The following is a 288,358-nucleotide window of genomic DNA, read 5'->3' as shown; positions in this document are numbered from 1 at the left end:
TCGCTGCCTTTCCTAGAGCCCAAAACTGGCAAACTATTTACTTAGGATTACATGGGAGTACACAGGATATACGGCACAGAAACAGGCCAGTCCACCCAACCAGTCCATGCCGGCGTTTATGCTCCACTCGAGCCTCCTCCGGTCTTTCCTCATCTAAATCTATCAGCATAACCCTCTATTCCCTTCTCCCTCATATGCTTGTCTAGCCTCCCCTTAAATACATGGATACTATTCACTTCAACCACTCCCTGTGGTAGTGAGTTCCACATTCTCACCACTCTGGGTGAAGAAGTTTCTTCTGAATTCCCTATTGGATTTCTTGGTGACTATCTTATATTGATGGCCTCTAGTTATGCTCTTCCCCACAAGTGGAAACATTCTCTCTCTATCCATTCTATCAAAACCTTTCACAATTTTAAAGACCTCTATTAGATCACCCCTCAGCCTTTTTTCAAGAGAAAGGAGACCCAGCCTGTTTATCCTTTCCTGATATGTATACCCTGGCATTTTTGGTATCATCCTTGTAAATCTTCTCTGCACCCTCTCTGGTGCCTCTATATCCTTTTTATAATATGGCGACCAGAACTGAGAATCCCTGGCCCAAAGACCGCCCCAAGTGGAGGTGGAGTATCCGGGAGTGCGCTGAGCACCTCGAGTCTCGTTGCTGAGAGCATGCAGAAAACAAGCGCAGGCAGCGGAAGGAGCGTGCGGCAAAGCAGACTCCCCACCCACCCACCCTTTCCTTCAACCACTGTCTGCCCCACCTGCGACAGAGACTGTAATTTCCGAATTGGATCGTACAGACGCCCAAGAACTCACTGTTAGAGTGGAAGCAAGTCTTCCTCGATGTTGAGGGACTGCCTATGATGATGATGATGATAATATGGCGACCAGAACTGTACGCACTATTTACCTGCTTCAGCCTTTCCTTCCTCCTTTAAACTTTTCTAACAGCTTGGTGTCGTCTCCTCACCACTTCCCAATGTACATAGTCCTTTTTCTCTTTTCAACCTCGGTGGCATGCTGACCTTTACCCTTTAACTTTGTTTCTCAGTCAATAAAATACTGATTCTATTTTTATTTCAGATTTTTAGCATTCACAGTCTCTCTTTATTCCTTCCAGATTCCTTAAATTGTTGACAGGGCAGCTGAACAGCTGACTCCATTATGTTGATCCCAGGATGTTGCAAGAAATATCTCCCCCTCTCTATCCCTCATCGCAATGGTTATGGAGCGTTGCCTCCACTCTCCATGCACCACATGTTATACAGATGAACCTACGGATGGCTAGCTATCTTTCTTCCCTTTACCATGTATTGGGAGTGATTGTCAGCCAAAGCCGAGTAATTAGGGAACTGTGAATGCTGGAAACCTGCTTTACAAACAGAAATTCTCAAATAAACATTCCTTGACCTCTCCGTCCTTGCAAACTACCGCCCCATCTCCAACCTCCCTTTGCTTAGTGTCAGCCGTGGCTCAGTGGGCAGCACACGCGCCTGTGAGTCTGAAGGTTGTGGGTTCAAGTCCCATTGCTGTTTATGGGAGCTTGCTGTGCACAAATCGATTGCTGCGTTTCCCACATTACAACAGTGACTACGCTCCAAAAGTACTTCATCGGCTGTAAAGCGCTTTGAGACATCCAGTGGTCGTGAAAGGCGCTATATAAATGCCCAACAACGTACCCTCTAAGCCGCGCGGCCACGTAGCAATGGGAAAGTTCCCGTGCAGGCCGCTCACCGGCTTCTCCATTGTGCATACCACGCAGGCGCAGAAATTTAAAGGGACCACGCACCAAAAGAAACAGGCCGCGCAGAACAAGGCGCACCTTAGAGGGAGCATTGCTTCCCAACCCTCCCGCAATGACCGGGAGCTCCATGATGTCACCAGCTGCTGCTGTTCAAATCTCAGGCTCGGAAACATCACCCGACCACTGCCACAGGGAGTCGAGAACGCATGGAGCGCAGTCGGCAGGGGCTGGGGAGGTCGGAATCGGGAGGTCGGGAATCGCGGGTGTCGGCATTCGGGGAGTCTCTGAAATTGCGGGGCTTGAAATCGGGGGAGCTTGAGATTGGGGGCGCGGTGGAAGAGGAGACTGGGGAATGGGGGAGAGATGGGGAATGGGGAATGGGGAATGGGGACTCAGGAGGGAGTTGGATAATGGGGAGTGATGGGGAATGGGAGCTCGGGGGGAGAGATGGGGAATGGGAGCTCGGGGGGAAGTTGGGTAATGGGGAGTGACAGGGAATGGGAGCTCGGGGTGAGAGATGGGGAATGGGGAATGGGGGCTCGGGAGGAAGTTTGGTAACGGGGAATGATGGGTAATGGGAGCTCGGGGGGAGAGTTGGGGCTTGAGGGGAGAGATAGGGAATGGGGGCTCGAGGGAAGAGATGGGTAATGGGAGCTCAGGGGGAGAGTTGGGGAATGGGGGCTCGGGGGGAAGTTGGGTGATGGGGAATGGGAGCTCGGGGGGAGTTGGGTGATGGGGGCTCGGGGGGAGAGATGGGGAATGGGAGCTCGGGGGGAGTTGGGGAATGGGGAGTGATGGGGAATGGGAGCTCGGGGGGAGAGATGGGAAATGGGAGCTCGGGGGGAGAGATGGGAAATGGGAGCTCGGGGGGAGAGATGGGGAATGGAAGCTCGGGGGGAGAGATGGGGAATGGGGACTCGGGGGAAGTTGGGGAATGGGGAATGGGGACTCGGGGGGGAGTTGGGGAATGGGGACTCGGGGGGAGTTGGGAAATGGGGACTCGGAGGGGAGTTGGGAAATGGGGACTCGGGGGGGAGTTGGGGAATGGGGGCTCGGGGGAGAGATAGGGAATTAGGGGATGGGAGGGAAGAGGACTGGTGTTCGGAGGATTGGGGCTCAAGCAAAGCGGGGGGAAATGGGTTGGGGGTGGGCATGGGGACCGGCATTTTCCAACACAGCCAGAAACAGCAGCAAGGTGGTGAGTGGGAGTGATACTGAGGGAGGGGCAGTCAGTAAAGGGGTGAGTGGGAGCAGCACTGAGGGAGGGGCAGTCAGTAAAGAGGTGAGTGGCACCCGGAGACTTTACTGTAGGTAAGCAGTGAGAGATTATTTCCACTGGTGGGCGAATGGGGAACAAGGGGACAGAGACCAAGGATTCTCAATAGAAGAATAAAGGAAGGTGGGGGAAAGTTTTTGAGCTGAGGGCTATTAGATTGTGGGATACTTAACCACATGTGGCTATTGAGATAGAGACTAAAACTTCAGTTTAAAGAGAATGGGATATATATTTGAAAAGGAGGAATATACAATGATCTCGAGAGGTGTGCGTGGGAGTTGGGGTTACAGGAGAGCGTGCAGCACCGGGTGCTGAATGGCCTCCTCTTGTGCTGGAAGTTCTAACATTATATGAAAACTCTCCTTAACTGAGCAGAGCTGAGGGAGTGATTTAGGAATGTTGTTGCTGAGAGTATTGTATTACTCTTGGTTATGAGGGGAATCTGAGTTTTACCACTATTACTGATAGCTATCAGCGCAATTTCAGGAAAGCGCCTTTAGTTACTGGTGCAATCAAAGTTCCTCCCACCTCTGGTTTCTCCTCTGCGAGTTGTTCCCCCAGTTTTGGTTCCCCCTCTTTGCCACGGTTCAAGAAGGCAGCTCACCACTCGAGGGCAATTAGGGACGGGCAATAAATGCTGGCCTTGCCAGCGACGCCCACATCCCATGAATGAATTTTATAAAAGCTGCTGCCAGGAAACCAGGGCAAGGATACTCAACCACAGAGGACCGACTCTTCGTAAGGTAAGTGCAATACGTTTGTACAGGTCACGTGATTTGCCGCCATGCGATCGGGCATCACGTGGCCAGATGTCATGTGGACAGAAGTACTCAAACCTCCAGGAATGCCTCCAATCAGAGTTGGAAACTCTAGCTGCCTATCTCCTGTTGCACACCAAGTCCTGCTCACCCGCCTCCTCTGTCCTGGTGCCCAGCATTGGCGCCTCGTCCCCCCACCTCTCCAGTTTAAATATCCTCATCCTCCTGTTTGAATCCCTCCCTGGCCTCACCTCTCCTGAACTCTGTGACACCTTCCAGTGCTCCAACCCTCAGCCCATAGGGGTGAGCTCTTCCTCCTCCTTCCAGATATAGAAAGTCTGCCCCAGTTCTGACCTATTGATCGAGGGAAGGTCATTGATGAAGCAGCTGAAGATGGTTGGGCCTAGGACACTGCCCTGAGGAACTCCTGCAGCGATGTCCTGGGACTGAGATGATTGATAGGGGTAATATATTAGCATGGATAGAGGATTGGCTAACTAACAGAAAACAGAGAGTCGGGATAAATGGGTCATTTTACGGTTGGCAAACAGTAACTAATGGGATGCCGCAGGGATCAGTGCTGGGGCCCCAACTATTTACAATCTATATTAATAACTTGGATGAAGGGACCGAGTGTAATGTAGCCAAGTTTGCTGATGATACAAAGATGGATGGGAAAGTAAATTGCGAGGGGGACACAACAAACCTGCAAAGGGATATAGACAGGCTAAGTGAGTGGGCAAACATTTGGCAGATGGAGTAAAATATTCACTTTGGCAGAAATAATAGAAAAGCAAATTATAATTTAAATGGAGAAAAATTGCAAAGTGCTGCAGTACAGAGGGTCCTTGTGCATGAAACACAAAAAGATAGTATGCAGGTACAGCAAGTAATCAGGAAGGCAAATGGAATGCTGGCCTTTATTGCAAGGGGGATAGAGTATAAAAGCAGAGAAGTCCTGCTACAACTGTACAGGGTATTGGTGAGGCCACATCTGGAGTACTGCGTACAGTTTTGGTCTCCGTATTTAAGGAAGGATATACTTGCATTGAAGGCTGTTCAGAGAAGGTTCACTCGATTGATTCCAGAGATGAGGGGCTTGACTTATGAGGATAGGTTGAGCAGGTTGGGCCTATACACATTGGAGTTCAGAAGAATGAGAGGTGATCTTATTGAATCTTATAAGATAATGAGGAGGCTCGACAAGGTGGATGCAGAGAGGATATTTCCACTCATAGGGGAAACTAAAACTAGGGGACATAGTCTCAGAATAAGGGGCCGCCCATTTAAAACTGAGATGAGGAGAAATTTCTTCTCTCAGAGAGTTGTAATCTGTGGAATTCTCTGCCCTGGAGAGCTATGCAGGCTGGGTCATTGAATATATTTAAGGCGAAGGTAGACAGATTTTTGAGCATTAAGGGAGTGAAGGGTTATGGGGAGCGGGCGGGGAAGTGGAGCTGAGCCCAGGATCAGATCAGCCATGATCTTATTGAATGGCAGAGCAGGCTCGAGGAGCCAAATGGCCGACTCCTGCTCCTATTTCTTACGTTCTTATGACCTCCAGCCACCACAACCATCTTCCTTTGTGCTAGGTATAACTCCGGCCAATGGAGAGCTTTCTCCCCTGATCCCCATTGACTTCAGTTTTACTAGGGCTCCTTGATGCCACAGTTGGTCAAACGTTGCCTTGATGTCAAAGGATCCCGCGCCAGCCCGCGGAACCTTCTTCGGATCCCACGCGAGTCCGCAGCAGGCTGAGCGGCTCCCGGCCTGTGAGCAGCATCGGAGCAGGCCGGGGAGCAGAAGGAGCAGAGTGGCAGCGTACCACTCCAGGGAGCAGCACGTGTCGGAGCAGGAGGGCAACGGCAGTGAAGAGTGATGTCATCAAGGCCCGGATCGGTGATTGGAGCGTGGGCAGGTACAGCAGGAGCGGCACGGTCGGGGCGAAGGAGCGGCGAGAGACCGTGGAGGGATGTGATCGGGGCCCACGGGAGGCGTGAATTTGGGCCCAGGGGCCCAGGGGCAGCACGGGCCCAGCCCGCACTGCGAGATGTGCGCGCACTGGGTCCGTGCAGCAGAGCTGGTCTCCAGTCATCTTGGGTAATCCTTACCACTGGACCAAGACCGAGCTCTGTCAAGCCCCGTGTGGTGGCTGGTGTACAACGGCCACCCCACGTTAAAAAAATCCACGCACCAGGCATCTTCCACCCTTCGGGATTTAGTTTGGGATCTGGAATATTAGGTCCTCCATGGAAACATCTGTGAACTTTTTGGCGTGGAAGCAAGTCATCCTCAATTGGAGGGACTGCCTATGATGATGATGATGTCAAAGGCAGTCACACTCACCTCACCTCTGGAATTCAGCTGTTTCCCCCCCCCCCCCCCCCCTATATTCTGACCAAGGCTGTAATGAGGTGTGGAGCCGACCGGTCCTGGCTGAACTCAAACTGAGCATCCCATCGTTTATTTTTTTCCCCCCCTTCCTCTTTCGGGGAAGGCGGCGTCCCTTTGAAAAGGCACGTAAACAGGAATCGGCGTTGGCATTCAGTGAGGCTGAGCGAGTCGCAGCCCCCATCCGACATTCGTGGGATTAGACGGTGAGGCGAGGAATTCGCTGATGCGCCAGTGGCTGGGAGGCGAGGGCTGGTCACTCTATTTATAGCCAAATGGTCAAATGCCGGCAGCAGAACACACAGCAGCTGCTGCAATGTCACCCAGCCCAGCCTCCAAAATAGCCTGAGTCTTGTCTCCGATCCACATCTTGGTCCAGGCGAGGAGGACGGAGCGGCGGGGCGGGCGATGGAGACGGGAGGTCCCTTCCTCAACATCTCGGCGCTGCTCTCGCCCCTGGGGCTGGTCCGCTCGCTGCAGATCGTCTTCGGCTGCATCACCCTGAGCCTGGTGGCCCACGACGGGGGCTTCGGCGCCGCCTACGGCCACTTCTGCATGTTCGTCTGGTGCTTCTGCCTGGCGCTGAGCGCCCTGGTGCTGTCCTTCGAGTTCACCCGGCTGCACGGCTGCCTGCGCATCTCCTGGGACAACTTCACCATCTCCTTCGCCATGCTGGCCACCCTGATGTACGTGACGGCCACGGTGGTCTACCCGGTCTACTTCGTGGAGCTGGGCTGCCAGGACTGCCAGTCGCGCAACTTCCGCATCTCGGCCAGCGCCTCGTCGGCCGCCGCTTGCATCGCCTACGCGGCGGAGGTGCACCTGACCCGGGCCAAGCCCGGCCACCTGGGTGGCTACATGGCCACCGCGTCCGGGCTGCTCAAGGTGGTCCAGGCGTACGTGGCGTGCATCATCTTCGGGGCGCTGCTGAGCGACAGCCAGTACACTCGCTACACGGCCACCCAATGGTGCGTGGGGGTCTACTCTCTGTGTTTCATCCTCACCGCCCTGGTCATCGCCCTCAACGTCTCCGGCAGGACCAGCGCCCTGAGGTGCCCCTTCGACCGGGTGGTGGTCCTCTACACGTTCTTCGCCACCTTGCTCTACCTGAGCGCCGCCGTGGTCTGGCCCATCTTCTGCTTCGACAGCAAGTACGGCTCCATGGAGCGACCCAGCAGTTGCTCCCGGGGCGACTGCCCCTGGGACAGCCAGCTCGTCATCGCCATCTTCACCCACGTCAACTTCATTCTCTACATTGTCGACCTGATCTACTCGCAGAGGATCCGCTACATCGCACAGCCTTGAGCAGCCCCTTTGTCATTAGGTTTGGCTCGGTCTGTTTGTTGGCCAGGGGTCTCCATGGCAAAAGGAAGGGGACCCATCACCCATCTGTGAAGGAAAAGACTGCACATCATCTCGTTTTGGAGAGTGTGGGCCCCTGGTTAAAGTTCAAGTGCAATCGGTCCCTTTTTAAGGCTACCTTGGCATAAGTATTCTTCAACTGCGGTATCAGGGATATTCAGTTAATGTGTGTGAGAACAGTGAGATGGGCAACATGTTATTATATAAGGTAACAACATCGTAACAGCACACAGAATACTTTTGAGGACCTGTGAACTTAAATTTATTTTAATGTTGTTATTACTTTATTTTACTGTGATTTTTAATTGCGGGAAAGTGAAGTTGAGGTCGAAGATCAGCCATAGTCCCATTGAATGGCGGAGCAGGCTCGAGGGGCCGAATGGCCTACACACGCTCCTACATCTTGTTCTTGTGTATTAATTTTGGTTTGTGTGGGCGGGGACAGGAATTAAGTGGAAGAATCTAATCTAAAGTTTTCAACTGGACCCAAATGTAACATTGTGTTGTAATGAATGATAAATGTCACGGAGGTAACGGTAATGAGGAGAGCGTACGAGAGTCTATCCGCAGTATGAGAGTCTCGGATAAATTCACATTCAAAGACTGCAATATGTTTGTCCATCGTGCAAAAATGGCCTGCAAATATTAGCACAGAAATGTAAACTCTGGCGTTCGGTTTGCACAACCATTACTGCTGCGCCATTTTGGGGGGGTTACATACTTGCCACAAAGTGTTTTAAGTTATTGTGGTCTTTGGGTCCTACAAATCCCTTGGAAGGACAGGCTCAGCAACATCAGTGTCCTCGACCAGGCTAACATCCCCAGCATTGAAGCACTGACCAAACTCAATCAGCTCCGCTGGACGGGCCACATAGTCCGCATGCCAGACACAAGACTCCCAAAGCAAGTGCTCTACTCGGAACTCCTTCACGGCAAACGAGCCAAAGGTGGGCAGCGGAAACGCTACAAGGACACCCTCAAAGCCTCCCTGATAAAGTGCAACATCCCCACTGACACCTGGGAGTCCCTGGCCCAAGACCGCCTTGTGGAGGAAGTGCACCTGGGAGGGCGCTGAGCACCTCGAGTCTCAACACCGAGAGCATGCAGAAATCAAGCGCAGGCAGCGGAAAGAGCGTGCGGCAAACCTGTCCCACCCACCCCTTCCCTCAATGACTATCTGTCCCACCTGTAACAGAGTCTGTGACTCTCGTATTGGACTGTACAGCCACCAAAGAACTCACTTCAGGAGTGGAAGCAAGTCTTCCTCGATTCCAAGGGACTGCCTATGATGATCACCAAGTATTACATGGTATTCGCAGCACAGAAACAGGCTCAACAGGCCCATACTGGTCTTTATGCCCCACATGACCTCCCTCCCACCCTTCTTCATCCAATCCCAACAGCATAACCTCCTGTCCCTTTCTCATGTGTTTATCTCGCTTCCCCTTAAATGCATCAATGCTATTCACCTCAACCACGCCCTGTGGTCACGAGTTCCACTCTCTGGGTAAAGGACTGTCTCCTGAAGTCCCTAATGGATTTATTTAGTGACTGTCCGATATTTAATTGAAAGTGGAAACATCTTCTCTACGTCATTCCTATCGAACCCTTTCATAATCTTGAAGTCCTCTATCGGGTCTTCCCTTTTCTGGAGAAATTGTCCCAATCTGTTTAATCTTTCCTGATAGGCCTAACCCCTCAGTTTGGGTATCATCCTAGTAGATTCTTTTTTTTGCACCTTCGCAAGTGCTTCCTGGGTCCTTTTTTATAATATGGGAGACCAGAAGTGTTCACAGTACTCCAAGTGTGGTCTAACCAAGGTTCTATACAAGTTTAACATAACTTCTCTGCTTTTCAATTCTGTCGCTCTAGAAATGAACCCCTGTGCTTTGTTTGCCTTTTTTATGGCCTTACTAACCTGCGGCACTACTTTCAGCTATGCTAACACGTTAACAGTTGAATCTGTTATAACAGTGTTATTACTAAGTAGTGTCGTAGCATTTTGTAGCACAGAAGGAGGCCGCTTAGGCCACCGCATCTATGCTGCCCCTGTGAAATGCAGTCCTCTTAATCCTATTCCCATACCTTCCCTGCATGTATGTGCAGTGCTCCTTTAAGGTGAGGCAGCAAAGTGTTCTAAATTATGAAATGTGATTGGTTTATATTGCTATCTTCCTTGGGACTTGCTTTTTATATATGGAATGTTGCAAAGTACTTAATCGGACTAACTGTGATATCACAGGCCTGCTCCTGTACACTTTAAACCAGGTAAGATGTAGGATTCCTGCAAGCGGGAGTTTATTTAGTCACATAACAGAAGTTTGCACTTTAAGCAACGAGCCAATTAGCAGCAACTAATTGTCTATCAAAGTAGCTTGCCTTTCCAGAATGCAATTACCTCGGGCTGGCCTGCTTTACAGGGCTGTTTTGAATGTATATATCTCAGGATTTAAGTCCAGTGTTTAAATGATGCCGGTTTTCTGTGGGAAAGGTGGAGTATGTGGTGCAGTTGGCTGCTGTTTTCAATAGATTTGAATTTCAGCCAGGGTAAGTGATAAAAGGCTGTTCTTTGTTTTATTACAGCTGAATCAGCGAAATTGACCCGTGCATTTGTGAGACTGACGCAGAAATGCATGTCTAACTCAGCCTGTTAACAGTGTCTGCTGAATGTATTCTGTATTGTGTGATAGGAAACCAAAATAATTTCAAATGCTTGAAATCTTTTGTGACTCTCTCATTTTCTGGGCAAGATAAGCTTCTGCATATAGATGCATCGATACATTTTAAGTATAAAGCTGCTCAGATTTGGTGCCTTGAAATCTGAACTAGGGTCATAGTATCTATATTGAACAGTATGTTTTTAAAAAATTCCTTCCGGAGATGGGGGCATTGCTGGCAAGGCCAGCATTTATTGCCCATCGCTAATTGCTCTCGAGACGGTATTGGTGAGCCACCTTCTTGAACCGCTGCAGTCCGTGTGGTGAAGGTGCTCCCACGGTGCTGTTGGGGAGGGAGTTCCAGGATTTTGACCCAGCGACGATGAAGGAACGGCCGATATATTTCCAAGTCAGGATGGTGTGTAACTTGGAGGGGAACTTGCAGGTAGTGATGTTCCCATGCGCCTGCTGCCCTTGTCCTTCTAGGTGGTAGAGGTCGCGGGTTTGGGAGGTGCTGCCGAAGAAGCCTTGGCGAGTTGCTGCAGTGCAGCTTATAGATGGTACACACTGCAGCCACGGTGCGCCGGTGGTGGAGGGAGTGAATGTTTAAGGTGGTGGATGGGGTGCCAATCAAGCAGGCTGCTTTGTCCTGGATGGTGTCCAGCTTGTTGAGTGCTGTAGCATAGCATATAGCATAATAACACTGCAATGAACTCTCATTTAAGATCAATAAAAAGTACATGTTATTTGAAAAAAATACAGTAAACATTATAATTAAAATTAACTTCAATTCATCCTGGAATAACAGCACATTTGTAGACACTCTGTGCACCATGTACAAAAATAAAAGCTACTTATTTCCTCGTGTTTGTATCTTCTGCCTTACGATACATGAAATTGTTATCAGATGCAGGGAAAGCTGATTTTCCTATTGCAGTGAAACAAAAAGAGAAAGTGCTGGATACACCCAGCGGGTCAGGCAGCATCTGTGGAGAGAACACAAAAGCTGACATTTCAGGTGTGGAACTTCCGTCAAAACTGGGTAGAATAGAAAGTCATTCGAATCAAAAACACCAAATACTCGAGGCACTGAAACAAAATCAGAAAATGTTTCCATTTCAAGCCTCTGCAGTTGTTTTTGTTGTTGTTGCTTTTTCTTATTATTACTGTCAAACTCTGCTTGTTGTGTGAAAATGCCAGTTGCCCCCCCCACCCCCCCAAAAAGAATGCATTTGCATTCGATGTTCCCTGCGAGCTGCACTTTGTTCTGCGTGGACTATTTCTTTTAATGCACAGTTCCTTTAAATTTCTGCGCATGCACGGTATGTACAAGGTAAAAGCTGGTGAGTGGGACCTTGCAGATTACCATGTAGCTGGGCGTCTGCACAGCTTAGTGAGAACATTGCTTGCATTTATATAGCACCTTATCGCATCCTCAGGATGTCCCAAAAGCGTTTCACAACCAACGAATGACTTGTACCGTGTAGTCCCTGTTGTTATCCATGCAAACACGGCAGCCAATTTGAGCACAGCGAGTTCCCACCAACAGCAACGAGGTGAATGGTGTCAACCACAGGACGAATATTGGCCAGGTCACTGGGCCTCCTCCTGCTGCTTCTTTAGATCTTTTTTTACATCCACCTGAACAGTGAGATGGAGCCTTGCTTTACTGTGTTATCTAACGGACTCCACCGCCTCTGACAATACAGCACTCTGTCAGTACTGCACTGAAGTGTCAGTCTAGATTCATGGGCTCAAGTCTTGGGTGTGGTTTAAATCCACATCATCATCATAGGCAGTCCCTCGAAATCGAGGAAGACCTGCTTCCACTCTAAAAGTGAGCTCTTAGGTGATTGAACAGTCCAATACAGGAATTACAGTCTCTGACACAGGTGGGACAGACAGTGGTTGAAAGAAAGGGTGGGTGGGGAGTCTGGTTTGCCGCATGCTCCTTCCGCTGCCTACGCTTGGTTTCTGCATGCTCTCAGCGACGAGACTCGAGGTGCTCAGCGCCCTCCTGGATGCTCTTCCTCCACTTAGGGCAGTCTTTGGCTCGGGATTCCCAGGTGTTGGTGGTGATGTTGCATTTTATCAAGGAGGTTTTGAGGGTGTCCTTGAAATGTTTCCTCTGCCCACCTGGAGCTTGTCTGCCTTGTAGGAGTTCCGAGTAGAGCGCTTTGGGTGTCCTGTGTCAGGCATGCGGACAGTGTGGCTCACCCAACGTAGCTGGTCGAGTGTGGTTAGTGCTTCGATGCTGGGGATGTTGGCCTGATCGAGAACGCTGACGTTGGTACATCAGTGTTAAATCCACAACTTTATGACTGAAAGCTGAAATAACTACCACTGCACCAAGCTGACACTGGAATGCTACTCTTGTTATAGTGAATTCCTTACTCCTTGCAGTAACTAGTGGAGTGTTTCTCTTTCATTAACTCTACAAGCCCAGATTTTGAGCATGTCGGCAAAACTATCAGTGTTCACCGTCATTACCCTGTGAAACTGACAGCAACTTCTGATGTCTGCACACGCGCAGTTAAATGTGGAAATCCAGAGGTTGCTGTCAGTGATTATCTGCTCCTCCACAGGGCACACTGGCAAAGACCCCATAGACGGCAATCTTTTTGAAATCACTGAACTGATGAGAACTTCAGTTTTTACGCTGTAATATTGCTGTTAAAAACCCCTGAAAAAGTTAAGCCTTGTCCAATGAGGTGAAACTTGGTTTTTAACAGCATACTAAGTCATAATTACTGCTGAATGACCTCTCTAGCCCTGAAAAACGAATTTTATATTTGGAATGTCAAACTTTTTGATTATGATAAAAATTACATTTTCTAATATTATTAAAAATTATTGTTCAAAAAAAGTTTGTTTATGATACTTCACCTTATACCTTAATCTCAATCTTCATTTCGCTCTCTGTAAAATGTATTAACAGAAGGATAATCAGTGCATTTTACTTCCTGGTTTGCTGTCTGTGAGAATTCTTCAATGTGATTGGCTGCTTAGCCTGCTTGATGACACCACTGCTGTTGGATGTTGGCGATCCCCTAGATGTGGTGCCCGAATCAAATTAACATCGAGAAAGCTGACATCAACGCCACAGAGATCACTAGATCTTTGTGGGCAGCTTTCTTCAAGGTCAGCCGTGAGTGCCCTCGCTTCACTGCTGACCGCAAATTCCAGGCCGTCTAAACAGCATTGTGATTCTGACCAGTGGAAGCCAATACTTGCAGTGATGAAGGATGTCATTTATGCTTCAATACTAATAGATCTCCTTGATTACATTTTTTTAAGTATTCATTCAATTTCAACCACAGGCTACAGTCAATTTCAGGAGGGCATGTTTTTTTTGTGAATGTATTTTAGTGCTAGAGAATGGAGCCTGCACATGGAAGGACCAATTTTACATAGAAGCTCACTGGATATTGGAGATTTCTTGAATAATGCTGGAAATACTCAGCAGGTCATGCAGCACCTGTGGAGAGAGAGAGAAACAGAGCTAAAGTTTCAGGTTGATGACCTTTCATCAGAACTGGAAAAAGTTAGAGATATAACAGGTTTTAAGCAAGGTCAGAGGCAGGGAAAGGGGGAGGGGAGAGAAGAACAAACGGTGATAGGGTGGAATGCAGGAGTGAGTGAATGACAAAAGGACTGATGGTGCAAGGCAAAAGAAGATGGCAATGGGACAAGTAAAGAAATAAAAAACAAAATAAAGTTCTAGATTTCTTGTTTATCTAGCAAACTGGGCTGTGTTTATTTGCACCACAAGTGGATTGGACCAGATTTCGGATTGGTCAATTTGGACGACAAGACGTAACCAATAGTTTCTCTGGAATGTGTAATTTGATCCTGCCTGCTGGAGAGTAATTCAAGGTCACAGCAATGTGCAATTTGATCCAGTCATTGGCACAGGTGGGCTCCAGAGATCACAGTGCTCACACTACTGCTGTTAGAGAATAGACAGGGCTCACACTCCTGGGTTAGAAGCACTCACGGTGCTAACACTACTGCTGTTAGAGAACAGACAATGCTCACACTCCTAGGTTAGAAGCACTCACGGTGCTAACACTACTGCTGTTAGAGAACAGACAATGCTCACACTCCTAGGTTAGGAGCATTCACAGTGCTAACACTACCGAGCTCAGATAGGAAGGGTGAGGCCATGGAGGGATTTCAACACGAGGATGAGAATTTTAATTTAAATGGGACTTGCTGTGAGTTAGGATACATGCAGCAGAGTTTTGGATGAGCTCAAGTTCATTGAGGGATCTGGGGGTTCTTGTGCATGAAACGCAAAAAGTTAGCATGCAGGTACAGCAAGTAATCAAGAAGGCAAATGGAATGCTGGCCTTTATTGCAAAGGGGATGGAGTATAAAAGTAGGGAAGTCCTGCTCCAATTGTACAGGGCATTGGTAAGACCACACCTGGAGTACTACATACAGTTTTGGTCTCCTTATTTAAGGAGGGATATACTTGCATTGGAGGTAGTACAGAGAAGGTTCACCAGGTTGATTCCTGAGATGAAGTGGTTGTCATATGAAGAAAGGTTGAGCAGGTTGGGCCTATACTCATTGGCGTTTAGAAGAATGAGAAGTGATCTTATTGAAACATATAAGATTCTGAGGGGGCTTGACAGGGTAGATGCAGAGAGGCTGTTTCCCCTCATGAGGGCATCTAGAACTAGGGGGCATAGTTTCAGTATAAGGGGTCGCCCATTTAAAACAGACGAGGAGAAATTTCTTCTCAGGGTAGTGAATCTTTGGAATTCTCTACCCCAGAGAGCTGTGGAGGCTGGGTCTTTGCATATATTTAAGGTGGAGATAGACAGATTTTTGAACGATAAGGAAGTCAAGGGTTATTGGGAGAGGGCAGGGAATTGGAGTTGAGGCCAGGGTCAGATCAGCCATGATCTTATAGAATGGTGGAACAGGCTCGAGGGGCCAAATGGCCGACTCCTGATCCTATTTCTTATGTTCTTATATTCTTATGTTCTGAGGGTAGAAAGTGGGAGGCTGGCCAGGAGAACATTGGAATAGTCGAGTCTGGCAAATAACATGAATGTAATGTCATGCATGTTGGTAGGACCATTTATTAAAAAAATTTATTCGTTTTCGGGATGCAGGCAAGGACAACATTTATTGCTTATCCCTAATTGCCCTTGGAGTGCGGTAGTGAGCTGCCTTCTTGAACCGCTGCAGTCCCTGAGGTGAAGGTACTCCCACAGCACTGCTAGGTAGGGAGTTCCAGGATTTTGACCCAGCGACAATGAAGGAATGGCAGATATATGTCCAAATCAGGATGGTGTATGTCTTGGAGGTGAGTGTGGAGGTGGTGGTGTCCTTATGTTTGTCCTGGATGGTGCCAAGCTTCTTGAGTGTTGTTGGAGCTGCGCTCATCCAGGCAAATGGAGAGTATTCCATCACACTCCTGACTTGTGCCTTGTAGATGGTGGAAAGGTTTTGGGGAGTCAGGAGGTGAGACACTCGCCGCAGAATACCCAGCCTCTGACCTGCTCTTGTATGCACAATATTCATGTTTCTGGTCAACGGTAATCCCTAGATGTTGATGGTGGGGGATTCGGTGATGGTAATGCCGTTGAATGCCATGGAGCAGTGGTTAGACTCTCACTTGTTGGAGATAGTCATTGCCTGGCACTTGTGTCGCACTGCCATTTATCAGCCCAAGCCTGAATGTCATCCAGGTCTTGCTGCATGCAATCATGGACTGCTTCATTATCTGAGGAGTTGCAAATGGAACTGAACACTGTGCCATCATCAGCAGACATCCCCATTTCCCACCTTCTCAAGGGCAATTAGGGATGGGCAATAAAAGCTGGCTATGATAGCGCTGCCCAGATCCCAGAAACAAATAAAAAGTGTCGTCATTGTTGATATTCAGGTAAACACGACAGCCAATTTGTGCACCGCAAGCAAGGTCCCACGAACAGCAATGAGATAAATTACTAGGCAATCTGTTTTTGGTGGTGTTGGACATGGAGAAAATGGCATCCAGGACACCAGGGGAACATCCAGCTATTCTTCGAATTGAGCAATGAGATCCTTTATGTGCACCTGAGAGGGCAAGTGAGGCTTCGATTGAGATATTAAGCTGAAGCTCCATCATGAAGTTAAATATGTTCAAATGAAAAGATAAATAAAGAGATTTGCATTTATGTAGCGCCTTTCATGACTACTTGACGTCCCAAAGCGTTTCACAGCCAATGAAGTATTTTTGAATTGTAGTCACTGTTGTAATGTAGGAAATGCAGTACCTACTTTGCGCACACAAGCACCCACAAACAGAAATGTGACAATGACTAGATAATCTGTTTGAGTGATGGTGATTGAGGCATAAATATTGGCAGAACACCTGGGATAACGCCCCTGCTCTTCTGTGAAATAGTGCCGTGGTGGGGGGAGTGAATATTTAAGGTGGTGGAGGATGGGGTGTCAATCAAGCGGGCTGCTTTGTCCTGGATGATGTCGAGCTTCTTGAACGTTGTTGGAGCTGCACTCATCCAGGCAAGTGGAAAGGATTCCATCACACTCCTGACTTGTGATTGGGGCCCAGGAGAGGCATGAATTCGGGCCCAGGGGCAGCACGGGCCAGCCCACACTGCGATACGTGTGCGCACTAGGTCCGTGCAGCAGAGCAGGTCTCCAGTCGTCTTGGATAACCCTTGCCACTGGACTAAGACCTAGCTCTGTCAAGCCCGTGTGGTGGCTGGTGTGCAACGGCCACCACACGTTAAAAGAATCCACGCACAGGCATCTTCCACCCTTCAGGAAGTAGTCCAGGACCTGGAATATTAGGTCCTTCATTGAAACACCTGTGAACTCATCCTTTTTGGCGTGGAAGCAAGTCATCCTCGCTTTGAGGGACTGCCTATGCTGATGATGATGATGAGATGGTGGAAAAGCTTTGGGGAGTAAGTAGGTGAGACACTCGCTGCAGAATACCCAGCCTCTGACCTGCTCTTTTAGCCACAGTGTTTGTGTGGCTGTGCGAGTTAAGTATCTGGTCAATGGTGATCCCCACCAGGATGTTAATGGTGGGGGATTTGGTGATGGTAATGCCATTGAATATCAAGGGAAGGTGTTAGACTCTCTTGTTGGAGATGGTCATTGCCTGGCACTTGTGTGACGTGAATATTACTTGCCACTTATCAGCCCAAGCCTGGATGGTATTCAGGTCTTGCTGCATGCCGGCATGGACTGGTTCATTATCTGAGGAGTTGCGAATGGAGCTGAACACTGTGCAATCATAAAATGGTTACAGCACAGAAGGAGGCCATTTGGCCCTTCGAGCCCGTGCTGGCTCTCTGCCAGAGCACTTAAGCTAGTCCCATTCCCCCGCCCTTTCCCCACCCTCTGCAAATTTTTTCCTTCGGCTATTTATCCAATCATCAGTAAACATTCCCACTTCTGACCATATGATGGAGGAAATGTCATTGGTAAAGCAGATGTAGATGGTTGGGCCTCGGACACCGCCCTGAGGAACTCCTGCCGTGATGTCCTGGGGCTGAGATGATTGGCCTCCAACAACCTCACCCATCTTCCTTTGTGCTAGGTATGACTCCAGCCAGTGGAGAGTTTTCCCCCTGATTCCCATTGACTTCAGTTTTATCGGGCTCCTTGAGGCCACACTCGGTCAATTGCTGCCTCGATGTCAAGGGCAGTCACTCTCACCTCAGCTCTGGAATTCAGCTCTTTTGTCTATGTTTCTACCAAGGCTGTAATGAGGTCTGGAGCCGAGTGGTCCTGGCACAACCCAAACTGAGCATCGGTGAGCCGGTTATTGGTGAGTAAGTGCCGCTTGATAACACTGTCGACGACCCCTTCCATTACTATACTGATTATTGAGAGTAGACTGCTGGGGCGGTAATTGGCTGGATGGGATCTGTCCTGCTTTTTGTGGACAAGGCATAACTGGGAAATTTTCCACTTTGTCGGATAGATGCCAATATTGTGGCTGTACTGGAACAGCTTGGCTAGAGGCGCAGCACTTCTGGAGCACAAGCTGGGACGTTGTCGGGGCCCATAGCCTTTGCTGTATCCAGTGCGATCAGCCGTTTCTTAATATCACGTGGAGTGAATCGAATTGGCTGAAGGCTGGCATCTGTGATGGTGGGGACCTCAGGAGGAGGAGGTCGAGATGGATCATCCACTCGGCACTTCTAGCCGAAGGTGACTGGGAACGCTTCAGCCTTGTCTTTTGCACTCGTGTGTTGGACACCACCATCATTGAGGATGTGGATGTTCACGGAGTCTCCTCCTCCCATTAGTTATTTAATTTTCTGCCACCATTCACAGCTGGATGTAGCAGGACTGCAGATCTTTGATCTGATCTGTTGGTTGTGGTGTTGCTTAGCTCTGTCTATAGCATGCTGCGTCCTCGCTCCAGTCACAAGTTTGGTTTGGATGGGATGGAGCATAGAGAGAAGCTAGGATGGAGATAGCTTAAGCTCTGACCATAATCTTTAATCCTCCTTGATTATTGCAGTGGTGCCGGAGGACGGGAGGATTGCTGCGAATGGTAACATTGTGGTTATGTCACTGGACCAGTAATCCAGAGGCATGGACAATGATCCAGAGACGAGTTCAAATCCCATCAGGGCAGCTGTGGAATTTAAATTCAGTTAATTAAATAAATCTGGACTAAAAAGCTAGTGTCTGTAATAGTGACCATGAAACTACCGTATTGCCATAAAAACCCATCTGGTTCACTGATGCCCTTTAGGGAAGGAAATCTGCCATTCTTACCCGGTCTGGCCTATATGTGACTCCAGACCCACAACAATGGCCCAGCAAGTCACTCAGTTGTGTCAAAACGCTAGGAAAAACAGTACGAATAAAACCGGACAGACCACCCAGCAGCGACCTATGACCCTGCAAAGTCCTCCTCATTAACATCTGGGGACTGGTGCCAAAATTGGCAACAGCCTGATGTAGTCACACTCACAGACTCATACCTTTCAGCCAACATCCCAGACTCCTCCATCACCATCCCTGGGTATGTCCTGTCCCACCGGCACAGTGGTATACAGTCAGGAAGGAGTGGCCCTGGGAGTCCTCAACATTGACTCTGGGCCCCATGAAGTCTCATGGCTTCAGGTCAAACATGGGCAAGGAATACTCCTGCTGATTACCACCCACCTCCCTCCATCAGCTGATGAATCAGTACTCCTCCATGTTGAACACCACTTGGAAGAAGGCAATCCCTCGAAACGAGGATGACTTGCTTCCATGCCAATAAAGGATAAGTTCACAGGTGTTCCAATAAAGGATCTAAAAATCCAGATCCTGAACTACATCCTAAAGGGTGGAAGATGCCTGAGCATGGATTTCTTTTAATGTGTGGTGGCTGTTGCACACCAGCCACCACACGGGCTTGAGAGAGCTAGGCCTAGGTCCAGTGGCAAGGAAGAACTTGATCCAGTGGAAGAAGCACTGAGGGTAGCAAGGGCACAGAATGCACCCTGGGTGGGGGATGTCCATCATCAAGAGTGGCTCAGTAATACCACTACTGACCGAGCTGGCCGAGTCCTGAAGGACATAGCTGCCAGACTGGGCCTGCAGCAGGTGGTGAGAGAACCAACACGAGGGAAAAAAGCTACTTGACCTCGTCCTCACTAATCTACCTATCGCAGGTGCAGCTGTCGATGACAGTATTGGTAGCAGTGACCACTGCACAGTCCTTGTGGAGACAAAGTCCTGTCTTCACACCGAGGATACCCTCCATCGAGTTGTGTGACATTACCACCGTGCTAAAGGGGATAGATTGAGAACAGACTCAATCTGGAAGCTGGGCATCCATGAGGAGCTGTGGGCCATCAGCAGCAGCAGAATTGTATTCCACCACAATCTGTAACCTCATGGCCCAGCATATCCCTCACTCTACCATTACCATCAAGCCAGGGGACCAACTCTGGTTCAATGAGGAGTACAGAAGAGAATGCCAGGAGCAGCACCAGGCGTACCTAAAAAATGAGGTGCCAACCTAGAGAAGCTTCAACATAGGACTACATGCATGCTAAGCAACAGAAATAGCATGCTATAGACGGAGCTAATCAATGCCACAACCAATGGATCAGATCAAAGCTCTGCACTTCCGCCACATCCAGTTGTGAATGGTGATGAAAAATTAACAGGAGGAGGAGGCTCCCTGAACTTCTCCATCTTCAACAATAGTGGAGCCCAGCACGTGAGTTCAAAAGACAAGGCTGAAGCGATTGCAACCATCTTCAGCCAGAAGCGCCGAGTGGATGATCCATCTCAGCCTCTACCTGAGGTCCCCATCATCACAGAAGCATCGATTCACTCCACACGATATCAAGAAATGGCTGAGTGCACTGGATACAGCAACGGCTACGGGCCCCGACAACAACCCGGCTGTAGAGCTGAAGATATGTGCTCCGGAGCGAGCCGCACCTCTAGCCAAGCGGTTCCTGTACAGCTACAACACTGGCATCTACCCGACAATGTGGAAAATTGCCCAGATAAGTCCTGACGATAAAAAGAAGGACAAGTCCCATCATGTCAATTACTGCCACATCAGTCTACTCTCAATCATCAGCAAAGTGATGGTCGATGCAGCCGACAGTGCTTTCAAGCAGCACTTACTCACCAATAACCTGCTCACCCATGGTCAGTTTGGCTTCTGCCAGGAACATTCGGCTCAAGACCTCACTACAGCCTTGATTCAAACATGGACACAAGTGTTGAATTCTATAGGTGAGTGAGAGTGACCGCCCTTGACATCAAGGAAGCATTTGACCGAGTGCGGCATCTCGGAGCCCTAGTAAAATTGAAGTCAATGGGAATCGGGGGAAAACTCTCCACTGGCTGGAGTCATGGTTGTTGGAGGCCATTCGATTTAGCCCAGGACATTGCTGCAGGAGTTCCTCAGGACAGTGTCCTCGGTACAACCATCTTCAGCTGCTTCATCAGTGACCTTTCAAAAGAGAGAGAGGTCATAAGGTCAGAAATTGGGATGTTTGCTGATGACTGCACAGTGTTCAGCTCCATTCACAACTCCTCAGATAATGGAGCAGTCCATGCCCGCATACAGCAAGACCTGGACAACATTCAGGCTTGGGCTGATAAGTGGCAAGTAACATTCGCACTACACATGTGCCAGCATTGAGCATCTCCAACAAGACAGAGTCTAACCATCGCCCCCTTGACATTCAATGGGATTACCATCGCCAAATCCCACATCATGAACATCCTGGGGGTCACCATTGACCAGAAACTTAACTGGACCAGCCACATAAATACTGTGGCTACAACAGCAGGTCAGAGGCTGGGTATTCTGCGGCGAGTGTCTCACCTCCTGACTCCCCAAAGCCTTTCCACCATCTACAAGGCACAAGCCAGGAGTGTGGATAACCAGCCGCGGATAACCAAGGAAATAAAGGAGAGTATCAAATTAAAAACCAATGCGTATAAGGTGGCCAAGGTTAGTGGGAAACTAGAAGATTGGGAAAATTTTAAACGACAGCAAAGAATGACTAAGAAAGCAATAAAGAAAGGAAAGATAGATTACGAAAGTAAACTTGCGGACAACATAAAAACAGATAGTAAAAGCTTTTACCGATATATAAAACGGAAGAGAGTGACTAAAGTAAATGTTGGTCCCTTAGAAGATGAGAAGGGAGATTTAATAATGGGAAATGTGGAAATGGCTGAGACCTTAAACAATTATTTTGCTTTCGTCTTCACAGTGGAAGACACAAAAGCAATGCCAAAATTTGCAGGCCACAGGAATGTGGGAAGGGAGGACCTTGAGACAATCACTATCACTAGGGGAGTAGTGCTGGACAGGCTAATGGGACTGAAGGTAGACAAGTCCCCTGGTCCTGATGAAATATATCCCAGGGTATTAAAAGAGATGGCTGAAGTTATAGCAGATGCATTCGTTATAATCTACCAAAATTCTCTGGACTCTGGGGAGGTACCAGCGGATTGGAGAGCAGCTAATGTAATGCCTCTGTTTAAAAAAGGGGGCAGGCAAAAGGCAGGTAACTATAGGCCGGTTAGTTTAACATCTGTAGTGGGGAAAATGCTTGAAACTATCATTAAGGAAGAAATAGCAGGACATCTGGATAGGAATAGTGCAATCAAGCAGACGCAGCATGGATTCATGAAAGGGAAATCATGTTTAATTAACTTACTGGAATTCTTTGAGGCTATAACGAGCATGGTGGATAGAGGTGTACCGATGGATGTGGGTGTATTTAGATTTCCAAAAGGCATTCGATAAGGTGCCACACAAAAGGTTACTACAGAAGATAAAGGTACGCGGAGTCAGAGGAAATGTATTAGCATGGATAGAGAATTGGCTGGCTAACAGAAAGCAGAGAGTCGGGATAAATGGGTCCTTTTCCGGTTGGAAATCAGTGGTTAATGGTGTGCCACAGGGATCAGTGCTGGGACCACAACTGTTTACAATATACATAGATGACCTAGAAGAGGGGACAGAGTGTAGTGCAACAAAATTTGCAGATGACACAAAGATTAGTGGGAAAGCGGGTTGTGTAGAGGACTCAGAGAGACTGCAAGGAGATTTGGATAGGTTAAGCGAATGGGCTAAGGTTTGGCAGATGGAATACAATGTCGGAAAGTGTGAGGTCATCCACCTTAGGGAAAAAAAACAGTAAAAGGGAATATTATTTGAATGGGAAGAAATTACAACATGCTGTGGTGCAAAGGGACCTGGGGGTCCTTGTGCATGAATCCCAAAAGGTTAGTTTGCAGGTGCAGCAGGTAATCAGGAAGGCAAATGGAATATTGGCCTTCATTGCGAAAGGGATGGAGTACAAAAGCAGGGAGGTCTTGCTGCAACTGTACAGGGTATTGGTAAGGCCGCACCTGGAGTACTGCGTGCAGTTTTGGTCACCTTACTTAAGAAAGGATATACTAGCTTTGGAAGGGGTACAGAGACGATTCACTAGGCTGATTCCAGAAATGAGGGGGTTACCTTATGATGATAGATTGAGTAGACTGGGTCTTTACTCCTTGGAGTTCAGAAGGATGAGGGGTGATCTTATAGAAACATTTAAAATCATGAAAGGGATAGACAAGATAGAGGCAGAGAGGTTGTTTCCATTGGTGGGAGAGACTAGAACTTGGGGGCACAGCCTCAAAATACGGAGGAGCCAATTTAAAACCGAGTTGAGAAAAAATTTCTTCTCCCAGAGGGTTGTGAATCTGTGGAATTCTCTGCCCAAGGAAGCAGTTGAGGCTAGCTCATTGAATGTTTTCAAGTCAAAGATAGATAGATTTTTAACCAATAAGGGAATTAAGGGTTACGGGGAGAGGGCGGGTAAGTGGAGCTGAGTCCACGACCAGATCAGCCATGATCTTATTGAATGGCGGGGCAGGCTCGAGGGGCTAGATGGCCAACTCCTGTTCCTAATTCTTATGTTCTTATGTTCTTATGTGTGATGGAATACTCTCCACTTGCCTGGATGAGTGCAGCTCCAACAACACGTAGGAAGCTCGACACCACCCAGGACAAAGTAGCCCGCTTGATTGACATCCCATCCACCACTTTAAACAATGACTCCCTCCATTACCGATGTATCGTGGCTGCAGTGTGGACCATCTATAAGATGCACTGCAGCAACTCGCCAAGGCTTCTTTGGCAGCACCTCCCAAACCTGCGACCTCTACCACCCAGGACAAGGGTAGCAGATGCCTGGGAGCACCACCACCTGCAAGTTCCCCTCCAAGTTGCACACCATCCTGACTTGGAAATATATCACTGTTCCTTCATCGTCGTTGGGTCAAAATCCTGGAACTGCCTCCTAACAGCACTGTGGGAGCAACTTCACCACAAGGACTGCAGCAGTTGAAGGGCAATTAAGGAAGGGCAATAAATGCTGGCCTTGCCAGTGATACCCACATCCCATTAATGAATAACGAAAAATGTTTCTTTTCAAAAGAAGAGAGAAGGATAAACCTCGTAACAACAATCTAACATCAGCGGTGGGAAAGCTGTAGAGACCACTGTCAAGGACAAAATTAATTCTCACTTGGAGAAGCATGGGTTAATAAGGGACAGCCAGCATGGGTTTGTTAAAGGTAAAATGTGTCTGATGAACCTGATTGAGTTATTTGATAAAGTAATAGAGAGTGTTGGTAAAGATCGTGCAGTAGATGGACTTTGAAAAGGCATGATAAAAGTCCATAATAACAGCTTTCTTCGGAAAATAGAAGCACTTGACATTAAAGGGATGGCAGTACGTTGGGTACGAAATTGGCTGAGGGACAGGAGGCAGAGAGTAGTGGTGAACAGATGTTTTCCTGACTGGAGAGAAGCTTGCAGTGGTTGGTATTGGGACCATTGCTTTTTAACAATATGTATCAATGACATGGACTTGGGCATAGGGAGTATAATTTCAAAGTTTGCAGAAGATACATAACTTGGCCACATAGTAAATAGTGAGCAGGATAGTAGCAGTCTTCAGGAGGACATAGACAGACTGGTGAAATGGGCAGACACAGGAATGTTGCAATTTAATGTGGATAAGTGTGGTGATGCACTTTGGGAGAAACAACATGGGGTGGCAGTATAATCTAAATGGTTCTACTTTGAGCAGGGGCGGGGGTGGGGGGGGGGGGTGGGTAAGATCAAAGAGACCTGGGGCGCATATTCACCAACCTTTGAAGGAGGCAGGGCAAGTTGACATGGAAGGTTAGAAGGCATACGGGATAATTAGCTCCTCCCACCCTACTTCATCTAGCCCTACCAGCTTCTCCTTCTATCTCTTTCTCCCTCGTGTACTTATCGAGCTTCCCCTTAAATGCATCTACGCTATTTGCCTCAACACTCCTTGTGAAAGTATGTTGAAAGGGATGTTGTTCTGTAAAGGATTGCACCCTCTCAGTTAGTGCACAATGTTATATTAGCATATTTATTTTTGAAATTCAACATTGCGTTTTTTTCCCACACAGTGAACTTTTGTTGAAATTTTCAACCGAAGTGTATGCCTGATCTAAGGATCTTATCTGAACATAAAATTCAAATTTGTGCAACCACTTCCCATTCACCCGTGTTGCAAGAAGTCTCTGAGCCGGGCATAAAGTCCTCCTAATGATCTGGTTTTTGGGTGCTCAGTTGACTGAGCACAGTCAGTCCACTGCCAAATTGCAGCCAGCAACGTGCCTCAGAATCCCATGTAATTTATGTGCGTTTTCGGTTCAGTGTTTTCTTTAATCCAGTCACTGATTGAATGATTGCACGAGGGCTGAAAGAAAGCATTTGGCTTTTTAATGCAATTCGAGTCCGCTGAAATTCTGATTCGAACCTAATCATCATTGGCAAGCACTGATACGCATTTTTCACAACTGTACAACCTTCTGGAACTTGCATTAAAATATTACATGATTTTTATCATTACCTTTCACTGCCATTTTAAATCGAAGGAACTCAAATTGCGTTGAGCTCGCTGGTTGGCCCAGTCGTCCTCATTTATTTGCAATGAGGCAGAAGATGCCAAAGGTTTTAGGCTGTACACTTGTAGCCCTTTAACCCCCCCTGTGTTGTCTCATCATCATCATCTAACTTATTAGTCAGGAAATTGTGTTAGGGAAATTGATGGGATTGAAGGCCGATAAATCCCCAGATCCTGATAGTCTGCATCCCAGAGTATTTAAGGAAGTGGCCCTAGAAATAATGGATGCATTGGTGGTCATTTTCAAACATTCTATAGACTCTGGATCAGTTCCTATGGATTGGAGGGTAGCTAATGTAACACCACTTTTTAAAAAAGGAGGGGGAGAGAAAACAGGGAATTATAGACTGGTTAGCCTGACATCGGTAGTAGGGAAAATGTTGGAATCAATTATTAAAGATGTAATAGCAGCGCATTTGGAAATCAGTGACAGGATCAGTTCAAATCAGTATGGATTTATGAAAGGGAAATCATGCTTGACAAATCTTCTAGAATTTTTTGAGGATGTTACTAGTAGAGTGGACAAGGGAGAACCAGTGGATGTGGTGTATTTGGACTTACAAAAGGCCTTTGACTAGGTCCCACACAAGAGATTGGTGTGCAAAATTAAAGCACATGGTATTGGGGGTAATGTATTGACATGGATAGAGAACTGGTTGGCAGACAGGAAGCAAAGAGTAGGAATAAGTGGGCCCTTTTCAGAATGGCAGGCAGTGAATAGTGAGGTACCGCAAGGTTCAGTGCTGGGACCCCAGCTATTTACAATATACATTAATGATTTGGATGAAGGAATTGAATGTAATTATCTCCAAGTTTGCAGATGACACTAAGCTGGGTGGCGGTGTGAGCTGTGAGGAGAATGTAAGAGGCTATAGGGTGACTTGGACAGGTTAGGTCAGCGGGCAAATGCATGGCAGATGCAGTATACTGTGGATAAATGTGAGGTTATCCACTTTGGTGGCAAAAACAAGAAGACAGAATATTATCTGAATGGTGACAGATTAGAAAAGGGAGGTGCAATGAGACCTGGGTGTCATTGTACATCAGTCATTGAAAGTTGGCATGCAGGTACAGCAGACGGTGAAGGCGGCAAATGGCATGTTGGCCTTCATAGCGAGAGGATTTGAGTATAGGAGCAGGGAGGCCTTACTGCAGTTGTACAGTTGTATAGGCTTTGGTGAGACCACACCTTGAATGTTGTGTACAGTTTTTGTCTCCTAATCTGAGGAAGGCCATTCTTGCTATTGAGGGAGTGCAGCGAAAGTCCACCAGACTGATTCCCGGGAAGGCAGGACTGACATATGAAGAAAGACTGGATCGACTAGGCTTATATTCACTAGAATTTAGAAGAATGAGAGGGGACCTCATAGAAACATATAAAATTCTGACGGGATTGGACAGGTTAGATGCAGGAAGAATGTCTAAGGATAAGGTGTAAGCCATTTAGGACCGAGATGAGAAGAAACATCTTCACTCAGAGAATTGTGAACCTGTGGAATTCTCTAACACAAAGTTGTTGAGGCCAGTTTGTTGGATATATTCAAAAGGGAGTTAGATGTGGCCCTTACGGCTAAAGGGATCAAGGGGTATGTAGAGAAAGCAGGAATGGGGTACTGAAGTTGCATGATCAGCCATGATCATATTGAATGGTGGTGCAGACTCGAAGGGCCGAATGGCCTACTCCTGCACCTATTTTCCATGTTTCAATGTATCATAGGCAATCCCTCGGAATCGAGGAAGACTTGCTTCCACTCTTAAAATGAGTCCTTAGGTGGCTGAACAGTCCAATAAGAGAACCACAGTCTCTGTCACAGGTGGGACAGATAGTCGTTGAGGGAAGGGGTGGGTGGGACAGGGTTGCCGCATGCTCTTTCCGCTGCCTGCGCTTGATCTCTGCACGCTCTCGGCAATGAGACTCGAGATGCTCGGTGCTCTCCTGGATGCACTTCCTCCAATTAAGGCGGTCTTTGGCCAGGGACTTCCAGGTGTCAGTGGGGATGTTGCACTTTTTTTAGGGAGGCTTTGAGGGTGTCCCTGTAACGTTTCCTCTGCCCACCTTTCGCTCATTTGCCGGAGTTCCGAGTAGAGCGTTTGCTTTGGGAGTCTCATGTCTGGCATGCGAACGATGTGGCCTGCCCAGCGGAGCTGATCAAGTGTGGTCAGTGCTTCAATGCTGGGGATGTTGGCTGGCCAAGGACGCTAATGTTGGTGCGTCTGTCCTCCCAGGGGATTTGTAGGATCTTGCGGAGGTATTTCTCCAGCGTCTTGAGGTGTCTACTGTACATGGTCCATGTCTCTGAGCCAGACAGGAGGGCAGGTATTACTACAGCCCTGTAGACCATGAGCTTGGTGGCAGTTTTGAGGTCCTTGTCTTCAAACATTCTTTTCCTCAGAGGGCCGAAGGCTGCACTGGAGGCGGTGTTGAATCTTGTCGTCAATGTCTGCTGTTGTTAATAAGAGGCTCCCGAGGTTTGGGAAATGGTCCACGTTGTCGAGGGCCACGCCGTGGATCTTGATGACTGGGGGGCAGTGCTGTGCGGCGAGGTCAGGCTGGTGGAGGACCTTTGTCTTATGGATGTTTCGCGTAAGGCCTATGCTTTCTTGCACCTCAGTAAATACGCCGGCTATGTCCCGGAGTACAGCCCCTGTATGTGCGCAGACACAGGCGTCGTCCGCTTCCTGTAGCTCGACAACAGAGGTTGGGGTGGTCTTGGACCTGGCCTGGAGACGGCGAAGTTTGAACAGGTTCCCACTGGTTCTGTAGTTTAGTTCCACTCCAGCGGGGAGTTTATTGACTGTGAGGTGGAGCATGGCAGCGAGGAAGATTGAGAAGAGGGTTGGGGCGATTAATCAACCCTGTTTGACCCCGGTCTGAACGTGGATTGGGTCTGTAATGGATCCGTTGGTAAGGATCACGGCCTGCATGTCGTCATGGAGCAGGCGGAGAATGGTGACGAACTTTTGGGGGCACAGACCCTCACGGTTAACATATGTGTTGTCTATCGTGCTTTTTACTGAATTGTTGCCTCTCCTTTCTGCTTTAGCCAGACAAATCAGAGAGGATGGATTGTTCCAATTTCAACAAACATGTAAAGCAGGTTGCTCATGCTATGGGCAGCTCTCTGACAGACCACGATATTTCCCTCATGCCCAGCGAACTAAGGTAAAACCTTCCATCATACTCGGCCTCGCAATAGATGTTAGTTGTTGACCATTGTCCAGACACGCTGTGTCTTATCACGGGGAATGGGAAGCTGAAGGTGAAGGTGTTCAGGGGAATGAAAATCCAAATTTAAATCTGGAACTTTGGGAACAGATTCCTTCCCCAGCTTCCAAATGTTTGATCCGAAATAAACTGTGTATAAAACGCTGGAACTGCACTTACCTGAACCAGCCAGTGAGTGTCAGCCCAGGCTTGAGCTGAAATGAACTGGAACAACTTAGACCAACTCAATAGAAAGAAAGAATATAGAACTTATATTTCTATAGTGCTTGCCACGATCTCATGATGTCCCAAAGCATTTTATAGCCAATGAAGTACATTTTGGAGTGTAGTCACTGTTGTAATGTGGGAAACGCGGCAGCCAATTTGCACACAGCAAGCTCCCACAAACAGCAATGCGATAATGTCCAGGTAATCTGTTTTTAGTGATGCTGGTTGAGGGATAAAATATTGGCCAGGACAACTCCTCTTCGAAATAGTGCCATGGGATCTTCAAATCTACCTGAGGCACCAAATGGGGCCTCGGTTTAACATCTCATTGGAACAACGGCACCTCTGGCAGTGCAGCACTCCCTCAGTACTGCACTGGAGTGTCAGCCTTGATTATGTGCTCTAATCCCTGGAGTGGGACTTGAACCCACGAACTTCTGACTCTCAGGCAAGGGTGCTACCCACTGAGCCACGGCTGACACCTTAATAGATTCAAGATGGCCCGTATAATAAGTTAATCTGGTTTCAAAAATGACTTTCAAAATCATCCCTATGTTGAAAGCATACAAGAGCTCATGTCTAATATATCTGCTGCAGCACAAGCTATTGAAACATGGTTTTCAACAAAAAAATTAGTTTAAAAAAAATAAACTATTGAACGATACATCATTTAGAACAGACATGATTCATGATGTACCCATCAGATAGAAAGAAAAACTTGGAGTTATATAAAGCACCTTCACATTCTCAGGATGTCTTTGAGTGCTTCACAGCCAATGAATCATTGTGAAATGTAATTGCTGTTGTTTTATGAGCAAACAGCAATTTGTGCACGAGCGCTCACAGACAGCAATGGGATGAATGAGAGTTCATCTGTTTTAGTGATGTTAGTTGAGGGTGAGTGTTGGCCAGGACACCGGGGAGAACTCCCCTACTCTTCTCGTGCCACGGAGTGTTTTACATCCGCCTGAACAGGCAGATACTGCACGTTTAAAATAGACGCCTGTGGGTCCTTCAGTAAAAATGTCAGTAAATCTTGGAACATCTCTGGGATCTTTGGAATTGTCTACCCCAGAGGGATGCTCAGTCATTGAGTATACTCAAGGCTGAGATAGATAGATCTTTGGACCCTAAGGGAGTCAAGGAATATGGGGATCGGGGGCAGCGGGGGGATGTGTGGGTAAGGAATAGTAGTTGAGGTCAAAGATCAACCGTAATCTTATTGAATGGCGGAGCGGCTCAAAGGGCTGTGTGGCCTATTCCTGCTCCTATTTCTTATGTATGTTGTGACATGCTGTTATGCAAATCACAAACAATGTGGTTCATCATCATAGGCAGTCCCTCGAAATCGAGGAAGACTTGCTTCCACTCTAAAAGTGAGTTATTAGGTGACTGAACAGTCCAATACAGGAATTACAGTCTCTGTCACAGGTGGGACAGACAGTGGTTGAAGGAAAGGGTGGGTGGGGAGTCTGGTTTGCCGCACGCTCCTTCCGCTGTCTGCGCTTGGTTTCTGTTGTGTATCTGTAAAGCATGCACTCCCATGTTCTGCCACCAGGGAGCTCATCCCCTGAGGTCCCAAGGGATCCCAGCATCCCTTAGGAGCGCTGTATATAAGTCGGCCCCTAAGGCCTGTTCCTCACTCTGGAGTGTCTTCATAAAGACTGAGGTCACTGTTACTTTAACCTCCCTGTGTGCAGCCTCATCTGTGTTAGGAACACAATAGTTTCTGCATGCTCTCGGCGATGAGACTCGAGGTGCTTAGTGCCCTCCCCGGATGCTCTTCCTCCATTTAGTCTTTGGCCAGGGACTCCCAGGTGTTGATGGGGGTGTTGCATTTTATCAAGGAGACTTTGAGGGTGTCCTTGAAACGTTTTCTCTGCCCACCTGGGACTCGCTTGCCGTGTAGGAGTTCCGAGTAGAGCGCTTGCTTTGGGAGTCTTGTGTCATGCATATGAACAATGTGGCCCGCCCAATGGAACTGGCCGAGTGTCGATTTGCAGGATCTTGCGGAGACATCGTTGATGGTATTTCTGCAGCGATTTGAGGTGTCTGCAGTATATGGTCCACGTCTCTGAGCCATACAGGAGGGCAGGTATCTCAATAACCCTGTAGATCATAAGCTTGCTGCCAGATATGAGGGCCTGATCTTCGAACACTCTCTTCCTCAGGCGGCCAATGTGGTTAATACAGTGCTTACCAGCAGTTTTGCATGCCGCTGACATTTTGAGTGACATGTTGTTGTACTTGGCCCCTCCTGAGCATATTTAACAGCTGTACCCGCCCACCAAGTCACTCATTACAAGCGTAGGGTAACCTACACACGCAGGGGCTAATCAGTAAATCAAGCTTTTATCCATTATCAATTGAGCTATTATCTGCACAAATTGTGCACTCTGCAGCTAGATTAACAAACGTTTTGATGTTGTAGCTTGTTAGTTGTTGCGAAGTATTAAAGATTGTTAGGGCAGATGCTCTTGTCCAGTTGCACATTTTACATTCCTACAAAATCAGTTGGACTCTCAGAAAGCTTTGCATTTTAAACCCATGTGTTCCAATGATTTTGCTAGGGTTTTGTTCATTACCATGACAACTATAATTCTTCCTGTCTTTTGGTGGGGTTGGGGGTGGGAATAGGGAACTCTTTGGGCAGAAGTTCTCTTGCGAATTTGTGTATTTAAATAGGGTTGGGCCTTTGTAGGGCGTTTGCTAAAACTGCTGATATCTGCTATTATCAGGCTATGAACACATTCCAAGCTCATACTCACTGTCGCTATTTGTTAGATACCTTGATAAGCATCAATCTATCACAAGAGTTATTGTTACGAATTATGACAGGTACAGTAAGGCATTCATATATCATGAGACTCCCAAATTTCTTGTGCGGGAATCTGGAACTAGACGGCATACTTTCACAATAAGGGATAACCCATGTAGAACTGATATGTTGAGAAATTTATTCTCTCAGAGGGTTGTAAATCTGTGGAATTCTCTACCCCAGAAAGCTGTGCAGGCTGAGTCATTGAATATATTTAAGGCGGAGATAGACAGAGTTTTGAGCGATGGGAATAAAGGGTTATGGGGAGCGGGCAGGGAAGTGGAACTGATCTTATTAAATGGCGGAGCAGGCTCGAGGGGCCAAATGACCGACTCCTGCTCCTATTTCTGATGCTCTTATCTTCTTATGTTCAAATATTAATGAATGCCCTTACCACATTGTCTCCATGACTACCTTCTATTTATATCAATATTAGGTGTCAGCCATGACTCAGTGGGTAGCACTCCTTCGCCTTCCGAGTCAGTAGGTTGTGGGTTCAAGTCCCATTCCAAAGAGTTGAGCATAAAAATCCAGGCTGACACTCCAGTGTAGTGCTGAGGGAGTGCTGCACTGTCAGAGGTGCCGTCTTTTGGCTGAGATGTTAAACCGAGGCCCCGTCTGCCCTCTCAGGTGGATGTAAAAGATCCCACGGCACTATGTCGAAGAAGAACGGGAGAGTTCTTCTGCCCAATATTTTATCCCTCAACCAACAACACTGAAAGGGTGTAATTGGTCATTTATTTCATCGCTGTATATGGTATCTTGCTGTGTGCAAATTGGCTGTTGTGGTTCCCTTCATTACCGCAACTTCTTTGGCTCCAAAGCACTTTGTATGAACAGCGCTACATAAATCCCAATTACTTCCTTCTTTACCGCATTCAGACCGTCATGTGCATCTGACTCATTGCAACATGAATCACATTGATGCCCACCGCTGGAAACAGGGCGCTGGAAAATACCCCATTTCTGGTATTTTCACCGCCGTGGTGGATACGGTGGCCTCTTGAGCGAAATTCCGCTCTTTGGGTTTTTTTTCCCGGCGGACCGGAAGACAGTCATAATGGGGATGGTGGTGCAGCAGTGAGCACACTAGGGGGGGGGGGGCCGTGGAGTGTCTGCCACTGTCAGTCATCAGAATAGCGCCGATGACGTCATCATGGCTCTTCACTTAAAGGGGAGAGCCTGCGCAATTCTTTATGTTCGCTCCACCAGGGAGGGTTTTAGCCGGGCCAGCAGCCTGCCACCCAAGAGGGGGTGCCAGGTTCCATGTTGGCGGCCCGGCCGAACCCGGGGCATGATCGTCTGCCCGACCGGACAGTGGCCCGACAAAAGAAAACATGGCGGCAGCAGCAGCATGCCATCTCCTTTAATGGGAGCCGCACCGCCATTTTACAAGAAGTACAGGCTCACTGCACCTGCAGAAAAAGCAGCTTTTAGCGCCGCGCGGTGCAAGCAAGATTTTTTCGGCGGAATTTCATCATCGGGGGGTAGGGGGGGGGGTGGTATCGGTGGTGCGCGTTCTGATCACGCACTTAGGACGGATCGGCAGCAGCGGAGCGGTAGCGGGGGGAGGAGTGGGTCACCACCGGCATACCGCAGGAGTGGAAGTTTGAAAATGGCGGCCATTGCACGAGAATTGGCGGCCGTTCCTCTCCGCAGCGCGGCTGCCGATTTATGGTGGTAACAGCCCTTAAGGGAAGGGGCAATTTCAGCCCCGTTGTCTTCACACGGACTCTTGCCTGAAGAAGTTTAGAATCAACAAAATTAAACTCTTAAATGAAGAAAGTTGCTTTGGAAAGACTTCATGCTTTTAACTGTCTCCCACTTTGCACCTTAAGGACGAGAACCTGACGCCTTTGCTTCCCGCACGGTGTGTTGCAGATACATCCTGTCGACGATCCCCACCACTGTGCCACTTGCCCCTCTGTCAGATGAAGAAGCTGATGCTGTGCTCCAAGCAGCGGACGTCGATGGAGATGGAAGGATTGACTTTAAAGGTAGGATTTACAGCTTGCCAGCATTGCTGTTGTTGCAAACATTACAAAACAAAAGGAGCCTCAGAGGAAAACCAACAGGACGGCTCAATTTAGAATCCAAAGTCTACGTAGCATGGTGAGTAAATCCGCTGAAAATCAGTGTGGATTAGGAGAGTGGTGTCAGGTAGGGGTTGTCAACCCTCCACAATTATCCTGGAGTCTCCAGGAATTGAAGATAAATCTCCTGGACGCTGCTGTGGGCAATCAGGGTGAAAAATTACACAGGCAGAAAAAAAACAGTGTGTGTTTTTCTTTTCGTTTTCTTTGAACAAATTTGTTTATTGATTATAAAAATATTTGTGCTGTTTGACTGGGCAGGGCGTTTGGAGGCAAGATTACAGGTGATGAAATCACCAGAGATATGCCAAACAAGAAATGTCAACTTGCTCAGAACACCAGATGTTAGTAAACTGGATGTGACAATGGCCCTACCCAAAATGTCAACGCCTCTGCTCTCCGGCTCAGTGAAGATTTTGGCTGGGTGAAAGACCAACGTGGCCAGGACTTGCGAAGTTCCCAAGCACGATTTCCAAACCGCAACTTGTTATGCAAAGCTGCAGCAATGAGTCGTCGTTCGAGACCATCACACGCAAGCACTTCTGGCTGTGCAGGATCACTTCTCCACATCGCGGCTGCTTTTTCTCTTGAGGAGGACGGGAGAGGGGTGAGGTTAAGTATCGGTACTGGAAGGAGCAGTCTGGTTCAATGCCGATCACCAGCAGCATTGCACATCAAAGCGCTTTAAAAAAGAATTCCAGTTCAGCAGCCCGTTCGTAAGTCACAGACCCGGAAAGGGTCTGTGGCCGAAAGCTTTTGTTACGTATCGAGTCCCGTGACCTCTTCAGCTCAATCTGTGGATATATTGCTGAGTGAGTTACGGTAACCCCTGCATGGAAACGTTAGGCCAGAGTTCAAATCCTATCACAGCAACTGGGGAATTTAAATTAAGTTAATTAAATAAATATGGAATTGAAAAAACTAGTAGCAGTAATGGTGATGTAATGTATTTGTTTTATGGGTGCTTTGCTTAAGAATTCATAGCAACACATTGCTATTGAGAACTAGTTGGTTTATGAACAAAGGTTTAACAATCACACTGCGCATTACCAGTTCATCCACCAGGCTCACAACTGCATACCTCATCGTGGATCCCCTAAGCCAAACTGGCTGGGGTTTTATTGAGTCTTGTGAACATCACGTGACTGGCTAAGCCACTCACAACGCAACAGCTCTACAACTATTTTTAGTTGTAATACTTTAATCAAGTGCCCCCTGATTAAAGGCGGGGTGGGCCCACTCCAAAAATTTTTCAGGTGCCCCCCCCCCTTGTTTTTTTGTTTTTTTGTTTTTTTTTGAGGGCACCAAAATACAAATTATACAAGTGCCCCCTGGCTAAAAGTGTGTGTGTGTGTGGGGGGGGGGGGGCACTAAAACCGGCACAATAAACAAATTAAACTTTAGACATTTAAAATCAAATTAAAATTTGGTTGCCGGGGGTGATGATGCACTCCAGTCTCTCCGGCGCCCATCTCTCGCGGAAGGCCGCGAGCGTACCGGTGGACACCGCGTGCTCCATCTCCAGGGACACCCTGGCTCGGATGTAACCGCGGAAGAGAGGCAGCAACAGCTCTACAACTCTTTTAGAGGAGACAAAATAAAACATTTAAATCAAGTGCCCCCCAATCTGGGGGCCCACTCCAAACATTTTCCAAGGCCCTTTTTTTTTGTTGTTTTTTTTTTGTATTTTTGTAGTTTTTTTTGTCGTTTCTTTTGGGCACTAAAACCATAATTTACAAGTGCCCCCTATAAAAGGGGAGGTGGACCGTCAATTAAAACAAATTAAACTTTAAAACATATAAACTCAAATTAAAATTTGGTTGCCGGAGGTAACGATGCACTCCAGTCCCTCTGGTGCCCACCTCTCGCAGAAGGCCACGAGCGTACCGGTGGACACCGCGTGCTCCATCTCTAAGGACACCCTGGCTCGGATGTAACCACGGAAGAGAGGCAGCAACAGCTCTACAAACCTGTGAGCATCCTCACAGGTGCATACGTTACAGATGACCATGAACCTATCTGATTGTTGTAATGTCTTTTACCCGGTCTGGCCTATGTGAGCATCTGGGACCTGTGTGAACAGGGAAAGCAACTGTGCATCTACTTACCCAATTAGATTGAAGAATTGTTTATGAGGCACCTCCTGACACCCAAAAGCTTTCCCACCATCTACAAGGCACAAGTCAGGAGTGTGATGGAATACTCTCCACTTGCCTGGATGAATGCAGCTTCAACAACACTCAAGAAGCTCGACACCATCCTAAACAAAATTGAAAGTATTCTATCACAAAGGACGCTGCAAGACCCAGAGCTGCCAATGATCGGCATTGCAGTAAGCATAGAATTACATAGAATGTACAGCACAGAAACAGGTCATTTATCCCGACTGGTCCGTGCAGGTGTTTATGCTCTACACAAGCCCCCTCCCACTCCTCTTCATCTCACCATCAGCATAACCTGCTCGTTTTTATCTAGCTTCGCCTTAAATGCGTTTAAATTGTGCACTGGAATTTATGTCGGATTGGTCCACATCACCAGTTGCTTTACTCATGGAATCATATAGCACAGGAGGCCATTCAGCCCATAATGCCTGTGCCAGCTCTGACAGAGGCACACAATTAGTCCTGCTCCCCTGCCCTTGCCCCGTCGCCCGGTAATATTTTCCCCTTTAACTATATATCCAATTCCCCTTTGAAAGTTACTATCGAATCTGCTTCCAAAAACCTGTGGGCCGTGAAGCCCAGATCATAACAACTCGCAATGTAAAAAATCTCTCCCCCTCTGGTTCTTTTGCCAATTATATTAAATCTGTGACCTCTGGTTTCCGACTCTCCTGTTAGTGGAACAGTTTTTCCCCGATTTACTCCGTGAAAACCATTCATCATTTTGAACACCTATTAAACATCCCCATAAGCACCTCTGCTCCAAGGAGAACAATCCCAGCTTCTCTCATTTCTCCAGTAAGATAGAACAATGGAGCAGAACCAGGAAATGGTGCAAAAAAGTGAGGTACAGGGACCAGCGATTTTTACAGACAAGATCTGAATTTCTGTGCAAGAAGGTTTTACATTTTTTGGTATATGGACGATTCCATTTGTGGAGTTGTATGCAACCCACTCCCTGATTGCAAGGTCTTCTTCAGTCTTTGCTCCAATGGAGTGACACCCCTACAATATCTCAGTGTACACCCTCTATAGGGAACTCTCTGCAATGTCTTATTTTGAGGCAGAAGACATTAAGCCGTTGCTTAGACTTTGCGCCTGTAATACTGGGGCACCAGCTTCATTGCAAAGCTCTGTGCCACCTGTAGGGTCTGAGTGCCCTCTTTTGATGTATTTTATTTGATTGGCCTCGAGCATCCCCGATTTCCGTCGCCCCACCATCCACAACTCCACAAATGGAATCGTGCATATACCAAATAATGTGCCTTCAGCTGTCTGGGCCCCAAGCTCTGGAATTCTCTCCCTAAACCTCTCAGCCTCTCTCTCCTCCTTTAAGCCACTCCTTAAAAGCTACCTCTTTGACCAAGCATTCGGCCACCTGTCCTAATATCACTTTATGTGGGTTGGTGTCAAATATTCAGTTCAGAGAAGCTTACAGCACAGAAAGAGGCCATTCGGCCCATTGTGCCAGTGCTGGTTCTTTGTGTCATGTATTCAACTGTCATTGTAATCCATGTATAAACTGACCTAAGTTGTACACCGTGAGAACACTGACCACTAGGTGGTGAACTGGTGGGAGACACTACTAACCTGGACTTTCAGGTATAAAAGGGAAAGCTCCACCCATCTTCTCCACTTCAGTGCTGGCTAATAAAGGTTACTGGTCACAGAGTGACCTTCTCTCTAGTATGGGCTTTGTGTGCATTTGTACTGTATAGTAAAGACATATTATTGGCGACGAGAAACTAGGATTTAAACCACGTGAGCATGGCCACTAGCAGCACAGACGAGAGGTACTGTGTTGGTGATAATTTGGACGATTTTATTGAGAGACTACAGTAAAGTTTTGTCACTAGGGAATGGCTGGGACAGGATTCGGCCGACAAACGCAGGGCTCATCTCCTGATGGTTTGTGGATCCAGGACGTACTCCCTGATGAAGGACCTTCTAGTGCCAGAGAAGGCAGCGGACAAGACTTTTGAAGAGCTCAGTAAGTTGATCGGGGAACATCTTAAACTGGCGATCAGCATGCACATGGCGAGACACCGGTTTTACACGCACCGGCGGCGAGAAGGGCAAAGCGTTCCAGACTTCATGGCAGACCTCCGGCGACTGGTGAGACTATATAAGTTCCCAGATGCATGCAGAGCGGAGATGCTGCGAGACTTTTTTTATTGAGGGCATCGGGCACGCTGGAGTTTTCAGGAAACTGATTGAGACTGAAGACTTGACCCTGGAAACGGCGGCTTTGATGGCCCAGGCATTTATTTCAGGGGAGGAAGAGACCAGAATGATGTTTGAAAAAAATCTTGGTTTAAATGCAGCAAATGGACAGGGAGTCAACATTGTTAATGCGGCACACAGTTCTCCAGGCAGACAGGGGCAATCGGACATGCCCCAGCATGTAGTCGAACCCAAAAGGGGAATTCAACAGAGACAATGGCTAGCTGAATGGCGATTCATGCCATCGCAAGGGACAATACGGCCATTAATGGGGCCACTAACACCTGTCAATGGTGCGTTTAAGGACAGTTACAGAGACAGTCAGCTACGATTGACTGGTAATGGACCTTTTGTTTCCAACAATGGCTCATGATGGAGGTGTGGGGGCAAACACCCAGCCAGAGCTTGCAGGTATCAGCAATATACCTGCAGAAATTGCAACGTCAGTGGTCACTTGGCGCGTATGTGCAGGAAGCCTGCAGCCAGGTTGATGTACGAGGAGGACGGGCCCGATGTAAGCCCTACGAGGCCAAATGGACACGGGGGGAAATCGCTGGAAGCTGAAGTTCAACGAGTTCATGTGGAGCACATATACAGTTCATACACCAGGACGCCACTGCTAATGATGAAAGTGCTCCTCAATGGCATCCCAGTATCAATGGAGCTAGACACGGGCGCCAGCCAGTCCCTGATGAGTATCAAACAGTTCGACAAGTTGTGGGCGTCCAAGGCCAGGAGGCCAAAATTATTGCCGATTGACGCACAGCTACGGACATATACAAAGGAGATCATTCCGGTGCGAGGCAGCGCCACGGTAGTCATGACCCACAAAGATTCGGAGAACAGGTTGCCACTCTGGATTGTCCCAGGGGATGGTCCTGCACTGCTGGGGAGGAGTTGGCTTGCTGTCATGAACTGGAAATGGGGCGATGTCAATGCAATTTCTTCTGTGGAGCGAATATCATGCTCACAGGTCCTGGACAAATTTGACTCACTATTTCAACCCGGCATTGGCACTTTCATGGGGACCAAGGTAGTGATTCACATAAACCCGGACGCCAGGCCAGTACACCACAAGGCCAGAGCGGTGACGTACATGATGCGGGAAAAGATAGAATGCGAATTGGACCGCCTGCTGAGGGAAGGCATCATCTCACCAGTCGAATTCAGTGACTGGGTGAGCCTGATCGTGCCGGTGCTCAAGGCGGATGGGTCGGTCAGGATATGTGGTGATTACAAGGCCACCATCAATCGGGTGTCACTCCAAGACCAGTACCCGCTACCGAGAGTGGAGGACCTCTTTGCGACGCTATCCAGTGGCAAACTGTTTTCAAAATTGGACCTGACCTCAGCTTACATGACCCAGGAGCTGGCGAGTGAGTCGAAGAAGCTGACCATCATCACGACACACAAGGGGTTGTTTGAGTACAACAGATGTCCGTTCGGGATTCGCTCGGCCGCCGCGATCTTTCAACGAAATATGGAAAGCCTCAAGTCGATTCCAAGGACGGTGGTTTTTCAAGACAACATCCTCATCATGGGTTGCGATACTGAAGAACACCTCCACAACCTGGAGGAGGTGCTACGCCTTCTGGACCGGGTAGGTCTGCGACTGAAAAAGGCGAAATGCGTCTTCCTAGCTCCAGAGATAGAATTCCTGGGGATGAGGGTAGCAGCAGATGGATCAGACCCACTGCGTCCAAGATGGAAGCGATCCAGAGAGCACCCAGACCTTGTAACACGATGGAGCTGCGTTCGTTCCTGGGGCTCCTGAACTATTTTGGTAACTTCCTTCCCAAATTGAGCACGCTGCTAGAGCCACTACACATGCTCCTATGCAAAAGTCGCGAATGGGTCTGGGGGGGACATCCAGGAAAGGGCTTTTGTGAGAGCACGCAATTTGTTATGCTCCAACAATCTGTTAACGCTATATGACCGATGTAAGAAACTTGTTTTAATGTGCGATGCATCGTCCTATGGGGTCGGGTGTGTGTTGCAGCATGTTAATGCCAATGGCCAGTTACAGCCAATAGCTTATGCCTCCAGATGTCTGTCCCAGGCAGAAAGGGGCTACGGGATGGTAGAAAAGGAAGCGCTTGCATGTGTCTCTTTTGGCCGACAACAAGGCCATAAATGCAAATGCATCGGCCTGCATACAGAGGTGGGCACTCACGTTAGCCGCCTATGACTATACAATTCGACACAGACCGGGCACTAAAAACTGCGCCGATGCACTCAGCAGGCTCCCATGAGCCACCACCGAGGGGGCAACCGAGCATGCTGCTGAGATGGTCATGGCTGTTGAAGCTTTCGAAAGCGAAGGCTCACCCGTGACAGCCTGTCAGATCAAAGTCTGGACAAATAGAGACCCGCTACTGTCTTTAGTTAAGAAATGTGTCCTGAATGGGGACTGGGCAGCCACGTATGGGGCATTACCTGAGGAATTTAAACCATTTCACAGGCGCAAGGATGAACTCTCGATTCAGGCCGATTGCCTACTATGGGGAAACTGAGTAGTCATGCCCCAGATGGGCAGAGAGGCGTTCATCCCAGAACTCCACAATGAGCACCCGGGCATTATCATGATGAAGGCAATTGCCCGGTCACACGTTGGCTGGCCAGGGATAGATGCAGACCTGGAACTTTGTGTTCGCAGGTGCAACACGTGTGCCCAGCTGGGCAATGCACCCAGGGAAGCCCCCCTTAGCTCCTGGTCCTGGCCCACCAAGCCATGGTCACGCATCCATGTGGACTACACATGTCCTTTCATGGGAAAAATGCTTTTGGTTGTAGTAGACGCCTACTCCAAATGGATCGAGTGTGACATTTTCAATTTAAGCACATCCTCTGCCACGGTAGAAACTCTATGGGCAATGTTCGCCGCCCATGGTCTACCGGATGTCTTGGTCAGTGACAATGGCCCGTGCTTCACAAGCATTGAATTCCAGAACCTCATGGCAGGAAATGGTATCAACCATGTCAGAACGGCACCGTTCAAGCCGGCCTCAAACGGCCAGGTGGAACGAGCAGTGCAGATAATCAAACAGGGGATGCTCAGAATCCAAGGGGGTTCCCTTCAAAGCCGCTTATCATGCCTCCTGTTGGCCAATAGATCCAGACTCGCTCAAGGGATTCCACCCGCAGAGCTGCTAATGAAAAGGACGCTCAAAACCAGGTTATCCCTTATACACCCCACCATGAAATAAATTGTTGAGAACAGGCGTCAGTCACAATGTGACTACCATGACGGGAATGCGAGGGCGCGATGTATTGATGTCAATGACCCTGTCTTTGTCCTCAACTACGCTGCAGGGCCCAAATGGCTCGCGGGCATGGTGATTGCCAAAGAGGGGAATAGGATTCTGGTAATTAAACTTCCCAATGGACAAATCTGCCGCAAGCACGTGGATCAAACAAAAAGGAGGTTCAGCAACCCCATAGAAGAAGCAGAGGAAGAACACGATGTAGAGTTCACTCCACCACAGGTGACCGAACACCGGAACCAAGTGGAGGAGAGCCCAGTCACTGTGGGCAGTCCGGACAGGCCTGAGGCACCGCAAACAGCAGACATTCAGGCCAGCGCCCAACAACCAGAGCCCCAACTCAGGCGCTCTACAAGGGAGCATAAACCAACAGAGAGACTTAACCTGTGATCCCAATAAGACTTTGCGGGGGGAGGTGATGTCATGTATTTAACTATCATTGTAACCCATGTATAACCTGACCTAAGTTGTACAACGTGAGAACACTGACCACTAGCTGGTGAACTTGTGGGAGACACTAATAACCTGGACTTTCAGGTATAAAAGGGGAACCTCCACCTATCTTCTCCACTTCAGTGCTGGAATAAAGGTTACTGGTCACAGAGTGATCTTCTCTCTAGTATGGGCCTCGTGTGCATTTGCACTGTATAGTAAGGACATACTACGTTGAACGAGTAGTGGTGCTCAGTCCCACACCCCGCTTTGTGTCTGTAACCCTGTCAGTTCCTCATCCTCAGGCACCTGTCCAACTCCCTTTTAAAACTATTCATAGAATCAGCTTCCACCGCCATTTGAGGAAGAGCATTCCAGATCCCGAAAACACGCGGAGAAAATAATTCTCATCTTCCCCCTAGATCTTGTGCCTATGATTTTGACTCTGTGACCTCTGGTTATTGACCCACTCGCTCGAGGGTGTAATTTTTCCCGATTTACCATATCACATTCTCTCAGCTTGAAAACCTCTATTTGGTCACCTCTTGACCTGCTCTGCTCCAAGGAGAACCGTCCTAACTTTTCCAACCTCTCCTCATAACTGAGATCCTTCATCCCTGGCAGCCCTCCCCTGCACCCTTTCTAAGGCCTTTACACCTTTCCTGGTGTGGTGCCCAGAATTGTCCACAATACTCCAGCGGAGGCCTAACCAGTGATTTATAAAGTTCCAGCATGATCGCTTTGCTTTTATATTCTAAACCCAAGTAACCCATATGCTTTTTAGCCACATCATCAACTTGCCCGGCCACCTTTAAGGATGTGTGTACATAGACACCAAGGTCTCTCTGCTCATCTACACTTTCAAAATCGTGCCATTTATGTCTTTCCATATTAGTCCTCCCAAAGTGCATCACTTCACACTTCTTCCCATTGAACTGCAGCTGCCGAGCTTCTGCCCATTTCACCGTCCTGTCTGCGTCATCCTGAAGTCTATAACTAGCCTCATCACCATCTGCTGCTCTGCCAAGTTTTGTATCATCTGCAAACTTTATCATGCTGCTCCCGACACCCGAGTCTAGGTCGTTTATAAAAGCTGAAGAGTAACGGACCAAAAACAGACCCTTGGGGAACACCAATTACAAGCCACCTTCCGGTCTAAAATACATTCATTTCCCCAGCACCCTTTGCTTCCCGTCACTGAACCAATGTTTATCCATACCTCCACTTTCCCCTTAATTCCACTGCCTTCCGTCTTCTGAATCAGCCTCCTGTGTGGCACGTTGTCAAACGCCTTCCGAAGTTCCATATATACAACATCTACTACACTACCTTGATCAACCGTCTCGGTCACCTCAAAGAATTTAATCAAGTTAGTCTGTCACAATTTGCCTTTAACAAATCTATGCTGGCTCTCCTTGATTAACCCATGGCATTCCAAATGAAAGTGTATTTTGTCCCTGGTAATGGTTTTCGATAAGTCCTCCACCACCAGTGTTAGGCTGAGGGGGCCTGCAGTTTCCGGGTTTATCTCTCTCCCCTTTCTTGAATAGTGGTATAACATTAGCACCCCTCCAGTTCCCTGCCACTACTCCTGTAACCAATGAGGATTGAAAGATTGTGACCAATGCCTCGGCTATTTCTACTGTTGCTTCTTGCAGCAACCTAGGATGCATTCCATCCGGACCAGGCGATTTACCAACTTCCAGTAATGCTAATCTTTTTAATACATCTTCACAATCTATTACTATCCTGTCCATAACTTCCCTCTCCTCTTTAGTGCAACCTTCACATCATTACTTCCTTTGTGAAGATAGATGCAAAGTACTCATTTAATAGTTTAACCATGTCACCTGCCGTTACATGAAGATTTCCTTAATAGGCCCAACTTTTTCCCCAGCTAACCGTTTACAATTTATAAAATATTTTCAGGTTCAATTTAATGTTGCCTGCTAATCTTTCCTCATAAGGCTCCCGTATTAACTTTTTCAATTCCCTCTTACAGTTTCCATAATCATCCTGATTATTAACTGAATCTTGCTCTGGATATTTGTCATAAGCCTCCATTTTAGGATTTAAAAAAACAACTTTTATTTCCTTTGTCATCCAGAACACACCTTTTCACTCCAAAAGGAACATGCCGAGTTTGTAGCTGAACTACCTCTTCCCTGAATGCCCTCCGTTGGGCTTTCAGGGAAGAGAATTATGGATAGATTCTAGGTATACTTTTAGTGCACATTTTTGTCTGTTATGGTTCTCCATTCTTATCCATTACGCTTCAAAAAAGTCTTTGAGAAACCAAAGACAAAATGTCTCCAACTGGTGTGTGATCTTTCCAAACATACTTTTGTTTAAACAAGAACAGAAAAAAACCAGGGTGGCAACCTGGTGTCTGAAAAGCAATTGAACTGAAGAGCAATAAAAGTGTTGCTCCAGAGACTTGGGGAGTCCAGGTCACCATGTGAACGAGGCCTCGAGCGCAACTGCTGTGTGTAGACCAGCAGCGAAGATCCAGCAAGGAATCAACACCCCTTGAAGGGGGTGAAGGCAGGAGAAAAGTCGCCAGAAAAACAAAACGACAGAAGTAAACCATATAGAATGTTTTCGCTTTATATCTGGAACTATGCCATCATTGATTCGACTCATTAAGTTCGACGTCAGCACTTTCATCTCAAAGAGCGATCTGTTAACTCAGCTGCATGAATTGGCTTGACTGATGTACACTTTTCAGAAGGAAGTGTGATCAAATTACAGGCAGCTATAATTACAGGCAGATGTATTTCATAAGACGAGCTAAAACGAGCTAAAGACTGATTCCCGGACATATGAAGACATATGGATCGACTAGGCTTATATTCACTGGAATTTAGAAGAATGAGAGGGGATCTCATAGAAACATATAAAATTCTAATGGGATTGGACAGATTAGATGCAGGAAGAATATCCCCAATGTTGGGGAATTCCAGAACCAGGGGTCACAGTTTAAGGATAAGGAGTAAGCCATTTAGGACCATGGTGAGGAGAAACTTCTTCACTCAGACAGTTGTTAACCTGTGGAATTTTCTACCACAGAAAGTTGTTGAGGCCAGTTCGTTAGATATATTCAAAAGGGAGTTAGATGTGGCCCTTATGGGTAAAGGAATCAAGGGGTATGGAGAGAAAGCAGGAATGGGGTACTGAAGTTGCATGATCAGCCATGATCATACTGAATGGTGGTGCAGGCTCGAAGGGCCGAATGGCCTACTCCTGCACCTAGTTTCTATGTTTCCATGTTTCAAGCAATTAATATAAAACACAACGTCAAAAATGCAAATCTAGCTGTACTTTTACATTTCAGAAAGTCCAGTTCATAAATCTCAATTAAAAGATGTTAAAAATTAATTGTGCTTTAAAAGGGAGAGAGAGACATTGTCCCTGCAGGTTCAGTAACTTTAAAAGCAATTCACTGCTTGAAGGGTTTTGAATATTTTGATGTGATTACACAATACATAATTACAATACAACACTTAAATGCAAGTATGATAATCTGGCCTAAGGCAACATGACTTTCAGGAACTTCAAGATGTTTTTACAATACAGCGTTGTGTCCCGACAGGTGACTCTTTGTTAACATCCTCGATACCCAACCCAGACGCCATTTTTCATTCACAAAACTAACTTAAATGAACAGATTATTTAATTTTTCACCTTCTGTCCGGAGAGCAAGGAGTTTTTGCTGAGGTACAGTTCCATGTGTGCCCGGCAGTACTTCCTCTAAAATGACCATTCTTCAAACTCGTCAGCTGCCACCAGGCTATCTGACCATGGGGTCCATCACAATTGTGTCCGGACCGGTCCGGTGATCACGTGAACTTCGTCGCCTGTATGCATGCATTTCAAAGGCAGTGCTGTACATTTTTCCCTGAACTGCCAACAAATCAAAAGGGAACCAATTGGATTGGTTAAATATTGCCCGATAGTACTCCTGTGAAGCGCCTTGGGACGTTTTACTACATTATAGGTGCTATATAAATGCAAGTTGTTGTTGTATGTTGCTCACAACTAGAATTCTATGAAGTATTCTGGATTTGGCCTCAACAGAAAATGGTAAAACCTCAGCCTAACCTTGAGAGTTGAATTCAACGAATTTGGCAATAACGTCAGTCGTCTGTTTGCTTTGGTTATCACTGCCTCATGGTGAACACTGAGTTAACCAACAGTCTAAAAGGTCTTAATTTCCTCACACTTTTGATTATACTGCATCAGTATCTCAAAGCAAGTTACTAAACAAATGCAAAAAGGAAATATTTTTGGGTGGGGTGCCTTCAGCAAATCTACTAAAAGTTAACAGTTGTGCAACTTTTCTTTTGATGGTGAACGGGGAAGTAGAGAACAGAAGACAATACTGGACACAATCCCGCGTGTAACCAAAAGGTCGTTTCGCAAGAAGCACATTCTAGGACATCTACAGATTGGCAAGATGTCATAAAAACGTTTAGTAACTTTTCCACCATATGTTCCCCTTTAGAGTGTCCGCCCGTGTTAAAGACAAGGATCCACTGCATTCAATATCTCCCAACTGAATTGGGAACCATCCATAATTTGCTGCCTCAACCCTCCATCATAGACTGCTAGGTTCTCTCCCAATATTCCCCCAATGCTTACCTGCCAATCATCACTGGGCTTGGCTTGTTTTAGGAGATAGCAAACAACAGTGAGGCCCTTCCCAAAAGGGCATGGGCAACTCAATCTTAGTTACCATCAATAGCCACCTAACGTACAACTCCGGTGCATTGAAAGAGGCAGAGCAAGAGATTGCTTACTAACAGACTATTATCTGAATGGTGACAGATTAGGAAAAGGGGAGGTGCAACGAGACCTGGGTGTCATGGTACATCAGTCATTGAAGGTTGGCATGCAGGTACAGCAGGCGGTTAAGAAAGCAAATGGTATGTTGGCCTTCATAGCGAGGGGATTTGAGTACAGGGGCAGGGAGGTGTTACTACAGTTGTACTGGGCCTTGGTGAGGCCACACCTGGAGTATTGTGTACAGTTTTGGTCTCCTAACTTGAGGAAGGACATTCTTGCTATTGAGGGAGTGCAGCGAAGGTTCACCAGACTGATTCCTGGGATGGTGGGACTGACCTATCAAGTAAGACTGGATCAACTGGGCTTGTATTCACTGGAGTTCAGAAGAATGAGAGGGGACCTCATAGAAACATTTAAAATTCTGACGGGTTTAGACAGGTTAGATGCAGGAAGAATGTTCCCAATGTTGGGGAAGTCCAGAACCAGGGGTCACAGTCTAAGGATAAGGGGTAAGCCATTTAGGACCGAGACGAGGAGAAACTTCTTCAGCCAGAGAGTGGTGAACCTGTGGAATTCTCTACCACAGAAAGTAGTTGAGGCCAATTCACTAAATATATTCAAAAGGGAATTAGATGAAGTCCTTGCTACTAGGGGGATCAAGGGGTATGGCGAGAAAGCAGGAATGGGGTACTGAAGTTGCATGTTCAGCCATGAACTCATTGAATGGCGGTGCAGGCTCGAAGGGCCGAATGGCCTACTCCTGCACCTATTTTCTATGTTTCTATGTTTCTAACTCAGCCTGGACAGTCAGTGCATGCTGGAGGAGAAAGCTTTGGAAAATTCTGTTGTTGAAATAAAAATGACAAAGACAAACATAATGGCCCTAAAATTGCGGTGTCTTCGACAGTGTACTCTCAGAGTACGCCATTGTATTCCCTTTGATAGGCCCCGGAAGTTCTGGATTTCAGCTTGCCTATGCGCGAAATCCGGAACTTGTGATGTTTCAAGGTACGCCATGGCAGATCATCCAAACCGCCTGTAAAATGAGTATTGCTGGCGCAGAGTGGGGCTCTTTGCCCAACAACTGCCCAGCAATTGCACACGCAACTCTTACAGCTGGGAAAAGCAGCCATAGGGCCTGCTTGCATCAGTGTAAGGGTATATACAAGTAGACATATACAGTAGACAACTCAAAGCGCTGGAGAAATACCACCAACGCTGCCTCCGCAAGATCCTGCAAATCCACTGGGAGGACAGACGCACCAACGTCAGTGTTCTCGATCAGGCCAACATCCCCAGCATCGAAGCACTGACCACACTCGATCAGCTCCGTTGGGCAGGCCACATCATCTGTATTGTGTTCCGAACACAGATGAGACTGCACACAGGGAGGTTAAAGTAACAGTGACCTCAGTCTTTATTAAGACACTCCAGAGTGAGGAACAGGCCTAAGGGGCCGGCTTATACACAGTGCTCCCAAGGGATGCTGGGATCACTTGGGACTTCAGGGGATGCACTCCCTGGTGGCGGAACATGGGAGTGCATGCTTTACAGATACACAACATCACTCCCCCACAAAGTCAAAGTGAAAACTATTTACAAGGTGAGGCGGTCGGGAGCCTTTCTTTCCCTGGTGGACTGCCTCGGTACAAATGTCTGTTCTGGTGTGTTGGCTGTGCCTTCGCTGGGCTGGTGTGTTGTTGGCCCTGCAGGGCTGCTGGGTGAGCCTGGCCTTGCTGGGCTGTTGGGCATGATGGGTTCGACTTTCTGGTCCAGGGTGGTGTCGTTGATCCTTTGGGTGTTTGTTGTGGGCTCTCAAAAGGTGGTGTCTGCTGTGGGTTGTTCAGGGCAGTCTGTGAACCGCAGCCTTGTTTGGTCCAGGTGCTTTCTGCAAATTTGTCCATTGTCTAGTTTGACTACAAACACCCTACTCCCTTCTTTAGCTATCACCATGCCCGCGATCCACTTGGGACCATGTCCATAGTTTAGCACTGACACAGGTCATTCATATCAATTTCCCGTGACACAGTGGCGCGACCATCGTTTACATTTTGTTGCTGCCGCCTGCTCTCTACCTGATCATGCAGGTTGGGGTGAACCAGCGAGAGTCTGGTTTTAAGTGTCCTTTTCATGAGTAGCTCAGCCGGGGGCACCCCTGTGAGCGAGTGGGGTCTCACGCAGTAGCTGAGCAGTACTCGGGACAAGCGGGTTTGGAGTGAGCCTTCTGTGACTCGTTTAAGGCTCTGTTTGATTGTTTGTACTGCCTGCTCTGCCTGCCCATTGGAGGCTGGTTTAAATGGGGCCGAGGTGACATGTTTGGTCCCATTGCGGGTCATGAATTCTTTAAATTCGGCAGTGGTGAAACATGGCCCGTTGTCACTGACCAGTATGTCAGGCAGGCCGTGGGTGGCAAACATGGCCCTCAGGCTTTCAGTGGTGGCGGTGGCGGTGCTTCCCGACATTATTTCACATTCAATCCATTTTGAAAAAGCATCCACCATCACCAGGAACATTTTACCGAGAAACGGGCCCACATAGTCGACATGGATCCTTGACCATGGTCTGGAGGGCCAGGACTACAAAGTTAGTGGTGCTTCTCTGGGCGCGTTTCTCAACTGAGCACATACACTGCATTGCCGTACACAGGACTCTAAGTCAGAGTCGATACCGGGCCACCACACGTGGGATCTGGCTATCGCTTTCATCATTACTATACCCGGGTGTGTGCTGTGGAGATCCGAGATAAACGTCTCCCTGCCCTTTTTGGGTAGCACTACGCAGTTACCCCACAACAGGCAGTCTGCCTGAATGGACAGCTCGTCCTTTCGCCGCTGGAATGGCTTGATTGGCTCTTGCATTTCAACGGGAATGCTGGCCCAGCTCCCATGCAGTACACAGTTTTTTACTAGGGACAGCAGAGGATCTTGGCTGGTCCAAGTCCTAATCTGGCGGGCCGTGACAGGTGATTTATCATTTTCAAACGCTTCCATGACCATCAACAAGTCTGCGGGCTGCGCCACCATCAACAAGTTTGCAGGCTGTGCCATTTCCACCCCCGTGGTGGGCAATAGTAGCCGACTGAGAGCATCCGCACAGTTCTCGGTGCCTGGCCTGTGGCACATGGTATAGTTATACGCTGATAGCATGAGTGCCCACCTTTGTATGCGGGCTGAGGCATTAGTATTTATCCCCTTGTTTTCAGCGAACAGGGATATGAGGGGCTTGTGATCAGTTTCCAGCTCAAATTTGAGGCCAAACAGGTATTGATGCATTTTCTTTACCCCGAACACACATGCTAATGCCTCTTTCTCAATCATCCTGTCGGCCCTCTTGGCCTTAGACAAGCTTTTGGAGGCATAGCCGACAGGTTGCAACTTCCCTGCAATGTTAGTTTGTTGTAATACACACCCGACTCTGTACGACGACGCATCACATGCTAGCACAAGTCTTTCACACGGGTTATACAATACAAGCAGCTTGTTGGAGCATAAAATGTTTCTGGCTTTCTCAAAAGCAATTACTTGTTTTTTTCCCATACCCAGTTCTCACCTTTGCGCAATAACACATGTAGGGGCTCCAAGAGGGTGCTTAACCCTGGTAGGAAGTTACCAAAATAGTTGAGGAGTCCCAGGAATGACCGCAGCTCCGTGATGTTCTGTGGCCTGGGCGCGTTCCTGATAGCCTCTGTCTTGGCGTCTGTGGGCCGAATGCCATCCGCCGCGATCTTTCTCCCCAAAAACTCGACTTCTGTTGCCATGAAGATGCATTTAGACCTCTTCAGCCGCAGCCCTACGCGATACAGTCGCTGGAGGACTTCCTCCAGGTTTTGTAGGTGCTCGATGGAGTCCCGACCTGTGACCAATATGTCGTCCTGAAAAACCACCATGCGTGGTACCGACTTGAATAGGCTCTCCATGTTTCTCTGGAAGATCGCTGCAGCCGACCGAATTCCAAACAGGCATCTGTTGTAGATGAACAGTCCCTTGTACGTGTTGATGCAGATGCGGCCCTTCGAAGACTCCTCCAGCTCCTGTGTCATGTAGGCCGAAGTCAGGTCAAGCTTGGTGAACGTCTTGCCTCCTGCCAGCGTCGCAAATAGGTCGTCTGCCTTAGGTAACGGGTAGTGGTCCCGTAGTGAGAAACGATTAATAGTTATTTTATCATCTCCGGAATCAGCCTAGTGAATCATCTCTGTACCCCCTCCAAAGCTAGTATATCCTTCCTTAAGTAAGGTGACCAAAACTGCACGCAGTATTCCAGGTGCGGCCTCACCAATACCCTGTACAGTTGCAGAAGGACCTCCCTGCTTTTGTACTCCATCCCTCTCGCAATGAAGGCCAACATTCCATTCGCCTTCCTGATTACCTGCTGCACCTGCAAACTAACTTTTTGGGATTCATGCACAAGGACCCCCAGGTCCCTCTGCACCGCAGCATGTTGTAATTTCTCCCCATTCAAATAATATTCCCTTTTACTGTTTTTTTTCCCAAGGTGGATGACCTCACACTTTCCGACATTGTATTCCATCTGCTAAGCCTTAGCCCATTCGCTTAACCTATCTAAATCTCTTTGCAGCCTCTCTGTGTCCTCTACACAACCTGCTTTCCCACTAATCTTTGTGTCATCTGCAAATTTTGTTGCACTACACTATGTCCCCTCTTCCAGGTCATCTATGTATATTGTAAACAGTTGTGGTCCCAGCACTGATCCCTGTGGCACACCACTAACCACCGATTTCCAACCCGAAAAGGACCCATTTATCCCGACTATCTGCTTTTTGTTAGCCAGCCAATTCTCGATCTATGCTAATACATTTCCTCTGACTCCGCATACCTTTATCTTCTGCAGTAACCTTTTGTGTGGCACCTTATTGAATGCCTTTTGGAAATCTAAATACACCACATCCATTGGTACACCTCTATCCATCATGCTTGTTATATCCTCAAAGAATTCCAGTAAATTAGTTAAACATGATTTCCCCTTCATGAATCCATGGTGTGTCTGCTTGATTGCACTATTCCTATCTAGATGTCCCGCTATTTCTTCCTTAATGATAGCTTCAAGCATTTTCCCCACTACAGATGTTAAACTAACCGGCCTATAGTTACCTGCCTTTTGTCTGCCCCCTTTTTTAAACAGAGGCGTTACATTAGCTGCTTTCCAATCCGCTGGTACCTCCCCAGAGTCCAGAGAATTTTGGTAGATTATAACGAATGCATCTGCTATAACTTCCGCCATCTCTTTTAATACCCTGGGATGCATTTCATCCGGACCAGGGGACTTGTCTACCTTGAGTCCCATTAGCCTGTCCAGCACTACCCCCCAAGTGATAGTGACTATCTCAAGGTCCTCCCTTCCCACATTCCTTTGACCAGCAATTTTTGGCATGGTTTTTGTGTCTTCCACTGTGAAGACCGAAGCAAAATAATTGTTTAAGGTCTCAGCCATTTCCATATTTCCCATTATTAAAACCCCTTCTCATCTTCTAAGGGACCAACATTTACTTTAGTCACTCTTTTCCGTTTTATATATTGGTAAAAGCATTTACTATCTGTTTTTATGTTTTGCGCAAGTTTACTTTCGTAATCTATCTTTCCTTTCTTTATTGCTTTCTTAGTCATTCTTTGCTGTCGTTTAAAATTTTCCCAATCTCATCCTTTGTTGGGGACTCTGAGTCATCTGGGTCACCTGAGACTTGCTGGCAGTTGCAGACTCGTGGTTTCTGTCCTGTACATTTCTGCTCGCAAACACAGTTCCAGTTAACTTATGAACATTGCTAGCACTTGTGTGCTGAGAGATTTGTTTGGTGTTATCATTGGTGGACATAAACGCCTGTGCTAATTCAATGGCCTTGCTGAGGGTCGGTGTCTCTACAGTCATAAGTTTTCGTAGGATGGTCTCGTGGCCAATTCACATTGTCCTGCAAGTCGCCTTAGCTCGGCGACGTAGCTCACCACTTCCTGATCCTCAGATCGCTGGCACATGTAGAACCAATACCTCGCCATCAGCACGCTCTCCCTCGGGTTAAGATGCTCCCGAACCAGTGTACACAGCTCCTCATATGACTTATCTGTGGGTTTCTCTGGAGCCAGAAGATTCTTCATGAGGCTGTAGGTCGGTGCCCCGCAGACTGTGAGGAGGACCGCTCTCCTTTTTGCAGCGCTTCCTTCTCCGTCCAGCTCGTTGGCTACAAAGTACTGGTCTAGCCGTTCGACATAGGCTTCCCAGTCCTCACCCTCCGAGAACTTCTCCAGGATGCCCACAGTTTGCTGAATCTTTGCGTTGGGTTCGTATACTCGTCGCCAGTTATTGTGTTCCTAAAACAGATGAGACTGCACACAGGGAGGTTAAAGTAACAGTGACCTCAGTCTTTATTAAGACACTTCAGAGTGAGGAACAGGCCTTAGGGGCCGGCTTATATACAGTGCTCCCAAGGGATGCTGGGATTTCTTGGGACTACAGGCGATGCGCTCCCTGGTGGCGGAACATGGAAGTGCATGCTTTACAGATACACAACAGTCTGCATGCCTGACACGAGACTCCCAAAGCAAGCGCTATATTTGGAACTCCTACACGGCAGGCGAGCACAGGTGGACAGAGGAAACATTTCAAGGACACCCTCAAAGCCTCCTTGATGAAGTGCAACATCACCACCGGCACTTGGGAATCCCTGGCCCAAGACCACCCTAAATGGAGGAAGAGCATCCGGGAGGGCGCTGCGCACCTCGAGTCTCGTCGGCGACAGCGTGCAGGAAACAAGCGCAGACAGCGGACAGAGCGTGCGGCAAACCAGGCTCCCCACCCACGCCTTCCTTCAACCACTGTCTGTCCCACCTGGGACAGAGACTGTAATTCCCGTATTGGACTGTGCAGTCATAGAAACATAGAAAATAGGTGCAGGAGTAGGCCATTCGACCCTTCGAGCCTGCACCGCCATTCAATGAGTACATGGCTGAACATGCAACTTCAGTACCCCATTCTTGCTTTCTCACCATACCCCTTGATCCCCCAAGTAGTAAGGACTACATCTAACTCCTTTTTGAATAGATTTAGTGAATTGGCCTCAACAACTTTCTGTGGTAGAGAATTCCACAGGTTCACCACTCTCTGGGTGAAGAAGTTTCTCCTCATCTCGGTCCTAAATGGCTTACCCCTTATCCTTAGACTGTGACCCCTGGTTCTAGACTTCCCCAACATTGGGAACATTCTTCCTGCATCTAACCTGTCTAAACCCGTCAGAATTCTAAACGTTTCTATGAGATCCCCTCTCATTCTTCTGAACTCCAGTGAATACAAGCCCAGTTGATCCAGTCTTTCTTGATATGTCAGTTCCGCCATCCCGGGAATCAGTCTGGTGAATCTTCGCTGCACTCCCTCAATAGCAAGAATGTCCTTCCTCAAGTTAGGAGACCAAAACTGTACATAATACTCCAGGTGTGGCCTCACCAAGGCCCTGTACAACTGTAGCAACACCTCCCTGCCCCTGTACTCAAATCCCCTCACTATGAAGGCCAACATGCCATTTGCTTTCTTAACCGCCTGCTGTACCTGCATGCCAACCTTCAATGACTGATGTACCATGACACCCAGGTCTCGTTGCATCTCCCCTTTTTCTAATCTATCACCATTCAGATAATAGCCTGTCTCTCTGTTTTTACCACCAAAGTGGATAACCTCACATTTATCCACATTATACTTCATCTGCCATGCATTTGCCCATTCACCTAACCTATCCAAGTCACTCTGCAGCCTCATAGCATCCCCCTTGCAGCTCACACTGCCACCCAACTTAGTGTCATCCGCAAATTTGGAGATACTACATTTAATCCCCTTGTCCAAATCATTAATGTACAATGTAAACAGCTGGGGCCCCAGCACAGAACCTTGCGGTACCCCACTAGTCACTGCCTGCCATTCTGAAAAGTATCCATTTACTCCTACTCTTTGCTTCCTGTCTGCCAACCAGTTCTCAATCCACGTCAGCACACTTACGCCAATCCCACGTGCTTTAACTTTGCACATTAATCTCTTGTGTGGGACCTTGTCGAAAGCCTTCTGAAAGTCCAAATATACCACATCAACTGGTTCTCCCGTATCCACTCTACTGGAAACATCCTCAAAAAATTCCAGAAGATTTGTCAAGCATGATTTCCCTTTCACAAATCCATGCTGACTTGGACCTATCATGTCACCTCTTTCCAAATGCGCTGCTATGACATCCTTAATAATTGATTCCATCATTTTACCCACTACTGATGGCAGGCTGACCGATCTATAATTCCGTGTTTTCTCTCTCCCTCCTTTTTTAAAAAGTGGGGTTATATTGGCTACCCTCCACTCCATAGGAACTGTTCCAGAGTCGATGGAATGTTGGAAAATAACTGTCAATGCATCCGCTATTTCCAAGGCCACCTCCTTAAGTACTCTGGGATGCAGTCCATCAGGCCCTGGGGATTTATTGGCCTTCAATCCCATCAATTTCCCCAACACAATTTCCCGACTAATAAGGATCTCCCTCAGTTCCTCCTTCTTACTAGACCCTCTGACCCGTTTTCTATCCGGAAGGTTGTTTGTGTCCTCCTTAGTGAATACCGAACCAAAGTACTTGTTCAATTGGTCTGCCATTTCTTTGTTCCCCATTATGACTTCCCCTGATTCTGACTGCAGGGGACCTACGTTTGTCTTTACTAACCTTTTTCTCTTTACATATCTATAGAAACTTTTGCAGTCCGTCATAATGTTCCCTGCAAGCTTCCTCTCGTACTCCATTTTCCCTGCCCTAATCAAACCTTTTGTCCTCTCTGCTGAGTTCTAAATTTCTCCCAGTCTCCGGGTTCGCTGCTATTTCTGGCCAATTTGTATGCCACTTCCTTGGCTTTAATACTATCCCTGATTTCCCTTTATAGCCACAGTTGAACCACCTTCCCTTTTTTATTTTTATGCCAGACAGGGATGTACAATTGTTGTGGTTCATCCATGCGGTCTCTAAATGTCTGCCATTGCCCATCCACAGTCAACCCCTTAAGTATCATTCGCCAATCTATCCTAGCCAATTCACGCCTCATACCTTCAAAGTTAGCCTTCTTTAAGTTCTCGACCATGGTCTCTGAGTCGCCTGAGAACTCATTCTTGGAGTGGAAGCAAGTCTTCCTCGATTTCGAGGGACTGCCTATGATGATGATGGTAAGTACAAGGCTTAAATAAAACATTCCAAAATGATGCACACACACTTTAAATGAGTTGATGCAAATATTGACGCTGACAAAGATGTTTAAAATTATTTATCAAAAAACTACATTTTTATTGAGGTTGGTGCCTGAGGAATAACATTTTAATTCAGTACATTTCTAATGATTAGAATTCAGTACATTGTATGGTTACAGGGGGATTCTGCTGCATATCAGTCGTCGATTCCCTTCGTAAATGATTGCAATGGAATCCTTCTTTGCCATTGGATGACCTGGACCACGTGATCCCAGGGACGCTTCAGAACCGCCTCGGTCCCTGGGATCTGTGGGACTTTACACTGCTGTCCGTGTGGAGGCCTGAGACCCCCAACTGGGTGGCAGGAGGTACTTTTGGAATTGTTTCGCAGGTTGGAGGCTTGATCCGACTGCAATTTCTCGGCCAATAAAACAGAAAACATCAGATTGGTAAATATGCAAAATGGTGGAACTGTGAAGAAGTAAATCTAATTGTCAGTTCTTCATTTGCAAATTGGAGACATGTTTCACAGAAGTGGTTTAATTCCCTGGAATTTGGGAGGGCTTGTCCCCTATCGCTCTCCACTCTCCCTCCCTCCATCACTCCACCCTCTCCCTCTATCACCCTCCATCTTCTCCCTCCCCCTCACCCTCCACCCTCTCTCCCTCCATCACCCTCTCTCCATCACTCTCTCTCCCTCCGTCACTCTGCACTCTCTCCCCCTCCATCACCCTCTCTCCCTCTCCACTCTCTCCCTCTCCATCACTTTCCACTCTCTCCCTCTCCATCACTCTCCACTCTCTCCCTCTCCATCACTCTGCACTCTCTCCCGCTCCATCACCCTCTCTCCCCCTCCATCACCCTCTCTCCTTCCATCACTCTGCACTCTCTCCCCCTCCATCACCCTCTCTCCCCCTCCATCACCCTCTCTCCTTCCATCACTCTGCACTCTCTCCCCCTCCATCACCCTCTCTCCCTCTCCATCACTCTCCACTCTCTCCCTCTCCATCACTCTCCACCTCTCCATCACTCTCCCCCTCCATCACCCTCTCTCCCCCTCCATCACCCTCTCTCCCCCTCCATCACCCTCTCTCCCCCTCCATCACCCTCTCTCCCCCTCCATCACCCTCTCTCCCCCTCCATCACCCTCTCTCCCCCTCCATCACCCTCTCTCCCCCTCCATCACCCTCTCTCCCCCTCCATCACTCTGCACTCTCTCCCCCTCCATCACCCTCTCTCCCCCTCCATCACCCTCTTTCCCCCTCCATCACCCTCTCTCCCCCTCCATCACCCTCTCTCCCCCTCCATCACCCTCTCTCCCCCTCCATCAGTCTGCACTCTCTCCCCCTCCATCACCCTCTCTCCCTCCATCGCTCTCCAGCTTCTCTCCCCGTGTCCCAGTAGCAAAGAAGAACCTTTGCACAAAACAAGAGACTTCAAATTCACTTCATAAATAACCTGGATGATAATTTCACCCCCATCCATTTCAGATCAGATTCAAATCCCTGGAGAAAGTTCAGAGAATCACCCACCACAGTCCCCAGTCCCCAAGAGGTATCAAGGTTATTATTCTTCAGAATCGGATATCAGTTAGAATCAATCTCATCTCCGTGTCTTGTCCCCACTCTCTTTGGTGTAGAGTTTAATTATCCCATAATCGTGCAGCTTCTTCCATAGTCTCATTTCCATTCTCATGTCATGATTCGCATAAAAGACCAGTTTATGGAAAAAACGGTCATAATAATGATCAGAATATCTGGCGTAGTCTTCGGTCATAAATCCGTAAGCACTAACCTGGAAGTGAATAGAACAGGGAACATTTTAACACAAGGAATTGCGACACATCTCTAGCCTAACACTTCAAGAAGCTCCGTGCAGGAGGATGAAAATATAAGCAAAACATAGGCCCCAAGTAACGTTCTGTGTCTTGGGACACGTCTCAATAACCATTACCACCCGTTGACTATTGCCCAGCGCTCCTGTGAGTGTCCTCTACACCTCTTCAGGCAGGGCAGGGACCCTGGTGTTGTGCTTCGAACTGTCCCCGGCCGCTCTCTCATTGACTTGTTCTGCGCTGCGGCTCTGGATGCTATCGGTCGATTATAGGATTAGTTCATCCATCCGGCCTTTGCATGGCATGTCCTCCATCAAGGGATCCCACTGCCCTGCCTCCAGTCATTCATCCGCCCAAAGCCGTTAACATTTTCCGGAGGCGAGCAGGTTACTTAACCACCGCCCGGCACTTTGGCCAGTCACTGGTAGCACCGTCTACGGTCATTCCAGTCGCAGCTTTTAACCCTGACCTGATTCGGTTTGACGATGATTGTGCTACGTAAGTGCGAGTTGCCGTTATTGCCGACAGCTTGATCGAAATGTCTGCTGCTTTTTTCTGCTCGTGGCGAGGGAAGAATAAAAAGAAAGAACCTGCATTTATATAGCACCTTTCATAGTACCTCAGGACGTCCCAAAGTGCTCTACAGCCAATGAATACTTTTGAAACGCAGTCGCTGTTGTAGGTTCACTCGGTTGATTCCAGAGATGAGGGGGTTGACTTATGAGGAAAGGTCGAGTAGGTTGGGCCTATACACATAGGAGTTCAGGAGAATGAGAGGTGATCTTATTGAAACTTATAAGATAATGAGGGGACTCGACTAGCTGAATGCAGAGAAGATATTTCCACTCATAGGGGAAACTAAAACTAGGGGACATAGTCTTAGAATAAGGGGCCGCCCATTTAAAACTGAGATGAGGAGGAATTTCTTCTTTGAGGGTTGTAAATCTGTGGAATTCTCTGCCCCAGAGAGCTGTGGAGGCTGGGCCATTAAATATATTTAAGGCGGAGATAGACAGATCTTTGAGGGATAAGGGAGTAAAGAGTTATGGGGAGTGGGAAGGGAAGTGGAGCTGAGTCCATGATCAGATCAGCCATGATCTTACTGAATGGAGGAGCAGTCTCGAGGGGCCTTATGTTCTTGCGTAATGTAGGAAACACGGCAGCCGAATTGCGCATAGCAAGCTCCCACACACAGCAATGTGGTGATGACCAGATAATCTGTTTTAGTGATGTTGGTTGAAGGATGCCAGTTGGCTCCTGGGCTGGAAGATCCCTCGGGAGCTCCTCACTGTGTACCTCTATCTTTGGCTAGCCACTGCCACCCTTTCTCTCCCAATCTCCTCTCTTCCATCTGCCTCTCTGTAATGTCCTCCCGCCGCATAAACCCCGCCGTCCCCCCCCCCCCCCACCCTGCCGCTCCGCCCATGAGGGAGTGCTGCATTGTCGGAGGTGCCGTCTTTCAAATGAGTCGTTAAAAGCCTGTCTGCTCTCTCAGGTGAACATAAAAGATCCCACGGCACCATTTCGAAGAAGAGCAGGGGAGTTCTCCCCGGTGTCCTGGCCAATATTTATTCCCCAACCAACAACACTAAAACAGATTGTCTGGTCATTGTTGTAATATAGAAAACGCGGCAGCCAGTGACTACACTTCAAAAGCACTTCATTGGCTGTAAAGTGCTTTGGGACGTCCTGAGGTCGTGAAAGTCGCTATATAAATGCAAGTCTTTCTTTCTATGCTCCAAGAATAAAAGGGGTGCCTTCAGTTGATTGAGGCGTTGAGCTCAAAGCTTCAGACAAGAAGGAACAAGGATTGACTTGAAGACTCGGCAGCAGGCCCATGTTACAGGAGGATGTAATCACCTTCAGCCCCACAACTCCCTGAGATGTCTGCGCTCCTTTAATTCTGCCCTCCTGAGCATCCCTGATTATAATCGCTCAACCATTGGTTGCCTTGCCTTCTGTTGCCTGGGCCCCAAGCTCTGGAACTCCCTGCCTAAACCTCTCCTTCCTCCTTCAAGATGCTCCTTAAAACCTACCTCTTTGACCAAGCTTTTGGTCACCTGCCCTAATCTCTTCTTATGCGGCTATGTGTCAAACTTCTATCGCATAACACTTCTGTGTAGCACCATGGCACATTTCACTACGTTAAAGGTGCTATATAAATACAAGTTGTTGTTGCCTCTAATAATGGGTGCGATTTAGCCCTAACTACAAGTTAACATGCTAGTTTAAACCCCCACTGCCAATCCCCCGACCTTGCCTGCTCTCTGCTTTTCTCACTGAGCTCCCGAATCTCTTCTCAAATTTGCCTCCAAATTCCTGGACATCAAGATATGCTGGTGTCCTGGGCTGCATTGCAAGCCTCGGCTGCCGTGTCGCTCATCTACTGCTCATACCTGGAAGTAACTTTGATCAGCGTTCAGCTCTTCCCCCACCGCCGCTGCTCCCTGCTGAGCTGGTGACTGGTCCGACTGGTTTTTCCCCTTCTGCTGCAATTAGGGATGGCCAATAAATGCCGGCCTTGCCAGCGATGCCCATATCCTGCGAATGAATTTTTAAAAAGTACATTTCTCTGCCACTTCTAGATCTTATGGTGACCTCCAAGTTTGCCGTCATCTTCCTGCCCCACAGCTGATTCTGCATATCTCCTGGATCTTCATTCCCACAGAAATACCTCAATCAATCAGTGCCTTGTCCGATGTGCTACCCTTCCAATATCTTCTTGCCTTCACTCGCCCGTCTCTGAACCTGGACAACAGTTCGTCGATGCTCCATGCCGACTCTACCTGACCTACGTCAACTTTATCCTATCGCCGGACCTCAGACTTTAACTCTGGACTTCCTACTATTGTTCCTCTATCCCAGTTTACTACCAGTATATATGTATCTTAATAATTTGCTACGTAACCAGGCCTATGTAACCTGAGTTTTCAGTGTACATTCGCAGCGCATTTTGGCTTCTGCTCCGGACCCGAGCCCTTCACCTCTATTTCCACTTTTTTCTCCCCCTTTGTTACTACTTTTCTCTTCACCTTCCTAGACTCCTCTCTCCTGACATCATGCCTCCTTTCATCTCCCCTCTCTCTGATATTCTGCCATCCCGAATCCCTGCCCCAACCTTCAGTGCTCTTCGACCTTCCGACTATCCTGCCGCCGTCCCTCTTAGATAAGCCGACAGCTTCCCTTCTCTGCCTCTCTGGGCATCCTCCAGAGGGCCCATCGAGGCACGCGTCACTACCTCCTTACGAGCAGCAACCCCAACTGTCCCATCCTACTCTCTCTCGCCGACCTTCCTGCCCAGCTCGCCCGCTGAAAGCTAATCTTCCCAATCTCCTCCCCATCCAACTCACCCCTCCCAGTGCTGACCCTATGGATCTTGCCAGCAGATGAGCTATCACTGCCCCTCTCCATATCTCCCTCCAGAATGTCCGTTCACTGGCGAACAAGGCCCTTGCCATTAATGAGCTTATTGTAGATGATTGCATCGAGGTCATGGCCCTGACAGAAACCTGGCTGAGAGGCGATGACACCTTCCCCCTAAATGAAGCCTCCACACCTGGCTATACCTTCCACCACCAACCAGACCATCATGGTGGCGGTGTGGCTCCCATCACCAAATCACACCTTGGTCTGTTCCCCTACTCCTCCAGCACTTTCCCCTTCTTTTGAGCATCTCACCTTATTCCACCCCTCTCGCCTCTCATTTAAAATTCTCGTTCTCCACCATCCACCTAAGTACCATAAATATTTTCTCACCGAAATATCTTCACCGCTCTTCTCACTCAGCTTCTGTAGCGAATGACTTCTCATCCTCGGTGATTTCAACCTCCCTCTCAATTCATCATGCCCTCTCTCCTCGGAGTTCACTGCTCCCTTATCCATTGGGTCGTGCTCTCATTTGCCAAAACTGCTCACTATTCCAGGATCATCCTGGAATGCAAAGATAACTCCCAGCTTCTATTCTCTATTGCAAACTGTCTTCTTAAACCCCTCTCCCCTGTCTCCTCCACACTCACCTCCAACAACAAGAGCGAGGAGCTCCTGGACTTCTTTGTCTCTAAGGTTGAGACCATCCGATCAGCTGCCTCTTCCACTTCCTTTCCTTCCCCTCGCCCACCGGGCCAAACTTCCTCTGAGGTCCCCCTGCCCGAGCCTTGAACTCACATCTTTCTCCAGTTTCTCTCCGATCTCGCCTCATGCCCTTTCTGAGCTCATCTTGTCCGTGAGACCCACTTCCTGCTCCCTCGACCCTATTTCCACCAAACTGGTGACCACCCAACTTTATTTTCTGGCTCCCGTATTAGCCGACATTGTTAACGGTTCTCTCTCCAGGGGCACTGTCCCCTTCTCCTTCAAATCTGCTGTCACCATCCCTCTATTCAAAAAAAACAAGCCTTGGTCCCTCCATCCTTGCAAACCACCGCCCCATCTCCAACCTCCCTTTCCTCTCCAAAGGTTTCCGCCCCTGTCACAGTATCAAAACGACACTTATCAAAGTCACAAATGACATCCTTTGTGGCTGTTACAAAAGTAAACTATCCCTCCTCATCCTGCTCGACCAGTCTGCAGCCTTTGACATGTTTGACTACTCCATCCTTCTCCAACGCCTCTCCACCGCCGTCCAGCTGGGTGGGACTGCACTCGCCTGGTTCCATTCCTATCTGAGCTAATTGTAGCCAGAGAATCATCTACAATAGCTTCTCTTCCTGCTCCTGCACAGTTACCTCTGGTGTCCCCCAAGGATCTATCCTTGGGCCCCTCCTATTTTTCATCTACATGTTTCCCCTTGGTGACATCATCTGAAACACAGCGTCAGTTTCCACATGTACGCTGATGACACCCAGCTCTACTCCACCACCACTTCTCTTGACCCCGCCACAGGTCTCTAAATTGTCAGACTGCTTGACTGACATCCAGTACTGGATGAGCAGAAATTTCCCCCAAATAATATTGGGAAGATTGAAACTATTGTCTTCGGTCCCTGCCACAAACTCTGTTCCCTAGCCACTGACTCCATCCCTCATCCCTCACCCAAGGCTAAACCAGACTGCTCGCAACCTCGGCGTCATGTTTGAACCCGAGATGAGCTTTCGACCACATATCCATCACTAAGACCGCCTATTTCTAACTTCATAATATCGTTCGACTCCATCCCTGCCTCAACTCATTCGCTGCTGAAACCCTCTCGGCTTGACTATTCCAACACACTCCTGCCGGCCTCCCACGTTCCACCCTCCGTAAACTTGAGGTCATCCAAAATTGTGCTGCCCGTATCCTAACTCACACTCCAAGTCCCGTTCACCCATCACCCCTGTACTCGCTGACCAACAGAGGCTCTGATTTAAGCAGCGCCTGGATTTTAAAATTCTCATCCTTGTTTTCAAATCCCTCCATGGCCTCGCCCCTCCCTATCTCTGTAATCTCCTCCAGCCCCACAACCACCCCCCCCACCCCGCCCCTCCGAGGTATATGCGCTCCTTTAATTTTGGCTTTTTGAGCATGCCCGATTTTAATCACTCCATCATTGGTGGCTGTGCCTTCAGCTGCCTGGGCCCCAAACACTGGAACTCCCTCCCTAAAACCTCTCCGCCTCTCTTTCCTCCTTTAAGACGCTCCTTAAAACCGACCTCTTTGACCAAGCTTTTGGTCACCTGCCCCAATATCTCCATATATGGCTCGGTGTCAAATTTTGTTTGTTAACGCTCCTGTGAAGCGCCTCGGGACGTTTTACTACGTTAAAGGCGCTATATAAATACAAGTTATTGCTGATAAATATAGGCCAGGACACAAGGGAGAACTCGCCCTGTTGTTCTTCGAAATAGTGCCATGGAATCTTTTACATCCACCTGCAACACCTCGGTTTAACATCTCATCCGAGAGACAGCACCTCTGACAGTGCAGCACTCCCTTAGCACTGCACTGGAGTGCCAGCCGAGATTTTTGCCCTTAAATCTCATTAGACTTGAACCCATGACCTTCTGACTCAGAGGCGAGAATGCTACCCACTGAGCCATAGCTGACACAGTAATAATTTTCCAAAAGCAGTGTGTATTTGGGGGAGGGGGGGGGGGGCAAGGACAGAGGTGTTGGGGGTCTCCAGTAGATCAACCACTTCGGGGAAAATTGTTGCAAAATGCTTACATGCAGCACGGAGCAGGAACTCGCTCATGGGACGGATAAAGGTGGATTTTGCGTTTAGAAGACTTTATTTCGCACCGAGGACCCAGATGATTGCAGTGAAGTTGGAGTGATGGCGCAGTTAGCTTTTAGTAACGCAAAGAGCGCGAAGGGGTCAAGCGCAGGCAGCGGAAGGAGCGCGCGGCAAACCAGCCCCACCCACCCCTTCCCTCGACGAATATCTGTCCCACCTGTGACGGGGTCTGTGGCTCTCGTATTGGACTGTTCAGCCATCAAAGGACTCACTTTGGGAGTGGAAGCAAGTCTTCCTCGATTCCGAGGGACTGCCTATGATGATGATTATTGGAAAACGTTTCGGGATCAAAGCTTCCTACAAGCCACATACATGGAGGATCTTAATTTTAAATGGTTAATAATAGACGTGACATTAAATTATTGCTGAAACTTGGTTGTGAGTCTACATAAAAAAACACTCCCTGTTGTGGCTTCAGCTAACTTTAGTCTCTGTGTAGTCTGGTCTTGTGGAAGCGATGGAGAGTTATTTAATTAAATGTCAGCACTGCCTGGGTACATGGAGCAGAAAATTCACGCCTGGCTGAAATCGATGGTTGTTGAATCTCACAGATACACACTCAGCAGGCACCTAGAAAGTAATTTAACACATCCTGGAGGATGAACAAACTTGAGCAATCCTCATTATAAAGCTCCCAGGAAATCTCATTCAGTGCACACGGGTCACGGTGACCTTCACAGCTACTGGCAATGCGATCCTTGCCCTGCTCCGAGGCTGTAGTCGGGGCTGTGGCAGGGGGCAGATTTCGGTGAGGACGTCTCGCACATTGTTCCTCACCGGGGATCACGTGGGAGAATTGTTCCCCCGAACACTCTGGGTGGATACAGCCTCCTGCTGAGAGACCTTCTCCCCGCTCCTCCTCCCTCTTCCAGCAACGTGTCCTGCTCTGCGTGTCCTCTGTTCATTCTCCAAGTCGTGCTGTATTCCGAGGGGGAATGCCGACTTGTGCACCCATGTCTGGCCGCAAGCGGTTTGTGCAGAAGCCTTGGAAGTCACCAAAATGTCCTCCCACACCTGCCACAAACCACTCTCTGCAAACTTTTGCAAGTTTAAACTATAGGAAGCACCAAACACTGGTGGAATCATACCGACAGCCAGAAGGAATCTACCATCAGCTGACCGATGAGTAGATGATGATCCCTTTAAATAGCGCTGGTGGTGGGGGGGTTGGGGAAGTGGGGGGGGGGGGGGTGCTTCTTGCTGCTGAACGTGTGTTCAGCTGTGTGAGCTTGGGAGAAGGCGTTAGCTGGAGCGTTGAGCTCCAAAATGGCACCGCTGGCTGATTGACATCATGACTCTGCATGCTTCCTACGGACGTTGGCTGTGCGCACATTAATGCCCTCACCAATATGGTGACAGCCATGAATTGCCCTGCAGGTGTGCGTCAGACACCATTTTGGAACCCACAACGGCACCTGTAGCGCCCAAACAACGGGTCCGACCGATCCCATTTTGGGGGCCCAGTGAATGTAAATCAGAGAAAGGATGGAGGAAGCTGGCTGAGTGACAAATACAAATCGGGCCATCGGGTTTCTGACCAAATGGGAGCAGGCGAAATTGAGCTGAAAAAGTGCAAGCTATCGAGCTAAGTCGGTAATAGAACCATCATGAAATACTAGAGCAAGAATGCCGAATTTATCAATGACGATTGATTGGAATGATTGGGCAAAATACTCAGCTACAGTTTCAAATGAAGAAAGAAAGATCTGTTTTTAAGGTGTTGATTGAGGGATAAATATTGACCAGGACACCTGAGATAACGCCCCTGCTCTTCTTCGAACTAGTGCCATGGGATCTTTTGCATCCATCTGAGAGAGCAGACGGGGCCTCGTTTTAACGTCTTATCCAAAAGACAGCACCTCTGACAGTGCAGCACTCGCTCAGCACTGCATTGGAGTGTCAGCCTAGATGTTGTACTCCAGTCCCTGGAGTGGGACTTGAACCCACAACCTTCTGACTCAGAGTTAATTTCAATTGCCCTGCATCGTTCTTTGAGGAAGCTATTTGTATTTTAAAAGGAATGTAAGCAGTCCCTTAATGAATAAAGCTAGTCCAACTGTGGCTAACAAGAGAAGTTAAAGAGAGTATTAGATTAAAATTGGTTTATAATTTTGCCAAAAAGAGCAGTAAGCCTGAGGATTGGGAGGAGTTTAGAATTCAGCAAAGGATGACCAAGAAATTGTTTGAGAGAGAGAAAATAGAATACAAGAGTAAACGAGCGAGAGACACGGGGGCCAAAATTGAGCCCCACCCCAAATGGGGCGCACCTCCCATTTTTTAAAGTGGTTCTCCGTCCCAACCCATGGGGTGGAGAATCCGGAGAAATTCAGGACTTGGAATGTCTTTCCCGGTCGGAGCGGAGTTGGGAAGCTGAAGTGCGGGCAGGTCGGAATGGCCGCCGTTCCAAGTCATCAGCTGACACGTTAAAGCGTCCCTCCCCTTCAGTTAAACAAACTCTGCAGCCACTTCAGCGGCAAACACTGGGCCACCAGGGAGTGTTTTGGCTGGGCCAGCGGCCTGTCACCCAAGAGGGGGTGCCAGGTTGCCCGTTGGCAGCCCGGCCGAACCCGTGGGCATAATTGTCCGCCCGACCTGGCAGTTGGCCGACAGTAATAAATAAAATGGAGTCGCCGGCAGCGTGACCTCCCCTTTAAGGGTGGACGTGCCGCCCAGCCACAGACAGCTCCCCGCCGTGGAAAGCTGTCGGGAGCGCTGCTCCCGTGAGGCAATTCCGTACGGGGCAATTTCCTGCCGGGGCTGGAAAGCGGGTCTCCGCCAGTCGGTAAGGGTTCAGAACATGCCCGGGTGGTGTGGTAACCCAGGGGCAATTTCGGATGGGTCGGGTTAGGGTTAGGGTTAGGGTTAGGGTTAGGGTTAGGGTTAGGGTTAGGGTTAGGGTTAGGGCCATTCCTGCTTCTTAGAGGCGGTAATGGAGCTCATGGAGGGGGCCAATTTCAGCCCCATAGAAACAGATTGCAAAAACCTTTCTAGGTATGTAAAAGAACAGCGAAAGTAAACATGGGTCCCTTACAGGCAGAGACAGGAGAAATTATAATGGCAAATAAGGAAATGACAGAGACATTAAACAAATACTTTGTGTATGTCTTCAGCGAAGAAGACACAAAAAGCATTCCGGAAATAGTGGGGAACCAAGGTTCTAATGAGAATGAGGAGCTTAAAGAAATTAGTATTAGTAAAGAAATAGTATTGGAGAAATTAATGGGACTAAAAGCTAACAAATCCCCTGTGCCCAGTGGCTTACATCTTAGGGTTTTAAAAAAGGTGGCTACAGAGATAGTGCAAGCATTGGTTCTGATCTTCCAGATTTCTCTAGATTCTAAAACGATTCTGCAGATTGGAAGGTAACAAATGTAACCCTGCTATTCAAGAAAGGAGAGAGAGAGAAAACAGTAAACGATAGACCAGATAACCTGACATCAGCAATAGGGAAATTGTTAGAATCTATTCTTAGGGAACTGGTAACAGGTCATTTAGACAATCATAATATGATTGGGCAGAGTCAACATCTATTTATGAACGGGAAATAGTGTTTGACAAATCTATCAGAGATTTTTGAGGTTGTAACTAGCAGGGTAGATAAGGGGGAACCATGGATGTAGTATATTTGGATTTTCAAAAAGCATTCAATTAGGTGCCACACAAGAGGTTATTACACAAAATTAGGGCTTGGGGGATTGGGGGTAATATATCAGAATGGATTAGGGATTGATTAACAGACAGAAAACAGAGTAGAAATAAACGGGTCATTTTTAGGTGAGCAGACTGTAACTAGTGGGGTATCGTATGGATCGGTGCTTGGGTCTCAGCTATTCACAATCTATATCAATGATTTGGATGAGGGGACCGAGTGTTATGTATCCAAGTTTGCTGATGATATAAAGCTAGGTGGGAAAGTAAGCTATGAGGAGGATGCAAAGAGACATCAAGGGGATATATAGACAGGCTAAGTGAGTGGGCAAGAACGTGGCAAATGGAATATAATGTGGAGAAGTGTGAAGTTATCCACTTTGGTAGGAGAAAGAGAAAAGCAGAATAATTTTTAAATGAAAAGAGATTGGGAAGTGTTGGTGTTCCGAGAGACCTGGGTGTTCTTGTACATGAATCACAAAGTTAACATACAGATACAGCAAGCAATTAGGAAAGCAAATGGTATGTTGACCTTTGTTACAAAAGGATATGAATACAAAAGTAAAGACGTCTTATTGCAATTATATAGGGCCCTGGTGAGACCACACCTGGAGTACTGTGTACAGTTTTGGTCTCCTTAGCCAAGGAAGGATATACTTGCCATAAGAGTGCAACGAAGGTTCACCAGACTGATTCCTGGAATGGGGGGATTGTCCTATGAGGAGAGATTGAGTATAAAGGGGCTATATTTTCCTCGAGTTTAGAAGAATGAGATGTGACCTCATTGAAACATATAAACTTCTTAAGGGGCTTAATAGGGTAGATGCAGGGAGGATGTTTACCCTGGCTGGGGAGTCTAGAACCAGGGGTCACAGTCTCAGAATAAGGGGTCGGCCATTTAGGACTGAGATGAGGAGAAACTCTGTCACTCAGAGGGTGGTGAATCTTTGGAATTCTCTACCCCAAAGGACTGTGGATGCTCAGTCGTTGAGTATATTCAAGACAGAGATCAATAGATTTTTGGACATTAAGGGAATCAGGCGATATGGAGATAGTGCAGGAAAGTGGAGTTGAGGTAGAAGATCAGCCATGATCTTATTGGATGGTGGAGAGGCTCGAAGGGCTGAATGGCCTACTCCTGCTCGTATTTGTTATATTCTTACATTCCCGTTGTCTGAAACGGGAAAATGGAAGCTTTACAAACATATTCCACATCGCAATGCTTGTGCTCACGAGGAAGTACTGCTGGGAGTTGGCGCAACACAGCAAAAGGGATAGTGGTGCAAGGGTGGGCATCAATTGTAAATAATATCAATTCCGCTTACCTCGTCACAGGAATGGATAGCAGCAAGAAGCATTATTGCACCAGTGGTTGGCCGGTAAATGTTACGATGCTTAGTCTTCAAAATGCTTCCCCGCAGAAACCTGTAGAGATGGTATTACATTAACAAAATGGCCCCACACGTCAGCAGAGTATTTGCAAACTAATGGGAATGGTAGCATAGCGCTTATGCTACAAGACCAGTTATCCAGAGGCCTGAACTAATGGCCCAGGGACAGGAGTCCAAATCCCACCACGACAACTGGGGAATTTGAATTCAGTTAACTAAATAAATCCAGAATAAAAAGCTAGTACCAGTAAAGGTGGCCAAGTAACGAAAGGTTGAACCTCCCTTATCCAGAACTCTCTTATCCAGAAACACCCCTTGCCCAGAACCATTCCCAGCCACCAGATGGCGCATGCGCAGAACTCCGACATGAACTAATTGAAGTCCTTCCTCACTGCCAACTCCCACAATCGTTGGCCTGACCCCCGCGATCCACCCCCCCCGACTCCCCATGATCTCTCTGCCGCACCACCAGCCCCCAACCATCTTCTTGCTCAGTACCTGCACCATCCAATTTACCGTGACCACCCCTCGTCCGGAAAAATCCCTTATCCAGAACAGGCCAGGTCCCAAGGGTTCCGGATAAGGGAGGTTCAAACTGTACCGGATTGGTAGAAAAACCCATGTCTGAAAGGGAATGAAATCTGCCGTCCTTACCCGGGCTGGCTCTGTGACTCCAAACCCACGGCAATATTGTTGACTCCTAACTGCCCTCTGAAATGGTCTAGCAAGCCACTCAGTTGTATAGGGATGGGCAATAAATGCTGGGCTTGCCAGCAACGCCCAAATCCCATGAATGAATAAAAACAAAAATTGAAGCAATTTATATCAGAACGTGATAAGGTTTGAAATGCTGCACAGGAAAAACACTAATATTAATACATTGAAGTTTATTTCAGTTATAATTCAAATGCAGAATATCAAGGTTACACAGGGATTAAGCATCACATACCATTACTAGTTTACATAAGAACATAAGAAATAGGAGGAGTAGGCCATTTGGCCCCTCGAGCCTGCTCCGCCATTCAATAAGATTATGGCTGATCTGATCTTGGCCTCAACTCCACTTCTCTGCCCGTTCCCCATAACACTTCATTCCCTTATCATTCAAAAATCTGTCTATCTTCACCTTAAATACATTCAATGACCCAGCCTCCACAGCTCTCTGTGGCAGAGAATTCCAAAGATTCACGACCTTCTGAGAGAAGAAATTCCTCCTCATTTCCATTTTAAATGGACAACCCCTTATTCTGAAACTATGCCCCCAGTTTTAGATTCCCCCATTATGGGGAAGCATCCTCTCTGCATCTACTCTCTCAAGCCCCCCTCAGAATCTTATCCGTTTCAATAAGATCACCTCTCAGTCTTCTAAACTCCAATGAGTATAGGCCCAACCTGATCAACCTTTCTTCATATGACAACCCCTTCATCTCAGGAATCAATCTTGTGAACCTTCTCTGAACTGCCTCCAAAGCAATATATCCTTCCTTAAATAAAGGTCATTCCTTTTGATCCAGCAGTCCCTGTTAAGTATAGGCCCAGTGTGGAGGTTGGCAGTCCAACAGTGATTGTAGTTCCACCAATCAGATTAAAGGAGTTTACTGTGAACAGTTCTGGTCTCCATATTACACAAAGGATACAGGAGGCACCGGAGATGGTGCAAAAAAGATTCACAAGGCTGATACCAGAACTGAGAGGTTATACCTATTAGAAAAGACTGAACAGGCTGGGGCTTTTTTCTCTAGAAAAGAGAAGGCTGAGGGGCAACAAAAGAACTTAATAGGAGCAGGAGTAGGCCATACGGCCCCTCGAGCCTGCTCCGCCATTCAATAAGATCATGGCTGATTTTCTACCTCAACTCCACTTTCCTGCCCAATCCCCATATCTCTTGAATCCCTTAGTGCCCACAATCTATCGATCTCTGTCTTGAACATACTCAGCTTCCACAGCCCTTTGAGGTAGAGAATTCCAAAGATTCACCACCCTCTGAGTGAAGAAATTTCTCCTCATCTCAGCCTTATTCTGAGTGTATGATCCCTCGTTCTGGACTCTCCAGCCAGATGAAACAACCTCTCTTAGTATCTACCCTGTCAAGCCCAAGGATTTTATATGTTTCAGTGAGACCATCTCTCATTCTTCTAAACTCCAGAGAATATAAGCCCATTCTACTCATTAGAAGTCTTTAAAATTATGGATGGGGTTGAATAGGATAGACATAGGGAAAATGTTTCCACTTGTGGGGGAATCCAAAACTAGGTCATAAATAGAAGACAGTCACGAATAAATCCAATAATGAATTCAGGAGAAATGTCTTTACCCAGCGAGTGCTTCGAATGTGGAACTCGCTGCCACAGGGAATAGCTGATGCATGTACGGGGAAGCTAGATTAGTACAAGAGGGAGAAAGGAATAGAAGGTTATATTGATAGGGTTACATGAAGTAGGATGGGAGGAGGCTCGAGTGGAGATAAACATCGGCATGCACCAGTTGGGCAGGATGGGCGGTTTGCGAGGTATAAATCCTGTGTAATTCTATGCAACTCCTCAATGTTTTGCCTGCAGATTTGACTTCAATTGGGGCTGGACTTTTGGGTCTTCTTCGCTCCGTTTTATGCCCCGGAGCGGCGGCAATGGCGGCGGCGAGGTGTTCTGGCCGGATGGTCATCCTCCAGCGCCCCGCGGCGATCCTAGGGTCCGGTTTAGCGGCGTGGAGCAGCACCGCCTGGAAGAGCTGCGCCCGGCGTACACCAGCGCGACAGCAGCGCGAGTTTTGACTCCCGCCAGACCTATACGCCCCGAAGCGCGCCCCGCAGTGACCGACTGGGAAATCGGGGCAGTCCAACCATCCCGACGGTGGAAAAGTGAGTAATGGACTCCTAAGGTAAGTGTGGTTGTTTTTTCTTTTCATTTTTTTTGTTGCCATTTGTGTTGTGGTGGCACGGGCAATGTTTTGGGAATGTTTTTGTGTGTTTTTTTAGGTTTCTCCCCCCCCCCCCCCACCCCCACCCCTGGTGTCCCTCGGAGCGCTCCCGGCCTGGCTCTTTAGCTCGGGAGTTTCCCATGCTAGCGCCCAAGAGAGGTGTACAACGCTTCCCTTAGCGCTGCGCCCCCTGACTCACGGCCCAGCTGCCCAAAATTACTTACTGAGGCGCAAACTATTCCCGGGCACTAACTTTCCTGCCCCGCCGCCATTATTGCCCCAAAAGCATCAAAGCCAAAAATCCAGCCCCAAGAATCAGACTCTGAAAACCTGACCTAATTCAAAGTGTTCAGCCTCCATTAGAACGGCACTTCCCAATTAAACTCTTAATGGGTGCCTTCTGGAACCTTATACATTCCAATCCATTTGCTGGGGCAGTGATGTGATACATATGTAACTGCTAGTTTATCATGACCGACTTACTTTAAAAGGTCATACTTGAATATTGATCTCATTATATTCTACCAATTATGAAGTCTCCATCATGTCAAAATATCTTCAGATATGGTGTGATGTATGCACCGGTGAGTATGCTCACAGGTTTGTGAATCTGTTGCATTATGAGTGGCTTAGTCAGTCACGTGATGTTCACAAGACTCAATAAAACCCCAGCCAGTTGGGTCCACGATGAGGTATGCAGTTGTGAGCCTAGTGGATGAACAGGTAATGTGTAGTGTGCTTGTTAAACCTTTGTTAACAAACCAACTAGTTCTTAATAGCGACGTGTTGCAATGAATTCTTAAGCAAAGAACCCATGAAGCAAGTACATTACATATGGCATGAAGATTAGGTTGGGAAGACGGCCCCCCGGAGTAGACAAAGGAGGGGAAAATTCGTTGTCCCCGGAAAGCCGCCGGTGTCCTCACCAACTGCCGTTAACGGCCGCCCGCAATGGCCACCGGGCGAAGCAAGGTAAGTCGGTATTGAGGGCATGGTGGTAAGTGGCACAGCGCTAACCTTGGGCGCAACGCTGTCCTGCTGGTGTTGCACAAGGGATCCGGGGACCAATTTGTTGTGCTAGCGCGGCGTTGCTGCTTCCCCGGGCGTCTGTGCGTGAGGCCGTGAAGCTCGCAATGCATTGTGGGCCGTGAGGAGCTCTGACATTTAAAGGGGCCATGCATATTGATAACAAGGGATCATAAAATGCACTGATTCAATACATTTTTCATCCCTTTCTGTCTTATAAGAAATAATCAACATTTAAAAGAAGTTCCAAATGCCAATATTCAGCACTTAAAGCTGAATGGCCTTCCTAAACTCAACAAATGGTAAAACTGCTTCAGCACTACCACAAATGGCTCACAGGGTCTCGCCTGCAGCACTCCAGCTTCGTGCAGGGGTCATCACTGCAAGACAGGCTCTCTACCAATAGGGGCCAGGAGGCCGTCCAGAAAGAACAATGTGGGAGTACATTACCAAGGCCGTCACTGCCAGCAGTGCCTCCCCCACCACCTGGCTCCAGTGCCCAAAGAAGCTTCATGACCTCAGACCACTGGTTAAGATCAGCGAATGCATCTTCAAAAGACGTCACCTACCAACTGCACCACTAGGCTCACACATTTCTCAATGCAGGACCCCCAGTCACTCACCTACCAACAATCTGCACCAATGATGAAGCACATCTCCCATTCCTAGCCTCACTTCACCCCTTGGGGGAGACGGTGCAGGCCATTCTTGGCAGGGGCATGGCTGAGCCCTTGACCAGATGCGGGTATCCTTGTATATTATCCTCCTTTGGCTTCCCGCCCTCTCGTCAGTACAACTCCATCCTTATGCTTTCCTCATTTCACACACCCAAGAAATACAACCTGCCCAGCCAGTCAGACTGCAGGGGGATGATTCCATCCTGGATATGCAGTGTCTGGGATGCATCCTTCTGTCTGATTGCTCCTCTTCCACTTCCTCCCCTTCTGCATCTTCCACTTCCCTCTGCAAGCAGATGCTGTAAATGTGAAACGACAGCACAAAATGCTGCAAATACTCATTTGGTCAGGCAGCATGTCGACCTGAGACGTGAACTCCGCGGCTGTTGCGTGATCTGCTGCGTATTCGCAGCATGTTCTGTCTTCTCAAAGACCTTCACTTACCATCCAAGTCCTTGCAAGCATCCTGCAGCACTCCTAAACCACTTAAAAAAAAAAAACTTTTCACACCTGCGGCCGCAAGCCATCACTCCAGTAAGATTTTAAGAAACAGCCCAAACCCTTCCATTCAAACTTACCTGATGGATGTGTGTATCCCTTCAACAGCTGCATGATAGCACCCCTGACAGCCTGCTTGCACGGCAGGTTAGGACCCAGCGTTGACTTGAGCACGAGGGTTGAAGTTCACGTAGGTGACGTTAAGTCGGCGTGACGTCACCATGCTGCCATTTCTTTTCAGTGATCGGCCGTGCAAAGGAGACAACCAATATGCCGCCGTCTGCCGGGTTCTTCTCCAGCTGACACAAGAGTGGCGGCCGCCATTTCTGCACGCATTGCTGGCGCTACCAAGTGGTGGCAAGGACAGCAACGTCTCGCCCGTAGTATTTTAATGGTGTTTTAGCATACTGGTGTTACAACATATTGAACCGGGGAGTTGCATCCATGATTTTGAGTAGTCATTTGCAGAATCATGAACTCCCCAGTTCAATGTCAGCCAAACCATTAAGGATGCCAGCGTATAAGATCACGGCAACTCGCACGTAAAATTCCGCTGTCCTTTAGCTCTGGCTCGGCCGGCACAACTGACGGAAATTCTAGGCCATTATGCTGAGGCGAGACATTTCTCCAGTGCAAGCAAAGGAAAACTGGTGAGTGAGTGATTGAACTGCCTCACTGTCCCTGTGCCCCTCCAGGAGGCAGCACATGAACGACACAGGCAGAGATATAGATACACACATCATGCCCAACCCTCACAGTGCCAATATTCAAAAAGCCTTTTTACCTATTTCGAAGGTATCGGACAAAGTCTGGGTGATACATCTTGTATTTTTCAGCTCCACCCTGTCCTCCGAAATAAGTCGGTGGGCTAAAACACAGGAAACAGGAAAACCCAACATATTAGTCATTACCTTTGGACCTCAATCCGCGACTACGAATAAATTCAGTTTCGATCCCCCCTCCACCCCCAATACACATACTTCCCCACTTCTGAAAGAAAGACTTGGATTTATATAGCGCCTTTCACGACCACCGGACGTCTCAAAACGCTTTACAGCCAATGAAGTACTTTTGGAGTGCAGTCACTGTTGTAATGTGGAAAACGCGGCAGCCAACTTGAGCACAGCAAGCTCCCACAAACAGCAATGTGACAATGACCAGATAATCTGTTGATTGAGGGATAAATATTGACCCAGGACACTGGGGATAACTCACTCCCCTGCTCTTCTTCGAAGTAGGATCTTTTACGTCCACTGCTCCACAGGAACTGACATACTGCCAGCATCTTAACAAGTGCCCATTGTTCACGTGTGATCAGAGACAGCGAACGCAACAGGTCACTCAACTGGGGACGGGAGGGAAACACTACACTCACTCACGCACGCACCATGTGTTAAATCAGGAGCAAGGTCCCAGGCTGACCTCTTCAACCTCTGCCTTCCAAGCACAGCCAATAGGACTTCTCTTATTAGGATCTCAATCTTGGTGCCATCCTATGAAGATATGCCACGCGCTTACGCAGTTACCACAGTGCCACTCAATTACCGTTCAATAGCGTTCCTGCAATTAATGTGCTCGCGACAGATTTATATATTCACTTGTTGCACAATGGAATCCAAGATCCAGCTCAAGTCTCAGGTGAAGGAGGGTTTGTGGGCGGGAGGATATTGCACCAGGGAATGCAGATGTCAATTCAGTCAACATTTAAAGGTCACACCTGTTCACATATTTGTCGGCTTAGGTGTGGTTTAATTGAGCTTTGTAAAATAATAAAGGGAGTAGATTATGGGGTCGGTTTGAGAGGTTTAGATTGTGTTTAAATAGGCACAGCGGGATAGATTGGAGAGGGTCTGGGGTATTGTTTACGCATCATCCTGGCAACCAAATTTTAATTTGATTCATTTAATGTCCAAAGTTTAATTGTTAATTTGTCGATTATATTGCCCCTTTTGAGGGGGCACTTAAAATGGTTGGGGTATTGCTTACAAGTTATGTTCGGGCAGAACAAGGATGGATGTTAGGCCGTGCTTCCTGCCCCAGAGGGCAGTGAACATGTGGGACAAATAGCCGGGCTGGTGCGGTGAATGCCAGATCACTGCATGTCCGCAATCCAGAGCTGGAACTCTTACTCTGAATTACATTACCAAGACCGATGCCCCATTACGAGGTTTATTGGTGTGTGTGTGTGTGTGTGTGTGAGAGAGTGTGTGCGACAGTGTTTGAGAGTCTGTGTGTGTGTGTGTGTGTACGTTGGTGCGTGTCTGTCTGTGTGTGTGTGAGTGTGAGCGTGTGAGAGAGTGTGTGTGAGTATGTGTGTGAGAGTGTGTGTGAGTGTGTGTGTGAGAGTGTGTGTGAGAGAGTCTGTGTGTGTGCGCGTGTGCGTGTTGGTGTGTGTGTGTGTGTGTGTGTGTGTGTGTGTGTGTGCGTGTGTGTGTGTGTCTGTGTGTGTGTGTGTGTGTGAGTGCATGTGAGAGTGTGTGTGAGAGAGTCTGTGTGTGTGTGTGTGTGCGTGTTGGTGTGTGTGTGTCTGTGTCTGGTATTGTATTGAGGTGTCGGTGATCGGGAACAGGAACCCAGGCTGGGCGGAGGGTGGGGGCACTCCCATGGAGCTCGTCCCCCCAGACACCTTAGAAGGTTTTCCAGGTTAGACCATTTACGCAAGTCTCACAACAGTATAAGAACATAAGAAATAGGAGCAGGAGTCGGCCATTTGGCCCCTCGAGCCTGCTCCGTCATTCCATAAGATCATGGCTGATCTGATCAAGGACTCAGCTCCGCTTCCCTGCCCGTTCCCCATAACTTTTTATTCCCTTATTGCTCAAAAATCTGTCTATCTCCGCCTTAAATATATTCAATGACCCAGCCTCCACAGCTCTCTGAGGCAGCAAATTCCACAGATTTACAATCCTCTGAGAGAAGAAATTTCTCCTCATCTCAGTTTTAAATGGGCGGCCCCTTAATCTGAGACTATGTCCCCTAGTTTTAGTTTCCCCAATGAGTGGAAACATCCTCTCTGCATCCACCTTGTCGAGCCCCCTCATTATCTTATATGTTTTGATAAGATCACCACACATTCTTCTGAACTCCAATGTGTATATTAAGTAGGCCCAACCTACCTTCATAAGTCAACCCCCTCATCTCCGGAATCAACCAAGTGAACCTTCTCTGAACTGCCTCCAAAGCAAGTATATCCTTCCTTAAATACAGAGACCAAAACTGTACGCAGTACTCCAGATGTGGCCTCACCAATACCCTGTACAGTTGTAGCAGGACTTCTCTGCTTTTATACTCTATCCCCCTTGCAATAAAGGCCAACATTCCATTTGCCTTCCTGATTACTTGCTGTACCTGCATACTAACTTTTTGTGTTTCATGTACAAAGACCCCCAGGTCCCTCTGTACTGCAGCACTTTGCAATTTTTCTGCATTTAAATTATAATTTGCTTTTCTATTTTTTCTGCCGAAGTGGATAACCTCACATTTTCCCACATTATACTCCATCTGCCAAATTTTTGCTCACTCACTTAGCCTGTCTGTATCCCTTCGCAGATTTTTTGTGTCCCCCTCACAATTTGCTTTCCCATCTTTGTGCACACTCAGCTAGGACGTTCCTTCCTCGAATCGGACCATGACGAACTGTCTGAGCCACGTGCTGCTCAGACACCATGTCTCTGAGGGGGTGATGTGTGAGCATGCAAGAGAAAAACTGAAGGCACACAATAAGCAAACTTACTTTTTGGATTTGTCATGCCCCTTTTGTACGGGTGTATTTGTTATTGCAGCTATTACCATATAGTAATCTCGGTAATTCTCTGGGAGAAAGACATACCTCGTCTCCTACAAAAGAGAAGAGAGAGTTACGTGGAGAATGAACCCGAGGTAGTCGAGTTACAATGGATATTAAACCATAGTGACTAACCGCTAATGCAGAATACACGTCAGGCACTGCCGGTTTATAGGGAATAAGCATTGCTGCGTAGCTCCGTCATGGTAAACGAGCCAAAGATGGGCAGCGGAAGTGTTACAAGGACACCCTCAAAGCCTCCCTGGTAAAGTGGGACATCACCACTGACACCTGGGAGACCTTGGCCGAAGACCGCCCGAGGTGGAGAAAGTGCATCCGGGAGTTCTTCGAGTCTCAAGGCAAAGAGCATGAAGAGGTGAAGCGCAGACAGAGGAAGGAGCGCGCGGCAAATCAGCCCCACCCACCCCTTCCCTCTACGAATGTCTGTCCCACCTGTAACAGGGTCTGCGGCTCTCAGCCACCTGAGAACTCACTTTGGGAGTGGAAGCAAGTCTTCCTCGATTCCGAGGGACTGCCTATGATGATGATGACAGCGTACACATCACAACCCAGTCCTCATGGTTGTGACAGGAATGGTTTATATTCAGTAAAATATTGGTTCCCTGGCCTGTATTATATTTATACAACAGAACAATGTCGTTATTTAATACTTATTTATCCCGTATTCATCATCATAGGCAGTCCCTTGGAATCGAGGAAGACTTGCTTCCACTCTAAAAATGAGTCCTCAGGTGGCTGAACAGTCCAATACGAGAACCACAGTCCCCGTCACAGGTGGGACAGATAGTCGTTGAGGGAAGGGGTGGGTGGGACTGGTTTGCCGCACCCTCTTTCCGCTGCCTGCGCTTGTTTTCTGAATGCTCTCGGCATTGAGACTTGAGGTGCACTTCCTCCACGTAGGGCACACATTATTGACCGAGAGGATGAATCCCGTATTAGGGCACACATATATATTAAATGTTCTCGGCACAGTTGATTATATTTCAAATTAGTATGAAGAACCAATGATTTTGCCAACTCCAGCTGATTCTCATTTGCCCCAATATTGCCATTGCAGCATATTATGGAAATGATTTATCTTTTATAATGTCTCCCTTCTGAGCATGATGGTAATATTGGGGTCATCCATTCGAACTGTAATGATTGTGTTTGCTCTCAGAGATCGTGGTCCGATTGGGTTTCCCAACTTTCTTAGCGTTTATCTTTGCATTTCTTCCTCAATTCCGGTCACTACTGGCAGATCGCCCCCAGAATCTAGATCACCGGGTGTTTACTGACATCTCCACCGCTCCATGGTTCTCATCTGGTTTGCTTTACCCACCAGCGCTGTCAGAGTTATTAATAGTCCACACGACAGGGAGGATGAACGATTCCTGCTCGGCACCAGTGTTATTTCAACCCAATCCGTAGCTCAGTCCTCAACTTCAGCGCAGCATTCCGTTCCACACTCTGTGTTCCGTGGTGTCCGCCGTGGCTCCCGCCATGGCTCGGTGGGTAGCACACCCGCCTCAGAGTCCGATGGTTGTAGGTTCAAGACCCACTCCAGGGACTTGAGCGCAACAATCTAGGCTGACCCTCCAGTGCAATGCTGAGGGAGTGCTGCACTGTCGGAGGTGCCGTCTTTCGGATGAGACGTTAAACTGAGGCCCCGTCTGGCCTCTCAGGTGGACACAAAATATGCAACTGGATACAAAATATGCTGCGGCACTATTGGAAGAGCAGGGACATTCTCCACAATGTCTTGTCCAATATTTCTCCGCCAACCAACGTCACTAAAAGAAAATTATTGGGTCATTATCTCATTGATGTTTGCGGGACATTGTTGAGCTGCAAGCTGGTTCCCCACTGTGACTACACTTTGTGAATTGGCTGTAAAGTGCTTTGGGACATCCTGTGGTTGTGGAAGGTGCTTTATAAATGCAAGTTCTTTTTTTACCACCACTGATCGCTCGATTCTGCTGTTATTCTGTCAGCTCCCAGGGCCCATCCAGTCTCCAGCATTGAGGTTGCTTTCCTGATTTCAAGTTCAAATGTCTTCATTGTTAACCAAATGTTGTCATTATTCTTTCTGCAATCTTCATCTTTTCTTGCAATTCTGACCTCAGAATCTCTTGAAAGAATCGGACATCAGAAGAAAGCAGATCAAATGGTCCAAAGTCAATCACGAAGGGTCATCAACCCGAAACGTTAACTCGGTTTCTCACTCCTCAGATGCTGCCTGACCAACTGAGTATTTGCAGCATTATTCCAGGTGTGGCCTCACCAATACCGTGTATAGCTGTAGCAAGACTTCCCTGCTTTTATACTCCATCCCCTTTACAATAAAGGCCAAGATTCCATTGGCCTTCCTGATCACTTGCTGTACCTGCATACTAACCTTTTGTGTTTCATGCACCAGGACCCCCAGGTCCCGCTGTACTGCGGCACTTTGCAATCTTTCTCCATTTAAATAATAACTTGCTCTTTGATTTTTTTCTGCCAAAGTGCATGACCTCACACTTTCCAACATTATACTCCTTCTGCCAAATTTTTGCCCACTCACTTAGCCTGCCTATGTCCTTTTGCAGGTTTTTTGTGTCCTCCTCACAATTTGCTTTTCCTCCCATCCAGAGAACACCAATTTTATTCCAACCAAATATTGATCCAGCTCTAGTGTGAAGGGATTCATTTGACAGTACAAACCGGACGGTCTGCACCTGGGCAGGACTGGAACCAATGTCCTAGGGGGAGTGTTTGCTAATGCTGTTGGAGAGGGGTTAAACTAATATGGCAGGGGGATGGGAACCTAAGCAGGGAGACAGAGGAAAATAAAATGGGGGCAGAAGCAAAAGATAGAAAGGAGAATAGTAAAAGTGGAGGGCAGAGAAACCCAAGGCAAAAATCAAAAAGGGCCATATTACAGCAAAATTCTAAAGGGACAAAGTGTGTTAAAAAGACAAGCCTGAAGGCTCTGTGCCTCAATGCGAGGAGTATTCATAATAAGGCGGATGAATTAACTGGGCAGGCAGCTATTAACGATTATGATATAATTGGGATTACAGAGACATGGCTCCAGGGTGACCAAGGCTGGGAACTCAACATCCATGGGTATTCAACATTCAGGAAGGATAGAGAGAAAGGAAAAGGAGGAGGGGTAGCGTTGCTGGTTAAAGAGGAAATTAACGCAATAGTAAGAAAGGACATTAGCTTGGATGATGTGGAATCTGTATGGGTAGAGCTGCGGAATACCAAAGGGCAAAAAACGCTAGTGGGAGTTGTGTACAGACCACCAAACAGTAGTAGTGAGGTTGGGGATGGAATCAAACAAGAAATTAGGGGTGCGTGCAATAAAGGTACAGCAGTTATCATGATTGACTTTAATCTACATATTGATTGGGTTAACCAAGTTGGTAGCAATGCAGTGAAGGAGGATTTCCTGGAGTGTATTAGGGATGGCTTTCTAAACCAATATGTCGAGGAACCAACTAGAGAGTTGGCCATCCTAGACTGGGTGTTGTGTAATGAGAGAGGACTAATGAGCAATCTTGTTGTGCGAGGCCCCCTGGGGAAGAGTGACCATAATATGGTAGAATTCTTTATTAAGATGGAGAGTGACACAGTTAATTCAGAGACGAGGGTCCTGAACTTAAGTAACGGTAACTTCGATGGTATGAGATGTGAATTGGCTAGGATAGACTGGAGAATGATACTTAAAGGATTGACAGTGGATAGGCAATGGCAGACATTTATAAATTACATGGATGAACTTCAACAATTGTACATCCCTGTCTGGAGTAAAAATAAAACGGGGAAGGTGGCTCAACCGTGGCTAACAAGGGAAATTAGGGATAGTGTTAAATCCAAGGAAGAGGCATATAAATTGGCCAGAAAAAGCAGCAAACCTGAAAACTGGTAGAAATTTAGAATTCAGCAGAGGAGGACAAAGGGTCTAATTAGGAGGGGTAAAATAAAGTATGAGAGGAAGCTTGCTGGGAACATAAAAACTGAATGCAAAAGCTTCTATAGATATGTGAAGAGAAAAAGATTAGTGAAGACCAAATTAGGTCCTTTGCAGACAGAATCAGGTGAATTTAGAATGGGGAACAAAGAAATGGCAGACCAATTGAACAAATACTTCGGATCTGTCTTCACTAAGGAAGACAAAAATAACCTTTCAGAAATACTAGGGGTTCGAGGGTCTAGCGAAAAGAAGGAACTGAAGGAAATCCTTATTAGTCAGCAAATTGTGTTCGGGAAATTGATGGGATTGAAGGCTGATAAATCCCCATGCCTGATAGGCTGCATCCCAAAGTACTTAAGGAAGTGGCTCTAGAAATAGTGGATGCATTGGTGATCATTTTCCAACATTCTATTGACTCTGGATCAGTTCCAATGGACTGGAGGACAGCTAATGTTACACCACTTTTTAAAAAAGGAGGGAGAGAGAAAACAGGGAATTATAGACCGGTTATCCTGACATCAGTGGTGGGGAAAATGTTGGAATCAATTATTAAAGATGAAATAGCAGTGCATTTGGAAAGCGGTGACAGGATTGATCCAAGTCAACATGGATTTATGAAAGAGAAATCATGCTTGACAATTCTTCTAGAATTTTTTGAGGATGTAACTAGTAGAGTGGACAAGGGAGAACCAGTGGATGTGGTGTATTTAGGCTTTCAAAAGGCTTTTGACAAGGTCCCACACAAGAGATTAATGTGCAAAATTAACGCATATGGTATTGGGGATAATGTATTGACATGGATAGAGAACTGGTTGGCAGACAGGAAGCAGAGAGTCGGAATAAATGGCTCCTTTTCAGAATGGCAGGCAGTGACCAGTGGGGTGCCGCAGGGTTTAGTGCTGGAACCCCAGCTATTTACAATATATATCAATGATTTAGATGAAGGAATTGAATGTAATATCTCCAAGTTTGCAGATAACACTAAGCTGGGTGGCGATGTGAGCTGTGAGGAGGATGCTAAGAGACTGCAGGGTGACTTGGACAGGTTAGGTGAGAGGGCAAATGCATGGCAGATGCAGTATAATGTGGATAAATGTGAGGTTATCTACTTTGGTGGCAAAAACAAGAAGACAGAATATTATCTGAATGGTGACGGATTAGGAAAAGGGGAGGTTCAATGAGACCATGGTGTGAAGAAGGCAAATGGCATGTTGGCCTTCATAGCTAGAGGATTTGAGTATAGGAGCAAGGAGGTTTTACTGCAGTTGTACAGAGCCTTGGTGAGGCCACACCTGGAATATTGTGTTCAGTTTTGGTCCCCTAATCTGAGGAAGGACGTTCTTGCTATTGAGGGAGTGCAGCGAAGGTTCACCAGATTGATTTTTGGGCTGGCAGGACTGACATATGAGGAGAGACTGGATCAACTGGGCTTGTATCCATTGGAGTTTAGAAGAATGAGAGGGGATCTCATAGAAACATATAAAATTTTGACGGGATTGGACAGGGAAGAGGCAGCAAGAATGTTCCCGATGCTGGGGAGTTCCAGAACCAGGGGTCACAGTCTAAGGATAAGGGGTAAGCCATTTCGGACCGAGATGAGGAGAAACTCCTTCACTCAGAGAGTGGTTAACCTGTGGAATTCTCTACCGCAGAATGTTGTTGAGGCCAGTTCATTAGATATGTTCAAAAGGGAGTTAGATATGAAACCTTACGGTTAAAAGGATCAAGGGGTATGGAGAGAAAGCAGGAAAGGGGTACTTTCCTGCTATGATCTTATTAAATGGTGGTGCAGGCTCGAAGGGCCGAATGGCCTACTCCTGCACCTAATTTCTATGTTTCTATGACACAGAATTAACTGCTTTGACTAGCAATCCGTTCCACTACTTTCTGGAAGGGAAATAATTGCTGCTTTTAATCTCTAATCTCATTTGAGACTGCTTGATTTAAAACCCGTGTCCCCCTTCAATACTGTGCTCATTGTGAAAATCAAATAATAATAATTACTTTTATTTATATAGCGCCTTTATTACAGTAAAATGTCCCAAGGTGCTTCACAGCAGTGTTAACAAGACAAAACAGATAAATTTGACACCGAGCCACAGAAGAAGAAATGAAGGCAGATGACGAAAAGCTTGTTCAAAGAGGTAGGTTTTAAGGAGTGCCTTAAGGGAGGAAAGTGAGGTAGAGAGACGGAGAGGTTTAGGGAAGGAGTTCCAGAGCTTAGGACCCAAACAGCTGAAGGCACGGCTACAGATGGTTGAGCAGTTATAATGAGGGATGTTCAAGAGGACAGAAATCTTGTGGGGTTGTGAGGCTGAAAAAGATTACAGAGATAGGGAGGGGCGAGGCCATTACTATATGGTGATTTGTAAACAAGAATGAGAATTTTGAAATCGAGGCGTTGTTTAACCGGTTTCAACGTAGATCAGTGAGCACAGGGGTGATGAGACATCGTGAATTGGTGCGAGTTAGTACACGGGTTGCTGAGTTTTGGATGACCTCAAGTTTATCCAGTGTGGAATGTGGGAGGCCGGCCAGGAGTGAGTTGAAGTAGTTAAGTAAATAGCACATTTATATCCACATCTCTCAGTACGTTAAAGACCAGTTGCTCATTTTGCAGACTATCAAAAGTGTAAATTTGATCTGGGGGAATACCTTAGATTGTGGTATAATCGTAAATCCCGCTTTGTGATATGCAGCTAGAGAATTCCTCATTGTATTTGTGGAAAATGTATAAAATGATGTCCTGTTTCCTATGTCTTTCTCAAATCCTTTAATAATGGCTCCATTCACTCTATATAAAAAAACAGCAGAAATAAACAATTAGACAACAACTTGTATTTATATAGCACCTTTAATATGGTAGAACGACCGAAGGCGCTTCACAGGAGTATTATAAGACAAAAATGAGAAATTAGGGCAGATGACCAAAAGCCAAGTTTTGGATGACCTCAAGTTTACGTAGGGTAGAATGTGGGAAGCTAGCCAGGAGTGCGTTGGAATAGTCAAGTCTAGAGGAACAAAGGCCTGGATGAGGGCTTCAGCAGTAGCTGAGCTGAGGCAAGGGCGGAGACAGGTAATGTTACCGAAGTGGAAATAGGCGTTCTTAGTTATCCTGCGTATACGTGGTCGAAAGCTCATTTAAGGGTCAAATATGACACCAAGGTTGCGAACAGCCTGGTTCGGCCTCAGACAGAAGTTGGGGAGACAAACAGAAAACACACCATTTTAACTCCCTGGATTTTCTCCTGGCCTCCCAAATCATTTCCTTTCTTTTAGAATCTACAGGCTTTAAAAAGTTTGCTATCATTTAATCTCTACATCGACACTTATCTGACCTTCCATTTCACCCTTCAAACTTGGTCGCGCCCCATCTCATAGGTCATGGTCCTTCATAAAATGAGTACATAAATACACACACTTCATACATATTGACTTGGAGTGTCATTTATTTTCTTTCCCGTAGGGTTGGGATAGTGCTGTAAGCTCTGTGTTGGCAGCAATGGTTTTGTGCAAAATAGTCGCCCCCATTTGCAGAGCCGCACATTTGGATGAATCACTGTAGTCAGACAAGATTGTAAACGGTGTTGCCCAAGTAGAAATTGCACAATGTCCACCAGAAGTATTCATTTCAAAAACATTCCAAACTAGATTGGTTGGCAGAGTACAAGTGATCACAACTAAATCTGAAGATTGAAAAATATTCATATTTTAACTGCACCATAATAACAAATTCATTCTCCACACCAACCGGCCTTGGAGACTGACCATTCAGTCGGCATCTGGTCAAATTTTGGACAGTTTTGCCAAGTAGGAACTGGACTCCCCATGTCCAGATTCAAAACCCTTAAATTCAGCAAAGAGGAGACGACTTTCATTCTGTTGGCCTGGGTTGGACTTGCAACCTGGAGCCAAGAGATAAATGGACAGTGTTTGGACCTATTTCACTAACCGGTTCCTTTCATCTTGGCACGCAGGCACTCAATCCTCATTTGACCAAGTGAGATGCAAATAGAAGCATACCTGAATACATAGTCATGTTTATCGATTTCCTCTCCCTTCCGAGAACCATTCAGTATTCCACCATTTCCAACCACTGCACAGCGGATGCAGACAGAAGTCTTATTTGGTCTTTTCTCCCAGTCATCAAACATGAAAGTGTTTGCAGAGGTGTTAAGATAGTTCAGGGCATCCTTCAGGTCTGCAACATATGATTGAGGTTAACCTACGATTGTATAATATAGCAAAAAAACTACAATTTTGTCTTATAAACACAGTATCTTTGGTTTACAAAGATTGGATTCAAATACTAAACTAAAATGTAAGGAGGGGACTTCCTTGCTCCAATTCTTTTGTTACTTCAATGAAAACTTTAAAGGTGTGGTGACAATATAAATATATACTGGCTGAATTGCCTATGGCCTACTCCTGCTCCTAATTCTTAACTTTTTATGACACTTTCAGACTATTACCTCTACCATTTGCCCTGGAGTGACTAAGTATCACAGTGCCCAATCCAAAATCTGGTAATTAAATAATTGCCATAAAATAATCCAACCCTGACTGTGATAGTTTCTTACTGCATCACACACACATACACAACACAGACACAAACACACACACACACACAACACAGACACAAATACACAAACACACACAGACACAAACACACACACAGACTCACATACACACAAGATAGCTCCTTAACAGAAACGATCCTCATGTGACTTTGCAACATGCCCATTTTATTATTTACATCAGTAGTTGCATTACCACAGCAGTCCACTATGTGGAGCTCTATTACCCTGACAACATAACTTTAGGATTTAACTGCACATTTAACCGCAGATTATAACTACACCTTGCACCCTCTAGTCCTGTCACTCTGTGTCTGCCTGTTTAAATCCATGAGCAATATTGGTCAACCTTTATACACAGATCTACTATCAGGTTCTTTGAAAGCAAATAACGAGTCATTTTACTGTGAGCATTGTTGAGAATAGAAAATAGCTTACACCACAAGTGTTCATCATATCGGAGGTTGTGGTAAATCAATGAATGCTAGTGAAAGAATACTGCCTGTATTGTTTTATAAAGAATGTCTTCTCAGCATTGAGAGAAAACGGGAGATCTGCAAAATGCAGGTCACATCACAGGTTATATACATCAAGCTGTGTGTTCGTGAGAGGTTGATTTATTTGCAACATAGGAACAGGAGGAGGCTACTCGGCCCTTCGAGCCTGGGCCGCCATTCAATGAGATCGTGGCTGATCTGCGATCTAACTCCATATACCCGCCTTTGGCCCATATCCCTTAATACCTTTGGTTAACAGAAATCTATCAATCTCAGACTTAAAATTAATGATTGACCCAGCATCAAATGTTGTTTGCGGAAGAGAGTTACAAACGTCTACCACCCTGTATGTGTAGAAGTGTTTCCTACTTTCACTCCTGAAAGGTCTGGCTCCAATATTTAGACTATGCCCAGAGTCTTAGACTCCTCAACCAGCAGGAATAGTTTCTCTCTATCTACCCTATCTGTTCCTCTTAATATCCTGAAAACATCAATCAAATCATTCCTTACCCTTCTAAATTCTAGGGAACACAACCCTAATACTGCTGACATTTGTAATTTTACTATTTGATATTATATAATTACTCAATACAAAAAGATAACAATTACCTTCGTAACTGATATCCCATCCATGAGGTGTATGATGTCTTTTCAGTCTTTTATACTCCTGTTCTGTAGCATGTTTATTCCATTGCAGAATGGGTATTGTTTCCAAGAAGATATCATCATACTCAGATATATTTGCTATTCGCTTTCTTATGTTATCGGGACATTTCTAACAAGGAAAAGATAATTTGGTATTAAGGTCAAGCAGGCAATTCATGCTTCAATACAAAACCTCGTGTCAATTCAAAGGCCTAGGGGTTGATGGGACAAGGAGGGTGGCTTGCCAGCAATATCCTTTGCAAAGCAAGACACTGGTCAGAGATGGTGGTGGGGGCACGAGATGGTGGTCGGAGGGGGCAGAGAGATGGTGGTCGGGGGGGGCAGAGAGATGGTGGTCAGGGGGGGGCAGAGAGATGGTGGTCGGGGGGGGCAGAGAGATGGTGGTCGGTGGGGGCAGAGAGATGGTGGTCGGGGGGTGGGGCCGAGAGGTGGTGGTCGGGGGGGCAGAGAGATGGTGGTCGGGGGGGGGCAGAGAGATGGTGGTCGGGGGGGGCAGAGAGATGTTGGTCGGGAGGGGGGCAGAGTGATGGTGGTCGGGGGGGGCAGAGAGATGGTGGTCTCGGGGGGGGGCAGAGAGATGGTGGTCTGGGGGGGCAGAGAGATGGTGGTCGGGAGGGGGGGGGTAGAGAGATGGTGGTCGGGGGGGGGCAGAGAGATGTTGGTCGGGAGGGGGGCAGAGTGATGGTGGTCGGTGGGGGCAGAGAGATGGTGGTCGGGGGGGGCAGAGAGATGGTGGTCTCGGGGGGGGGCAGAGAGATGGTGGTCTGGGGGGGGCAGAGAGATGGTGGTCGGGAGGGGGGGGGCAGAGTGATGGTGGTCTGGGGGGGGCAGAGAGATGGTGGTCGGGGGGGGCAGAGAGATGGTGGTCTCGGGGGGGGGCAGAGAGATGGTGGTCTCGGGGGGGGGGCAGAGAGATGGTGGTCTGGGGGGGGCAGAGAGATGGTGGTCGGGAGGGGGGGGGCAGAGTGATGGTGGTCTGGGGGGGGCAGAGAGATGGTGGTCGGGGGGGTGGGGTGAGATGGTGGTCGGAAGGGGGTGGAACTGATCGCGGGGGGGAGGGCAGGGATGTGGAGATCGTGGTCAGGGGAGGGAGCGGGGTGGGGGGGGGTTAGAGATGGTACGGTGGTGTCTGATCACGGTAGGGGGTGGGGATGGGCGAGGAGCAGACAGATCATGGGGGTGGGATTTACTGGGTAACTTGTAGGGCCGGGAGAAAGCACTCCTGCTCCTCCCCCTGGCCCACAGGCAATGCTGTAAAGACACCTCCCTTATGGATCCAGCCCTTCTCGCCACCTTTTACATGCTGGCATGGGTTAAAAAAAATGTTAACTGTTAAAATGAAGGCACTCAGCCTTAAAATGTTCCATCAATCGACCCACCTCCTGAGGGCGTATAAGTCACCCGCCCCTCATCCTGCCCCTGTTATAACAGGAAGTGGGCGGATTCGAGGCAGGTTGGGTTGCTGTTTCAGATTTTTAACATTTTAATCTCCCACCCGACCCAAACCCACACGTTTTGGGGTTGGGGTTGGGGGGGGGGTGGTGGTGTTAGAATTACTTCAATTATGTTACCGTTCTTAAAGAAAGTCTTCCATTTATATAGCACCTTTGACGTCCACCAGATATCTCAAAGCACTTTACAGCCATTGGAGTACTTTTGGAGTGTAGTCACTGTTGCAATGTAGGGAAACGCGGCAGCCAATTTGCGCACAGCAAGCTCCCACAAACAGCAATGTGATCATGACCAGATAATCTGTTTTTGTGATGTTGATTGAGGGATAAAAAATACCCCAGGACACCGGGGATAACTCCCCTGCTCTTCTTCGAAATAGCGCCATGGGATCTTTTACATCCACCTGAGAGAGCAGACGGGGCCTCGGTTTAACGTCTCATCCGAAGGATGTCACCTCCCTCAGCACTGCACTGGGAGTGCCCGCCTAGATTTATGTGCTCAGGTTCCTGGAGAGGAAATTGAACCCACAACCTTGTGACGAGTGTGTTACCCACTGAGCCACCAGCTGACACTTACCTTCGCCTTACTTTATATTACCTAAAATGGTCTGCTAGCGTGTAGACTTTTCTTAGCAGCCTAATGTATTTGCAGCAATTGAAAGGGGGATATGCTTCTTCACAAGCAAATACATACTTTAAAAAAAAAAAAATTTACTTTTCAAAAAAATGTCCAAATGGTGACAACGATGTTAAAGCAAGCCTTCTGGGAAAAGTTATTTAACTTGACCGGGTGTGGTTAGAGTAACATTAGTTGTTGATGTCATTCGTCCAAGGGTCAGTAAGAATAGTTTCTTAGAAAATTAATGATTAGAATGTGATGGATCTTGCTACCACATGGAGTAGTTGAGGCGAATGGCAGAGATGCATTTCAGGGGCAGCTCGGTAAGCACATGAGGGAGAAAGGAAGAGAAGGATCTGCTGCTGGGTGAGATGAAGTCAGGTGGGGGGGGGAGGCTGGTGTAGAACATAAACATCGGGTGCACTCTGCCACATCATGGGGTCAACTACCTGGCAGAAGTTATTGAAGATAGGCAAGACCCTTGACCATAAGCAACACCAACATGCATTTATATAACATGTTTAACATAGTAAACATCCCAACGAACTTCACCGAAAGGGCAAGATTAGTGGATTTCAGGGGACAATATCAGAGAGTGGGAGGAAGATACCTGAAGGTGTTGCCACTGATTTGAAGAGAGAGAGGGAGGAGCAAAACACGCAGACACAATAGACGTGAGTTGAAAAGGGAACGATTATGAGGGGATCTCATTGAAACGTATAAAATTCTGACTGGGTTGGATAGATTGGATGCGGGGAGGATGTTTCCCCTGACTGGGAAGTCGAGAACAAGGGGTCACAGTCTCAGGATACGGGGTAGGAAATTTAGGACCGAGATGAGGAGAAATGTTTTCACTCAGAGGGTGGTGAACCTGTGGAATTCTCTACCACAGAAGGCTGTGGAGGCCAAGTCACTGAATATATTTAAGAGGGAAATAGATAGATTTCTAGAAACAAAAGACATCAAGGGGTATGGGGAAAAAGCGGGAATATGGTGTTGAGATAGAGGATCAGCCATGATCATATTGAATGGCGGTGCAGTCTTGAAAGGCCGAATGGCCTACCACTGCTCCTATTTTCTATATTTCTATGAATAAGGAAGGAAAGGAATGACAAAGCAGCCCGCTTGGTTATTGGATGGTGCACTGCAGCAACTCGCCAAGGCTTCTTCGGCAGCACCTCCCAAACCTGCGATCACTACCACCTCGAAGGACAAGGGCAGCAGGCGCATGGGAACACCACCACCTGCAAGTTCCCCTCCAAGTCACACATCACCCTGACTTGGAAATATATCGCCGTTCCTTCATCGTCACTGGGTCAAAATCCTGTTTATGTAGTCTTTATGGTTGAAGATAGAAACTTAAAGTTTTATAGGGCATGTCCATGAGTGAATAATAATAAATACAGAACTGGTTGGGTTTCTACAACAATCCATTTTACAACGTCCCATGAACAAATTTTTAAAAAGCTGCATTTCGATTCCTTCAGAGAACAGGATGTGTGTACATTTCTTAATGAAACTATAGAATCACATCTTTTATCAAACATTTTCCCACTTAGCAACAGTCCTAGCAGTGGTTGCAAAACTACAACTATCTACAAAGCATTCAATAAAGGAAGAAAAACATTTCAAGTAACCAACCAGAAGCAGTGTATGAAAGGTAGATCGCACCCAAATTTATCGAGGACATAGCAGATAGAGGATGACAATAAGCTGGATATTAAGTTAATTTCATCGTCAGCTGTGGCTCAGTGGGTAGCACTCTCGCCTCTGAATCAGACAGTTGTGGGTTCAAGTCCCACTCCAGAGACCTGAGTATAAAAATGTAGGCTGACACTCCAGTGCAGTACTAAGCATGTGCTGCTCTGTCAGAGTTTCCGCCTTTCGGATGAGACCCTTAACCAAGGACCTGTCTGCTCTCTCATGAGGACATAAAAGATCCCATGGCACTATTTTGAAGAGCCGGGGAGATATCCCCAGTGCCCTGGCCAATATTTATCACTCAATCAACAGCATTACCAATCAGATTATCTGGTCATTATCATGTTGCTGTTTGTGGGAGTATGCTTGTGAAAATTGGCTGCCGTATTTCCCACATTACAACAGTGACTACGCTCTAAAAGTACTTCATTGGCTGTATGGGTAAATACAGAAACAGTCTTATTCTAATGTCAGGAAGCATTCTTCACACAAAGGATAGTGGAAATCTGGAACTCACTTCCCCAAAAAGCTGTTGAGGTTGGTGGGGGCGGGAATTGAAAATTTCAAATTGAGATCGACAGATTTTTGTTAGGCAAGGGTCTAGTTGAGCTACAGGAAAAATGCAGGTAACAGCTCCAGCCCTTATATATGGCCTTCTTCGTCCTTACAAAGGCCTTTGACACTGTCAACCGCGAGGGTCTGTGGACCATCCTCCTCCATTTCGGATGCCCCCAAACGTTCTTCACCATCCTCCGCCTGCTCCACGATGACATGCAGGCCGTGATCCTTACCAATGGATCCATCACCGACCCAATCCACATCCGGACCGGGGTCAAACAGGGCTGAGTCATCGCCCCAACCCTCTTCTCAATCTTTCTCACCGCCATGCTCCACCTCACAGTCAACAAGCTCCCCGCTGGAGTGGAACTAAACTACAGAACCAGTGGGAACCTGTTCAACCTGCGTCATCTCCAGGCCAGGTCCAAGACCACCCCAACCTCTGTCGTTGAGCTACAGTCCGCGGACGACGCCTGTATCGGCACACATACAGAGGCTTAACTCCAGGACATAGTCAACGTTTTTACTGAGGTGTACAAAAGTATGGGCCTTACGTTAAACATCCGTAAGACAAAGGTCCTCCACCAGCCTTTCCTCGCCGCACAGCACTGTCCCCCAGTCATCAAGATCCACGGTGCGGCCCTGGACACCGTGGACAACTTCCCATATCTCGGGAGGCTCCTATCAACAAGAGCAGGCATCGACGACGAGAACCAACACCGCCTCCAGTGCGCCAGTGCAGCCTTCGGCCGTCTGAGGAAAAGAGTGTTTGAAGACCAGGCACTCCAAACTGCCAGCAAGCTCATGGTCTACAGGGCTGTAGTAATACCCGCCCTCCTGTATGGCTCAGAGACATGGACCATTTACAGTAGACACCTCAAGTCGCTGGAAAAATATCACCAACGATGTCTCCGCAAGATCCTTCAAATCTCCTGGGAGGACAGATGCACCAACATCAGCGTCCTCGTCCAGGCTAACACCCCCAGCATTGAAGCACTGACCGCACTCGATCAGCTCCGCTGGGCAGGCCAGATAGTTCGCATGCCAGACACGAGACTCCCAAAGTAAGCGCTCTACTCGGAGCTCCTTCACGGCAAACGAGCCAAAGGTGGGCAGCGGAAACGTTACAAGCACACCCTCAAAGCCTCCCTGATAAAGTGCGACATCCCCACCGACACCTGGGAGTCCCTGGCCCAAGACTGCCCTAAGTGGAGGAAGTGCATCTGGGAGGGCGGAGCACCTCGAGTCTCAATGCCAAGAGCATGCAGAAATCAAACACAGGCAGCGGAAGGAGCGTGCGGCAAACCAGACTCCCCACCCACCCCTTCCCTCAACCACTGTCTGTCCCACCTGTGACAGAGTCTGTGGCTCTCGTATTGGACTGTTCAGCCACCAAAGAACGCACTTCAGGAGTAGAAGCGAGTCTTCCTCGATTTCGAGGGACTGCCTATGATGATGAGTGCTGGAACAGACTCGAGAGACTGAATATCCTGGTATTATCTTCTGAGAATCATGGGAGTCAGGAGACATGGCGTGCGCGAGAGAAGAGCGCAAGAAAGAGGGAGGGAAGGAGGGAAGGAAGGAAGGAAGGAAAGAAAGACTTGCATTTATATAGCACCTTTCACAACCACCGAAGGGTTACATGTAGATTCTATGCCACAACACCGACCATTTCTGCATTTGATACAACACATGATTAACAAGATTTGCAGCGATATTTCATTTCTTCAGTGCCTTTAATAATTTGCAGTTTGGAGATTTAAACTATGTTTAGCATTTTAATAATTAGCATTTTTTTTTAAATCTCAATTTCTTTTTATTATTCCCAAATCCAGCTCAAGATAAATTATCGCACTTTGCTGTTCTCCATTACAATTAGACTCCAAGGATCCTATAAATGATAGTGTTTGCACCAATAAAGTCCCGTTGCAAGTCCCCTGTGCCAGTGTTAACACCAATAGCGACTGTTTCCAAGTAGCAGTAAACCAATGCTGTGCAGAGTAACTGGAACAAATTGCAGCTTTCAGTTCAATTCTGTTCAAATTTTCCAATCACAAAGTACTAGTAATAAAACTTGGAAAGCTATAGAATGAGTCACCACAGTTATATTACACACCCTGACCTCAAGGCAGCCCCCAAAAGCTACTGAAAGTATCGTGGGGCTTCATAGAAACATAGAAACATAGAAATTAGGTGCAGGAGTAGGCCATTCGGCCCTTCGAGCCTGCACCACCATTCAATATGATCATGGCTGATCATGCACTTCAGTACCCCATTCCTGCTTTCTCTCCATACCCCCTGATCCCTTTAACCGTAAGGGCCACATCTAACTCCCTTTTGAATATATTTAATGAATTGGCCTCAACAACTTTCTGTGGTAGAGAATTCCACATGCTCACAACTCTCTGAGTGAAGAAGTTTCTCCTCATCTCGGTCCTAAATGGCTTACCCCTTATCCTTAGACTGTGACCCCTGGTTCTGGACTTCCCCAACATCGGGAACATTCTTCCTGCATCTAACCTGTCCAATCCCGTCAGAATTTTAAACGTTTCTATGAGATCCCCTCTCCTTCTTCTAAATTCCAGTGACTATAAGCCTAGTCGATCCAGTCTTTCTTCATATGTCCTGCCATCCCGGGCATCAGTCTGGTGAACCTTTGCTACACTCCCTCAATAGCAAGAATGTCCTTCCTCAGATTAGGAGACCAAAACTGTACACAATATTCAACGTGTGGTCTCACCAAGGCTCTGTACAACTGTAGTAAGACCTCCCTGCTCCTATACTCAAATCCTCTTGCTATGAAGGCCAACATGCCATTTGCCTTCTTCACCGCCTGCTGTACCTGTATGCCAACTTTCAATGACTGATGTACCATGACACCCAGGTCTTGTTGCAGCTCCCCTTTTACCAATCTGTCACCATTCATATAATAATCTGCCTTCCTGTTTTTACCACCAAAGTGGATAACCTCACATTTATCTACATTATACTTCATCTGCCATGTATTTGCCCACTCACCTAACCTGTCCAACTCACCCTGCTACCTCTTAGCATCTTCCTCACAGCTCGCACTGCCACCCAGCTTAGTGTCATCTGCAAACTTGGAAATATTACATTCAATTCCTTCATCTAAATCATTAATGTATATTGTAAATAGCCAGAGTCCCAGCACTGAACCTAGCGGTACCCACTAGTCACTGCCTGCCATTCTGAAAAGGACCCGTTTATTCCTACTCTTTGCTTCCTGTCTGCCAACCAGTTCTCTATCCACGTCAATACATTACCCCCAATACCTGTGCCTTAATTTTGCACACTAATCTCTTGTGTGGGACCTTGTCAAAAGCCTTTTGAAAGTCTAAATACACCACATCCACTGGCTCCCCCTTGTCCACTCTTCTAGTTACATCCTCAAAAAATTCTAGAAGATTTGTCAAGCATGATTTCCCTTTCATAAATCCATGCTGACTTGGACCGATCCTGTCACTGCTTTCCAAATGCGTTGCTATTACATCTTTAATAATTGATTCCAACATTTTCCCCACCACCGATGTCAGGCTGACCGGTCTATAATTCCCCGTTTTCTCTCTCCCTCCTTTTTTAAAAAGTGGGGTTACTTTAGCTACCCTCCAGTCCATCGGAATTGATCCAGATCTATAGAATGTTGCAAAGTGATCACCAATGCATCCACTATTTCTAGGGCCACTTCCTTAAGTACTCTGGGATGCAGACTATCAGGCCCTGGGGATTTATCAGCCTTCAATCCCATCAATTTTCCTAACACAATTTCCTGACTAATAAGGATTTCCTTCAGTTCCTCCTTCTCGCTAGACCCTCAGTCCCCTAGTATTTCCAGAAGATTATTTGTGTCTTCCTTCGTGAAGACAGAACCAAAGTATTTGTTCAATTGGTCTGCCATTTCTTTGTTCCCAATTATAAATTCACCTGATTCTGACTGTAAGAGACCTACATTTGTATTCACTAATCTTTTTCTCTTCACATATCTGTAAAAGCTTTTGCAGTCAGTTTTTATGTTCCCTGCAAGCTTCCTCTCATATTCTATTTCCCCCTCCTAATTAAACTCTTTGTCCTCCTCTGCTGAATTCTAAATTTCTCCGTCCTCAGGTTTGCTGCTTTTTCTGGCCAATTTATATGCCTCTTCCTTGGATTTAACACTATCCTTAATTTCCCTTGTTAGCCACGGTTGAGCCACCTTCCCCGTTTTATTTTTACGCCAGACAGGGATGTACAATTATTGCAGTTCATCCATGTGATCTTTAAATGTCTGCCATTACCTATCCACTGTCAATCCTTTAAATATCATTCGCCAGTCCATCCGAGCCAAATCACGTCTCATACCGTCGAAGTTACCTTTCTTTAAGTTCAGAACTCTAGTCTCTGAATGAACTGCGTCACTCCCCATCTTAATAAAGAATTCTATCATATTATTGTCACTCTTCCCCAAGGGGCCTCGCACAACAAGATTGCTAATTAATCCTCTCTCATTACACAACACCCAGTCTAGGATGGCCAGCTCTCTAGTTAGTTCCTCGACATATTGGTGTAGAAAACCATCCCTTATACACTCCAGGAAATCCTCCTCCACCGCATTGCTACCAGTTTGTTTAGCCCAATCTATATGTAGATTAAAGTCACCCATGATGACTGCTGTACCTTTATTGCACGCATCCCTAATTTCTTGTTTGATGTCGTCCCCAACCTCACTACTACTGTTTGGTGGTCTGTACACAACTCCCACTAGCGTTTACTGCCCTTTGGTGTTTCGCAGCTCTACCCATACAGATTCCACATCATCCAAGCTAATGTCCTTCCTTACTATTGCGTTAACCTCCTCTTTAACCAGCAACGCTCCCCCACTTTCTTTTCTTTCAGTTTATCTTTCCTGAATATTGAATACCCCTGGATGTTGAGTTCCCAGCCTTGGTCACCCTGGAGCCATGTCTCCATAATCCCAATTACATCATATCCGTTAACAGCTATCTGTGCAGTTAATTTATCCACCTTATTACGAATGCTCCTCGCATTGAGACACAGAGCCTTCAGGCTTGTTTTTTTGTCCTTTTAGAATTAGGCTATATAGTTGAAAATAGAAACTTAAAATTTTATATGGCCTGTTCAAAAGACGTTGCATAAATTACAGTTAAACAAAACTTACCATAGAGACAAGTCTGGTCATAGTTCAACCAGAAACTTTCAAACAATCTTTTCTGTGACATTTGTAGGCAAAGTTTACAAATACAAAATTGCTTTACATAACATAAGAACAAAACATAAGAACATAAGAATTAGGCGCAGGAGTAGGCCATTCGGCCCCTCGAGCCTGCTCCGCCATTCAATAAGATGATGACTGATCTTCTACCTCAACTCCACTTTCCTGCACTGTCCCCATATCCCATGATTCCCTTAATATCTAAAAATCTATCGATCTCTGTCTTGAATATACTCAAAGACTGAGCCTTCACAGCCCTCTGGGGTAGAGAATTCCAAAGATTCACCGCCCTCTGAATGAAGAAGTTTCTCCTCATCTCAGTCCTAAATGGCCGACCCCTTATTCTGAGACTGTGACCCCTGGTTCCTGACTCCCCAGCCAGAGGAAACATCCTCCCTGCATCTACCCTGTCAAGCCCTGTAAGAATTTTGTATGTTTCAATGAGATCACCTCTCATACTTCTAAAATATAGAGAATATAGGCCTAGTCTACTCAATCTCTCCTCATAGGACAATCCCCCCATCCCAGGAATCAGTCTGGTGAACCTTTGTTGTACTGCCTCTATGGCAAGTATATCCTTCCTTAAGTAAGGAGACCAAAACTGTACACAATACTCCAGGTGCAGTCTCACCAGGGTCCTATATAATTGCAATAGGACATTTTTACTCTTATACTCAAATCCTCTTGTAATAAAGGCTAACATATCATTTGCTTTCTTCATTGCTTGCTGTACCTGCAAGTTAACTTTCAGAGATTCGTGTACAAGGACACCCAGGTCCTGTAGGCATCGGCTCCGCAAGGATTGTTGGACATTGCATTTTAATATTTCTCACTGCAGAAAAGCTGGAAGCCTGTTGTGGGAGGGGCCCAGGTACTTCTCCATGTTGTACTCAAAATCCACACCCGATGGGCGGGGGTGGTCTGGGAAGGTGCAATGGCCAGGATAAGGCAACTCATAACAGGAAATGGGGGTGGAGGGTCCATTGTTCAGCAGTGTGAACTCATCAGAGATAGATCAGATATGAACTTGTCAGTGATCAAGCCATTACCTGGATGAGATAACCCCGAGAGATGGGAAGCCAGAACAAAAGAAAGCCATTAAGCCCCGGACCGGTTGGAAGTGAAACCCCATCAACCAGCCATCAATGGAAGATACAGAAGCCACACAAACAGGAAGCCTCGAAACAAGGACACATTTTATTCGGCCTGAAAGGGCAAACAGTTTTGGGATATAAAAGGTGGCCGTGTAACCACATATCTCTTTCTTGCTCTCGCTTGCTTCACCTCTACAAGAACCGAGCACTCCATCTGGGATGGAGAAAAGAAACCAGTACGGAACCAGAAGGGGCACATTTTCACCAGGAGAAGCAGCGAATAAGCCAACAAATCGGTGAATATCATCCCCGCGCATCTTTAAGATCACAGCCACTGTGTGAAGAGGTGTTGTGTGTTCTCCCAACCAAGCCTTAGAGAGGTTTTAGTGGGGAGGTTTTGCTGCAAGGACCATAGGGGTACGCCCAGCCGGTTGGTACAGATTTGGGGGTACACTGTGGATCCGAGCAGCGGGTTTAGACGTTGGGTATTTTGCGATAGGGGCGGTTTAGACACGGCAGGGGATGGGATTGTACTACATCGTCACTGTATTTACTTGTAGTTTTGCTGTGTTGAGGTAGCTTTAATAATGCATTGCCGGTTGAGACCGAGGTATTTGTCTGTGACACATTGATCTGTTCAGTACAGTAATCACTCCCAGGTCTAGAATTATTGTAACGTGGGGATGCGTCGAAAACACCTAAGGGAATCCATTTACAGTCCATCTGAACACAAACATTTCCCAAACCATTTAAAAATTACTGTTTTTCTATTTTTCCTACCAAAGTGGATAACTTCACATTTCTCCACATTATATTCCACTTGCCATGTTCTTGCCCATTCACTTAGCTTGTCTCTCTCCCCTTGAAGCCTCTTTGATTCTCTTCACAACTTACATTCCCACCTAGCTTTGTATCATCAGCAAACTTGTACATATTACATTTGGTCTCCTCATCCAAATCATTGATATAGATTGTGAATAGCTGGGGCCCAAGCACCTATCCTTGTGGCACCCCACTAGTTACAGCCTGCCAACCCGAAAATGACCTGTTTATTCCTATTCTCTGTTTTCTGTCCGTTAACCAATCCTCAATCCATGCTAATATATTACCCCCAATCCCAGGAGCCCTAATTGTTTAATAACCTCTTGTGTGGCACCTTATCAAATGCCTTCTGAAAATCCAAATACACCACATCCACTGGTTCCCCCTTATCTATTCTGCTAGTTACTACCTCAAAAAACTCTAACAGATTTGTCAAACATGATTTCCCTTTCATAAATCAATGTTGACTCTGCCCAATCCTATTATTATTTTGTAACTGGCCTGTTACTATGTCTTTAATAATAGATTCTAGCATTTTCCCTACGACTGATGTTAGGCTAACCGATCTGTAGTTCCCGTTTTCTCTTTCTCTCCTTTTTTAAATAGTGGGGTTACATTAGCTACCTTCCAATCTGCAGGAAACGTTCTAAAATCTATGGCATTTTGGGAGATGACAACCAATGCATCCACTATCTCTATAGCCACCTCTTTCAAAACCCTAGGATGTAGGCCATCAGGTCCAGGGAATTTATTGACTTTCAGTTCCATTACTTTCTTCAGTGCTTTTTTTTCTAATATGAATTTCTTTCAATTCCTTATTCTCACTAGACCCTTGGTTCCCCACTATTTCCAGAAGGTTTTTTTTGTGTCTTCTTCTGTGAAGACAGACACAAAGTATTTGTTTAATTTCACTGTCATTTTCTTATTTCCCATTATAATTTCTCCTGTCCCAGCCTGTAAGGGACCCACATTTACTTTCGCTAATTTTTTCCTTTTTACATAACGATAGAAGCTATTGTTGTGTGTTTGTGTCTCTCGCTAGTTTACTCTCCTCTTCTATATTCCCTTTTTTTTATTAGTTTCTCGGTACTCCTTTGCTGAATTCCAAAATCCTCCCAACCCTCAGGCTTACTGTTCTTTTTGACAACATTACAAGCCTCTTCCTTTGATCAAATACTATCTTTAACTTCTCGTGTTAGCCACGGTTGGATCACTTTTCCTGTGGGGTTTTTGTGCCTTAAAGGAATGTAAGTTTGTTGCAAATTATGTATTCATTCTTTAAATGCTAGCCATTGCTTGTCTACCGTCATACCTTTTAATGTAGCTTCCCAATCTACCTTTGCCAACTCACCCCTCCCTACCTATGTAGTTTGCTTTGTTTAGATTTAAGACTCTTGTTTCGGATTTAACTAAATCACTTTCAAACTCAATATAACATTCTATCATATTATGGTCACTCTTCCCTAAAGACCCCTTTAATAAAAGGTTATTAATTAACCCTTTCTCATTGCACAATATTAGATCTAAAATAGCCTGTTCCCTAGTTTGTTCCTCAATATACTGATCTAGAAAACTATCTTGTATACATTCCATGAATTCATTCTCCACACTATTACAACATATTTGGTTTGCCCAGTCTATATGTAGATTAAAGTCCCCCATGATTATTGTATTACCCTTGTTACATGCACCTCGAATTTCCTGATTTATACTATGCCCGATATTACAACTACTGTTTGGGGACCTATAAACAACTCCCACCAATGTTTTCTATCCCTTGCTGTTTTTTAGCTACACCCAAACAGGTTCTACTGCGTGATTTTCGGAGCCAAGATCCTTTCTCTCCACTGTCTTTATCCTGTTGTAGGCATTAGGCACCTGCTGAATATATCAAAACACTAGGCATTCGGCACCTGCTGAATATATCTAAACTCATATAGGTTTAAAGTGGCCACATATAAAATGGCTGCCCAAGCATGATGGGAGCTCAGTTAGTCAAGTAATGAACTACTGACTGAGGCTGACCAAGCAATGACCTAGTGAGGCCCACTACCAGGAATGCCTTGGATACAAGATAATTATAGCGAACCATTATAATACACTGGTATAATCAGTGACTTCACACAGCCGAGCCCTGAGGAACTGAGATAAGGGGAGAACCTGCCTCACATAACGAGGTCATTAATCAGCCCGAGCTGACAAAAACCGAACATACAGCCCCTGAGGTATCAGAGGAATTCTATTAGGTTAAAGAAACCTATATGTAATCTATAATCGTTATGATTGGATTGTGTCCAGCCGAAGTGGGCTGAGTAACTGTAAAGAACTATTGTAAAACATATAAATATCGATGAGTTTCTTTGTTCGGCGGAGAGAAGTGCCTGGATCCTGGCTTCCTCCCCGCTAGTGAAAATAAAGGCCGCATTGGCGTTGGAACTGACTCTGAGTGTTGAGTGATTCTTCAGAGAAAACATTCACGCTAACAGTGGCGTCATGAACAGGATTTCGGGGTCGCTGATGCTCTTGGAGAAACCGGGTGAGTATACCTTAAACAAAATTTTATAATGGGTGTGGAAGGTGGATGCTGGTTGATCGACACGAGGAGATGGTCCAATATCTCAAACACCAAGCCTGAACCTGAATTAAGAGGACTTTAGTCTCACGTGATGGCCAGGAACTAAGTAGGTGCCGGGAACACACTTGGACCGTGGGATCGTGATACCGAAAGACATCTTCCGGACCCAGTAGTGTGATTTGAAATATACCCCAGGGTAGAACCAAGTGGTGTACAGCGGCTAACGGAATCTAAACCTGTGAACAGGGTCGGACCAACGGGCAGAGCGGTGGTAAGGATATGTAGAGCACTGCGGGAATTGCTTAAACGCGTTTTAAGAATTGTATAAGTTTGTGTAACAGCAGAACTTGTGACCTGACAGTAGCCAGGAGACGGTCTACTACAAGTTACGCTAGGTAGAAAGCGGACCTCTGAGAGTAGATTCCTAACGGTTCTAGTCCTACCCAGGAATGGCCACGAAAGCAAGTAACCTCGAGTGGGGACCAGAAGGGTCCCTTACCCGCCACCTGGCGGAAAAACAAAAGAAACCAATCGAGAAAATGATTAGAGCAGGGTGGGATCCTCAAGACCTGCCAGCGAATCAAAGGGAATGGTGGGAGAAGGAAAAGAAAGTCAAAGAGGAAAAGGCAGTAGTTTTGATACTGCGAGCCCACGTAAAACTAACAGAGGAAGTAAATCAATATGTAAGAAATAAAAAAACCTGATAGTGATTATCTTAAGTGAAGTATGGATCCAAGAATAGAGCCGGCCAAAAAAAAAAAATTAATAAGCTTTGTTGAATGAAGAGAGACTTTTGTGAATGTCTGTCGTTGAGAGTCCTTGTGTGATTTTTTGACTGCGAAATGGATTTTTTTATGTTTTCATGTTTCCGAAAGCCTGGTTGGAAGAGGAATGCAACTGTCTGTTTAGTTTAGCTCCACCCACTTTTCTAAACAGAGTGAAAGTTTTTTTTAACCCTTTGTAGTGTTGTCCTGTATGTGGGAAGTTTTGAGACATTTTAAGTTAGAAACGCAGGTGTGGATTTATTCGGATGATAAGTTACGGAGCTAGGAAATGTACAAAGGATAGGTTTGTTGAGCAAAAGATAAAAATACATGGTCCCGGTGGTAAAAAAAAGAATTTATTTGACACGCTCACTTACTTGTCGAAAGAAAACATGCAATGATTGATTACATTGGGTTGAAAGACATAAATTTAGTCTTGGAATGAGATAAAGAATGCCTTTTAAAAAAAGCTTCTAGCTCAAAAAAAAAGTTTTAAATAAAGATTGAAATTACAAAGTTTGAATTGGGATTTTGAGATATTCAGAGAAGGCACAGCAAAATACTGAGGTGGATTCAAAAAAAAATTATTAAATTAAATCTGATCTCTTAAAGAAAAAAAGGAGATATAAAACTAAAAGGTTTGGAAACAATCTAGAAATACCTTCAGGGATCAGGTCAAACTCCTGGGCGAGTGGCGAGCTATCTGCGAAGTGTAAAAGGGACTTTTTAAAAATGTTAAAAACAGCAAGCTTTAGCAGTTTAGAAGAGACATTTTAACGACTTTGAAACTGGAGCATTTTGAGATAACGAAAAGCAGCCCTCAAAGCCTAATTGCTGGACTCCATTCTAGTTATGGAGAAAAGAAAAAGATAAAGACACCACTTTGAAAGTAAACAAATGATTTTAAATTAACAAATTTATGGAGTCACGAGCCCTCCGTGTAAAATACAAAACCTAGTTTGAAGAAAGGAGATCTGAAAATAAAAGATGTAACGTACTAAATAGGTGCTGACAAAAAAAAAATGTGTTTGTGATGGAAAAAGACATAACTTACTAAATACTAGTTGATGTTTGCTGTGAAAAAGATATTGGTTTAATTAGAAAAAGAAAAAAAAATTGGAAGAGGTAAAAGACACTCTACATTGATAATGATTTTAAATTATGAGAAAGTTTCAATGCAGTTTGAAAAGATTTCCAAAATGGACAGTGTTTATCAAGAAAAGTCCCGAACAGTCTAAACAAGCAGGAGAGTTTTGAAAATAACGAGGAGAAAAGATCTAAGCTATGCGAACTCAGCACAGAAAGAAAAAACTGGGAATTAGAGAATCTTACTGAATTTTTAAATTCTTATAGAAAATGGAACTGGCACAGATGTTTAGATTTTGTGCTGAGAGAGAAATAAAACCCAAGATTTGCCCAGTGAACGGGACCGTAAAAAAAAAAACGAAATGTTGGAATGTATGAAAATAACGAGAAGAAAAGATCTAAGCTATGCTAACTCAGCACAGAAAGAAAACATGGAACTGGCACAGAAGTTTAGATTTTGTGCTGAGAGAGAAATTAAAAAAAAAAAAAAATTGAATTTCAGTAAACAAAATAGCTATTAAAAATGTGTGGTCTCGTTTTAAATCAATTAAAAAAAAACATTCTTTGGCAAGTACTTGAATTAGAAGTTAAGAAAAAATTGGAGTTTAATCTAAAATGCTGTCTTTCCCGATGAGAAGATTTTTATTATGACCACTTTACGAATGATTTGTGCTGTTTAACGGATTCCTAATTTCTAAGCAAGTTTTGAAGGCACAAAGACTTGAAGAAAAAAAAGAATTTTTCGGATGATTACGTGAAGTCACGTAATGACATCAGGCTTTCTTATAAACCTGTAAAGGAGTTAACCCTTTCCATTGACAGCTGTTTTATACTGGACATTATTAATTTGGATTTCTTAATAAAATAAAGAAGACTAACCTGACAGACAGAGGAAATGGTGGGATATTCAGAATAAAAATAAAACGGAACTAGCTGGTCAAGAGTTAAAAACTAAGATAAGCAGGCTGGAAGAGATGTTTTAAAAAACGGGACTAGACGGATAGTGCAGTGCGCAGCCATAGCACCATCACCTATGGCAATAGAGCCAATGTACCCCACGGTGGGTAGTTGTAGTCCACAAACCCAACCTAACGGTAAAGCAGACAGCGATGTTTGGAGGAATAATGGTGGCATTGGTGTTGATTGGAGTTTGGATAATATTTAGATGGGTCATCGTGCAGGCTCGAGCACAGCAGGCTCAAATGCAAAACCGACGGCAGCCCAGACAGGGACATGAAGTGATAGAGATGGTACGACTATAAAGAATATGGTTAACCTAATCCTTACCTTCGATTCCACAGAGTGACAGCGACACAAGTAGACCAGAACCTAACACCTGGTGACGACCAGGCTATCTGTTTAAAATTTTCAGGTAAAACACTCACCAAGATGGGACTGCAGTGGTGACTTCGACTCTGGGGACTCATGATACTGGGAACCTCAAGACCCACGCAAACACTGGATGATACCAACGGATTGCAGCGCACTCAGGAAATAAACAACTACATGAACTATGGAGTCTTGTTTAATTTAACGGATGGAATGTGCATCCCAGCAGCCAAGGACTGGAGCAAGGACAGGACTTATTTTAATGCATGGTTACAAGTGAATCCTAATAAGAACCGGGTATGTGTACAGTGCTCCGCGGGTATAAGGAGCAGCTGCATTAAACGGAGGGATGTCAAAGGGCCCGATGAATGTACTTTCGGCATAATTTGCGCGCCTCCGGGACAGTCCCAGCAATCAGTCATCCGCAAAAAGGGAGTGGGGCTGTGTGGGTACTACGAGGAGGTGGGGCCGGCTGCAATATCATTGTATGTATGCTTCTCACCCCCTCCGACACCGCGCCCCATAAGAACCACTACATTGCCCGAGGAACTGCCTTGTCCCATAATTACTAAGGGACCAGAAAATGGGATTGTAATGTACAACGAAGGGGAATTATTGTATGATAATGTTAAACATGAAATTGTGCCTGTCCTGATCAATATTTCAGGCATCCAGATGCCGGAATACTGCACAGAACAGTCAAGGAAAATGTACAATGTATTAAGTAAAGTTGTAATGCAGCAGGCTGCCGATGCAATGGGTGTCAGTAGATTCCGAGGACAGGGGTCAGCCCCCAGGATAAAGAGGGGAATAGTTAATGATGTTGCTACCGGTTTCAATACAGGGACCTCCGTAGTAAACTCGATAGATATACAAGGGTTAAATGAGAGGGGTGATGAAGGGGTTATTAGAGAGGGTGGAGCAAAACCAGGAAGACCAAGCCAACCTAGGAAAGGAGGGTGCCGAAATCCAGTTGGATGGCATCTCAGTCCTGGAAGCTCACGCCAAAACCATCAATCACCTCATTGATAGAGAAAAAGAAGATACAGGAAAGCAAAGACAGGGGCAACTCTGTCACGCTTATGGTCTGTGGATGGTGGGACAGATCCGCCACAACCTCGACCAGATCCAACGCGGGGAAGTACCCGATTGGATAGACAGTTCACATTTGGCTCAGTTGGCTAACCAGAGGGGGACACTGGATAATTGTACTCTGAAGGGACTGACCCGAGTATACCCAGCAATTCCAGATTGCCAGATGGGTAGGACTACCGGGATAGGGATAGTCCTGACGATCCCTATAGCCACGCCGGACTCAGGGCCGTTCCCCCTGTACCAACTCGAGAATATCGGAGTAATACGGGAAAATGTCTCCATACGTTACTATCTGACCACCACCTCCGCCGTTCGTCGAAACAACATACTTATCGGAATTTCCCTAACAGAATGCAAGCAAAGGGGGGAGATCACAGTATGCTCTCACCCGGTAGGCCGAGGTGAGCTAGACGAGTGCGGGTTTAACCGAACCGACGGGTGTGTACTAGAAATAGTGCCCGCACACAGGCACTTCGCGAGGGCAGGCTACGGAGGGAAGGGAAGATACTGCGTCTCTACCACAGAGCGTTCATACCAGTATAATGACCTGCAGTGCCCTATACCACAGCCGAACTTTTGCTTTACACCACTACGACCTGTCACGATTGGGCAAGCGCATATCACCCAGGTTAGGCACCGGAAGCCCGAAGTTATTGATGTAACCGATCAGTTCCACGATCATTTGCAGGATTATGACGAGCCAGAACAGGTCCCTATCCCACATCTAACCGAAGTATTACGAGAATTGAGGCTCAGGGTGGGTCAATCCGTAAAGCTCTACCACCAACTGCAAATTAAAATCAAAGTACTGGAAGAAGATATCGATGTAGACTTACAAAGTCAGAGTTGGTGGAGAAGGGTCTGGGACTGGGGAATAAATGTAAACATCCATCCTTGGATTCGAATAATTTCACACATACTGGTCGGGATACAATTGATCTTAGCAGTAACATGGGGCGTAATGGCCTGCCAGGCATGCAGACACCAAGCACGATGAAGAGGGACCCATGACCGGTCCCCAAATACTAAACAAGCCTGTCTAATAAAGGGGCAGGAGGATTTGGCCTTTGTAAATTTGATTTAAGCAACCGGGACTCCTGAAACCGCGTGACTGGCCAGCACGTTGAGGCAGGGAGTACCGGGCCGTGCACAAAGTCTAACATAAGTAGGGCGGTCGGTTAAAGGGGGACTAGGACTAGTCCCCTTACCGAAAGGGGGGAATTGTAGTAGGCATTAGGCACCTGCTGAATATAACAAAACACTAGGCATTAGGCACCTGCTGAATATATCTAAACTCATAGAAGTTTAAAGTGGCCACATATAAAATGGCTGCCCAAGCATGATGGGAGCTCAGTTAGTCAAGTAATGAACTACTGACTGAGGCTGACCGAGCAATGGCCTAGTGAGGCCCACTACCAGGAATGCCTTGGATACAAGATAATTATAACGAACCATTATAGTACACTGGTATAATCAGTGACTTCACACAGCCGAGCCCCGAGGAACAGAGATAAGGGGAGAACCTGCCTCACATAATGAGGTCATTAATCAGCCCGAGCTGACAAAAAACGAACATACAGCCCCTGAGGTATCAGGGGAATTCTATTGGGTTAAAGAAACCTATATGTAATCTATAATCGTTATGATTGGATTGTGTCCAGCCGAAGTGGGCTGAATAACTGAAGAACTATTGTAAAACATATAAATATCGATGAGTTTCTTTGTTCGTCGGAGAGAAGTGCCTGGATCCAGTCCTGAGGCTTCCTCCCCGCTAGCGAAAATAAAGGCCGCATTGGCGTTGGAACCGACTCTGAGTGTTGAGTGATTCTTCCGAGAAAACATTCATGCTAACAATCCCATCCTTTATTATCAGGGCTACCCCTCCTCCTTTTTCCATTTTGCCCATCTCTTCTAAAAGTTAAGTATCCTGGAATATTTAATTCACAACCTTGGTCACTTTGCAACCACGTCTCCGTAATGGTTATTAGATCAACCCTATTGATTTCTATCTCCGCTATTAATTCATCTATTTTGTTGCAAATGCTTCGCGCATTCGGATATAGAGCCTTCAGCTTTGACTTGTTTCTATTTTTCCCTGATGGCACCTTAGTCAGCAATGCCCTATTACCTTTGTTACTCTCTCTGTCCCTTCCTGACCCATGCTGCTTATTTTCACCCCAAACTCTGCTCTGTTCTAGAGCCTTGACATTTGTCTTGCTGCTTTTAAATTTCCTGAATCCTACCATCACTCCCCTTCATCAGTTTAAAGCCTTGTCTACTGCCCTAGTTACTCGATTCGCCAGAATACTGGTTCCAGTCCGGTTCAAGTGGAGCCCGTCCCAATGCAACAGCTCCCTCTTTCCCCAGTACTGGTGCCAGTGCCCCATAAGGCAAAATCCCTGCCTCCCACACCACTCTTTGAGCCACGTATTTAACTTTCTAATCGTCTTATGCCTATACTAATTGGCGCGTGGCTCAGGTAACAATCCAGAGATTTTTACCTTTGAGGTTCTGCTTTTTAAATTGGACCCCAACTCCTCAAACTCTTTCAGCAGAACCTCATTCATAGTTGTACCTATTTCGTTGGTTCCTACGTGGACCATGACAACTGGATCCTTCCCACTCCAGGTTCTTCTCCAGCCACGAGGAGATGTCTTTAACCCTGGTATCAGGCAGCCAACACAACCTTCAGAATTCCCAGTCACGGCTACAGAGAACAGTATCTATCCCTCTGACTACACTGTCCCCTACCACAATTACATTCCCTTCCACTCCCCGTGCCTTGAATGACCTCCTGCACCGTGGTGTCATGGTCAGCCAGCTCATCCATCTTGCAGGCTTTTCCCTCATCCACACAGGCAGCAAAAACCTCAGACCTGTTGGATAAGGGCAGAGGTTGAGGCTGCTCCAGCACTGCACCAGCCTGAGTTGCAGTTTATGTATTCTTAATGGTTTAAGGTAGAAACTTAAAGTTTTATATGGCATTTTCTAAAGGCATTGCGTAAATTACAGTTAAAGAAAACTTACCCCAGAGACAAGTCTAATCCAGTTCAACCAGAAACTTTCAAGTAATCTTCTGAGTGACATTTGTAGGCAAGGTTCCCAAATTTCTGAATCGCTTTGTTCGCAATATGAGAGTTTTCTTTTATTTGTTCTCAGAATATGCCAAAGCTGATAATGCCACATTTATTGTTAATCCCCAATTGCCTCACGGTCAGGTGAGCCTGCTCCTTGAGCAACTGTTGTCCTTATTTTTTTTAAATCTTATAATAATCATGTGAAGAGCCTTGGAATATTTCACTCGATGCCCTCCACACCCGCTTGATCGGCCCCCCATCCACCACCTTTAACATTCACTCCCTGCATCACCGGCGCACCGTGGCTGCAGTGTGTACCATCTACAAGATGCACTGCAGCAAATGGCCAAGTCTTCCTCAACAGCACCTCCCAAACCCGTGACCTCTACCACCCAGAAGGACAAGGGCAGTAGGCGCATGGGAACACTATCTCCTCCAAGTTCCCGTTACAAGCCACATGTCATCCTGACTTGGAAATATATCGCTGTTCCTTCATCGTCGCTGGGTCAAAATCCTGGAACTCTCTCCCTAGCAGCACTGTGGGAGCACCTTCATCACACAGACTGCAGCGGTTCAAGAAGGTGGCTACTCAAAGGCAATTAGGGATGGGCAATAAATGCTGGCCCTGCCAGTGATGCCCACATCCCATGAATGAATAATAATAAATAACGATCCATTTTTTCTGGTAATCGCTCACAAATTACCCGATTTATTGAATTCAAATTTCACAACATGCCCTGGTGCGATTTACACATTCAACCTCTGAGTTGCTAGTTTATTTGGGTGATTAGAAATACTGTTCATCAGTGTGCATCTGCATGGAAAGAGCCACCAGCTTGTGAAATCAGCAAAGACAATTCCGCACTAACATGGGGGAAGCTGTGGAGGCTGGGTCATTGAATATATTCAATGTTGTTGAACTATAAGGGAGTCAAGGGTTATGGGGAGCAGGCAGGGAAATGGAGTTGAGTCAAGATCAGATCAGCCATGATCTCATTGAATGGCGGAGCATGCTCGAGGGGCCAAATGGCTTACTCCTGCTCCTACTTCTTATGTTCTTATGACAGGAGGTGGCAATGATGCCCGAGTCAATGTGTATATGCAGAGCCTCGGGTAAGAGTTTTTTTGCAGCTTGCTGATCTCACGTTATGCAGATAGACTAGATATTCAGCGGTTGGACTTCTGAACTTTGACCCGGAAGTGACTGATGTCAGTACCCTCGAATGGTCATCTCTGGATCGATTAAACCAGTTTAAAAATAATTTGGGTCTGCACTTCACGAAGGTTCCCCCAAAAGGTTAGAAATTACTGCTGGTCTGGAGAAAGATTATGGGCTGGATATTCTGGTCTTCTGCGCTCCGAGTTTCGCGCTGGAGCGGCGGCAATGACGGCGGTGAGGTCTCCAGCGTCTCGTGGCGATCCTCGGGTCGGGTTTAGCGGCGGCGCGGAGCAGCACCGCCCGGAAGAGCTGCGCTCAGTGTGCAACGCCCCTGTTTGCGACACCGCCGGGAGTTTGAGCTCCTGCCCGACCCGTCCACTCGGAAGTGCACCCGCAATGACCTCCTGGGAAACCAAGGCGGTCCAGCGTAGCCGGCAGCGCAGAGGAAGGTAACATGCTGTAAAAGTTAATGCCAGTGTTTTATTGTTTTACATTTTTGTGCGATTTGTGTTGCGGTGGTGTGGGCAATGTTTTAGGAATGTTTTTGTGGTGTTTTTTTTGTTTTTTTTCCCCACTCGCTTAATCGATCAATATCCCTTTGCAACTTTCTGCTCCCATCTACTCTGCTTACTGGGCCATCCAACTTAGTGTCTCAATAGTCCAGGTGATTCAGAATATTGGAAGCTTTGTCGGCCTTGGCTCCGTAAGTAGCATTCTCGCCTCAGAGTCAGAACGTTGTGGGCTAAAGCCCCACTCCATTAACTTGATCACATAATCTCGGCTGATATTTCCATGCAGTACTGAGGGAGCGCTGTACTGTCAGAGGTGCTGTCCTTCAGACGAGACATTAAACTGAGGCCCATTGACACTATTTGAAGAGGAGCAAGGGAGTTCTCTCAATCTCCTGGTTAACATTTATTCAGCCATGGACTTCCTGTCAATACTGTAATTACGCCTCGGGACCAGAGCTGTGCTGCCAAAAAATTCTTTGATTAATGACTGCTGCACCTTTTGTCATTCCTCCTACTCTCACTGTCCCTGATATTACGGTGTCCCTCAGATCTCCAGGCATGCACTCCTCCTCCCAGATGAGAGCGATGAGGTCATGCATGAGTGCAGCGAAGGTTCACCAGACTGATTCCCGGGATGGCGGGACTGACCTATCAAGAAAGACTGGATCAACTGGGCTTGTATTCACTGGAGTTCAGAAGAATGAGAGGGGACCTCATAGAAACGTTTAAAATTCTGAAGGGGTTAGACAGGTTAGATGCAGGAAGAATGTTCCCAATGTTGGGGAAGTCCAGAACCAGGGGACACAAGGATAAGGGGGAAGCCATTTAGGACCGAGATGAGGAGGAATTTCTTCACCCAGAGAGTGGTGAACCTGTGGAATTCTCTACCACAGAAAGTTGTTGAGGCCAATTCACTAAATATATTCAAAAAGGAGTTAGATGAAGTCCTTACTACTAGGGGAATCAAGGGGTATGGTGAGAAAGCAGGAATGGGGTACTGAAGTTGCATGTTCAGCCATGAACTCATTGAATGGCGGTGCAGGCTAGAAGGGCCGAATGGCCTACTCCTGCACCTATTTTCTATGTTTCTATGTTTCTATGTGCCAATAGTGCCTCGCCGCCATATTTTGGCGCCTCGGTGGGGATTCCAGCTGCTCCTGATGCCTTGTTGTTCTTGAACTGACGGACGGCCTTTTCTACTTCGTGCAGGGCTGGGGTTTTGCTGAGGTGGTGGCGGGCAGCATGCTGCGGGATGGAGTCGAGGACACTCGTGTCAAAGGCAGAGTCTCGATTAAGGGAATCTTCGAAGCGGGCCCCGATTGCCTCGGTGTCCTTGATGAGTGTCTCCCCGTTCTTGGCCAGCAGTGGGGTGGGGGCCTTGGGTGCTTGGGCTGTAGGTGGACTTGACTGCGGTGAAGAATCCTCGCACGTCATGGCTGTCGGCTAACTGTTGGATCTCCTGTGCTTTCTCCATCCACCACCTGTTCTTTAGGCCGCGGGTTTTTTTGTTGGACCTTGGCCTTCAGCCGTCTGTAGAGCTGCTTTGCTGCTCCAGAGTTGGGTTGTTGCTTTAGGTTCAGAAATACCCTGCACTTGCGGTTTAGTAGATCCTGGATCTCCTGGTCATTCACGTCAAACCAGTCCTGGTGTTTCTTGGTTGAGTGATCGAGCGTCTCTTCGCAGACACTGGTTATGGTGGCCTGGAGGGCAGGCCAAGCGCGGTGGGTACTCTGCGTCTCGGGGCCATCGAGGGTTGCCAGGTTAGCAGTGAGGCGCTGGCTATATAGAGCTCTCTTCACTGGGTCTTTGAGTGTCCCGGCGTTGATTTTTTTTTACAGCATTGCTTCTGTTGCCGTCGTCGCTTTGGGGTTATATTAATGTTGATGACGGAACTGATTAAGCGGATTAAGCCTTGCACCATCAATCCAAACTTCCCTCACCTCACCAATCACTTAAAATCTGTCACATCTCTAACATTTTGCCAGTTCTGATGAAATCGACCCGAAATGTTAATGACGTCTCTCCACAGACACAGCCCAACCTGCTGAGTATTTCCAGCATTTTCTGTTTTTATTATGTACGCAGCATTGAAGTACGGATATCTTTGTTAAAGGATAATACATATTCTAGCATGTCCCAGAATGGACACTGAAGGTGGATAAACAAAACTGAACTGGGCTTATGTGTCGTGTCTCTGAGCACCATCGGAGCAGGCCGGGGAGTGGAAGGAGCGGCGTTGAGGCATACCACTCCAGGGAGCAGCGCGTGCTGGAGCAGGAGAGCGACGGCAGTGAAAAGGGACATCACCAAGGTCCAGGTCGCTGATTGCAGCGTGGGCAGATACAGCAGGAGCGGCGAGAGACTGTAGAGGGAAGTGATCGGGGCTCAGAAGAGGCGAGGGCCCAGGGGCAGCACGGGCCCAGCCCACACTGCGATATGTGTGCTCACTAGGTCCGTGCAGCAGAGCTGGTCTCCAGTCATCTTGGGTAATCCTCGCCACTGGACCAAGACCTGTCAAGCCCGTGTGGCGGCTGGTGTGCAACGGCCACCACACGTTAAAAAAATCCACGCACACGCATCTTCCACCCTTCAACATGTAGTTCAGGACCTGGAATTTTAGGTCCTTCATTGAAACACCTGTGAACTTCTTGACGTGGAAGCAAGTCATCCTCGATTCGAGGGACTGCCTGTGATGATGATGAGTGTCTCTTATTGTTGGTATTTGGGGACAGAGATCCCGCCAGTTTGCACTCGTTTTATCGGCGCAGGCCGGGTGAAAACGGATGAACCAGCGCAAAAGATGGCGGAAACCCAAGTGTAAGTTACGCCCAGCGTAAGCCGAGTTTCCGCCGTCTTTAACGCTGGTTTAAAGGTCACTTTGCCAGAAGCCAGCCCCGCCCCCAGATGGGAATAATGAGGGTGGAGAGTTTGGGCTGATTACAGCCGTTTGAGGAGGCTCTTTAAATTGAGCTTGTTTTCTTCGTTGCGCGGGCACCAGTCGGCCTGTTGTTAAAGTTTTTACACATTAAATATTGAATTTGCTGAGAAACCAACTCGTGTGCTCCCATGAAACTGATAACTGGCCCAGTGTCATTTTTCGAGGCCATTTTCAATGATTTGAAAATCAGGCTACTCACAGGCGAGACACGCTTATTAAAAATGCTTGTGTTTCATGATGAACCTATTTTCAGTTGTATTATTATTTTAAAACTGCCCCCAGGTTACGGTTCCTAAATACATTAAGGAATATTCTTAACGCAAAGAAAAAAAAGAAACAATTTATGTTCTAGTACGCTGCCCGATTGTGCTGGTTCATGGAAGATTTTACGTTGGTGATTACGCAAATACATTTTAGCGGCAAACCTGTACTGTAACCGAACCAGTGCAACGTGCGGCCAATTTCCTGACTGCACCCAAAGCGTGACTCTGCCCCTTGGTTCCTTCTCCTCCCACAGGGTTATTCTGGTCAGCTCACGGCCAGTTATCATCATAGGCAGTCCCTCGGAATCAAGGAAGAATTGCTTCCACTCTTAACGCGAGTTCTCAGATGACTGTACAGTTCAATACGGGAATTACAGTCTCTGTCACAGGTGGGACAGACAGTCATTGAAGGAAAGGGTGGGTGGGGAGTCTGGTTTGCCGCACGCTCCTTCCGCTGCCTGCACTTGTTTTCTGCATGCTCTCGGCGTCGAGACTCGAGGTGCTCAGCGCCCTCCCGGATGCTCTTCCTCTACTTAGGGCGGTCTTTGGCCAGGGAATCCCAGGTGTCGGTGGCGATGTTGCACTTTATCAAGGAGGCTTTGAGGGTGTCCTGGGGCTCGCTTGCCTTGTAGGAGTTCCGTAGAGCGCTTGCTTTGGGAGTCTTGTGTCTGGCATGTGGACAATGTGGCCCGCCCAACGGAGTTGGTCGAGTGTGGTCAGTGCTTCGATGCTGGGTCGAGAACACTGACATTGGTGAGTCTATCCTCCCAGTGGATTTGCAGGATCTTGCGGAGACATCGTTGGTGGTATTTCTCCAGTGATTTGAGGTGTCTACTGTATATGGTTCACGTCTCTGAGCCATACAGGAGGGCGGGTATCACTACAACCCTGTAGACCATAAGCTTGGTGCCAGATTTGAGGGCCAGATCTTTGAACACTCTCTTTCTCAGGCGACCGAAGGCTGCGCTGGCACACTGGAGGCGGTGTTGGACCTCATCGTTGATATCTGTCCTTGCTGATAGTAGGCTCCAGAGGTATGGAAAGTGGTCCACGTTGTCCAAGACCACGTCATAGATTTTGATGACTGGGGGGCAGTGCTGTGTGGTGGGGTCAGGTTGGTGGAGGACCTTTGTCTTACGGATTTTTAGTGTAAGGCCCATGCTTTCGTACGCCTTGGTGAAGGTGTTGACATAGAAACATAGAAACATAGAAAATAGGTGCAGGAGTAAGCCATTCGGCCCTTCTAGCCTGCACCGCCATTCAATGAGTTCATGGCTGAACATGCAACTTCAGTACCCCATTCCTGCTTTCCTACCATACCCCTTGATCCCCCGAGTAGTAAGGACTACATCTAACTCCTTTTTGAATATATTTAGTGAATTGGCCTCAACAACTTTCTGTGGTAGAGAATTCCACAGGTTCACCACTCTCTGGGTGAAGAAATTCCTCCTCATCTCAGTCCTAAATGGCTTACACCTTATCCTTAGACTGTGTCCCCTGGTTCTGGACTTCCCCAACATTGGGAACATTCTTCCTGCATCTAACCTGTCTAACCCCGTCAGAATTTTAAACGTTTCTATGAGATCCCCTCTCATTCTTCTGAACTCCAGTGAATACAAGCCCAGTTGATCCAGTCTTTCTCGATAGGTCAGTCCCGCCATCCCGGGAATCAGTGTGTGATTCGAGGAGGCGGGAGCTCGGAGCAGCGCGAGTCCGGGGTCGGCGAGAGGCCTATAAAGGCCAGCGGGAGCTCGGAGCAGTCAGTCGAGGAGGCGGGAGCTCGGAGCAGCGCGAGTCCGGGGTCGGCGAGAGGCCTATAAAGGCCAGCGGGAGCTCGGAGCAGTCAGTCGAGGAGGCGGGAGCTCGGAGCAGCGCGAGTCCGGGGTCGGCGAGAGGCCTATAAAGGCCAGCGGGAGCTCGGAGCAGTCAGTCGAGGAGGCGGGAGCTCGGAGCAGCGCGAGTCCAGGGTCGGCGAGAGGCCTATAAAGGCCAGCGGGAGCTCGGAGCAGCGCGAGTCCGGGGTCGGCGAGAGGCGTACCGGTGCAGCTACAGGGAGAAGGCAAAAAAACAAAGGTGACGTCACAGCCTAGGGGGTAAGTGATTGGCTGGTGATTGGTGAGTAGTTTTTCTTTTTCTTCTTATATTGGTCAGTAACTTTTAACATTGTTATTACCAGTTTAAGTGTATCTAAGGGTTAAGTCATGGCAGGAGAGCTCGGTCGGGTGTTATGCTCCTCCTGTACCATGTGGGAACTCAGGGACGCTTCCGGTGTCCCTGACGACTACGTGTGCGGGAAGTGTATCCGCCTCCAGCTCCTGACGGTCCGCGTTACGGAATTGGAGCTGAGGGTGGATTCACTCTGGAGCATCCACGATGCTGAGAATGACGTGAGTATCACGTGTAGTGAGTTGGTCTTACCGCAGGGAAAGGGTCCACAGCCAGATAGGGAATGGAAGACCAGCAGGAAGAGTAGAGCAAGGAAGGTAGTGCAGGGGTCCCCTGCGGTCATCCCCCTGCAAAACAGATACACCGCTTTGGGTACTGTTGAGGGGAATGACTCATCAGGGGAGGGCAGCAGCAGCCAAGTTCATGGCACCGTGGCTGGCTCTGCTGCACAGGAGGGCAAGAAAAAGAGTGGGAGAGCGATAGTGATAGGGGATTCAATTGTGAGGGGAATAGATAGGCGTTTCTGCGGCCGCAACCGAGACTCCAGGATGGTATGTTGCCTCCCTGGTGCAAGGGTCAAGGATGTCTCGGAGCGGGTGCAGGACATTCTGAAATGGGAGGGAGAACAGCCAGTTGTCGTGGTGCACATTGGTACCAATGACATAGGCAAAAAAAGGGATGAGGTCCTACGAAACGAATTTAAGGAGCTAGGAGCTAAATTAAAAAGTAGGACCTCAAAAGTAGTAATCTCGGGATTGCTACCAGTGCCACGTGATAGTCAGAGTAGGAATCGCAGGATAGCGCAGATGAATACGTGGCTTGAGCAGTGGTGCAGCAGGGAGGGATTCAAATTCCTGGGGCATTGGGACCGGTTCTGGGGGAGGTGGGACCAGTACAAACCGGACGGTCTGCACCTGGGCAGGACTGGAACCAATGTCCTCGGGGGAGTGTTTGCTAGTGCTGTTGGGGAGGATTTAAACTAATATGGCAGGGGGATGGGAACCAATGCAGGGAGACAGAGGGAAACAAAAAGGAGCCAAAAGCAAAAGACAGAAAGGAGATGAGGAAAAGTGTAGGGCAGAGAAACCCAAGGCAAAGAACAAAAAGGGCCACTGTACAGCAAAATTCTAAAAGGACAAAGGGTGTTAATAAAACAAGCCTGAAGGCTTTGTGTCTTAATGCAAGGAGTATCCGCAATAAGGTGGATGAATTAATTGTGCAAATAGATGTTAACAAATATGATGTGATTGGGATTACGGAGACGTGGCTCCAGGATGATCAGGGCTGGGAACTCAACATTCAGGGGTATTCAACATTCAGGAAGGATAGAATAAAAGGAAAAGGAGGTGGGGTAGCATTGCTGGTTAAAGAGGAGATTAATGCAATAGTTAGGAAAGACATTAGCTTGGATGATGTGGAATCTATATGGGTAGAGCTGCAGAACACCAAAGGGCAAAAAACGTTAGTAGGAGTTGTGTACAGACCTCCAAACAGTAATAGGGATGTTGGGGAGGGCATCAAACAGGAAATTAGGGGTGCATGCAATAAAGGTGTAGCAGTTATAATGGGTGACTTTAATATGCACATAGATTGGGCTAGCCAAACTGGAAGCAATACGGTGGAGGAGGATTTCCTGGAGTGCATAAGGGATGGTTTTCTAGACCAATATGTTGAGGAACCAACTAGGGGGGAGGCCATCTTAGACTGGGTGTTGTGTAATGAGAGAGGATTAATTAGCAATCTCATTGTGCGAGGCCCCTTGGGGAAGAGTGACCATAATATGGTGGAATTCTGCATTAGGATGGAGAATGAAACAGTAATTTCAGAGACCATGGTCCAGAACTTAAAGAAGGGTAACTTTGAAGGTATGAGGCGAGAATTGGCTAGGATAGATTGGCGAATGATACTTAGGGGGTTGACTGTGGATGGGCAATGGCAGACATTTAGAGACCGCATGGATGAAGTACAACAATTGTACATTCCTGTCTGGCGTAAAAATAAAAAGGGGAAGGTGGCTCAACCGTGGCTATCTAGGGAAATCAGGGATAGTATTAAAGCCAAGGAAGTGGCATACAAATTGGCCAGAAATAGCAGCGAACCTGGGGACTGGGAGAAATTTAGAACTCAGCAGAGGAGGACAAAGGGTTTGATTAGGACAGGGAAAATGGAGTACGAGAAGAAGCTTGCAGGGAACATTAAGGCGGATTGCAAAAGTTTCTATAGGTATGTAAAGAGAAAAAGGTTGGTGAAGACAAACGTAGGTCCCCTGCAGTCAGAATCAGGGGAAGTCATAACGGGGAACAAAGAAATGGCGGATCAATTGAACAAGTACTTTGGTTCGGTATTCACTAAGGAGGATACAAACAACCTTCCGGATATAAAAGGGGTCAGAGGGTCTAGTAAGGAAGAGGAACTGAGGGAAATCTTTATTAGTCGGGAAATTGTGTTGGGGAAATTGATGGGATTGAAGGCAGATAAATCCCCAGGGCCTGATGGCCTGCATCCTAGAGTACTTAAGGAGGTGGCCTTGGAAATAGCGGATGCATTGACAGTCATTTTCCAACATTCCATTGACTCTGGATCAGTTCCTATGGAGTGGAGGGTAGCCAATGTAACCCCACTTTTTAAAAAAGGAGGGAGAGAGAAAACAGGGAATTATAGACCGGTCAGCCTGACCTCAGTAGTGGGTAAAATGATGGAATCAATTATTAAGGATGTCATAGCAGTGCATCTGGAAAATGGTGACATGATAGGTCCAAGTCAGCATGGATTTGTGAAAGGGAAATCATGCTTGACAAATCTTCTGGAATTTTTTGAGGATGTTTCCAGTAAAGTGGACAAAGGAGAACCAGTTGATGTGGTATATTTGGACTTTCAGAAGGCTTTCGACAAGGTCCCACACAAGAGATTAATGTGCAAAGTTAAAGCACATGGGATTGGGGGTAGTGTGCTGACGTGGATTGAGAACTGGTTGTCAGACAGGAAGCAAAGAGTAGGAGTAAACGGGTACTTTTCAGAATGGCAGGCAGTGACTAGTGGAGTGCCGCAAGGTTCTGTGCTGGGGCCCCAGCTGTTTACATTGTACATTAATGATTTAGACGAGGGGATTAAATGCAGTATCTCCAAATTTGCGGATGATACTAAGTTGGGTGGCAGTGTGAGCTGCGAGGAGGATGCTATTAGGCTGCAGAGTGACTTGGATAGGTTAGGTGAGTGGGCAAATGCATGGCAGATGAAGTATAATGTGGATAAATGTGAGGTTATCCACTTTGGTGGTAAAAACAGAGAGACAGACTATTATCTGAATGGTGACAGATTAGGAAAAGGGAAGGTGCAACGAGACCTGGGTGTCATGGTACATCAGTCATTGAAGGTTGGCATGCAGGTACAGCAGGCGGTTAAGAAAGCAAATGGCATGTTGGCCTTCATAGCGAGGGGATTTGAATACAGGGGCAGGGAGGTGTTGCTACAGTTGTACAGGGCCTTGGTGAGGCCACACCTGGAGTATTGTGTACAGTTTTGGTCTCCTAACTTGAGGAAGGACATTCTTGCTATTGAGGGAGTGCAGCGAAGGTTCACCAGACTGATTCCCGGGATGGCGGGACTGACCTATCAAGAAAGATTGGATCAATTGGGCTTGTATTCACTGGAGTTCAGAAGAATGAGAGGGGACCTCATAGAAACGTTTAAAATTCTGACGGGTTTAGACAGGTTAGATGCAGAAAGAATGTTCCCAATGTTGGGGAAGTCCAGAACCAGGGGTCACAGTCTGAGGATAAGGGGTAAGCCATTTAGGACCGAGATGAGGAGAAACTTCTTCACCCAGAGAGTGGTGAACCTGTGGAATTCTCTACCACAGAAAGTAGTTGAGGCCAATTCACTAAATATATTCAAAAGGGAGTTAGATGAAGTCCTTACTACTCGGGGGATCAAGGGTTATGGCGAGAAAGCAGGAAGGGGGTACTGAAGTTTCATGTTCAGCCATGAACTCATTGAATGGCGGTGCAGGCTAGAAGGGCTGAATGGCCTGCTCCTGCACCTATTTTCTATGTTTCTATGTTTCTATGTACCGAGTGTGTGTACCGAGTGTGTGTACCGAGTGTGTGTACCGAGTGTGTATGGAGTGTGTGTACCGAGTGTGTGTACGGAGTGTGTGTACGGAGTGTGTGTACGGAGTGTGTGTACATAGAAACATAGAAAATAGGTGCTGGAGTAGGCCATTCAGCCCTTCAAGCCTGCACCACCATTCAATAAGATCATGGCTGATCATTCACCTCAGTACCCCTTTCCTGCTTTCTCTTCATACCCCTTGATCCCTTTAGCCGTAAGGGCCATATCTAACTCCCTTTTGAATATATCCAATGCACTGGCATCTACAGCTCTCTGCGGGAGGGAATTCCACAGGTTAACAACTCTGAGTGAAGAAGTTTCTCCTCATCTCAGTCCTAAATGGCTTACCCCTTATCGTTAGACTATGTACCCAGGTTCTGGACTTCCCCAACATCTGGAACATTCTGCCTGCATCTAACCTGTCCAGTCCCTTCAGAATTTTACACGTTTCTATGAGATCCCCTCTCATCCTTCTAATCTCCAGTGAATACAGGCCCAGTCGATTCAGTCTCTCCTCATATGTCAGTCCTGCCATCCTGGAAATCAGTCTGGTGAACCTTTGCTGCACTCCCTCAATAGCAAGAACGTCCTTCTTCAGATTAGGAGACCAAAACTGAACACAATATTCCAGGTGAGGCCTCACTAAGGCCCTGTACAACTGCAGTAAGACTTCCCTGCTCCTATACTCAAATCCCCTAGCTATGAAGGCCAACATACCATTTGCCTTCATCACCACCTGCTGAACCTGCATGCCAACTTTCAATGACTTATGTACCATGACACCCAGGTCTCGTTGCACCTCCCCTTTTCCTAATCTGCTGCCATTCAGATAATATTCTGCCTTCATGTTTTTGCCACCAAAGTGGATAACCTCACATTTATCCACATTATACTGCATCTGCCATGCGTATGCCCACTCACCTAACCTGTCCAAGTCACCCTGCAGCCTTTTAGCATCCTCCTCACAGCTCACACCGCCACCCAGCTAAGTGTCATCTACAAACTTGGAGATATTACACTCAATTCCCTCATCCAAATCATTAATGTATATTGTAAATAGCTGGGGTCCCAGCACTGAGCCCTGCGGTACCCCGCTAGTCACTGCCTGCCATTCTGAAAAGGACCTATTTCTCCCGACTCTCTGCTTCCTGTCTGCCAACCAGTTCTGTTTCCACGTCAGTACATTACCCCCAATACCATGTGCTTTAATTTTGCACACCAATCTCTTGTGTGGGACCTTGTCAAAAGCCTTTTGAAAGTCCAAATACACCACATCCACTGGTTCTCCCTTGCCCCCTCTACCAGTTACATCCTCAAAACATTCTAGAAGATTTGTCAAGCAGGATTTCCCTTTCATAAATCCATGCTGACTTGGACCGATCCCATCACTGCTTTCCAAATGTGCTGCTATTTCATCTTTAATAACTGATTCCAACATTTTCCCACTACTGATGTCAGGTTACCTGTTTTCGCTCTCCCTCCTTTCTTAAAAAGTGGTGTTACATTAGCTACCCTCCAGTCTATAGGAACCGATCCAGAGTCAATAGACTGTTGGAAAATGATCACCAATGCATCCACTATTTCTAGGGCTACCTCCTTAAGTACTCTGGGATGCAGACTATCAGGCCCTGGGGATTTATCGGCCTTCAATCCCATCAATTTCACCTACACAATTTCCTGCCGAATAAGGATTTCCTTCAGTTCCTCCTTCTCACTAGACCCTCGGTTCCCTAGTATTTCCGGAAGTGCATACGGAGTGTGTGTACGGAGTGTGTACGGAGTGTGTACGGAGTGTGTATACCGAGTGTGTGTACCGAGTGTGTGTACCGAGTGTGTGTGCACCGAGTGTGTACAGAGTGTGTATGGAGTGTGTGTACGGAGTGTGTGTACGGAATGTGTACGGAGTGTGTGTACCGAGTATGTGTACGGAGTGTGTGTACCGAGTATGTGTACCGAGTGTGTACGGAGTGTGTGTACCGAGTATGTGTACGGAGTGTGTACGGAGTGTGTACGGAGTGTGTATGGAGTGTGTATGCCGAGTGTGTACCCCGAGTGTGTGTACCGAGTGTGTGTACCGAGTGTGTGTACCGAGTGTGTACAGAGTGTGTATGGAGTGTGTGTACGGAGTGTGTGTACGGAATGTGTACGGAGTGTGTGTACCGAGTGCGTGTACCGAGTGTGTGTACCGAGTGTGTGTACCGAGTGTGTACGGAGTGTGTACGGAGTATGTGTACGGAGTATGTGTACGGAGTATGTGTGGAGTGTGTGTACCGAGTGTGTGTACGGAGTATGTATGGAGTGTGTACCGAGTGTGTACCGAGTGTGTGTACCGAGTGTGTACGGACTCGGGAAGGCAAAGCAAAAACCAGTATTTAGCACACAATGCGCAAGTGCTGAAAACCGGCTTTTCTGATCTATTAAACTCTGGCTTGACAGATCCCCCGTATCTCCACAGCCAGGACATATGCATGGGCAAGATTGCAGTACTTACCCATCTCTTGCCCAGCGGATGTCCTGAAAAAACACATTTTATAAACACGTTAAAAACCCTGCCCACTAAGGTAAGTTCATTTTAAACCATAATTAAAAAAAAAACTTTAAAAAACTTGGAAAAATATATATTTTTTATAAGACATAAATAACTTTAATTTAAATTAATGTTAAATATGTGCTGTATTTTTTTCTATATTTGATTAATGTGTGTGTTTGGGGGCTGTTTCTCATTCATAATAATGCAAATTCCTACTTACGGAGTTCTCATTATTAAGAATGAGAAAATACTGTAGCTTGATTGGCTGCCCAGAGCCATGTGACTGCAGCTCCAGCCCTGCGCATGTCCTGATGTGCAAGTGCTGCGACACAAAGTCAGTGGAGGCCTCAGGACTGGGATCTCGCGTGGGCCTAAGTGCGCTTCTTTTTTTTTAACTTTTTCAGTTGCTCGCCCGCGGGAAGCAGCTGACCAGGATTTCTGGGCCATCGTGGATACTCCCTGCCACCTTGTTGATCGCGCAGTGCAGTGAGATGGGAAGAGGAGGAAAAAATATAGACGGCATACCCAGGAAATGACAGCATTAGAAGCTAAGAAATAGGAGCAGGAGTCGACCATTCGGCCCCTCGAGCCTGCTCCGCCATTCAATAAGATCATGGCTGATCATCGACCTCAACTCCACTTTCCCGCCCGATCCCCATACCCCTTGATAGCACAAGAGGAAATGCTGTAAGAGTTCATACCTCGCTTTTCATTGCCTCCTGTATTGAACCCTTTGAAAAGCATTTTGCAGCACGACACTGTTGTCTAAAAGTATTATTCGAACTTAAAATTGCATGAGGCCCACAATGGGCTCTGCATTCAATGACATTTCAGCAGTGAATACGAGAGCACGAGACAATCTTTTGCTCCAATACATAATGCATCTTCTTCTTTACACCATCTTCCTGAGCTGGGAGCTTTCTCAATCTCCCTCACTGAGCCCACCATCCAAACAGACCGACGTTACTAACTCGAAGCAGTAAATCAAAATGACAACTTACCGAATGAAGGTAGGTACCATCTGTGGCATACCAGTCACCGAGGTACGGTGGTTCGGTTGTGGTCAGCTTTCGGGTCGGTGCACTTGTCCCATCTCCGGCACCAGTAGCATTTTTGAGTATTGTTTGAGTGGACACTTCAAAAATATCATTACTCATCACGTTGTTATCTTTGTAAAACATCTCCGTCAATTTACTACAAAAAGAACATTTGATAAACAGGTTGAGAACACAAGAGTATTCCCACCCATATTATTTCATCTCTTAAAAATAAGAGGTGTGTAATATAGGCAAAACTTCCAAGCGTAAAAGGCTTTGGAAAATTCTCGCCCCTCTAAAAGGTACTCTTATAAAAATTCAGAACTCAATCCAATGATATATTTATACTATATAGTTACCATTCATCATTCATAGGCAGTCCCTCGGAATCGAGGAAGACTTACTTCCACTCTAAAAATGAGTTCTTCAGTGACGGAGCAGTCCAATACGAGAAACATAGGTTCTCGTCACAGGTGGGACACACAGTCGTTGAAGGAAAAGGTGGGTGGGACTGGTTTGCCGCAAGCTATTTCCGCTGCCCCTCGCTTGATGTCTGCATGTTCTCGGTGATGAGACTCGAGGGGCTCAGCGTCCTCCCGGACGCACTTCCCCCACTTAGGGCGGTCTTTGGCCAGGGACTCCCAGGTGTTGGTGGGGATGCCGCACTTTATCAGGGAGGCTTTGAGGGTGTCCTTGAAACGTTTCCTCTGCCCACCTTTGGCTCGCTTGCCGTGTAGGAGTTCCGAGTAGAGCACTTGCTTTGGGAGTCTTGTGTCGGGCATGCAAACAATGTGGACCGCCCAACGGAGCTGGTCGAGTATGGTCAGTGCTTCAATGCTGGGGATGGCTGGCCTGGTTGAGGATGCTAACGTTGGTGTATCTGTCCTCCCAGGAGATTTGCAGGATCTTGCGGAGACTTCATTGGTGGTCTTTCTCCAGCGACTTGAGTTGTCGACTCTACTTGGTCCATGTCTCTGAGCCATTTAGGAGAGCGGGTATTACTACAGCCCTGTAGACCATGAGCTTATTTATGACCATGACCATGAGAATATTTATACTACACGGTTAGCACAAAGTGGTACTTTCCACCAACACTAACGTTGTGTGGTGCAAATCTGGACTTAAGGTCACATATGACGTTGGAGCAAAGCGGAGTGAGACCACTGCATGTCCTCCTTAGAGTAGACAAAGTTAAGTGGAGATTTAATAGAGGTGTTCGAAATCATGAAGGGTTTCGATAGAGTAAATAAGGAGAAACGGTTTTCAGTGGCAGAAGAGTCAGTAACCCGAGGACACAGATTTAAGGTCATTGGCAAAAGAACCAGAGGTGATACGAGGAGAGTTTTTTCAGCCGTGACTCAGTGGGCAGCACACTGGCCTCTGCATCAGAAGGTTGTGGGTTCAAGTCCCCTCCAGGAACTTGAGCACAGAAATCTAGGCTGACACTCCAGTGCAGGGCCGAGGGAGCACCGCACTGTCGGAAATGCCGTCTTTCGGACGAGATGTTAAACCGAGGCCCTGTCTGGCCTCTCAGGTGGATGTAAAATATCCCATGGCACTATTTTGGAAGAAGAGTAGGGGAGTTATCCCCTAGATACCAAACATGGCCAATATTTATCCCTCAATCATCATCACTAAAACAGGTTAAAGCCACTGCTCCCTGCTCATTATCTGGTCATTATCACATTGCTGTTTCTGGGAGCTTGCTGTCGCGTTTCCCACATTACAACAGTGACTACACTTCAAAAGTACTTCATTGGCTGTAAAGTGCTTTGAGATGTCTGGTGGTCATGAAAGGCGCTATATAAATGCAAGTCTGTGATGATCTGGAACGCTCTGACTGAAAGGGCGATGGAAATAAATTCAATAACTTTCAAAAGGGAATTGGATAACTACTTGAAGGAAAAGATATGCAAGGCGATGGAGAAAGGGACTAACTGGATCGCTCTTTCAAAGAGCCGGCACATGCATGATGGGCCGAATGGCTGTAAGATTCTATGATTCCATGATTCTAAACCCCAACCCCGGTTCTACGTTGGGGGTCAAATTAAAAATCTGCCCCATATTACTGGAGCAGAGAGCAGTGGCTTTAACCTGCTGTGAACCTTGCCATACCTGACCCGGCAATGTTTGATCATGACCCTCGATACCAAACATGGAACGGCTTCCATTTCACAGTGGTCACAGGTTCTTGACCATTTTTCCATGGAAAGAATCAGAAGCTCTGTTGGTGACTACACCTATTTACCCCATCTTTCTCTTCCAGATAATGATTGACCTCCTGTGCATTTCCATCATTTTCCCTTCTTTTCATTTCTCTTCAGTGTTCCCTCCTACTCCTGGAGGTGGAAGAGAGGACATCCAGATTCTCTGATGCCACATTGCAGGCACTGGTCCAGCTGGGTGGGGGGCGGGGTGGGGGGAGATCCTGATCCTCCGCCCAAGGAACAGACAGCTCACCCGGCAACACCTCCACCACCAGTAGGAAGAGAAGGCAAAGAAGGTCATTCACAGAAGCCGAGCTCCCAGGACATGGCTGCAATGCCGAGAGAGGTTCAATTACCTCACCAGAGATGTGAAGATAAAAATACTGCTCTCTTGTTCTGCTGACACCTCCAGCCTCAGTACCCCCAGTATTTCCCTGCACTCTCCTATAATCACAGCACCACAAGTTACACACAAAACACTCTCTCCCACCCTGATCATTCCCCTTAGGAAGTTGAAAGTTAATGCAGGTACAGCAAGTCATTAAGAGAGCAAATGGTATTTTGTGTGTGTTTTGAATGGGAGCCCAACAAATCTAACTGAAAACAATTCTACCATCTAAAAGCCATTTGAGGAGATGCAGACACCAAGTATATCTCACCGAACATCAGCCTTCCTATCAACTTGGAAAACTGCGTTGCGGGTAGCAGGGGTGGTTTTATGAGCTGAATCACAGGAGTGAGTGACTTTTGCCTCCACCCAAGTTGCTCTGGCTGTCCCACAACAGTGCACAGATACTAACCACGTGAAGGCCTTAGAGCGGGTACACAAAAGATTTACAAAATGATTCCAGGGATGAGGGACTTCAGTTACATGGATAGACTGGAGAAGCTGGGGTTGCTCTCCTTGGAGCAGAGAAGGTTGAGAGGAGATTTGGTCGAGGTGTTCAAAATCATGAGGGGTCTGGACAGAGTAGAGAGAGAGAAAAAGTTCCCATTGGCGGAAGGGTGGAGAACCAGAGGACACAGATTTAAGGCGATTGGCAGAAGAACCAAAGGCGACATGAGGAAAAACTTTTTTATGCAGCGAGTGGTTAGGATCAGGAATGCACGGCCTGAGAGGGTGGTGGAGGCAGATTCAATTGTAGCTTTCAAAAAAGAATTGGATAAGTACCTGAAAGGAAAAAAATTTGCAGAGCTACAGGGAAAGGGCGGGGGAGTGGGATTAGCTGAAGTGCTCTTGCAGAGAGCCAGCACGGGCTCGACGGGTCCAATGTCCTTTTACCAGGAAAACTTACGTAAGCAACATTTGCAGGTTTTGGGCCACGGCCAATTCCCTGGGGCAGTTCTTTGTGAGAACATTCAAGTGGAAACAAACAAGAGAAGTTGGGCAATGTCAGCAGGAGAATGTAGACACCCAACTTTTGCAAATCCGACACGGCAAGGTGGGCAGAGGAAATGCTTCAAGGAAACCCTCAAAGCCTCTTTGAAATAGTGCAAGACCGCTCAAAGTGGAGGAGAAGCATCCAGGAAGACGCCGAACACCTCGAGTCTCTTCGCCGGGAGCACACGGAAGCCAAGCGTAAACAGCGGAAGAAGTGCACGGCAACCCAAGCCCCCCACCTGCCCGTCCCTTCAACCACCGTCTGCCCCCCCACCTGCGACAAAGACTCTAGGTCCCGCATTGGTCTCATCAGTCACCTGAGAACTCATATCAGTGTGGAAACAAGTCATCCTTGGCAAATATTTGGCAGATGCAGTATAATGTTGGAAAGTGTGAGGTCATGCACTTTGAGCAAGTTATTATTTAAATGGAGAAAGATTGCAAAGTGCCGCAGTACAGCGGGACCTGGGGGTACTTGTGCATGAAACACGAAATGTTAGTATGCAGGTACAGCAAGTGATCAGGGAAGCCAATGGTATCTTGGCCTTTATTGCAAAGGGGATGGAGTATAAAACCAGGGAAGTCTTGCTACAGCTATACAAGGTATTGGTGAGGCCACACCTGGAATACTGCGTGCAGTTTTGGTTTCCATATTTACGAAAGGTACACTTGCTTTGGAGGCAGTTCAGAGAAGGTTCACTAGGTTGATTCCGGGGATGAGGGAGTTGACTTATGAGAAAAGGTTGAGTAGGATGGGCCTCTATTCATTGGAGTTCAGAAGAATGAGAGGTGATCTTAGCGAAACATATAAGATTATGAGGGGGCTTGACAAGGTAGATGCAGAGAGGATGTTTCCACTGATGGGGGAGACTAGAACTAGAGGGCATGATCTTAGAATAAGTGGCCGCCCATTTAAAACAGAGATGAGGAGGAATTTCTTCTCTCATAGGGTTGTGAATCTGTGGAATTTGCTGCCTTGGAGAGCTGTGGAAGCTGGGACATTGAATTCCTTTAAGACAGAATTAGATAGTTTCTTGGGCGATAAGGGGCTAAGGGGTTATGGGGAGCGGGCAGGGAAGTGGAGCTGAGTCCATGATCAGATCAGACATGATCTTATTGAATGGTGGAGCAGGCTCGAGGGGCCATATGGTCTACTCCTGCTTCTATTTCTTATATTTTTATTGACTCCGAGGGACTGCCTAAGAAGAAGTAGACACCCAAACGCTGCACTTGTGAAAGGTTTAGATTGATTTTGTTTGTGATTAGAGCTCAGGTAGAGTTGGAGTTAGACAGATTCAGCAGCATTAGCAAGTAACCACACAGCCTATTTCCCTCACTAACTCATGGCCAGGAAGCAGATTTATTATTATGTACACTTCAAAGTTAACTTGTTGCCAGTTTGTCAAGGTCTCCGGAGAGTAAAATAGGAATTTGCTGCAAAAATACATTTTTTCATTGGAATAAGACACATGGCATAAAAACCTAGTGTCAGTAATGGTGACCATGAAACTATCGGATTGTCGTAAAAACTCATCTGGTTCACTAAAGCCCTTTCGGGAAGGAAATCTGCCTTCCTTACCTGGTCTGGCCTATATGTGACTCCAGACCCACAGCAACGTGGTTGACTCTTAACTGCCCTCTGAAATGGCCCAGCGAGCCACTCAGTTGTAACAAAGCGCTACAGAAAACAATAATCAGAATAAAACTGGACAGACTACCCGGCCTCGATCTTGGCACTGGCTTTGGACATGACAATGGCACACCCAGCCTAGTCAACCCTGCAAAATCCTTCTTGCTAACATCTGGGGACTTGACAAAATTGGGAGAGCTGTCCCACAGACTAGTTAAGCAACAGCCAGACTCTCAGACTCATACCTTTCAGCCAATGTCTCAGATTCCTCCTTCACCATCCCTGGGTATGTCCTGTCCCACCAGCAGGACAGACCCACCCGAGGTGGCCGCACAGTGGCATATAGTCTGGATAGAGTGGCCCTGGGAGTCCTCAACATTGACTCTGGACCCCATGAAGTCTCATGGCTTCAGGTCAAGCATGGGCAAGGAAACCTCCTGCTGATTACCACCCACCGCCCTCCCTCAGCTGATGAATCAGTACTCCTCCATGTTGAACACCACTTGGAAGAAGCACTGAGGGTAACAAGGGCACAGAATGCACTCTGGGTGGGGGACTTCAATGTCCATCACCAAGAGTGACTCAGTAGCACCACTACTGACAGAGCTGGCCGAGTCCTGAAGGACATATATGCCAGACTGGGTCTGCACAGGCGGTGAGAGAAGCAACACGAGGAGAAAAACTTACTTGACCTCGTCCTCACCAAACTACCTGTGCAGATGCATCTATCCATGACAGTATTGGTAACAGTGACCATCGCAAGCCATTGTGGAGATGAAGTCCCATCTTCACACGGAGGACACATTCCATCGTGTTGTGTGGCACGACCACCGTGCTAAATGGGATAGATTCAGAACAATTCTAACAGCTCAAAACTGGGCATCCATGAGGCGTGTGAGCCATCAGCAGCAACAGAATTATATTCCACCACAATCTGTAACCTCATGGCCCGGCATGTCCCTCACTCTACCATTACCATCAAGAGAGGTGACCAACCCTGGTTCAATGGGGAGTGCAGAAGAGCATACCAGGAGCAGCACCAGGCGTACCTGAAAATGAGGTACCAACCTAGAGAAGCTTCAGCACACGAACAGTGGAAGCAGCATGCTATAAACAGAGCTATGCGATCCCACAATTTACTGATCAGATCAAAGCTCGGCAGTCCTGCCACATCCAGTCGTGAATGGTGGTGGGCAATTAAACAACTAACGGGAGGAGGAGGCTCTATAAATATCCTCATCCTCAGTGATGGCGGACCCCAGCAAAAGACAAGGCTGAAGCATATGCAACCATCTTCAGCCAGAAGTGCCGAGTGGATGATCCATATCGGCCCATTCCGGAGGTCGCCACCATCACAGAAGCCAGTCTTCAGCCAATTCGATTCACCCCTCGTCATATCAAGAAACATCTGAGCGCACTGGATACAGCAAAGGCTATGGGCCCCGACAATATCCTTGCTATTGTGCTGAAGACTTGTGCTCCAGAACTAGCCGTGCCTCTAGTCAAGCTGTTCCAGTACAGCTACAACACTGGCATCTACCCGACAATGTGGAAAACTGCCCAGATATGTCCAATCCGGCCAATTACCGGCCCATCAGTCTACTCTCAATCATCAGCAAAGTGATGGAAGGTGTTGTCGACAGTGCTATCAAGAGGCACTTACTCACCAATGCTCAGTTTGGGTTCCGCCAGAACCACTCAGCCCCAGACCTCATTACAGCCTTGGTCCAAACATGGACAAAAAAGCTGAATTCCAATGGTGAAGCGAGAGTGAGTGCCCTTGACACCAAGGCAGCATTTGACTGAGTGTGGCATCATGCAGCTCTGGTAAAATTGAAGTCAATGGGAATCAGGGGAAAACCCTCCACTGGCTGGAGTCATACCTAGTACAAAGTTGTGGTGGTTGGAGGTCACTCATCTCAGCCCCAGGATATCGCTGCACAAGTTCCTCAGGGCAGTGTCCTAAGCCCAACTATCTTCAGCTGCTTCATCAATGAACTTCTTTCCATCATAAGGTCAGAAGTGGCGTTCGCTGATGATGGCACAGTGTTCAGTTCCATTCGCAACTTCTCAGATAATGGAGCAGTCCGTGCCCACATGCAGCAAGACCTGGACGACATTCAGGTTTGGGCTGATAAGTGGCAAGTAACATTCGCGCCACATAAGTGCCAGGCAATGACCATCTCCAACAAGCGAGAGTCTAACCATCTCCCCCTGATATTCAACAGCATTACCATCATCAAATCTTCCACCATCAACATCCTGGGGGGGGGGGTCACCATTGACCAGAAGCTTAACTGGACCAGCCACATAAATACTGTGGCAAGAAGGGCAGGTCAGAGGCTGGGTATTCTGCGGCCAGTGTCTCATCTCCTGACTCCCCAAAACCTTTCCATCATCTAAAAGGCACAAGTCAGGAGTGTGATGGAATACTCTCCACTTGCCTGGATGAGTGCAGCTCCAACAACACTCAATCAGCTCGACACCATCCAGGACAAAGCAGCCCGCTTAATTGGCACTCCATCCACCACCTTCAACACTCACTCCCTCCACCACCGGCGCACCGTGGCTGCAGTGTGTACCATCTACAAGATGCACTGCAGCATCTCACCAAGGCTTCTTCAACAGCACCTCCCAAACCCGCGACCTCTACCACCTAGAAGGACAAGGACAGCAGGCGCATGGGAACACCATCACCTCCACGTCCCCCTCCAAGTCACACACCATCCTGACTTGGAAATATATCGGCCGTTCCTTCATCGTTACTGGGTCAAAATCCTGGAACTCCCTCCCTAACAACACTATGGGAGTACCTTCACCACACGGACTGCAGCGGTTCAAGAAGGTGGCTCACCACATCTTCTCAAGGGCAATTAGGGATGGGCAATAAATGCTGGCCTTGCCAGCAACGCCCACATCCCAGGACGAATAAAAAAAATGGGAGGCAGCAGAAAATTGTTTGCTTTTAAAAATAAAATCATAAGTTTTACATCAGTAAGGAAGTATTATATGTAACAGATCAAACCTAACTGGGGGGAGGGGGGCGAAATACACCCCTTTCTGGGTGGTGATCGTGAGGGAGATAAGAACTCCTGTTTTTATGTACACGTTATGCTCATTCTGTGGACAGTTTTTAATAAAGTACAGCACAGAATTTTCACTAGCTGGCCCCTGCATTTCCAATGGTTAATTCACCGACTGAAGAGAGAGAGAAAATACATTCAGAGAGGCAACTGACTGATGGTGCCAGCAGTGGCTCAGTGGTACCACCCTTTCCTCTGAGGCAGAAGGTTGTGGGTTCACAGTCCCACTCCAGAGACTTGAGCACAAAAATCCAGGCTGACACTCCCAGTTCAGTGCTGAGGGAGTGCTGCACTGTCGGAGGTGCCGTCTTTCGGATGAGACGTTAAACCGAGGCCACGTCTGCTCTCTCAGGAGGACGTAAAAGATCCCATGGCACTATTTCGAAGAGCAGGGGATTTATCCTGGGTGTCCTGGCCAATGTTTATCCCTCAATCAATGTCACTAAAACAGATTATCTGGTCATTATCACATTGCTGTTTGTGGGAGCTTGCTCTGCACAAAATGGTTGCCACATTTCCTACATTACAGCAGTAACTACACTTTAAACAGTACTTCATTGGCTGCAAAGCGGTTTGGGACGTCCCTAAGGTCGGGAAAGGTGCTTTATAAATCTACAGGGCTGTAGTAATACCCACCCTCCCATATGGCTCAGAGACATGGACCATGGACAGTAGACACCTCAAGTCGCTGGAGAAATACCACCAACGATGTCTCCGCAAGATCCTACAAATCCCCTGGGAGGACAGATGCACCAAAGTTAGCGTCCTCGACCAGGCCAACATCCCCAGCATTGAAGCACTGACCACACTCGATCAGTTCCATTGGGCAGGCCACATCATTCACATGCCAGACATGAGACTCCCAAAGCAAGCGCTCTACTCAGAACTCATTCATGGCAAACGAGCCAAAGGCGGGCAGAGGAAACATTTCAAGGATATCCTCAAAGCCTCCCTGATAAAGTGCAACATCCCCACCGACACTTGGGAGTCCCTGGCCAAAGACCGCCCTAAGTGGAGGAAGTGCATCCGGGAGGGCACTGAGCACCTCGAGTCTCATTGCCGAGAGCATGCAGAAACTAAGCGCAGACAGCGGAAGGAGCGTGCGGCAAACCAGTCCCACCCAACCACTGTCTGTCCCACCTGTGACAGAGACTGTAATTCCCGACTTGGACTGTTCAGCCACCTGAGAACTCACTTTTAGAGTGGAAGCAAGTCTTCCTCGATTCCGAGGGACTGCCTATGATGATGATATAAATGCAAGTCTCTTAACTTTTTTTAGGAGAAGGTTAGAGTTAATTTCAAGTTAGCAACAACAATATAAACGTGCAGGAACGCGGTAATAGAAAGTAGCTTATCTTCCGAGTACATCAAGCAGAGAGGCAAAAGTTGCACAGAAAGACAAAATCCCGTACCTGTTCGTAAATCTGTAGATGGAGTTCAAATCCAATCCACTGAGAAGGATATGGTAGATAAAAATGACCGCCAGAGAACCGACACTTAGAACAAAAAACTTCTTGATGTGCTTAACCCTCATCATTTCAATCTCATTGATTAGCTGGCAACTTTCAGAAATAAATTATCCACAATTGTGGCCGTTCAGTTGGAAAAACAAAAACAAAAAAACTACCCTTAGCTCGTTGTTAAATATCTAGCTCAGCCCTCCCCCCGTGCACACACCATTCATCGAACACCTTCGATTAACAATGAGTAAAGTTGACAAAACGCTTTACACAACGCCTTGAAACACACCCACATTGCACAAACTCACAGCCGGGTTGCAGTCACTGAACTGGTTCAGGAACGATGCTCGGTGCCGGCTGTGATGTAACTTTGAACAGTTTTCTTATACAGACCTGGTGAGATGTGAGCGTAAATAATGGCAGTGCCACATGCATTGAGTCGCTGCAGTGTGGCTGAACATAACAAATAGAAACAGAAAATACTGGAAATACTCAGCGGGTCAGGCAGCATCTGTGGAGAGAGAAACAGAGTTAACGTTTCAGGTCAGTGACCCTTCATCAGAACTGGAAATAGTTCGAAATGTAACAGATTCTTTGGGACCTTGAGAGGGAGACGGGAGGAAAGAACAAAAGGGAAGGTCTATGATGTATGGGTTGAGCATTGGCTGAGTATATAGGTTGGCAAGTGTTTCAACATGTGAATAAACCAAAAAGTCGTCATCATAGACAGTCCCTCCAAATCGAGGAAGACTTGCTTCCACTCTAAAACTGAGTTCTCCGGTGGCTGAACTGTCCAATGCTGGAATTGGGACAGACAGTGATTGAAGGAAAGGGTGGGTGGGGAGTCTGGTTTGCCGCACGCTCCTTCCGCTGTCTGCTCTTGGTTTCTGCATGCTCTCGGCGACGAGACTCGAGGTGCTCAGCGCCCTCCCGGATGCTCTTCCTCCACATAGGGCGGTCTTTGGCCAGGGACTCCCAGGTGTCGGTGGGGATGTTGCACTTTATCAGGGAGGCTTTAAGGGTGTCCTTGTAACGTTTCCTCTGCCCACCTTGGGCTCACTTGCCGTGTAAGAGTTCCGAGTAGAGCGCTTGCTTTGGGAATCTTGTGTCAGGCATGCGGACAATGTGGCCCGCCCAACAGAGCTGGTCGTGTGTGGTCAGTGCTTCGATGCTGGGGATGTTGGCCTGGTTGAGAACACTGGCGTTGGTGCGTCTATCCTCCCAGGGGATTTGCAGGGTCTTGCTGAGACATCGTTGGTGGTATTTCTCCAACGACTTGAGGTGTCTGCTGTATATGGCTCATGTTTCTGAGCCATACAGGGGGGAGAGTATTACTACAGCCCTGTAGACTGTAAGCTTGGTGTCAGATTTGAGGGTCTGATCCTGGAACACTCTCTTCCTCAGGCGACCAATGGCTGCGCTGGCGCACTGGAGGCGGTGTTGGACCTCGTCGTCAATGTCTGCCCTTGCTGTCAAAAAACAAAAAAGTACAACGATTTCGAAGGATGGATCTGCGCTCGGTTAGCTGATTTTAGCCAGGCAATAGCATTAATATCCCCAAGAGTAGGATGGGCAGATGGGGCTTCCAAATCCTCATCACAATGCAGCCAGTCCTATTGCTGGTGGATGCATCGACAAGGCCAGATTCAGTTGTGCTGTACCCACCCCCCTCCTCCCCCACCCCCCCAGCCTGCTGACACTTGGGGCCATGTTACTAAACTTGAGTTCATGAATCAGCGGGTTGTGGGTTGCCAGGATTTCGAAGTTGACCTCATCCAAAACTCTGCTGCCCACATTCTACTTTGCACCAAGTCGTGTTCACCCATCACCCCTGTGCTTGCTGACTGGCATTGGCTCCCACACCTGCAGTTCCTAAAGAAAAACACATTTTATGGACTGCCCATTATTTTTTTTTGTTCTCATCGAGCTGCAGAAGGCACAAGAAAAGGAATGTGGGTTTTTACAGTGGCTTTTCGCTGCCTTTCAGCTGCCTTTCAAAGTCCTTCAGAGACATGTTATTGCAGGCAACTCTCGATTATCTGCACACGGATGCCACAGGAAACAGTTGTAATGGCATTTAAAATTCTGTGGGTGCGTGACGTCACTTTGAAACTCTGATGTTCCTTTCGAATGTTGCCTGTTGAGCCTTGCTTTTAAGCGCTCTGCCTTGCCTCAGCTCCCGCTGCTGCTCGCACACAGGTCCACTGCCTCTCAAAATTAACTAAAATGCCATGAACAGTTACAGGAAGTAATCAACAAGCCTAATGGTCTTCAGATCTAGAGGACTAGAATTCAAGGATTAGAAGATACGCTACAGCTATTGGTTAGAGCACACCTGCACTACTGTAAGCATGAACTGTAATGTCAACTCGCTCTAACGGAGAAATCATTTACTCGGCATAGCCCAATCCCCGAGGGAGCCGGATAATCGAGAGTTGCCTGTACCTTGAAGTGCAGTGCAGTTATATAGGAAAAAACAGCAGCCAGTTCGCATATAGTAAGCTCCCGCAAGTGGGATTGAGATGTTTGACCATTTAATCCTATTTCCTAGCAGGCATTGATTGAAACAGAACACTTTGACAGCACCTCCTAGACCCAGGACCTCCACCACCTAGAAGGACAAGGGCAGCAGGTGCTTGGGAACACCACCACCTGCAAGTTCCCTCCATAATCACACACCATCCCGACTTGGACATATAACGGCCATTCCTGCATCGTCACTGGGTCAGAATCCTGGAACTCCCTCCCGAACACCACTGTGGGAGTACCTTCGCCACACGGACTGCAGCGGTTCAAGAAGGCAGCTCACCAGCAATGTTCCCTGTGAGCTGCGCTTCGTTGCACTGTTTCTTTCAATGTGCAGTGCCTTTAAATCTCTGCACGTGCAGTATTTCCAGTGTAAAAGCCTGTGAGCGGCCTTGCAGGTTACTGCGCACCCGTGCACATGCGCGGTTTAGAGGGAAGCATTGTTCACCATCACCTTCTCAAGGGCAACTAGGGACGCCCACATCCCGAGAATGAATAAGTATAAAACTCGATCTCTCTGCTCTGTTTTGAATAACTCAAGAAGGTGGTGAGCGTCCCTCGGAACATACAGACTGGGCTTCAGCTGAATGTCTCACCAGAAAGGAGACGTTCCGGCAGAGCATGGCAGCACACCACACGACCGCGCTGGAGCACCAAACCTGAGTTACGTGCTCAGGTCCTGGGGTGTGGATATAACACACAACCTTCAGACTCAGAGACAGGAGTGCTACTAACTGAGCCAAAATGGATAAAATCACATTGAATATACCCAAAGACTGAGCCTGCACAGTCCTCTGGGGTAGAGAGTTCCAAAGATTCACCACCCTCTGAGTGAAGAAGTTTCTCATCTCAGTCCTAAATGGCTGACCCCTTATTCTGAGACTGTGATCCCTGGTTCTAGACTCCCCAGCCCAGGGGAAACATCCTCCCTGCATTTACCCTGTCAAGCCTTGCAAGAATTTTGTATGTTTCAATGAGATCACCTCTCATTCTTCTAAACTCCAGAGAATATAGGCCTAGTCTACTCAATCTCTCCTCATAGGATAATTCCTCCATCCCAGGAATCAGTCTGGTCAACCTTCGTTGCACTCCCTCTAAGGCAAGTATATCTTTCCTTAGGTAAGGCCACCAAAACTGTACACAATACTCCAGGTGTGGTCTCATCAGGGCCCTATATAATTGCAGTACGATGTTTTTACTCTTGTACTCAATTTTCAGTAATAAAGGCCAACATACTATGTTAACTTTCCATGATTCATGTGCAAGGGCACTGTAATCATTTTAAAGGTTCAAGACACCAATAGGAAGCAGCCAGTATGTTTGAGTAATAGATCAAGATTTATTAAGCTTACGGCGTAATATACGTAACAAGCGATAGCTCAACAGGTGGTTCGCAGCCCTTGGTCTCTGGAACTTCTCGGACACAGGTGGTGTCGTCTTCAGTCTGTTCTTCGCCCTTGCAGCAATCTTTGTGTGAAACTATTTTTTGAGTATCGATGTTTTAACCCATTTCTCATCAAAAGTTTGTTTGGCCTGTGTCCACATATGGCCTTTAACAAAATCACCTTTTAAAAAATTAGTTCTAGTGGTCAAAACACCATTGTCACTCAGACCAAAGGTGGAATCTTGGCTACGCCCGCTTCCAGTAATTTTCCAACAACCCTACTATTTCCATGTTATCTCATCGACACATTCCTTCACCTCAATGGAAAATGCCTTATCTCTCTTGTTCCTAGCTTCAAGCAGAACACGTCTGTCTCCCTAGTCTTGATGATATCCGGACTATCTCACTTTAATCTATTCAAATTACCTTCAGGATACCTTAGCTCCCATGATCTGCCTTATTTTATGTTTCTTGTGAAGCTGTGATCATTTATTTTTATTTAAGTGGTGTGAAATTTTATTTTTTAGGTGATTTGTATTGTGCTTATGGGGGATTCCGTACATAAATGGAATCCCCATGAGCGTAATAGGAATCCCTCTTTGCCATTGGTTGGTCTGGTCCACGTGATCCCAGGGACACTTAAAGGGAAGGGCCATTGCTGCAGGCTTTGCAATATAAAAGGCAGCTACCTGGGCTACCAAGGTAATGGTGATCCCATGCGGCCAGCCCAGCACTCAAGCAGAGTGCTAGGCTGAATGATCGCGGGCAGGAATCCGCAAAAAAAAACCAGCAACAGGGCAAGTTACTTTTTTTTAAAACATACCTCGGCCAGCTCGCCTTTAATCATTGGCCGCCTGCCTACCTGATGCATGCTACCTGCAGCTGTCGCTACTTCTGCAGGGGGCGGAAACCAATTTTGGGTCGGGGGCGCTACCGGGGCGATGTGCACGGTGATTAAATCATGATCTGCGGGCGCAGGAAATCGGGGTGCAACGCCGACCCAAAACTCCATCCGAATATGGCGAGAGTCGATGTCAATGCCACGCCCGTTCGCAAAGCCATTTGCGCCCCCGGGCGATAGTGAATTTCTCCCCCCCCCACAATTCAAAATTTAAATGCCAGACATAGTTTCTTCCTGGAACCATTAACCCCAAGTGCAACAAATTAGTCAAGTCTTCATCATTAAAATCAATTTGCAAATGTTTGACATTTGCTACTTTCCACTTGGTGTTGGATCACCGTATCTTCATCTGCCGCTCCTTTCACAAAGTATGCACCTGGAACTTGAGCGACCTCTTCCCACAATCGAGTCTCTCATTTGTTTCGGTTGTCTCCTCTGGCACAAAGTATCTTCTTTCCAAATGTCAGTCTCAGAAATCTACAACTTCACTTCGCCCCTCCCTGTCTCTCTAATCTCTTTCCGCCTCACAACCCCACGAGATGACTGCACTCCTCAGATTCTGCCCCCTTGGGCATCCCTGATTATAACTGCTCAACCATCAGTGACCGCGCCTTTAGCTGCCTGGGTCCTAAGCTCCGGAAATCCCTGCCTAAACCTCTCCACCTCTCTTTTCTTCTTTAAGACGCTCCTTAAAACCTACCTCTTAGATCAAGCTTTCATTCAATTGCTGTAATTTCTTCTTATGTGGCTCGGGTGTCAAATTTATCTGTTTTGTCTTATAACACTGCTGTGAAGCGGCTTGGGACATTTTACTACGTCAAAGGCGCTACATAAATAAAAGTTGTTGTTGTTGTTATCATTACAATGTCTCTAAATACTTCATGCGGTTCTGATGAAAAGGCATCCTCTCTGTTGATGCAGCCTGACCTGCTGAATGTTTCCAGCACTTGGTTGTTGTTATATTACACAGCATTTCGTGATTTTCTGCTGCTTTGCTATCTTTTAATTGTGTGTTGCTTTATGCACATCATCATAGGGAGTCCCTCAGGATCGAGGAAGGCTTGCCTCCACTCTTAGCATGAGTTCTTAGGTGGCTGTACAGTCCAATACGAGAACCACAGTCTCTGTCACAGGTGGGACAGACAGTGGTTGAGGGGAAGGGTGGGCAGGGAGCCTGGTTTGCCGCACGCTCCTTCCGCTGCCTGCGCTTGATTTCTGCATGCTCTCGGCGACGATACTCGAGGAGCTCAGCGCCCTCCCGGATGCACTTCCTCCACTTAGGGCGGTCTTTGGCCAGGGACTCCCAGGTGTCAGTGGGGATGTCGCACTTTATCAGGGAGGCTTCGAGGGTGTCCTTGTAACGTTTCCTCTGTCCGCCTTTGGTTTGTTTGCCGTGGACGAGTTCCGAGTAGAGCGCTTGCTTTGGGAGTCTCGTGTCTGGCATGCGAACTATGTGGTCTGCCCAGCGGAGCTGATCAAGTGTGGTCAGTGCTTCAATGCTGGCCTAGCCGATGACGCTAATGTTTGTGCGCCTGTCCTTTCAGGAGCTTTGTAGGATCTTGCGGAGACATCGTTGGTGATATATTGGTAACATGTATGCCTACTGCGAGAAAACATACACAGGAAACTCTCGTTTATCCGGATACAAATGTAACGGAAAACCCGCCATAACGGAATTTAAAATAACTGTCACACACGTGAATATCTCGCTCACTTCAACTATCGCAAACGTGAACAGGTTGCTCAATTACCCATATATTGACGCAGGCGTGGACTTCTTTCTCACTTGTCACACGCATTGAAAGCAGTTCAAGCAGTCGGGTGCACAATTTAAAATGTCTTGTGACAGCACTAAAAGGAAACGAAAAGTATTGAACATTCAGCAGAAATGTAAAATTATAAAGAAGTCTGAAGCTGGCAGAAGTGTGCGCACTTTGATGGGCGAATATGAAGTTGGATCATCAACAATTTATGATATCAAGAAGCAAAAGATTTAGAAAGTTTCACCGATGCTTCTGAATCTTCCGTCAAGGCATGAGTCAAAATTAGTGTCTAGTTGTGGTATCTTCGCATGCTATCTGCCCCCCAATGTGACCTCACTCATTCAACCTATGGATCAAGGCATCATACAAAACTTCAAGTGCCATTATAGGAATAACTTCATGCGCAAATTGATTAATAGCGATCAATCAATCTCTGATTTCCAGAGAGCATACAATATTAAAGATGCCATCTATGCACGCTCGCTGGCATGGAGAGAAGTAAAAAATGCTACATTGAAGAGGTGTTGGCGCAAGTTGTGGCCCAATGTCATATTGGAAGACAGTGCTTCTGATGATGAAGAATTCAAAGGTTTTTATGTACGGCCTAACAAAAAAAACAGGCTGTAAAAGAAATCGTGGAGATTGTCAGCAGTGCACATGAAACAAATGCACTTAAATCCCTAGCAGAAGATGACATTGCTAAGTGGATAGATGTTGACATCGAAACGGATGTAACACAAACTTACACTGATGAGGAACTTATCGGCATAGTCATCAATAAAGACAAATCTGACGAAGAGATGAGCGATTCAGACAATGAAAGTGAATAAAAACAAAATAATGACTTGGGCACGTGCTCAAGCAATGAAATATGTTGTTGGTTTTTTGAGGAGAATTCTCATTTTACTTCTTATGAGGTTCTGTAAACCCATATCATCCACAACATTTTAATTAAGAAAATGAATTCATTTAAACAAGCAGATATAAGATCGCTATTTTAAAAATCAATCTCAGTTTTAACAGAATAAAATAATTATAAATTTCGAAACGTGATGAATCAATTTTCATTTATTTTATTACGTTCACGTTCAAATAACATGAACTAAATCTTTGTGGGTGGTTCTATCACCTTCAATTATTAGCTTTAAAATGTAAATTCGCCCTATCGGAGAATTCGTTTACCCGGAATTGCCAAATCCCTGAGCGATCTGGATAAACGAGTTTCCTGTAGTAAAAATTATACCATCATTTGCATCTAGATTCTGAATTGTGTGAGGATTAAACCGTGCAAACAATTTGTACACACACACATAAGTAAGAAAAAAGCAACTTTTAAAATGCGGGCAACTTTACTCATGAGTACAACTATACACATTGAGAAAGTCTTTTGGGGGGGTAATTAGTGCATAAATTGACGATTTATGATACTCCACTATTTGCTATTTTAGCAAAGATCGGCACCTGAACAGGCTGCGGTCCCACTGTACTAGAGGACTGAGATCAGTAGCTGTACAGTGCGGGTTATAGATGTGGCTCTGCCGGCCAGAAACCTGCAAAGCTACGCTCCCCAAGCAGTTTTTCTTGTTCGGAGAGCACAGCAGTGGCATCAGCTTTCGCATAAAGATTCATCATCATAGGCAGTTCCTCGAAATCGTGCTTCCACTCTAAAAGTGAGTTCGCAGGTGACTGAACAGACCAATACTGGAATTACAGTCTCTGTCGCAGGTGGGACAAACAGGAAAGGGTGGGTGGGGAGTCTGGTTTGCCGCACGCTCCTTCCGCTGCCTGCGCTTGTTTTCTGCATGCTCTCGGCAACGAGACTCGAGGTGTTCAGCGCCCTCTCGGATGCACTTCCTCCACTTAGGACGATCTTTAGCCAGGGATTCCCAGGTGTCAGTGGGGATGCTGCACTTTATCAAGGAGGCTTTAAAGGTGTCCTTGAAACGTTTCCTCTGCCCACCTGGGGCTCGCTTGCCGTGTAGGAGTTCTAAGTGGAGCGCTTGCTTTGGGAGTCTTGTGTCAGGCACGTGAACTTGGCCCGCCCAACGGAGCTGGTCGAGCGTGGTCAGTGCTTCGATGCTAGGGATGGGCCTTACATTAAACATCCGTAAGAAAGATTCAACACTGATGCCCAAGAGACCCAACTGAATACAGGCAACGCTCGATTATCCGTTACATGGATCCAACGGAAAACCGTTGTAACGGGAATTTAAAATTCTGTTGCTAACAAGTGAAAAGACAGCCCCAAATAATTTGGAAAAATCACCCTCCAAACACTGTGCTCATTCTCTCTCTCACAATCTCTCTCTCACTCTCACACCATAAAAATCACCCTCCTCTGCCCGCGCTTTGCTGATGTGTGTGTGGTCGCGCTGCTGCAGCCGCTGTCTCTCGCGGCCTCCGCTGATGTTGGGAACGGGGGAAAGGCCGGCACCGGGTTCCAGGCACAGAACCCGTACATGCATGCTGGTAATGTCCATCTTTTGTTAATGTTTGTATTGATTCATTAAAGTTTTAACTTTAAAATGTAGACTCACCCGAACGGAAAAATCGTTTACCCGGACTAGCCCAATCCCCGAGGGACCCGGATAATCGAGAGTTGCCTGTACTTGAGCATATTTTTGAAGCCAGTTTCAGAGGGGACAGGTGCTAAACTGCACTCTGTTCGAAATCCAAATGGTGCAAGGTGGCCTCGCATTGCTTGACCTTAAATGCGATTGCGGGCTAGCGCATGAACTGACTTCAAGGTTAGACCCTGATTTTTGTGTCAATGCACACAAGGAACTGATTCACAGAATGAAGAAACTTGCAGATTGAATTTGTACTGACCATGCAGGATTAACTAAACTAGAACACTGGCACAATTGCGTCATTTAGTTAGAATGGATTACAATGTTACTGTACTTGGAATGGAACAGTGCAACAGACCAGCTGTGTGTCTACTCACCATGACCATTAACCATCATGTATAAACTTACATTTTTTTAAAAATCGATCCAGTATTATATCACACCAAATTCTTTTCCTTCATTTGCAGCCATCTATATTTTTTAATTCGTTCATGGGATGTGGGCGTCGCTGGTAAGGCCAGCATTTATTGCACATCCCTAATTGCCCTTGATAAGGTGCTGGTGAGCCGCTTTGAACCGCTGCAGTCCGTGTGGTGAAGGTGCTCCCACTGTGCTGTTCGGGAGTTCCAGGATTGTGACCCAGCGACAATGAAGGAACAGCAATATACTTCCAAGTCAGGATGGTGTGGGTCTTGGGGGGGGGGGGGGGGAACGTGGAGGTGGTGGTGTTCCCATGCACCTGCTGCCCTTGCCCGTCTAGGTGGGAGAGGTCGCGGGTTTGGGAGTTGCTGCAGTGCATCTTGTAGATGGTACACACTGCAACCACGGTATTGGAAACGGTAAAGTCAGAAAATGACCACATTAAACTGAGAGATTAGGACAAGTGGACGCAGGTTCAAACAAGTAAAAGACAAATTTAAGCGCGATATCAAGAACGTTTTCTTCACACAGTAATCAATGCACGGAATGGTCATGGAGGGAAAACCCCTGGACTCATTCAACAACTGGGTGCTAGCAAAGGGGAAACCGAAAAGTCTTTCTGGATGGATAAACTAAGATGGGGGAGAATGGTCCTTCTCACCCATAACTATCTCATGCTCCTTCAGTATATAACAATGTCCTGGCTGTTGTTTTGAGGCTAGAATAGAGCGCTAAAAACATGACCAAAGCTTTTTGATAAATGTAACCATTGCCCCTCGCCCCAAACCCTGCAGATTTCCCAGCACAGTTACATGTTGGCAATGAACCCATGTTCAATGTCCACTCATTTTCTTTGTTGGGAATGAATCAGCCTTTCTAGTGAACGGATTTTCATTTTAATATTGCAACTTAATCTTCAAGATTTCAGCTCCTTGTTCTCTGACAAATATATTAGTTTAACTCCTGTTGAATATTTCTATCATTTAATACCGTCCCCTGGTCTTTCATTTCTTAAAACTTGTTAAAATTCCAGCTCGATGGTGAAAATCCCTACCTTTCCCGATTTCCTATTATTTTTCTGGCAAGTCTCATCAGCACATACCTCTTCGAAGTGAAGAGGTATAAACATTTCAGCAGGTTTAAAAAAAAAAGGTTCTTTACAGATGGCCCTCAAGCTCTCGTCCTCTGCAAATACATCTTATGAGTCTTCACAGATTGTATTTTTGTGTAAATAGATCTGATGTATGTAGCAGTAGAGACAAGCTTAAACTAAGCAGTGTCTCAGTTTTAGAACTCAAGACTATTACAAGAGCCCGAAGCAAGTGCATCCTGTTTAATGACTTAATTGTTATTCCCTGATGCCTTGGGGTTTGCAGATGATTGCAGGAAGTATTTGTCACAACTCTTTCAGACATATAAATACTGTTCATGTACAGTACAATGTTAACAAAGGTCTATCATTCCTTTCACTTGTTTAAAAACCCTTCATAATGCATTGGTGCAAACATCCAACATACATGATACTCAACTGAAGGTAAAAGGGTCAAATGGGACCCAGTGGATCATTTGATCTAACCCATTATTCTGAAGTTGCCAACACAAACAGTGGATTGCACACCAGCTCACATTGCACTCTTATTAATAGAGCAAGCTTGCCAGTGGCAAAGAGGGTTCAGGTGGAAAAGTCTAAGTTCTCATCTATGTGTGGTGAGGGTTGACTAACAAAGTACTGTTCAGGCCAAATCGCTGGAGAAATACCACCAACGAAGTCTCCGCAAGATCCGGCAAATCCCCTGGAAGGACAGACGCACCAACGTTAGCGTCCTCGATCAGGCCAACATCCCCAGCATCGAAGCACTGACCACACTCGACCAGCTCTGCTGGGCGGGCCACACTGTCCGCATGCCTGACACAAGACTCCCAAAGCAAGCGCTCTACTCGGATCTCCTACACGGCAAGCGAGTCCCAGGTGGGCAGAGGAAACATTTCAAGGACACCCTCAAAGTGTCCTTGATAAAATGCAACGTCCCCACTGACACCTGGGAGTACCTGGCCAAAGACCGCCCTAAGTGGAGGAAGTGCATCCGGGAGGGCGCTGAGCGCCTCGAGTCTCATCGCCGAGAGCATGCAGAAACCAAGCGTAGGCAGCGGAAGGAGCGTGCGGCAAACCAGTCCCGCCCACTCTTTCCTTCAACGACTGTCTGTCCCACCTGTGACAGAGACTGTAATTCCCGTAGTGGACTGCTCAGTCACCTAAGAACTCATTTTTAGAATGAAAGCAAGTCTTCCTCGATTTTGAGGGACTGCCTATGATGATGATGTTCAGGCCCATACAGTGGCCTGTGTAATTCTCTGCCATGCGTGCCATGTAATGTGTTCCACAATCAATCCTCAGTACATCAAGTCAGCTGCTGCCCTTGAAGTTATAGTGCGCTGCCTTCCTCCGTCCTGACACTGGTTAGTCGGCAGCTACTGGCTTCAGGAGTAAGATACAACATGGCATGGCTGGCTATCTGTTGAAGGAGGAAGGATTGTATCAGCTACAGCAGATGTCATTACTTCAGTAACACTTGGGGCTCAATTTTCCCGTGATTTGCGCCGTTATTTTGGCGCGCGCCACCTTTTTTGGACTGAGTCAGTTAGTTACAATTTTTTTGGGATTAGTTTTATTTTGAGTCATGGGGACCTGCCACCTGCGCCAATTCTGGTCATTTAGGCAAGTTTGGCCAATTCCAATTTACTCCAATCCTTCTTAGGCTGGCGTATGTGTAGAAAAATCTTCTGGTGAGTTAACAAAATCGGCACAGGTAAATAAATCAGTGCAGCAGATGCCCGGACATCAGCAGCAGGAGAGGTAAGAGAGAGCGGGAGGCAGGGGGGAGCCTTTCGGGCATAGTTAGGAGCGGGAACTGGGAGAGAGGACGCCATTCGGCCAGGGATAGGTGCGGGAACCGGGAGGCCATTTGGCCAGGGATAGGTGTGGGGATCGGGAGGGAGGAAGCCATTCGGCCAGAGATAGGTGCGGGAACCGGGAGGCCATTTGGCCAGGGATAGGTGTGGGGATCGGGAAGGAGGAAGCCATTCGGCCAGGGATAGGTGCGGGAACCGGGACCGGCATGGGGGAAGAGTAGGGGGGGGGGGGAAAGAGGGACTTTAATAATTTAATGGAGGTAAGTTGCTGCAATGTTTAATGTGCAGGTTGCTGGTGAGCTGGCTGTATGTTTACGTAGCCCGCATTATGTCCCTGGTTACCGTGGCAACCCAATCTTTTCGGCGCAGATCAAGGCTCCACCCCTGAAACTAGACGACAGGCTAGGCGGTGCCAAAATGAAGAATTCAAACAGGGAAACGTGGATGATTTTTTTTTGGCGTACTTCGGGCCACAAAAAACGGGCATAACTCTTCAAGTACGCCAAAAAACAGCTTTGGGGAAAATTGAGCTCTTACAGTTGGGGAAAAACAATACTGCCAGTTATTTGTCAGACCTTCAGTTCAGCTTGGTACTGAAGTTCTTTGATCCATGGCTGGAAACATTTGTCCAAATCAACATGAACTGAAGAAATGAGCTATTTAATTACAAGAGATGCTGTACAATACTGAAACTAGTTGACATTATATTTATAAATTCCATCATGCTACACATTACTGCTAACATACAAAACAAGGTCTGCAATTTGGGAAAATATTACAGCACTGAATGTAGAAAAATAAAAACAGTTTTTCTTGAAAAGACTGTTCAGGCAAACATAAAATGTTTGATTTGGACAACTGAACCACGGTAAGATTATTGATCAAAAACACACGTTGAATGAATGTTATTCTGTGGCATTTGCACAAAGGGATCGCACTTGTACACGTCATGTGTGCAGCTCAATGGGGCAGATAATCCCAGTGCGATGCTCGAGGTCTCTGGGAACGCAATGGTTTCTGCTATACTGGTCTCCACGTTCATTTGCCAAGGAGTTGCTTTCTCTGTTGCTCAAGCAGGGCTTCGAGATGGTCTGCTCTTTTAAGTGCTGCCTAAACACAGAAAAATGATGCAGCACAAGAATTGAAAGTAGCTTTGATATTTAATATATTTAATGAACGTTTGAAAATTGGCAGGAAAGCAATAAACAGCAATATTCAGTTTTAATTTCTGCAGTTTCAGATAATATGAATGATATCTCGGAATGAACATTTAATATATGTTGAATGCATGAAATCATTATATGCTAAACTTTGCACAAAAACATCCAAGTCGGATACAATGGCCTAGCAATTATTCTCAGATACAGGTGCAAAGTGGGCAGTATTGGATAGGGTGCCCGTTATACACCGTGTCTGATATTCAGCTCCACTGCAGACAATGCAACTGAAGATCAGGCACTATGTATAACAGGCGGCCGATCGGATACTGCCTGCTTCGTGCCACTGCCCGAACACACACACACACACACAGCAAATATACACATTTGTAAAACCAACTGCTAGCTTAACTGGAGCTACTCACAACTACACGATTCATCTTTCCAAGTTGGGGGAGTGATTCAAATGATACTTTAAAGATCCATGTCGGCACAAATTCCGGCAATGGAGCTCGGCCAGTTAGGAGAGAAATCTGGCAACTACAGACCATGAGCCTGGCCTCAGTAATCAGAAAACTAATGGAATTGATAATCAGAAGAGTATCTGCATGAAAGTAACCTAATAAGTGATCATCAAATATTGTTTTAAAAGGGTTAGTAGCTCTTGCATGATAAACCTCCTAGATGTTTGTGGGTAAGGGTGGGGAGGAGGGGGAGCTCTATGTTTTGGTGTATGCCAAACTTCAAAAGGCTTTGATAAAACAGCAGTCCTTCACAAACTAAGATCATTGGGTATCATAGATAAGAAATGAACGTAGATGAGATTAAATAGATGCAAACAGCGGGGAGGTATTGAGTAGGGTGCCCCACAGTCAATGCTGGAACCCCTTCTGTTCCCACTGTACAGGGATTGCAGTTTCAATGTAAAGTCTTTCAGTGCGGAAATGACATCAAGCTGAACTGGAAGATGGCAGCAAGGAGAGCTCAACAGGCATTACATCTGGCTGGATCAGTGGCCAATGAAGACCAATATAGACAAATACAAAGTACTGCATATTGGAAACATTAATAGGGGACAGGAGTACTCCATCGATGGCACATCACTCGGTACGAGGATTGTTGAAATAAACTTAATTGACTCGTCACTCCCGATTAATCCAGTACGAATCAACAAAGTAAACAGCAAATGATTGACATGTGGGGATTTAAACATTCAGGCGCTGTACAATGCAGGGCCCATGTGGAGTATGCCTTGCAACGATGGCCACCTCAACATGCCTTATTCAAGCCTGTTTTACGATCTTGTAAAATCTATCAGTGCCATTTTATTTACGACTTCTACATCGAAATGTGCCCTGTGTTGAACTTCATTTGCCAATTATATGCCCATTCTTCAAGTTTATTACTGTTGTCCTGTAATTTGTTGCAGTCCTCCTCAATATTGACCACCCCACCGCCCCTGCCCGCCAATTTGGTGTTATCTGCAAATTTAGAAATTGTGTTTTTGATTACAAAGTCTAAATTAGGGAGAAGCTTCATTGGAAACAGTACTCAGCATCCTCTCTCCCCTGCCTAAGCTGCTTTATATTGGCTTTGGCATCATAGAATGGTTACAGCACGGAGGAAGGCCATTCAGCCCGTTGAGCCTGTGCCGACTCTCTGCAAGAGCACTTCAGCTAGTCCCACTCCCCCGCCCTTTGCCTGTAACCCTGCAAATTTTCTTTCAGGTACTTATCCAACTGACTTTTGAAAGCAGTGATCGAGTCTGCCTCAACTATCCTAACCATGCGCTGCGTAAACAAGCTTATTCTTATGTTGCCTTTGTTTCTTTTGCCAATCACCTTAAATCTGTGTCCTCTGGTTCTTAACCCTTCTGCCAATGAGAACAAGTTTCTTTCTATCTACCCAATCCAGACCCCTCATGATTTTGAACAGCTCTAACAAATCTCCTCTCAATCTTCTCTGCTCTAAGGAGAACAAACCCAGCATCTCCAGTCTATCCACATAACTGAAGTCCCTCATCCTTCGAATCATTCTCGTAAATCTTTTCTGCACCCTCTCTAAGGCCTTCACTTCCTTCCTAAAGTGCGGTGCCCAGAATTGGACACAATACTCCAGCTGAGGCCCAACCAACACTGGTGATCAATCCAAAGTAAATGTGCTGGGTTTGCTAAGGAAGATCCGGGAACAAAATAGTCCTGAACAAATCCAGCAGGTTGCTACTCTGGTACTAGGAGCCAGCAGCCCTATCAAGCCCAATATTAAAGCAACTAAAGAAGCATCCAAGTCCATATTTATTACTGGACAAGGATGGCGGTGTAGTTACATTAAACCAGTGATTACACTTCAAGCAAAAAAACCTTCATTGGCTGCGAAGCGCGTTGGAACATCTGGTGGTCATGAAAGACGCTGAATAAATGCAAGTCTTTCTTTCTTTTAGAAGCATCAAGTTCGACGCCAAAATGTTAAATGAAGTGTTCCTCTGATCAAACTGCACAAGGGAGTTCCAGAGCTTAGGGCCTAGGCAACAGAAGGTACAGCCATCAATGGTTGAGCGATTTATAATCAGGGATGCTCAAGAGGGCAGAATTGGAGGAGTGCAGGCATCTTGTGGGGGAGGGGTTGTGGGGCTGGAGGAGAGCTAGGGAGGGATGAGGCCATGGAGGGATTTGAAAATAAGGGTAAGAATTTTGAAATGGAGGCATTGCTTAACCGGAAGCCAATGTAGGTCAGCGGGCACGGGGGTGATGGGTGAGCGGGACTTGGTGCGAGTTAGGACACGGGCAGCCGAGTTTTGGATCACCTCTAGTTAATGTAGGGTAGAATGTGGGAGGCCAGCCAGGAGTGCGTTGGAATAGTCAAGTGTAGGAGGTAACAAAGGCATGGTTGAGGGTTTCAGCAGCGGATGAGCTGAGGCAGGGGCGGAGACAGGCGATACAAACACAACCGGATGCCACAGAATCTGTATGCTCAAATTTAAGTAGTCAGTGACAACAGATGAGGAAATAAATACTTAACTGATTTAAAAAAAAACACTCACTTCATATTGTTTTCGAAGATTATTCACTGTCTCCTCTTTCTTTACGATAGCTATCTTTACTCTAAAACGGGAAAAAATACATTTGCAGTTACTGTCCTGCAAGGTGAATCAGTTTTGAACGCCAGCAAGCCACAATGCCAAAGGTTCTGATGATGAATTCCATCTCTAACATTAATCTTCCCTAATGCAGATGTTGAGTGACCTGCTGTCACATCAAGTGTACAGCACAGAAAGAGGCCATTTGGCCCAACTGCTTGATGTCAGTGTTTATGCTCCACACCAACCTCCTCCCAACCCGACTTGATCTAACCCTATTCAATGTCTATTCTTTTCAAGCTCATGTATTTTCCCTTAAATGCATCTATACTATTTGCCTCAACAGCTCCCTGTGGCAGCGCATTCCACATTCTCACCACTCTCTGGGTAACAAAAGTTTCACCTGAATTCCCTACTGGATTTATTAGTGACCATCTTATATTTATGACCTCGAGTTATGGACTCCTCTACAAGTGGTAATATTTTCTCTAGGTTTACCCTATCAAACCCTTTCATAATCTTAGACCTATATCGGGTCACCCCCTCAGCCTTTTCTTTTCTAGAGAAAAGAGCTCCAGCCTGCTTAGCCTTTCCTGTTAAGAATATACTCTCAGTTTTGGTATCATCTTTGCAAATCATTTTTTCACCTGCGCCAATGCCTCTATGTCCCTTTTATAATATGACCAGAACTGTTCATAGTACAGGTGTGATGCCTGAAATCCGGAAACCTCGGGACCGAGGCCATTCCGGGTATTTCCGGATTTCGGAACGTCTTTGCATGGGCCGAGGGAGGTAGGTAGGGGAGGTTGGTTGGGCTGCCGGAGGTCGGGAGGGGCGGGAGTTGGTCGGGCTGAGGCTGGGCCAGGCTGCCGGAGGTCAGGCTGAGGCCGGGGGGGCGCGGCCGAGGTCGAGCCTCCGTGCGGGAAGGCCAGGTGAGGTCGGGCCGCCGAGTCCGGGTTTTGGAACATTTTCCGGTTTCCGGACGGCCCCGCCACGAATCGGCCTGGTGTCCGGATTCCGGAACTCCGGATTTTGGAAGTCACACCTGTACTCCAAATGTGGTTGAACCAAGGTTCGATACAAGTTTAACATAACTTCTCTGCTTTTTAAATTCTATTCCTCTAGAAGATATTGCACATGTAATAAGCATTACTGACACGAAGATATTACACATGCAACTTCCACACATTGTAATGAATCATTTTCCAAGTACAGGATTTCATCACAGCTTCCTGTTCAAACATTAGTCTGGCATTAAAAAAAGGAGGCAGACAAAAAGCAGGAAATTATAGACCAGTTAGCCTAACATCTGTGGTTGGGAAGATGGTGGAATCCATTATTAAAGAAGCAGTAGCAGGACATTTGGAAAAGCAAAATTCGGTCAGACAGAGTCAGCATGGATTTATGGAGGGGAAGTCATGTTTGACAAATTTGCTAGAAGTCTTTGAGGATGTAACGAACAGGGTGGATAAGGGCGAACCAGTGGATGTGGTGTATTTGGACTGCCAGAAGGCATCTGACAAGGTGCCATATAAAAGGTTACTGCACAAGATAAAAGTTCACAGGGTTGGTGGTAATATATTCGCACGGATAGAGGATTGGCTAACGAACAGAAAACAGAGAGTCGGGATAAATGGGTCATTCTCGGGTAGGCAATCAGTAATTAGTGGGGTGCCGCAGGGATCAGTGCTGGGACCCCAACTATTTACAATCTATATTAACGACTTGGAGGAAGGGACTGAGTGTAACGTAGCCAAGTTTGCTGACGATACAAAGATGGGAGGAAAAGCAATGTGTGAGAACACAAAAAATCTGCAAAAGGACATAGACAGGCTAAGTGAGTGGGCAAAAATTTGCCAGATGGAGTATAATGTTGGAAAGTGTGAGGTCATGCACTTTGGCAGAAAAAAATCAAAGAGTAAGTTATTATTTAAATGGAGAAAGATTGCAAAATGCCGCAGTACAGCGGGACCTGGGGGTACTTGTGCATGAAACACAAAAGGATAGTATGCAGGTACAGCAAGTGATCAGGAAGGCCGATGGTATCTTGGTTTTTATTGCAAAGGGGATGGAGTATAAAAGCAGGGAAGTCTTGCTACAGTTGTACAGGGTATTGGTCAGGCCACACCTGGAATACTGTGTACAGTTTTGGTTTCCATATTTACGAAAGGATATACTTGCTTTGGAGGCAGTTCAGAGAAGGTTCACTAGGTTGATTCCAGAGATGAGGGGGTAGACTTATGAGGAAAGGTTGGGCCTCTACTAGTTGGAATTCAGAAGAATGAGAGGTGATCTTATCAAAATGCATAAGATTATGAGGGGGCTCGACAAGGTGGATGCAGAGAGGATGTTTCCACTGATAGGGGAGACTAGAACTAGAGGGCATAATCGTAGAATAAGGGACCGCCCATTTAAAACTGAGATGAGGAGAAATTTCATCTCAGTGGGTTGTGGATCTGTGGAATTCGCTGCCTCAGAGAGCTGTGGAAGCTGGGACATTGAATACATTTAAGACAGAACTAGATAGTTTCTTGGGCGATAAGAGGATAAGGGGTTATGGGGAGCGGGCGGGGAAGTGGAGCTGAGTCCATGATCGGATCAGCCATGATCGTATTAAATGGCGGAGCAGGCTCGAGGGGCCATATGGCCTACTCCTGCTTCTATTTCTTATGTTCTTATTGGAGTAAATCTGAGCCTGTAAGATCCTGCAAATCTAAACATGCTTCACCTCACCTTTTATGGACCTCCTCCAGCTCTTCCTCCTTCTCCTTAGTGATTCGTTCCACTTCCAAACGATGACGTGCTCTCACCTCAGACATCTCGGTCTTTAACCGCTTGTTTTCTTCCTCTGTGCTTACCAACCGGTCTGCAAACTCTTGACGAATGACTTCTGCTAAACTGTTTCTCTCTTCTGTAAGTCTGTCTTTGATCTGGTTTCAAAATGAATAATAAAATGATACTAAATTACACTAAACCCACAATAATCCAAAGGCATACCTGTTGTATATGGAGAAAGAATCAGACTGAACACTGTGAGCTCAAAGTAAAGTGTGACCTTAGTCTTTTATTGCAGGTTTCCAGAGTGCCTCTCCAACCTGTGAAGCCTCCTTAAATACCTATGATCCCAAGGGATTATGGGATCCCTTAGAACTCCAGGGGATGAGCCTTCTGGTGGCTGTACAGAGTAAATACAAGTATACATATATAACAATATCTTTATTAGGTTTCATACAATCATAATGACAGTGCCCCGCAATGCATTTTATTATTTTTTTTTAAAGGGTGAATGTGCAATGTTAATAAATTGCTCCTTGCACATTTTACTACAGGCGGTGATTCTGAGGATTTGTAACTGAAGGAACACCAAAGGCACATTGGGGCCAGCTCTTGGAGGCTTAATGGGCACAAGGAGGAGAAAGTGAAACAGCAATACAGACAGGTAAGTGCAATGACCCAACCAAGAGAGTAATGAGTGGACAGTGTCTTTGTAATATTTTATACTTTTGATGGATGTATCCTAACTGTGACTAGATTGCCCAGGTAATGTTGTATAGGATTCTGCACTATGTACCAACTTTGGAAAATGGCTTTCATGCTCTTTCAGAGATTAACGGTCCGTGAACGTACTTTCGCGTCAGTCTCGGGTCAATGGTCGCACCCTTGCCTCAGACTCAAAAGATTGCGGTTTCAAACCACACACCAGAGACTTGAGCACATAAATCTAGGCTGACACTTTAGTGCAGTACCGAAGGAGTGCTGCACTGCCGGAGATGCCGTGTTTCGGACGAGACGTTAAGGGCAAGGGGAAGGAATTTCAAGGTGCCAGGGACCTCACGGAGTGAGAGAGGGAAAGGAAAAATGAAGAAAAAGCTCCTCTTCTTTCTTCTACCAATTTCAATTGTTTTGCTGAAAGCAGTCCAACAATTTTTAACTTTACCTCCTCTCCCCAAGGGTTTCGCAAACCACTGAGCATTCTGATCGTCAAACCACTGAGCATTCTGATCGTCAATCCACTGAGCATTCTGATCGTCAATCCACTGAGCATTCTGATCGTCAATCCACTGAGCATTCTGATCGTCAAACCACTGAGCATTCTGATCGTCAATCCACTGAGCATTCTGATCGTCAATCCATTGAGCATTCTGATCGTCAAACCACTGAGCATTCTGATCGTCAAACCACTGAGCATTCTGATCGTCAATCCACTGAGCATTCTGATCGTCAAACCACTGAGCATTCTGATCGTCAATCCACTGAGAGTGGAGCAACGTTAGGGAAAGTCCAAGGGTAATATTTATGTAAATTGTACTATTTTAAAACTTCTCTTTGAACTGCAGATCAACAATATTGAAAATGAATCTCTCGCACCCATCTGTTTACCTGAAGATTCTGTAAGTACTTACCACTTTCTCATCATATCGAAGGGAACATTTGCCAGAAAATTTTATAAAAATAATTAAAATACTGCATTAATCATTGATTAAAATTCTAGTGATGGTTAGGCACATTTTATCAAGTTACTGCACATAGAAGGAAAGAATTGATTGATTTTTAAATTATTTCCATACAATAAAAGTCTTGCTATGTCATGTAATTTCATTTAAGTTTTTACCTCACGGTGTCTGTTAGTTAGCAGATGTACAAATGAGACTGGGTAAGATTCTAGCCATGAGGCAACGTTCAAGTTGTGCATTTACATCTTGCGGCAAACATGTTGGGTGTGATGTTTGAGGTTCAGGTTCTGAGTGGCATTGTTGAATGATTGCATTTTTTTAAGTGTTTGTCAGGCTTGTTCTTAAGTTATGAGAATAACAAGCTTTAAAAGACGTCAGTGCTTAAAACAGCCGAGAATAATGGGATGCCAGTTAGTTAGGGTTGTGGGGGAGGAGTGAAATGATAACAAAGGTGGGACAGTTTCAGTTTTGCAATTGAAACTGGCAAGAGAAATACTTTTCTTCATTTCCTCCTCTCACGCTCGTCACTGTGGCATCTAACCACAGATAAATTGCTCCTCCCTGGTCAGGCCCTGGTGCTCCAGTCATACTGGAAGCAGTGCAGGGGCCCCACCCTTCCCATGTAAATGATCCTGACCGGGGGATATCCAACGGGATCGAAGACTTCAGCACTGGGCAAGCAGTAGTTTCATTCTGCCTCAGGGCTGTTCCCCCAACACCAAGACTGCCCCAGGAATTTCAGTGTCGTGCTCATCCATTGTCAATCATACAAGTATTTCCGGGCCAGAGGGAGCACTGCGAGTAATTATGTATTGGTGCTCTCCATTACCAAGGCTGATTGTTAAAGGTTTTTAAAACTGTTGATATGTTGTCACAGTGTCAGAGTCAGAAGGTTGTGGGTTCCAGTCCCACTCCAGAGACTTGAGCACATAATCCAGGCCGACACTCCAGTGCAGTGCTGAGAGAGAGCTGCACTGTCAGAGGTGCCGTCTTTCGGATGAGACGTTAAACCGAGGCCCTGTCTGCTCTCTCAAGTGGACGTAAATGATCCCATGGCACTAGTTCGAAGAAGAGCAGGGGAGTTATCCCCGGTGTCCTGGCCAATATTTATCCCTCAAACAACAGAACAAAAACAGATTATCTCATCATTATCAAATTGCTGTGTGTGGGAGCTTGCTTGTGCACAAATTGGCTGCCGCGTTTCCCACATTACAACAGTGACACTCCAAAGGTCCTTCAGTGGCTGTAAAGTGCTTTGAGACGTCCGGTGGTCGTGAAAGGCGCTATATAAATGTGAGTCTTTTTTTTTTCTTTCTTTTTAGTGACACTTCTCTCCTTTCTCTCAAGTTGAAGGAGGCACACTTCTTTTCTCTCCTCACCTCCCATTTTTGTTCACACTCAACCTCAAGTTTATTCTGACACTCTCCTCCTCCTTCAGTGTCAGTCTTGTTTTAGCGGTGGTACTGAGTCAGAAGGTTGTAGCTTTAAACCCGACTCCGAAAAATAGAACACTTATCCTGAGGTTGGCAGTCTTTTTTCAACTTCTTCCTAAATCCAGGGGAAAACCATTTATCAACCTCTGTGGGAAATTAGCGAGCCAGCGCTCACACCAGTAATTGTATCTTTCTTCGAGCTGCAACCAGAAGATGCAGATTGTGCCGATGACCTTCTTAAACTGGCAAAGAATGAATGGAATATTCACGAGAGGACCGATGCTGCTGATTATTACAGAAACAATATCACGCAAAGATAGTGGCAAAAAAAGGCAACGGTGTCAGCAGTAGGAGGAGTCAGAGCAAGCTCGGCGAGGAGACGCCTCCGGTGGTTAGGGAGCCACGCTGACTTGCAACCAAAAGAAAAACAAAAAAAAACCCTTCTGGAAAGTTGGCAACAAAAACAAAATGGGCAAATAGAATGACATAGGATTTACAGCACAGAAACAGGCCATTCGGCCCAACTGGTCCGTGCCGGTGTTTATGCTCCACACGAGCCTCCTCCCATCCAATTCATCGAACCCCATCAGTAAATCCTTCTTTCTCTTTCTCCCTCATGTGCTTATCTAGCTTCTCCATAAATGCACCTGTGCTATTTGCCACAACTTCTCCATGTGGTAGTGAGTTCCACAGAGAGCGCTGTCTGTAGCATGCCCACACTTGCAATTTAGACTCACATTTTAAAATGACCACATGCAGCTTGTGCCTATGAAATCACTTACTAACATGAGCTGGAAAGGAAGGGATATAACAGCGTGAGTGGCGGGGGGGGGGGGGGGGGGGCGAATTTGGGGAATTATGTTTAAAAAGTTGCTAAATAATGGCCTGGAAATCTCGGCCTCCCTGGGTCCGTACGAAGTTTCTACAGACCCAGGAAGACATCGGAAAAGCTGGTTTTCAGCGCACAATGCGCATGCGCTGAAAACCGGCTTTTCCGATCTGTCAAGCTGACAGATGATCCGCAGATCAGGAGCGAGGACATTTGCTTGGGCAAGATTGCGGGATTTATGCATATCTTGCCCAGCAAATGTCCTCAAAATTCTTGCGCCTGAAAAAGCAGGCGCATAGCCTACTGTTACAGGCACAAGTGTTTAAAAACATACATAAACGTAATTAAAAAAAAATAATAAAACACATTTTATTGTTAAAAACTCTGCCCACTAAGGTAAGTTTATTTTTTAACCCAAATTACAAAACGTAAAAAATTGGAAAAAGATTGTTTTTAATTCATTTTAATTATGTGAGGTCTGTTCTTTATTTCTTATTAGTGTGTTTGTTTTTTTTCCCCATTAATAGCAATGAGAACTCAAAGATACGGAGTTCCCATTGCTATTAATGGGAAAGCTGCAGAATACGTACCTGACTGCACCTTCTGCGTGGGAACCCTCCGGATGGGAGCGTGCTTTGCAGCGCGGGAAGAGAAGGTCTCCCCAACGGAATCCAGGGCACCTCCGAGACCACCAGGTAGATTCGTAAAAATTCTCTGGTTGGAGGCAACTGCCCGAGGGAAGCTTCCGACCAGAATTTCCAGGCCAATATTACTCTGAAGACGATGCAACCGCCACCTCATCCCCACTCTTCCAAATGGATAAAGACACTATAAACAAAAAATGGGCTGCTGCAATTTGAGGACTATCTCCCATATAATCTGAATGCACTTCGCAATCAGTGTCAGGAGAAAAACATTAAATAGCAATGAAAGATTAGCAGGGGGGATGGGCACAGGGGCGAGCTGGTTGTCAGAGGAACAGGATGAAAAATCCACTTGCAAGATAGAAGAACATAAAGCAATGGTATTGGACCAAATCCAACAATGAATTGGTCGTCCCATGGGGAAAAGCACAAGACTGTGAAGCAGAATCAAAGACTGAAATCATCTGACAATAATCACAGAACTTGATCAGAGATCGAGGAGCAGATTGATGGTCCAAGTCAACTCGGGTCACTGTGGAAACACATCATGGGTCACCCACCATTTAACAATGAGGCATAGAATACAAGAGCAGAGAGGTTATGCTTGAACTGTATAAAACACTAGTTAGGCCACAGCTAGAGCACTGCCGCAGTTCTGGTCACCACATTACAGGAAAGATGTGATTGCACTAGAGAGGGTACAGAGGAGATTTATGAGGATGTTGCCAGGACTGGAGTTTTATAGCTATGAGGAAAGATTGGATAGGCTGGAGTTGTTTTCTTTGGAACAGAGGAAGCTGAGGGGAGACCTTATTGGGGTGTATAAAATTATTTGGCCTAGATAGAGTGGATAGGAAGGTCCTATTTCCCTTAGCAGAGGGGTCAACAATCAGGGGACATAGATTTAAAGTAATTGGTCGGAGGTTTAGAGGAGATATGAGGGGAAATTTCTTCATCCAGTGGGTAGTAGGGCTCAAAGGCAAAAAGCCTCACCACATTTAAAAAGTACTTGGATGTGCTCCTGAAGTGCCGTAACCTACAGGGCTATGGACCAAGAACTGGAAAGTGGGAAAAGGCTGGGTAGCTTTTTGTTGGCCGGCACGGATATGATGGGCCGAAATGGCCTCCTTCCGTGCTGTAGATTTCTATGATTTTATGAATAAGGCCCCAGATTTTGTGACTAGTGAGGTGCCGCAGGGATCGGTGCTGGGTCCTCAACTATTTACAATCTATATTAATGACTTGGATGAAGGGACCGAGTGTAATGTAGCCAAGTTTGCTGATGATACAAAGATGGATGGAAAAGCAAATTGTGAGGACACAAAAAATCTGTAAAGGGATATAGACAGGCTAAGTGAGTGGGCAAAAATTTGGCATATTGGTATAATATGGGAAAATGTGAGGTTATCCACTTTGGCAGAAATAATAGAAAAGCAAATTATAATTTAAATGGAAAAAAATTGCAGTGCTGCAGTGCAGAGAGACCTGGGGGTCCTTATGCATGAAACACAAAAAGTTAGTATGCAGGTACAGCAAGTAATCAGGAAGGCCAATGGAATGTTGGCCTTTATTGCAAGGGGGATATAGTATAAAAGCAGAGAAGTCCTGCTACAACTGTACAGGGTATTCGTGAGGCCACACCTGGAGTACTGCGTACAGTTTTGATGATCTTATTTAAGGAAGGATATACTTGCATTGGAGGCAGTTCAGAGAAGGTTCACTAGTTTGATTCTGGAGATGAGGGGGTTGACTTATGAGGATAGGTTGAGTAGGTTGGGCCTATACACATTGGAGTTCAAAAGAATGAGAGGTGATCTTATTGAAACATAAGATAATGAAGGGCCTCAACAAGGTGGATGCAGAGAGGATATTTCCATTCATAGGAGAAACTAAAACTAGGGGACATAGTCTCAGAATAAGGGGCCGCCCTTTTTAAACTGAGATAAGGAGAAATTTCTTCTCATAGAGAGTTGTAAATCTGTGGAATTCTCTGCCCCAGAGAGCTGTGGAAGCTGGGTCATTGAATATATTTAAGGTGGAGATAAACAGATTTTTGAGCAATAAGGGAATAAAGGGTTATGGGGAGCGGGTAGGGAAGTGGAGCTGAGTCCTTGATCAGATCAGCCATGATCTTATTTAATGACGGAGCAGGCTTGAGGGGCCAAGTGGCCTACTCCTGCTCCTATTTCTTATGTTCTTACAACAAACAACTGGAGGTGTCTGGAAAATTTACCATGAACTTGAGTCAATGTTCCAACTGACCTACTTTCAGATCGATAATGGGTTTGATAAATCAGGTAACCTGATCACATAAATCTGAACTGCCTCCAATACAAGTATATCCCTCCTTAAATAAGGAGACCAAAACTGTATACAGTACTCTCGGTGTGGTCTCACCAATACCCTGTACAGTTGTAGCAGGACTTCCCTGCTTTTATACTCTATATCCCCCTTGCAATAAAGGCCAACATTCCATTTCCTTCCTGATTACTTGCTGTACCCGCATATTAACCTTTTGTGTTTCATGCACAAGGACTCCCAGTTCCCGCTGTACTGCAGCATTTTGTAATCTCTCTCCATTTAAATAATAATTTGCTTTTTTATTTTTCCTGCCAAAGTGGATAACCTCGCACTTTCCCACATTATACTCCATCCGCCAAATGTTTACCCACTCACTTAACCTGTCTATATCCCTTTGCAGATTGTCCTCACAACTTGCTTTCTCACCCATCTGTGTATCGTCAGCAAACCTGGCTTCATTACACTCGGTCTCTTTATCCAAGTCCTTTCCAACATCCACAAATGTCCAGCAGGGACCACCGGACAGCAATCATGAGTGGGGGAGCTCGAGCCAATTTTCCCCTCCCCTTCGCCGAGAACACGGAGGCCAATTCTAGTTGCTGCACTGGCACCGAAGCTGAGATAAGCGAACTCACCACAAATGAGGGGCTGAGGTGACCCGCTTTCCCAGCACTACGTTACTGAACACCATTTATGGAGATGCTGCATGTTAGCATTGTGATATAAAGTTTGAAAGAAATGGCAAACAACATGAAAAAAATACATCAGTGTTACCTTTTTTATATCTTCTATTTCTTGCTCTTTATATCTGAATAATCCCTTGAACCGGATAGTCTCCCCCTCTGCTTCCATCAGCTGTGCCTTAAGTTCATTGCATCTTTCCTGCAGACTGCGTTCTGACCGTTCCAGCTCCCTCAGCTCCGATTCATATTTGTGACGAACATGTTTAATCCTACAAGAAATTACTTTTACACATTGGCTTGTAGTTGTGGTTCACTTGGTTTAATATAACAGTATTAGCCTTTCCAAATGAAAGCTTATTTTATCCCTGGTAATGGTTTCCAATAAGTCCCCCACCATCAATGTTAGACTGAGGACCTGCAGTTTCCGGGTTTATCTCTCTCCCCTTTCTTGAATAGTGGTATAACATTAGCACCCCTCCAGTTCCCTGCCACTACTCCTGTAACCAATGAGGATTGAAAGATTGTGACCGATGCCTCGGCTATTTCTACCGTTGCTTCTTGCAGCAACCTAGGATGCATTCCATCCGGACCAGGCGATTTACCAACTTCCAGTAATGCTAATCTTTTTAGTATGTCTTCTTGATCTATTACTATCCTGTCCATAACTTCCCTCTCCTCATTTAGTGTAACCATCAATTCATCTGCTTCCTTCAGATGCAAAGTAGTCATTTAATAATTTATCCATGTCACCTGCCTCTACATGAAGATTTCCCTTTGGGTCCTTAAATGGCCCAACTTTATCCCCAGCTAACCGCTTACACGTTACATCTTTAAAAAATGTGTTAGGGTTAACAGGCAATTTAATATTGCCTGTTAAACTTTTCTCAGAACCTCTCTTTGCCTCCTGTATTTAACTTTTACAAGTTCTGCTGTACTTCCCATAATCTTCTTGGGTAGTAACTGAACCTTGCTCCCGAGACTGGTCATAAGCTTCCTTTTTCTGATTTAGTTTAACTTTTATTTCCTTTGTCATCCAGGGCACATTAACTTTGGATGCTCTAACTTTTCCCTTGAAAAGGAATATGCTCAGTTTGTACCTGAACTATTTCTTCCCTGAATGCCTTCCATTGTTCCACCTGTGCTAGAACAATTTTTAGATCACTGAAATCGGCTCTTCCCCAGTTGAGCATTTTTTAACCTTCAATATTTTGTGGTCTCTTTCAATGTTCCCTTTAATTTGTTTTTCGTGCGCAGTCCCTTTAAATTTGCTGCATGCACGATATCGCTTCTGGCTTGTGAGCGGCCTGCGTGGGACTCCTGGATTGCTGCGTGGCTGTGCGCCACGCAGCTTGGGGGAAGGTTCATCTCTTTCCAGAATTATCCTCAACCGAATTATGTTGTGGTCACCGTTACCTGGATGATCCCCCACTGTAACACTGTAACACACTCCATTTGCCATACGACCAGATCCAACATTGCTTCTTTCCTTGTTGGACTGGAGACATATTGATCGAGAAAGTTCTCTTGTACACATTATCAGAAATTCTTCTCTTTCGCTATCGTTAGCACTATGTTTTTCCCAGTCTATATTCGGGTAATTAAAGTTCCCTGATATCACCGCTCTATTTTTGCTACACACTGTTGAAATTTGTTCGTCTACTTCTCACTGTTTGGAGCTCTATTTAAAAAAAAAAACATCCCAGCAATATAACAGCTCCTCCTCTGTTCCTTAACTCAAGCCAAATAGATTCCGTCCTAGAACCATCTAGTATATCCTTTCCATTTAGAACTGTAACATAAGAACATAAGAAATAGGAGTAGCTTCCTAACATAGGACACAGTGGAAGAAAATCCTATTTTTTCCCCCCCAATTTCCTATAGGATATTGAAGGGGGACTCTTCAAGGCCCACTTTAGTGATATAGTGTTGCAGCCTGGGAAAATTGATTAGAAAGTGGACAAGCCAGTAATGTAGGTGCAGGCTGGGTAAAAACCAGATGTCACATTGTTTCTGCCCAGCAACAACTGGCAAGGCCAATCATATCGCAGCCTACCTGCAAGAGGATGTGTGTACCAGACTTAGTAGACTTAAGACAGAGAATAACAGGATGCTGACATTAAGAATAGATGCACGTGGTTAAGTCAAGATGCGCTTTCGAAATGTCTGGGGTCAGTTCTTGGAACTGATGACGTGTAACGGATTGCAGTTTTCGGCTTTAAATACTGTAAGCTGGCAGCCATGCGGAGAGACACAGTTTGGGTTTTTCCTAACTGCTGCTCTCCCTTTGGCCAAGGTATTCTAAATAAACTTTTAAAAAAAAAAACAGACTGGTGTTGAGCCTGTCTTTTGATTCCACAACAGATATAAATACTTGTAAAAAGAAATTCTGAAAATGTTCTCACGTATTTTCAGCTACTCTCTCAGCCTCATGCTTAGAAATTCTGACTTCTTCCTCCAGGCGCTGGATGACCAGCTCGATCTCCTTGTCTCGTCCTTTGCGCACCTCGTCTTTTAATCCTCGTTCACGGGTGAGTAGCCAAGCCTCCTACACAAGAAAAATGGTTTAACCCAACGGCAAATGACCAGTTTCCTTGTGATGCTCGATTTAGCAACTCCAACTTTGAAGATTCTCTGAGAAGAATGAGAGGGGATCTCATAGAAACATAAAATTCTGACAGGATTGGACAGGTTAGATGCAGGAAGAATGTTCCCGATGTTGGGGAAGTCCAGAACCAGGTGTCTCAGTCTAAGGATAAGGGGTAAGCCATTTAGGACCGAGATGAGGAGAAACTTCTTCACTCAGAGAATTGTGAACCTGTGGAATTCTCTACCACAGAAAGTTGTCGTTAGATATATTCAAAAGGGAGTTAGATGTGGCCCTTACGGCTAAAGGGATCAAGGGGTATGGAGAGAAAGCAGGAATGGGGTACTGAAGTTGCATGATCAGCCATGATCATATTGAATGGTGATGCAGGCTCGAAGGGCCAAATGGCCTATTTCTGAACCTATTTTCTATGTTTCTATGTTTACCAACCCTTTGTGGAAAAATGAATTATTGTACTGCCAAACTATTTTAACCAAGGTGTCTAGAACAAAACATAAGTGATCAACACTTGTATTTCCACACTGAGATTTGTGTGTCAATGGAAGTAGTTTTGGAAGTTATACAAAAAGTCTAAATGCTGAAAGTACACAAACATTCATACATCAGCAATCACAAATAGCTATTATCCCAATATGGCATTTAATCAGGGATATTTTGTCTTAACCATCTAACATGTTTAACAAAACCCTTCTTTCAGTTTAATATTAGAGGCAAAAATTGGACTGCTATTTCAGAAATCTGAGAACTCTGCAAAGTTTAAACCATAATTATTGCTGTTGACTCTAGGTAAAGAAATTCTTCCTGATATTTCTTAAGTGTGCAAATGGTTGTTTATACACTTTACTTTTTCACCTTACTTAATATTCTGGGGCTACCTTATTTGTACCAATTAATACTTCAGTTACGTGGATAGACTGAAGAAGCTGGGGTTGTTCTCCTTACAGCAAAGATTGAGAGATTTGATTGAGGTGTTCAAAATCATGAGGGGTCTGGACAGAGTAGATCGAGAGAAACTGTTCCCATTGGCGGAAGGGTCGAGAACCAGAGGACACAGATTTAAGGCGATTGGCAGAAGAAACAAAGGCGACATGAGGAAAATCCTTTTTACACAGCGAGTAGTTAAGATCTGGAATGCACTGCCTGAGAGAGTGGTGGAGGCAGATTTCTAAAGGGAGTTGCAAAAGTAGCTGAAGGATAAAAAAATGGCAGGGCTACGGGGAAAGAGTGGGGGAGTGAGACTAGCTGAAATGCTCTTGCAGAGAGCCAGCACGGGCTCGACGGGCCGAATGGCCTCCTTCTGTGCTGTAATCACTCTGTGATTCTATTTAATATACTTCATCGAGGTATCCCCTTCACTGTCTTTTCTTTAAATTGTTATGTTTAAGCATCTTAATTTTCCCAAATACTTCATTCTCTTTACAGTTTTAAACTTTTAGAACTACTTCTGTACACTGGCATGCTACTGCTCATATTTGCTGAATCGCTTTCTCTAGACATTGAAAATGTCATGTCTACTATTACTTCCATGTCCTTTTCTAAATTTCTGTGTGCTCGTTCAATTGCATCCATTGTATATATATTTTTTCAATCTAACTGTTGCAATACCTTGGGTAATCTAACTGCCCATTATCATCTCCTTTTGCTTTGTACAATCATACAGTTTGTCATTTAACCTCTCCTGCCTTCCACCCGAGCTCAGACCTTCCCTTTTGTTCAGGTACAGCAGGCAGTGAAGGCGGCAAATGGTATGTTGGCCTTCATAGCTAGGGGATTTGCGTATAGGAACAGGGAGGTCTTATTGCAGTTGTACAGGGCCTTGGTGAGGCCTCACCTGGAATACTGTGTTCAGTTTTGGTCTCCTAATCTGAGGAAGTGCAACAAAGGTTCACCAGACTGATTCCTGGGATGGCTGGACTGACATATGAGGAGAGACTGGATCAACTGGGCCTTTATACACTGGAATTTAGAAGGATGAGAGGGGATCTCATAGAAACGTATAAGATTCTGACGGGACTGGAGAGGTTAGATGCGGGAAGAATGTTCCCGATGTTGGGGAAGTCCAGAACCAGGGGGCACAGTCTTAGGATAAGGGGTAGGCCATTTAGGACCGAGATGAGGAGAAACTTCTTCACTGAAGAGTTGTTAACCTGTGGAATTCCCTGCCGCAGAGAGTTGTTGATGCCAGTTCATTGGATATATTCAAGAGGGAGTTAGATATGGCCCTTACAGCTAAAGTGATCAAGGGGTATGGAGAGAAAGCAGGAAAGGGGTACTGAGGGAATGATCAGCCATGATCACATTGAATGGTGGTGCAGGCTCGAAGGGCCGAATGGCCTACTCCTGCACCTATTTTCTATGTTTCTATGTTTCCTCCCCTTCCCCTGCCTCTGTACTTGCTTAAAACCGGTCATATCTCCAACTTTTCCCAGTTCTGACAAAAGGTCATGGACTTGAAAAGCGAACTCTATTTTTCTCTCCACAGATGCTGTCTGACCTGCTGAGTGTTTCCAGCATTTTCTGTTTTTATTACAGATTTCCAGCATCCACAGTATTGGCTTTTATTTTGTTACAATACCTTACCACTTATTTTTATCTGTGTTAAATTTTGCTTGCCATGTGTCTATTCAATCTAAATCTTTTTGCAGCATCTTCTGCCTGTGCTGCTCTCCCTAGTTTAATGCAATCAGCAACGTTCACCTGTTTAAGGATAAGGGGTAGGCCATTTAAAACCAGGATGAGGTGAAACTTCTTCACTCAGAGAGTTGTTAACCTGTGGAATTCCCTACCGCAGAGTGTTGTTGATGCCAGTTCGTTAAATATATTCAAGAGGGAGTTAGATATGGCCCTTACGGCTAAAGGGATCAAGGGGTATGGAGAGAAAGTAGGAAAGGGGTACTGAGGGAATGATCAGCCATGATCTTACTGAATGGTGGTGCAGGTTCGAAGGGCCGACTGGCCTACCCCTGCACCTATTTTCTATGTTTCTATGTTTATAGTTGGTTTTGGTATCCCCATCTGCAAGCGTTTAAAATACAGGTGTTGCCATATCTAATTGTGCTTTACCAAGCCATTTCTCCGACCAAGTATTTCGCAATAACGAGATACAACCTCAGTGGCATTAACACACTTAGTGTGGAAATGTTTAACAATATTAACTTACCTGTTTCTTCATGTAATTTTCTTCCCAGGTCTGTTTTTCAATTTCTAGCCTCTCTTTCAAGGACTGAATTTCTGCCTGATGAAATAAGCACACAGGAAAATGAATAGATTAAAAGTTTGATTGATTATGCATTTCCCTTTCAACTAAAATAAAAGGATGAATAAGACCCCAAAAACTTTCTGCAGATTATTAGCATATCAAACAAAAAAGAAAACACTGTACCCGTTTCTCCAGTAGTTTAGCTCATACAGCCAGTGGGTAGCTAAGCCAGGAAAGTCCCAAGTTCAATTTTCCAGTCTGCACTGAACTGGCTTATCTTTGATGGAATCAAAGGTGCTACAATTAACATCAGTGCCTCGGCATTGCGGGGAGGGGGTAAAAGCACACAGAGCTCACGCTCATGATTGCTATTCAGCTGCTGTCCGAAATGCACAGGTGTGGACACACATTTTCGTATGTCTTGATGCTTAATTATGTGGCCATTTGAGAAAAACCCGCTCAACTAATAGCCACCTGTAGTAGTCACGTTTCCCTATACCAAGGATCAATTGGTTCTCACCTTTAGACCATGCCTGGTGATTAGGAGAGGACACGGTTTGCTTTGACAGGATGTGGTACCCATTTTCAAGCAAACTGGATTTGGGGTAAACAGACAGAAGAGTAGTTTAATTGAATGGAAATAAGGGTGGTGAGATTAACCATGGAATACTTGCAGACTGTTGTACAGTACAAGCCAGTATGCATATGGCCAGAAACACTGCAGTGGGCATCGATACAATATGGGGTTGGTGATCTCTTTCCTGAACGCAATCCAATGACCTCTGCTGGAAGTGTATATGGAAGGAGTGAAACACAGATTCACCAGAAAGTTACCAGGGTGCCAAGGGTTAGATTATGAGGAGAGATTATATAAACTAGGCTTGAATCCCCTGGAAAATAGAAGGTGATTTGATTGAGGTTTTTAGGATTTTGAAAGGAATGGCTAGGATAGATAGAAACTTTTTCCACTGGTACGGGAGGCTAGGACAAGGGAATATAAACTTAAAATCAGAGCCAGGCCATTCAGGGAAGAAGTTAGGAAACACTTTATCATGCAAAGGGTGAAGAAGTGTGGAACTGTCTCCCATAAAAACATAAGGCCATTTGGCTACTCGAGCCTGCTCTGCCATTTAGTAAGATCATGGCTGATCTGATCTTGGGCTCAGCTCCATTTCCCTGCCCTCGCCCCATAACCCTTCACTCCCTTGTCGCTCAAAAGTCTGTCTATCTCCACCTTAAATATATTCAATGACCCAGCCTCCACAACTCCCTGGGGTAGAGAATTCCACAAATTTACGACCCTGAGAGAAGAAATTTCTCCTCATCTCCGTTCTAAATGGGCGACCCCTTATTCTGAAACTATGCCCCCTAGTTCTAGATTTCCCCACGAGGGGAAACATCCTCTCTGCATCTACCTTGTCGAGCTCCCTCAGAATCCTATACGTTGCCCACAAAAAGCAGTCGCGACGTTAGCTCAATTAATAATTTAAAATCTGGGAATCGCTAGATTTTTGCTAGACAAGTGTACAAAAGGATATGGAGCCACGGCAGGTGAATGGAGTTAAGATACAGATCAGCCATGTTCTCAACGAATGGCAGAACCAGTTCGACAGCTGTTGCTATATGTATGGGACATCAGATAAGGGCAGGATCAGACTCTGTTGTGATATTCCCTACCACTGAATGATCTGTCAACATCAACATGCATGTCTGCCTCTAAAGAATCAGAAATTGTCTGACTCCTGTACAAAGGAGGAAGTAGCAATGCGGCAAGGATTATGCAACAAACTGGTATTAAGAACACAAGAAATAGGAGCAGGAGTCGGCCATTTGACCCCTCGAGCCTGCTCCACCATTTATTAAGATCACAGCTGATCTGATTATTGACTAGCTCCTCTTCCCTGCCCATTCCCCATAACCTTTTAATCCCTCATCGCTTAAAAATCTGTCTATCTTTGCCTTAAATATATTCAATGACCCAGCCTCCACAGCTCTATGGGGCAGAGAATTTCACAGATTTACAAGCCACAGAGAAGAATTTCCTCCTCATCTCAGTTTTAAATGGGCGGCCCCTTATTTTGAGACTATGCCCCCTAGTTCTAGTTTCCCCTATGAGTGGAAATATCCTCTCTGCATTCACCTTGTCGAGAGCCCTCATTATCTTATATGTTTCGATAAGATCACCTCTCATCCTTCTGAACTCCAATGAGTACAGCCCAACCTAGTCAACCTACCTTCATAAGTCAACCCCCTTATCTCCGGAATCAACCTTGTGAACCTTCTCTGAACAGCCTCCAATGCAAGTATATCCTTCCTTAAATACGGAGAGCAAAACTGAACGCAGTACTCCAGGTGTGGCCTCACCAATACCCTGTACAGTTGTAGCAGGACTTCTCTGCTTTTACACTCGATCCCCCTTGCAATCAAGGCCAACATTCCATTTGCCTTCCTGATTACTTGCTGTACCTGCATACTAACTTTTTGTGATTCATGCACAAGGACCCCCAGGTCTCTCTGTACTGCAGCACTTTGCAATTTTTCTCCATTTAAATAGTAATTTGCTTTCCTATTTTTTCTGCCAAAGTGGATAACCTCATATTTTCCCACATTATGCTCCATCTGCCAAATTTTTTGCCCACTCACTTAGCCTGTCTATATCCCTTTGTAGATTTTTTGTGTCCTCCTCACAATTTGCTTTCCCACCCATCTTTGTATCATCAGCAAACTTGACTACATTACACTCGGTCCCTTCATCCAAGTCATTAATATCGATTGTAAATAGTTGAGGCCCCAGCACCGATCCCTGCGGCACCCCACTAGTTACTGTTTGCCAATCAGAAAATGACCCATTTATCCCGACTCTGTTTTCTGTTAGCTAGCCAATCCTCTATCTATGCTAATATATTACCCCTAACCCCGTGAACTTTTATCTTGTGCAGTAACCTTTTATGTGGCACCTTATCGAATGCCTTCTGGAAATCCAAATACACCACATCCACTGGTTCCCCCTTATCCACCCTGCTCGTTACATCCCCAAAGAACTCCAGCAAATTGTCAAACATGATTTCCCTTTCATAAAACCATGCTGACTCTGCTTGACTGAATTATGCTTTTCCAAATGTCCTGCTACTGCTTCCTTAATAATGGACTCCAGTATTTTACCAACGACAGATATTAAGGTAACTGGTCAACAGTTTCCTGCTTTCTGTCCTTTTTTAAATAGGGGCGTTTCATTTGTGGTTTTCCAATCCATTGGGACCTCCCCAGAATCCAAGGAATTTTGGTAGATTACAACCAATGAATCCACGATCTCTGCAGCCACTTCTTTTGAGACCCTAGGATGCAAGCCATCAGGCCCAGGGGACTTGCCCACCTTTAGTCCCATTATTTTACCGAGTACTACTTCTTTAGTGATAGTGACTGCTTTTAGTTCCTCCCTCCCTATAGCCCATTGATTATCCACTATTGGGATGTTTTTATTGTCTTCGACCGTGAAGATCGATACAAAATATTTGTTCAAAGTCTCTATTAAGGCACGATGCGAATAGCTGGCACGAGTGAATTTTACCTGGTGCCGTCTTTCTTGTTCTTCCTTCGCCTTTTCAAATTCCTCTTTTAGGGCTTTAGTTACAAGGGAACAGTTCTCCTCCAGCTGTCGTCGCAGCTCATCCAATTCGGCCCGTTGCCTTTGATTTATAAAAATGACCAACTGTAAAATATGACTATCGTCTGTGTTTCAAAGGACAGAATAATTTTATACAACAGTACTGTATTACTATACTTAAATCCAGTAAGATAAACATATAATCAATATAATCTGGCTTACATGCCGACTTGATGTCATACTGTAATGCCTTCCTGACATGCTTATTTCCTTTACATCTCATTGTCATGCTTTTCTATCACCAGTAAACTTATCAGTGTGGCTCAGTGGGTAGCACCCTCGGCGTCAGAAGGTTATGGGTTCAAGTCCCACTCCAGGGACTTGTACACAAAGAAATCTAGGCTGATGCTCCAGTATAGTGCTGAGGGAGCACTGCATTGTTGGAGGTGCCGTCTTTTGGATCAGACGTTAAACCGTGGCTCTGTCTGCCTTCTACTGGACGTAAAAGATCCCATGGCACTATTTCAAAGAAAAGCAGGGAAGTTATCTTGGTGTCCTGGCCAATATTTATAACAAAAAAAAAACAGATTATCTGGTCATTATCACATTGCTGTTTGTGGGAGCTTGCTGTGCGCAAATTGGCTGCTGCGTTTCCCACATTACAACAGTGACTCACTTTCAAAAGTACTTCATTGGTTGTAAAGCGCTTTGAGACGTCCGGTGGTCGTGAAAGGCGCTATACAAATCCAAGTTTTTCTTTTATCTATTCACTAGCGTATGACCCACTTCAGTTAGCTGATGAATATAAGCTTTTTTTAAAAAAAAGATCTACAAGACGAGTTGGTAGAGACTTTAGAAACCCCTGAGATGAAGGGGTTGTCATATGAAGAAAGGTTGAGAAGGTTGGGCCTATACTCATTGGAGTTTAGAAGAATGAGAGGTGATCTTATTGAAACGTACAAGATTCTGAGGGGGCTTGACAGGGTAGATGCAGAGAGGACGCTTCCCCTCGTGGGGGAATCTAGAACTAGGGGGCATAGTTTCAGAATAAGGGGTCGCCCATTTAAAACGGAAATGAGGAGGAATTTCTTCTTTCAGAAGGTCGTGAATCTTTGGAATTCTTTGTCCCAGAGTTGTGGAGACTGGGTCATTGAAAATATTTAAGATTGAGATAGACAGATTTGTGAACGATAAGGGAGTCAAGGTTTGTGTTTCCTAATTCGCACCAAGTTAGAATCACCCATCACCCCTGTACTCGCTGACCAACATTGGCTCCCAGTTAAACAACGCCTTGATTTCAAAATTCTCATTCTTGTTTACAAATCCTTCCATGGCCTTGACCCTCCCTATCTCAGTAATCTATTTCAGCCTCACAACCCCACGAGTTGTCTGCGCCCCTCAAATTCTGCCCTTTTGAGCACCCCTGATTAGAACTGCTCAACCATCGGTGGCCATGCCTTCAGCTGCTTGGGCCCCAAGCTCTGGAATTCTCTCCTTAAATCTCTCCGCCTCTCTTTCCTCCTTTCAGACGCTCCTTAAAACCTCTCTCTTTAACCAAGCTTTTGGTCATCTGCCATAATTTCTTCTTATGTGGCTAGGTGTCAAATTTATCTGTTTTGTCTTAGAACACAGCAGTGAAGCACCTTGAGACGTTTTACTACATTAAAGGTGCTATATAAATAAAAGTTGCTGTTGTTGTTATGGGAGCGGGCAGGGAAGTGAAGTTGAGGCCAAGATCAGATATGATCTTATTGAATGGCGGAGCAGGCTCGAGGGACAAATGGCCTACTCCTGCTCCTAATTCTTATGTTCTTATGTAAACTCACTCTACCGTGAGGAGAAAGATGAAGAGATATGGAGAGACACATGCAGAGAAGAGAAAGGGGGAAGAGAGAAGCTGAAGAGGAGACAGAGATAGAAAAAAACCAGCAACACAAAGCTGGGAAGGCTTGTGTACAGCATGCACTTGCGTACTTTCACCCTTTAACACTTCCCCGATCACACGTGGTTGATAACATGCCCGTTATAAAGCAGCACTCAGCACCATGAGAGATTTACCAATAGCAACACATCTTAAATATTTCCCATTTCAAAACATTAGGAAGGAGTGAAAGATGTTATCTACTGTAATTTAATCCGAGTGACTGAACTAAAATAAGCCTGATTTTCCCTCAGCATTTAAGGGCATCTTGTACCAAGGTCGGGTTCGAGTCAAAGATGAAATGTTTGAATCCACACAAATGGCAATACATAGGTACTCCACAGTAGTGAACACGTTCTATTTTTATATGTTGTACTGTGATTCAACAGTGATACAAAGTCAAGACTATTAAAAGCTACTCTGTTTCTTGAATGATCTCAAAATGTTCAGACCAACAGTTTGGGCTCCTGACATTTCAAGGCTCTGAACTTTGTGAATGTTCAACATGCACTTTGAAGAATTAAGTGGCAGACTTACTGGCCTTTCAACCACTGCCAAACTGAACTAATTAAAGGGAAGGCAACACAAAAGCACACACGTTTTATTACATTCAGGGCTCCGTGCGGACTTCATTCAAAGGCCATGGCTACCCGATGAAGCACAATGATCCCCATCCACAGAAGAATACTCATTACATTTCCACATCCAGCCTGTTCTGATTCAACCTGACCAGGGCTACTCTATGCAGTCATCTTCTCACTAGAAATGGACGAGGTAAATCATTTACAAGGAGTGTAACAGCCAGAAACACCATCCAAAGGCTTCACGACCTGAAGAATAGCTGAGCCATACAAATCAGGACCTTTCCAGGTTTAACCGCTGGTCCGTGCAGAGGTATCTGACCTCAGCTGCGAGAGACGAGGACACTACGCCTGGCCTCAGTTCCCCTGGTATCCAGCAACTCCTGCTGGAAGGCTAGGGCTGGATTTTAGGTTTTTCTGTTTTCGGAGTGAAAACGGAGGCGGGGCGGGAAAGTTACCGGCCGGGAATAGTTTGCGCTTTGGTAAGGAAGTTTCGGCATCTGGGCCCTGCGACAGGGGGCGCAACGCGAAGGGAGGCGTTGTACACCTCTCGTGGCGCAACAATGGGAAACTCGCGAACTAAAGTGCCTGGTCGTGTGCGCTCCGAGAGGGGCCTGGGGAAAGGGGGGGAATCTTAAAAAAAAAAACCCACAAAAACATTCCCAAAACATTGCCCATGCCACAACACAAATCATTAAAAAAAATTAAAAGAACAAACGCTCACACTAACCTTCGGAGCACTTTACCTTCCTCTCCACTGCCGGCTATGCTGGACCGCAATGATTTCCCAGGCGGTCATTGCGGGCGCACTTCCGGACAGACAGATCGGACAAACGGCCAAAGTACTGCCGGTGTCACAACCAGAGGCATTGCACACCGGGAGCAGCTCTTCCCGACGGTGCAGCTCAGAGCCGCTGCAAAACCTGACCGGAGGATCGTGACAGGGCGTGGGAGACCTGAATGCCGCCTTTTACGCCGTTCCGGGGGCAAAAGGACCGGAAAATCCAGCCCCAAGAGTGGACATCAGGTGAGCTCAGATTTGGGTTTGGATGTGATGGTCTGCACTGGCATGCTAAAACCCATTGCTTAGGCTCACGCATAAAACATGGCCACTTGGACGAATTACCAGAAGGCCCAAGTGCATATTGTATACAGTTTTGGTCTCCTAATATGAGGAAAGGACGTTCTTGCTATTGAGAGAGTGCAGCGAAGGTTCACCAAACTGATTCCTGGGTTGGCAGGACTGACATATGAAGAAAGACTGGATCGACTAGGCTTATATTCATTGGAATTTAGAAGAATGAGAGGGGATCTCATGGAAACATGTAAAATTCTGACGGGATCGGACAGATTAGATGTAGGAAGAATGTTCCCGATGTTAGGGAAGTCCAGAACCAGGGGTCACAGTCTAAGGATAAGAGGTAAGCCATTTAGGACCGAGATGAGGAGAAACTTCTTCACTCAGAGAATTGTGAACCTGTGAAATTCTCTACCACAGTAAGTTGTTGAGGCCAGTTCGTTAGATATATTCAAAAGGGAGTTAGATGTGGCCCTTACAGCTAAAGGGATCAAGGGGTATGGAGAGAAAGCAGGAATGGGGAACTGAAGTTGCATGATCAGCCATGATCATATTGAACGGTGGTGCAGGCTCGAAGGGCCAAATGGGCTACTCCTGTACCTATTTTATATATTTATAGCCCAGCAAGAAACCACGATTTTCAGGAGAGACGGAAGGTAAGGGAGAAAGCCATTAGAGGGAGAGAAAAAAAAAGACAGATGAGCACTTCAGTGATATTCTCACCGAGCTGCCTGCTGGTTGAGACGTTCCTTCTCTTCAGCCACCTCAGCGTAGAGTCTCCTGCGCTGTTGTTGGATCGCTTGTTCCTCTTGTTCAAGCTGTTTCTCATATCTGTTGGAGCACAGCAAGTCACTTTCGAGACTTAATTCAAATAAAGCTTTAATCATTTTTCTTTAATAAGGTGAACATGTGTCTTTAATACGGAAGGCGGAATGAGCCAATGCCCTAGACAGTATCACGCTTATTAACTGCATACTTTGAAACATTCATTTAATTTTTTTAAAATGAGCACTGAAATTCATCTGAGCACAATTGCTCATCTTGCCCTTAAAACACAGTGACTCAATTTGTAAAATGTCATGGAAGAAGAGACAAAACAAAACTTCTTACATGAAGCTTTATATTGCTGACCAACTGTTTTCTAAGTCATTAATTAAAAAAATGCCGTTGCGGAATCTGGTCAGTTATATAAAATCTTATTTTGATGGCGAGACTCTTCAGTTTAAAATGGCATTTTCTCCCCTTTCTCAGAATGCCATATGCCACCCACAGACAATAGATCGGGCATATAACACAGCTCTAGAATCAGCTGCAAAGAGGTTTGTGCTCAAACTTGCATGTGAGGTAGAGCACAAGCTATCAACTAAACTGATGCTTCAACTCAAAAACACACAAACCATTATTTTCAGGGAATATTGCCAATGCATGGTCACTCATTCCATGACTTTGGGGTGAATATTTAAGTGCTATTGAACACCATTTGAATTATTTTTTCCCCAAACCTGTGTCTGGCGAGATCTCGCTCTCTCTGGCACAGGTCCTCTTTCTCCCTCTCCAGCTGCTCCCTCAGTTCTTCGGTCTGTCTGATGTACCTCTGAGCCGCACGCTCGTCAGATTGTAGAAGCTCAGCCTCATGTAATGTTTTTAGCTTCTTGATCTCCTGTTTGTGTTTAGCGATTAGCTTCTGAATCTCTGGCTCCAGACCTGGAATTCAAACAACTGAGTTGTGCATACTGAACAGAATTACATCACTTTCACCAACAACTTACATTTATTTATATGGCGCCTCTAACATAGGAAACCATCCCAAGCCGCTTCACAGAGGTGTAACCAGACAAAAATGGACACGAAGATTAAGAATGAGATAAAAGTGGGCGGGGGGTGATAAGGAATGTGTGACTTTAAAGCTTGGTCAAAGAGATGGGTTTGAAGGAGGGGGAGGTGGAGGGGTGGAAGGGTTCAGGGAGTGAATTCCAAAGGGGCTTGAACAGCTATCGGCATGGCTGCCAACAATGGGGCAAAGGGATTGGGGAGTTAGTGGAACGGGGTGTTCGGAGGTTGGGAGTGGCATGTGGGGCTGGAGCAAGTTACAGAGATGAGTAGTGGCAGGGCCATGAAGGGATTTAAACACGAGGATGATCATTTTAGATTGCAGGCGAAGGGGGGACCGGGAGCTAACGTCGGTCAGCAAGGACAGGGGTAATGGGTGAGCAAGACAAGGTAAGGGCAGCAGGGCTTTGGGTGAGCTGAAGATTACGGAGGGTGGAAGCTGGGAGGCTGGCCAGCAGGTCGTTGGAATAGTCGAGTCTGGCGGTGACAAAGGCACGAATGAGGGTTCCGGCAGCAGATCGGGTGGAGGCAGGTGATGTTAGGCACATGGAACTCTGCTGTCTTTCTGATGCAGCAGATATTGGGCTGGAAGCTCAGCTCAGGGTTGAATAAGATGCCGAGGTCACACGCAGTTCAATTTAACTAATCATTTCCTTATCACTCCCAAAAGGGAAAGAATCTACTATTCAAGGAGAAAGAAAGCCAGTGAGAGACACATTGGCTGGCATGTCGCTTGTACTGGTTTACAAGTTTAATAGCTGCATTCAGGTGCAATCTGTGCATCAGATAAACAAGTCTCAATGTCTGCTATGCACGTTGGATGAAAACATGGGGAGAAGGAGTGGAATGATAATACAATTGTGTAGCTTGTCTTGTGGAATGAGCATTTCACTGTATGAACCTTACTCTAAAACAGTATGAAGCTGGCGTATCCATTCATCTATGTCTACAATCATTTTTTAACACAAATATACAATTTGTGTACTGAAATGGGCAGCGTAGTTCACTTACGTTCTAAGTATAGTAGACTAAGACTTCACAGATTTTGCTTGTTAGGTTAGATCATGGAAGGGGCTAGCTTGTACTCAAGCCCGTGAGGATGTCATAGAATCATGCAGCACAGACAGAGGCCATTCAGCTCATCGAGCCTGTGCTGGCTCTTTGAGAGAGCTATCTAATTAGTCCCACTCCCCTGCTCTTTCCCCATAGCCCTGCAAATTTTTCCTTTTCAATTATATGACCAGTTCCCTTTTGAAAGTTGCTATTCAATCTGCTTCCACCACCCTTTCAGGCAGTGTATTCCGGATCATAACAACTCGCTGCGTAAACATAGAAAATAGGTGCAGGAGTAGGCCATTCGGCCCTTCGAGCCTGCACCACCATTTAATAAGATCATGGCTGATCATTCCCTCAATACCCCTTTCCTGCTTTCCCTCCATACTCCTTGATCCCCTTAGCCGTAAGGGCCATATCTAACTCCCTCTTGAATATATCCAATGAACTGGCATCAACAACTCTCTGCGGCAGGGAATACCATAGGTTAACAACTCTCTGAGTGAGGAGGTTTCTCCTCATCTCGGTCCTAAATGGCCTACCCCTTATCCTAAGACTATGTCCCCTGGTTCTGGACTTCCCCAACATCGGGAACATTCTTCCTGCATCTAACCTGTCCAGTCCCGTCAGAATCTTATACGTTTCTATGAGATCCCCGCTCATCCTTCTAAACTCTAGTGAATAAAGGCCCAGTTGATCCAGTCTCTCCTCATGACAGTCCAGCCGTCCCTGGAATCAGTCTGGTGAACCTTCGCTGCACTCCCTCAATAGCAAGAACGTCCTTCCTCAGATTAGGAGACCAAAACTGTACGCAATATTCCAGGTGAGGCCTCGCTAAAGCCCTGAACAACTGCAGTAAGGCCTCTCTGTTCCTATACTCAAATCCCCTAGCCATGAAGGCCAACATACCATTTGCCTTCTTCACCGCCTGCTGTACCTGCATGCCCACTTTCAGTGACTGATGAACCATGACACCCAGGTCTAGTTGCACCTCCCCTTTTCCTAATCTGCCGCCTTCCAGATAATATTCTGCCTTCGTGTTTTTGCCCCCAAAATGGATAACCTCACATTTATCCACATTATACTGCATCTGCCATGCCATGTAAAAATAATTCTTCTCATCTCCCAACTCTGGTTATTTTATCAATTATCTTAAATCTGTGACTTTTGGTTACCAGCCCTTCTGCCAGTGGGAACAGTTTCTTCCTATTTACTCTATCAAAACCCTTCATAATTTTGAACACATCTATTGAATCTCCCATTAAACCGCTCTGCTCCAAGGAGAACAATCCCAGCTTCTCTAGTCTCTCCACATAACTGAGGTCCCTCATCCCTGGTACCATTCTAGGAAATCTAGACGTGTCAATGAAATGCACACCATTTATCTTTGCTTAAGTCGTCTTCTTTCGTACAGTAGTAGCAAAGCAAATTAAATGTCAATATCGAAGTCAGATATCCAGGCCAAAGCTTTCGGTGTAACAGTGTGAATATCTTGTAGGCTGCCTGCAAATTCCTTCTGAGGGCAGTGCTTAATGGCGTGGCTCCAGGGTGGCCGGGGCTGGGGGCTTGACATCCGGGGGTGTTCGGCATTTGGGAAGGATTCTGACGGGGTGGGTCGGGTGTGGGGGGGGGGGTTAGTGTTCCCGGTGTTGGGTGGGTCCGGAGCCTGGGGGGGGGGGGTGGCACGCTCTTGGGATGGGGGGGGGGGGGGGGGAGGCTGTTTGGGGCTGGGATTGGGTGAGACTTCTTCACTCGGGGAGTTGTTGGCCTGTGGGGTTCCCTGCCGCAGAGAGTTGTTGAGGCCAGTTCGTTGGATGTGTTCGGGAGGGAGTTGGATGTGGTCCTTGCGGCTGGGGGGGTCGGTGGGGGGGTGTGGAGGGGACATGGGGGGAGGTGCTGGGGTGGGTGATCAGCCATGATCTTGTTGAATGGCGGTGCAGGCTCGAAGGGCCGAATGGCCTACTCCTGCACCTATTTTCTATGTTTCTATGAAGGTCTGATTAGGAGCTCCACAGTCGCACGACAGGGTTGCTTTGACAGCATCGACCATGACCGGTTCTGAGATGGTTGATGGTTGTCCGTTGTTTTTTATTTCAGCTTTCCAGCATCCGCAGAATTTCACTTTTGTAAAGACATATTAGGCCGGCTTGGTCGAAGAGGCAGGTTTTAAAGAGAAAAAGGAGGAAAGAGAGTCTGAGCGGTAAGTTTCTGCGTCACAAACTTTCCCATTTTTTGTTCTTTATTATCTTCTGGACTTGCGCGTGCAAATTGGAAGGTAACGAATCTGAGATATGGCATAAGAAATCCATCACAATAAAAAAAAAATTAAATCTATTTTTAATTTTAAAACATGAAGAAAAGTTGCTCAATGATAAATTTGGAAACTCCTTTTAGTTCATTTTAATGGCTGTTCTGTTGCCAAAAGCTTGGGCACAACAGCGATGCAGTTCATCATTAGTAGGTACTCTCAAAATATATAAATATATAACTGTTGATGGTCAGCTATTCTGTTTAGAACACTGATTATAAGCTTCAGGTTTATTAAGCTGGTACCTTTTACGGTAATCTCTTTAATTTTCTTTGTCTTCTCATCTATCCATTTCTCTCTGCGCATTTTTTCTGTTGCACTCATTATTTCTTTTAGCTTCTTGATTTCCTACAAAGATTAGACAGAATGTTACAAGAAGCCCTGTACTGTAATAATAAAGCAAAACAATTAAAAACTTATCCTTGAATACTGAAAACGTTTAGAGAGGATTAAAAAAAAGATAGTCATTATATATGAAGGAAAGACTTGCATTTCTATAGTGCTCTTCACAACCGCAGCATGTCCCAATGTGCTTTACAGCCAATGAATTACTTTTGAAGTGTCGTCGCTGATGCAATGTACAAAATGCAGCAGCCAATTTGCACACAGCAAGCTCCCACAAACCAATGAAATAAATTACCAGATAATGTTTTAGTGATGTGGTTTGAGGGATAAATATTAGCCATGACACTGAGGAGAACTCCCCTGCACTCTTTGAAATAGTGCCAATGGATCTTTTATGTTCACCTGAGAGGGCAGACAAGGGCCTTGGTTTAACATCTCATCTGAAAGACAGTACCTTCGACAGCGCAGTATTCCCTCAGTACTGCACTGGACTGTCAGTCTAGATTATGTGCTTAAGAAAATTATATAAACTGAAGAGTGACATGTGCTTTAAGTTTAGCAGTGCTAATTCCTAAAAGGTAGAAGTTAAATTACACAAGAGATTGAGACCTGATTACCTCACAAAGTGGCGTGAAAATGTACTAAACCTAGTTATAAAAAGGAAGAGAAAAACAATAACATTGAAAGGTTAATGACTGAAAGACAGTCCTCTGATGGTGACTCACTGATCCAATTATACATTGTACAGGCAAGGATGCTATGCAACAATGCACTGTAACAGAAAATAGATACAAATAAATTGTGTTCAATCAGCAGGATCCTGAATTAATAAATCAGCATAAATCTGTACGAACTAGAGCATCAAAGAAAACTGATGTCAAAAGCAAAAGATTCAACAGACAAAAAAGTTTTCCTCAGAGGTTCAATACTTTTTAAAACTGCTTATATATATATATTTTAAATATGACTTCAAATTTAATGCAAAATGGTAAATGTCGTACTTACTTTGCCACAGAATGTTAAAATGTTGGTTTCAAACTTTAACTTCCTAACTCAGTGAGTTGCTAATATCAGCGAGGACAATCAGGGAGTGCACAGAATTAGAGAACTGACAGGGTTGGGAAGTGGGGCGGGGTGGGGCAGAGAGTTCAAATCCTGGTTCACATACCCACTGTACCTAATTACCTACTGACACTCTAACCTGTGCTCTCTATGATTGACCTAGCTGTTATTAGTAACTCACTGGGTTTGGAATTTCAAGTTTGAAATCCTCATTTTAAACACTAAGTGGAAAGGGGTTGAATGAAGCTGTGAAGATGCCTGGGGCAAACAAAAATGCTGAACATAACTAAATTCATATAAATCACCCAATGCGTACAGTGGGCAAATTGTGTTGTCTTCGCTGTGTAATAGAGAGAATTATTAGTTTTTGTTGAGCAATGACAATCCAATGGCCAGCCGGGAGAGTGGTTGAGCAATAAATGCAAGCGATATCTTCAAAAATATCTATGATCAAAGCAGTGCAGCAAGAGACAAACTTCAACAGGATCTAAACTGCTGCACAGAACAGAAACCAGTCTATTTGGCTTTCCTCACCAAATTACAGAATGTATGGGCAATAAAATTGAGTGATTCTGTAAGCAGGACACACATTGAATACTTATGACAGGTCACACAAATATTTTAGTAATATCATTAAAATGTCAGGAATATAAAAATAAAAATATCGTTAAATGTTTAAAAGTTTATATTATAAATGTTTAAAGTACAGATATAAAGACTGATCAGTGTGTTGACTTTTGCTACAGCAAATTACTCGGTTCCAGGCAACTATAAGACTAATGACAAGATCACTGAATCAAATATAATTAAGCCTTCTGATCTTTGGGTTTTATTTTTTCTGAATATAAAAACTGAGTAAAATCAGTTTTGCAAATGCATGCTTTTACAGGTCAAAAATGAAACAAAATATTTCATAATCAGAACACGTCGATTTGAATCAACTTTAGAAGGAACATGTTTCCAATTCTCTGCACAAAGTAGAATATTAAAAACAGAGTTGGCCTGCATTATTAGCTGCAGCCTCAGTCTCTGTTCCTCTACAGAACTTCATTCAGCTGTCAATGTAGGATACAGTTAACTGAAAGCGTTTTGTGTGTTTATGCTGCTGGTTGGTACATCATCATCGTTCATAGGTAGTCCCTCGAATCGACGAAGACTTGCTTCCACGTCAAAAAGTTCACAAGTGTTTCAACGAAGGACCTAAAATTCCAGGTCCCGAACTAAATCTTGAAGGGTGGAAGATGCCTGTGCGTGGTGACCGTTGCACACCAGCCACCACACGGGCTTGACAGAGCTAGGTCTTGGTCCAGTAGCAAGGATTAACCAAGGCGACTGGAGACCAGCTCTGCTGCACGGACCTCGTGCGCACACATATCGCAGTGTGGGCTGGCCTCCGCTGCCCCCAAACTCACGCCTCTCCTGGGCCCAGTGAAGGTGATGGAATGCTCCCCAAGTGGTTACGTCACACTAGAGACTGCAGTATGCAGATCTTTACCTTCCCGATTTAATTGGGTTAAATCCTAATTTTGGAACTCGTCTTTTGGGGTGGGGATAATAATCAGAAGTTTAAGCATCATGCATTTGTTATTATGGCAATACAACAATTATCAAATTACAGAATCTTCTCGGATAGATTTAGTCGCATCAAAAACAAATCTTGATAAAACAGCAAAGTTGGAAATTATGGGCCCAAATTTCCCCCACCACTTTTTCCGGCGCACTAACCCGAGATGCGCCGACTTTGTGTGCTCAAAACGGCGGCAAAAAACGTACTCCCGATTCTGGCCGCTCTGCTGTGTGTCCCAGGTCCTGGCGCGGTGCATATAGTGCAGTGGGGAGGGGCTACAGCCCTGCGCCGAAAACAGTGCCGGCAGCTGTCCGCATGCACAGTGGAGTCTGCGCGCATGTGCAGTAGCTCCTCACCCTCCCAGCGCGTCCTGCAGGCTGTGAGCGGGACTCGATGCTCCCTGGCCGAGCGGCCTGCCGCGCAGGCCAGCCGCTGCCTTCCCTGGAGAGAAGTCCAGTCCCCCGGAGAGAAGTCCAGTTCCTCGGCGAAGTCAAGTCAAGTCCCTCGGAGAGAAGTCTCGTCCCTCGGAGAGAAGTCCCGTCCCTCGGAGAGAAGTCCCGTCCCTCGGAGAGAAGTCCCGTCCCTCGGAGAGAAGTCCCGTCCCTCGGAGAGAAGTCCCGTCCCTCGGAGAGAAGTCCCGTCCCTCGGAGAGAAGTCCCGTCCCTCGGAGAGAAGTCCCGTCCCTCGGAGAGAAGTCCCGTCCCTCGGAGAGAAGTCCCGTCCCTCGGAGGGCTGAGTTAGGAAGGCAGGACTTTTATTTTTATTTATTATTGATGGTTTTTATGCTTCTTGAATGTTGTTGTGAAGGTGTTTAGTGCTTTGCAAGATCCTCTCCGCTTCCCTTGCACCCCCATCTCTGGCTACCTGCGCTGATTTCTTAACTCTCGCAAGGGTTTTCTGTGCAGCCACAAGTGGCCACATACGCTGACCTAAGTTAGTTTGGAGAAACTATTAGCTGTCCAAACTGGCTTAAATGGCTAAAATGACTGGTAACGCCCCCTTTTGAAAGAAAACTAAACTAAAAAAAATCTTAACTAACTCACTTACACAAATTAAATGTGCAGAATGGGGATTTTTATGATACTCCAGAAAAATCAAGTTGCTCCAAAAAAAAACGGAGCAATTCCTAGATAAATTTGGGCCCTGTAAATGGAGAGGTACACAGAATGTTTCCATGGCAACGGCAATTAAAAATGAAGATAATTCTGAATGGGCGCATCTAAAAATAATGCTAAACTTTCAGGACTGTATGTGTATGTGATTAAATTTGATGTAAAAAGTTCTACTTAAAATAATAATTTATATAGATTAACTAACAACTCACATTGTTACACAGTTTTGTTTCATGTCATATTTTGACAGAAGTATGAAAATGCCAAACAAAAAATTGTTCAAATAAATGGACCCCTTTCTTTGCTTGCATCTCAAGAAATCTCAATCTAGTTATTTGTAGTTAAACTGAACTATTCTGCAAGAGTTTAAACAACACCACTAATAAACAGAACACTGCAGTCACAACAAAATATTTTAACGCTGACATAGCTTTTTGATTCTTGTCTCAAATTTTGTTTGGCCAACTGTTAATATTAAAACCATCACCTCCGAATTGCTTTGACTTCACAAAAACGGTAGAGGTTCTATACAGTCTCGGGGAGATCTTGGCTTTCAGTAAGTGGACAGTCTGACAACTATTCAAAGAAGCTAAGAAAGATATAGCAGAGCCACTAATTCAAGAGAAAAGGGAATAGTGCCAGAGAACAGGCGGACAGCTAATGTTATTCCTATATTCAAAAAGAGACATAAAATAAATTCAGGGAACTATAGACCACTTAGCTTAACATCTGTGGTTGGGAATATATTGGAATATTTACTCAAAGATGTCATAGAAAAACATCTAGCAACCAAAAATATAATAAAGAAGTAACAGAGAGCGTAGACAAGGGTAATGCAGTGGTTGTAATATACATAGACTTTCAAAAGGTCTTTGATAAGGTACCACATAGTAGACTCATTGTTAAGGTGAGAGCACGTGGAGTCAGGGACAAGTAGCAGAATGGATAGTAAACTACCTACAAAAGAGAAGAGAGAAGTAGGGGTTAAAGATAATTACTCAGACTGACAGAAGGTGGAAAGTAGTGTTCTACAGGGATCGGTATCACTGTTGTTCACTATTTATATAAATGATTTAGACTCAGGAATTGGAAGTACAATATCAAAATTTGTAGATGACACCAAAATGGAGGGGGGGGCGGTGGGGTGGGGGGGGAAGGTAATAGTTAATACTGAGGAAGACTAACACAATACAAGACAACATTAACAAACCTGCAGAATGGGCGTGTAAATGGCAAATTAATTTCAATCTAGGCAAGTGTAAGCTGGTGCATTTTGGTAGGAGGAATAAGGCGTCCATGGAATATAAAAGTCTAGAGATGCAAAGGGATCTAGGAGTACAGATTCACAAATCACTAAAAGTAGCGACGCTGGTTAATAAAGCTATAAAAAGTGCAAACAAAGCACCGGGGTCAATTTCTAAAGGAATACAATTCAAAAGCAGAGAAGTTATATTAAATTTGTATAAAATTTTGGGTCGACCAAACTTGGAGTACCGTGCACAGTTCTGGACTCCATATTATAAAATGGCTGTAGAAGCATTAGAGAAAGTGCAAAAAAGATGTTAAAGGATGATGCCAGAACTGAGAGGATATGCCTATCAGGAAAGATTGAACAAGAAAAAAGACCAAGCGGTGACCTGATAGAGGTCTTTAAAATTACGACGAGGTTCAATAGGGTAAATGTAGAGAAGATGTTTCCACTTGTGGGGAGTCCAAAAACCATTGGCCATTAATACAAGATAGTCACTAATAAATCCAATAGGGAATTCAAGAGAAACATCTTTACTCAGAGAGTGGTGAGAATGTGGAACGCACTACCACAGTGAGTGATTGAGGTGAATAGCATAGATGCATGCAAGGGAAAGCTAGATAAGTATATGAGGGAGAAAGGAATAGAAGGATATGTTGAGAAGGTGAGAGGAGACTCGCGTGGGGCATAAACACCGCCATGGACCTGTTGGGCTGATTGGCCTGTTTCTGTGCTGTACATTCAAGGTAATTCTATGTTGTTACAGTTTGAATATCTCACCAGTTCATGCTGATCTTGCATCTGCTGGATTTTCTTAGTGTATTTCTGGTCCACCTGCTTCAGTTCATTTACCATAGACTCACATTTTTCAGTTAACCCCTTCTTGTCATCTATCAGCTGTCAGGAACAAATACAGAAAAGAACATTTTCTATCAACACAACAAAACATAAATATGTTTAAACACAGCCCTCACCACAATCCAATCTATGATCTGACAATCTGTAGAATGAAAAGCATTACAACAGTCACACTTTAGTTCACAATATAGTTATACCAGAAAAATAAAGAAAATATTCACGCTTTGTAAGAAAACTGAATGACAATAACTGATCTAACAATGATGAAACTAAAAATGAATAATCTAATAAAGTTCAAATAAAAGTTATTTTTTAAACTGTCAGGTTTTAATTTCCTCGTCATTTTCTATGCCAACTTTCTCCTCCTTTTCCTCCTGAAGATATAGACCTACAGAACCATAAGAAGTGCACAGCGCACAAAGAGGCCATTTCGCCCATCATGTCTCTGCATGGGCTCTTCGGCTGACCAATCAAAAAAGGTACCAGCCTTGGCTCAATGGCAGCCTCTGAGTAACAAAGTTGTGGGTTCAAGCCCCACTCTTAGAGACTTGAGCATGAAATTTAGGTTGGCATTTCAGTGAAACACTGTCGAAGGTGCTTATCTTCAGACCAATTGAACAAATACTTTGGTTCTGTGTTCACTAAGGAAGACATGAATAACCTCCTGAAAATACTAGGGGACCGAGGGTCCAGTGAGAAGAAGGAACTGAGAGAACTGAGGGAAATCCTTATTAGTCAGGAAATGGTGTTAGAGAAATTGATGGGATTAAAGGCTGATAAATCCCCAGGGCCTGACAGAGTACTTAAGGAAGTAGCCCTAGAAATAGTAATTGCATTGATGGCCATTTGAAAGTTGGCATGCAGGTACAACTGGTGGTGAAGGTGGCAAATGGCATGTTGGCCTTCATAGCTAGGGGATTTGAGTATAGGAGCAGGGAGGTCTTACTGCAGTTGTACAGGGCCTTGGTGAGGCCTCACCTGGAATATTGTGTTCAGTTTTGGTCTCCTAATCTGAGGAAGGACGTTCTTGCTTTTGAGGGAGTGCAGCGAAGATTCACCAGACTAATTCCAGGGATGGCTGGACTGTCATATGAGGAGAGACTGGATCAACTGGGCCTCTATTCACTGGAGTTTAGAAGGATGAGAGGGGATCTCATAGAAACTTATAAGATTCTGACGGGATTGGACAGGTTAGATGCAGGAAGAATGTTCCCGATGTTGGGGAAGTCCAGAACCAGGGGTCACAGTCTAAAGATAAGGGGTAAGGCATTTAGGACCAAGATGAGGAGAAACTTCTTCACTCAGAATTGTGAACCTGTGGAATTCTCTACCACAGAAAGTTGTTGAGGTCAGTTCGTTAAATATATTCAGAAGGGAGTTAGATGTGGCCCTTACGGCTAAAGGGATCAAGAGGTATGGAGAGAAAGCAGGAGTGGGGTACTGAAGTAACATGATCAGCCATGATCATATTGAATGGTGGTGCAGGCTCAAAGGGCTGAATGGCCTACTCCTGCACCTGTTTACTATGTTTCTAAACACTACTCAAGAAGCTCGACACCATCCAGGACAAAGCAGTCCGCTTGATCAGCACCTCATCCACCACCTTAAACATTCACTCCCTCCACCACTGGTGCACCGTGGCTGCAGTATGTATCATCTACAAGATGCATTGCAGCAACTCGCCAAGGCTTCTTCGGCAGCACCTCCCAAACCCGCGAACTCTACCACCTAGAAGGACAAGGGCAGCAGGCGCATGGGAACACCATCACCTGCAAGTTCTCCTCCAAGTTACATACCACCCTGACTTCGCTGTTAGGTCACAATCCTGGAACTCCCTCCCCAACAGAACAGTGGGATTACCTTCAGTCAAGGACTGCAACAGTTCAAGAAATCGGCTCACCATCACCTTCTCAAGGGCAATTAGGGATGAGCAATAAATGCTGGCCTTGCCAGCGACGTCCACATTCCAGAAATTAATTTTTTAAAAGCTGGTGGAATGTTAGGAAAACTGGGCAAGTCAGAACATTGTTAGCGTTTGTGGGATAAAACCCCATTCTGCACCTAGAGCTTTTTACGAATATAAACTGGAACCTGTTAATTTAATTTAATATGCATATATATTAAAAACTCATCTTAATGTACCTCCAAGGGGATGGTTTGAGATCATCAATAAAGTAGCTGCACTTAACAAATCTTAGGCTGGCTTATAAAATTCAGAATTTTATGTAGTCTGTAAAGCAGCAGCTGGTTAGCCGGTAAGCCTGTGCTGAATGGTTGTAGCCACTGCATGAAAGCTCAAAACTTGGAAGATAGTGTTTATGGGCCCAAATTTCGAGCCGCGCCTAGAACGGCGCAGTCCCGACCTGGACGCCCGTTTTTCGCGCCACAAAGTGCGTCTAAAAAAACCCTCCAGATTTTCCACCTCCCTGCAGGTCCTCTGGCCCTCGGCGCAGCGCAGCACGAGCTGTAGGGGGCGGAGCCAGGTCCCTGCGCTGAAAACAGTGCCGGGACCTCTGCACATGCGCGCTACAGTGGGCGCGCAAGTGCAGTAGCTCCAGGTGCCCGAAACTGTGTGGGAGGGGCCCGAAGCACGCAGCCCCTAGCCCTGGCCGAATGGCCTCACTGGGGCTGCGTGAATAAGGCTCCGCCCACGGCCAGCTCCTGCTTCCTCCCGACCCGACCCGCGCTCCCCCCGCCCCTGGACCGGACCCGACTCCCGCTTCCCCCTCCCACCCCCCGCCTCCGGACCCGACCCGACTCCCGCTCCCCCCACCCCCCGGACTGGATCCAACCTGACCTCCCTCCCTCCCCCCGACCTGACCTCCCTCTCCCTCCCTCCCTCCCCCCGACCCGAACCGAACCGACCTCCCTCCCCCCGACCCACGCTCCCCCCGACCCGACCCAACGCCACCTACCTGTAAATCTGGTGCTGGGGACGGGCCCGGCCCGAAGTCTCGGGCCCGGCCCGTTCAGCCTCCCTCCCCCCCCGTCCATCTCCTTTCCCCCCCCTCTCCCCTTTATCCCCCTTCTCCTCCCCCACCCCCTTCCCTCCCTCTGCTCCCCCCCTCTCCCCTCGCTGTCAGAAACACAGACACTGACAGACAGAGAATGAGAGACACACACACAGACAGACAGAGAGATAGAGACACTGACAGAGACACACTGGGGGGGGGGGGGGGATCCCAGCTCGCTGTTGGAGGGCTCCCGGTGCTGCAGTCGGTAAGTAGAAAATGTTTTATTTATTGATTTAAAAAAAATTATTTCTTATTAATTTTTTTTGATTGATTTATTGGTTGATTTATTGATGTATTTATCATTTATTATTGATGATGGCTCTTTATTTGTAAAACTGAAGTGTTTAATGTTTGTAAACTTCCCTTTAAACCCCTCCCCCCCCCCCATTCCCGACGCCTGATTTGTAACCTACGCCTGATTTTTTAAAGTGTAGACAAGGTTTTTTCGAGCGTACAAAAATCTTCACTTACTCCATTCTAAGTTAGTTTGGAGTAGGTTTTCACTTCCTAAACTTTGAAAACAGGCGTAAGTGGCCGGACACGCCCCCTTTTGAAAAAAAAATTCTGTTCCAAAGTGAAACTGTTCTAACTGACTAGAACTGGAGCAAACTAAATGGCGAGAATTCCGATTTCTAAGATACTCCGTTCTACACTAGTTGCTCCTAAAAATCAGGAGCAACTCAGGCCGAAACTTGGGGCCTATATGCCTTTGGAGTCGGTGTACGCACGTGCCATTTGAGTGGAAAAAAACACAGGACAAGACAGGGCTTGTTACAACTGCTGTCCAACCGAAATTATATTAAACTAAATTATTAATGTCAATATTGTATATGTATATTATGATTTTGTAATTCCATGAATGAATTTACAAGAATGGGAAAATTGTAAGCGAGTTACTGACTGCTGTACCACTGGAAATTAGAATCGTCTCCAATACCATATTTATACATTTATATGCATTTATTTTTTAAATGCTTGTTTAAGGTACCTTGGACTTGATTTTTGGCTTTCCCAATTTTGGGGCGTTAATCGCAGCGGGCCGGTAAAGATATCTGCTGAAAAAAGTTTGCGCCCTCGACTGGGAAATTCAGCAAAAAAATGAGGATCCATGATCGGGTGCGTTAAATCAGGCGTTACACAATGGACTTTGTGCGCCTGAACCGAAAATCGCGGTGTTAAAAAAGTTTTGTCATTGTTTAGTGCCCTACAACATAACATTGTATATTGTATGGTTTTATTTTGGTGGGGGGAGTTTTTGTGGGATTGTTGCAGTAAAATTTATGATTTCATCATTTGCCATTGGTACCTTGTGCATCATTCCAATGTTCACCGGAGATGTGCCTTTACGGGGGCACATAGCGTGTCCAGTATTAGCTCCATCTCTCAGATTTCCTCCATTTAGGAGAGCTGGTCCATTACAAGCTGACGACATATGACTCTTGGACGGCAGTACCTCCACGCTGCCTCCCCCGTGGCTATCCAATGGGAGCTTCGCAGGCTCCTCCTCCTCCTGAGGTGGGCCTGCAATCCTCACTGGCAATGCCTGGCCCCTCATGATGGCCAAGTTGTGAAGCATGCAGCACACCACAATGAATTCGGATAGCTGTTGAGGGGAGTGTTGAAGGCTGCCTCCAGAGCGGTCCAGGCATTGGTCTGCCTGTAGGAGATGGCATATCACTTTCTTTCGGAAGCGCAGCATTCTCACACACTGATCCTGAGAGATCTGGAGGTATGTAAGTTGGTGCCTGTAAACCCGTGGGGATGGGGGGGGGGGGGGGGGTAAGCCCTCCTCCCCAGATGTCTTTGGCCTCTTCTCATCTGTGGGCTGACATGGCTAAGAGCCCTTCATCTAGTTTGACGCTGCCAGGCTATAGCATTGAGCACGATATGCTGACGAACTAGTAATGCTCCCACTAAATTTTCTCACTCACCTTGCAAGGGCACTGTAATGGCAGATAAAAATGCCGTTTGAAAGTCGGAGCTTCACTCAACGTGATGTGCGCAACCGTTGCAGTCAACGCGACCTGCGATGTAGGATCTTCATCCCTCCATTTTAAAATACTGCCAATAGCGCCTGATTTTTCAGACGTTTCCTTGGGCGGACGTTAAATGAGGTGTTGGACGCCCGGCGTAACTGCCCAAAACCAGCGTTTGCCGCCCCAGAAACAGAGGCGCAAAAGAGCCAAAAATCCAGCCCAAAGAACTTGCAAATTGGAAGGATAATTACGTGAGATGCCTCTGGACAGTCAGAGTGTGGAGGAAAGAGAGAATCTCAGCACAAGAAGGGGAAAGACTGGAGGTTAGCAGTAAAGTTGTAAGTAAAACAAAAATTATAATATATCTTTAATTGCACAACTAATTTCGATACAGGAAAAAAACTGAAGTTGGAATTTTTATAACATGGGAGGGCTCAGAAGCAAAAAGGTTGAGCACCCTTGGAGTATAGCATTCATGCTGGTTTCTGCTTCCTGATAATTTTGTTGGGACAGCATGAGCAGAAATCCCACGGCATTTTCTTATTACAGAAACTCCATCCTGTGCCTCACTTCTTCCATCAGAATTTCTGTCGCTCCTTTGGAGAAAGTGGGCATTCTGTACCCCGCTGAACTAGTTATAGGTGAGGTTCCCAGCACAAAAGTGTTACTTTCCAACCGACAATTCTTGCCCCTTTCAACTGCTGCAGACCTTCCTCCAGCAGCACGCAACTTTCCATCAGCAACGGGCAAGTGTCTAATCACAAGCACCAGCCATGATAGGAAGTTCCCAAGGTTATGCAAATAATGTTGATCTCAGAATTACATGTGGAGTCAGCAAACGTTAGTTGGTGGGTGATATTCACGCTACTCCAATCTTTTGTTCGGTAAAAGTATAGAGGCAAATGGAACAAAGATGGGCAAATGGAGCGGAGGAACTTCATGTACTTCTGACAAAAGACTGATAAGGATTAGACTAAGTTTAAGCATATATGCCACACACAGACACCAAAGGGAAGGTCTGTGGAATGAAGTTCTAGAGACTCACATATGTTGACGTGCTTGAAGATTAAAAAAAAATTGGTTGCATTTTATGTTGTGCGTGCAGAGAGCTTTCCTGCAAAATTTTGCCACCATGGTTTATCAGGTGGCAGCAAGGGAAACTTCATGTGGAAGATGAAGAAAGATTGCAAAGTGCCGCAGTACAGCGGGACCTGGGGGTACCTGTGCATGAAACACAAAAGGATAGTATGCAGGTACAGCAAGTGATCAGGAAGGCCAATGGTATCTTGGCCTTTTTGGAAAGGGGATCGAGTATAAAAGCAGGTATATAAGGTATTGGTAAGGCCATACCTGGAATACTGCATGCAGTTTTGGTTTCCGTATTTACGAAAGGATAAACTTGCATTGGAGGCAGTTCAGAGAAGGTTCACTAGGTTGATTCCGGGGATGAGGGGGTTACATAGAAAACATAAAAAATAGGTGCAGGAGTAGGCCATTCGGCCCTTCGAGCCTGCACCACCATTCGATAAGATCATGGCTGATCATTCCCTCAGTACCCCTTTCCTGCTTTCTTTCCATAACCCTTGATCCCCTTAGCCGTAAGGCCATATCTAACTCGAATATATCCAATGAACTAGCATCATCAACTCTCTGCGACAGGGAATTCCACAGGTTAACAATTCTCTGAGTGAAGAAGTTTCTCCTCATCTCAGTCCTAAATGGCCTACTCCTTATCCTAAGACTGTGTCCCCTGGTTCTGGACTTCCCCAACAGCGGGAACAATCTACCCGCATCTAACCTGTCCCGTCCCATCAGAATCTTGAATGTTTCTATGAGAGCCCTCTCATCCTTCTAAACTCCAAAGTATAAAGGCCCAGTAGATCCAGTCTCTCCTCATATGTCAGTACAGCCATCCCAGGAATCAGTCTGGTGAATCTTCGCTGCACTCCCTCAATAGCAAGAACGTCCTTCCTCAGATTAGAATACCAAAACTGAACACAATATTCCAGGTGAGGCCTCACCAAGGCCCTGTACAAGTACAGTAAGATCTCCCTGCTCCTATACTCAAATTCCCTCGCTATGAAGGCCAACATACCATTTGCCTTCTTCACCACCTGCTGTACCTGTATGCCAACTTTCAATGACTGATAAACTGTGACACCCAGGTCTCATTGCACCTCCCCTTTTCCTAATCTGCCGCCATTCAGATAATATTCTGCCTTCGCGTTTTTGCCCCCAAAGTGGATAACCTCACATTTATCCACATTATATTGCATCTGCCATGCATTTGCCCACTCACCTAACCTGTTCAAGTCACCCTGCAGCCTCTTAGCGTCCCCCTCAACTCACACCGCCATCCAGTTTAGTGTCATCTGCAAACTTGGCGAGATATTACACTCAATTCCTTCATCCAAATCATTGATGTGTATTGTAAAGAGCTGGGGTCCCAGCACTGAGCCCTACGGCACTCCACTAGTCACTGCCTGCCATTCTGAAAAGGACCCGTTTATCCCGACTCTCTGCTTCCTGTCTGCCAACAAGTTTTCTATCCAGGTCAGTACACTACCCCCAATACCATGTGCTTTGAATTTGCACATCAATCTCTTGTGTGGGACCTTGTCAAAAGCCTTTTGTAAGTCCAAATACACCACATCCACTGGTTCTCCCTTGTCCACTCTACTAGTTAAATCCTCAAAATATTCCAGAAGGTTTGTCAAGCATGATTTCCCCTTCATAAATCCATGCTGACTTGGACCGATCCTGTCACTGCTTTTCAAATGTGCTGCTATTTCATCCTTCATAATTGATTCCAACATTTACCCCACCACTGACATCAAGCTAACCGGTCTATAATTACCCATTTTCTCTCTCCCTCCCTTTTTAAAAAGTGGTGTTACATTAGCTACCCTCCAGCCCATAGGAACTGATCCCGAGTCGATAGACTGTTGGAAAATGATCACCAATGCATCCACTATTTTTAGGGCCACTTCCTTAAGCACTCCCTAACACAATAAGGATATCCTTCAGTTCCTCCTTCTCACTAGACCCTCGGTCCCCTAGTACTTCCAGAAGGTTATTTATGTCTTCCTTCGTGAAGACAGAACCAAAGCATTTGTTCAATTGGTCTGCCATTTCTTTGTTCCCCATTATAAACTCACTTGAATCCGACTGCAAAGGACCTATGTTTGTCTTCACTAATCTTTTTCTCTTCACATATCTATAGAAGCTTTAGCAGTCAGTTTTTATGTTACCGGCAAGTTTCTTCTCGTACTCTATTTTCTCCCTCTTAATTAAACCCTTTGTCCTCCTCTGCTGAATTCTAAATTTCTCCCAGTCCTCAGGTTTGTTGTTTTTTCTGGCCAATTTATATGCCTCTTCTTTGGATTTAACACTATCCTTAATTTCCCTTGTTAGCCCTGGTTGAGCCACCTTCCCTGTTTTATTTTTACTCCAGACAGGGATGTACAATTGCTGAAGTTCATCCATGTGATCGTTAAATGTTTGCCATTGCCTATCCACCGTCAACCCTTTAAGTATCATTTGCCAGTCTATTCTAGCCAATTCACGCCTCAAACCATCAAAGTTATCTTTCCTTAAGTTCAGGACCCTAGTTTCTGAATTAACTGTGTCACTCTCCATCCTAATAAAGAATTCTACCATGTTATGGTCACTCTTCCCCAAGGGGTCTCGCATAACAAGATTGCTAATTAGTCCTTTCTCATTACACATCACCCAGTCTAGGATGGTCAGCTCCCTGGTTGGTTCCTCGACATAGTGGTCTAGAAAACCATCCCTAATCCACTCCAGGAAATCCTCCTGCACCGCATTGCTACCAGTTTGGTTAGCCCAATCAATATGTAGATTAAAGTCGCCCATGATAACGGCTGTACCTTTATTGCATGCATCCCTAATTTCTTGTTTGATGCTGTTCCCAACCTTACTACTACTGTTTGGTGGTCTGTACACAACACCCACTAGCGTTTTCTGCCCCTTGGTATTCCGCAGCTCCACCCATACCGATTCCACATCATCCAAATTAATGTCCTTTCTTACTATTGCATTAATTTCCTCTTTAACCAGCAATGCTACCTCGCATCCTTTTCCTTTCTGTCTATCCTTCCTAAATGTTGAATACTCCTGGATGTTGAGTTCCCAGCCTTGGTCACCCTGGAGCCATGTCTTCGTGATGCCAATTACATCATACCCGTTAACTGCTATCTGCGCAGTTAATTCGTCCACCTTATTCCGAATACTCCTCGCATTGAGGCACAGAGCCTTCAGGCTTGTCTTTCTAACACACTTTGCCCCTTTAGAATTTTGCTGTAATGTGGCCCTTTTCGCCTTAAGATTCTCTGCCCTCCACTTTTACTTTTCTTGTTTCTATCTTTTGCTTCTGCCCCCTTTCTATTTCCCTCTGTCTCCCTGCATAGGTTCCCATCCCCCTGCCATATTAGTTTAACACCTCCCCTACAACACTAGCAAACACTCCTCCTAGGACATTGGTTCCGGTCCTGTCCAGGTGCAGACCGTCCGGTTTGTACTGGTCCCACCTCCCCCAGAACCAGTTCCAATGTCCCAGGAATTTAAATCCCTCCCTGCTGCACCTCTCCTCAAGCCACGCATTCATCTGAGCTATCCTGCGATTCCTACTCTGACTAGCACGTGGCACTGGTAGCAATCCTGAGATTACTACCTTTTGAGGTCCTATTTTTTAATTTAGCTCCTAGCTCCCTAAATTCGTCTTGTAGGACCTCATCCCTTTTTTTAAAAACCTAGATCATTGGTACCTATATGCACCCGACAACTGGCTGTTCACCCTCCCTTTTCAGAATGCCCTGCACTCGCTCCGAGACATCCTTGACCCTTGCACCAGGGAGACAACATACCATCCCGGAGTCTCGGTTGCGGCCACAGAAACGTCTATCTATTCCCCTTACAATTGAATCCCCGATCACTACTGCTCTCCCACTCTTTTTCCTGCACTCCTGTGCAGCAGAGCCACCCACGGTACCATGAACTTGGCTGCTGCTGCCCTCCCGTGGTGAGTCACCCCCCCCCCCCTCCCCACCAACAGTACCCAAAGCAGTGTATCTTGTTTTGCAGGGGAATGACCGCAGGGGACCCCTGCACTACTCTTCCCGTTGGTCATCCATTCCCTATCTGGCTGTGTACCCTTTTCCTGCGGTAAGACCAACTCAGTAAACGTGCTATTCACGTCATTCTCAGCATTGTGGATGCTCCAGAATGAATCTACCCACAGCTCCAGTGCCGCAATGCAGTCCGTCAGGAGCTGCAGCCAACACACTTCCCGCACACGTAGTCGTCAGGGACACCGAAAGCGTCCGTGACTTCCCACATGGTACAGGAGGAGCATAACACATGTCTGAGCTCTCCTGCCATGACTTAACCCCTAGATAAACTAAATTTGGCAACAAGGCTAAAAGGTTATTTATTGATAAAGAAAAGAAAAAGAAAAACTACTTACCAATCACTTACCCCCTTGGCTGTGACGTCACCTTTCGATTTCTTTCTACTTCTTTTTTGTCTCCCTGCTGCAGCTGCACTGGCTGGCCTCCCAAACTCCCCAGACTTGTGCTGCTCCAAACTCCCACCTCCTCACGCCTGCTGGGCCTTTATAGGCCTCCCGAACTCCCCAGACTCGCGCTGCTCCGAGCTCCCGCCTCCTCGACGCCTGCTGGGCCTTTACAGTTGTACAGGGCCTTGGTGAGGCCACACCTGGAGTATTGTGTACAGTTTTGGTCTCCTAACTTGAGGAAGGACATTCTTGCTATTGAGGGAGTGCAGCGAAGGTTCACCAGACTGATTCCCGGGATGGCGGGACTGACCTATCAAGAAAGATTGGATCAACTGGGCTTGTATTCACTGGAGTTCAGAAGAATGAGAGGGGACCTCATAGAAACGTTTAAAATTCTGATGGGTTTAGACAGGTTAGATGCAGAAAGAATGTTCCCAATGTTGGGGAAGTCCAGAACCAGGGGTCACAGTCTGAGGATAAGGGGTAAGCCATTTAGGACCGAGATGAGGAGAAACTTCTTCACCCAGAGAGTGGTGAACCTGTGGAATTCTCTACCACAGAAAGTAGTTGAGGCCAATTCACTAAATATATTCAAAAGGGAGTTAGATGAAGTCCTTACTACTCGGGGGATCAAGGGTTATGGCGAGAAAGCAGGAAGGGGGTACTGAAGTTTCATGTTCAGCCATGAACTCATTGAATGGCGGTGCAGGCTAGAAGGGCTGAATGGCCTGCTCCTGCACCTATTTTCTATGTTTCTATGTTTCTATGTTTCTATGTTTCCCAAACACCCGGGACTCGTGCTGCTCCGAGCTTATGAGGAAAGGTTAAGTAGGTTGGGCCTCTACTCATTGGAATTCAGCAGAATGAGGGGTGATCTTATCGAAACATATAAGATTATGAGGGGGCTTGACAAGGTGGATGCAGAGAGGATGTTTCCACTGATGGGGGAGACTAGAACAAGAGGGCATGATCTTAGAATAAGGGACCGCCCATTTAAAACAGAGATGAGGAGAAATTTCTTCTCTCAGTGGGTTGTGGATCTGTGGAATTCGCTGCCTCAGAGAGCTGTGGAAGCTGGGACATTGAATAAATTTAAGACAGAAATAGACAGTTTCTTTAACGATAAGGGGATAAGGAGTTATGGGGAGCGGGCAGGGAAGTGGAGCTGAGTCCATGATCAGATCAGCCATGATCTTATTGAATGGCGGAGCAGGCTCAAGGGGCCGTATGGCCTACTCCTGTTCCTATTTCTTATGTTCTTATGTTCTATGAAGGCATATTTGTGGAGTGCATGAGAAAATGTGGACAGAACTATTAATGCAGTCGTCATATTTCAAAATTAAAAGGTCTCCTATTTGAGAGCTGCTCAAATGGCAGCATTGGGTTCGGTACTGCAGCTTCTTCAAGCTCTGCCTGGTGATCTCCTCCTCCAGGGCGTCGATATAGCCAACATCCCCAGCATCGAAGCACTGACCACTCTCGACCAGCTCCGTTGGGTGGGCCACATTGTCCGCATGCCTGACACGAGAATCCCAAAGCAAGCGCTTTGGAACTCCTACACGGCAAGCGAGCCCCAGGTGGGCAGAGGAAACGTTTCAAGGACACCCTCAAAGCCTCCTTGATAAAATGCAACATCCCCAAAGACACCTGGGAATCCCTGGCCAAAGACCACCCTCAGTGGAGGAAGTGCATCCAGCAGGGCGCTGAGCACCTCAAGTCTCATCGTCGAGAGCATGCAGAAACCAAGCGCAGGCAGCGGAAGGAGCGTGCGGCAAACCAGTCCCACCCTCCCTTTCCTTCAACGACTGTCTATCCCACCTATGACAGAGACTGTAATTCCCGTATTTGACTGTTCAGTCACCCAAGAACCCATTTTTAGAGTGGAAGCAAATCTTCCTCGATTTTGTGGGACTGCCTATGATGATGATAGGGCAACATGCAGCACACTGGCACAGTCCTGAAAACAGGCAGGCTGCAGTGCAGAATGCCCCCAGATCAATCCATGCATGTGAAACCCTTCTTCAACGTGATTGAGATTACTCTGATAGATGTCGACAGCTCATTTCGTGAGTGCATTCAAGATAGTTTTGTGGAGCAGTATATTCTAGAACCAACACGAGGGCAGGCCAGACTAGATTTAATAATGAGTAATGAGTCAGACTTTGTTAATAATCCAACTGGAAGGGAATATTTATCCCACAGTAATCATATGATCAAATTCAATGTTAGATTTGAAAAGGAGAAACTTAACACAGTTATTAAGATTCTAGATTTTGGTACGATGAACTTTAACGGGATGAGACAGAGACGGACAACAGCAAATTGATCCAAACTGTTATCGGATAAAACTACAGATGAACAGTGGGAAGAATTCAGCTTAATACACGACCAGTCTATATTCCGAAGGGGAAAGAGCTCTATTTATCAAATAAAACAGCCAAGGAGCGAGAGATAAAATAAAACTAAAGAAAAGAACATGCAAGCGTGCAAAGAATAGTGTAGATCCAGGGGATGGGATATTTATAACGAACAGCAAAGGAAGACAAAAAAAGATAGTAAGAGCTGCAAAAAGGGAATACGAAAAGCAACTTGCAAGGAATATAAAGATTAACACAAAGAGAAAAGTTTTTATAATTATATTAGAAGAAAAAGAATGGTCATGGGTAATGTGGGCCATTTAAAACAGATGCGGGTAATTTTGCAAATGGAAATAAGGAAATGGCAGACTTGTTGAATAATTACTTTGTGCCAGTCATCACAGTAGAGGAAGAGGATAATATACCTGACATTAAAAGGGAACCTAATAATTAATCAAAGGCTGGACCTCACCAAAACGTCAACGTAAGCAAGAAAACAATATTTGAAAAACTAATGGCACGAAAGACGGATAAATCCCCAGGGTCTGATGGTTTCCACTCCAAGGTTTTAAAGGAAGTAGCTGAGGAAATTGCAGATGCTTTAAAGATAATCTTCCAAAGCTCTCTCCATTCAGGAATTGTCCCTTTAGATTTGGAGATTTCACTTGTTTTATACTGCCAATACATTCTATCTGGCCTCCAGCACTTGTTTTATGGTGCTATGTACTGTGGATTGGCTAATTAAGAGGAACTTTGGAATGATCCGAAGTTATAGGCTGTTGTGGTGTTCACAGTTGAGTACCTGTGGATGATTTTGGCCACAGCTCAGTACTCATTCACAGACACCTTTCTTAACTGACGCTTGCCACTCTGACATGGTTAGGCACGTGCAGTTTGATCTGTAATTACGGAGTGCGTGTACTGGCGGGCGCTGATCTGGTGCAGCCTGAACTGCCTTGCATCTCTCCAGTGATCCTCCCTTCTTCCAAAAAACACAAAGTAAAGGGAGATTTCCATGGGAAAAATCTATTCCAGTATAATGTGTTTGGCCTAACAGCTATCAAGCAGATACCAGAATGCCTCGGTGAAAGCAAGAGAAAAAGACATGAACTGACAACATTTAAACTCCACTTGCAGTCTTCAGCGAGGCTCTTTATGAGGGCTTCCATCAACAACACAGCCCTCAGCAACCGTGGCCAGCCATTTTATGTGAGAATATTGAAACAATATCTTGGCAGGAGCACCAAGAAATGACATGAAGACAGTGAAAATACCATTGGGACGTATTGAAGATATGTCGATGGATTAACCTGGCACACAGGATAAAGTACCAGCAGACATCAGCATGGATTGTGAATGGGTAGATAAGCAGCATTATGGTTCTCCAGGCCGACGTGTGGCTGATCCTGCCCAATTTATGTCCATATTTTGGGCAAGACTGATTGTAAAACCTAGATATTGAGATCTTAGCATGGATTTTTACCTGATCAATGAACGCCAGATGCCGTTGGATGGTTGATTCGTACTGGTCCTTCTGCAGTTTTAAGCGATGGTTCATTTCCTTTTCAGTCTCCTTCATCTGACGCACAGTTAATTCTCTCTGCTGGGTCTGATAAGAAAAGTTGTATAAAATGCTGTGCTTTATTGTCTCAAGGATTCTGTAGAACAAAGTAAAAACTGTTTACCTACTGTCCTATGTATCTAACTATGTAAACCAAACTAGCTTCACTGAAGATACGGTAACACTCAAGAAGCGCGACACCATCCAGGGCAAAGCAGCCCACTTGATTGGCAGCCCATCCACCACCTTAAACATTCACTCCCTCCACCACCGCTGCACCGTGGCTGCAGTGTGTACCATTTGCAAGATGCACCACAGCAACTCACCAAGGCTTCTTCGGCAGCACCTCCCAAACCCGCGACCTCGACCGCCTAGAAGGTCAAGGGCAGCAGGCGCATGGGAACACCATCACCTGCAAGTTCCCCATCAAGTTACACAGCATCCTACGTGGAAATATATCAGTGTTCCTTCATAGCCGCTAGGTGTGGTTAATACAGAGGAGGACTGCGACAAAATACAGGAAGACATTAATAAACTTGCAGAATGGGCATGCAATTGGCAAATAAACTTCAATATAGATAAGTGTGAGGTAGTACATTTTGATAGGAGGAATAAGGAGGCCACATACTCCTTGTGAAATAAGTGTCAAAATGAGGGAGAGGAACAAAGGGATCTGGAGGTACAAATACACAAATCACTTAAAGTAGCAATGCAGATTAACAAGGTCATAAAAAAGCAAAGCATTCTGGTTCAGTTCTAGAAGGATAGAATTGAAAAGCAGAGAAGTTATGTTAAATTGTATAGAGCCTTGGTTAGACCACAGTTGTGCAGAGTTCTGGTTTCCATATTATAAAAAGGATACAGAGGCACTGGAGAAAATGCAAAAAAGATTTACTAGAACGATATCAGAATGGAAAAGTCATACCTGCCAGGAAAGATTGAACAGGCTGAGGCTCTATTCTTTGGAAAAAAGACTGAGGGGTGACTTGATAGAGGTCTTTAAGATTATGAAAGAGTTTGATAGGGTAGACAGAAAGGATGTTTCCACTTGCAGTAAGACCAGAACTAGGGGACATAAATATAAATCCAATCGGGAATTTAGGAGAATATGAGATGCTGTTGGGGTTAGATGACGAAGGGTGTGAGGAGGCTCGCGTGGAACATAAACACGAGCATGGACCCATTGGGCTAAATGGCCTGTAAATACTTCGTAATTGCTTTGAATATTCCAATCCACTGCCAAATAAGCTGGATTTGTTAAATCAGTCATTTCTTGAATCATTGACTGGAGCATTCTATTATGTGACAAAGCAGACTCTGGAAGAACCACAAAGTTCACTTTCCTCATGCTTTCATCAGCACGGAAAGATCTGAGTGTGAAAGGCTACAGCAACGCTCCAAGTAAAAATGAAGAGGTGGTGCGATAGCTACTCACTGCCATAATGTAGGGCTGGGCATAAGTCAGAGTCCTGCCCTCTCAGCAGTTCAGTGCTTAAATGTTCAGACAGCACCGAGGGCAGCGTCTGCACTGTACAAACACTGAGATCAACTGCAGGTTAAGTGTCAAGGGAATGTTGTGGAGGCTCAACAATGCGCTGCATTTACACTTTGTGGAGCATCATACAAAAGTGATACGAGACTCGCCACTCCAGCGAGTCTCACTGCGCTCGGCCCGGGAGTCAGGTTGGGCCCTTTAAATTTATCTTAAAATTACCAGCTAGTATGAATCCAGTTGAGACGGCCCACATTAGTTTCACTGAGGACGCTTGTGCCCAACAAAGACTGGGGGAACTGTCAATCCATCAGTTTGGCATTGATCCAAATCCACTCTACCACTTAGTGCTCTAAAGTTAAAAAACAAAATACGCCGACTATAAATATTATGAGCCACGCTCTTGGTATTTACCAAAGCAGTCTGTAACATAGAGATGGCACGCTTCTTTTCTTCATGTTCCAGTTTTAACCTGATCATTGAGCTGGTCACCTCGGTTGCCATGACTGAAGCCTGTTCCAGGTGGGCCAGTTCCTCTTCAGCTAGCAGAACCTGGAGACAGCACGCAGCAAAACTTAACTGTAGTTTAAAATCAGGGTAGTTAAAACAAAGCACGTCAATACTCATGAAGTCCCATGTTCAACACAGCTTACAGTTTTCAAATGACTTTAATTGCCCTGCAACGCTCAGCAGTTCAGCCAAGAGCAGCACTGTAAGATTCTGGGAGCAAGTCACAGTCAAGACATTTGATCAAACTTCATTGATTTCAACGTAGAGTGCTATTCCATCCCACGCCACATTTAAAAAAAAAATCCTATTCAGTGCAAATATATTCACGGTTTCACGACAAATGGCACTTCCCCTGCCTTCAAACTGCCAATTTCTGACTCTCTTCCCTTCCTTCAACAAAGGATAACAAAATTCCTTGCATGCTGCTGCAATATACAACTCTCACATCCAGGATATAAACTCAATCAGCAAATACAGGAATGACTGACCATGTTTACCAAAGTAAAGGTAATACTTTGTGGGCAGGCTGTTTTTGGCCTGTTGTTTTCAGAATGGATCAAAGGTGCTGTTACTGTCCCCTGCTCCTTCCCTGACATCGCTCTCAGAATCATGTGGGCAGCTAAAGTGCAATTTCCAATCTTAAATAGGTGATTTTACCAATGGAAGAGAAAATACTCAAATATTGAGTGGATTATGAAGTAAACTCATTTGGGTTTTTCCTTAAAAGAAAGGAATTTTCTCGGTATTGATTTTAGGATTACAACGATTTAGTTTTTTTTATTAAATGAAAAATTGACAGCCTGCCTTACCTCTCCGGGTGCCGTTAAGGAACAGGAAATTGGCTGCTCCTGCTCGGCCTGCTCCATCTCATCCAGGAAACTCATAATGCTTCGCAGCTTTACTTCAGACAGCAGAGTGCCGTACTCTGGCAAGCCTGAAGCCTGCTCGATTTGCCCCAGCTTCTCCAGATTGTCTGCCGTCAAGGACGTGGAGTCACAGTCCTGTTGATGGAGAGAGAGAGCAGGGCAATAGAGAGGTAGCGGCAAACCCTGTACATCACGCAAACTGTACTGACTGTTCAACAGTAGCAATCCGCAGTTTTCAAAATCACGTACAACTAGGTACACACGGTCACAAAGCAGTAAGTAAAAAAGATGGATATTACACCAATCCTTCGAAGAGCGGGTGACCACGAGTGTTCAAGCTGTCGGATCCTTTGCTCACTACATAAGAAATAGGAGCAGGAGTCGGCCATTTGACCTCTCCTGCCTGCTCCGCCATTCAATAAGATCATGGCTGATCTGATGATGGACTCAGCTCCACTTCCCTGCCCGTTCCCCATAACCCTTTACTCCTTTATCACTCAGAAATCTGTCTATCTCCGCCTTAAATGTATTCAATGACCCAGCCTGGGGCAGAGAATTCCATAGATTTACAACCGTCATCTCATCTGTTTTAAAATGGGCGGCCCCTTATTCTAAGACTATGTCCCCTAGTTTTAGTTTCCTTTATGAGTGGAAATATCTTCTCTGCATCCACTTTGTCGAGCCCCCTCATTATCTTATAAGTTTCAATAAGATCACCTCTCATTCTTCTGAACTCCAATGTGTATAGGCCCAACCTACTCAACCTATCCTCATAAGTCAACCCCCTCATCTCCGAAATCAACCTAGTGAACCTTCTCTGAACAGCCTTCAATGCAAATACATTCTTCCTTAAATACGGAGACCAAAACTGTACGCAGTACTCCAGGTGTGGCATCATCAATGCTCTGTACAGCTGTAGCAGGACTTCTCCGCTTTTATACTCTATCCCTCTTGCAATGAAGGCCAACATTCCATTTGCCTTCCTGATTACGACCACATTTTCCCACATTATACTCCATCTGCCATATTTTTGGCCACTCACTTAGCCTGTCTATATCGCTGTGCAGATTTGTTGTGTCCTCCTCACAATTTGCTTTCCCACCCATTTGTATCATCCGCAAACTTGGCTACATTATACTCGGTCCCTTCATCCAAGTCATTAATATAGATTGTAAATAGTTGAGGACCCAGCACCGATCCCTGCAGCACCCCACTGATTACTGTTTGCCAACCGGAAAATGACCCATTTATCCCGACTCTCTGTTTTCTGTTAGTTACTCAATCCTCTATTCATGCTAATATATTACCCCTAACCCCATGAGCTTTTATCTTGTGCAATAACCTCTATGAGGAAAGGTTGAGTAGGTTGGGTCTCTACTCATTGGATTTCAGAAGAATGAGAGGTGATCTTATCGAAACGTATAAAATTATGAGGGGGCTTGACAGGGTGGATGCAGAGAGGATGTTTCCACGGATAGGAAACTACAGGGCATAACCTTAGAATAAGGGGCTGCCCATTTAAAACTGAAATGAGGAGAAACTTCTTCTCTCAAAGGGTTGTGGATCTGTGGAATTCGCTGCCTCAGAGAGCTGTGGAAGCTGGGACATTGAATAAATTTAAGTAAGAAATAGTTAGTTTCTTAAATGATAAGGGAATAAGGGGTTATGGAGAGCGGGCGGGGAAGTGGACCAGAGTTCATGATCGGATCAGCCATGATCGTATTAAATGGTGCAGGCTCAAGGTGTGGTATGGCCCACTCCTGCTCCTATTTCTTATGTTCTTATGTGGCACCTTATCGAATGCCTTCTGGAAATCCAAATACACCACATCCACTGGTTCCCCCTTATCCACCCTGCTCGTTACATCCTCAAAGAACTCCAGCAAATTTGTCAAACATGATTTCCCTTTCATAAAACCATGCTGACTCTGCTTGATTGAATTATGCTTTTCCAAATGTCCTGCTACTGCTTCCTTAATAATGGACTCCAGCATTTACCCAATGACAGATGTTAGGCTAACTTGTCTATGCTTTCCTGCTTTCTGTCTGCCTCCCGTCGTTGCTCTGGTGTTCCCCACCACCCACCCCCCTGCCCCTTAAGGGGATTTTTTATATACCACCAGCCCCATGAGACCACACAACCATGACATAATCAACCCTCAGCCAGCCAATCAGTGGCACTATAGCTAATTTTACCTATATATCAACAGTTTCAACCATTATGTTGCCTTACATGTTACAGTGCAACAATTCAAGATCACAGTGAGCCTTACAAGTTACAGTCCCCACCCTGAAGGCGAGAAACCCAGCAGTTTTTCAACCAGTCACTTATTTCTTCTGCATGACCAGGTCAACCAATTTAAACTGATCTCAACTTTTACACACCTCCCTCAAAACACAGAGGCAAAGCATTATAGTCAATATAACCACCAAGGGGATCTGAATCAACGCAAGGGCACAGAAGGCTAAACAGGCCCTGGGGCTATATCACCATATATTGCTTCCCACCATTCATGAACTCTCAGTTGTTGTACTCCCTTTTCCACATTCAAATTGTCCTGTAACATTCTACTGAAGTGAACAGCAGATTCAGTAGTCGGGACAATAGCTGCCTTCAGAGGGAGGGAGAGAGACAGAATTGGGTGGCCAAAATGGATCACTGCCTGGGCAGCTTCATCCTGCAATCTCTTGTCTACTCCCAGGGTGGCAACATTGACCAGGACTACAGGAAAAACTATTTAAATTCCCTTTAGCAACCAGTCATGTATGGGGATTGAACAGGCTGCGCCCATTAGGTGTAATAACGAGCAGAGGGAGTATAGCAGTAAGTAGCTCCTCCTCTGTGTGCTGCTTGGGTGCCATTCCATCGTGAGGTCACTTGTACCTCGCGCTCAGGATAATGGTCGTCCAAAGTCAACCCACAAGCAGGCAATCCTTGGTTTAGGGGATCAGTCGGGCGTAGTCACACCCCACTCTTACAGTAGCATCCCTCCAGATGAATGGCTTGCCATTCTCCTTCTGGTCCCCCAGCCAGATACCAGGGAAAGTAGCCACACTCTTTATGATGACACACCTCTATAGTCCCTATTGATTCTTCGTGGAGCACCTTCAAGGGTTGCTGGTGCCTAAGAATAGGGAAGGTGATAATGGCTGAAACAAGTGCAACATCAGCACCTACTTGACAATCCTGCCGTACGAGATAAATCCTGTCCAAATGCCTCAATTTACACTTTTCCTGTCAATAATTACCTCATCTATCCAAGCGTATTTATCCTTTTGGTAGACCTTGGGTTCTGGAAGTAATTCAGGTTCTTCCTCCAGCAGTTTGAGTGTGTCGAGCACGTCGTTCAGCGTTGTTTTAGATTGGGTTACACTCGCTGTGATTGTGTCCTGCTCCTCAACTGACATCGCTCTCAGAATCAGATCCTGCGACTGGTTCGACAAAACATTCTGAGGTTAGTTAATAAAACTAAGCAAGAACATTGCATTCATGATGTGCTCTTCACACCCACAAGGCATCCCAAAGCACATCACAGCTAACGGATTACTTTTGAAATGTAGACACTGTTGTTTTTTTAGGCAAATGCGGCAGTCAAATTGCGCGCAGCAGATGTCCCGCAAATAAGAAGATAAATGGCCAGTTCATCTTGTTTTGGTGGTGTTGGTTGAGGAATGAAGTTGGCCGGGACATTGGGAGAACTGACATGCTCTTCCTCAGATAGTGCCATGGGATCTTTTTCATCCACCTGAACAGGCAGATCGGGCCCAGCTTTAATGACTCATCTGAAAACGCTCCCCTCAGTCCTGCATGGAGAGAATGAGTGAAAGGAAAGGAATGTGTGTATGTATAATATAACTATAAATCTCACACACACAAAAATAGGACAGGGTTCAGCCACCGATACTCCATGTCTAGGCACGCACAGGGAGAATTCTGGTGATGTATGACACTGATGCCTATCGAAGTATACGCCACCATGCGTCAGTATTTTCAAGAAAAAATGACCAGAGTTGGGGGAGGGATTGGAAGAGATATGTAATTTAGCACTTTTCTCTATTTTAAGAAAGGTTCATGTCCCTGCCTTATAAAGAGAATTGGAGGACAGTCATGGGAGCTCTGACAATCATCTACTGGTGAAAGTTTTCAAGAGGAAAGTGAAATAACAGGGAGAAATAAATGAAATGACGTCTTGTCGTTAAATTCGGCAGGACCCCCATGTTATACACATTTCCAAGGTTTCAGCCGCTATAGACCCTTCCCTCCCCCACCCCCTCGGACCTCGGATCTCCCTAACCCCTTCCTGTAAGTATTGCTTGCTGCTCTACCAAATCCACCTACGACGACAAGATCATGTCAGGGAGCAAAGATAAAGTCCAGCCTTTTTTCTTCCATTATCAACCATCTCCTCAATCTCCTCTGCCCTCACCTCCAAACAAGTGCAAGACTCATTGACTTCTTTGCCCTCCAGGTTGGAGATAGTGCCATGGGATCTTTTTCATCCGTTCAGCCGTCTCTGCAGCTTCTCCTCTTCCCCTTGCCATCCAAGCCAAACCTTCCCCCAAGCTACCCGTGCCGTAGCCCAGAATTTATGTCCCTGCAGCTTCTTCCCTTATGCCTTTACCAAGCTTATCCCATCCGTGAGACACACCTCCTTCTCCCATGACTCCATTCCCGCTAAACTGCTGACTACCCAATTTCCCTTCCATACTAACAGACATTATAAATGGTTCCCTCTCCTCAGGTACTGTCCTTATCACCCCCTTATATCACCAACACAGCAATTCCATCCTCAATGCTGAAATATTAAGTAACAGCATATTAAGTTTGGATGGCAAGCAATGTATCTCTTTTCACACTGTATCAAAACTGGTTTCAGTTGATATTACAGATGAAACCTTATTTTGAAATTTACCAATTTCTTCACTCCTATGTGAAGTACTGACTGAAAGCAATTGCCCTCCAGTACCTCACCCAAGTGGCCAATATTCACGTGTACACGTTGATAGTGAGTGTTGGTTGGCAATTTAACCACAGAGGGAGTGGGGGAAGAGGGCGAGAACATTTTTTTGCACACTGCACCCGATCCTGGTTGCACCCAATATGGTCACACAGGCACAACCAGAATGTCCTTAACCGAGAGGCGCCAACGCCAATGGTAGTGTGCGTGCCATCCCAGTCAACTCATCATGGCTAAGAAATGAAACCTGGAGCTTTCTTGGTCTGTATTGCTCAAGTACTCAAGTCAATGGGGAAGCAACAAGTCACTTCTAAAATACAAAAATCAGAAATAATAAATTTATAAACCAAATGTAGAGCAAGGGACTGATCAGAAGTGAAATAAAAACCTGAAATAAATTAGAACATTACATAATAAATAGATCAACTCATACCTGCAGTTCTTCTGTCTTTACACAAGATCCAGGGGGAGTTTCGGTTCTCTGGTTAGTACACACTTCTGGATCTATAGCTGCATTAAGAACAAGTTTTTAAAAAAATGAGGAAAGGTAAAATGTTATCTTTTATTTTGAACGAGATGTGGACAGACTCGGGCTTGGTTAGTCTTTTAGGATGTGCGAAGAGCAGAATGCAAATGCACACTGGTGAAACCCCGAAACTCGAGGAGGATCTCATCATAGCTATGCTGTCGGGAGGCAGAAGTGGGTAGAGGGATGGGAGCGGTAAACAAAATTAAATATGAAGAACAAATCATGTAAGCTGCACTTGCATACCCCATTACACTGGGTTAATGGAGACACTGAGGAGACCAGATTGCCTAATCACCCCTTCCATTCAGAAGTCGTATAAAAAACTTGTATTTCTCTAGCGCTTTTTATGACCTCAGTACAGCCCAAAGCACTTTACAGCCAATGAAGTACATTGTGTGGCACATGGACATAATTCAGCAGGTTGAGGGGAAAAAAATTGCACGTAAGCCAATATATTTTGATGCACATTTCAATGCATGTTGATAAATGCTTTCACCAGCAACACCCTAGTGCACCTTTCAAAATGCTCTCTTCAGACACAATACAACATTGAAAAGACTTGGGCTGCCCAGGGGGGTGAACTTCGTGAGGGTTCGAATGCTCGCCCACCGCAATTTTAGTGAAAATCCTGGAAAATGGTGTAAACACCATTTATGCCGCAAGGGTTTCCTTGCTTGACGGCCACAATTTCAGCAGGAATTCCATAATCCTGGGATTTCCATGGCCTTTTCTGCTGAAATTATGGCAGTCAAGCAAGGAAACCCTTGCGGTAATTCACCTCATAATCCAAGCCTGCAGTTTGTCAATCATCTACTGTACAACTGTGTGGAATTTTGATGAAACCACAGTGGTAACGTGCTCAAATGAGGTGAAAAGGTACAGGAAGCTTGAAAATACACAACAAAATTGAAATCTAATATATTTTCTCTTCCAATGCAGAAATAACCACATTTTGTCAATCTCTTATCGACAGTGATACAAGCACTGACCCACACCTGAATTTTTGGATTTGACTTGACTGTGGACTGGACTTGTATTATTTACAGGCACAGACTTGGTAGCTTTTTTCTTTGCAACCTTCCCCCTTTCTTGCAGGACAGCAACTTCTTCCACACTAATTCTTTTATGTTCAGCTGCTTTTTCTGCCCGTTTCTGTTGCAGTTCCTGCAACAAACAAATTCAAATTTACACACATTCAATCTTTTAGAATTCTTTTTACATCTTACAACCAACACTATTCAACTAATATGACTATTTATCTTGGCTTTGACATTTTAACAAAAGATAATGGGCCCGAAATTAATCGACATACCGCCTCCTTCCCGTCCAAAAATGTGATTTTGATGAAAAAACACCTACATACCGCCTGACGGAAAATTCATCACTGACATACCACCGGGCGGTATGCACACTGTCCGCCCATGCAGACCGCCGACATACTGCCCAAAAGTGCAAAATTCATGACGTTCCACCGACATACCGACAGAAATGCATACCGTCCTGGAGAAGGTGCTTTTAAGTGGATGGTATGTACACAGAGCTGACAGGTTTGTTTGATATTATACAGATCTTTATAGTTCTCCATAGTTTGATGTATTTTTAAATGGATTGTAATATTTTCTAGTGTTAGACAATAATATAAATGGTCTAATGAAGCCTTATTTGCTCCTTTATTAATGAACTATAATAAAAATGTTATTAGTCTCTCCCAGCACCACCACACCCCCCCCCCGCCCGTCTCTCTCACCACCGCCTCCCCCACCCGCCCCTTTTCCCTGTTTTTATTTCAGATTCTAGCATCCGTAGTATTTTGCTTTTGTAATGATAGATGGATATTTTGGAGTCAGTGCCTCAAGGCAGTTCTTCATAACACAACTGACAAGGTGTGAAATACTGGTACAGGTTGAACCTCCCTTAACCGGGACTCCCTTATCCGGCATCACCCCTCGTCCGGCATGATTCTGGTGGCCGGGGGCGCATGCGCAGAACGCAGTCGACCTCCACCCCGACTTTGGGACCGCGCCGACACTCAGCCCGCCGAGACTTCGCAGCCCGCTGAGACTTCGGGCCCGCCCGGGGCACCGACCTGCCCCCACCCCCCCCCCTCGGGCTGACCTCCATTTATCCGGCAAAATCCCTTATTCGGCACAGGCAAAGTCCCGTGGGTGCCGGATAAGGAAGGTTCAATCTGTAATAAATGGATCATCCAACCTGTCGAACCACATATAAAAGTTTTTAGCGACTTCTCATTCAATTCTTGAAGCCATTTGGAAGCGAATGTGTGATAATGTGGTTCATTTCACTCCTCAGGATGTTCTGGGGCCAATTAATTACTTTTTGAAATAAAGTCACTCACTTATTGTTATGAAGGTATAATTGCACACCCAGTGGCCACAAACAGCAAATGAGATAAATCGGATACATGTTGGCCAAGTCACCAGGAGAACTCCCCTGTTGTGCATCAATTAATAGCTTGGGATTTTTTATGTCCATCAGAAAGCCAGCAACTCTGACAATGCACCACTCCCTCCGTAATGCATAGTGTCAGCATAGAGTAAACTCTCAAGTCCTGCAGTGGAGCTTGAACCCACAACTTTCTAATTCAAAGACAAGAGTGCTATCACTGAGCCACACTGATACATTTAGCCTCATTATTGGCCATAACATGAATTATGCTGTGGAAAAAAGCAACGGAGGCAAGGTACCAATTTTGCAGGCAAATTTGTCCTCATTACAGACTTGTTGCCGTACAGGAGATGTCATGGAACACGGATGTGATCAATATGCTGTCATGCTATTGGGCACATTATCCAACCAACTAAACGGTTACGACAGCTTTAAAACTGCTACCTGCTCTCCTGCACACTACCACCTGTGTTATGAGAAGGACCTAGTCCAGGAGACACAGTATAACGTCCTGTACTGAGAGGGAAAATCTGCTAGCACTGTTCAACCTCAGCACTAGCAACCACCAGATCCAAGAGCCATTAAGGAACTCAAAACTCCCTCAATTAATTTTCACACTAAATGTGGAATTAAGAAACTTAAAATGATAAAATGTAGGGAAGAAATAGTCGTCGTTCCGTACTGCAGTGCAGAAGTAAGCCCATGAAAAAGGAGCTTCAAACTGACATTATCAGACCACAATCATCATGTGAAAAGGCTGTTGGAGTCAAAGATTTGGATTTATATTGGACCTTTCATGACCATCGGAAGTCTCAAAGTGCTTTACAGCCAATGAAGTAGTTTTGAAGTGCATTCACTGTTGTAATGCAGGAAACGAAAAAGAATGTTCATAAGTGGATAAGAATGTTCACAAGTAAAGTTAGCGTGAAACAGAAAACGTACGAAACCGATATGCGGAAAGTTATTTGACTGCATGGTACCTGTATGGCTGCCTTCCTCGCCTGTCGAGCTTTCTCTTCTCGGATCTTCCTCCTTTCCTCGCTTTTTTTCCTCTGGCGCTCTTGGACACTTTCAGCTAGCATTTCTTGCTCTTTCTCCTGACATAGAAATGTACTGTCAGAAAATCAGCAATTCTCAGTATTTAACTGGCAAGTTAAACAAGAACTCAACCCAACTGAAGAGCAAATCTAAATTCTGTCCAACTGTACAACAGCATCTTTAGTATATATTTATTTACTGTCACACAACTTCAATAATGTGCCATTGTTTTTAATTTACTTTGCAAAGACTAATGATTTGATGACATTTAACTTCTATGTTAAGTATATTTTTCAACAACTCATCGATTTAAACTTTGTATTGAATATATATTATAGTTACACTTATTTCCATTCTCCTTTCTTTTAGTCCCTTGCCCTCCCCAACAGATCATTCCCCAGCGAAAGCAGGCAATCACCCCCAGACCTCAGCCAATGCACTTTTGTAACCAGCTACTTCAGGCTACATGAGAAGTTGAACTGTCCCTCTGACCTCAAGTCTCTGCCTTTGGGGTTCTGCCTTGTCTATGCTGGATGCAACTACATGTATGGGAGACTTGGCAGAGGGGTTTACCATTAGTGGTCTAAACAAACTGTTTCACCTTGCCCAGAACAGCAGAACCAGAGGACACAGCCTGCAGAAACATTATTTCAGGGAGCAAGTGGTATATCTATGGAACAGGCTTCTTTGGAAGATGGTGGAAGCAGATAGTGATGATTCATTCAAATGCAAATTAGATAGCTTTCTTCAGAAAATTGTATTTTGGAATTCAGTACATGGGTAACTTGAGACACGAGATATGGCAAGTGTAGTATGCTTGGGAGGAACATGTTACATGTTCCTCACCTCATGTCTGGGTCTGTTGTAAGATAATTGATAGAGGTTGATTGCTACAATTAGTCAACAACTCCATCATCATCGGATCATGCAACCACCAAGATGGTAGAGGGTGAATTAGATGAATCTGGGTCTTTTAACATCTAGTAATTCCAACGTTCCTAGCGATAAGCCCGGATGACTTAAATGTGATTATCCAGTGTTCTGTATTTTATCCGATCATATTGCCTTTAAATGGCTATGCTTGCACCTGTTTTTTTGTAGTAAGCAGTCGCTTAAGTGCAGCTTGACTTGCTCTGCGTCTCTGGAAATGGCGTCTGTACCAACGCTGAATGGTAATCGCTGCATGGTTCACATGCTGTATGAATCTGTCATGTGTGTGGGAGGAGGGGAGGAGGGGCAGAGAGGGGGTAAAGAGAGGCAAGGGGAACAAAAAACAAACATATTCGTTTAAAACTATTTTAAATTGATAGTTTACCATTTTACCCAAAAAAAAGTCCTTTCTTCCTACTGGGTGTTAACCAATGGAGCACTTTGCATCCACTTAGCTCACCATCTTTCAGCTGAAAGTCAAGCGTTTTGTCTGAAGATACCGTGAAAAATTTGTCTCTGTACGCAACGAATTCACACTATGATCTGATGCATAGTACATGAAGCAATTATGCCTTATTTTCCAAGGCACACTGAAATAAGGTAGGTAATTAAAATTATACATTACATAGATAAACAAATTAATCTCAAAAACTAATTTGTTGCGATGAAACACTGGTGGATAACGAAGCAATTTTACAGAAGGTGATTTTGCCTTAACTTTTACTTCAATGAATTTTTACAAATTTTAGAAATTCTTCACTTCCTGAACATGCTCCTGTATTTCAATTTAAGCACAATAAATTGTGGGATGAGGATCAGAATCCAGCACTTGGAGATCAAGTACAACACAAGCCTAGTACCACTTAAGGGGCCCTTCTGCACTGCCTCACTACATAAGAACATAAGAAATAGGAGCAGGAGTAGGCCATTTGGTCCCTCGATCCTGCTCCGCCAGTCAATAAGATCATGGCTGATCTGATCTTAGGCTCAGCTCCACTTCCCTGCTCGCTCCCCATAACCTTGACTCCCTTATCATTTAAAAATCTGTCTATCTCCACCTTAAATATATTCAATGACCCAGCCTCCACAGCTCTCTGGGGTAGAGAATTCCCAAGATTCAGGACCCTCCGAGAGAAGAAATTACTCCTCATCTCCGTTTTAAATGGGTGACCCCTTATTCTGAAACCATGCCCAAATAGTTCCAGATTCCCCCACGTGGGGAAACATCCTCTCTGCATCTATCCTGTCAAGCCCCCTCAGAATCTTATGTCTCAGTAAGATCACCTCTCATTCTTCTAAACGCCAGAGTATAGGCCCAACCTTTTCAACCTTTCTTCCTAACACAACCCCTTCATCTCAGGAATCAACCTAGTGAACCTTCTCTGAACTGCCTCCAATGCAAGGATATCCCGCCTTAAATAAAGAGACCAAAACTGTACTCCAGGTATGATCTTACCAATGCCCTGTACAGTTGTAGCAGGACTTCCCTACTTTTATACTCCATTCCCCCTTGCACTAAAGACCAACATTCCATTTGCCTTCCTGATTACTTGCTGCACCTGCATACTAACTTTGTGTGTTTCATGTACAAGGACCCCCAGATCCTTCTGTACCACAGCATTTTGTAATCTCTCCCCATTTAAATAATAATTTGCTTTTTTATTTTTCCTATCAAAGTGGATAACCTCACATTTTCCCACATTATACTCCATCTGCCAAATTTTTGCCCACTCACTAAACCTGTCTATATCCCTTTGTTTATTCTTTGGGCCTCCTCACAACGTGCCTTCCCACCTACCTTTGTATTTCAGCAAATTTGGCTACATTACACTCGGTCCTTCATCCAACTCATTAATATAGATTGTAAATAGTTGAGGTCCCAGCACCGATCCCTGTGGCACCCCAGTAGTTACAGTTTGCCAACCTGGAAATTACCCTGGAAATTTATCCTGACACTGTTTTCTGTCATGAAGGGATATTCCAGGGGAGTTATTGTAAATTTGGGAAAAGGTGTAAAACAGGCTGTGTCAGATGGACCGCCTATTCTACACCCTGCCCACTGAAGTCACTGGAAAGGAAAATCAGGAGTGGTGTATAATGGGCATCCAACCCGATATCACTATCGCCCAAAAGTTAAAATGATTCCCCAGGATTCCTACTATGGCCTTATTGTCAAGTATTCACAGGAAAGTGCCACCTGACCCATGTCTGTTTAGATTATTAGAGGAAAATATACAGGCTTTTAATCAGATCACACTAAAAAGAGATTTCTACAGGTTATTTCACCACCCAGTGTCTCTCCTGCCCCGCTTACTCCATTGAAAGGAATGACATATTCATGATCAACGTGCGAATGACAATTTACGTAGAAGAACAGCTCGAGTCTATACCCAACCTTTACAAAAACTGAGTTGAGACTCGAAAACTAATTTCTAAGATTATCCTTACCGCTGAGAGAGACAGCATGTAAATGGAAAAAAACAGCATGAGAAGCAATTTTGCCCCATCATTCTCAGCGACTTCAACGGCAGAGAAATGACAGCATCTGCCAACCAGACACTTTGTTTTAGGATTTTACTGCAATAAACTCGAGCACAAAGATAAGCAGAAATCAAACCTGGAAAAAACATCAAGGAAACACCAAAAGCACTGCTACACGTATTCTGCAAACACACAGATCAGCTAGTATAGATACTACAAAATCTGGTTTTCTGCACAATACCATACAGAAAGCAACACACTCCTACATAAAAATCTGTGCATACCCGAAATCGGGATGAGCGATATCTGGATTATCGTTCTGGAGCAGTTGAGTAAAATCCGTTTTATCGTTAAGATTTAAGTATCGGATTCTAAGGGTGGTAGAAAAACATATTTAGAGACAATTTTGACTCAAAGTTCTCTCGATGTTTAGGTAGGATATATGGTGCTGTTAGCATGGGCATTTGAGGTCATCACAGCGTAACACTGAGTCATTTTGAATTTGTTCTGAAAACCTCAGAACAAATGTTTCAAAACTAATTTCAAAGTAAATATGATGATTTATAAACAGAAAGTTTTAAGAACAATATGTGCAAACATGTAGAATGAAGTGATCAATATTGTAGCTTATGCTCGGCAAAAAATAAATGATTAGAAAAGTTCAGCTAAAAATATAATTGGTATCTAAAACAATCTAAAAAATACCAGATGGTTCTAGGTCTCCACGGAGGCTCAGCACTATAACCATTTCTCCAAAGGTTTAAAAAAAAATATATTACTTCTGGGAAGCTAAGGGAAAAGTACTTTGCTGTAGTACTACTTCTCCTATGATGGTGGAGTCTCCTGTTCAATCGATGGACAAGTCCCAGTTGTTCTGACGAAGGTTCATCGACCAGAAACGTTAACTCTGCTTCTTCTCCACAGATGCTGCCTGACCTGCTCAGATTTCCAGCATTTTGTGTTTTTATCCCAGTTGTTATGGGTGTGCTGACGGGAGAAGAGCCTGATTCTGGACTTGCATGTATGGCCGCACATAGCGCACTGAAAGCCAGATGGGACGGGTAGATGAGTTGAGTTGCATGCCAGCCAGTTCTCGCAAACCCGCAGCCTCAAATTAATTCACTCTGGCCCTGCAGACATGCTGCCATCGATGTCTGTTGATAGTTGTGGCCATGAATGCCTAGGTGTTGAGGCTAATACCGCAAGATTTCAATCTGGCCTCCAGTGTGTCTCTATAGCATGTCAGCTGCCCACCTCTGTTGAGATATTCGGACTGCAGCTTGCCTTAGAAGATGGCTTTGGGGATTCTATAATCAGGCATAGGGACGACGTGTTCAGACCTACGCAAATGGGCTTTTTTGATTTACAGCGCTCTATACTTTTCTTATAGTACTGAAGATTTGCCCTTATCCACCCTGTCTCTTGCATAAAGTTGTATTGGATTTTAATTGGCTGTATCAAAGGAAAACCTTGTTTTATTGAAGTCATTTTGTGGCTCCACTCAGCAATCCCTGCCCACTCAGGCTCCTACCCACCGATGCACACAGAATGTGAAAATTGCCCCAACTTGGCATAAATGATGTGGTGAACTCCCTCCACCCTCACAACATCACTATCTAGTATTATCCACCAATGAGAAAGCAACACCTTGATCTTTCCTACATCACTGGCTATGCTAAATTCAAGCAAACGAGCCCAGCAGCGTCGAGGGCAAGTGAGCCGAGCGTCCGGACACTGCCTCATGCTGACCATTCCATGGGCTGATTGGGATTCGGATAGTGGGAGAGCTGCAGGCTTCCACTGGGCAATTTTGCAAGAGCATAGCACACTATTTCTGTTGGGAAAATTGGGCCAGTTTTAACAGTGCAGCTGGGTCAGATATAGCAGCCATGGAGAGTAGGAAGACTGACTGGATAACCAAGAGTGCACAACCAGGTCAGGAACAGAAAGGTTAGTGTACTACAACCTTGATATATGGATGTTTTTGACCAGTCCCTTCAATTCTGGAAATGGAGGTCCCATTGTATTCTTTTTAAGGCAGGATTAGTACAAAAATGTTAAAATTGAAAGATTTCGAATTTTAGCTGGCAATGATTTTTAAAACAATTTTGAAGACTTTATTCCATTTCACGGAATAATTTATCGACATGCTATTTGCACATCGCATTCAAAATCAAAACCAAACATTTTAGCTGAAAGGGGAGTTATTTCCAGTCATACCAAGTAATCTGGTGTACAAGTCTGTACTGCATCATTTCTAGATCAACTAAAACTACAAAATAAAAAGCAACATGGTTGCAAAATGTAACGATTAATACAATGCAAGAAATTGCCCATAAACTTTTTCAAATTAAGTGGTTCAAGCTGTACGTTAAAAACAGCCACAGAAAAATATATTATTGCCGTAATTATTTTCAGCAGGATATCATTTGAAATCTGTGATATGCTTCAGACTGCTAGTAAATACTCATTTTAAAAGTACAGGTACAGCGTCGAGAACTGTTCTGGAATCCGGACACCGGGACGATCCGTGGTGGGGTCGTCCGAAATCCGGAAAATGTACCGGAATACTGACCCCCGCCTCGGGCCAACTCACCCCCGCCATCTCGGGCCGACCATCCCCTCCCCTACCTACCTTGACCCAGCGTTTCCGGACTTGGGATGTCGAAAAGACCTTCCGAAGTCTGGAAATACACCAATCTGGGCTCGGGCGTTTCCGGATTCGGGACATCATAAAGACATCCCAAAGTCCAGAAAGGCACAGAATCCGGAGCGGCCTCGGTCCCTGGGCTTCCAGATTCTTGGCGCTGTACCTGTATGGTCATGTCAGGTGAAGGAAACAAGTAATTGATTGAAGTGCCAAGATTCAGTTCTCCAAGAGCGAGATGCTATACTGACCAATCGGATAAGTTGAACATGTTGCAGCATCTTTGTTCAACATCTTCCTCAATATCAGACATTATTTCAAATTACCCCCAACTTTTATTCAAGCATTTGTTTATTTCCCCCAAAATTGGTACATCCAAAAGCATTTTCCAGAACCGGCATGTGCTTCTCTGCTCACAGGTTTTCGATAGAACAAGTCTAGTCAGATGTATGCACAGTACTGCACCATGTCCACAGGAAAAGATGACTCAAGAGTAAGTCAATTAGCGGAAATGGTAGTAAATATAAAATGCAATCAATTAACAATTGATTGAAGCCACAGGGCCCACAGCAACACTGTAAACTGCATTTTCCTCATCCGTTGAGAGAAGTTGAGATCTATTAACAAGTTATTCCGGATTTGCTTCAATGATCAGATTCAGAGCTGCTCAATTTGTACACTCATCACTGACTTCCGCTCCTCATCACCCAAATTTGGCTCCATGATCAGCAGGAATTTGGGTGGAATGCAGAGTCATTAAATTGTATAAAATCCTCTGCTGCAAAAACACAAGTACAGGTTGAACCTCCCTTTTCTGGCACCCTTGGGACCTGGCCTATGCCTGATAAGGGATTTTGCCGGATGAGGGGAGGTCATGTTAAATTGGATGGTACAGGTATTGAGTAAGGGGATATCGGGGCTGGCTGGCTTGGGGCACGGCAGAGAGATTGTGTGTGTGTGTGTGTGTGTGTGTGTGTGTGTGTGTGTGTGTGTGTGTGTGTGTGTGTGTGGAGGGGGGGGTCACGTCGTCAGGCCAGTGATTGCGGGAGTCGGCAGCGAGGAAGGACTTCAATTTGTTCATGTCGGAGCAGCTGGGAATGGTGCCAGATAAGGGAGTTCCGGAGAAGGGAAGTTCAATCCGTACATTAAAACCCGACAGCGTGGAGTATTCCAGTTCCCGCAGCCCCGACTCCACAGAATTCGGGTTTAGTCCCGAGTGATGCACGCAACCGCAACAATGCAAACAAAGAGCTTATTTAAAAGCACACTGAAATACAACAACAACTTGTAATGAGTCTAACATAGTAAGAACGTCCCACAGGAGCGTAAATCAGACAAAATTTGACACCGAGCCACATAAAGAAATATTAGGCCAGGTGACCAAAAGCTTGGTCAAAGAGGTAAGTTTTAAGATGTGACTTAAATGAGGAGAGGGGTACAAAGAGATTTAGGAAGGGAATTCCAGAGCTTAGGGCCTAGGCAGCTGAAGGCATGGTTGCCAATGCTGGAGCGATGAAAATCAGGGACACGCAGGAGGCCAGAATTGGATCCTGCAAGCTAGCAGTGTCCAATCTCTTTCCCCATGAGCCACATAGGCGTTTAAATTTCAATATCTGCTCTCATGAGTTTGCATAGATCTCAAGTTGTCAAAACTAAGAGATCTTGGTGTTCTGAATGAGAATTAGTTTTTTACCATGAGTTCTGCAGGCTCACAAAATTCTAACAGAATAAGCCACGGATCAGAAAGGCATGCACAAATAGCGCTGAGGGCCGAATTTCGAGATCTCCGGGAACACAGGTTCGACACCCCTGCTGTAATGTAGCTCGGAGTTACAATGTCGATTACGAGTCAGGATAATGCATTACACGTTATAAATGCTTCTTAACCTCAATGAGCAAACGATTAAAACTGACCTTTCTGCTTCCTCTTCAGTCACTTCCTTCTTCTTCTTCAACATGCTTGTGTTGTTTCTTGTTACAACATTATTACTGGATAGATTTTTTTGTGATTTCTTGAAGGAGTTCTGGTCCAAGCTATTCTCATCATTTGTTGGCACCTTAATCATGTTGCTGCCCAAAAAAAATACAAACACGCTGACAAATCTCCTTAGAATCCATGCACACAAAACAGATGGCCAACTGAAAACTTAATACAATTCCAACTTCTGATGCAATTTTTTTCCTCATGAGAAAGCATTAAGAATAACTCGTGCTCTGGTACTTTCCCATTGGGAACTGACAACACGCCAATACCTCACTCAGTTGGCCATTTTTGAAGAGTGAGCTTGAATAATGAGTTTTTAAACACAGTTTTTAAAAAACCATACAGGATATCACAGCCAAGTTCCAACTTCACGCACTTTTCAGCAATGGTCACTGGACAGCGATTAGGAGCTACTGAAGTTTGGCTTGTTCCCTTCGCCAGGTCAGGGACAGAAGTGTCAATTGGTGTGCGTTTCCTCTGCCACTGGGTGTTGCTCTAACTCGCAAAGATCAAGGGTTAAATGGTACGGTAGTGGTTAATCTGGAGTAGCAACCCACAAGTAACGAGTTCATTAAATCTGGTCATTCGTGATTTCGCATCAGGAAAAATAAATGACCACAAATACTTCTAGATTGTCATAAAACCCCAAATGGTTCACTAACATTCTTCAGGGAAGGGAACCAATCACCTCCTACCTAGTCTGTCCTATACATGAACTATGTTCCCTCTAATTTTCTTTCCCGTGTGCAGGTCCTTTAAACTTGTTGCACCGCCGTGCATGCACCGTTTCTCTTCCAGCGACAGCGCAGATGAGCAGCCACGTGGCCCTTAGCGGGGTATATTGCACATGATAACGGTCCCATAACTTTGTAGTTGATGTAATGTATGCACCTGTGAGTATGCTCACAGATTTGTAGAGCTGTTGTGGGCAGTTGAGGGGGTCGTTCAGCCCGACTGCCTGCCTCTCTTCCGCGATTACATTCAAGCCAGGGTGTCCCTGGAGATGGAGCACGCGGTGTCCACCGGTACGTTCACGGCCTTCCGTGAGAGGTGGGCGCCGGAGGGACTGGAGTGCATCATCACCCCCGGCAACCAAATTTTAATTTGACCGTTTATTGTTTAAAAAGTTTTATTGGTTAATGTTCTAGTGCCCCTTTAATAAGGGGGCATTTGATATATAGGTTCAACTAAAATAGTTTAGAGCTGTTGCATTGTGAGTGGCTTAGCCGGTCACGTGACGTTCACAAGACGCAATAAAATACCAGTCAGTTGGGTCTAGGTCATCCAGGATGAGATATGGAGTTGTGAGATTAGTGGATGAACTGGTAATGTGTAGTGTGATTGTTAAACCTTTGTTCATAAACCAACTAGTTCTTAATAGCAATGTGTTGCAATGAATTCATAAGCAAGAATCCATGAAGCAAATACATTTCAATTAATTTTTTGTAGTGGGCCCTATGAAGTGGCCGCTCAAAAAAAGTTCAATTTGCTTTTGAAGGAAGTCCAACACTGAAGGTACACCAATCCCCATCAGGGCAACTAAGCAAGAATAATACACAGCCTCGTCAGCGTCACTCTGTCCCAAGAAAAAAGAAATAGTAATTTAAAAAATTGTGCTTTTCTGGTGTATGCGAGTCATTATTACATAGTTAAATCACTACCAACCCATCGGGGGAGCCAGTCAATATGCTTTTAAGTTAATAGTGCAAAACAATGATTGTCATATCTGCTTTAGGAAACCTACAGCAAGATTACGGCTATGAAAGCAACCATTTATAGAACCTGAAATATTACAAAGAAAACTATAACTGAGCCCTAAGGGTTTACATACTTGCAGAAGTCGCACAATGCCAGACATGTTCATGAGATTATGCGGGTCATAATTACCAATGGTGATTTGTCAACAGGTGACGAGCTACACTTTTATTGGGCTGATCTATGCCAAATGTCCTATTCTTTCAAATACTGAAGGCAAAGCATGGTGACATTTTCTGGATTCACCAATTGAATACACCTGGCCAGCTGCCCAGCTTACACTGGTGGGCGGCCCCATTAAAATAGCATGGCATTGTTCAAGCAAAATCCACACATACATTCAATACTGAGCACAGCCACAGTATCAACGATCATGCACTCACTCTTCTTTCTGCAACTCCACCCGCTTACGAATGTTAATTAATACTGGGGTATGGTACTGAGGGCACAGATACTCAACAGTACCACGTCCAAGTGATAATTTTTCATGTGCAAGACTACACAATGAGCATTGGACGGTATTACAGTTAAGCATGATCCTGACATTCAAGTACCTTTTCCAGCAGGAGTCAGTGGAAGTCTTGCCCCATGGCCAAGAGGCATTGAGGCCAGGACTTCAAGGTCTAGATTCTCCTCCTATTGACTGAATGGGCAGAAATCCAGAGGAAAAAAAATTGTGCTCGGTGATAATGGTGAGAGAGGTTGCTCCAAGGAGGTGACAAGTGAATGGAGAGTTCACTGCAGTTACTTCCAGAGTGCATACAGCTCACAAATCTTTTCCGAAACCTGAAGGCTTCAATTTCTGACATTGGAAAGTGAACAGCTGTGAAATGGTAGCTTTTATACCACTTCTGCGGCTATCAACTAGCCAAAGCAATAGAGAGTCACTGAGAATCCGACTCCACTTTACCAGGCGTGAAACCCGAGGGACATCAAAGCTGTCAAAAGATTGGTAAAATTGTACGTGCCTGCTTTTAAGCCTCTTAACTAGCATTTAGCATTTAAGTACTTTCTAAATGATGAACGCCGACCCGACAGTTGAGAAACTCACACGGAGGTAGGTTCAGTGCGGGATCCCGATCCGCTGTCAATCAAAGCCATTTTGACAGCGGGCCCGCCTCCAAACCCACACACACAGGGCTGGGACAATTCTGGCCAGAATGTCAGCTGTGGCTCAGTGGGCACCATTCTTTCCTGAGTCAGAGGGTTATGGGTTCGTCCCAATCCAGGGACTTGAGCATATAAATCTAGGCTGACACTCTAGTGCAGTGCTGAGGGAGTCCCGCACTGTCCGAGGTGCCATCTTTCAGATGAGACGTTAAACCGAGGCCCCGTCTGTGCTCTCAGGTGGATGTAAAAGACCCCATGGCACTATTTTGAAGAAGAGCAGGGGAGTTATCCCCGGTGTCCTGGGCCAATATTTATCCCTCAATCAACATAACAAAAACAGATGATCTGGTAACTATCACATGGCTGTTTGTGGGAGCTTGCTGAGCACAAATTGGCTGCCACCTTTCCTCCATTACAACAGTGACTACACTCCAAAAGTACTTCATTGGCTGTAAAGCGCTTCGGGACGTCCGGTGGTCGTGAAAGGTGCTATATAAATGCAAGCCTTTTATAAATTGGTCATTCTTTTTTTGGAATTCCTTATGCTGCCACTATTCTAAAGGGGATTGGCACAGTATCATTGACCCACCAAACCCTAAAGCTGTATCCTTCCTGTTGGCAAAATCCACTGTACCAAACTAAGCTCCAAAGAGCAAGTGCAGACTGAAAGGGGATATTGGAGTCTGTTGAAAGTCTCCACTACATACATCAATAAAGACAGTCTACACAGAAAAGAAATCTTATCTTGCATATAGTTGTAAACATTACCATATCATAAATGGAATTTTAAATTGATCTCTGAATACGTTCTACTATTATTGAGAATCTTCAACTTACTTGAGAGATGTTGCTTTCTGGTTTGAGCTTTTCGGAGTCAATGGTTTGTCAATAGTTGAGTAGTTGTTGTGCAGCATTGTGGTGACAGAATTCCCAACCGTTCCCTTGTTGCTCCTTTAAGAAAAGCAAGACAAAATTATTCGTCACACAAATCAAAAAAAAACCTGCAATGAAGTCACATTATTAGGATTAAAAACTGGTAAACAGACAGGCGTCTCTCAGGACTCCATCTGCACTCAGTGAAGCAATTCTGTCAGTTCTCGTCATTTCTCAACACGGGGAGGGGGCGGGGGTCGCACCTCAAGAGATTCAATTGTGGAAGAAAAACCCAACATCAGTTAGCTTCCCTGTCCCGAATCAAACTTCCTCTCAAATCGACAACAAAGTGGCACTAGCACTGTCGAAAACTTTGTGGCTCTGACCAATTGCACATCCTGCAGAGGGAAGAATGTGTGGTGGTGAGCAGGCGACAAGTGGAAGGGAAAAAAAGAGAGGGGGTGGGGGGGGGGGGGGGGAAGAAGGAAAGTGTAAGAGAACTAATCCTAGTTTGAAAAGAAAAAGGTACACTGTTTTGCTGTTACATACAGATACAAGGCAGAATGCAGAGTGCAATTAAAACCCAGTTACCATTGTCCTTTTACATCTGTGCATTCAGGAACAATGTACATAGGTCCCACGAACATTACATTTATTGCAAGGATATCCTGAGCTTGGTGGGTGGGTGGGGGAGGCAGGGGGAGAGGAAAACAAAGAATGAATTTCCCTCGGAATATGAAGGAAACAATTTACAACGTTAACGCACTTTTAGCAGGGGACAATTGTTACTTGTTTTTTTTTTTAAATGGACATCGGAGTAAGATTTAGAGAGGTTTTTTTTTATAAACTAAAAATAGAGTTGTTTACACACTCCTGGTCAAGAAAGAATTCTCCATGGGCTTCACTATTCTAGTCACTTAACGGAAGACGACATGAATTTTGGGATGGAGAGGAAAAAGGAGACACAAAGGGAAAAATATAAACACATCAGTACAAGATGTCAAAGATCTGGTCCTTCCTACGACACATCATTCTGAACCACTGCACATTGAAGTATCAGTAAAAACTACTTCAGTTTGCACAATGTTTAATGCCACTATTGTAAGCTGTAACACTTGGTAAATCCCAACCAACATTTTACCGCTCTGCTTTTCTGACATTTCACCAGACTAAAATTATTGTAATGGGAATGTAACCTAAAGCAAGATATGATGCAATCCTAAAAAAATTCGAATAGAAACACTGGTATAAACTTGCAGAATGGGCATATAATTGGCAAATTATTTTTTAATTAGTTTCAACATAGACAAGTGTAAGGTATTAAATTTTGGTAAAAAAATGAGGTCACATATTACTTGGAAAATAAATAGGGTAGAGAAAGAAAGGGATCTGGGCGTACAAATACACATAACCAAATGTTGCGACACAGGTCAACAAGCCCATAACAAAAGCAAACCAACCACGAGGGGTTATTTCTAGGAGGGACAGAATTGAAAAGTAGAGAAATTATGCTCAACTTGTATTGAACCTTGGTTAGATCACACTTGGGAGTACTGTGTCCAGTTCTGATCACCATATTATGAAAAGGATATAGAGGCACTGGAGAGGGTGCAGAGAAGATTTGCAAGGATGATACCAGAACTGCGATGTTATGCCGGTCAGGTAAGGATGAACAGGCTCTTGAAGAGCAAAACTGGTGGCCATCAAAATAAGATAACCACCAAGAAATCAAAGAGAGAATTCAGAAGAAATATCTTTACCCAGAGAGTGGTGAGAATGTGCAGCCACAGGGAGTAGTTGAGGCAAATAGTATAGATGCATTTAAGGGGAGGCTAGACAAGCATGAGGGAGAAGGGAATAGAGGGTTATGCTGATAGAGGTGGATGAGGAAGGACGGGAGAAGGCTCGAGTGGAGCATAAACGCCGGCATGGAGTTTTTTGGCTGAATGGCCTGTTTTTGTGTTGTATGTTCCATGAAATAACATAACCCAGATATGAAGTGACAGCACTTCAATACATTTCATTAAAATCTATTTATAACCACATATTTGTTTTTGTATTTATTCATTCACAGGATACGGGTGTCGCTGGCATTTTGTGCCCAGCCCCAATTGCCCTTGTGAATGTGGTGCTGAGAATACTTTCTTAAACCACTGCAGTATTGGGCTTCGTCTCTGGTAGAATCTGTAATATGTCAAGGTCACCAGTTTCGATGTGAGCAGGCTGCCAGGACTGTACCTAAAGCTAGATTCCACTCCCCAAACAGTATATAGCATGGTGACAAATGCAATAGCTTCACCATCAAGCCGGTCAGCCTGACTAACATAAAAGGCAGCAATAAGACGAAGAATCAATTGCTTATTGCAATAAAAATGGTTTTAAAAATTGCCCCTTTGTGATGAATGAGAGTACTTTAAATCTCTCCAATTTATTTGATACTTTTCAGCACAATTTTTAATGAATTAATCGCAGGCGATTAAGTCACGGGGCCAGTTCATGTTGGCACGGTCTTCGCTCATGTAAAAGTGAATAAACACATCCAAATAGTCAGCATAGTAAGATGGTGATTCCTGGGATGGGGGGATTGTCCTATGAGGAGAGACTGAGTAAACTTGACCTATATTCCCTAGAGTTTAGAAGAATCAGAGGTGATCTCACTGAAATATAAAATTCTTCAGGAGCTCGACAAGGTAGAGGCAGGGAGGATGTTTCCCCTGGCTGGGGAGTCGATCCAGGGTCACAATCTCAGGACTGAGACAAGGAGACATTTCTTCACACAGAGGGTGGTGAATCTTTGGAATTCTCTAACCGAGGGCTGTGGTTGCTCAGTCGTTTATTCAAGACAGAAGTCGATAGATTTTTGGATACTAAGGGAACCAAGGATATGGAGTTCGTGTGAGAAGGTGGAGTTGTGGGAGAAGATCAGCTATGACCTTGTTGAATGGTGGAGCAGACTTGAAGGGCCAAATGGTTTACTCCTGCTCCTATTTCTTATGTTCTTATGTATTGTTCCTGCCCTCTTCCACATTCATTGTTGGTTGTTGGAAGCACACAGAAGAATCTCACTGTTTATTAATAAAAAATGTAATACCTTTATGTTGTTAAAACAACAATTTCCACAAGTGTCAGCCATGGCTCAGTGGGTAGCACTCTTGCCTTTGACTCAGAAGGTTGTGGGTTCAAGTCCCACTCCAGAGACTCGAGCACAAAAATCTAGGCTGCCCCTCCAGTGCAGTGCTGAGAGAACGCTACACTGTCAGAGGTGCCATCGTTTGGATGAGAAGTTAAAGCCGAGGCCTCGCTTGCCCTCTCAGGTGGACGTAAAAGATCCAAAGGGCACAATTTCACAGAATAGCACGGGCATTATTCCCAGTGTCCTGGCCAACATTTATCCCTCACCAAACTTTATTAAAAACAGTTTATCTGGTCATCATCACATTGGTGTTTGTGGGAGCTTGCTGTGTGCAAATTGGCTGCCGCATTTCCTACAGTGGCAACACTTCAAAAGTACTTCATTGGCTGTAAAGTGCTAGGAGACATCTGGAGGTTATGAAAGGTGCTATATAAATACAAGTCTTTCTTTTTTCAATGCACAAAGGTTAAAAGCACTTACAATACAGGTACAACGTCCGAAATTTGTAATCCTCAGGACAGAGTCCGTTCCGTTTTTTCCGGATTTCAGACAAGAACATCAACAGCCTGAAATCCGGAATCCTCGACTGAATCCGTGCCGTGCCGGGTTTTGAGCGACGAAATCGAAATCCGGCACAGATTCGGTTGAGGATGCCAGATTTCAGACTTGATTTCCTTGTCCGAAATCCAGAATCCTCGACCATGGGTTTTGCCTCAAAATGTTCGATTTTCGGACAATAATTCCAGATTTCGGATGACTCCATCAGCTATGCGCAAAATGTCTGGTTTTCGGACAATTCCGGGTTTCGGCGTTCCGGATTTGGGATGTTGCACCTGTATATTGGAATTAAACAGTTTTTCCTTATAGTCTTGTTATAGTCTTCCATATACCTACTAACCGATTGTTGGCCGTGAAGTTGGCTGCTAATGACACTGTTGCCTCCCTCCTTTTAGTCAAGACTGGCCCATCTGTAATACTAGTACTGCGACCACCAATCGGAACGGGAAAAGCTCTGGGTTCCTCATCCTGCCATTCGGGAAGAAACAAAGTAGGGGGGGAAAACAGGGTGTTATTCTATAAACATATAAATTAACATTTCAACAATGGTTCTGAAATGAATTGCTTGCATTTGAATTAGGAAAACCTTGTGCCTTCTATATTATATTGTTAGCACAAGTTGATGGCCATGTTATCTTCATGACTCTCATCAATACCGAGTCACTGGTCATCAAGGGGTTAAGACAAGTGTGCAGTGGGTTGATCTATGCAATACTTTACTCTGCGTTCAAATACATTGTTTAATATACCATATGCAACATTACTAGGTCGAATAACATCTTCATCTTTTCTATAATTTAATCAGTCAGACATGGGAAATATGTCAGATAAACAACAAACTTTTGGTATTAGTGTTAATATACTGATTCAGAACTGGCTGGCAGGACCTAGGCAAAAAGTAGTTAGATAGATTTATCATTTTTTGTTAAAATTTATTCATGGGACCTGGGCGCCGCTGACAAGGCCAGCATTTATTGCCCATCCCTAATTGCCCTCGAGAAGGTGGTGGTGAGCCACCTTCTTGAACCACTGCAGTCTGTGTGGTGAAGGTACTCCCACAATGATTTTATCATAATGGTTTGGTACAACTGAGTGGCTTGCTAGGCCATTTCAGAGGGCAGTTAAGAGTCAACCACATTGCTGTGGGTTTGGAGTCACACGTAGGCCAGACCGGGTAAGGACGGCAGATTTCCTTCCCTAAAGGACAATAGTTGGGTTTTTATAACAATCCGGTAGTTTCATAGTTACCATGATACTAACTTTTTAAATTCCAGATTTATTTCATTAACTGAATTAAAATTCCCCAGCTGCCATGGGGGGATTTGAACTCACGTCTTCAGATCATTATTAGTCCAGGCCTCTGGATTATTAGTCCAGTAACATAACCACTATGCTACTGTAACCAACGGGGACCGGTCACCAGTGGTGCCCTGCAGGATCGGTGCTGGGACCTTTATTAATGATCTGGATGTAGGTGTTGGGAGCACAATCTGTAACTTTGCAGAGGATATTAAAGTCTGTGCGTCTGTTAGGACTGTACATGATGCTCGACTGCTTCAGACGGATCTTAATCTGTTGGAAGATTGGACCCATGACTGGCAAATTAAGTTTAATTTGGATTAGTGCAGTGTTATGCATGTGGGAAGATAAATGCTCAACATTCATACGCCCTCCAGGGAAAAGCATTAAAGAAGGTGGAGAAAGAGGTTTGGGCGTTCTAGTGCATAGATCTCTAATGGTACATGAGCAATGCCATAAAGTAATGGCTAGAGCAAATAGGGTATTAGGGTGCATTCAAAATGACAATTGATTATAACATGAGGCATATAATTCTTTCCTTGTACAAGGCCTTGGTCAGGCCTCACTTGGAATACTGTGGGCCTTGGTCTCCTCACATGGTGGGTGATATTGAGGCTTTGGAAAAGGTGCAGAGGAGGGCCACTAGACTAATTCCAAGTCTAAAGCATCTTAGTTATCAAGATAGGCTAAAAGAGTTGGGACTGCACACTTTAGGGAAGTGTTGACTTGGGGTGATCTGATTGAAGTTTATAAGATGATGAAGGGAATAGATATCATCATCATCATCATCATTGGTGATCCCTCGAACGAGGATGACTTGCTTCCACACGAGTTCACAGATGTTTCAATGAAGGACCGGATTATTCCAGAGTGTTTCAGTTGACAGCTTGTTCCAATTAAATAGGTTGGGGAGGACCGGGGGGGGGGGGGGGGGGGGGGGGGGGGGGGGTCACAATTTTAAGTTCGACGTCAGGAGGTGGTTCTTTTCCCCAGAGAATAGTGGACTTCTGAAACAGGCTGCCGTCTCATGCGATAGACGCCGTTTCGCTGAATTCCTTCAAGCGAGAGCTGGACTATGTGTGGTTGGGATGGACATCACCGCTTACAAAAAGCAGGTACTTCAGGGATTTCAGAGTGATCTCCTGGACTAGTTTCAATCGCCTAGGTGGGTTGGAGAGGAATTTCCCAGATTTCCCCCCCCCCCCCCCCCCCCCCCGAAATTAGCCTGGATGTTTAATCTTTTATTTGCTTCTTCCTGGAGATCATATGGTTTTGGGTGCAGTGGAGAGCGTGTACATTGTGATACACAAGCTATCACAATTGTGTTGGATAGACTGGATGGGCCAGTGGGTCTTCTTTACCTGTTGGTCATTATTCCTATGCTGCTTATAAACTCAATGGAGCATCACTAAATTGTAGCATGCCACTCAAGCATGTAGGCTGGCAAAGAACTGACAGAATAATTCATCTTCAAAGACAGCCTGAAACACACTGGGAAACAGTCTAAAACCACAGCACCTCATTTTCCCAATGTAAACAATTAACACATGACCATTGCGCTTGGTAGCATAATGGGCCATTTTTCATGCTGTAACCTCCAGAATGTTCGGTTACTTATAGCATTGTAGAGGACGGCTACTGCCGTATATTTCCATTAACATTTTTCTATGGCAATTCCAATTCGATTCTGCCAAGGGTACTTTAATATTGTACGACAAGGACTGGTTAGCCTTCTAATTGGTTAGAAATAATTTTCTTTTATTTCATTGAAAAAAATGGATTTAAAAAAAATTCATTCATGGGACATGGGCATCGCTGGCAAGGCCAGTATTTATTGCCCATCCTAATTGTCCAGGTTGGTGAACCAAACAAAATGTATGTATAATCAGGCAGATTGAAAACTTCCACAATTAGTGCATCTCAGAGAATCTTTTTTTTTGGTGGAATGTGTTTCTTTTATGGAAGTTTTTTCTTCATAGAATGTGGTCAGTGTCAACTTATGAAGCAAACTAAAGTTGCACACGAGCCTATAAAGAAATAGTCAAAAACCGTGCACATGATATATAGAAACAAAGAAAATAGGTGCAGGAGCAGGCCATTTGGTCCTTCGAACCTGCACCACCATTCAATATGATCATGGCTGATCATTTTTGCAACTTCAGTACCCCATTCCTACTTTCTCTCCATGCCCCTTGATCCCTTTAGCCGTAAGGGCCACATCTAACTCCCTTTTGAATATATCAAACGAACTGGCCTCAACAACTTTCTGTGGTAGAGAATTCCACAAGTTCACAATTCTCTGAGTGAAGCAGTTTCAGCCCATCAGCCCGACAGCTAAAATAATTAGAGATACAAATATTCTAATTATGCAACTTAATTCAACCCATTATGGACACAATTTGATGGAGTGTTCTGGAGGAGAAGATCCATCATTTCATGCTTCCCATACACTTCATGTGAATTCCTCTCCCCGCGCAGCCCACAATAAGACAAGAGTCAATAGTGGCAAAGCTGCTACTGATCAAGATTCGCATGTTCATGTCACTTGGCATCCACAAATACATTTCCTCTCATTTCTCTCAGAGGGAGCTTGGAAGGAAGTCAGGAGGGAAAGTTTCCACTGAAATATTAGAGTGCTGGAGAAGTGAAGCAGAGCAGAGCAGTGGCTCTGCAGTCGACAGCAACAGCTGACAGGAATGAACTGGGATGGTGCTGGATCTGCCATTTTTGGTGAAATTGCTTCATTAGAAGGAAAACAAAACTAACTCACCCAACATGCCTAACATTCTCACCCTCTACTCCCAGTCCCAAACAGGGGGATAGGTTTCTGATCTTATGCAAGAGCATGTGTTGGACCAATCTCTGCTCCCAATGCTCTCAGTCACATTTCATACACCCAATTTTCTTCTTTAATTGGACGGAGAAACTACTGAAAGTGTTGACTAGAACCAACAAATAAATGAACAGCAAGTGCTACCTTCTACAGTTCACAACACTTTAGCACCTAGAAATGTCAAGTTAAAAGGCAAGAATGGGTATTGTAAGTCTAAACTATTTCGTTAAAAGATAATTGAGCTGGTATCTTTTGGAAAAGAGGTGATTTTGAGATAGCCCAATTGAGGTCCTAAAGTTTATGAAAGTGATTGATCCTTGCAGCGCAGTCAGACATCAGGACAGACAGTTGGGCGGTAATTCGTTAAAGATTGAGGCGGGGGGGGGTTTATAAACTGGGTTCATCAAAAAAGGACAGGCTTTCAAGACAATCTTTTTCTTGGGCTGTTTTGATGTTTACCAGCTATAATGTATGTACCTGTGAGCATGCTCACAGGTTTGTAGAGTAGTTGAAGCAGTCCCGTCGGTTCACAGACTCTCAGGCCGCCTGCAATTTCTGCGGTCTGGAGGAGTCCGTGTTCCACATATATGTTCAATGTGCGAGGTTGCAACCCCTCTTCCATTATTTGAAGGGGCTGTTCCTCAAATTCTGGTTGCACTTCAGTCCCACACTCCTGATCTTTGGGCATCCTGTGCGGAGGGGAGCGGGCAAGTCGGAGGGCCTCCTCGTAGGACTGCTCCTAGGCCTGGCCAAGGTGGCCATTAACCAGTCCAGGCAGCGGGCGGTCGAGGGGATCGTTCAGCCCGACTGCCTGCCTCTCTTCCGCGGTTATATCCAAGCCAGGGTGTCCCTGGAGATGGAGCACGCAGTGTCCACCGGTATGCTCGCGGCCTTCCGTGAGAGGTGGGCACTGGAGGGACTGGAGTGCATCATCACCCCTGGCAACCAAATTTTAATTTGATCCTTTTAATGTCAAAAGTTTAATTTGTTTAATGTATCAGTTTTAGTGTCCCTTTAATAAGGGGGCACTTGATTTATTGTTTTACAAAAAATAGTTGTAGAGCTGTTGAGTTGGGAGTGGCTTAGCCAGTCACACGATGTTAACAAGACTCAATAAAACCCCAGCCAGCTGGGTTCAGGGGATCCACAATCAGGCAGGTGGTTATGAGCCTGGTGCATGAACTGGTAATGTGTAGTGTGATTGTTAAACCTTTTACATAGAAACATAGAAAATAGGTGCAGGAGTAGGTCATTTGGCCCTTCGAGCCTGCACCGCCATTCAATGAGTTCATGGCTGAACATGCAACCTCAGTACCCTATTCCTGCTTTCTTGCCATACCCCTTGATCCCCCTAGTAGTAAGGGCTATATCTAACTCCTTTTTGAATATATTTAGTGAATTGGCCTCAACAACTTCCTGTGGTAGAGAATTCCACAGGTTCACCACTCTCTGGGTGAAGAAGTTTCTCCTCATCTCGGTCCTAAATGGCTTACCCCTTATCCTTAGACTGCGACCCCTGGTTCTGGACTTCCCCAACATTGGGAACACTCTTCCGGCACACAAGTGCCAGACAATGACTATCTCCAACAAGTGAGAGTCTAACCATCGCCCCTTGATATTCAATGGCATTACCATCACCGAATCCTCCTCCATCAACATCTTGGAGGTCACGGGTTTGGGAGGTACTGCCGAAGGATCCATGGCAAGTTGATGCAGTGCACCTTGCAGATGGTACACACTGCGGCTACGGTGCGTCGGTGGTGGAGGGCGTGAATGTTTAAGGTTCTAGATGTGATGCCAGTCAAGCGGGCTGCTTTGTCCTGGATGGTGTAAATTTTCTGGAGTGTTGTTGGAGCTGCCCTCATCCAACAAGTGGAGAGTGTTCCATCACACTCCTGACTTGTGCCTTGTAGATGGTGGAAAGGCTTTGGGGAGTCAGGAGATGAGACACTCGCCGCAGAATACCCAGCCTCTGACTTGCTCTTGTTACCACCGTATTTATGTGGCTGGTCCAGTTCAGTTTCTGGTCAATGGTGACCCTCCCAGGATTGCTAATAAACCAACTAGTTCTTAATAGCAATGCGTTGCTATGGATTCCTAAGCAAAGAACTCATGAAGCAAATACATTACACCAGCCATTTTAACATTATTTTCCTAATTCTTTAAGAAACTAGCCCTTGAAGAGTTGCTCAATTAACATAACAAACCTTATTTTACTGATGAGGTGAAAGGGATGCAACTCAATTTAACCCCCAGAACACTGAAGGACAATTAGCATGTGGAAGTGTACCCCAGGAAATGTTCACTGAACACTTCAGGAAAGCAGAGATGGAAATGAACACAAAAGAAAATGGCAGAAACGTCATTTTTTTTTCCCAGCTGCATCACTGCGCAGAAGGACAACGACACGATCGGTCTTCAGTTTTCAAAGGCAGAAAGGTTTGGTTAGTTTATAATTACCAGGACATTCCAAGTGGTTCTCTTCTCTGGGGATGTCTTGCTCAAACTGGACAGCTTTTTCCTCCCATCTGCAGAGCTATCGAACAAAGCCAGGAAATCATCTGCTCTCTCTTCGCTAAGGACAGGGCATGGGGCAAAATTAGTGGATTTATTTACTTCAGACACGATGCCATATTGAACGGCAAATTATATTTATCATTTTTTTTTTAAACCATCAATTCTTGCTATTCACTTTTTCCAAAGTCTTAATTCTCATAATTCACCGCTTCCCATTTGTCACTGAGCATAAATTTCTCATTAGTTACCCAACAGAGCGCTTCTCCAAGCCTGTTAAGCATGTTCCACTTCCACACATTTGAAATCTAACTCCTTGGCCAAGAAATTGGGTATGGGGGGGGGCGCTAACACTCGAGGCGCGAGACCTTGTGCCAGGCGCAGAAGTCTCGCCCCTCGCGATAAATTGGGGTTACCGCCCCCGAAAGGAAGTGGAGCGCTAAATTAAGCCCTCCACTTCCTTCTTGGGGCGGGGTTAGTGGCTCAGCAGCGCTACGCACTGGGCCGCGTAGCACTGCCGCGTACGAGGGGCCCTTCCCTGGATTAAAGGGAAGGGCCCAAGCTGCATACGAAGAACCCACCTACCTGGAGCACCGGGGGCAGCGGGGGTGCCGCTCAAGCAGAGCGCCAGGCTGAGCGATCGCAGTACCGGCCCCGCGACCAAAGCACCAACGGAGTGGGAGGTTTTTCTCAGCAGCAGCCGGCCACCTCCCTTTTAAATTTCTCCCCGTTAGTGGCCGGCCGGCGGGTATGCGTCCCCTGGCGCTGTTGCTGACATCGGCTGGCGTAGCTTCAGGCGACGAAACTCAATTTAGGTGACGGGCAACGCGCACAGTGATGATGTCACAATCGCCGGGCACAGGTGATCGGGGCACAACGCTGTAGCGCCGCCGCTAAACTCCCGCTGGCTGAATTAAGCGGGAGTCATTAGTGGCGCGCGCCCGGTCGCAGTCATTTGTGCACCTTTAGTGCTCCCCGAGGGCGTTAGCGGGAGGTACAAATGCACCCAATTTCTCCCCCCAAATCTTTAAAAGTCACTGCACCGTTAGCCCAGTCATAACTGGCCAAGCTATTTTAAGAAAATCTGCTGATTAACTGATTTTATAAAATCACTCACACTCCTAATATCATGCGGATACTAGGACCGAAGGCAAGCTACAAGGAATAGCTGACAGATTGGTCTTTACTGTACCTCTCCCCTATTGTTTTTAAAAGCATGATTAAAAATCAAGGGAGTTTGGGAGATCAAGGCCCTGATAAAAGGGCATGGAGCTCGGGAGGAGGAGGAGCCGCCATTGGGGAGATCGAGGCCAAAGGTAAAACAAAGAAGTAAAAAGTAATCGAAGTGTGACGTCATAGCCAAGCGGGTAACTGTTTGACTGGTGGATTGCTAAATAGTTAATCTTTTTCTTTTTCTTTCCTTATCAGCAGGTAACCTTTGACATTGTTGCCAAATTAAGTTAATTTAAGGGTTAAGTCACAGCAGGAGAGCCCAGACCAATGTCATGCTCCTCCTGTGCTTTGTGGGAAGTCAGGGACGCTCCCAGTGTCCCTGACTACTGTGTGTGCAAGGAGTGCATCCAACTGCAGCTCCTGACAGACCGCATTGCGGCACTGGAGCTGTGCATGGATTCACTCTGGAGCATCCGCGAAGCTGAGGATGTCATGAATTGCACGTTTAGTGAGTTGGTCACACCACAGGTAAAGGATACTCAGGCAGATAGGGAATGGGTGACCATCAGGCAGAGCAGTGGAAGGAACGTAGTGCAGGGGTCCCCTGAGCTCATCCCCCTCCAAAACAGATACACCACCTTGGGTGCTGTTGGGGAGGGGGATGACTCAACAGGGGAGAGCAGCAGCAGCCAAGTTCATGCCACCATGGGTGGCTCTGCTGCACAGGAGGGCAGGAAAAAAAGTGGGAGAGCTATAGTGGCAGGGGATTCGATTGTAAGGGGAATAGATAGACGTTTCTGCGGCCGCAATCGAGACTCCAGGATGGTATGTTGCCTCCCTGGTGGAAGGGTCAAGGATGTCTCGGAGCGGCTGCAGGACATTTTGGAGGGGGAGGATGAACAGCTAGTTGTCGTGGTGCATATAGGTACCAACGATATAGGTAAAAAAACGGGATGAGGTGCTATAAGCTGAATTTAGAGAGCTAGGAGTTAAATTAAAAAGCAGGACCTCAAAAGGTGGTAATCTCAGGATTGCTACCAGTGCCACGTGCTAGTCAGAGTAGAAATAGCAGAATAGCCAAGATGAATACGTGGCTTGAAGAGTGGTGCAGGAGGGAGGGATTCAAATTCCTGGGACATTGGAACCGGTTCTGGGGGAGTGTTTGCTAGTACTGTTGGGGAGGGGTTAAACTAATATGGCAGGGGAATGGGAACCTATGCAGGGAGACAGAGGGAAGTAAAATGGGGGCAGAAGCAAAAGATAGAAACAAGAAAATTAAAAGTGGAGGGCAGAGAAACCCAAGGCAAAATCAAAAAGGGCCACATTACAGCAAAATTCTAAAGGGACAAAGTGTGTTAAAAAGACAAGCCTGAAGGCTCTGTGCCTCAATGCGAGGAGTATTCGGAATAAGGCGGATGAATTAACTGGGCAGGCAGCTATTAATGAATATGATATAATTGGGATTATGGAGACATGGCTCCAGGGTGACCAAGGCTAGGAACTCAACATCCAGGGGTAGTCAACATTCAGGAAGGATAGACAGAAAGGAAAGGGAGGTGGGGTAGCATTGCTGGTTAAAGAGGAAATTAACGCAATAGTAAGGAAGGACATTAGCTTGGATGATGTGGAATCTGTATGAGTAGAGCTGCAGAATACCAAAAGACAGTAAACGCTAGTGGGAGTTGTGTACAGACCACCAAACAGTAGTAGTGAGGTTGGGGATGGCATCAAACAAGAAATTAGGGATGCGTGCAATAAAGGTACAGCAGTCATCATGGGTGACTTTAATCTACATATAGATTGGACAAACCAAACGGTGGAGGAGGATTTCCTGGAGAGTATTAGGGATGGTTTTCTCGACCAATATGTGGAGGAACCAACTAGAGGGCTAGCCATCCAAGGCTGGGTGATGTGTAATGAGAAAGGACTAATTAGCAATCTTGTTGTGCGAGGCCCCTTGGGGAAGAGTGACCATAGTATGGTAGAATTCTTTATTAAGATGGAGAGTGACACAGTTACTTCAGAGACTAGGATCCTGAACTTAACAAAAGGTAACTTCGATGGTATGAGACGTGAATTGGCTAAAATAGACTGGCGAATGATCCTTAAAAGGGTTGACGGTGGATAAGCAATGGCAAACATTTAAAGATCACATGGATGAACTTCAACAATTGTACATCCCTGTCTGGAGTAAAAATAAAACGGGGAAGGTGGCTCAACCATGGCTAACAAGGGAAATTAGGGATAGTGTTAAATCCAAGGAAGAGGCATATAAATTGACCTGAGGACTGGGAGAAATTTAGAATTTAGCAGAGGAGGACAAGGGGTTTAATTAGGAGGGGGAAAAATAGAGTATGAGAGGAAGCTTGCAGGGAATATAAAAACTGACTACAAAAACTTCTATAGATATGTGAAGAGAAAAAGATTAGTGAAGACAAACGTAGATCCCTTGCAGTCAGAAACAGGTGAATTTATAATGGGGAACAAAGAAATGGCAGACCGACTGAACAAATGCTTTGGTTCTGTCTCGACGAAGGAAGACAGAAATAACATTCCGGAAATACTAGGGGACAGAGGGTCTAGCGAGAAGGAAGAACTGAAGGAAATCCTTACTAGTCAGAAAATTGTGTTAGGGAAATTGATGGGATTGAAGGCCGAAAAATCCCCAGGGTCTGATAGTCTGCATCCCAGATTGATAGAGAATTCAAACAGGCTGCATTTAGACAGGCTGTGAAAATTCACACAGACAACAAGTCAGAGATGCTACATGCATTTCAGCCACATTGCGTTAAGTCATCAATCAACTTGACATTTTCGGACCTTGGGTAGTAAGCCAATAAGGTCAAAGGAGGCGAGTTCTTTTCTGTAAATTGAACCCGGTATAAAATACAGCCATTTTGACCATGTGTCTCAGTAAGATAAAGAAACTGGCAATCAGCCAGCAGCTTGTTACTCTCTGCCAAGATTAAAAAGTTAAAACTACCATCGGAGTTCGTATTTCATTGGAAATTAAGAGATCTAACAATTTTGGCGCTGCGAGCAGGGTCGCTGAGGAAAGAAACTGAATTTTGGACATCGGACCAACATATTGAGGTAAGGACACTTCTTTTTTTTAAAAAAAGTCCTCGGTCAAAAGTCTAAATTCGCCTCTCCTTCTCCGCGATTCCGAAAGCCTCCGGTTTGCGAACCCTCTGGTTAGTAGTCGGCTCGAGGTCCCATAGACGTCTAAACTTCGGCGGTGTGTTAGTTAATTAATCACCGACCTATTGATCGGCTAAAAGCCTACGACTCGAGACCCCAGTAAAGAAATGGCAGCAGGAGACAAGAACAAAGAATTGCCTACAACTGTTAAAGGTGGGCAGGCACCACCTGAAGTTTCGCTAGATTTAATTCTCGAACAGTTGAAAGAATACATAGAGCAACAATTCAACTTATCCAAAACCTGTATTAAGATCGAACAAAAGTGCGGAACCTCCAAAGGACAATGGTCCTTGGATGAGATTAAAAGGGTCTGGGGAAAAACGACCCGTATGAAAAATAAAGAGCGAACTAGATGGTCCCTAGCCGTTATGGGCCAGATTCGAAACCGGAATGAAATTATAATGCGTTCCCAACATGATCGAGAACTGACCAGTACAAAGGATCAATTGCAAGCTGTTTGTGCACAGCTGCGACAGAAAAAGCTTGAACTTGAAAAGCTGGAAGCGGAAGTTAAAGATCTTAAAGGTGAAATTAAAGAATGGAAAAAATCATTAGGTCAAGAGACAGTAATAGGAAAAGGAAAATGTACTGATCAATTCCCAGGGTACCCATGTTTGGATAAATTAAAAGCGCAAACCCGAAGACACGACCGAGGAATAGATACGGTTTCTGAATCCTCCGACAATACAGTGTCGGAGGATGATGAAGAATTAGGGGTGCGCTTTGCCCCGTTTAAAAAAAGACGAGTTGGAGTCAAATCAGAAGAGACTGCGGATGAGGGCGGAACCAAAAAAACAAAGAGAAGGGTATATGCAGAATACTTAGTTCATGCTCCGGCAGACCCAGAGAAAATTGATAAATGGTCCAAGGAATTGCCCAATCCAAAGAAAGGGGGAGTAAAAACGTGGGACCAATTGGACCGCTTAAGAAATATATATCAACTTCATCCCTGGGACGGAGTGCAAATTTTGACCATAATGGTGCCAAAAACACAAGGAAGAAAATTGCACGACAAGGTAGATGAAGCTTTGGGGCAGAATGAGCAAGAATTAGACGCAGGATGGGAGGCGATTTAACACTGGCTGCAAGCCTTCAGTCCAGCTAAGACAGACTGGGGAAAAATTGCAGCTTGCCAACAGAAAGGAACAGAGGAGGTCCTGGAGCATGACGAGCGGTTTAGATGCACGTGGCTAGAACATTCGGGTATGAATAATACGAATGAGGAAATGGATGAACAAGCGTTTGGACCCCTGAAAGCAGCTTTCGTGGCAGGTCTAAAGCCAGAACTGTCCAAAATGCTTAAGGTAATGTTACCGGACTGGGAAGGTAGAGGAACTACCTTTGCAGCATTGGTGGATCAATGTAACCAATTAGATCGGGATATGGGAGCTAAAGTCCGAGCTGTACAGGTTATGGGATGGAAATCCCAGGATTCCGATAAACAGTCATTAGGAAAATTACCCGGAAAATGTCATTATTGTGGGAAAGGTCACTGGGCCAAGACGTGCAGGGCAAAACAGAAAGGTCATGGCTGGGGAAGAGGACGCAGCCAGGGATACAATTCAGCCAACAAGCCAGGCTTGTCACAAGATAACGACCTCATAGAAGCATTTAACCAACTGACAATACGACGACAGAAGGAGTTACTTGGGATAGCAAAAAACGATTAGAGCCCACCCTGGCCCCACTCCTCGCACTAATACAACAAAGGGGAGATGGGCTATATATAACTGTGAGGGTGGGCGATAAGGATGTGGACTGTCGTTTAGACACAGGGGCGGAATTAACATGCTTACCCCTACAATATGGAGACTTTTTGTCGTTGGATGGTAGGGCACGTACAGCCTATGGAGTTGGGGGCCATAAAATGGAAATTAAAAAGGACAACACCGGTACTTATAGGGCTGGGTCCACATGAACTAACCACGCCGGTCTGGATAGGCCCAGTAGATCAACCCCTTTTGGGAATGGACGTTCCAATCCAAATAGATTCATCGTTGCATTTCGAGGATGGTCGGGTGACATGGTCAATTAGAACTTTGAAGAAAGAAGAATTGAAGGAACACCCGATATGGACTAAAGATAAGAACGATTGTGGCCTACTCCAGATGGAGCCTGTGTCATTTACAGGGACCAAGCCTCCAGGCACTAAACAATATCCCATCAGTCCAACTGCCATCGTGGGAATCTTACCGGTTATTCAGCAATTGGAGAAACAAGGGGTGCTTATTAAAACGCATAGCTCCTCCAATAGCCCCGTGTGGCCGGTACAGAAATCTAATGAGACTTGGCGTTTGACTGTCGATTATAGGAAAGCTAACCAGTGTATTGATCAAAAAGCTCCTTTGGTCGCAGATCCCTCCACCATTTTTAATGCCCTCAAACCGGAACATAAATATTTCTCGGTTATAGATATGGCCAACGGATTTTGGTCGGTGCCTCTGGCATCGGAGGTTCGACAGTGGTTTGCTTTCACGGTCCAAGGACAACAGTATACTTGGACCCGGTTACCACAGGGTTTCCACAACAGCCCTACGGTATTCCACATGGCTTTCCAAAGCCATTTGCGAGAATTACCTCCCCTGTCATCCACAGTCATCCAATATGTAGACGATATCCTGCTAGCTTCAAACACGGAAGAACAGCATGAACAAGATTTACGAGCTTTGCTGGATCACCTTTGGCTGAAAGGACATAAAGCCAGCATCGACAAAGCACAAATATCCCAAGAAGAGGTTGTATACCTGGGACAAAAGATTTCACAAGGAAAGAGAGAACTTACCCAGGATAGAACTGCAGCCATTCGGGCTGCTAAAAAACCCACCACTATTCAGGAACTAAGGGCTTTTTTGGGATTGTGTAACTTTAACAGAAATTGGATTGACTCCTTCACACAGCTTGCTCAGCCACTGAATGATATTTTAAAGTGGAAACGTGCCTCTAAAGAAGCCATCACCCTCACTAAAGAACAGCAAGAGGCCTTCCTGAGTTTGAAAAAGGCTTTGTATTCGGCACCAGCTCTGGGAATCCCCGACAGTGGTAAGCCATTTACCCTGTTTGTTCATGAGAAAGAAGGATATATGACAGCTATACTGACACAAGAACATGGGGATCGGCAAAGACCTATTGGCTATTATTCGGCAAAACTGGATGCGGTAGCCCTCGGATGGGCAAGTTGCCTAAGGGCCATGGAAGCTACATGTCGAGCGGTAATGATCACTGCGGGTCTAGTCCTCGACCAAAAGCTGATTGTCAAGTGTCCCCACACCGTACACGCTTTGCTGTCTATGAATAGAATGTCTCAGGTGACAGCAGCTAGATGGACCCGCTGGACAGCAGTTTTGGAAGCTCCTAATCTCCATATCGTCCGGGCCCGCCCGGTTAATCCCGCAACTATGCTCCCGATGTCAGAATCGAGAGAGCAAGAGGGGGAAGAATGTGAAGAGCATGACTGCGTGGAGATTTTAAAAGAAACAGAAGAAGCAGCCTTAGCAGCAGAGGAGCCTCTGCACAACCCAGACCTCATCCTGTTTACAGATGGTTCCTCCTTTGTTGACAATGGTACCAGAAAAGCAGGATGGGCAGTTACAACCTTATATGAGGTAGTGGCAAAAGGATGTTTGCCCTCAGGAACGTCAGCACAACAGGCCGAGTTACGGGCCCTGTCAGAAGCATGTCGAATAGCAGAAGAACAGACAGCTAATGTCTACACAGATTCGTGTTATGCTTTTGGAGTCGCTCACGACTTTGGTATGTTATGGCGGAAAAGAGGATTCCTCACTGCTATCCGAAATGGAAAAGAAGTCCGAGACTTACTGGAGGCCATACAATTACCTCAGGAAGTGTCCATCCTGAAGTCTAAGGCCCATACCAAGGAAAATACCACAGAAGCACAGGGATTTGCCCTAGCCGACCAGGCAGCTAAAGATGCCGCCTCACAGGGCGTTCCTCCAGAAGAACCAACACAGATGTGCAGATTGAAAGCACTCAGGACTCTGACACGAGACCTTCAAACAATGCAAGGCGTGTGCTCCCGAGAGGAAAAATGGACATGGATCAAGGCAGGAATTAAGCTATGCGAAGATGGTGTCTGGAGACAAAGAGTTATCGACAAGCCAGTCGTGTCACAAGCGCGTATGCCTTTTTTAGCCCAACAGATCCACTCGTGGGGACACTTGGCCTCACAACAGATGACGGCACGGTTCCAGAAAAGCTGGTGGGGTCGGGGATTTAAAAAACATGCCCAGCTGGTAACAGACCACTGTGTGGTCTGCCAGAAAAATAATTCTGGACCCATCACGGTAATGCCCCAACTGAGGCCCCCTGCCCCTGTCGGACCATTCCAGCATCTGCAGGTTGATTATATATCTCTTCCTTCATGCCAAGGATACACCAACATTCTTGTCATGGTTGACAGATTCTCTAGATGGGTAGAAGCTGTCCCAACTAAAAGAGCCACAGCCAATCACACTGCAAAGGTCTTGTGTAAGGATTACATTCCCCGATGGGGAGTCCAGAGTAGCATTGACTCAGATCAGGGAACACACTTCACAGGTGCTGTCTGCCAAGAAGTCTGTAGGTTACTGAACATTACGTGGCCTCAGAAAGTTGAGGCAACCGTTTCCCTCCCCCCACCCCCCCCGTCGGGAACAAACGACTGCCTCCTCCACCCCCCCCCCCCGCGGGAACGAACGGCTTTCTCCTCCCCCCCCCCCCCCCTCCGCGGGAACGAATGGCTTTCTCCTCCCCCCCCCCCGCGGGAACGAATGGCTTTCTCCTCCCCCCCCCCCGCGGGAACGAATGGCTTTCTCCTCCCCCCCCCCCGCGGGAACGAATGGCTTTCTCCTCCCCCCCCCCCGCGGGAACGAACGGCTTTCTCCTCCTCCCCCCCCCCCGCGGGAACGAACGGCTTTCTCCTCCCCCACCCCCCGCGGGAACGAATGGCTTTCTCCTCCCCCCCCCCCGCGGGAACGAATGGCTTTCTCCTCCCCCCCCCCCGCGGGAACGAATGGCTTTCTCCTCCCCCCCCCCCGCGGGAACGAATGGCTTTCTCCTCCCCCCCCCCCGCGGGAACGAACGGCTTTCTCCTCCTCCCCCCCCCCCGCGGGAACGAACGGCTTTCTCCTCCCCCACCCCCCGCGGGAACGAATGGCTTTCTCCTCCCCCCCCCCCCCGCGGGAACGAACGGCTTTCTCCTCCTCCCCCCCCCGCGGGAACGAACGGCTTTCTCCTCCTCCCCCCCCCGCGGGAACGAACGGCTTTCTCCTCCCCCCCCCCCGCGGGAACGAACGGCTTTCTCCTCCCCCACCCCCCGCGGGAACGAATGGCTTTCTCCTCCCCCCCCCCCCCGCGGGAACGAACGGCTTTCTCCTCCCCCCCCCCCCCGCGGGAACGAACGGCTTTCTCCTCCCCCCCCCCCCGCGGGAACGAACGGCTTTCTCCTCCCCCCCCCCCCGCGGGAACGAACGGCTTTCTCCTCCCCCCCCCCCCGCGGGAACGAACGGCTTTCTCCTCCCCCCCCCCCGCGGGAACGAACGGCTTTCTCCTCCCCCCCCCCCCCCCCGCGGGAACAAACGCCTGCAGCATTCTCCGTGCCTGAAGCACTTTCACACAAGTAGGAAGATGGTTTATTTAATCTTTTCTTTGCTTATAAATGTTTATTCAGGTTGGATTTATTTGTATAATATTTGTAGAAGTATAAATAAGGATTTATTATAGAATTTAATGACTTCCCTTCCCTCCCCCCCCTCCCCCCGCCACCTCGTTCTGGACGCCTAATTTGTAACCTGCGCCTGATTTTTTAATGTGTAGACAAGGTTTTTTCAGTTCTACAAAAATCTTCACTTGCTCCATTCTAAGTTAGTTTGGAGTACGTTTTCACTGTGGAAACTTTCAAATCAGGCGTCAGTGGCCGGACACGCCCCCTTTTGAAGAAAAAATTCTGTTCCAAAGTGGAACTGTTCTACCTGACTAGAACTGCAGAAAAAAAATGTGGAGAATTGCGATTTCTAAGATAGTCCGTTCTCCAGCAGTTGCTCCTAAAAAATCAGGCGCAAATCATGTGGAAACTTGGGCCCAATGAGTGACACTTTGTTATCAGACTGTCAGAACTTAACCAATGCTATTAGTTCTGTTTCCCGACAGGTATCGGCAGCTTGGGGTAATCCACCCGAAGGAGGACACGACATCATCCCGGGAGTCTGGGTGTATGTGAAAAAGTTGCATAAAGAACCTTTGGGTGCCAAGTGGGAGGGACCTTATCAAGTGTTATTGACCACCCAGGCAGCTGTTAAAGTCCAAGGAAAGAAAGCCTGGATCCACGCTTCACACGTTAAACGAGCAGGCGTAACTGAAGCTGAAATCTAATAAGGACAATTACTTTTCGCGAAAATGTATAAATTTACTGTAGTATTGATTGTAGGTATTCTTGGCATAGGCCTACTTCTTACTAGCCGACCCTCTGCACCAAAGGGAAATAGTAGAGTACCAAGGGAATTACATGTAAATACCTTTTACTTTTATATTTTGTTTATGTTGATTAAATGTTGTTGCGACCAGGCGGCTGTCCCGCAGGTGAGACACCTTGCAGGTCCCAGCAGACCGTCTGTACGTGGTACAGGGGTATGGTATGCTTAAGGAAAGGTTGTTTACTGGTTGAATTAAGATATTGATTTGGATTAAATTGGAATAAGGTTAATTAACCTACAAAAACCAGACTTCCATTGTGGCCAGGATGGAACTCGGGTTGGTGTAAATTTGTGTGGAAGCTACTAGTCCGGACATGTGGCGAAACACATCAACAAATTTTAGAAGGAAACTCTATTAACATGTATGAAATTATTTTCTAGAATGTTTAACCAGTGATACCTGAAGTTTTATGATTCAGTTTGTGAAAGAATCAAAGGGGGGATTGATAGAGAATTCAAACAGGCTACATTTAGACAGGCTGTGAAAATTCACAGACAACAAGTCAGAGATGCTACATGCATTTCAGCCACATTGCGTTAAGTCATCAATCAACTTGACATTTTCGGACCTTGGGTAGTGAGCCAATAAGGTCAAAGGAGGCGAGTTCTTTTCTGTAAATTGAACCCGGTATAAAATACAGCCATTTTGACCATGTGGTTTCAGTAAGACAAAGAAACTGGCAATCAGCCAGCAGCTTGTTACTCTCTGCCAAGATTAAAAAGTTAAAACTACCATTGGAGTTCGTATTTCATTGGAAATTAAGAGATCTAACACCAGAGTACTTAAGGAAGTGGCCCTAGAAATAGTCGGATGCATTGGTGATCATTTTCCAACAGTCTATCGACTCTGGATCAGTTCCTATGGACTGGAGGGTAGCTAATGTAACACCACTTTTTAAGAAAGGAGGGAGAGAGAAAACGGGGAATTATAGACCGGTTAGCCTGACATCAGTAGTGGGGAAAATGTTGGAGTCAATTATTAAAGATGAAATAGCAGTGCATTTGGAAAGCAGCGACAGGATCGGTCCAAGTCAGCATGGATTTATGAAAGGAAATCATGCTTGACAAATCTTCAGGAATTTTTTGAGGATGTACCTAACAGAGTGGACAAGGTAGAACCAGTGGATGTGGTGTATTTGGACTTTCAAAAGGCTTTTGAGAACGTCTCACAGAAGAGATTGGTGTGCAAAATTAAAGCACATGGTATTGGGGGTAATGTATTGACGTGGATAGAGAACTGGTTGGCAGACAGGAAGCAGAGAGTCGGGATAAACGGGTCCTTTTCAGAATGGCAGGCAGTGACTAGTGGGGTGCCACAGGGCTCAGTGCTGGGACCCCAGCTATTTACAATATACATCAATGATTTAGATGAAGGAATTGAGTGTAATATCTCCAAGTTTGCAGATGACAGTGTGAGCTGTGAGGAGGATGCTAAGAGGCTGCAGGGTGACTAGGACAGGTTAGCAAATAGGCAAATGCATGGCAGGTGCAGTATAATGTGGATAAATGTAAGGTTATCCACTTTGGTGGCAAAAACATGAAGGCAGAATATTATCTGAATGGCGGCAGATTAGGAAAAAGGGAGGTGCAACGAGACCTGGGTGTCATGGTACATCAGTCATTGAAAGTTGGCATGCAGGTACAGAATGCGGTGAAGAAGGCAAATGGTATGTTGGCCTTCATAGCTAGAGGATTTGAGTATAGGAGCAGGGAGGTCTTACTGCAGTTGTACAGGGCCTTGGTGAGGCCTCACCTGGAATATTGTGTTCAGTTTTGTTCTCCTAATCTGAGGAAGGATATTCTTGCTATTGAGGGAGTGCAGCGAAGGTTCACCAGACTGATTCCCGGGATGGCAGGACTGACATATGAGGAGAGACTGGATCGACTGGGCCTGTATTCACTGGAGTTTAGAAGAATGAGAGGGGATCTCATAGAATCATATAAAATTCTGACGGGACTGGACAGGTTAGACGCAGGAAGAATGTTCCCGATGTTGGGGAAGTCCAGAACCAGGGGTCACAGTCTAAGGATGAGGGGTAAGCCATTTAGGACTGAGATGAGGAGAAACTTCTTTACTCAGAGAGTTGTGAACCTGTGGAATTCTCTAGCGCAGAGAGTTGTTGATGCCAGTTCATTGGATATATTCAAGAGGGAGTTAGATATGGCCCTTATAGCTAAAGGGATCAAGGGGTATGGAGAGAAAGGAGGAAGGGGGTACTGAGGTGAATGATCAGCCATGATCTTATTTAATGGTTGTGCAGGCTCGAAGGGCCGAATGGCCTACTCCTGCACCTAGTTTCTATGTTTCTAAGAGGGGGAAGAGGAATCATATAATCATAGAAATTTACAGCACGGAAGGAGGCCATTTTGGCCCATCGCATCCGGGCCAGCCAACAAAGCTATTCAGCCTAATCACACTTTCCAGCTTTTGGTCCGTAGCCCTGTGGGTTACGGCATTTCAAGTGCATATCCAAGTACTTTTTAAATGCGGTGAAGGTTTCTGCCTCTACCACCCTTTCAGGCAGTGAGTTCCAGACCCCTACCACCCTCTGGGTGAAGACATTTCACCTCAAATCCCCTCTAAACCTACCAATTACTTTAAATCTATGCCCCTGGTTGTTGACCCCTCTGCTAAGGGAAATCGGTCCTTCCTATCCACTCTATCTTGGCCCCTCATAATTTTATACACCTCAATAAGGTCTCCCCTCGGCCTCCTCTGTTCCAAAGAAAGCAACCCCAGCCTATCCAATTTTTCCTCATAGTTACAATTCTCCACTCCAGGCAACATCCTCGTAAATCTCCTTTGTACCCTCTCCAGTGCAATCACATCTTTCCTGTAATGTGGTGACCAGAATCCAATGAAATAGATGAGGAAAACACTTTTTTGAATTTATTTCCTCAATCACTTTTAGGTGCTCACTAACTGTGCACCATTCACTGACCAAAGATGCTACTGTCCCATAAGCTGATCTGTGGAGACACTGCCACCTACTGTCACAATTACAATCACGTAAGAACCAACCTACTTTCATTAAAAAAGGCCGGTGCAATCGTTTACAACTCCCTCTGATTAAGCAACAAAATGAGAATTTCAACATCAGTACATTCAGCACAAAAGTAATTGATTTTTTTTAAATTAGTGATTTTCTTGCAAATTGCTTCCTCTTGAATACTTCTCGGGGGAACAATACATTACAAGGGAATTCAATTCCCCAAATTCACAAAAGATAGGGGCGATGCAGACTTTGCAACGAGGGAGGAGGAGTGTGACGAGATAAACATAGTGAGAGGAAGTAGTAAGAGGCCTAGCATCTTTGAAAGTGGATAAATCCCCAGGCCCGGATTAAATGTATCCCAAGCTGTTAAGAGAAGCAAAAGAGGAAATAGCAGAGGCTCTGACCATCATTTTCCAGTCCTTTCTTGCTACAGGCATGGTGCCAGAGGACTGGAAGACTGCGAATGTTGTAGCTTTGTTTAAAAAGGGAGAAAGGGATAGAGTGAATAATTACAGGCCAGTCAGCCTAACCTCGGTGGTGGGAAAATTATTGGAAAAAATCCTGAGGGACAGGATAAATCTTCATTTGGAAAGACATGGATTAATCAAGGACAGTCAGCATGGATTTGTCAAAGGAAGGTCGTGTCTGACTAACTTGATTGAATGTTTCGAGGAGGTAACCAGGAGAGTCAATGAGGGTAGTGCATATGATGTAGTGTATATGGATTTTAGCAAAGCTTTTGATGAAGTCCCACATGGCAGACTGGTCACGAAAGTAAAAGCCCATGGGATCCAGGGCAAAGTGGCAAGTTGGATCCAAAATTGGCTCAGAGGCAGGAAACAAAGGGTGATGGTTGATGGGTGTTTTTGTGACTGGAAGGCGGTATCCAGTGGGGTTCCACTGGGCTCAGTGCTGGGTCCCTTGTTTCTTGTGGTATATATCAATGACTTGGACTTAAATGTTGGGGGTATGATTAAGAAGTTTGCAGATGACATTAAAAGAGGCTGTGTGGTTGATAATGAAGAAGAATGCTGCGGACTGCATGAAGATATCAATGTACTGGTCAGGTGGGCAGAACAGTGGCAAATGGAATTCAATCCGGATAAATGTGAAGTAATGCATTTGGGGAGGTCTGACAAGTCAAGGGAATACACATTAAAATGGTACAACACTGAAAAGTGTAGAAGAACAAAGGGACCTTGGAATGCAGGTCCACAGATCCCTGAAGGTAGGTCAGGTAGAAAGGTGGCTAAGATTAGTCGAGGCATGGAATACAAGAGCAAGGAGGTTATGCTTGAACTGTATAAAACACACACATTGCAGGAAAGATGTGATTGCACTGCAAAGGGTGCAGAGGAGATTTGCAAGAATGTTGCCTGGACTGGAGAATTTTGGCTATGAGGAAAGATTGGAGATGCTGGGTCTGTTTTCTTTAGAACAGAGGAGGCTGAGGGGAGACCTGATTGAGGTGTATAAAATTATGAAGGGCCTGGATAGAGTGGGAAGGACCTATTTCCATCGGCAGAGGGGTCAACTACCAGGGTCATAGATTTAAAGTAATTGGGGGGAGGTTTAGAGGAGATCGGAGGGGAAATTTCTTCACCCAGAGGGTGGTGAGGGTCTGGAACTGATTGGGTGATAGAGGCAGGAACCCTCACCACAATTAAAAGATACTTGGATGTGCATTAAAGTGCCATAACCTACAGGGTTATGGACCAAGAGCTGGAAAGTGGGATTAGGCTGGATAGCTCTTGGCAGGCCGGTGAGGACATGATGGGCCGAAATGGCCCCCCACTGTGCTGTAAATTTCTATGATTCTATGATTTAATGTTTACAATCAAATAAAAAGTGAAAATAATGGGCACGCATAAAATAAAAAATCCCATGAGATAAATCATGGATTCACTGCTCTTCCAAAAGTAAAATTACTTTTTAATCTCCTTGTTCCCAGAGAAAAGATGTCTATATAGGTTGCAAGTTGCAAAGTAACTCATGGAGTCCCATCATTTGGGCCCCACAATAGAAATTTTCCATTTCAAAAATGTGCTGAGGTAGACCCCGTTTGGCCAGGTATGACAGTGTGCGATCCCAGCACTGAATGTGGAACCAATCACCCACTCTGTTCTTTTTTTAAATTAGTCAACAGACTCCTCCAAAGTTCCCAAGCTCTGTGAAGATTCAAAAACTTGAAATTAACATTGAAATATTGTCAAATTTCATACATCTCTAAAGGATCATCATAGCTACCAGTGGGAGGGTTATGGGATACAGTAGACATGACCATCAGCAAAGGGTGCACCACACCTTAAATAAAGGTTTTTTAGCTGAATAGAGAAAGCATCCCATACATGGTTGGAGTGTCAAACTGCTGCCTGCAGTAGCTTCAGTATCAAAAGACTATTCCAAAAAGGTTCAATCTCGGTTAGCCAATATCCCCAGGGTGTCAGTGTTTTATCTGGGGGAGGAAGAGGTTACTCTGGTTTGAACCCAGGCCAGAGATAGAAAGGGAGGGGGTGGAGTGAATGCACGCATAAACACTATGACCAGGGATTGGTTTCTTTATTTCGGTCTTGGGACTCCAGCTAGAAACACACACTTGCAGATATTAGAAGAGGACAGGATCATGTTTGGCTGCATGAGCCCCATGGTCACTTGTCCCTCATTGCCCATGGTCCACACAGCCGATTGTCATTTCAGAGAGGTACCAGAGAGCAGCTTGACACTCGATGAATTATATCCAGCAGGTCACCAGCTACAGGAGAGGAGGCATAGAGAGAGAAAGCAGGATGGAGCAGCTCAAGAGAAAGCATTGCTCACAAATTCAAATGTTAAAGGATAAGGCCATGAAACAGAAATGCAACAAGAAATTTTTAAAATGCTTCCCTTTGTCAGAAAAACTTCAAAACCCTCTACAATTCCTATTTCGCTTCTCTTTCCCACCCAATCTCATCCTCAATATCCTCTCTCCTGCAGCAGCACTGCAGCAAGCAGCCTGCCAATACAAAACAAAACTCAGCAAAGCCTGCATTATATCATTGCTACACACAAGTCCTCCTAGTGTTACATTTGGGAGCCACAAGCCACTCTTTAATGTATAGCACAAACCAATTATGCAGCATACATAGATTATGTCAAGATTCTTGGGGTAATACTCCATAGAATACACACAGTAAAAGCTGTAGAGAAAACATATTTATTTTTACAAAATTGAAATATGCATTACACAAACAGAATACTGCAATGAGATGCTGAAGAAGATATTTGTTCTACTTGTGATTTACAGTCCGCAATCATATGCAGGTACAGCAGATAATGCAAGGTTCGAAAATCCACGGCCGCATTTTCTTTTGGAACACCCTAAGGACAAGAAAACTAAGATGGGATCGTCCTATACATTTTAAATGAACAGTTTTGACCAAGTAAAATCCTCAGACCAGGCAGGCTGGGAAACGTGTGGGCAGATACAGACATTGTGGAGTCTGGCTCACAAGCGAGACAGAGGCACTGGCCAATGGGGGAAAAGTGCATTCTGGCTGGCCAATCAGGGGTCGAGTCGGGCCTGAAGCGGGGAAATCCTCAACCAATGGGGACTACCCGGCCCAGTTCGAAAATATGACTCACCCCTAATCAAATTATGAATGTGGACCATCATCTACCTAATTAATATGGACAGTGGACAATAGTCCTGAGATCACTGCGGTGATGGCCCATCAAAGGGGAGGCCCAAACCGATTGACTCTCAGGACTGTTACAATGGACCAGCAGACTTTGAGGCACCAATGTGTATTGAAACAATACCCCTGTCCTCACACCTACCTGTACCTGTGACATCTTCTGATTAAATATTCAAAACTATCTCCCCGCCCAAACTTACACAATGGACCACCAACTGAGTTTGAGCGCAAAAAGGCCAGAACTAAATTGGGTACAAATATAGGACCTACATAACCACCAGGGCAGAAGCAGCTGGAGCCGTAGGAGAAGGCATTGAAGAGCAGTAGGAGTCACAGACAGACAGAAACCGAGAGAGAACGGAGACAGACTGTTACCGGCTGGGAGACATACCATCGAACGGGCCCTGGACTCGACTTATGTGCAGAATATACAACCCAACTACCGAGAGGCCCAACATCGTCTCAAGAAGCCGAGCCGCACACCGAACAACGCTCCGAGGCCAACCAGCTGAAGAACCGGAGACCGAAGTAACTGACCCCGTAAACCAGCTACCCCGTAAACCAACCATCCTACGGCTAAAAAAAAAATAATTGTCAAAAGGGATCGTAAGTATTATTCTGGGGTTTCTTTTCCCAACTGTCAGCCTCGGTCAGTCAGGTAAAAAGGGGGTTGGGGTGGTGTTGGGAATGTCTTGTAAAGGTAAAATTGTGTAAGGTTTTCGTTGTGTCCGTTTCTTCCAACAGATTTTCATAGTTTATAAGTATGTGTCAGATATGTGTTTTGATGAAGGTTGACCTTGTTGGAAACTGACCGGGGTTAATAAATTGGACTTAACCGTTTTTTTCGTTCCAAGGACCACTTGTCTCTGAGCGTTTTTTTTTTGCTTTCCTTTCCTTGCAGGAGCTCATAATCCACCAAAAATTCTGAGGTCAGAACCAGATAGGGATGCTAGGACGCTTCGAAACCGCCAGTTTAGTGGTCAGCGAGTCATAAGCTGCTGAGCCATACCCTAGAAGGGACAGTGAGGTCCAATAGACCAACAACCACCAAAGACCCCCGCAAATGGGCAGAGCAAAAACCCCCTACAGTAATCAAGAAGGCAAATGGAATGTTGGCCTTTATTGCAAGGGGGATAGAGTATGAAAGCAGAGAAGGCCTGCTACAACTGTACAGGGTATTGGTGAGGCCACACCTGGAGTACTGCATACAGTTTTGGTCCCCGTATTTAAGGAAGGATATACTTGCAGTGGAGGCTGTTCAGAGAAGGTTCACTAGGTTGATTCCGGAGATGAGGGGGTTGATGAGGAGGATAGGTTGAGTAGGTTGGGCCCATACACATTGGAGTTCAGAAGAATGAGAGGTGATCTTATTGAAACATATAAGATAATGAGGGGACTCGACAAGGTGGATGCAGAGAGGATATTTCCACTCAGAGGGGAAACTAAAACTAGGGGACACAGTCTCAGAATAAGGGGCCACCCATTTAAAACTGAGATGAGGAGAAATTTCTTCTCAGAGAGTTGTAAATCTGTGGAATTTTCTGCCCCAGAGAGCTGTGGAGGCTGGGTCACTGAATATATTTAAAGTGGAGATAGACAGATTTTTGAGCGATAAGGGAATAAAGAGTTATGGGGAACGGGCAGGGAAGTGGAGCGAGTCCATGATCAGATCAGCCATGATCTTATTAAATGGTGGAGCAGGCTCGAGGGGCCGAATGGCCTACTCCTGCTCTTATTTCTTATGTTCTTAATCATGTGATACGAATTACATTCTACAGTATGACATCTTCCAAGCAAGTCACACTACATCAAAAACTCCAATTTAGTCATTGTCTTCTTTTGAAAAGAAAAAAAGACTTGCCTTTCACGACCACGGGACATCCCAAAGCGCTGTACAGCCAATGATGAACTTTTTGAAGTGTGGTCACTGTTGTATTGTGGGAAACACAGCAGCCAATTTGCCCACAAACAGCAATGTGATAACGACCAGATAATCTGTTTAATGATGTTGCTTGGTCAGGACACTCTTCTTCAAAATAATGCCTGTTATGTATGTAAATATTATCAATGTGTAAGATTTGCCACCGGGGGGCGCATCTGTGGGAGACCCAAGGGTCACCTGCACACCCTGGGCAAGCATGTATAAAAGGCAGTCTACCATGTTGTTTCCTCACTCTGGAGTTATTTTAAAGAGACCAAGGTCACAACAGTTTGAGCTTACAATATAGTCTTGTGGAGTTATTCTGAACATAACAGTGCCGAGGGATCTTTTACGCCCACCTGAGAGAGCAGATGGGGCCTCAATTTAATGTCTCATCCGAAAGATGGCACTTCCGATAGTGCAGCACTCGCTCAGTACTACACTGAGTTTCAGCTTAGATTTATGTGCTTAAGTCCCTGGAGTGGGACTCGAACCCACAACCTTCTGACTCAGAGGCAAGAGTGCTGCCCACTGAGCCACAGGCTGACATTAAAAAAAAACAGCTAACAGCATTTAGATTACTTAAAAAGAAAAGGTAATACATGAGTCCAAGACTAAATGGTTTTAATATTGGTTTAATTTGGATCCCAGGCCACTTGTGTCCAAGAGCTGGCTCCCAGCATTTGTGGTGTTAAATCCAGCTCTCTTGTATGGAGACATACTCACAGGATGGTTTGTTTTAAATGGGTCCACTTGTCTGCCACTAGAATATGGAATAGGATTTAGCAGTGTAACCACCAGGAGCCAGTTCACGGGTATCAGGTGCTTGGATTCCAAATTATACCAATATACCAATTATAGAAAAGCGGACAAAAACTCACAGAACCCAAATTAAAACTGCACCAATTCAAAAGCAACTGTAAGGATCTACTATTTTTATTAAGCTTGTCTTAAGATACTGAAACAAGTAATTTTAAATTTATTTATTTCCACACATCGTACTGGGATATCATCCTGAAACATAACTGGTTAACCTTTTGTCGGAAAGCAGGGTTTAAAATTTAGCAATACCAACTCAGAGTGCGAAGGTCGTGGGCTGAAGTCCTGCATTGTTGGAGATATCGTCTTTCAGGTCAGATGCTGAACTGAGGCCTCGTCTGGAACACAGGAATTTCTCGACAAAAAAAAAATCAATAGTGGCAATCAATCTCCATCTACAACAGACCCAAGCGTGCGGTGAGGAAAGCCCCAGTGGTGGGAAGCAGATATCCAAAGTCACCTGTCCCTCCCAAGCATGCTACACTGACCACACAGCATGTCTCAAATTACTCATATTCTGTATCCCAAAATGTTAATTTCTGAAAGAAATCTATATAAATCGATCTCATTTGCATTTGAATGAATCAATGCTGTCTGCTTCTACCATAGATTGAATCACACGTTTACTGAAATAATGGGGGTGATTTTTAACCCTATTCACTCAGCAGAAATCTGACATTTGGGTAGTTAAAAATCACCTGTTCGAAAACCACCATGATCGCAATATCTGCAATTTTAACCTGCTCTCCTGAGCAGGCAGCAAGGACACACGCCTGGAGCCAACAGGGTCCTTTTTTTACATATGCAGGTTGCAGCCCACTGACACCATTGAGACCCGATTGTAATTTTAACTCAGGCCTGAACGGGGAATTCACCTGCAATTAAAACCAGGGCCAATTTCCGTGGATTAGTTTTGAATTTACTCCCCTTCAAGCGCAGGCCGGGTCCTCTGGTACTACTGTTCTGGACAAGGTGAAACATCTCGTCATGGTCTACATTATCCAGTCCCTTTAGAATCCTACAAACAACTCTCTCAGGTAGACATAAAAGATCCCATGACACTAGAGAAAAACATGGCAGTTCCTCTATGTGTCCTGACCAACACTTATCCCTCAACCAACATCATTAAAACAGGTTATCTAGTCATGACTTCATTGCTGTTCGTTAGATCTTCTTGTGCGCAGATTGGCTGCCATGTTTCCCTACATTAGCTGTAAAGCGTTTTGGGACATACTGTGGTTATGAAATGCACTATATAAATACAAGTTCTTTCTTTCCTTAAGGTTTTGGCTCCTTCCTTAGAACATAAGAACGTAAGAAATAGGAGCAGGAGTAGGCCGTCTGGCCCCTCGAGCCTGCTCCACCATTCAATAAGATCATGGCTGATCTGATCTTGGCCTCAACATTTCCCTGCCCTCTCCCCATAACCCTGGACTCCCTTATCGTTCAGAAATCTGTCTATCACCACCTTAAATATATTCAATGACCCAGCCTCCACAGCTCTCTGGAGTAGAGAATTCCAAAGATTCACCACCCTCAGAGAAGAAATTCTTCCTTATTTCCATTTTAAATGGGCGACCTCTTATTTTGAAAGTTTGTCCCCTAGTTCTAGATTCCCCCACGAGGGGAAACATCCTCTCTGCATTTACCCTGTCAAGCCCACTCAGAATCTTATACGTTTCAAAAGATCACCTCTCATTCTTCCAAGCTCCAATGAGTGAGTATGGGCCCAACCTGCTCAATCTTTCTTCATATGACATCCCCTTCATCTCAGTATTCAACCTCGTGAACCTTCTCTGAACAGTCTCCAATGCAAGTATATTCCTCCTTAATTAACCAAAACTGTACGCAGTACTCCAGGTGTGGTCTCACCAACAGTTGTAGTAGGGCTTCCCTACTTTTATACTCTATCCCCTTTGCAACATTTGGCTTCCCAATTACTTGCTGTGCCTGCATGCTAACTTGCTGTACCTTGCTTGGGTAAAGCTACACAGGCATCTTTCACTCTCTGGTCTCTCCTATCCTCCCTCCCCTCCCCTCTCCCCCTCCCTCCCTCCCCGCCATCCCTCCCCTCCCCCCCCGCCATCCCTCCCCTCCACCCCCCGCCATCCCTCCCCTCCACCCCCCGCCATCCCTCCCCTCCCCCCCCCGCCATCCCTCCCCTCCCCCCCCCCGCCATCCCTCCCCTCCCTCCCTCCCCTCCCTACATAAATGGAATTACCAAAAGCATCAAAGGAATCCCCCTTTGTCATTGGCTTGCGAACCGCCTGCGCCCCTGGGATGTGTGGGTCTTTACGCGGATGTATACCCGCAAGCCTACCCGCAAGCCCAGGACCGCAAGAGTCTGAAGCTCGGAAGGCAGCAAGCAAGTGCGTACTTTATTTGTGGTTCGTACGCGGGTGGCAAGCCTCCAAACGCAATTTCCAGGCTAATGTCTCTTTTCCTCAACCAAGGATTTCCCTCCTCAGTGATCAACAGAACCCTTGATCACATCTACCGTAGTTCCTGGGCCTTTGCTTTTACCGCCTTCCACCCCCATCAGCCTCCACATACGCCAGTTCATCATCCACCATCTACATCACAATCCCAATGCCAATTACGTTTTTTTCATCCTCCCATACCAACAATTTCAAGCACAGAGATTACTATAATATTCATCATCGAAGAAGTCACTGGATAGCTGTTCCTCTTCGTCGAATGGAAATTGGCAGAATAGCAAGAGCCTGAAAATCCCCTTTCAACATGTGCTCTAAATCAACTTCATCTCAGCTTTATTTTAAACTATTATCCTCAAAAATTCTGGAAGCCCTGACTCCAGCTGATCTCTTGACCCGTACAAAAATTCAGATAGATAATTAACAGTGTGGGTAACTGAGGTTCCACTTTAGAACGAGTGGCTTGCAATGACCTTTACTGACGTCACATGGGAAAAAACTGGCTGGAGGGAGGTTGTGGGTGAAAAAGAGTGGAAAACAATAGGGCAAAACTGTTGGTTATTGGCATGTCCCATTCAAAAGTATCCAGATAGAACGTGATCAGTACAGACTGGGGAGCGAATTTATTTATTTTGCTGTACGTACACACATCTCTTATTTAACTCTGTTTGGTTAGCATGGTAGCAACTAAAGTCTACTATTCATGCTGAATTTCTATATATCGGTCTCATTTCCCTCAATCTCTAATAAAAGAATTATTTGTAGTGATCATCTTCTCATGTCATCACGTAACAACAACTTGCATTTATATAGTACCTTTAACAAAGCAAGACTTCCCAAGATGCTTCACAGAAGCATTATCAAACAAAATTTGACACCGAGCCACATAAGGAGATATTAGGACAGGTGACCAAAAGCTTGGTCAAACAGGTAGGTTTTAAGGAGGAGTGAGTGGTAGAGAGGCGGAGAGGTTTAGGGCGAGAATTCCAGACCTTAGGGTTTAGCCAGTAGGACAACCAATGGTGGAGCAATAAAAATCATGACTGCGCAAGACCCATATTATAGTGCCTCTCCCTTCCCATGTGACCAGAGCACTCTTATGGTTGTAACTAACAATTATCACTGGCCAGACAATTTTTAGGGCCAGTGTAGGGCAGAGGGGCAGGGGGGCAGGGTGAGGAGTGTTTTATTTTTAGGAGCAGGCAAGTGAAGAGACAAGATCAGGAATCAGCTGTTGTTTCAACAAGTGTTAAACTAAATCACAGTAACGGCATTAATAACTTTCGAGAATGTCTCTCGGGTAAATTAATCCATTCTGAGCTTTAACGACTTCCTCATGGTCCGAGTGAGACGTAGGGAGGAGGAAATTCTGACAGAGCAAGGCGAATCTGCTAACCTTGCCTCAGTAAAGGAACCTCTTGCAAGCAATCAACAAAATCTCACTTTGGCCGTCTTTAATGTAGCATCACTTGCGATGACACCGTCTGCAAGATTGACGAACAGTTGAGATCTAACTCTTTACTCTTGATTTTTCAACAGTTATTCCTCCCCTTGCACATGTTCTGCTGCCGTTGGCTTAGAACCTGTTTTATGATGTCCCTGTTGGAATTATAAAAGCTCCACATTCCTACCCACCCCTACTTTTTGCTCCATTTAGAACATATACACCCACACACGAGTAGCACGTACATTATTATTATTATCACTCAGTCATCTCCCATTGCTGGCTAAGTTCCAGAAAGCACAGATAAAACCAATGCGGAGCTGGCAGTAGGCAGGACCCAACCTATCAGGCTGGGAATATCACTGCAGCTGCTGCCTTCTCTCTTTTAATGCCTCCACGATACACAGTAGGGGGAAGAGAGATGAAAAGGGGGTTGTGTATAGGCTTCCCTCTTTCAAAAACTCATGTAAAGCTGGGAAACGGTGTTATAAGACACAAGAACATAAGAAATAGGAACAGGAGTAGGCCCTACGGCCCCTCGTGCCTGCTCCGCCATTCAATAAGATCATGGCCGATCATCGACCTCAACTCCACTTTCCTGCTCAATCCCCATATCCCTTTATTCCCCATGACTCCAAAAATCTATCTATCTCAGCCTTGAATATATTCCAAGACTCAGCATCCACAGCCCTCTGGGGCAGAGAATTCCAAAGATTCACAACCCTCTGAGTGAAGAAATTCTTCCTCATCTCTGTCTTAAATGGCCGACCCCTTATCCCAAGACTGTGCTCCCTAGTTCTAGACACTCCAGCCCCAGGGGAAACAACCTCTCAACATCTACCCTATCAATCCCCTTCAGAAGTTTGTATGCTTCAATGAGATCACTTCTAATTCTTCTAAACTCCAGAGAGTAAAGGCCCATTCCACGTTGGGACATTTAATGCTGACCTACTAATCAAAATATTGCTGAGTGTTTTGGCATCGTTATTAGTCAATTCATTTGCAAGATTTCCTTCATATTTACACAGCACATTAAATTCCACTTAAAGAGGGATCTGCTTCAGTTTTCTGTCATGTAAATTAACTGCATTACCTTAATGTGGCATTGGCTTGCTGGTTAACTTGCGTGGTACTGTTCGACCGTCGTAAATTGTTAATGGCACGGGAACTACTGCCAGAGAGGTTTCCAAGCCCAGCATCGCCCTGCAGAGAGGCAAACACCATGGCATGACTTCTACATGTGACATTTCTCATTCTCCTGACTTCACTCACAGACGCATTTACACACACGCAATACAGTTTTCCAATCATGCCCAGGAAACCAAGAGCCTTTCCTGGGATATTTTATCCCTACTTCATATAAACATTCTGGTGCAATAGCACATTTTGCACTTTCCCAATTTGAGTAGCATTACTGATTTTAGGAGGCGGGACGGGACGGGGGGGGGGGGGTGGAGAGGAAGAGTACTGCCAGCGGTGAGATAACCAATGACAACCACCAAAATCAATCTGTCAGAGGCAGATCTGCTAACTGTATCCAACCCTTGCCAAATGGTTTATTGAGCATACCAGGCATTAGAAAGACTCAGCTTGGTGAACAGTAACAAATAATCAATTCAAGTGCTTTTATGTACCATTAAACTATAGATATCTAGTTTTGCTCACGAGTTAATCACAGCTTTGGCTGAAAAGGGGGCAGGGATGGGGGGAAATGAGAACTAAAATTGGTCTTAGTGTTCCCTGGATGAGGGAAAGGAGAGGGGGGGGAAGTGGAGAAATCATCCAGGATTCATGCTTCGAATTGCTATCCAGTAGCCCCACTGGATAGACATGTGTGGTTGTCAGGTGAGGGCAGTAAGGGACTTAGCTGTAATTCACTTCACAGTTAAAGCTAAGCTTAAATGGCCTGCAAAATAGCAATTTGGGTGTGATACCAGAAGGCTGATGGAGCAACTGCGTTTACCTCACCAGGAATCATCACATTCGGACTTGAGCACAAAAATCTAGGCTGACACTCCAGTGCAGTACTGAGGGAGTGCTGCACTGCTAAAAGTGACGTCTTTGGGATGAGGGGTTAAGCTATGACCTCGTCTGCCCTCACAGGTGGATGTAAAAGATCCCGTGGCATTATTTCAAAGAACTGTAGGGGAGTTATCTCTGGTGCCCTGGCCAATATTTATCCCGCAACCAATATCACTAAAAACAGATGAGTGTCATGGTACATCAGTCATTGAAAGTTGGCAGGCGGAAGACGGTGAAGAAGGCAAATGGCATGTTGGCCTTCATAGCGAGAGGATTTGAGTATAGGAGCAGGCGGTCTTGCTGCAATTGTACAGGGCTTTGGTGAGGCCACACCTTGAATATTGTGTACAGTTTTGGTCTCCTAATCTGAGGAAGGACATTCTTTCTATTGAGGGATGCAGCAAAGGTTCACCAGATTGATTCCCGGGATGGCGGGACTGACATATGAAGAGAGACTGGATCGACTAGGCTTATATTCACTGGAATTTAGATGAATGAGAGGGGATCTCATAGAAACATATAAAATTCTGACGGGATTGGACAGGTTAGATGCAGGAAGAATGTTCCCGATGTTGGGGAAGTCCAGAACCAGGGGTCACAGTCTAAGGATAAGGGGTAAGCCATTTAGGACCGAGATGAGGAAAAAACTTCTTCAGGCTAACCGGTCTATAATTACCCGTTTTCTCTCTCCCTCCCTTTTTAAAAAATGCTGTTACATTAGCTACCCTCCAGTCCATAGGAACTGATCCAGAGTTGATAGACTGTTGGAAAATGATCACCAATGCATCCACTATTTCTAGGGCCACTTCCTTAAGTACTCTGGGATGCAGACTATCAGGCCCTGGGGATTTATCAGCCTTCAATCCCATCAATTTCCCTAACACAATGCCCCGCCTAATAAGGATATCCTTCAGTTCCTCCTTCCCACTAGACCCTCGGTCCCCTCGTACTTCCGAAGGTTATTAGGAGTTAGATGTGGCCCTTATGGCTAAAGGATATGGAGAGAAAGCAGGAATGTGGTACTGAAGTTGCATGATTAGCCATGATCATATTGAATGGTGGTGCAGGCTCGAAGGGCCGAATGGCCTACTCCTGCACCTATTTTCTATGTTTCTATGTGGTCATCATCACATTGTTGTCTGTGGGAGCTTGCTGTGCACAAATTGGCTACTGCATTTCCTACATTACAACAGTGACTACACTTCAAAAAGCACTTCGTTGGCTTTGACGCCCAGTGGTGGTGAAAGGCGACAAATGCAAAACAAGATGCATGGCTTTCTTTTATTCTTTAAAAAAAAACTTGCATTAAGTTACATCTCGGGTTCCATCTGCATTATTTACCGAAGTATTCCTCTTGGCCTTGTTCTCAGAGATGACAGAGGTGGAGCGTGCTAGCTGTTTGGCAGGTGAAGCACTGCTGGGGCGTTTGGACATGGATAACTGTGAACCAGTCAAGCTAAGATCAAATCCGTCACCGAGGAACGAAGAACTGCTTCGTGAAGTATTCATCGTGAACGCACATTAAAAAGCAGCCTGGAATTAAATTTAAAAATGATATATGAATATTTGCCTTTTGAATCCAGTACTTTAACACTTTAAAATAATAAACATCCTTTTGCAGTTTTCAGAATGAAAAACTTAACATATACACTCTCAAGGCCTCATCTAGCTTTTAAACATAATGAATACTTTATTCGTTAAACTGGCCAATGCATTTGCTAACTTCCCGAGTGAAGATTTTGTTACAGCGTGTGCTAGAAAACATCAGTGAGCAACAGAGCGAACAAACAGGTTGAGTAACATCAGCTGAGATCAGTTAACAACACAGGCCAAGCACTGTATCCAAAACCTTTCTGGTCTAAACACGTCAGCTTGGCTCACAGAGTAGTATCCTTGCCTTGGAGTTGGAAGTCTGCGGGTGGAAAGCCCATTCCAAGAACAGACCCTACAATCCACGCTGGCATTCCAGTGCAGTGCTGAGCAAGTGCTGCACTGTCAGCAGTGTTGTCCTTCAGGTGAGATATTAAAACAAAGGCATTATCTGCCTGTTCCAATCCATTATAGATCCCACGACAATAGTCAGAGAATTAGAGTTCACCTGGTGTCCAAAGCAACATTTCAATTTCAATCAACAGCATAGTCATTCATTTCATTGGTGCCTGTGGGATCTCACTGTGCACAAAATAGATGTCACATTTCCGAAAGTGTACGTCGCTGGATTTGAAAGTAACTTATTAATTTATTCCAGCTTTGAGACATTTTTAAGGACATATGATAAAGCACTATATAAATAGAATGTTACTTCTAATCGCTCAGTGGAAAGCCACCCAACTCTGTCATTTTGGCCACCTCTGCTCCTGCTTCATCCCATCTGCTGCTGAAACCCTCCAGATTTGACTATCCCACACCAAGTTCCACTTGCCCATTACCCCTGTCCTTGCTGACCCAAATTGAATCCCGGTTCCACAACGCCTCAAATTTGAAATCCCTTCAATGGCTTTCCTCTCCCCATCTCTAATCTCCTCCAAACCTACAAACCCTCCACCCCACTTCCAGAACTCCCCATTCCTCCAACTCTAGCCCTATGTGCACCCTTCCCCCACCATTGAGAGCCATGCCTGCAGCCGCCTAGGCTGTGCTCTCGAAGTCCCTCCCGAACCCTTCCGCCTCTCCTCCTCTACCTCTCCCTTTAAGGCTCTCCTTCAAACCCACCTCTTTGACCAATCTTTTGGTCGCCCATCCCAACATCTCCATATTTGTGTCGGTGTCCACTTGTGTCTGATTATGTCTCTATGAAGCATCTTTACGACATTAAAGGCACTGTTCAAGTGCACATACTGTTATTGTTGGCTCACTAATCCATCAGGAAGCCTTCGTGGATTTCTCTCACAAGTACATACAGGTAAATGATACCAGAGAAATCTGATCAAAATACCTAACAAAATTTTTTTTTTTTTTAAAAGTTCAATGTGACCCAGCCAAAAACAGTATTATAATTATAAAAACTCAGAGGGCAAAACAGACCAAAATAAAAATTAAACTAAAAAGTAATCAACCTTTTAAAAGTATTGGATTGCTGGTGACAGCTGAGGATCTGCCCAGTCATGAAGATATTGTCAATCGCAACCTCAAGGTGAGCTGAATCTGATGGACAAAGGACATGCAAAGGATTTATGCCATCATTACCCAAAACAAATCTTGCTGCAGCTTTGTTTGAAAGTGCCAACTCAGAGCAAAAGTCAAAGTAGACGTCACAGTTTGTGTTATCAACCCCCAAAAATAGTTCTGCTTGTGTGAAACAGCCAAAACAAGGATCTCTGGCACAACACACAGGATTCTGATGGTCAGCAGCAAGTACTGTTTGAGAATTCTGCAAGGTTTAGAGCTCACCTTGGAGCTCTTGTATCGAGAATACAACCTTCCAAGTGGAACAAAGCATTGTACATTAAAGATTAAATTTTCAGCTGTTTATTGCGTGAACTACTTTCAAACTGGCTTTATTCTGTTTCTTGGCACGCTGAATATACAGCAAACAAAAAGGGCCCTTTCACCACCCTCTCTCTGGCCAGCACTAGCACTTCAGCCTGACCCACTGCACGCTGTCAGCCTCAAGCTGGTCCGTGCAGCAGAGCTGGTCTCCAGTCGTCTTGGTTAACCCTTGCCACTGGACCAAGATCTAGCTCTGTCAAGCCCGTGTGGTGGCTGGGGTGCAACGGCCACCACACGTTAAAAAAATCCACGCACAGGCATCTTCCACCCTTCAAGATGTAGTTCGGGATCCAGAATATTAGGTCCTTCATTGAAACACCTGTGAACTCATCCCTTTTCGGCATGGAAGCAAGTCACCCTTGTTTCAAGGGACTGCCTATGATGATGATGATGATGGTCGGCTTAATCCAGACCAAGGAAAAGAGGCTTAGCATTCGACAATGACTGCTCATGCCCATCAGGTGACAACAGAGTGTGAAAATAAAAATGACTGCCCTCTCATCCAAGAAGGTTACAATATGCATACAAGCAAAAAAACAAAGAATGGGGAAGAAAAAGCACTTTTAGAACTGAAAGAATGCTAACATTTTTTTTAAATCACCAATCTTTTGTTATCACTTGGTTTCCACCCTAGCCACTTCATCCCACCCAATGAATAAGATTAATTTGCTGTCTGTAATGTTCACTTGGAGTCGATGGCCAATCTCTGGAGCTGAGCATAATGTCATCTCTGACAAAGTGTTATGTGAGCAAAGGCACAAAAGTGGTCAACTGTGCCAACGTAGCCTCTGCACTGTGCAGTAATGGGAACGCTCCCGCGAAGGCCGCTCACCAGCCTCTCCATTGTACACACCGCACACGTGCAGAAGTTTAAAGGGACCACGCGCCAAAAGAAACAGGCCGCGCAGAACAAAGCGCAGCTTACAGAGAACATTGCTGCCAAATCCAATTTAATGAACTTTCTATTTTGACACCTTACCAACCAAATGGCTTTTAACTTGCTCTGTGAGGATTAACTGGGAAATTGGCAACATCAATTTCAACAAAATAACTGAAGAAACGTAGCTTTAATTTGGAAAGCACAATAACATGTAATAAAAATTCACTCTAAACTCACATTCTTATTCGCAGGTTGCTACCCATTACCTGGCATCAAGCATTGGGATGATAGGTTTATTTTTAATCCAGGTATTTAGAATTTTGCTTCTTTTTTTGCAAATTAAATCTTTCAACCCCAGGGGGAAGGAATTCGGTGGCGCCTCTGTTGCGGCATTAATCCAGGCGGAGCGGTACTTTTAGCGCCTTCCGTTCAGAAATTCGTCAGAATCGGTCGAAGAACTGACAGGGGCGCTAAATCGGCCGTTGTACATCAAGCACTGGGATCAAGTTAGTCAAACACGGTTTGCCTTTAACAAATCCTTGCTGGCTTTCATTTATTGGTACTTTTCCAAATGCCAAATAATTTTGTACCGGATCATTGTCTCTAAATTGTTTCCCCACCACCAACATTAGGCTGACTGTCCTGTCGTTGCCGGATTTATCACTCTCCTTTCTTAAACAAGAGTGTAACATTTGCAATCCTCCAGTCCTATGGCACCAACCGCATATCCAAGGAGGACTGGAAGATTGTGGCCAGAGCCATCGCAATTTGCACCCTTACTTCCCTCTGTAACCTAGGATGCATCCCATCCAGATCAGGTGACTTTTCTACTTTGAGGACTGTCAACCTTTCAAGTACCTCCTCTTTATTTTTATCCTATCCAATATCACTACTCTCTCCTCCTTTACTGCTACATTGGCAGCATCCACTTCTCCAGTGAAGGCAGATGCAAAGTACAGGTTGAACCTCCCTTATTCAGAACCCTCGGGACCTGGCCTGTTCCGAATGAGGGGTATAAGGGGAAGTCACGTGTTTTCAGTGTGTGTGTGCGCCGATTGGCTGGAACAACTGTCAGTCAGTGTGGAGTTGGCGGGCCATCGGGCCCAGAGGGTGTTGGCTCCAAAGTTGGGTAAATTTATTTTACATTGATATTTTGAGGATTTGGGGTAAATTTATTGTGGGTCTGTAAGTGTAAATGGGCACGTTTTTTTTTCATTGATATTTTGAGGATTTTGACTGGTTGCCTTGTGTGCGTGTGCCATCCGGGAATGGTTCCAAACGAGGGGTGGTTCCGGATAATGGAGTTCCGGATAAAGGAGGTTCAACCTGTACTCATTTAATATCTTAGCCATGCCCTCTGCCTCCACAAATCAATCTCCTTTTTGGTCCGCAATCAGACCTACCTGTCCTTTTACAATTTGTGTGTTTATAAAAGACTTTTGGGCTCCCTTTTATGCTAACCGCTAATTTATTCTCATACTCTCTCTTTGCCTTTCATTCCCTTTTATTAAAGATCTTCTCTGTACTCTCTATATTCACTTGGTTCTCCATATAAATCTTACAATGTCAAGAGGCTTCTTTTTCTGTTTCGTTTTATTCTCTATATCTTTCGAATGTTATAAACTATGTTTTTGAGTTTAATAAATGAATTTTTGACAAACTGAAGCCTAGACATTTTCCTTTACAATTGTTGAGCATAATTTAACAACACTAAAGCGACACTCAAATTTTGGAATCTTATTTAAGTATAAAATATCATTGTTTTACTAATAAATCTGACAGTGTTACAGTAATGCATTGTACTTTGGGTGGGATACATTATAGGAAATGCTGAAAGAAAAGACAAGGCAAAGTTATGCGAGGAGTATTCGGAATAAGGTGGACGAATTAACTGTGCAGATAGCAGTTAATGGATACGATGTGGTTGGCATCACGGAGACATGGCTCCAGGGTGACCAAGGCTGGGAACTCAACATCCAAGGGTATTCAACATTTAGGAAGGATAGACAGAAAGGAAAAGAAGGCGGGGTGGCGTTGCTGGTTAAAGAGGAAATTAATGCAATTGTAAGGAAAGACATTAGCTTGGATGATGTGGAATCGGTATGGGTGGAGCTACGGAATACCAAGGGGCAGAAAACACTAGTGGGAGTTGTGTACAGACCTCCAAACAGTAGTAGTGATGTTGGGGAGGGCATCAAACAGGAAATTAGGGGTGCATGCAATAAAGGTGCAGCAGTTATCATGGGTGACTTCAATATGCATATAGATTGGGCTAACCAAACCAGAAACAATACGGAGGAGGAGGATTTCCTGGAGTGCATAAGGGATGGTTTTCTCGACCAATATGTTGAGGAACCAACTAGGGGGGAGGCCATCTTAGACTGGGTGTTGTGTAATGAGAGAGGATTAATTAGCAATCCCGTTGTGCAAGGCCTCTTGAGGAAGAGTGACCATAATATGGTGGAATTCTACATTAGGATGGAGAATGAAACAGTTAATTCAGAGACCATGGTCCAGAACTTAAAGGGTGACTTTGAAGGTATGAGGCGTGAATTGGCTTGGATAGATTGGCGAATGATACTTAAGGGGTTGACAGTGGATGGGCAATGGCAGACATTTAGAGATCGCATGGATGAACAGTTGTACATCCCTGTCTGGCGTAAAAATAAAAAAAGGGAAGGTAGCTTAACTGTGGCTATCAAGGGAAATCAGGGATAGTATTAAAGCCAAGGAAGTGGCATACAAATTGGCCAGAAATAGCGGCGAACCCAGGGACTGGGAGCAATTTAGAACTCAGCAAAGGAGGACAAAGGATTTGATTAGGGCAGGGAAAATAGAGTACAAGAGGAAGCTTGCAGTGAACATTAAAATGGACTGCAAAAGCTTCTATATATGTAAAGAGAAAAAGGTTAGTAAAGACAAACGTAGGTCCCCTGCAGTCAGAATCAGGGGAAGTCATAACGGGGAACAAAGAAATTGCGGACCAATTGAACAAGTACTTTGGTTCGGTATTCACTAAGGAGGACACAAACAACCTTCCGGATATAAAAGGGGTCAAAGGGTCTAGTAAGAAGGAGGAACTAAGGGAAATCCTTATTAGTCGGGAAATTGTGTTGGGGAAATTGATGGGATTGAAGGCCGATAAATTCCCAAGGCCTGATGGTCTGCATCTCAGAGTACTTAAGGAGGTGGCCTTGGAAATAGCGGATGCATGGACAGTCATTTTCCAACATTCCATAGACTCTGGATCAGTTCCTATGGAGTGGAGGGTAGCCAATGTAACCCCACTTTTTAAAAAAAAAGGAGGGAGAGAAAACAGGGAGTTATAGACCGGTCAGCCTGACATCGGTAGTGGGTAAAATGATGGAATCAATTATTAAGGATGTCATAGCAGCGCATTTGGAAAGAGGTGACATGATAAATCCATGCTGACTTGGAGCTGTGAAAGGGAAATCATGCTTGACAAATCTTCTGGAATTTTTTGAGGATGTTTCCAGTAGAGTGGACAAGGGAGAACCAGTTGATGTGGTGTATTTGGACTTTCAGAAGGCTTTCGACAAGGTCCCACACAAGAGATTAGTGTGCAAAGTTAAACCACATGGGACTGGGGGTAGTGTGCTGATGTGGATTGAGAACTAGTTGGCAGACAGGACCAGAATGGCAGGCAGTGACTAGTGGGATACCACAAGGTTCTGTACTAAGGCCCCAGCTGTTTACATTGTACATTAATGATTTAGACGAGGGCAATAAATGTAGTATCTCCAAATTTGCGGATGACACTAAGTTGGGTGGCAGTGTGAGCTGCGAGGAGGATGCTATGAGGCTGCAGAGTGACTTGGATAGGTTAGGTGAGTGGGCAAATGCATGGCAGATGAAGTATAATGTGGATAAATGTGAGGTTATCCACTTTGGTGGTAAAAAGAGAGACAGACTATTATCTGAATGGTGACAGATTAGGAAAAGGGGAGGTGCAACGAGACCTGGGTGTCATGGTACATCAGTCATTGAAGGTTGGCATGCAGGTACAGCAGGCGGTTAAGAAAGCAAATGGCATGTTGGCCTTCATAGCGAGGGGATTTGAGTACAGGGGCAGGGAGGTGTTACTACAGTTGTACAGGGCCTTGGTGAGGCCACACCTGGAGTATTGTGTACAGTTTTGGTCTCCTAACTTGAGGAAGAACGTTCTTGCTATTGAGGGAGTGCAGCGAAGGTTCACCAGACTTATTCCCGGGATGGCGGGACTGATATATCAAGAAAGACTGGATCAACTGGGCTTGTATTCACTGGAGTTCAGAAGAATGAGAGGGGATCTCATAGAAACGTTTAAAATTCTGACGGGTTTAGACAGGTTAGATGCAGGAAGAATGTTGCCAATGTTGGGGAAATCCAGAACCAGGGGGCACAGTCTAAGGATAAGGGGTAAGCCATTTAGGACCGAGATGAGGAGAAACTTCTTCACCCAGAGAGTGGTGAACCTGTGGAATTCTCGACCACAGAAAGTTGTTGAGGTCAATTCACTAAATATATTCAAAAAGGAGTTAGATGTAGTCCTTACTACTAGGGGGATCAAGGGGTATGGCGAGAAAGCAGGAATGGGGTACTGAGGTTGCATGTTCAGCCATGAACCCATTGAATGGCGGTGCAGGCTCGAAGGGCCGAATGGCCTACTCCTGCACCTATTTCCTATGTCTATGTCTATGTTATTTCTAAAATGTTTTACTAAAAATAATCTTAATGCAGAATCACTTACCGGCAAGACAAACAAAGGTTTACAGATGTGGTATGTTTCTATAGAATCTCTTTAAAGGGATGCAGGGGCTTTAAAATGACACACTGGAATAATAATATACAAATACTCAATGCATTCATATGAAATTACTTCCATCACAATTTTAACAGGGCTATTAACATGTTTAAAATAAATTGGTTAATATCTTTCTTAAACTACTAGGAGGAGCATCATTTTTTTCTATTCATCATTTATGAAGATATGGAGATTGGGCGGGAAAGTGGAGTTGAGGTCGATGATCTTATTGAATGGCGGAGCAGGCTCGACGGGCCAAATGGCCTACTCCTGCTCCTATTTCTAATGTTCTTATGTTCTTATATATAAATGCCAGTATCCCATTACATTCTACAAAGCTTCATGATGTTAAAGGTAACTCTTCAAAATAGACAATAACTACATAAAAACATAGAAACCGACTGAAAGCTGCAGGAGGTAATGGCAAGGTAATACCCGACAAAAAAATTCTGGAAAAAACTTTAGATGTCAGTCTTGGCTCAGTGGTAACATCTTTCCTCCTTATCAGAGGATCACGGATTCAGGTCCCGCTCCAGGATTTAAGCACATAATGTAGGCTGACACTCCCAGAGCAGTTCTGAGGAAGCATTACACTAGTGGAGGTGCTGTCTTTCGGTTGAGATGTTTAACCGAGGCCCCCATCTCAGATGGCATAGAAAATACCACGGCACTATTCAAGGAAGAGCAGGGGGGTTCTCGTATTGTCCTAGCTAATATTTATCCTCCATCAACACCACTAAAACAGATTATCTCGGCATTTATCTTATTGCTGTTTGCAAATTGGCTGCCATGTTCCCCTACATTATAACAACTTATATTCATGTAGCGCCTTGAACGTTATAAAATATCCCAAGGCGCTTCAAAGGAAGGTTATCAAACAAATTTGACTGCATTTCAAAAGTACGTCATTCATGTGAAATGCTTTGTGACATCTAGAGGTCCTGAAAGGCCTTTATTCGGCCCTTTAAGTTAGGAGTATCCAAAATTTAGAAAAATTGATCTGCTTATATTTTAAAAAGCAATCAACTTTCAGCGGGAGATGCACCACGGTGCGATTCAACAAGCTATCTCCTGAGGTACTTGTGCTTAGTTTCCTGAGTGTCCAGAATGTAGCCATGCTTTAGTACCTTTGCTTTAAGTGAGTTTCCCATTTTGTGTTATTTCTTCTCCACCAGTCCAATGCCACGAAAAAGCTGCTGCATCACAAGCTTATGCCTTTGCCACTGTCACCCAGCGGTGAAAGATTTCTGCACAAGTTGCTGGAGATGATTCAGCAACAAATTTTCCCTTTCTACCTGTGGGGAAAGTGCCTCGTTCAGCACAGGATATTTTATGGACAGGCCACTAATTGCAATGTAGGAGATAACTAAACTCTACAGACTCTTGGTTATGCATCCTTTTGAAACAATTCAATAGAAAAATACTACAACTGTAAGCCAAGTTTGCTGATGATACAACGATGGGAGGAAAAGTAATGTGTGAGGAGGACACAAAAAATCTGCAAAAGTACATAGACAGGCTAAGTGAGTGGGCAAAAATTTGGCAGATGGAGTATAATGTCGGAAAGTGTGACGTCATGCACTTTGGCAAAAAAAATCAAAGAGCAAGTTATTATTTAAATGGTGAAAGATTGCAAAGTGCCGCAGTACAGCGGGACCTGCGGGTACTTGTGCATGAAACACAACAGGATAGTGTGCAGGCACAGCAAGTGATCAGGAAGGCCAATGGTATCTTGGCCTTTATTGCAAAGGAGATGGAGTATAAAAGCAGGGAAGTCTTACTACAGCTATATAAAGTTATTGGTGAGGCCATTCCTGGAATACTGCGTGCAATTTTGGTTTCCATATTTGGTTTCCATATTTATGGAAGAATATACTGCTTTGGAGGCAGTTCAGAGAAGGTTCATTAGATTGATTCCGGGGATGAGGGGGTTGACTTATGAGGAAAGGTTGAGTAGGTTGGAGTTCAGAAGAATCTTATCGAAACGTATAATATTATGAGGGGGCTTGACAAGGTGGCTGCAGAGAGGATGTTTCCAATGATGGGGGAGACTAGAACTAGAGGGTACGATCTGAGAATAAGGGGCCGCCCATTTCAATCAGAGATGAGGAGAAATTTCTTCTCTCTCAGAGGGTTGTAAATCTGTGGCATTCGCTGCCCAGATAGCTGTGGAAGCTGAGACATTTAATAAATCTAAGACAGAAAGAGACAGTTTCTTAAACGATAAGGGGTTATGGAGAGCAGGCAGGGAAGTGGAGCTGAATCCATGATCAGATCAGCCATGATCTTATTGCATGGTGGAGCAGGCTCGAGGGGCCATACGGCCTACTCCCGTTCCCATTTCTTATGTTCTTATTGTTGTGTATCTGTAATGCATGCACTCCCATGTTCCGCCACCAGGGAGCTCATCCCCTGAAGTCCCAAGGGATCCCAGCATCCCTTGGGAGCACTGCATATAAGCCAGCCCCTAAGGCCTGTTCCTCATTCTGGAGTGTCTTATTAAAGACTGAGGTCATTGTTACTTTAACCTCCCTGTGTGCAGCCTCATCTGTGTTAGGAACACAATAACTGGCGACAAGAATACGAATCCAACACAAAGATGCAACAAACTGTGGGCATCCTGGAGAAGTTCTGGGAGGGTGAGAACTGGGAAGCCTATGTCGAACAGCTAGACCAGTACTTTGTAGTCAACGAGCTGGACAGAGAAGGAAACGCTGCAAAAAGGAGAGTGGTCCTCCTCACAGTCTGCGGGGCACCGAACTACAGCCTCATGAAGAATCCTCTGGCTCCAGTGAAACCCACAGATGAGTCGTATGAGGAGCTGTGTACACTGGTTCGGGAGCATTTTAGCCCAAGGGAGAGCGTGCTGATGGCGAGGTATCGATTCTGCACGTGCCAGCGATCTGAAGGTCAGGAAGTGGCGAGCTACGTCACCGAGCTAAGACGATTTGCAAGACAATGTGAGTTTGATGGCTACCTGGAGCAGATGCTCAGATACTTTTTTGTACTGGGCATTGGCCACGAGACCATCCTACGAAAACTTTTGACTGTAGAGACACCGATCCTCAGCAAGGCCATTGTGATAGCACAGGCGTTTATGTCCACCAGTGATAATACCAAACAAATCTCTCAGCATACAAGTGCTAGCAATGTTCATAAATTAACTGGAACTGTGTTTGCGAGCAGAAATGTACAGGGCAGAAATTACGAGTCTGCAACTGCCAGCAGGCCTCAGGTGACCCAGATGACTGAGTCCCCAACAAAGGATGAATGCGAGGCAATTCACACCTTGTTGGCGTTGTGGAGGCTTCCATTCAGCCTATTCATGCCACTTTAAAGGGTATGTTTGCAAGAGCTGTGGAACAATGGGGCACCTCCAACGAGCTTGCAAACGAGCTGCAAGCTCTGCAAAACCCGCTAACCACCACGTGGCAGAGGAAGATCGGTCCATGGTGGATCAAAGCACTTTCGAGCCTCAGAGAGGCAGATGCTGAAGTACACGGGGTGCACACATTTTCGATGAAATGTCCACCTATAATGCTAAATGTAAAATTGAATGGTTTACCCGTAGCCATGGAACTGGACACTGGCGCTAGCCAATCCATCATGAGTAAAAAGATGTTTGAGAGACTGTGGTGCAAAAAGGCATTCAGACCAGCCCTGAGCCCCATCCACACGAAACTGAGAACGTACACCAAAGAGCTTATTCACTATCCTGGACAGCACCATGGTCAAGGTCACCTACGAGGGCGATGGCCCCACACTGCTTGGAAGGAGCTGGCTGGGCAAAATCCGCTGGAACTGGGATGACATCCGAGCGCTATCACATGTCGATGAGGCCTCATGTACCCAGGTCCTTAACAAATTTCCTTCCCTTTTTGAGCCAGGCATTGGAAACTTTTCCAGGGCGAAGGTGCAGATCCACTTGGTCCCAGAGGCACGACCCATTCACCACAAGGCGTGAGCGGTACCTCACATGATGAGGGAGAGAGTGGAAATCGAGCTGGACAGGTTGCAACGCAAGGGCATCATCTCCCCAGTGGAATTCAGCGAGTGGGCCAGCTCGATTGTTCCAGTACTCAAAAGTGATGGCACGGTCAGGATTTGGGGCGATTATAAAGTAACTATTAATCATTTCTCGCTACAGGTCCAATACCTGCTACCTAAGGCAGACGACCTATTTGCGACGCTGGCAGGAGGCAAGATATTCACCAAGCTAGACCTGACTTCGGCCTACATGACGCAGGAGCTGGAGGAGTCATCGAAGGGCCTCACCTGCATCAACACGCACAAGGGACTGTTCATCTACAACAAATGCCCATTTGGAATTTGGTCGGCTGCAGCGATCTTCCAGAGAAACATGGAGAGCCTACTCAAGTCGGTACCACACACAGTGGTCTTTCAGGACGACATATTGGTCACGGGTCGGGGCATCGTTGAGCACCTACAAAACCTGGAGGAGGTCCTCCAGCGACTGGATCGCGTAGGGCTGCGGCTGAAGAGGTCGAAATGCGTCTTCATGGCAACAGAAGTGGAGTTTTTGGGGAGGAAAAATAGCGGCGGATGGCATTCGGCCCACAGACGCCAAGACAGAGGCTATCAGGAACGTGCCCAGGCCACAGAATGTCACGGAGCTGCGGTCGTTCCTGGGACTCCTCAACTATTTTGGTAACTTCCTACCGGGGTTAAGCACTCTTTTAGAGCCCCTACTTGTGTTATTGCACAAAGGTGAGAACTGGGTATGGGGGGAAAAAAAACAAGTAATTGCTTTTGAGAAAGCTAGAAACATTTTATGCTCCAACAAGCTGCTTGTATTGTATAACCCGTGTAAAAGACTTGTGCTAGCATGTGATGCGTCGTCGTACGGAGTCGGGTGTGTATTACAACAAGCTAACGTTGCGGGTAAGTTGCAACCTGTCGCCTATGCCTCCAGGAGCTTGTCTAAAGCTGAGAGGGCCTACAGCATGATTGAGAAAGAGGCATGTGTGTTCGGGGTAAAGAAAATGCATCAGTACCTGTTTGGCCTCAAATTTGAGCTGGAAACCGATCACAAGCCCCTCATACAAGGGGATAAATACAAATGCCTCAGCCCGCATACAAAGGTGGGCACTCGCACTATCAGCGTATAACTATACCATCTACCACAGGCCAGGCACCGAGAACTGTGCGGATGCTCTCAGTTGGCTACCATTGCCCACCATGGGGGTGGAAATGGCGCAGCCTGAAAACTTGTTGATGGTGGCGCAGCCCGCAGACTTGTTGATGGTCATGGAAGCATTTGAAAATGATAAATCACCTGTCACGGCCCGCCAGATTAGGACTTGGACCAGCCAAGATCCTCTGCTGTCCCTAGTAAAAAAAACTGTGTACTGCATGGGAGGTGGGCCAGCATCCCCGTTGAAATGTAAGAGCCAATCAAGTCACAAAAGGACGAGCTGTCCATTCAGGCAGACTGCCTGTTGTGGGGTAACCGCGTAGTGCCACCAAAAAGGGCAGGGAGACGTTCATCTCGGATCTCCACAGCACACACCTGGGTATAGTAATGATGAAAGCGATAGCCAGATCCCACGTGTGGTGGCCCGGTATCGACGCTGACCTGTGTACGGCAATGCAGCGTACGTGCTCAGTTGAGCAACGCGCCCAGAGAGGCACCACTAAGTTTGTGGTCCTGGCCCTCAGACCATGGTCGAGGATCAATGTCGACTATGCGGGCCTGTTTCTCGGTAAAATGTTCCTGGTGGTGGTGGATGCTTTTTCAAAATGGATTGAATGTGAAATAATGTTGGGAAGCACCGCCACCGCCACCATTGAAAGCCTGAGGGCCAGGTTTGCCACCCACGGCTTGCCTGACATACTGGTCAGTGACAACGGGCCATGTTTCACCAGTGCCGAATTTAAAGAATTCCTGACCCACAATGGGATCAAACATGTCACCTCGGCCCCGTTTAAACCAGCCTCCAATGGGCAGGCAGAGCGGGCAGTACAAACCATCAGAGCCTTAAACGAGTCACAGAAGGCTCACTCCAAACCCTCCCAATGACTGCTCAGCTACCGCACGAGACCCCACTTGCTCACAGGGGTGCCCCTGGCTGAGCTACTCACGAACAGGACACTTAAAACCAGACTCTCGCTGGTTCACCCCAACCTGCATGATCAGGTAGAGAGCAGGCGGCAGCAACAAAATGTAAACGATGGTCGCGCCACTGTGTCATGGGAAATTGATCTGAATGACCCTGTGTATGTGCTAAACTATGGACATGGTCCCAAGTGGATCGCGGGCATGGTGATAGCTAAAGAAGGGAATAGGGTGTGTTTGTCGTCAAACTAGACAATGGACAAATTTGCAGAAAGCACCTGGGCCAAACGAGGCTGCGGTTCACAGACTGCCCTGAACAACCCACAGCAGACACCACCTTTTTCGAGCCCACAACACATACCCAAATGATCAACGACACCACACCGGACCAGGAAATCGAACCCATCACACCCAACAGCCCAGCAAGGCCAGGCTCACCCAGCAGCCCTGCAGGGCCAACAACACGCCAGCCCAGTGAGGGCACAGCCAACACACCAGAACAGACATTTGTACCAAGGCGGTCCACCAGGGAAAGAAAGGCTCCCGACCGCCTCACCTTGTAAATAGTTTTCACTTTGACTTTGCGGGGGGGGGAGAAGGGGAAGAGTGATGTTGTGTATCTGTAATGCATGCACTTCCACATTCCGCCACCAGGGAGCTCATCCCCTGAAGTCCCAAGGGATCCCAGCATCCCTTGGGCGCACTGTATATAAGCCGGCCCCTAAGTCCTGTTCCTCACTCTGGAGTGTCTTATTAAAGACTGAGGTCACTGTTACTTTGACGTCTCTGTGTGCAGCCTCATCTTTGTTAGGAACACAATACTTATGTTATGTTCTTTTATGTTTCCATAGCTGGTAAGGGATTATGAACCAGGAATATTTTGAGTCAAGCTCACAGAAAAGCTAAACAGAAGGTAGCAAGTAAAACACAAAAAAAATTGAGAACGAATTTGCATTTATAAAGTGTCTTTTCTACACTCAGGACATCCCAAAGTTCTGCACAGCAAATGAAGTACTTTTTGCAGCACACTTACTGTTGTGATGCAGGCCAATGTGTTTATGATCTAACATGAACCCCTCAATTGGTTTATTGCTTTCTAATTCAATTTCAGTTGACCACTGCAGTACTGAGGGAGTGCTGTCTTTCAGATGAAACGTTAAACCAAGGCCCTGTCGGCTCTCTCAGGTGGACGTAAAAGATCCCGTGGCACTATTTCGAAGAGGAGCAGGGGCGTTCTACCCGGCGTACTGGCCAACATTTATCACTCAATCAACATCATAAAAACAGATTATCTGGTCATTGTCACATTGCTGTTTGTGGGAGCTTGCTATGCGCAAATTGGCTGCTGCGCTTCCTACATTACAACAGTGACTACACTCCAAAAGTACACTCCAGCTCAGCCATGATCTTATTGAATGGCGGAGCAGGTTCGAGGGGCCAAATGGCCTACTCCTGCTCCTATTTCTTATGTTCTTATGTACTTCATTAGCTGTAAAGTGCTTTAAGCTGTCCGGTGGTCGTGAAAGGTGCTGTATAATTGCAAGTCTTTCTTTCTTAACGATCATCTACATAGCTCACAAATTCATGGATTTTTTTACTTTAGAGGGAAACAAATGATCTTACAAGTGGGATAGCAGAATTAAGTCCCTGTCAACTGCTGTGACCTGCGAGAAAATTATAATCAAGTCACAGCAATGTACTTTGTAGACATTGAGGATATTTAAGTATTTCCTTAAATTAGTCAAGAAGCATACTAATTGTTCACTCTGTCACAGAAGGTATGGATATGAATGGGAGCCATTATAGCAAGGGCAGGCATTAGATTTGGCCCAGTTCCAAGCACAAGTCTGGCCAGGGACAAACGATACTGATTGTAAACCATAAAATGGTGATTTCAGACCAGGATTTGCTGAGTACCCTGGATCGCATCACGTTTTTATGAACTGCAGGGCGGCAATTAAAAGACAAACTGACATTCTTGCTGTAATAAATCTATGTGAAGTTATGTTTACTGTATGTCGAGAGTTTGGACCAATAGGTACTATTTTTAATAGATGCAATGTATCAGACAGTCCATTAGGTATCAAAAAAAAACCTGTCTGTTTTACTTAATAGAGGAAGAGAATCTATTGCAAGTACAAGAAGTTAGAGAACATCCACACTTTGACTGTAAATCCTCCACAATAATTCTCATTCACTTTAAAACTAGCCAACTACATTTAAAAACTAATCCAGCTCTAAAACCCGTAAACTATCTTGGCAATAACCTAGATTTTTCTAGGTTTTATTTGGCTGCAAATGAACCAAGGCCATTTCCTTCTCGACTGAGTCTGACGTTACCATAGGCAACACTGGTAACAGTCACAAGCATGATCCACTATTTAATCCCTCGACAGGAAAACCTTTAGAGATTAAATAGAGATTTAATCATCTATGATGTGCATCAAATGCTTGGGGTTCAACCATAAGAGCATGAGAGAGGGTGCGAGAGACAGATCCCACCCAAGTCCCAAGATAAAATCATAGATTGTTTACAGTATAGGCCATTCGGCCCATCGAACCCGTGCAAGCACTTCAGCAAGTCCCAATCCCCAGCCCTTTTCCCCTAGCCTTTGTCAAGTGATTCCCTTCAGGTACTTATCCAATTCCCTTTTGAAAGCCACAATGGAGTCTGCCTCCACCACCCTTTCAGGCAATGCATTCCAGATCCTAAACACTCGCTGCGTAAAATAGATTTTCCTCGCTTCGCCTTTGGTTCTTCTGCCAATCGCCTTAAATCTGTGTCCTGGGGGTCCTCGGCCCTTCCACCAAACGGGTACAGTTTCGCTCTATCTACCCTGACCAGACCTCTGGTGACTTTGAACACCTCGATCAAATCTCTTCTCAGGGAAAAAAAAACAACCCCAGCTTTTCCAGCCTATCTGCATAACTGAAGACCCTCATCCTGGAAATCAGTCCTGTAAAATCTAACGATGGCAGGAAAAAGGGCTGTTAAAGAATTCACATAAAGCATTTTATTTACAAAGTATCATATTTTGGCCACCTTACCGGTCTTGTCCCAACACGATGCAGATGGAGTGACATCAAAGGCAACCATAGGAGCTCAAAGTAACCAGCCCGGGCCTGTGTTGGCAACTTGTAGCAAAAGAGCCTCGGCCTAAAGTAACATTATAATTGTTTACATCAGAAACGATACAGTGCAACGCCACAACCACAAAACAAAGCCACAGACGAAAATCCCCCACTGCTGCACGTTGCAGCGGTGCTTGTCCTGTATTTTTTTTAAGCCGCTTGTGGTGGCACAGCCACCGCCTCCCGACCCAGCGCCACTTAGCAACCGAGCTTGCGGCCTGCAACCAAACTTCACCGCCGCCCAGCTCCCGCCCCCCTCTGCCGTCTGTTGGCCGCTGGCCCCGGCGGCCGGCTGCCGATTGGCTGAGACCCACGTCAATCAGCCCACGCTGCGCTTCCGCCAGCACGCTAGATTGACCGGGCACTCTCTCTCTCTCTCTCTCTCACACACACACACAACAAAGGTTGCCGTTGCTTCTGCCCTCCTGCAAACTCCACATAGCTCAACTTGCACAATGTGCAAGGATGCTGCCACTGAGGGTTTGAACTATGCATCCCCACCTCTAAAGTGTATTTGCAATAATGTGGAGCAATACAAATTATAGATATTGTTGAAAGAACATGCAAGTTGTTGCTTTTCTACTAAAAGTAATATTTTCCAGATTTGTAGTAGTTCCTTTTGGAATTGTTCAGAAAAGAAAAAACTTGCATTTATATAGCGCCTTTCACAACCTCAGGACGTCCCAAAGTGCTTTACAGCCAATAAGTCATTTTTGAAGTATAGACACTGTTGTAAATGTAGGAAGCGCTCATTTGCGCACAGCAAGTTCCCACAAACAGCGATGTGATAATGGGCAGATTGCTCGGAACCAATACACTTTTGTGAAGTTATTCTCTCCCCCTGCCCCCACACCACTACACACTTTGTCCAGTTTTTAAATCAATTTTATTTGAAAAGGCATCAGAAGTTTCACCATTCTTCTCAATGAAGTGGCCTAGAGTCCCATTCAATGAAGGCAAGATTATAATTTACGGTCAATCCTGCAGGTAGCCAAGACTCTTATCTACTTTTGGACTCTTATCTAAAAGTATTGCCCCTTCCCAGTGCCAGTCTTAGCATAAGACATTAAAAAAATAAAGATATGCATTTCTATAGCACCTTTCATGACCTCAGGACATCCCAAAGCGCTTTACACCCAATGAAGTGCCTGTGAAGTATTGCAATGTAGGAAACGTAGCAGCCAACTTGCGCACAGCAAGCTCCCACAAACAGCAATGTGTTAATAACCAGATAATCTGGTTTAGTGATGTTGATTCACGGATAAATATTGGCCAGGACTAGAGTGTTTTAACAGAACCAATTTCTTACAGTGGTTCCCATAGGCAGATTATGTTCTTATGTTCTTATGTTCCTTGAATTTAACATTTTCCCTAATTTCCCTTGTTAGCCATGGTTGAGCCATGTTCCCTTTTTATTCCTATGCCACACAGGGATGTACATTTGTTGTTGAATCATGGGTGAAGATTAGAGATAGTAAGGGGAAAAAGTCACTGGTGGGCGTAGTTTATAGGCCCCCAAATAATAACTTCACGGTGGGGCGATGCAATAATCAAGGGAATAATGGAGGCATGTGAAAAAGGAACGGCAGTAGTCATTAGGGATTTTAACCTACGTATCGATTGGTCAACTCAAATCGCACGGGGTAGCCTGGAGGAGGAATTCATAGAATGCATGCGGGATTGTTTCTTAGAACAGTATGTAACAGAACCTACAAGGGAAAAGCTATCTTAGATCTGGTCCTGTGTAATGAGACAGGAAAAATAAATGATCTCCTAGTAAAAGATCCTTTCGGAATGAGTGATCACAGTATGGTTGAATTTGTAATACAGATTGAGGGTGAGGAAATTGTGTCAGAAACGAGCGTACTATGCTTAAACAAAGGGGACTACAGTGGGATGAGGGCAGAGTTGGCTAAAATAGACTGGAAACACAGACTAAACGGTAGCACAATTGAGGAAGAGTGGAGGGCTTTGAAGGAGTTCTTTCACAGTGCGCAACAAAAATATATTCCAGTGAAAAAAAAGGGTGGTAAGAGAAGGGATAACCAGCCATGGATAACCAAGGAAATAAAGGAGAGTATCAAATCAAAGACCAATGCGTATAAGGTGGCCAAGGTTAGTGGGAAACTACAGGATTGGGAAAATTTTAAACAACAGCAAAGAATGACTAAAAAAGCAATAACGAAAGGAAAGATAGATTACGAAGGTAAACTTGCACAAAACATAAAAACAGATAGTAAAAGCTTTTACAGATATATAAAACGGAAAAGAGTGATTAAAGTAAATGTTGGTCCCTTAGAAGATGAGAAGGGGGATTTAATAATAGGAAATGTGGAAATGGCTGAGACCTTAAACAATTATTTTGCTTCGGTCTTCACAGTGGAAGACATAAAAACCATGCCAAAAATTGCTGGTCACAGGAATGTGGGAAGGGAGGACCTTGAGACAATCACTATCACTAGTGGGGTAGTGCTGGACAGGCTAATGAGACTCAAGGTAGACAAGTCCCCTGGTCTTGATGAAATGCATCCCAGGGTATTAAAAGAGATGGCAGAAGTTATAGCAGATGCATTCGTTATAATCTACCAAAATTCTCTGGACTCTGGGGAGGTACCAGCGGATTGGAAAGCAGCTAATGTAACGCCTCTGTTTAAAAAAGGGGGCAGACAAAAGGCAGGTAACTATAGGCCGGTTAGTTTAACATCTGTAGTGAGGAAAATGCTTGAAACTATCATTAAGGAAGAAATAGCGGGACATCTAGATAGGAATAGTGCAATCAAGCAGACACACCATGGATTCATGAAGGGGAAATCATGTTTAACTAATTTACTGGAATTCTTTGAGGATATAATGAGCATGGTGGATAGAGGTGTACCGATAGATGTGGTGTATTTAGATTTCCAAAAGGCATTCGATAAGGTGCCACACAAAAGGTTACTGCAGAAGATAGAGGTATGCAGAGTCAGAGGAAATGTATTAGCATGGATAGAGAATTGGCTGGCGAACAGAAAGCAGAGAGTCGGGATAAATGGGTCCTTTTCGGGTTGGAAATCGGTGGTTAGTGGTGTGCCACAGGGATCGGTGCTGGGACCACAACTGTTTGCAATATACATAGATGACCTGGAAGAGGGGACAGAGTGTAGTGTAACAAAATTTGCAGATGACACAAAGATTAGTGGGAAAGCGGGTTGTGTAGAGGACACAGAGAGGCTGCAAAGAGATTTGGGTAGGTTAAGCGAATGGGCTAAGGTTTGGCAGATGGAATACAATGTCGGAAAGTGTGAGGTCATCCACCTTGGGGAAAAAAACAGTAAAAGGGAATTTTATTTGAATGGGGAGAAATTACAACATGCTGAGGTGCAGAGGGACCTGGGGGTCCTTGTGTATGAATCCCAAAAAGTTAGTTTGCAGGTGCAGCAGGTAATCAGGAAGGCGAATGGAATGTTGGCCTTCATTGCGAGAAGGATGGAGTACAAAAGCAGGGAGGTCCTGCTGCAACTGTATAGGGTATTGGTAAGGCCGCACCTGGAGTACTGCGTGCAGTTTTGGTCACCTTACTTAAGGAAGGATATACTGGCTTTGGAGGGGGTACAGAGACGATTCACTAGGCTGATTCGAGAAATGAGGGGGTTACCTTATGATGATAGATTGAGTAGACTGGGTCTTTACTCATTGGAGTTCAGAAGGATGAGGGGTGATCTTATAGAAACATTTAAAATCATGAAAGGGATAGACAAGATAGAGGCAGAGAGGTTGTTTCCACTGGTAGAGGAGACTAGAACTAGGGGGCACAGCCTCAAAATACGGGGGAGCCAATTTAAAACCGAGTTGAGAAGGAATTTCTTCTCCCAGTGGGTTGTGAATCTGTGTAATTCTCTGCCCAAGGAAGCAGTTGAGGCTAGCTCATTGAATGTATTCAAGTCACAGATCGATAGATTTTTAACCAATAAGAAAATTAAGGGTTACGGGGAGAGGGCGGGTAAGTGAAGCTGAGTCCAGGGCCAGATCAACCATGATCTTATTGAATGGCGGAGCAGGCTCGAGGGGCTAGATGGCCTACTCCTGTTCCTAATTCTTATGTTCTTATGTTCTTATTTCATCTGCTATGTGCCTTTGTGATAACCTGTCCATTACATAGAATGTACAGCACATAAACAGGTCATTTGACCCAACTGGTCCATGCTCTTCCTCCCACCCCTCTTCTAACTCTATCAGCATAACCTTCTAATCCTTTTCCCTTGATGTGTTTATAAGAACCTAAGAACATAAGAAATAGGAGCAGGAGTAGGCCATAAGGCCCCTCGAGCCTGCTCCGCCATTCAATAAGATCATGGCTGATCTGATCATGGACTCAGCTCCACTTCCCTGCCCACTCCCCATAACCCCTTATCCCCTTATCGTTTAAGAAACTGTCTATTTCTGTCTTCAATTTATTTAATTCCCCAGCTTCCACAGCTTTCTGAGGCAGCGAATTCCACAGATTCACAATCATCTGAGAGAAGAAATTTCTCCTCATTTCAGTTCTAAATGGGCAGCCCCTTATTCTAAAATCATGCCCTCTAGTTCTAGTCTCCTCCACCAGTAGAAACATCCTCTCTGCATCCACCTTGTCAAGCCCCCTTCATAATCTTATGCGTTTCTATAAGATCATCTGAATTCCAATGAGTAGAGGCCCAACCTACTAAACCTTTCCTCATAAGTCAACACATTCATCCCCGGGATTAACCGAGTGAACCTTCTCTGAACTGCCTCGACAGCTAGAATATCCTTTCGTAAATATGGAAACCAAAACTACATTCAGTATTCCAGGTGTGGCCTCATCAATACCCTGTACAACTGTAGCAAGACTTCCCTGCTTTTATACTCCATCCCCTTTGCAATAAAGGCCAACATTCCATTGGCCTTCCTGATCACTTGCTGTACCTGAATACAGCTTCTAGCTTCTGCTTAGCTGCATGGGAACAATGGCATAGTGGTTATGTTAATAGACCAGTAATCCAGAGTCCTGGACTAATGATCTGGAGACATGAGTTCATAATCCCTCATGGCAGCTGGGGAATTTAAATTCAGTTAATTAAATTAATCTGGAATGAAGAGCTAGTATCAGTAATGGTGACCATGAAATTATCAGATTGTCATAAAAACCCATCTGGTTCATTAATGTCCTTTAGAGAAGGAAATCTTATCCTTATCTTGTCTGGCCTACATGTGACTCCAGAACCACAGCAATGTGGTTGACTCGTAACTGCCCGTTGTCGAGAAGGTGGCTCATCACTTTCTTCTCAAGTGCAATTAGGGATGGGCAATAAATGTTGGCATTGAGTTCCATCATCATCTTAGGCAGTTCCTCAGAATCGAGGAAGACTTGCTTCCACTCCCAAAGTGAGTTATCTGGTGGCTGAACAGTGCAATATGAGAGCCATAGACTTTGTCACAGGTGGGACAGATATTCGTCAAGGGAAGGGGTGGGTGGGGCTGGTTTGCCGCGCGCTCCTCCCACTGTCTGTGCCTGACCTCTTCACGCTCTTTGCGTTGAAACTCGAAGTACTCAACGCCCTCCCGGATGCACTTTCTCCACCTCGGGTGGTCTTCGGCCAGGGTCTCCCAGGTGTTAGTGGTGATGTCGCACTTTACCAGGGAGGTTTTGAGGGTGTCCTTGTAACGCTTCCGCTGTCCTCCTTTGGCTCGTTTACCATGAAGGAGCTCCGCATAGGTCCAAGTCAGCATGGATTTGTGAAAGGGAAATCATGCTTGACAAATCTTCTGGAATTTTTTGAGGATGTTTCCAGTGGAGTGGACAAGGGAGAACCAGTTGATGTGGTATATTTGGACTTTCAGAAGGCTTTCGACAAGGTCCCACACAAGAGATTAATGTGCAAAGTTAAAGCACATGGGATTGGGGGTAGTGTGCTGACATGGATTGAGAACTGGTTGTCAGACAGGAAGCAAAGAGTAGGAGTAAATGGGGACTTTTCAGAATGGCAGGCAGTGACTAGTGGGGTACCGCAAGGTTCTGTGCTGGGGCCCCAGCTGTTTACACTGTATATTAATGATTTAGACGAGGGGATTAAATGTAGTATCTCCAAATTTGCGGATGACACTAAGTTGGGTGGCAGTGTGAGCTGCGAGGAGGATGCTATGAGGCTGCAGAGCGACTTGGATAGGTTAGGTGAGTGGGCAAATGCATGGCAGATGAAGTATAATGTGGATAAATGTGAGGTTATCCACTTTGGTGGTAAAAACAGAGAGACAGACTATTATCTGAATGGTGACAGATTAGGAAAAGGGGAGGTGCAACGAGACCTGGGTGTCATGGTACATCAGTCATTGAAGGTTGGCATACAGGTACAGCAGGCGGTTAAGAAAGCAAATGGCATGTTGGCCTTCATAGCGAGGGGATTTGAGTTCAGGGGCAGGGAGGTGTTGCTACAGTTGTACAGGGCCTTCGTGAGGCCACACCTGGAGTATTGTGTACAGTTTTGGTCTCCTAACCTGAGGAAGGACATTCTTGCTATTGAGGGAGTGCAGCGAAGGTTCACCAGACTGATTCCCGGGATGGCGGGACTGACCTATCAAGAAAGACTGAATCAACTGGTCTTGTATTCACTGGAGTTCAGAAGAATGAGAGGGGACCTCATAGAAACGTTTAAAATTCTGACGGGGTTAGACAGGTTAGATGCAGGAAGAATGTTCCCAATGTTGGGGAAGTCCAGAACCAGGGGACACAGTCTAAGGATAAGGGGTAAGCCATTTAGGACCGAGATGAGGAGGAATTTCTTCACCCAGAGAGTGGTGAACCTGTGGAATTCTCTACCACAGAAAGTTGTTGAGGCCAATTCACTAAATATATTCAAAAAGGAGTTAGATGAAGTCCTTACTACTAGGGGAATCAAGGGGTATGGTGAGAAAGCAGGAATGGGGTACTGAAGTTGCAAGTTCAGCCATGAACTCATTGAATGGCGGTGCAGGCTAGAAGGGCCGAATGGCCTACTCCTGCACCTATTTTCTATGTTTCTATGTTTCTATAAAGCATTTGTTTAGGGAGTCTCGTATCTGGCATACAAACTATGTGGCCTGCCCAGCGAAGCTGATCGAGTGTGGTCAGTGCTTCAATACTGGGGATGTGAGTTCCACATTCTAATCACTCTCTGGATAAAGAAGTTTCTCCTGAATTCCCTATTGGATTTATTGGTGACCATCTTACATTTATGGATTGTTAATTTCAGGGTTCGCACTAAGGATATCAGAACTGAGAGGAAAAATTGAACAAGCTGAGCCTCTTTTCTCTAGAACAGAGAAGGCTGAAGGATGACCAATCGAGGTATTTAAGGGATTTGATTGGGTAGATATGGAGAATCAAAACTAGGAGTCATAAATATAAGATAGTCAGTAATAAATCCAACTTGCTACCACATGAAGTAGGTGAGGCAAATAGCATAGATATATTTAAGGGGAAGCTAGGTAAATCCATGAGGGAGAAAGGAATAGAAGGTTTTGCTGGTCGGCTGAGATGAAGTAGGGTGGAGCAGAAACACTGGCCAATATTGACCAGTTGGGCCGAAAGGCCTGTTTCTGTGTTGTGATTTCCTTGTAATTCATAGGAACAAAGCAGTTTCTGATTGTTCACTAAACAAAGTCTTTGTGGTTCTGAATGATAGAATGATCCCTGGGTATAAAGTTATTCTGATAAAGGTGTACATTGTCATGTGATTTATTTTGTCTTTCCTTCTCCACTCTCAACATTGCTGACTTGTGCATTGCATATTTTTGGGGCTTTTTAGAGATTGATTGGATCAGCTGCTGATGTTTTCCCATCGCATCATCCACGATTATTTTTTTACCATCCACTTGATCTTTTAGCATGACCTTTTCCAGACAGTTACACCCCAACAGCTTTCCTACTGACTCCCCGATAATGTGGGCACAATTTGAACATCTTTCTCATACCCAGCCTCATCAATGATCTTTTCTTTTGCTCTCATTCATTGCAATTCATTACCAAATCCCCCAAAATGTAAGCTGTCAATGCCAAGACTAGGCCTGCCTCTCTCTCCCTTTCCCCCCACCCTTCAAATAGGGCCTGTTGCCATTGCCAAGCTGTGAAGAAGACTCTGAGCCTGAACCAGACCATTCACAACCTTGGTGTCCTATCTGACCCCAAGATAAGCTTCCGACCCCATATCTGCTCTATCACCAAGACCATCCACTTTTACATAGGATTTCACAGGATTTACGACACAGAAATAGGCTATTCGGCCCAACCAGTGGCCAGAAATCTGCCATGAAGACTGTCAAAACCAGGCCCAGAGCTCCCTGCTTTAATGAAGAGGAATTTGGAGGAGCTAGTAACGGAGGTGGAGCGCAGGTACAAAGACCTCACCCAGGATGGTCGTGGCAAGCCTCCACCACCCCAATATCGACGCATTTGGAGGGAAATCGCTGAGATCGTGTCCGCAATGGTTAACGTTGAGCGGGATGGGGACCAATGCCGGAAGTAATGCAACGTACACCTAACTTTTTTCCAGCGGTCCTTCTGGTGGGCGGCAGGGCGATCTGAAGCCAGCACCCCTGACCCAAGTGGACGATTTGCAGCATCCGCCATGGGCGGGCGGCGCGACGGCGGAACCCTCCGTGACCAATCTCCCGCCGGGCGGAACGTGGACGGCAGATGGGCGGTTCTGGAGGCATCAGCCAGAAAAACGACATTTCCGGCAGAACCTCGGCGGCTGCGGGCACAACCTCCACCAATTCCGGCCCCTAAGCGTGGTCTAACCAAGGTTCGGTACAGGTTTAGCATAACTTCCCTACTTTTCAATTCTATACCTCCAGAAATAAACCCTAGTGCTTGGTTTGCTATTTTTATGGCCTTGCTAACCTGTGTCACAACCTTTAGCGATTTGTCTATTTGTACTCCGAGATCCCTTTGTTCCTCTACCCCACCTAGACTTGCACCCGCCAAATAATAAGTGACCTCCCTATTCTTCCTACCAAAATGTAATACCTCACATATATCTGTGTTGAACTTCATTTGCCAATTATATGCCCATTCTGCAAGTTTATCAATGTCCTCCTATAATTTGTTGCAGTCCTCCTCAGTATTGACTATTCCACCCCACCCCCCCCGCCCAATTTGGTGTCATCCGCAAATTTAGAAATTGTGTTTTTTATTCCAAAGTCTAAATCGTTAATATAAACTGTGAACAACAGTGGTCCCAGCACTGATCCTTGTGGAACACCTTCTGCCACTGTGAATAGCTACCCTTTACCCCTACTCTCAGCTTTCAGTCTTGAAGCCAGCTGGCTATCCCTTCTGCTACTTGTCCCCTGACTGCATTCTCTGACCTTGTTCATCAGTCTATTATGGGGAACCTTATCGAAGGCCTTTTGAAAATCTAGATAAATTACATCGACTGCATTACATTGTCTGCTCTCTGTTACCTCTTCAAAAAATTCAATGAGGTTGGTCAAGCAAGTCTTTCTCTTTTGAAATCCATGCTGACTATTCATTATTATATTTTTGGTTTCTAGATTTTCTTCTATTTTTTCCTTTATTTGGGATTCCATTGTTTATCCTACCACCAATGTTAAGCTGACTGGTCTATAATTACCTGGACATATTCTATCCCCCTTCTTAAATATAGGTATTACGTTTGCTATCCGCCAGTCATCTTATACTTCGGTAACATCACCCACCTTCACCGCTGCCTCAGCTCACATGCTGCAGAAACCCAAAGCACTTTCCAGCCAATTAAGTACTTTTTGAAGTGTATTCAGTGTAGCACTGTAGGTAAACATTGTAGTGTCTCTGCACCTTGTTACAAATTCACATGAACATGTATATATCAGACACGGTCACTCTGTGACCTTCACTTTATTCCCAGGACCAAGGAGTGCTGACCCTGGGTGGGACCTCCCTTTTTATACCTGGAAACCCAGGTGAGGAGTGTCTCCCGCAAGCTCACCCCCTGTGGTCAGGGTATGCATTTCAAGGGTACAGCTACAGTGTGCATGAGTTACAGTTACATAACTATTGTCATTGCAAGATGGTGAAATACATGACACCACCTCCCTCCTTAAGTCTTTTAGTTTCAGAGGTTAAGTCTATCGGGTGGTCGACGCTCTCTCGTGGAGCGCCGCAGTTGTGGCTCTGGTGACTGAGCCTCGGCACGCGTCTCTCTCACTGGAGGTGATTCCGGCCTGTCCGGCCTGGCCACAGGGACTGTGCATGCTGAGGGCTGTCTTTGTTGCTCGTACGCTGGCAGTGGTGTGGGTGCTATCTCATCATGCTCTTCTTCAGGTTCCTCCGTGTCTATGCTGAACCTTGTCTTTACTTGGTCCAAGTGTTTGCGGTATATCTGCCCATTGTTTAGTCGGACCACCATGACCCTGTTTCCTTCTTTGCCGATTACAGTGTC

General features: G+C 45.7%; 3 protein-coding genes across 8 annotated transcripts; 1 reads left to right on the top strand and 2 right to left on the bottom strand.

Moving 5' to 3' along the window:
• The first annotated feature begins 6,560 nt into the window (after positions 1-6,560).
• LOC139227169 (myeloid-associated differentiation marker-like protein 2) lies at positions 6,561-11,963 on the top strand. Its single transcript, XM_070858232.1, has one exon. The coding sequence runs from the start codon at positions 6,581-6,583 to the stop codon at positions 7,475-7,477; it is 897 nt and encodes a 298-aa protein (XP_070714333.1). The 5' UTR covers positions 6,561-6,580; the 3' UTR covers positions 7,478-11,963.
• Positions 11,964-57,436: 45,473 nt separating this feature from the next.
• LOC139227167 (alpha-N-acetylgalactosaminide alpha-2,6-sialyltransferase 2-like) lies at positions 57,437-133,859 on the bottom strand. Its single transcript, XM_070858231.1, has 9 exons — positions 133,581-133,859; positions 123,832-124,024; positions 87,698-87,863; positions 86,038-86,215; positions 84,670-84,808; positions 78,003-78,106; positions 75,054-75,137; positions 69,087-69,186; positions 57,437-57,862 (listed from the first exon to the last, which is right to left on the bottom strand). Exons 1-9 carry the CDS (start codon positions 133,703-133,705, stop codon positions 57,671-57,673), a joined length of 1,281 nt encoding a protein of 426 aa, XP_070714332.1. The 5' UTR covers positions 133,706-133,859; the 3' UTR covers positions 57,437-57,670.
• An 8,366-nt stretch (positions 133,860-142,225) lies between these two features.
• Positions 142,226-278,167, bottom strand: cep131 (centrosomal protein 131). 6 transcript variants are annotated; one of them, XM_070857828.1, is made up of 27 exons: positions 277,860-278,167; positions 268,682-268,764; positions 260,904-261,095; positions 258,634-258,743; positions 233,357-233,471; positions 227,105-227,232; positions 223,038-223,151; positions 219,266-219,421; positions 214,989-215,075; positions 212,381-212,498; positions 211,236-211,352; positions 208,845-209,013; positions 207,754-207,830; positions 205,612-205,794; positions 202,307-202,498; positions 201,402-201,539; positions 199,418-199,543; positions 184,974-185,090; positions 179,104-179,206; positions 175,170-175,371; positions 174,391-174,498; positions 170,052-170,169; positions 166,445-166,519; positions 163,082-163,224; positions 160,771-160,948; positions 153,069-153,265; positions 142,226-147,212 (listed from the first exon to the last, which is right to left on the bottom strand). In XM_070857828.1, the coding sequence occupies exons 3-27, from the start codon at positions 261,069-261,071 to the stop codon at positions 147,050-147,052; spliced, it is 3,402 nt and encodes a 1,133-aa protein (XP_070713929.1). In that variant the 5' UTR covers positions 261,072-261,095; positions 268,682-268,764; positions 277,860-278,167; the 3' UTR covers positions 142,226-147,049. The 6 variants fall into 6 exon arrangements, with proteins under 6 accessions (XP_070713929.1, XP_070713928.1, XP_070713927.1 ...); XM_070857827.1 differs by lacking the exon at positions 268,682-268,764 and adding an exon at positions 262,619-262,706; XM_070857829.1 differs by lacking the exon at positions 268,682-268,764 and adding an exon at positions 150,300-150,360 and having other exon boundaries at positions 147,050-147,212.
• Between the last annotated feature and the right edge of the window lie 10,191 nt (positions 278,168-288,358).

This window comes from Pristiophorus japonicus, chromosome 16 (genome assembly GCF_044704955.1).
Source record: "Pristiophorus japonicus isolate sPriJap1 chromosome 16, sPriJap1.hap1, whole genome shotgun sequence".
NCBI classification, from domain to species: domain Eukaryota; kingdom Metazoa; phylum Chordata; class Chondrichthyes; family Pristiophoridae; genus Pristiophorus; species Pristiophorus japonicus.
This window is presented reverse-complemented; position numbering and strand designations above follow the sequence as displayed.

What these genes read in the sequence shown, in the direction of transcription:
- cep131 (XM_070857828.1), bottom strand. Translation starts at nt 261,071, where the DNA reads ATGAATACTTCACGAAGCAGTTCTTCGTTCCTCGGTGACGGATTTGAT. An exon ending in ACTGAAGAGGAAGCAGAAAG is followed by an intron (nt 215,076 to 219,265) that starts GTCAGTTTTAAT and finishes TACCACCCTTAG; the next exon opens with AATCCGATACTTAAATCTTA. An exon ending in TAAAGACAGAAGAACTGCAG is followed by an intron (nt 205,795 to 207,753) that starts GTATGAGTTGAT and finishes TTGTCGAACCAG; the next exon opens with TCGCAGGATCTGATTCTGAG.
- LOC139227169 (XM_070858232.1), top strand. Translation starts at nt 6,581, where the DNA reads ATGGAGACGGGAGGTCCCTTCCTCAACATCTCGGCGCTGCTCTCGCCC.
- LOC139227167 (XM_070858231.1), bottom strand. Translation starts at nt 133,705, where the DNA reads ATGATGAGGGTTAAGCACATCAAGAAGTTTTTTGTTCTAAGTGTCGGT. An exon ending in GTCCGATACCTTCGAAATAG is followed by an intron (nt 69,187 to 75,053) that starts GTAAAAAGGCTT and finishes CCATCTCTACAG; the next exon opens with GTTTCTGCGGGGAAGCATTT. An exon ending in CTATCCATTCCTGTGACGAG is followed by an intron (nt 57,863 to 69,086) that starts GTAAGCGGAATT and finishes ATTCACTTCCAG; the next exon opens with GTTAGTGCTTACGGATTTAT.